The sequence below is a fragment of the Microtus pennsylvanicus genome, chromosome 22 (assembly GCF_037038515.1).
Source record: "Microtus pennsylvanicus isolate mMicPen1 chromosome 22, mMicPen1.hap1, whole genome shotgun sequence".
Classification (NCBI taxonomy): domain Eukaryota; kingdom Metazoa; phylum Chordata; class Mammalia; order Rodentia; family Cricetidae; genus Microtus; species Microtus pennsylvanicus.
This window is the reverse complement of record NC_134600.1, coordinates 12,317,001-12,542,111: the sequence shown is the minus strand read 5'-3', so window position 1 is coordinate 12,542,111 and position 225,111 is coordinate 12,317,001. Positions and strand designations below refer to the sequence as shown.

The following is a 225,111-nucleotide window of genomic DNA, read 5'->3' as shown; positions in this document are numbered from 1 at the left end:
ATCCTCTAGGAGTACTATCAGACCTTTGTACTATTGCTCTTACCTTAGCCAAATTAGCAAATTAGTGGGGTGCTTTGCAACCCCCCCTTTCTTTAGACCTGCCAATTGGACTCTGGCAATAAAGACGGAGCTGCTCCCTACCAGCTGGAGTATTGAAGTCCCATCCTCTATCTTGTCCGGTGATTGGCTTGGCCTGCTGTCAGCTCCTGGGATATTGTTTTTCCTCTGTGGTTAGGAGCACCTGTAAGAGCTGTTGGCAATCATCCCAAGTGGGGTTATGAATAACCAGAAGAGATTCTATAAGCCTGGTCACAGCCTGAGAGTTTCAAGAAAAGGAAGGGTTATAAGTAAAGATTAGAGGCAGAAAAGGGCAGTATTGTAATTGGCCTGTGTAACACCCAATTTGGTATTACACCCTTGGTACAGTTCCCTCGCCACTGTACCAAATGCTAGTTGGGCAAGGCCTGGAGGTTGAAAAGAAGACACAGAAAGACCAGGGTCATTCAAAAGGAGATTAGCTGAATGCCACTTTATTCAGCCTTTGGGAAGTCCTTATCTACCTAATTGCAGCACAAGGATTTCCCCCCAGGCAGGTGGGAAATTACCATATTAACAATGGAGTGAATGCCCTACAGCTAACCACCAGATGGGGCAGGGTTAGCACAGAAACACACAGGAAGCTTAGTAAGTTGATCATTAACTATCCCCGCGAATGCACCACAGGAATAAGGGAGACCAGGGCATTACAGGTCCCCCTTTTGTATAAATTATGGCTAGGCCTGTCTTGGGTGGCATTGGACGTCAGGCAATACCCCTTACCAGTCATGGGAAAGCATCCAGGTCAAAACACATTTCCTGTCTTAGGTTGAGGCAGCCCCCCAAAAGCCTTTCCGGTCTGTGGCTCACTAGTCATCCATCACCGAGTTCAGCCAGATTTGTGTTGAAAGATTGTCTGGGGCAATAGCTAAGAGGACTTGCCACGTGGCAACATTGACCTGAGCTTGCCTTTGGCTCTGGCATCACAACCATGAAGATGATGCTCCAGCACATGTAAGCATTGTTATTCCTTTGCCGAACTACAGTTCCCAGCATTCTCCTGGATACGGACATTTCCCAGAAGCCTTTGCATTCCCCGTTAAAAGCGAAGGTCTTTACGAGTTCCCTCTCTTCTCCCTCTTCCCCTCTTCTCTTTTCCCTTCCCCCCTTGTTCTCCTAGTGTTTTGCACACCTGTACCTGCCTGTTGCCCCTCCCCCATTAAAGTGCACCCACGTGGGACCGCCGCGTGTCTGTGTCTTTTCCTCGCGTAACCGCCTCCGCTTTTACATTACAGCCAACCCAAAATTTTATTTATTTAACATTTGGTGCCGTTTGACTCATCTCGACCGATTACCTGCGGCCAACTTCACCTGTTTGCCACGGCTTCATCCTCAACCGTGAGTCAACCTTAATTGGCTTCCCTTCCCCCGGGGCGCTCAGAGACTGTCCGGCTGGCTTTCTCTGCTGTGTCCCGGACTGGGTCGCCAACCTCCTTTCCCCCCCCCCTTGCTTCTTGCCCTTGGCCTAGGCCTGCGTCACCCACAACCGGGAGTTCGGTGCTTCCGGCTTTTTTCTCCTTTTTTTCTAAACTTTTCTGTCTCCGGCCCCGCTACGTTGCGGTGCTTCTCGGGCAACACGCCCCAAACAGCTTAATTGTCTCCTCCCAACCGGGGCTTTTCTACCCCGTACGGTTGTTGGGTTCGGGCCAATTAAGCCTTAGCACGCCCCAAGAACACTCGGACGCCTGTGTTTTTGGCCTGCCGTGTTCGCGGTACTTTTCGGGTACCTTTTCGTGGATGACCTTCGCTTTAGCCATGGGCTCGAGCACTCAAAGCCAATCCCTCCATCCTCCCCACTCGGGCAGCTTCTAAAACCTCAAGCTCCCCCCCCACCGCTCCTGGAGGGGCCACTCGCTCTCGCTCCGCCCAGTCGAGCGATAGCGATTGGCTCACACATTCCTCCTCCTCCCAAGGTTTGCTCGCCTGCACCTTTTCTGCTCCCGGAGAAGCCTGGTCTCGCTCGGCTGCGGCTCGCAAGCCGCCGGCCGCGCCCCCCCCACCCCTGCTCCAGCAGTGGACCCTGCTCGCCTTTCCCTGTTGGGTTGCACCATCGCGAGCAGGGGGGACAGGGGCGGAGCGTCTGGGTACGCGTGTTCCCGGGATCGCAGGTGCAACGCGATCCTCTCCGCAGGCCGCTCTCCGCTCCCCAGCTCTGCTCTTTTGCGCCTTTTCAGAGTAATTCTTTTAACTCCTACAGCCGCCAAGCTTGAAGGAATTCCTCATTGGATTCACCTGTCACATCTTAAACCGTTTATCTCCACAGCTCAAGATAATCCTTCATATACGGTAACTCAAACTGGAGCCTGTTCTCTTAAGTTCCAGAGAACACCTGATCCAGTCCCCCTACCACAGGCTGAAGAGAACACTGGTCCCCATCCGTCGCTGTGTTAAATCCATAAATAATCTAGCTGTCGTTTGCAGGTACCCTCACTAAACACGGAGTCAAGTGGTAAGCAGATTCTCCTCTACAAATTCTTTAACATAACAGGCCAGCCACTGACTGCAGCAGTGGCCCCTGAAATGTTAAGAAATGTATGGTTAGAATCTATTTCTTTTAAGACAGTTCCTTTAAGCTCCAGGATGCCAGCCCAACCTATCCAAACAAATCAAGCACAAGCAGACCACTAAGGATAAGTATCTCCCCCAATGCAGCAGTGGCCCCTGAAATGTTAAGAAATGTATGGTTAGAATCTATTTCTTTTAAGACAGTTCCTTTAAGCTCCAGGATGCCAGCCCAACCTATCCAAACAAATCAAGCACAAGCGGACCACTAAGGATAAGTATCTCCCCCAAATTTTTTAACCTCCTTTTTACCTTTTTAATCTTTTTCCTTTACTAATGAAATTTTGCCTTCCAGCGTCTTAATGATGACCCAGCTACTCAGGAGAGCCAGACAGAAGCTACCTCAGATGACAGCGATTTCTTCAGCGATTCAAACAACCAGCAGCTACACCAGCGATCAAAGGCCAATGGAACATTCCCTGGACCCCTCGACGCCCAAAGCCAGCAGGAAGCAGTTAGAGATCGGACTACGCCCCTACTCCCTACCCTTCAAGGTCCCCCAATTTTTTTTTTCTTTTTTAATCAAACCAAAAGGGTGTAATGTTATTCCTTTGCCGAACTACAGTTCCCAGCATTCTCCTGGATACGGACATTTCCCAGAAGCCTTTGCATTCCCCGTTAAAAGCGAAGGTCTTTACGAATTCCCTCTCTTCTCCCTCTTCCCCTCTTCTCTTTTCCCTTCCCCCCTTGTTCTCCTAGTGTTTTGCACACCTGTACCTGCCTGTTGCCCCTCCCCCATTAAAGTGCACCCACGTGGGACCGCCGCGTGTCTGTGTCTTTTCCTCGCGTAACTGCCTCCGCTTTTACATTACAGCCAACCCAGGATTTTATTTATTTAACAAGCATCCCTTAAGGAGACTGTGCCTGCTCAATTCTTAATAATTTTGCCCAAATTGGAGCCCTGTAAGTAAGGTCTCAGCGCTGGTGAAAATAACCCTGGTATAGCTAACTAGAATAATTTTAAGAGCCAATTTGTAAATTGTACACCTCAGGGTCCGTGAATAACATCAATAAGCTTATTACTGTAACAACTAGCAGTGGTCTTTAACCACAACCAAGAGCAAAATTAACTGCAATATTCATTTGTAAATTTAGCTCAATTTGAATGGCTATGGCCTTTGCAACCTGCCCTGAGAAGGTATCCTTTGTGCTAGCAGGAAGCAACTGACTGACTAAAAAATCCAGCAGCTTTAGCTGCTGTGGCAGCAACAGCTGTGGCTGCCGATATCATGGGATGGGTAGATGGGTAGACGAGTAGAGGAACAATCCTTGGCACTCAGACCACCGCAGCCAGCTCCTCAGGAAACCAGAAACTCTTCAGTTGACAAGCCAGAATCTCTTTGATCTCTCGGCTCCGTCCTGTCTTCAGGCTTCTGGACAGGAAAATCCACAGCACGCACTAGCCGCTCAGGTACCCATATTGGATTGTCAGCATCCTGCGGGAAAACACAAACAGCCCCTCTTCCCCACACCAGTACAGGATCTGGACCATGCCAGGTGGCATCTGATAGATTCTTCCATTTGACATGAGGCATCCCGGAAGAATCTTGCCGCCAATGCCTGTCAGCGGCGGTATGAGATTGAGCATCAACAGTCAAAAAATTTAAAATGTATAAAATAAAAGATAAATGATCTCTGGGGGTGGAACCATATACCCCCTTTTTTGTTTTATGAAAATAGGCTTTGAGCGTATGATGCACTCGCTCCACCACAGCTTGTCCTTGAGGATTATCAGGTATTCCCGTTTTGTGCGAAATAGAAAACTCAGAGCAAAATTTAGCAAAGCTAGTATAGGCTGGTCCATTATCAGTCTTAACAGTTTTAGGAACTCCCATGTAGGCAAATGCCTGGAGACAATGACTTTTAACATCCCGTAATCTTTCTCCTGTGTGAGCTGAGGCAAAAATGAGATGAGAATATGTATCCATGGTTACATGAACATATTGCATGCACCCAAAAGAAGGAACATGGGTGACATTCATTTGCCATAAATGATTAGGGGCAAGCCCACAAGGATTAACTCCCAAATGGGGAACAGTTAAAAGTTCTGTACACAGAGAGCACTTTTTAACAATATTAGTTACTTGCTCTCGAGATATCTTAAAATGAAATCTTAAAGATCCAGCATTGAGATGAAAATGATTATGAGCTTTTTCTGCAGCTTCATAAGATTCCTGACTCACTACATAAATTTGACGAGTAAGCTGATCAGCCAAAGCGTTTCCCTCACTCAAAGGACCAGGGAGGTCAGTATGAGCCCGCAAATGCCCTACGTAAATGGGTACAGATCGTGCCCAAAGCAAAGTTTGAATAGCCAATAACTGCATCTGGACTCGAGATACAGAGGCAACATAAGCTGCAGTTTCCAGTGGTGCAAGAATTTTGCTTATATACTGACTGTCAGTAAAAAGGTTAAATGGAATATCAGCATATTTCTCTAGGGCCATCTGGACAGCAACCAATTCAGCCACCTGAGAAGAGTTAGTATTAACAGACTGAATGTCAAAATCAGGAGGGGAGGCTACCACAGCTCTCCCGGTGGAAGATCCATCAGTAAACACATTTCGTGCCCCTGCCAGAGGCTGCAAAGAAATAATTTTAGGGAAACATACCGGATAATTTTTAAAGAAGGTGACTAACTCATCAAAAGGATAATGACTGTCTAACATGCAGGGATTAGTGCATAAAAGTAAAGTCCAATCTTCAGCAAAATTTTGCAACCAAATGCTGCCTGGGCATATGGTGTAATAACCTCATCAGGTAACATTCCAAAAGTTTGCAAACTAAGCTTATATCCTTTCTGAATAACACGTAGCACAGCTGATGGATATGAGATAACAATTTTTACAGGTGACACATGTTCATGCACCCACAGGATGTGTCCTTGCTGCCAAAAAAACTCCAGTAGGACTATGCTTGGAGGGGGAAATTATCAACAGCAGTGGCTGACTATAGTCAATATAATTAATATGAGCAGAGGCAAGCTTTTCTTCAATTAAAGTAATACATTGCCTTGCTTGAGGTGTTAACTCACTAAAGGAGGTTGGGTCTGGATTCCCCTACAGAATGTCAAAAAAGTGGTTTTAAGTCTCCAGTAGGAATTCCCAGACTGGGCCGGACCCAAGTCAGGTCCCCAAGCAACTTTTAAAAATAATTCAAAGTTTGTAGTTTATCTAGGCGAAGAGTAACTTTCTGTGGTTTTACTCCTGTCTGCAACAGCTGATGCCCCAAGTATTGATATGGAAACTGTTGTTGTACTTTTTCAGAAGCAATAACTAACCCAGCATGTGCTAGGCATTCTTGCAAGTCAGCAAAAGTCTCAAGGACTATTTCTGGGTCCTGTCCAGCTAATAGGATGTCATCCAAATAATGACTTATATACAGTTGAGAATATACCTTATAGGGGCAATAACCTGTACCACAAACATTTGGCAAATTACAGAACTATTGGCCATACCCTGGGGCAATGTTACCCATTGGTAGCGCTTGTATGGTTCTTTGAAATTTATAGACGGTACACTGAAAGCAAATTTATCAGAGTCTTTTGGATGCAAGGGAATGGTGAAAAAACAATCCTTCAGGTCAATAACTAAAAGATGATATCCTGCAGGAATACCTACAGGCTGAGGCAACCCAGGTTGAGTTGCCCCCATAATTTCCATGCAATCATTTACTGCTCTAAGATCTTGCAATAACCTCCATTTACCAGACTTTTTCTTAATACTAAAGATAGGGGTATTCCAGGGAGAAGTGGATGGCACTATGTGTCCTGCCTCTAGCTGTTCCTGGACTAGAGTACAAGCAGCCTGTAATTTCTCCTTACTCAGGGGCCATTGTTCTATCCAAACAGGCTTTTCAGTTTTCCATTTTATAGGAATGCTTTCTGGCTGCTCTGCAATGGCCCCTAGGAAAAGTTTCCTAACCCTGCACTCTGTTCAGGTGACTGTTGTATTATTTTCTTGTCTGCTAAAATCTTCACATCCCCCTGCAGATTTTTGCCCAAACCCTGACCAGGGACAAAGCCCTGCTTCAATAGCATACGCTGCACAGGTTCTGTGGTCAGAACTGCTCCCATAGCTTGCAAAACATCTCTTCCCCACATATTAAGAGGAAGGTGTTCCGGGACAAATGGTTTAAAAATGCCCTTATGGCCTTCTTTGTCCTCCCAATCTAAATATTGAGTACTGCACTCTGGAGAACTAGCCGTTCCTACTCCCTTCAAGGTCGTTGAGGCTGGCTGTAGAGGCCAGGCTGCAGGCCAGTGCTTTTTAGCAATCACTGAAGAATCAGCCTCTGTATCAGGAAGGCCTTGGAACCTTTTCCCATTTACTGTTAAAGTGAGGGTGGGGCGGTTCTCTAAACTAGAAACCCAAAAAGCTCCAGGGGATCCTGTGGAGCCAAATCCCTTGTCCCCTCGTTCTTGTTTAAAGAAAGGATTAGTAGAGAGAAACATGGGCAAACACACTAATTGAGCTATTCTCGCTCCTTGAGGGATGACAAGGACTCCCATACCAGCTTCAATCATAATTTTAATTTCTCCAGTATAATCACAGTCTATAATTTCTGGTAAAATTTTGATTCCTTTGAGCGCAGAACTACTTCTACCCAAAATTATACCTACTGAACACTCTGGGATAGGTCCAAATACTCCAGTGCCCAAGGCCTGCACACCCATTTGTGGGGTCAATAGTGCTCAGGCGGAGGTACAGAGATCTAGTCCAGCACTTCCTCAGGTGCCTCGTACAAGGTTATTCTGGGGGAAACCTGCTTCAGCATTTTTGCCTGCCGTCTTTTTTGCAATTTTCCTATATTTTACCTCTCCATAACAAGTAATCTCCCCCTGAAAGACAAGCCCTGCAAAGCTGCATCCAGTCACTGGGTATAAGGTTGAGTTCTGCAAAGGATTCCAATAAAGCTACAGTGAAAGGAGCATGAGCTCCATAGTCCACAACTGTTTCTTTTAACTGCTTAATATCCTTAAAGGCCAGAGGGTTATGCTGCCTGGCCCTCCGTCCCTGCTGATCAATGTTTTCCACAACAGGATAAATCTGCTTCTCTCCACTTAGATTATTTAACCTGTCCCGGATCTCTCGGGTTTCTGCCTCTAAGTCCATAGGGGCAGAAGCAGTAGTGCAAGGATTTTGCGGAGGAGGTCTCATGGAGACATCTCCGTTTGCTTCCTTCCTTTCCTCTTTTTCTAACTTCCTTTTTATCAGTGCGATCTCCTTTTCTAAAATTTCTTCTTCTTCTTCTTCTTCTTCTTCTTCTTCTTCTTCTTCTTCTTCTTCTTCTTCTTCTTCTTCTTCTTCTTCTATATCCTTTCTATTACTTCCTGTTCCTATAACTTCCTGTTCCTCAAAACTCTTAATAGAACTCACAGATTCTACTCCCCGAATCTCCTCAAGGGTTTTGTTTACACTCTCTAATTGCTCTTTCACTTTAACATCATCACTGAGAAGAGCATCTCTGACCAAGAGCCATAGTGAAAATATCGCCATGGGGAATTCTTGTGGCCCTCGCTCTTTCAGTGCATTTTGAAGATCAGCCTTTACCTGCTCCCAATCAGTAATATTAAAACCCCCTGATGTAGGAACCAGGGACTAAACTCTGTCTTAATAATCTCTTGTGCTTTCTCAACTTTAATACCGGTGCCTTTATTTTCCAAAAGACCTAACAACTGGCCTGTTAACCGGCCCTTTAACAATGGAACAGAATAACTTGCACCCATAACCAATTCACCCTCGCGGCACAATTTCTAAGCTGCTGGCCAGCCTTCCCGAGGGCGACCTCTCAGGGATCTCTACTTCTCGATCTCGCAGATGGGTCTAGTTGCCGATGATCATCCCAGCGGGGCCTCCAATTGTAACATCCGATTTGGTGTTACACCCTCGGTACAGTTCGCGCGCCACTGTACCGAATGTGAGTCGGGCAAGGGCCGGGAGGTTGAAAAGAAGACACGTAGAGACCAGGGTCATTCGAAAGGTGAGCAGCTGAGTACCACTTTATTCAGCCTTTGGGAAGTCCTTATCTACCTAACTGCAGCACAAGGATCTCCCCCCAGGCAGGTGGGAAATTACCATATTAACAATGGAGTGAATGCCCTGCAGCTAACCACCAGATGGGGCAGGCATAGCACAGAAACACACAGGAAGCTTAGTTAGTTGATCATAAACTGTCCCCGCGAATGCAGCACAGAAATAAGGGAGACCAGGGCACTACAGGCCTGCAACTGAGCGAAGGGGAAATGCTTGGGAAGTCATTTTCATCTTTCCCCTGTCCCAGCATAGATGCTGAGTACTGAAGTTTTCAGGGCTAGGGCCCGACCAGCTGGGCTCCTCAGGAACAAAGTGCTTCCTCTGGGGGAGGAGGAGGAAGAAGTCTGTCCTGTTCTGCTGGATATCAGGAAGAACCAGAGGTGCCTGGATTCTGGGTTTCTTTTGCTCCAGTACAGGAAAGAGAGAAGACAAAGGGCTTGGGGAGGGGCAGCCATCACCTCTTCCAGTGGTGAGGCTGCTTTCGGAATCAGGGAAACTGATGATGGCTAGGGGGCCCGGTGCCAGGTTCTGAATTCCTGCAGGTGGATTTTAACAAAGACAAACTGACATACAAAAACACAAAATACAATGAGACAGACATAAACTCAAAACCAGAAGTTGGTGCTCTCACCACCACTCTGGTGGAGAACTGAAAAAACACAAGAACAAAAAGACAGACATAGACTCAAAATCAGAAGCAGCGCGGCAACAAACTGATATTAACCTGGAAGGGAGTGGGCGATAAGGGCCACACTCCCTAGAAACTAAGATGACCTGGTCGCTCCTAGTTTCACAAATTGCCAGTGAAGCGTCCTCCACGGCTGGGCCAGGGAATGTTCCCGGACACGTCTGTCCCAAAGCCTGGTCCCCTTCAAATACTAGCCCTGCGCAGGTACAATGCTCAAGGTACTAATTCACAATTACACAGAAACAGAAACACAATACACAAACAGACAGACATAAAAATGAGCTCATTGCTTTATACCTCCAACTGGGTTTAGAGTGTGTCTGGCAGCGACTCGATTCCCGGTCAGGGAACCAAACGTTGGACTCTAGCATCCAAACACTGAGAAGGAGTCGCCCCCAGAGACCATCTCACATACCACAGCCAATGCAAAAGCATGAGGATTTTATTAATTCTGTCATGACAGGGTCCCCCAGCATTCGGGAAGCCGAGGGACCGAACCAAAACTTACATATATGGGTAATTGTTCAGGAACTGAGTACGTGCGAGTGTAGCTGTTACGTCCTTGGTTCTCAGGGGAGGAGGGGAAGCACTATGGCACAGAGGCTGAGAGGATTCAGAATTGTCAAAAATGGCTTCAGGATTGTCTTAAAGTCTTACATTATAAATTACATTATTTGTTTTATTTATTCTTTTTTGAGACAAGGTCTTATGCTTTGCCTGGTCTGGAACTCACTAGGTCAGTGTGCCTCTTTGGTATGGGAAGTCCCTTTGTATATGTGTTGCTTATGATGGTTAATGAATAAAGAAGCTGCTTTCAGCCAATGACTTAACAGAATGTAGCCAGACTGGAAAAGCTATATAGAGAAAGTAGGCATAATCAGAAGAGAAGCCTTGTAGCCACCACAGGAGAAAGACACCACCAAGCGGTGGTATTAAAGGCTTATGCCACTATACTCAGCTATGAATTACATCCTTTAAGATATGTGGCAAATATTTCTGTATCTTTTGTAAAGACACCTAAGCACAGTGTCTCTCTCTATTTAGTACCTAATCTTCTGTGTACACACTTCCCCCTCAATGTCTCTTTGGCTTTTGCTGAAATATTTTCCTGTAGTGTAACCAAGGATTCAATATTACCCAAGTGGTGGTTCCTAAATAGGGCTCTTCCCAAGGCATTTGTAGCAATTCTGGACTGGATCTGCCACTGAAGTTGATACAGAGGTGAAAGGGAAGTTACCAGGGCTCAGAGACATCTTCTGAGCATGCATGAGTCAGGGCTGGCATCAGTCTGGCTATGCTACTTTTAATTCAATCTCTGACAGGATATTATCTTCCCTTAAACACTTAGTGTATCAGCTTTTCTTGATCTTGTGCATATTGTTAAATAAAGAGTTGGAGGGGTAATAAATCAATATGAACCTCTTACACAGTAATTGGAAAACAGGGTCCTTAAACATCAGATCGGTTAATCCTTCACTGGCAGCACTAGGAATCTAGTTTAAGAAAAATTGAAGGGCACAGCTATATCATGGTGGTGCCTACCTATAAGCCTAGCACTTAGGAGACAGAAACAGGGAGATCAGAAGTTAAAGGCACTCCTCAAAAACAAAGCAAGCTTAAGATCAGCCAGGGAAACATGAGACACATTCACACGCACATACACGCGCAGGTGCACATTCACACACACAAGAATAAAAGAAAAATATGCAGCACTCGAGAGGCAGAGGCAGGCAGATGTCTGTGAGTTCGAGAACAGCCTGGGCTACAAGAGCTAGTCCCAGGACAGACTCCAAAGCTACAGAGAAACCCTGTCCTGAAAAACCAAAAAAAAAAGAAAAATCTGGTACAGTTATGATTAATATGTACAAATTCTACTTATAGGACAAAATACATTAATCCAAGTTAGAAAAAAATTGCAAACTTGATGCTCAAGTAGAACAGAAATGTTTAAATAAATTTCTGTGGAGTAAAATGGTGAAATGCAAAAGATAGAAAACATTTTTAAAGAAATATTGGATTATAGGAAATTATCATGATGTAATCAATGGGAGGGGAAATATGCAGAGCATAAAATATTGCATTAACTTCTGACGAATCTTATTTTTTTTTAATTATTGTCCTATGGATATATGTTTAGGTCTAGAAAATTCTGGAAAATTGTGGTGAGATACTAATACTTGCTTCCTTTCAGGGCAATGTGGTTACAGATAACTACTCTTCTTTTCACCTTTTTAGTAACGTTAGATATTTCTAAATAAATATGACCTTGAACCAAAAAAATGATGGTATTCTTCTTAAGAAGGCAGGGGACACCATGCTCCAGACAGATGGGCTCTGTAGGGTGTAAGTGATGGAGATGGTGATGCAAGCTCAGCCATGTGGGAAGATAGACAGAGAGGGTCAAAAATAAAAGTATGAAATATTGACAGGGATGAATAAAATAGTTGGGAGAAGGACATATGTGGGATAGAATATGGGATTTACCTATACTATTTGCCATCCTAGAAAAGGGTGAGGAAGAGGGAAGACTGTGGGCTTCAGGAGATTTCTTGGATGGATAGAGATGCTACCGCCGTCTACTGTACTGCAAAAAAATATGTGCAACACAGATAGCCTGTGCTGGGGAACTCCTGCAGTGAATAGCCTTTAAGATACCTGCCCACCTTGGGCATCATCTCATGTACGATAAATACAGACAAAGCCTCTTGGCTGTTGGATTTGGTTCCCATTCCCATTGCTCACAGAAGGCTCTGGACTAGTATTCTTTCTGTTAGTTTATTTCCAGATGAGTAAACCTTTGTTATCTCTATTCTGGACTATTTAGGAACTCTTTGTACAACAACAAATTGGTGACCATATGGCCGGAATCCTCATTATTGCTGGGTCTCTCCTGCAGCCTTCCCCCACCACACACAGCTGAACTACTTCTCTGCAACTTAACCACCTCCCCTCTGGCACACAGCTGCACACCATTGTGTTGGCCTCCTAGAAGACAACTTCACAATTTCCTTCCTCCTATTCCCAAGTGGCTTAGTCCTTCCTACTAAGTGGCTGACTTACTGCTGCTTGTGGCTTTTGGCTGAAATTCCTCTGCAGCTTCCAGCTTCTCTGGCTTCTGCCAACCCTACTCTGATTAGGCTGAGCTCTGACTCTGGGAGGAGGGGCTTCTCCAGCTTGCATTTTAGATCAGCAAATGCCAGACACAAGCTTTGTTCTGTAATCTCATGGCTCACTGCTGTCTGCAAGCTCTATGTTCCTTGATGGTCTGCCCAAAACAAACCTGTATGGGGATGTGCTGTTCTTAAGTAATTAACTAAATTTTGTTGTGTTTTGTTTTTTTTAAAGATTGATAGAGCATTGTATTTTTTATTTTTTTATATTTATTGATTGATTGATTTAAATTTTCTTTTTTTTTTTGTTTGTTTGTTTGTTTTTCGAGACAGGGTTTCTCTGTGGCTTTGGAGCCTGTCCTGGAACTAGCTCTGTAGACCAGGCTGGTCTCGAACTCACAGAGATCCGCCTACCTCTGCCTCCCGAGTGCTGGGATTAAAGGCGTGCGCCACCATTGCCCGGCTTGATTTAAATTTTCTACTGCCTCCCATCCTCCCATTTCCCTCCCACTCCCTCTCCCCCTCTCTCTCCAGTCCTAAGAGAAGTCAGGATGCCCTTTCTTGTGGGAAGACCAAGGCCCCCCTCTACATTCTAGGAAGGTGTGCATCCAAATAGACTAGGCTCACAAAAAGCCAGTACATGCAGTAGAATCAAAATCCAGTGTCATCATTGGCTTCTCAATCCACCATCATTGTCAGCCACATCCAGAGAGTCTGGTTTGATAACATGCTTGTCCAGACCCAGTCCAGCTGGCCTTGGTGAGCTCCCACTTTATCGGTTCCAGAGTCTCCGTGGGTGGACGCACCCCTCATGGTCCTGCCTTCCTTTCTTATATTCTCCCTCCTTCTGCTCTTCATCTGTGCTTTGGCGGCTCAGTCCAGTGCTCCAATGTGGGTCTCTGTCTCTATCTCCATCCATCACCCGATGAAGGTTCTATGATGATATTCAAGATATTCATCAGTGTGGCTATAGGACAAGGCCAGTTCAGGCACCCTTTCCTCTACTAATCAAGGACGTAGCTACGGACATTCCCTTGGACACCTGGGAAGCCCTCTAGAGCCAAGTCTCTTGCCAACCCTAAAATGGCTCCCTTAATTAAGATATCTTCTTCCCTGATCCAATATCCACCCTTCCTCCATCTAAACCCTCCCAGTCCCCCAAAATCTCTCCATACTCCCCTTTTCCCTTCATTCTTCCCCTCTCCCCATCCATCAACTCCAACCCCTTCCCCATGCTCCCAACTTTTGCCTCGGGATCTTGTCTGCTTCCAATTATTAGGAAAATCTATATGTTTTTCTTTGGGTTCACCGTGTTATTTAGCTTCTCTAGGATCATGAACTATAGGCTCAATGACCTTTGTTCATGACTATGATCCACTAATGAGGTAGTACATACCATATTCATCTTTTTGGGTCCTCTCACCACATAATAATCAAAACACTAAACATACAGAGTAAAGAAAGAATATTAAGAGCTGTAAAGGAGGGGGGTGGAGAGATGGCTCAGTGGTTAAGAGCATGGCCTGCTCTTCCAAAGGTCCTGAGTTCAATTCCCAGCAAATACATGGTGGCTCACAACCATCTGTAAAGAGGTCTGGCACCCTCTTCTGGCCTTCAGGCATACAGGCAGAATATTGTATACATAATAAATAAATAGTTTTTTTTTAAAAAAAAAGAGCTGTAAAGGAAAAAGGCCATGTACCACTTAAGGCAGACCTATCAGAATTACACCTTACTTCTCATTGAAAACAATAAAAGCCAGAAGGTCATTGTCAAGATTTATGCAGACATTAAGAGACCACAGATGCCAGCCCAGACTACTATACCCAGTAAAACTTTCAATAACCATAGAAGGACAAAACAAGATATTCCAGGACAAAACTAGATTTAACCAGTATCTAGCCACAAACTCAGCCATACACAAAATACTAAAAGGAAAACTGAAGAAAGTTAGGTTAACCAACAAAAGCACAGAAAATTGATGGTCTCATAGCAGTAAATCCAAAAGAAGGGAAAAAGGCACGAATTAACATCACCAACAATGAATACTAAATTAATAGGAGATAGCAATCACTGGTCATTAATAACTCTTAATATAAATGGAATCAACACACCTATATAAAGACACAGGCAAACACAATGGATACAAATTCAGAATCCATTCTCCTCCTGCATAAAAGAAACACATCTCAACCTCAAAGACAGACATTGTCTCAGAGTAAAGGGTTGGAAAAAGTATTCAATCAAATTGACCTAAGAAACAAGTGGCTGTAGATATCCTAATATCTAACAAGATAGACTTCAAGCTAAAATTGATCAGAAGAGACAAGAAGGTCATTTCATATTAGTCATAAGAAAAATCTATCAAGAGAAATCTCATTACTGAACATCAATGTCCCAAATATAAGGCCACGCTCATATGTAAAAGAAACACTTCTAAAGCTTAAAACATACATAAAACCCCACATACTAATAGTGGAAACTTCAATGTTCCCCTCTCACCACTGGACAGGTCATTCAGACAAAAAAGTAACAGAGAAATAAGGTATCTAACAGATGTTATAACTCAAATGTACTTAACAGACTTTTATAGAATATTCTTTTTAAACAGAAAAGAATATATTTTCTTCTCCATACCTGCTGGAACTTACTCAAAAATCAACCACATACTCAGTAACAAAACAAACCTCAACAAATACAAAAAAAAATCAGAATACCCCTATGTACTTTAGATCATCATGGTAAAAACTAGAAGTCAACAGAAATACTAATTTCATCAAATCCACAAACATGGAAATTAAACAATGCTAACCAGAATCATCAATGGGTCAAGGAAGAAAAAAAAGAAGAAATTAAAGAATTTCTAAAATTCAATGAAAATGACCACACAACATATCCAAATTTATGGGACACAATGAAAGTAGTGTTAAGAGAAAAGTTCATAGCACTAAATGCCTACATATAGAGGACAGAAAAATCCCACATTAGTGAATTAACAAAACCTTTGAAAACTTTTGAACAAAAAGTAGTAAACTCACCTGAGAAATTAAGACAGCAGGAAAAATCAAATTAAGAGCTGAAATCAACAAAATAGAAACAGAAAAAACAATACAAAGAATCACTGAAACAAAGAGTAGGTTCTTATAGAAAATCAGCAAAATAGACAAAACTTTATCCAAATTAACCAAAAGGCAGAGAGAAAATATGCAAATGAACAAAATCAGAAATGAAAAGGGGGGCAGAACAACAGACATGGAGGAAATACAGAGAATCATCAGGTCATATTTTGAAAACTCCACAAAATTGGAAAACTTAAAGGAATGGACAACTTTCTGGATAAATATCACTTACCAAAATTAAATCAAGACCAGATAAACAAATTTAACACACCTATAACTGCTGAATAAATAGAAACAGCCATCAAAAGACTCCCAACCAAAAAAAGCCCAGGACCAGATGGTTTCAGCTCAGAATTCTACAAGACTTTCACAGAAGAACTAATACCAATACTCCTTGAGTTATTTCACATAATAGAAACAGAAGGAACAATGCCAAACCCCTTTTTTGAGGCTACAATTACCCTGACACTCAAACCACAGAAAGACATTATAAAGAAAATTACAGACCAATCTCACTCGTGAACATTGATCCAAAAATACAAATAAAAAAAAACAAAAAAACTGGCAAATCAAGTCCTAGAACACATCAGATCATTCATCCACTGTGATCAAGTTGGCTACATCCAAGAGATGCAAGAATGGTTCAACATACAAAAATCTGTCAGCATAATCCACCATATAAACTAACTGAAAAATAAAAACCACATGATCATCTCATTAGATAACGAAAAAGCATTAGATAAAATACAACATCCCTTCATGATATAAGGAATATACCTAAACATAATAAATGCAATACTCAGCAAGCCAACAGCCAACATCAAACTAAATGTAGAGAAACACCCAGCAATTCCATTGAAATCAAGAACAAGACAAGATTGTCCACTCTCTTCATATCTATTCAATATAGTTCTTGAGGTTTTAGGTAGGGCAATAAGACACCATAAGGAGATCAAGGGACTACAAATCAGAAAAGAAAAAGCCAAATGCTCACTGTTTGTTGATGGCATGATAGTTTACATAAGCGATCCCAAAATTCTACCAAGGAACTTCTACAACTCATAAACATTTTCAGCAATGTAGCATGATCCCGGATCAGAAAAAAAAAAACAATATCCCTCCTATACAAAGATAATAAAAGGGCTGGAAAAGAAATCAGAGAAACAACACCCTTCACAATAACCAAGAGTAGAATAAAATATTTCGAAGTAACTCTAACCAAACAAGTGGAAGACTTGTATAACAAGAACTTTGAATCTTTGAAGAAAGAAATTAAGAAGAAAACAGAAAGTGGAAAGATCTCCCATACTTTATGCTAGGCAAAATAAACATAGTAAAAATGGCAATCTTACTACAAAAGCACTCTACAGATTCAATGCACTGCTCATCAAAATCCCAGAAAAATTCTTCACAGACCTCGAAAGAACGGTACTCTATTTCACATGGAAAAGAAAATATCACAGGATAGCCAAAACAATCCTGTGCAATAAAAGAACTTGGGGAGGCATCACAATTCCTGACTTCAAACTTTACTACAGAGCTACAATACTGAAAACAGCCTGATATTGGCAAAAGAACAGACAGAAGATGAATGAACCAAATCAAAGAACCAGATATTAATCCATACACCTTTGAACACCTGATTTCTGACAAAGCAAAAAATATCAAATGGAAAAAAGAAAGCATATTTAACAAATGATTCTGGAATGACTAGATATCAACATGTAGAAGAATAAAAATAGACCCATACCTATCACCATGCACAAAACTCAACTCCAAATGGGTCAAAGACCTCAACATGGAGCCAGCCTCATTGAAATTTATAGAAGAGAAAGTGGGAAGTACACATGAACACAAGGGCACAGGAGACCACTTCCTAAATATAACACCAGCATCACAGACACTGAAAGAAACAATTAATAAATTAGACCTCCTGAAACTGAAAATCTTCTGTAAAGCAAAGGAGATGGTCAAAAGGACAAAACAACAGCCTACAGAATGGGAAAAGATCGTCACTAACCCCACATCAGAGGTCTGATCTCCAAAGTAGACAAAGAACTCAAGAAATGGGTCGTCAAAAGAACAAATAATCTAATTTTAAAAAATGGAGCACATACCTAAACAGAAAACTCGCAACAGAGGAATCTAAAAGGGCTGAAAGACACTTAAGGAAATGTTCAACATCTTTAGTCATCAGAGAGTTACAAAACAACTCTGAGATTCTGTCTTATACCAGTAAGAATGGCCAAGATCAGAAACACTGATCACAACTTATGCTGGAGAGATTTTGGGGAAAAGGGAACACTTCTGCATTGCTGGTGGGAATTCAAGGGGTACAACCTCTTTGGATATCAGTGTTGCGATTTCACAGAAAAGTAGGAAACAACTTTCCTCAAGACCCAATAATACCACTTTTGGGTATATAACCAAAGGATGCTCGAAAATGCACAAGGACATGTGCCCAACTATGTTCATAGCAGCTTTGTTTGTCATAGCCAGAACCTGGAAACAACCTAAATGTTCTTTGACCGAAGAATTGATAAGGAAAATGTGGTACATTTACACAATGGAGTACTACACAGCAAAAAAAATGACAGCTTGAATATTGCAGGAAAATGGATATAGCTAGAAAATATTATTTTGAGTGAGGTAACCAAGACACAGAAAGAAAACTGACACATATACTCACTTATAGCTGGTTTTTAAAAATAAAGCAAAGAAAACTAGCCTACACACCACAATCCCAGAGAACTTAGACAACAATGAGGACATTAGGAGGGACTTACATAGATATAATGTACATGGGAAATAGAGAAAGACAGGATCTCCTGACTAAATTGGCAGCATAGGGACAATGGGGGAGTGTTAAAGGTGGTACGGAAAAGACAGAAAGGAGAGTAATGAGCAATGTAGAACTCAAAAAATTCAATAAAAAAATACATTCCTAAAAATGTCATTTGGTCATAAAAATATTAGAAAACCCATTAGCACAGACAATGAGAGCAACAATGAATAAATGGCACCGCCAGAAACTGAGAAGCTTCTGTAAAGCAAATGATACTCTCATTAAGACAAAAAGGCATCCTACTGAATGGGAGAAGATTTCACCAACCCCATATTAGACAAAGGACTGATCTCCAAAATATATAATGAACGCAAAAAAACTAGACACTAGCCGGGCGATGGTGGCGCATGCCTTTAATCCCAGCACTCGGGAGGCAGAGGCAGCCGGATCTCTGTGAGTTCAAGACTAGCCTGGTCTACAGAGCTAGTTCCAGGACAGGCTCCAAATCCACAGAGAAATCCTGTCTCGAAAAACCAAAAAACAAAAAAAAAAAACCTAGACACTAAAATTCTAATTAACCCAATTTAAAAATGGGGAGCTGAATTGAACAGAGAATTCTCAACAGAAGAAGTTCAAATGGCCAAAAGACACTTAAGGTCATGTTCAACTTCCTTAGTGATCATGGAAATGCAAATCAAAAAACTTTGAGATACTATCTTACACCTGTCAGAATGGCTAAAATCAAAAACATCAATGATAGCCTTTGCTTGAAAGGATGTGGAGTAAGGGGAATGCTCACTCATCCACTGCTGGTGGGAATGCAAACGTGTGACACCATTTTGGAAATCAGTGTGGTGGTTTCTCAGGAAATTCAGAATCAACCTACCTCAGGATCAGGCAATACCACTCTTGGGAATATATCCAAGAGATGCCCAATCATGCTACAAAAGCATTTGTTCGACTATGTTTATAGCAGCACTGGTTGTAATAACTAGAACCTGGAAATAACCTTGATGCCCCTCAATGGAAGAATGGATAAAATGTGAAATATATATATATATGAGTACTACTTAGTGGGAAAAAAAATGACATCTTGAATTTTGCATGCAAATGGATGGAAATAGAAAACACTATCCTGAGTGAGATAACCCAGACCCAAAAACATGAATTTGGTAAGTACTCACTCATTTGTGGACTCTAGCCATAAACAAAGGATACTAAGCCTATAGTTCACAAGCCTAGAGAAGCCAAATAACAAGGTGAACCCAAAGAAAAACACATATAAGTCATCCTGGAAATTGGAAGCAAAAAAGATTTCCAGGCAACAGTTGTGAGCATGGGGCTGGGGGTAGGGGTGGGGGTGAAGTTGGCAGAAGGGGAAAGGGGAAGAGAGAAGGGAGAAGGGAAGGACTGGCAAGAGCTTGGGGGAGGGGGAGGATGGAGATGGAGGAAGGGCCCATATAGCAGCAGGGAAGAGGATAACTACATTAAGGAATGCATTTTAGGGTTGGCAAGAGACTTGCCTCTAGAGGAGATCCCAGGTGTTCATGGGGATGTCCCCAGCTAGGTCCTTGGACAGCAGAGGCAAAGGTGCCTGAACTGTCCTTGCCCCACTATCACACTGATGTGAGATCAGACTATCACACTGATCTCGAATATCACCATAGAATCTTCCTTCGGCCACGATGGATGGAGATAGAGACAGAGACCCTCATCAGAACAACGGACTGAGCTCCCAAGGTCCAGTTGAAGGGCAGAAGGAGGGAGAACATGAGCAAAGAAGTCAGGACCGTGAGGGTTTGGTCCACCCACTGAACCTGTTCTAATGAGAGCTCACCAAATCCATGTGGACCGGGTATGAATGAGCACGTGATCAAACCGGACCTCTCTGAATGTGGCTGACAATGGGGGCTGACTGAGAAGCCATTGTTAAAGGCACTGGGACTTGTTTTATGGCATGTTCTGGCTTTTTGGGACCCTAGTCTATTTGGATGCACAGCTCCCTAGGCCTGGATGTCGGGGGGGGGGGGGGGGAGAGGGCCTTGGACTTCCCACACGACGGGGTTCCCTGCCCTCTCTCAAGCAGGGAGAGGGAGGGAGGAGGTAGATTGGGGAGTAGGAAGGGATTTGCTGCAGCCTCTAAGCCATGGCTTGCACTGTTCTCACTATCTGGAATATTTTCATTTTTCCTACACTTGTAGTTGATCTGTCTCTTCTGGTTCTGTTTGCACACACCACATGATTTCTGTCTCAGGAAGGGGGCAGCTACTGACCTATAAGCCTGTGAATGAGCCCACCCCCAGAGAGATAATCTGTTAGGTGCTTTGTATGGGCTACAGCTTCAGATGTCTCCTTTGTATTTACATCTCTACTTCAGAATCAGAAATGGTTTTAGAATTAGACAGTGTCAATCCTTCTCTAAATCCAAGCAGAACGTTAAAAGAATAACTCTAAACTTCTGTCTCATATCAACATCCTTCTGCTATGGGACAGAAAGAAGATAGATTTTAAAGGAACATTTTACTTTCCTTCATGCCCATTTTGTCTATATCTTATATTTCACTAAAAATATGTCTACATGAATAATATTTACATTTTCAACAATGAACAGCTTCCAAGAAGAAGACATTGGCGCTCCACAATGTCTCTACCTGATTGATATGAAAGCATGATGCTAATAGCACCATGAGACCGACTTATGGGTACAAGCTACAGATATGGTGCACCTTCTTACAATGTTCTGGCCACAATTCCAAATAAGAACTTCAGAACAACCCTATCAAATACTTAGAAACCATTTTACTTTTATAATATCACATAGAAAGAACATCTGGAAGCAATTCTAGAAGATGCCATCCCCTCTCCCAACAAAGGTTGTTTTCATTGTCAGGGACAACATTTAAGAGTTGATTATTACTCATATAGGGTTGGGTGAAATTATGTATACCCAGAGATCTCAAAAAAAGATGGAAAATTGAATGGGATAATAGGTAGATTACTTACTCACACTACTAATAATAGTTTGTAATAGAAGGAATACTTGTGAACTATTATTTTTGGATAATTTACATTGGTATAGACTTTTCTTTGATACAAATTCAAATTATACTTATCATATAGAATATTTCTATTTTTGTTTAGAATGTTTGTAACACCTATGCAAAGTTATTTTGTCAGATTGTATCTATGCATGATTCTAACTGTTTAAAACATTTTGTTTATTGACACAATTTTATGAGATATTTATCATATTGCATTATATAATTCTACCTCTGATCAAGATACTTATACATGGTTTATATTTTGATATCATTTTCCTGCTTTACTGCATAGCTGGTTAAAGATTTTTTATATTCTGATAGGAAGTCTTAATCTTCAACATTGTAATGAGACTTTAGTTGATTGCTCAGGCAGTCAGTCGTCTCTGTCATCTACTACACTTTTTGCGGGCTGCTGGACTTCACTACCTGCCTACTCAAGTAATATTAATGCTCTTCTCAGGCCTTTGATGGGGCTGAAGATAAGATAATCATACTTACTAATCATCCTCTTGTGATCTAGCCCAGCCATTCCTACAAGACATGAATTCCTTAGGATAGAATGCTTATCAAAACATTAGTATATATTCCTTCCTTACTATTGATTATGCTTATAACTCTAACTTTATATTTGACATCTGTTTCTTGTATACATAGTTTTTTTTTTTTTTTGGTTTTTTCGAGAGTTGGTTTCTCTGTGGCTTTGGAGCCTGTCCTGGAACTAGCTCTGTAGACCAGGCTGGTCTCGAACTCACTTAGATCCGACTGCCTCTGCCTCCTGAGTGCTGGGATTAAAGGCGTGGGCAAACACCGCCCTGCCAAGTTTGGAATTTCTTATTTAAGCAAAAGGGTTAGGTGCTGGGAGAGCTTCTTCAGTCAATAGCCTGTAAGATACCACTCCACTTGGGCATGGTCTCGTACATTATAAATCAATCTGTAACCTGTGTGGTCACTTTCTTCAATTCAGCTCTTGATTCTGGCTGCTAGATTCATTGGATACAACATCCGTTGCCCTGGGGCTGGAGATATGGCTCAGTGGTTAAGAGCACTGACTGCTCTTCCAGAGGACCTGGGTTCAATTCCCAGCACCCACATGGTAGCTCACAACTGTCTGAAGATCCAGTTGCAGGGGATCTGACACCTTCACACATAAAAATAAAGTTAAATATACCATAAAAATATTTTTTTTAAAAAAAATCCATTGCCCTGTAGGTGCTCATCTGACCTATAAAAGCCCAAGATATTCTTATACTCTAACTTGGTATTTTCAAAAGTTAACGATTCAATTAGTACTCACATAGTTCAGTGTCTGTCACTCTGACTTGTACAACCTTCAAAATTCATAATAAAAACATGAACTCAGTGTTTAATGGTGAATTTAGAATGAATGCAGCTATATTAAGTAAAAACAAACACTTCTCTCTCTCATGTGTGTGTGATCATAGGTTTGGAAACATGGGGAGATATGGTATACACCTTCAATTTTCTTTTGGAAAATATGTGTGGATTGCTTTTACTTAAATGTCACAAATCAGTTAGCCTTGGAAAGAGGAATTATTTTATTCAGCTACAAAATTAAGCATATTTCAGCTATTCATTTTGTACTTTGTATAATTCACCCATGAACTGCTGTTTACCAAGGATTTTTTAACTATCTTTTATTCAACTACTCTCCCTTCCAGTCCCCTTTCCCTTTCCCATGATCCACACGCTCCCAATTTACTAAGATCTTGTCTTTGTCTAAGTCTATATAGAATAGATTTATGTATATCTCTTTGTTTCCATTTTGTTGTCTATGTCCTTTGAGAATTGTAGACTGGTTGTCCTCTGTTTTATATTTAAATGCCACTTAGGAGTGAGTACATTTATATTTTTCTTTTTGGGTCTGGGTTAACTCACTCTTATCTTTTCTAGATCCAAAAATTTGCCCATAAATTTGAAGATGTAATTGTCTTTATCCATGTTAATTTCTTTGTCCATTCTTCAGTGGAAGGGATGTTTTTAGGTTCTGGCTGTGAACAAATAATATTGCTGTGAACATAGTTGACCACTAGTCCTTGTAGTATGCCTGAGTATCCACTAGGTACCTATCAAAAATGGTATTGCTGGGTTTTAAGATAGGTTGTTTCCTAATTTTCTTACTTTATAATTTTTGGTTTTCCAAGACACGGTTTCTCTGTAGATTTGGAGCCTGTCCTGGAACTAGCTCTTGTAGACCAGGCTGGCCTTGAAGTCAGAGGGGCCTGTCTCTGCCTCCCAAGTGCAGGGATTAAAGGCATGCCTCACAACCAGGCAGTTGGCTTTCTAATTTTCTGAGAAAACACCATATCAAAGTGGCTGACTCAGTTTGCACCCCCATCAGCAATGGAGGAGTGTTCCCTTAACCCCACATCCTCTCCAAATTAAGTTGTCACCAATGTTTTTTATTTTGCCTATTATTACAGATATGAGGGAATTTTAGAGTTGTTCTGATTTTCATTTCTCTAATCGCTAAGGAGTTTGGAAATATCACTAACCTCTCAGTAATTTTAGATTTATAAGTTGAAAGTTGTTTATGTCTGTACTCCATTTAATATTGGATTATTTATTCTTTTGATGACTATTTGTTTTATTTCTTTATATGTTTTAAAGATCAGTCCTCTGTCCAATGTGGGGTAGGTGAAGATCTTTTCCCATACTATAGGCTGCCTTTTTTGTATTTCTGATCATGTCTTTGGTTCACAGAAACTTTTGTTTCAAAAGGTCTCATTTATTAATTATTTCTCTCAGTGTCTGTGCTGCTGGGGTTATAATTTGAAAGTGGTCTCTTTTGCCAGTGTGTTCAAGTATACTTCCTATGTCTTTTATGTGGCTTAGTGTGTTTGGCTTTCTGCTATGGTCTTTGATCCATTTGGACTTGAGTTTTATTCATGATGATAGATGTGGATCTACTTTCATTCTTCCCCACATTGATATTCAGTTATGCCAGCATCATGTTGAATATGCTTTCTTTTTCCATCATATATTTTTTTGTTCTTTGACAAAATTCAGGTGTAGTAGGTGAGTGGATTGATATCCGATTCTTACAATCAGTTCCATTGGTCCTCCTGTCTGTTTTTGTGCCAATACCAGGCTCTTTTCAGTACTGTAGCTCTGTAGTAGATTTAAGTCAGGGAATGTGATGACTCCAGAAATTATTTTTTGCATACAGTTGTTTTGCATATCCTGCATTTTTTTGCTTTACTATATGAAGTTGAGTATTTTTATTTTGAGGTCTGTGAAGAATTTTTCTGATGTTTACATGGGAATGGCATTGAACCTGTAGATTGTTTTTGGAAAGGTTTTCATTTTTACTATCTTGATTTCTACCTAACAGGGGCAAGGGACATCTTCCCATTCTCCGGTGTCTTCTTCAGTTGTTTTCTTCAAAGTTTTAATGTTCATTTCCTACAGTACTTTCACTTTTTTAGTAAGTGATTCCATAATATTTTATATTATTTCTGGCTATGGTTAACGGTGATAATTCCATAATATATTAATTCTAGCCAACTTTTTCAAAAAATATTCCTTGTAACCACCTTCTATCTACCTTCCTGATGACCATTCCCAATCTTCTGATAAACATAATTATACCCCAATTTCTAATGTAACTTTTAAACAAAACATACAAGTAAACGTATGAGAGATTTGACTCTTCAAGCCTCTCGTATTTCAGTTAATGGTATCCTTTGGGCTTAAAAACATCATTGAATTTTATGATTTTATGGTTCTGGTTTGAGAGCCAAATTGGGTTTCTTTCACAGGCCGTTTTTTAATGTTTTGGCTGTCTTCAGGGACATTTTTTTTTTACCTAGTTCTAGATTCAGAGATAAAGTGCTTTTCTTTGGCTCTGGTTTCAGGCCCAATGTTAGAATACCCTTGCTGTAACCCATAATACTTCATAAAAGGTTTTATGAAATACAATCCTGGTTTAAAATAGAATAAATAGAGGTATCATGATGCTTAAACAGATTGTGGACAGTATCAAATTTTTCTCTACACAATAGCTGCTTTTGGTTAACTGACTGTAAGTGGCTTAAGATCTTAAAGAATAATTTAAAATGAGCCCCTAGCTTTTTCCTCAGGTCCAAAAGATTATGATAATATGCACAAGCTTTATCAGATTGATTACACACAAAGTCTTACCCTCATATGAAGCACAAAACAATATGACACTGAATTAGTTTATAGAGTTTCACTACAGTATGATGTTTTCTCATGTTTTTGAAGAATAAAGACATTAACTTCAGACTTTCTCCACAGGTAGGCTCATATTATGTATTTGGAGATGATTCAAGGAGCTGCCGGCCACAGCTGGCCTCAAATGGGGCCAAGGAAGATCCTCTATTAATCAATGACCTTCCTCCATCATTTCCCCTTTACCTGTTTAAACAAGTAGGAAAAGCTTTCACTTTAACATGGTAAAATTACATATAACAAAACAGTTACAATTTAGAATTACAATATTTACATCTATTTTATCTTTATCATAACTAAGGAATACTAAAACTATTCTTCAATTCCATCAAAGACTCCAGAAAGATACAATATTAGCTGGACGGTGAGAAATAAGCAACTTAGAAAACTCTAGAAATCACAGAGACATCTCACTTCCTGGACAGTCACCCAAAGTTTCTCTGTACAGTTGGGGCATCCATCTTCGGCCTACAGTGCCATAGTTTCCAGCAGACATTTCAATGAAGCAGGAAATTTCAAAGGCAGTTCAGTCACTATCTGCTGTGTCCTGCAGAATGTCTCACAGACTCTTTCATGAATCAGGAACTCCGAATGATCATCTCACCTTTAGGCAAGTTCAGCAGTCCTCTCTCTGAGGATTTTCTGTGTCCAGTTTATGCAGTAGTCCAGGCAAGAGCAGTTTCTTGCCCAAATGGCTATCAAACTCCATAAGGAACCTCTTCGATGCCCATCTTCCTCTTGAAGCAGCTGATGTTGCCAGGAGCAGATGTGTCTCGTTGCCATGCAAAACCCTAAGTTATTAAAATATTTTAAATGCCATATGCTGCAGTCTTTGAAAGATATGAAGAATGCCTATCTAAAATATATCTATGCACATCTAAAAAATCTAACATGACTACAAACTTGACTATTATAGATGAATATCTATTAATAACCTATATACATTACATTTTTAAATAAACTACACAATCACAATACCTTAATCAATATCAGAAATATATACACACATAACAAAATTGACCTTAAATTAGTATCAGTAAAGCAAGATTCATTTCAATCCAAATTATTTATATCTATATTATATCACCCTTTATATGTAAAAGAATATTTATAAACAATATTTGGGAATATGGACGTAGTTATTTCTCTCCAAACTGCTTCCTGCTGTAAAGGGGTGCTGTTAGTCAGGTCTTTGGGGGTATAACCTGTGTGCTAGATTTGTCTCATTTTGCAGATAAGTAATTTTCTGAAGGTGTTCACAGCAACCTTTCAGAAGGGCGCAGTCTATTATACCATATTAGAATAGAAGCAATCCATATGGTCTAATCCTGTGAAAACAAAAGAAGAATCTCTTTTCCAAAGTATCATATCCTTAGATCCAAATTCTGAAGTCAAGGTATTTTCAAAATATCTATCTTGGATGAGTTCAGCAGCATTTATAAACAAATACCTTTTAGCAGATGTTGGTCTTTCCTCACCATTAAAACAATTCAAAGAGCACAATAGCATAGAGTATCAAGATTCTCTGTGAATTTTCCATCTTTGAGCGGTTTTACTTTAACCTCTATTTCATTTATTTTTACTTTTATTTTATATTCTCTGTATATCTTTGTCCTGGAATAACTCTGTAGAGAAGGCTGTCCTTGAACTCTCAGAGATCTGCCTGTCTCTGCCTCCCAGGCATTGGGATTAAAGGTGTGTGCTACCACACCTTGAAGTCACAGAAGTCAATCTCCCTCGGCCTCCCAAGTGTTGGGATTAAAGGTGTATACTACCACAACCAAACACTCTCTTTCCTTTTTGTTTTTTACTTTAAGAACTTTAACTTTTAGCCTGCATATATTCTTAACACACTGTAAATCATTTAAAGGTTTTCTTTGTTTTTGAATCTCTCTTTACTATATATCTGCCTCTTTTTTTCTGACCACACAAGCTTATAAACTACTGAGCAATATGGGCAGGATTAAAGCCGCGGCATTGGCGGCTAGATCCAGCCTTAGCTTTCAGCTTCACGGTGAAGGTACCAGCTTTAGCCATGTTTATTGCCACAAGTCTAAGGCGTTTCAAGGTCCCTGCCAGCAAGCAAGCTGGACCATTCTGCTCCCAGACCACACTCAGTCAACTGCCTGCTTTAAGAGTCAGAGTCTGCCCTGGCAGGACAGCTCAGAACAGGGCATTTTAAAATGGCACTTTATTCCTGCTACTGCTGAAAACAAACAAGCATTCAGTTGGCTTTTATCAACACCATTTAAGTGTTTCTTGGCAGGATCTCTTAAGAGATGCAGGGTTTTGCAGCTAAAGCTCAGTCAGGAAGCCTCTCTTAGATGAGAGTGCTTGCTTGCCTCTAGCAAGCAGAGCAGAATGAGAAATTGCTGCTACCAAGAAAACATGCTTTACTCTATTCTTTCCCACGCTTTTTGTGGAAGCAGTTGTCCACATCGGCACCATTCTGTTGAAGGACCTTCGGGCCGCTTCCTGAAACCCAGCTCCCGGGTGCCTAGCTAGCTTATGCCCAAAAATAACAACACACAAATTGTATAAATGAAAACACTGCGTTTCCCATTATATCTAGCCTCTTCTAGGCTAATTCTCACGTATTAATTTAGCCCATTTCTAATCTGTGTAGCAGCAAGAGGTGCGCTTACCGGGAAAGAGTCAGCATGTCTGCCCTGGTGGCAGGCTGCATCGCATTTTCCCCGGACAGGAGAGGAAATGACGTCGGCTTCACTTCCCTCTCCCTCCCGGCATTCTGTTCTGTCTACTTCAGCCACCTAAGGGCTGGCCTATCAACTGGGCAAGCCAATGACCTTCATCTACCTACCACAAATTCAATTCATTAATATCTTTACAGTAGGTGCTATATTATGCCGTTCAAGAGTACGGGAGTTCTGTTCTGTAAAGGCCTTACCACACTGATTTCCCTCCTAAGGTTTCTTTCTAGCATGCATTCTTTTATGAATGTAAACACTGTTTTCATATTCAAAGGTCTTAACACACTGATTGGATTCATAGGGTTTCTATCCAGTATGTGATCTTTTATGCCTTTGAAGTTGACTATGATGTGCAAAGGCCTTGCCACACTGACTGCATTCATAGGGTTTCTCTTCAGTGTGTATTGTTTTATGTATTTGAAGACCACGAAGTTAGGTAAATGCCTTACCAGACTGATTACATTCATAGGGTTTCTCTCCAGTATGTGTTCTTTTATGCAATGTAAGAGAACTATGACGTGCAAAGGCCTTACCACACTGATTACATTCATAGGGTTTCTCTCCAGTATGTGTTCTCTTATGCAATTGAAGATGACTATGCTGTGCAAAGGCCTTAGCACACTGATTACATTCATAGGGTTTCTCTCCAGTATGTGTTCTTTTATGCAATTGAAGGGAACTATGACGTGTAAATGCCTTACCACACTGATTACATTCATGGGGTTTCTCTCCAGTATGTGTTCTTTTATGCAATTTAAGGGAACTATGATGTGCAAAGGCCTTACCACACTGATTACATTCATAGGGTTTCTCTCCAGTATGTGTTCTTTTATGTTTTTGAAAAGCACTGTTGTCAGCAAAGGCTTTAGCACAGTGATTACATTCATAGGGTCTCTCTCCAGCATGTGTTCTTTTATGTCTTTGAAAAGCACTGTTGACAGCAAAGGCCTTAGAACACTGATTACATTCATAGGGTTTCTCTCCAGTATGTGTTCTTTTATGCACTTGAAGATGACTACGTTGTGCAAAGGCCTTACCACACTGATTACATTCATGGGGTTTCTCTCCAGTATGTATTCTCTTATGCAATTGAAGATGACTATGATGTGCAAAGGCCTTACCACACTGATTACATTCATAGGGTTTCTCTCCAGTATGTGTTCTTTTATGCACTTGAAGATAACTATGACTTGCAAAGGCCTTACCACACTGATTACATTCATAGGGTTTCTCTCCAGTATGTGTTCTCTTATGCAATTGAAGATGACTATGCTGTGCAAAGGCCTTGCCACACTGATTACATTCATAGGGTTTCTCTCCAGTATGTGTTCTTTTATGCAATTGAAGGGAACTATGACGTGTAAATGCCTTACCGCACTGATTACATTCATGGGGTTTCTCTCCAGTATGTGTTCTTTTATGCAATTGAAGGGAACTATGACGTGTAAATGCCTTACCGCACTGATTACATTCATGGGGTTTCTCTCCAGTATGTGTTCTTTTATGTTTTTGAAAAGCACTGTTGTCAGCAAAGAACTTAGCACACTGATTACATTCATAGGGTTTCTCTCCAGTATGTGTTCTTTTATGCACTTGAAGATGACTACGCTGTGCAAAGGCCTTACCACACTGATTACATTCATGGGGTTTCTCTCCAGTATGTTTTCTCTTATGCAATTGCAGATGACTATGATGTGCAAAGGCCTTACCGCACTGATTACATTCATAGGGTTTCTCTCCAGTATGTGTTCCTTTATGTTTTTGAAGAGCACTATTCTCAGCAAAGGCCTTAGCACACTGATTATATTCATAGGGTTTCTCTCCAGTATGTGTTCCTTTATGAGTTTGAAGAACACTGTATTGAGTATAGTCTTTACCACACTGATTATATTCATAGGGTTTCTCTCCAGTATGTGTTCTTTTATGCCTTTGAAGATGATTGTGATGAAGAAAGGTTTTATCACATTGCTTAATTTTCGAGCATTTTTCTCCGGTACGTGTTTTTTCATTCCTTAGAAGATGAGTGTTATAACACAAGGCTTTAGCACAGTGAGAATATACGGAAAACGCCGCTCCAGTTTGATTTCTTTCAATCCTGCAAGGATAATTTACGCATGTAAAAGTTTCACCACATTCAATGCACTGTGAAACCTCATATCTATAGGAATTAACTTCATATTTTTCCCAATTGTAAAAAGGAATCAAACATTATGGTTCTATATCTTTGTCTTAAATCATGTTTTGTTCACCCACTAGGGGTCATTTTGCATCTCAAAAAATATTTGTGATAATTTCCTTTGTGCCATGGTTTACCTTTTCGTCTATACCTATATTTTTCTATTAAATTTTTTACATTTTTGAAGACAACTGCATACACTGAGTGCTTTACCAACTTTACTACATTTATAAATTTTACTATATCGTGAATCATTATACATTTGCTAAGTGAACTAAGACACCTAAAAGTATTTGCACAGACCTAGAACTCATCATGGTTTTTTCATAATGTATGTTTAAGTATTAACAATGATGGTAGAAAATGAATTAACTTTGTATTCTTGTATCAAATTCAACAAGTATACTCTACATAGGAACTACATTTTATCTTCTTAATTGTTCTTAAGGAGAGGAATGCTAAATCTTTGCATATCCCTATGCTCATACTCTTGTGTCAAAAGTAACATATGATATATATAGGAAAGGAAGAATAGTCAATAAAAGATTTCCACATTGAATCCTCACGGTTTGACTTTCTGTTCCTCAGAGACTTGTGGTATAGGTATTAAGGTTTCTCCACAACACCTGCCCCTTGATCCTTGACTCCAACAGCTGCTTTCATTAAACTTACCACGGTCACAAAAACTATATGAGTAATACAAGACTTACTTACCATGGGCTATTGATTTAGTAGAAAGGTTTGCAGCTATATTCATCATCACTGAAATGTGTATACATTTTCTGTCATGAGTAACAAGAAACAAATGGACTGGCAGATGTATAATCTAGCTCTCATGATTAATGCTAAAATCTGTTTAGTCATTGCTTCCCAGAATTTTTCTTAAATGAATGCCTTGCAAATGCAATTCACATACAGGAAATTGCGCTATATGGATTTGTGAGAATTTATTAACCATCAATTCATTTAAAGCTGTGCTTATTTACACTGTTGTTTTGTTTTAAAGTGTCATAACACATTACAAACTCATCAGAGGCACATTGTTATAAACTTGCATAAGAAAATTACCTTACATGCCTTCTACACCATTGACGATGTTTTTCAGTCTTATGGTCTTCCCAAATGTATCCTAAAATATAGTACCAGAATATGTATGTTATATTATTTAACATTGTGAAATAATTAGCTTATTATCCTAAGAACTATGACTGTGTTGTTCACCTCATTCTCCTTCTTTCTAAATCAAATTACAGAACAACAACATAAACCAAGGAAGAGTTGTCTCCATATTTTGAAACATGAAAGAAATTTGTTTTTACCAATAGTGGTGAGGTTCCTGTAGGTCTCGAGCATCACATCTTTGTAGAGATTCTTCTGGGAAGCATCCAGCAAATCCCACTCTTCCTTACTGAAGTTGATATGCACATCATCATAGGTCACTGCCTTCAAAAATATACCACACGTGTGTACAATGTAAGCATGACAGTGACATCATTGGAATGCATACTTCTTTGAAAGTACAGTTGTATGATGCTGGTGTTATCCACTCTTACTCCATGACATAGAAAGTCACTTTAGAATGAAATTTAAAAGGAGAGTCAATTCTTTTATTTCTGTACCCTTTGTACCACCTTATAAGAGAAATATCTATTCATAGGGAGAGAAAAACAGAAAAGATCAACAGTACATTGTATGCATGAGAATATTGTACAAAAAAACTACTGACTACAGAAAGGAAGAAAAGATGGACAAACTGGGTGTATTGAAGTATTGTGCCTTTAACCACAACACTCAGAAAACAGAGGTGGGAATATTTGTCTCTGAGTTGAATGCCAGTCAAGTCTAAGAAATCAGGTCCAGGAGAGGTAGAAATACACATTGAGACCCTGTTTCCATTGCAAACCGGAATGAAACAAACAATGGGATACAAAGAACTGAAAGACTTTTATTGAACTTTCCACAAAGAATTGTTTTCACTCCAGTTAATGACTCAGAACACTCACGCAGTATTAATGTTATGAATACATGGCATCTTGGCAATCAGAGTGATGCCCTCTGTCAATTTTTAAAATTCAAGAAATTATGAAGCTAAGCACAGCAGTATATACTTGACATAAAAAATACCTACATTCTAGTACCATCATCCAATAACATAAAAACAAATAGAGCCAGGAATGATGCCTCCCTTTAGTTACAGGAATTGAGAGCCACACAGTTACTCAGATAAGCAAACGAAACAATTAAAACAGGAGGTTACCTGAGGACTGAATAACAACTGTTTCTGCTATATTTTATGTGATTTAGAGATCGAGCCTATAATGATGTTAAAAGCATTTCAGTATAAGTAGGAAGCTGGCTGATTAATGTCAAGCACAACACAGTAGATTTATTTAATTTTATTTATTTTTTGGTTTTTCCAGACAGGGTTTCTCTGTGGCTTTGGAGCCTGTCCTGGAGCTAGCTAGGTAGACCAGGCTGGTCTCGAACTCACAGAGATCTGCCTGCCTCTGCCTCCCGAGTCCTGGGATTAAAGGTGTGCGCCACCATCGCCCAGTTAACACAATAGATTTAAATGTCAGGAAATTACTTGAGGGTATTGAGATTCATTGGATACAATGAGAAATTTCATATAGAAGGGCTTCTTCTCCTACTAAGGATCCACAGAAAATTGAAAGAAAACCACTATGGAGAGAAACTTGTTCAAATACATGATCTTTTCTGGGAGGTTGTTCATTCAGTCAGGTACATTGTGAACCCGGTTACTATTAGTTCATGGTCAACAATGGAAAAAAATGCATTTAGTCATTTCAATGATTCCCATTTAATGTTGCTTGAAGAAGGATGCTTTAAAGAAATACAACACCAGCTCAGAATTGAGAAATAAATGTATACTTATTTAGGGACGCCACCACCGTCCGCCTAGATGACTATTGTTCTACTATTTTTAATACCTATAATTAAAGACTAAGGCCGGGCGGTGGTGGCGCACGCCTTTAATCCCAGCACTCGGGAGGCAGAGGCAGGTGGATCTCTGTGAGTTTGAGACCAGCCTGGTCTACAAGAGCTAGTTCCAGGACAGGCTCCAAAGCCACAGAGAAACCCTGTCTCGAAAAACCAAAAAAAAAAAAAAAATTAAAGACTAAGATTTCATAGGAGAATATTATACAATATTGCAACAAATGAGGACAATGACCTCAAAATGTAAACAATGTATAGTTATCTGGATCAGTGGTAGAAGTGTGCATTGCAATATGATAAATATGTATCAATGTATAAAATATTTTAAGGAGAGGTAGAAGCATGAATGCATATAATATTCAATATGACTTAACATTATATCAATATAAGGATCTATACAAATGGCTGGTGGGTGGTGGTGCACTCCTTTAATCCCAGCACTCAGGAGGCACAGTCAGGATGATCTCTGTGAGTTCGAGGCCAGCCTGGTCTACAAGAGCTAGTTCCAGGACAGGAACGAAAAGCCACGGGAAAACCCTGTCTCGAAAAGTCAATAAAAAATCTATACAAATGCAATTGCCTATAAATTATACCTCACAAGCATTCACTCTATTACTCCCTATTATTAGTGTGTGTAAGCTCAGAATAATCTATTATTTCATCCAATTTTCCCATTTTTTTTGAAAGAGATCCCCGAGCCTTTAAAATTTCCCTTCTAGCCAGGCGGTGGTGGTGCATGCCTTTATTCCCAGCACTTGGGAGGCAGAGGCAGGTGGATCTCTGTGAGTTTGAGACCAGCCTGTTCTACAAGAGCTAGTTCCAGGACAGGCTCCAAAATCACAGAGAAACCCTGTCTTGAAAAACCAAAAAAATAAAATTTCCCCTCCAACCCAAAATCCTATACCAATTATAACCAACCCCTAAATGATGTCCCTAACCCTGAGGACAAACTTTGTTGGGAGAGGAGAGGAAGTCTTTTAGAATTACTTCTAGCTGTCATGGGGGCGATGTTCTTTCTTTAGGATCCTGTGAAAGTAAAATGATGGTTAAGTTCCAAGATTACTGTCTGGTATAATTGCAAATAGTCTGACTATTTGGTAAGGTTTTTCTGAGCTTCCTATAAGAAGGTCAATCCAGAACATTGTAAAAAGGGTACCATTTCAGCTAACTAAGATGGAACCATCTTGAGCATCTGGTACTCAAAACAGATCTTATAGTAGTGCTATTATCATCCTGATGTAATGATAACAAGCAATTTGACTTGTTGTGGGGCCCCATCTTCTTCCTGGAAATTTAAAAATTACTGCAGGAAAATACATTGTTCATCGTGGAAGACTTACACATTATTTATATAGACATATACAGACATACATATTCAATGCCATGTACAATAGAGACAAAAATAGATATTAAGAGCAGTGAAAATTTTTCCTAATTTTAAAAGTAACTACTTATTTATACATTTTACATTGATATAGATATGGATGCTTCCTTTTGATACAAACTTGACATTATTTTTGTTACAACATACTGTCTATGATGTTATATTCTTACTCAAAATATTTTACCTAATACCATTCACTTAAACATGCAATGAAAATTTCTAGTCCTCAAAAGTTTTATCATAAACAAATTAGGATATAAAGTACTGCAGGTTAGTAGTTTGTTACTTAATATAATTGAAATTATACTCAAGTTAGCTTTGTTTTCAACATTATACAGAATTTTATTAGATTATTCAACTGAACATACTTTAGAGAAAATGTTTGCTGAAGTAACGCAAACTTTGTCTCCATGGGGATTAAAAATTTACAAAATATTCTGAAAATATACAAAAAGGAGATTCTATTAATTACTTAGCATGTAAAATGCTTTTACAAAAATTTGAGCCCTAAATTTAAAAATTAGGAGAGATTATTTGTGGAATCTTAATAATTTTCTGAAATTGCTGCAAGGCATTTACCATCTATAGTCCACTATTTGGGTAAAAATTTCAAAACAGTAATTAGAACCAAACTATAAAGGGTGACAAAGATTTAAATAGTCAAAGAGAATTATCATCTAAAGCAGAGAAAAAAATTGGATTAGTGGAAATAAAATTATAGGACGCACATATGGATGGTTTGGATCTGAAGTTTGGTTACATTCAAGATATTTTTCTTGATACAGGGTTTCTCTGTAGCCTTGGAACATGTACTGGAAGTAGCTCTTGTAGACCAGGCTGGCCTCAAACTCCACCTGCCTCTGCCATCCAAGTGCTTGGATTAAAGGCATGAGCCACCACCTCATGGTCTTCATTTTAGGCATTTTAACCTCTACGCATTCCCCTATAGGAATTTTACTGCAGAGGAAAAATATTATTTTATTTTATTTTTTCTTTATATTTATTTATTTATGTGCATTGGTGATTTGCCATGGGTGTTGGGTCCCCTGGAACTAGAATTATAGACAGTTGTGAGCTACCATATGGGTGCTGGGAATCGAACTCGGGACCTCTGGAAGAGCAGTCGGTGCTCTTAACCGCTGAGCCATCTCTCCAGCCCCCGAAAGATATTATTTTAAAATCAATATTTTTCGCACATAAACAGACAAAAGACTATAAATTTATGTGGAAAAAATCTGAGTTGATATTAAAAAGAAAATTTAAAATTCATCTATTAGCAAGAATTGACCAAAGTTAAATCATAGACTGTTTTACTAATGTTAAAATTGAATCATAATGGACAGCAAGTAAACACTGGCAAAGTGCTTGCAGTAATTTCTTGGGAGAGATTAACAACAAATATCTCTTTTGCCATAATATTAATAATCATAATGATCATCCTGAGTCATTTCAGACTTAAGGAAGCCTTTTGAGTTCAAGCATGCCTGCTGTACTTCTTCCAGTAAACTTGAGGGCTGTGAATAACATCTGCGTTAGCCAAGAGAAAAAGCATTTTGCACAGCTGAAAGAGTGCATTTTTTCTATTAAGATTTGGGCTCGTGCAGGCCAGCCAAGGGTACTCCTTCTTAGTGATTAGAAGCTGCTTAGCTGAATCAGATAATGCACAGGTTTGAGCTGCCTCCAAGCACAGTGCAGGGAGGTGGGGAGCTGACTGTACTGCTTTTTGATCTGCCATTTGGCTATATTTAGTATATATGCTGGCTGAGAAATAAACTCAGGCTGTTTTCTATTGACCTTTCTCCTCTAGGTCTAACCTATGATCCTGTCTTCATTTCTCTTAATCTAACTTTTCCTAAGCCTCGGCATCCCCTCCAAGGGAACCCCTAGGTGAATTTTGCTAGACTGATTAAATGGGGTATCCTGTCTCTGTAAGTCCTCAGACTGAATGCTGTTTCTACAAAGACTCAACCCTCAGCTCCTCTCTCGTACCACCTTATATTCCTCTCTCTGTCCAGACATGTCACTTCCTATCTGCAACTCCTTAGTGATGGGATTAAAGATATGAGACACCAGCATTTGACTCTACAACAAACTAGTGTGACTACTGGGATTAAAGGGGTGTGTCAGCCTTGCCTGTGGTGTAAGGCTGGCCATGGCATCTGTTTTACATTATGATCATCAGGCAAGCTTTATTATTAAAATATAAATGAAAAAATAAAATTAAATAATTAGAAGCAAGCATATGAGATCAAGAAGAGAAATGTAGAACTGTTTATCACCAAAGAGTATAAGAAATATTCTGTGTACAAAATGTTGAAGGTCCATCATTTTCAAAGACAATGAATGATACGATGAAATTATAGTTCACAAAATCAGCAATATAGATGACACTATTGACAAAACAAATGACAAAGACAAATATATATACATATACACATATATGTTTCTTTTTTGTGGTTTTTCGAGCCAGCGTTTCTCTGGGGTTTGGAGCCTGTCCTGGAACTAGCTCTTGTAGACCAGGCTGGTCTTGAACTAGCAGAGATCCACCTGCCTCTGCTCCCCGAGTGCTGGGATTAAAGGTGTGTGCCACCACTGCCCAGCTCCTGTTCTCTCCTTTACCAATAATAGAAAATGGGTTGACTGTTTCACCAAAATTTACAATATTCTCTTGATGTCTTCTGATGTTTTTACTTTACAGAAAATAGTTTTGATTACTGAAAGCATCTCATTCTCTTATGATAATAAAATGATGTATGTTAGGATCACTACCATGTTGTTTCTTACAATTGGTGATTGAATCCAAGTCTGCACCACAGTGAGGAAATGAAATTTTTTTTAATGGAATTTCAAGAGAACAACTTTTTAAAGAATCAGTGTACATGTAAAGCAACTTGCTTTACTCCATCTGCTCTATAAGTTCCAAGCACTTTTGAAAATAAGGTTACTGATATTTTTGTGTGTTTGTGCATGACAGAGAATATCATACACACACACAGACACATACATACATACACACACAAACAGGTGACATACAGAAAGGAAGGTTGCTGAATTGGAAATATTAGAGATTTGTTAACTGTAGGCCCATATTTCTGTATGGTGTAGCAGCCAAGCATAAAAGCCATAGGCCTGGTATGAGCTGATCACGTAGCTCAGCAGACAAGTTGTCTCTGCATAACAATAGCAAGAATGTATAGTTCCTCTCTTCTTTTGTTACAAATGTAGATTTCCTGAGGAGAGGTATTGGCTGAAACTGGTCATAATGTTTGGTGCCTATTTCTTGGTAATTTGGAGGAAGTCTTATAGAGATGCTAATTCATGGCCTGCTAGACACCTAGCATACACTTAGGTGAGGATCTGACTAAAAGCCCATTCACCTGGTTGCCTAGGAGATAGCCTAATGTTGTTTTCCCACTCAATAATAAACAAAAAGAGATCTTCGAGAGATCTTGCCCTACAAGCATGACCCTGTAAATTGCGTCTGATCTTTCCTCGTGACTCCATTCCAGTCCAGTTAGGGAACATAATTATCTGTGTTGGACCCACATGGGCTTCAACAAGTAACTTATCAACTAGTATGTAGGTATTTGAATTCAGGTCATCCACATAAAGAATATGTGCGGATCCACCTGCCCAGACACATAAAAGCTTTTATCCAGTAAGTCAAGTCTTTCTCAGATTAATAAAAACAAGAAAAACAAAACATAAAAAAGAAAAAGATGACTCTTATGAAGACGATCTATAAAAATTATGATTTTGTGTACGATAAGTCTTTACTATTAAATGAATACAAATAGCTTTGCCCAACAATTTATAACTGGACAACTAATAATAAACCAATATTCACAGTGGAAACACTCAGAAAGCTCAAGGGATTATGTATTGATTATACCAACACTTAAGTAGCAAAGATTCAAACATGAAGATAGCAACAACTGGAAAACATAGAAATGCCAGGAAATGGAAAGAAGCAGGCATCAAAGATGAATAAAAGCAGTCTTTTAACATAAACTTTCCAAAAAACAATAATGACCTGATAAAATTAGAAATTTTCTGAATAAAATTGATGAAGGTCCATTATTTTAAAGATAACTAATAATATATTTAGATTATAGTCAGATTACAGAAAAAGTAGTGTAAAAAATCATGTATGACTTCTATACTTTCCACAATTAAACATAAATAAAAAATGTGCACAATTTTTGTGAAAGCATTAAGGGGAAGGATATAAAAAGGCAAAAGCAGATGCAGAAATCTATAGTCAACTTTTAATCAAAAGACCAAAGAAAACTTAGGCAAGGAAAAGTGTGATCTTGAACAATGTTACCCAGGTACGTTTGATTGTATGTGTACAGAAATTAAATAAACACTGGGCTGGAGAGATGGCTCAGAGGTTAAGAGCACTGACTGGTCTTCCAGAGGTCATGAGTTCAATTCCCAGCAACGACTTGGTGGCTCACAAATATCCATAATGAGATCTGGTGCCCTCCTCTGGCATGTGGGCATACATGGAGGCAGAATGTTGTATGCATAATAAATAAATAAATCTTAAAAAAAAAGAAATTAAATAAATACAAACTGCACAACTTTCAAAAAGTTATATCAAAGTAACACTTAAACTGTTGTTTCTGGCTGGGCGGTGGTGGCACATGCCTTTAATCCCAGCAATCTAGAGGCAGAGACAGGCGGATCTCTATGAGTTTGAGGCCAGCATGGTCTAAAGAGCTTGTTCCAGAACAGGCTCCAAAGCCACAGAGAAACCCTGTCTCGAAAAACCAACAAAAAAAAAAAGAAAACAAAAAAACTGTTGTTTCTGACCTCCAATTAGTGATACGTCTTCCAAAGACAGAAACCTCATGATATAGTTGCTCTCTTTGCAAACAGAGGAGATCTATTGTAATGGCTCTCCAGCCCCTTGTGTTTTCTTCTGGTTTCAGATAAATGCTGCTCCACTGATGTCCAACCCCAAACCACCTAGAAAAATGATTTAAGGAGCAGTGGGGGAAGCAGGTGGTTGGAGATTCGTGCCTGAGCAGTGGGCCCGGGGACTTTGGGGAGCCTGAGAGGGAGAGAGCCAGGGGTGCAGGGGACCATGGGAACAACCTTCCCAAAGAGCACTGATCCTGTGCCCGCTCTCCAGGTTATGGGCACACCTGGGGACTCCCTGGCAGCCAGAAGCAGGAAGAAGAGCCAGTACTACTTAAGGTGAACCCCAGGGATAGCATAATTGAGGGTCCAGACGTAGATGTGATCTAAGGTTCCGGGAGTCAGGGAGATAGAGGAAGAGGATGAGAAGTTAAACAAGCTACAAAATGAGGCAGAGAAGAAGATGAATAAGAATACAACCCCAAAATAAGAGTACAACCCCAGGCAATGCTGGCTCAGTGATCTCATCTCTTGAGGAAAAGATGGAGGCTGATGCCAGTTCCATCTATGTTGGCAATGTGGACCATGGTGCAACAGCAGAAGAGCTGGAAGCTCACTTTCATGGATGTGGTTCAGCCAAACATGTTACTACAGTCTGTGCCAAATTCAGTGGTCTTGCCAAAGGGTTTGCCTATGTAGAATTCTTAGACAAAGAGTCAGCGAGGAATTCCCTAGCTTTAGATGATTCCCCATTTAGAGGGAGACAGATTAAGGTGATTCCCATCAGCACAACAGATGGGTTTCCAATATGCCCAATACCGTGCATGAACTGCCAATTACAGCAGCTCCCAGTCTTGATTCTGGGATAAAAAAAAGTTAAAAGAAAAGAAAGACAGAAGATGGAAAAATATTTTTTAAAAAAGATATACTGTGGAAGGGGGAGAATCCCATAACTAACTGAGGAGGGACCTACTCTGTGTAGTAGGCCAGGCCCAGGGACTGGGGCAGTGGTGACAAGTTCCCTCTGGAGATTCAATATAGACACTTCTCAAATGTGCAACCTGCTCCCTGTTTGCCTGATCCACCTCATTCTCTTTGGGCCTGCTCAAGGGTAGGTGGGCATGGGTGGTTGGAGGGCATTTTTTCAACCAGAGCTCTGGAAGGGCACCAATCTGTTCAGCTTGTTTCCTTCCCTCATTTTCTCCCTGTCTTTCGCAGACCCTGCCTGCCTTCTCCTGTCCTTTCAGGTCTAGTCAAAGTCTGCCTTTCTTTCCTAGGGGCTCCTGCTACTCAAGATTTTCTGGTGAACTATTGTTTGCTTTTTTTGTTTCGTTTTTTGTCTTGAGTGTCTTTCTTTGCAGGTTTTTGTAGCAGAAAGAACTCACTCCAGGGGATTCAGTGTGAATTACACTTTCCCTTGGAGAAATACACTACTTTGTTTTGGGAAGTTTTGCAGTGTATTTTTGTTGTTGTTGTTGTTGTTCAAGGAGGAGGAAGCTGAATTTTGTTATTTTTTTAAACTCATTAAAAAGGAATGGGGTTTAGGCTGGGTCGTGTTGGCACACGCCTTTAATCCCAGCACTTGGGAGGCAGAGTCTGGTGGATCTCTGTGAGTTTAGACCAGCCTGGTGTACAAGAGCTAGTTCCGGTACAGGCTCCAAAACCAGAGAAACCCTGTCTCGAAAAACCAAAAAAAAAAAGGGGGGGGGATAGGGTTTTTTAAAAAACTGTGTCATGAATAAACTTGTTTATGAAAAGAAAGAAATATGATTTAAAATTTATTTTCTCCTACATGGATTATGGTCCAAGATGTGAATTATGCTCTATCTACCTGACCAACACAATGCAATCCTGAGAAATGTCTGCAGATCAGAAACTCCTTTGTCTCCTTGACCTAAGCTTCACTGGATCACATGTTTGCAGCTAACGGCAGGATTACATTAAAAGCATTCTAATCATGCATCGCTAAAAGATCAATATCATCATTTCTTACCAGTTCCTAAACTATTTGTAATCTTTATAACACAAATCTGAAATTGGAATGCAATACTGACAACTTCTGGAATCTAGATCTTCAGTTTTCTAATCTCTCTTCCCACTGCACACCAAGAGCAGTGTCCATGTGTGTACTCTAAACAATCAGCATCATATCCTGAATTTCCAGAGTCTCCCCTGCCCCAACAAATTCATATACAGGGAGGCTCAGAGGATAAGGGCCACTGCCAACATGAACCACATGGACCAACATAACTACAGTCTTGTCATGATCAGTCCAAGTCATAGCAGAAATGACAGTTCAACAGATCTGAACACCCAACACTCACCACGGTATAGCTTGTGATCTTCCTTACTACTCCTTACAGCAGAGGCAGAAGAGAATCATGGAAAGAACCCACAAACTGTCTGCCACTAGTACTCCTGATTTCTAACCCTTACCAGAATTCCTCACAGGCTAGGGCCACCCAGCTGGGCCTCATAATATGAGCAGCTCCTCTATCAGAGATCAAATGACTCAGACAGAAGAGTCCTTCCAGTTCTGCCCTCCCAGCCCAGCAGACAGGGACCTAGTTTAGAAAGACTGTATTTAGTACACCTTATTCTACTCTCCTACACCACATCCTGTTTCTCATCCAAAGCACAGGGTCCTTTCTGTGCACATTCCATTGTACACTCACTTTCCAGTGCAGCCATCCCACTGCCTCAGAGATGGCAAATCCTGCAGACAAACACAGGTCACATTCATAAAGTAATCACTGTTCCTGTGTAACTGTGTTTATTTTATAACTGTTGTTAGACAAAAGCAGACCATGAATTAGCAAACAATCAGGATCATGTTATGGCTTGGAGGGAGCAAAGACAATGTGAATATGTTGTGCTTTTAATTTCAAAAATTATTTTGAAAAGTTGAAACAGGCTTTATGACCCTGTGTTCCAGAGACTAGGGATTTGTATTAGAGCACAATATATATTTCTCATGTATTTTCCCTAAAGATGAAGATCTTATTCCAGAAAAGTAATGGTCCTGTTAAGCAGGGACACAACATTTTACCCAGATCATCTATTTTGGAGAAACTACTGAAATATCACACATTAGGTTTCAAGATAAGGTCAGTCCATACCCAGATTGCCATTGTCTGTGGACTGCAAACAATGGTCAATCAGGATAATAATACAGCATCACAACTGACTAACTGATTCCACATAAGTAATCTCCGTTGAAGGAGGAAAGCTCTTACCCTCAGGGGAACCTCTCAGTTCCTGTACTGTATCTCCAACAGCTTCAAAGTTGGTCAATGATTTCAATTATTATACCAATCCCTCTTCATTTCTAAGTACACAGTAAAAGTCAGAAAGTTCAACAGACACTCATTAACTGCTCTATTTTTCTTTCTAACTGGCTAGTGAAGGACAAACCTGGAAGGAGTTGCAGGACTGTCATCCCAGAACTGGGCAGCAGAGGCAGAATTAGGTGTTCAAAATAATTCTCAATTTTTTTTCGAGACAGGGTTTTTCTGTAGATTTGGTGACTGTCCTGGAACTAGCTCTTGTAGACCAGGCTGGCCTTGAAGTACCAGAGATCCACCTGCCTCTGCCTCCCGAGTCCTGGGATTAAAGGTTTGCGCCACCACAGCCCGGCAAAATAATTCTCAATTACACAGCATGAGGCAGGCCTAAAGTATAGGAGACATTGATCTACATAGAAATCAACTTAACTTGAAAGGAATGAAATGAAACTATTAATTACTTAGAAACATTGCATAGGTGTTGGAGAGATGGCTCAGTGGTTAAGAGCATTGCCTTCTCTTCCAAAGGTCCTGAGTTCAATTCCCAGCAACCACATGGTGTCTCACAACCATCTGTAATAAGGCCTGCAGACATACACACAGACAGAATATTGTATACATAATAAATAAATATTTAAAAAAGAAAGAAAGAAACATTGGATAACAGAAAACAATAGAGATAAGAGCAGCAATACACTTAAAGAAAGTATTTGAACCAGCGGTGGTGGCCTTTAATCCCAGCATTCAGGAGGCAGAGGCAGGCGGATGTCTGTGAGTCTAAGGCTGGCCTGGTCTACAAGAGCTAGTACCAGGACAGGAACTAAAAGTTACGGAGATCCCGAATTTCCTGAGAAACCGAAACACTGACTGATGAAGAAAGTATGGAATATATCACACTAGAGTACTACGCTGCAGTAAAAAACAATGACTTCTCGAATTTTGCATGCAAATGGATGGAAATAGAAAACACTATCCTGAGTGAGGTATCCCAGACCCAAAAAGATGAACATGGGATGTACTCACTCATAAATGGTTTCTAGCCATAAATAGGGGTCACGAGTCTACAATAGGTGAACCAAATGAAGCTAAGTAAGAAGAACCTTCATCTGGTGATGGATGGAGATAGAGACAAGGACCCAAACTGGAGCACTGGACTGAGCTCCCAAGGTCCCAATGAGGAGCAGAAGGAGGGAGAACATGAGCAAAGAAGTCGGGACCATGAGGGGTGCACCCACCGACTGAGACAGTGGAGCTGATCTACTGGGAGCTCACCAAGGCCAGCTGGACTGTGACCGAAAAAGCATGGGATAAAACTGGACTCTCTGAACATGGCGAACAATGAGGGCTGATGAGACGCCAAGGACAATGGCACACGGTTTTGAACCTATGCAATGTGCTGGCTTGGTGGGAGCCTAGCCAGTTTGGATGTTCACCTTCCTAGATATGGACGGAGGGGGGAGGACCTAGGACTTACCACAGGGCAGGGAACCCTGACTGTTCTTTGGACTGGAGAGGGAGGGGGAGAGGAGTGGGGGGAAGGGGAGAGGGGTGGGAGGAGGGGGAGAAGAGTGGGAGGAGGGGGAGGGAAATGGGAGGCTGTGGAAATTTGTTTTTTTTTATTCTCCTTTTACCAATAAAAAAAAAAGTTACGGAGAAACCCTGTCTCGAAAATCCAAAAAAAAAAAAAAAAAGAAAAGAAAAAGAAATAAAAAAGAAAGTATTTGAAACTGATACAAAAAGGTGATTTTTAAAGTGATGATAATAGTGCACTTTTAAATGGGCAGTGTGAGCCCGGCGGTGGTGGCGCACGCCTTTAATCCCAGCACTCGGGAGGCAGAGGCAGGCGGATCTCTGTGAGTTCAAGACCAGCCTGGTCTACAAGAGCTAGTTCCAGGACAGGCTCCAAAACCATAGAGAAACCCTGTCTCGAAAAAAAAAAAAAAAAAAAAAAAAACAAATAAATGGGCAGTGTGACTCAGGCCTCTAATCCCAGCACTCAGGAGGCAGAAGCAGGCAGATCATTGTTAGTTTGAGGCCAACCTGGTCTACAAGAGCTAGAGCTAGGACAGGCTCCAAAACTACAAGGAAAACCTTTCTCAAAAGACCAAAAAAAGGTGCACTTTTAAGATTAAATAAAATTTTCTATATTGACTTTAAAAAAGAGTACGCCCTTCCCACGGAGAAGGGATGTCATTAACAAGAGATAGGTTGATGGTGCCAATATACATATGTTGACTTCTGAGATCTGTAACCTGACACATAGAGTTAGGAAACGGCCTGTTTCTCAAATCTCCAAGTCAACATAACTCTGTCAAGCAAGATTGATCATATTTCTAACCAAATTGAATTTCTTACCAAATTACATTTGAATACAATGCTCATCAAAATCCCAGAAAAATTCTTCAAAGACTTCAAAAGAATGGTATTCAAATTCATACGAAAAAAAAAAACAAAAAAAACAGGAAAGCCAAAACAATCCTATACAATAAAAGAAGTTCTGGAAGCATCACAATCCCTGACTTCAATCATTACTATAGAGCTACAATACTGAAAACAGCCTGGTATTGGCGTAAGAACAAACAGGAGGAACAATGGAATTGAATAGAAGACACGGATATCAATCCACACATCTTCGAACACCTGATTTTTGACAGGGAACCAAAAAAATATCAAATGAAAAAAAAGAAAGCATATTTAACAAGTGGTGCTGGCATAACTCGATATCAACATGTAGAAAAATGAAAATAGACCCATATCTATTACCATGCACAAAACTCAAGTCCAAATGGATCAAAGAACTCAACATGAAGCCAGCCATACTGAAACTTATAGAAGAGAAAGTGGGAAGTACACTTGAAGGCATTGGCACAGGCAACCACTTCCTAAATATAACCCCAGCAGCACAGACACTGAGAGAAACAATTAAATGGGACCTCTTGAAACTGAAAAGCTTCTGTAAAGCAAAGGACATGGTCAACAAGACAAAATGACAGCCTACAGAATAGGAAAAGATCATCACTAACCCCACATCAGACAGAGGTCTATTCTTTAAAATATACAAGGAACTCAAGAAATTGGACATCAAAAGAACACATCATTCAATAAAAATGGAGTAAAGACCTAAACAGAGAACTCAACAGAGGAATCTAAAATGGCTGAAAGATACTTAAGGAAATATTCAATATCCTTAGTCATCAGATAAATGCAAATCAAAACAACTCTGAGATTATAACTGACACCTGAATATATGGCCAAGATCAAAAATACTGATGACAACTTATGCTGGAGAGGTTGTGGGGAAAAGGGAACATATCTGCATTGCTGGTATGAATGCAAGCTGATACAGCCCCTTTACATGTCAGTGTGGCAATTTCTCAGAAAATTAGGAAACTACCTTTCTCAAGACCCAGTAATACCATTTTGGGGTATATATCCAAAGGATGCTCAATCGTGCCACAAGACATGTGCTCAACTATGTTCATAGCAGCTTTGTTTGTCCTAGCCAGAACCTGGAAACAACCTAAATGCTGCTCAACTGAAGAATGGATAAGAAAAATGTGGTACATTTACACCATGGAGTGCTACACAGCAGAAAAAATGATGACATCTTGAATTTTGCAGGGAAATTGATAGAACTTGCAAACATTATTTTGCATGAGGTAACCCAAACCCAAAAAGACAATTATCTCATGTACTCACTCATAAGTGGTTTTAAAGCACAAAGCAAAGAAAGCCAGCCTACAGACCACAAATCCCAGATCTTAGACAAAAATGAGGATGCTAAGAGAGACTTACAGAGCTCTAATCTACATGGGAAGTATAAAGTATAAAAAGACAAGATATCCTGAGTAATCTGGGTGCATGCAGACCATGGGAGAGGGTTGAATAGGGGAGTGGAAGGCAGGGAGTGAAGAAAAGAAAATTGTAGAGCTCAATAAATACCAATAAAAAAATCGATCATATCTGCAGAGGATAGTTGTCTAATTGCAAATTCAATGTTCCTTCAGTCAAGATAACCTTCCTAATCTGGACACCCACACAATCTGCTCTGTGTTCATTCACATGACATTAATTTACACATGCTGGGCAATTACAAACCACTCCTGCTACCACAGTCAGGCACTTTTTCATAGTGGTGGCTGCAACAGCTGATTGCCTATGCTGTGCCCCCTGCAGTGCACACAATAATCTATTCTTCCTATTGTGGTCTGAGGACAGAAGAAATGCTCCATATGCAAATCCTTTTCCTGGGACTGCATTGGGCAGTCAACTACATGGCTCAAATGTATTATTGTATTTTATTTTATTGGTTTTTTTTGAGACAAGGTATCTCTGTAGCTTTGGTGACTGTCCTGGAACTGGCTCTTGTAGACCAGCCTGGCTTCAAACTCACAGAGATCTGCATGCATCTGCCTCCTGAGTGCTTGGATTAAAGTCATGCATCATCACTGCCCAGCAAATACATAATTTTAATACTGTGAAATGATACAGTCACTTAAGAACTTTGAGGGTGTAATATAGAGGACACTCAGGGATGCCTAGGAAAGCAACAAACAGGGACCAAGGCCACCTGAGTCAACATAACAGAAGTTGTATCAGAAGCAATATTTCTATCAGGACAGAAATGCAGCTCTTCTAGAATTAATATGCCTTCCCTCTGAGAAATCACATCACACACTTAGGAGATTAATAAAGAAAAGTATGTTTAATGATGTTATGCATTGATCTCTATCCAATGCTCAAGGGACCGAGGTTAGATAGATTTTTGCATTCATTATATGCTGTTAGTCATAAGTATCCCTTAGGATAATGGTACAGGCAACTTGCCAGTCTAAATATATAGGCAAAAATATTCTCAGGATATTTTCTTAAGTATGCCCGTGACCTTTTACAGCAGGTCATTCTTCACTGACAAGGTTCTAAGGTGAAGATCAAAAGGGAAGAGAAAGACTGGACTGGACAAGTCAAAGATAAAAAAGATAGGGTGGAGAGGTGTTGCGGAAGATATGTCCAGCCTAGTAAGCTTCCTAAGAAAAATAGCCTCTTAGCTGAGCAATGGTGGGACGTGCCTTTAATCCCCGCCAGCAGATCTCTGTGAGTTCAAGGCCAGCCTAGTCTATAAAAGCTTGTTCCAGGACTGGCTTTAAAGCTACAGGGAAATTTGAAAAACCAAAAAAAAAAAGAGAAAAGAAAAATAGCATCTTGCCAGGTGGTGGTGGTTTATACCTTTAAACCCAAGACACAGGGAGAAGAACCCTGTGCCTCTCTGTGAGTTCAAAGCCAGCCTGGTCTGTTACTTCCTAGGGGGAAATGAAATAATTACATGATGTCAGCAGAAACTATGATGCAATGAGACAAATTTAGGGAGAGGCTAGTCCAACAATTCTACACAAAGGGTATACAGGGTATTTTGAAATCTTTGCTAAGTCCAGAATGGCCTTGGTACTGAGAACCATAGCTCCATAGGGTGGGAAAGGTTGAGTTGTCAAGATCTGAAGCAACCCCTCCACAAAGGCCTGGGCACCAGACCATTATGGGCTCTCCAATGCACAGTGCTGGTTTTAGAAAAAGCTCTCTTTTAGCATCAATACTTCAGGTCCTTAGGGAAACTTACAGGCTTATGTCCCAGGCTGTTACTAGGTCAGGAAGAATGTCCCTCCTCCCTGCCTGAGGTCCTAAAGGAAAGCCTTGATTGATCAAGTGAGTCCTTCACACAACAGTGTTTTACATTTCAAATATGTGTCACCGGTGTAATATTGCTCTTCTGACAGAACTATGCCTCTCTCAAAAAGAAAACTGGAACTTTATGGCATGCCAGGTCTTAAGGTTGGTTGTGACCTGTAATGTCTCCTTAAGCAGCTTGTTAACAGGTCTATTTCTTGATATTGGGAAGTGTCTAGTGATTTTTTTTATTTTTCAAGACAGGGTTTCTCTGTAGTTTTGGAGCCTGTCCTGGAACTCACTCTTGTAGATCAGACTGGCATTGAAGTCACAGAATCCACCGTCCTCTGCCTCAAGGGTGTTGGAATTAAAGGTGTGCACCACCACCACCCAGCAGTGACCTTTTATTTTTAACTCAGTGATCGCTTCTTTGAAATGGTTTGGAGTCAAATATCTGGACAATCCTGATAAACAATGTGTACCTGGGCATTCTAATCTCTACCAGCCCTCATTAGCATAACTCACAGTTTGGGTGTCTTAGACGCATTTCTCCCTCTGATAAATTCTACTTTGTGAGACTTAATTATTTTTTAAGCATTGGTCAATCACCAATTGTATCACCAATTCTACTCTTCTACATTATGACACAGTAGTGGAGAGCTACACAACATGTGAGATGCCTTTGATAACGTCCACAAATTAAAATATAAATTCAGATTATATTTAAAGCTTAAATGCAAAGTGCTCGATATTGAGAAGATACTGGAGAAACGAGGCTTCTCTGAGTTTGGCAACTTGTTTCCATGAATGCAGGAACCCTGTTGAAGTTGACTAGGAAGGTGTTTGTACACGCAGCTTCCTGCTCCCAATACTCTAAGCAGATGAAGCCATGGAGCAAAGTTATTCAGAGGCCTGCCCCTAGGTCCAGGAGTTACCAGGGACCATGAGGGACTTCACAATACACGCAATATGGCGGCGGGTTCCCACCCAGACCCATGGAGGTAACAACATAGTGTTTTCAGCACCTCGCCCTCTGCTCCTCCCCATCAGGAGACAGCGTTCCCTCACTCACCATGTTGTGCTTCTCCATTTTGCCAAAGTTCTCAGCTCATCATCTCCCTGCAACAGCAACTGCACCCGAGAACAGGAATCCACTGGTGCCAGCTCCTCTTCAAAGCCAAGACTGAAGGCGGCTGGCCGGAAGAGACCTGCACTGCTTCTGACTGGCAGGTCGTCTGGAGTGCTGATTGGCTACTGAGTCCTGAGTGGCTAGAGCACCGCCCAATGGGGTACAGTGTGCTTAAAGAGACAGAATACTGGCTCCTGTCCAGTCCATTCACCCCAACAGTGAACTTCTCCAGATCTGAGAATACATGCATTTTAATAGCACTGGCCCCTGGCTACCAAAGCAATCAATGTTACCTTCTTGCACACCTAGGAACTTCCCTTTTTTTCCCCAGCACTCTCTGTGACTTGTACAGTGTACTGTGCTATGCCCGTGGAGCAATTTCCTGTCTCACAGATGTAAGGATGCCTAGAACACTAACTACTACAGAGAGTTTTAAAGTTACAAAATGAAATATTTGTTCTGTGGCTTCATTCTCAGGTCAGATGAACTGAATGTACTTTTACATGGTTTTCATGGGGATTTTACACAACAGGAAAGAGAAAAGCAGGAATGAGATCTCAATCAAGATGATTGGTGTAGCTGGGCGATGGTGGCCCACGCTTTTAATCCCAGCACTCGAGAGCTGAGGCAGGTGGATCTCTGTGAGTTCGAGACCAGCCTGGTCTACAGAGCTAGTTCCAGGACAGGCTCCAAAGCCATAGAGAAACCCTGTCTCGAAAAACCAAAAAAAAAAAAAAAGATGATTGGTGTTTCCCCCATCGGAAAGCTGGATGATGACTCCATTGTTTATGGGTTTTATTCCTGAAATTTGAAGTAAACTCCAGGGAAATGAATAATAATAAAAATGGTAGTGTTCATGGAAATTCGAATATGTAGAGAATAATGGAGCTAGAAAGAATGTTTTCATGAGCACTATTGTTAGCCAACACTTCTTCCTCTATAGTCAGGTGAATAAAATATACAGCTGCAGTATTTAAGATTCTCTACATGACCAGGACAGATAGAATGATTTTCACTGCAGATGTAAAAAGTAGGCTTAGTGCTGGGCGGTGGTGGCGCACGCCTTTAATCCCAGCACTCGGGAGGCAGAGGCAGGCAGATCTCTGTGAGTTCGAGACCAGCCTGGTCTACAAGAGTTAGTTCCAGGACAGGCTCCAAAACCACAGAGAAACCCTGTCTCGAAAAAAACCAAAAAAAAAAAAGTAGGCTTATTAGAATGTCTCACAAGCTGTGGTCCACGTAACTTAAGAACAGCTACCTACGGGGGCGGGGGGGGGGGGGGAGGAGTGGGAGGCTGGGAGGAGGCGGGAATTGTTTTTTTCTCAATGAAAAAAAAAGAAAGTTAAAAAAATAAGAACAGCTACCTACCAATGGCAATTGAAGAATCCAATAGGTTGCTTCTCAGCCTTTTGTCTAAGATCAAGAGAAGAATTCAGTAGTTGTTCTGTCCACAAGGCTCTGTGACTCAGCTGGTTTTAAGTTGGGTCATAGTCTTTGTTTGATTCAGTTTTTGTGGGGGGTTTTTGTTTGTTTGTTTTGTTTTTTTTTTTTTGTGACTTCAAGATAGGATTTTTCTGTGTATTTGTAGAACTCATTCTGTAGTCCAAACTGGTCTCAAATGTAGAAAATCCCACTACCTCTGCTCATGAGTAATGGTGTTAAGACTGTTCACAGACATAGGTGGGAGAGATGGCTCACTGGTTAAGTGCGCACAAACACCAAGAAGCTTAAGGTGGGTCCTATCATCTCAAATTATACAGATTAATGGAAGATTTTCTCATTTCAAAAACCTTTAAGTAAAATCTCTCTCAGATATAATCAATTCTTTGTGTATCAGATGATCCTAGAGGTAGTCAGTTTTGACAACCAAAAACAGCCATTTCAACCGTCAAGACAGAAGAAATGATAAAAAAAAATCTAGCCTGCAGGAGGCACAAAGAGCTTGGGAATTGTTTTCATAACAGTGTTTTTCCTCAACAAATAAAACATGGAGATTTTACATAGGGAGTCTGAACATGAACAAGCAATGTTGTCCTTTTCCTTAAGCATGCTCAGTTAACAAATCCACTTCTAACCACAATCACAATGTAAAAGCAGAGATATTTAGGGACATTCTTACCTCAAAATCATGTAGGAACAAATGTAAATTAGACAAATGATGGAAAGAAATGCCTCTGGCATGTTCATATGGTACCATAAGGTCTTAGTTGATATTCAGGTGGAAATTGAATTTCCACACTGTGGAAAGTCGACTATCAATCTTTTTTTTTTTTTTTTGGTTTTTCGAGACAGGGTTTCTCTGTGGCTTTGGAGCCTGTCCTGGAACTAGCTCTGTAGACCAGGCTGGTCTCGAACTCACAGAGATCCGCCTGCCTCTGCCTCCCGAGTGCTGGGATTAAAGGCGTGAGCCACCATTGCCCGGCTCTCGACTATCAATCTTGATGCTTATTCAAAAAGATAACTTTACCAACACCATAATTTTCACAAACACAAAAGACAGAGACACAAAACCAGAAAATGTCAAGGAAAAGTCACATAAGAGCCCTCTATACAGTGCTTCCGGAGGAGCAGTTATGATAGTCTCTATTAATCTCAGTGAAAGCTGCTTTTGCTCTGTACAGACTAGGCAGAAGGCCACAGCTGCTACATAGTCTACAAACAAAAAAATTCACACAACCCAGGAAAACAAGAAACCTGAATAACATCCTAAAAAGGAGCTGTGGAGAATTGGAACAATATTACCTCTTAAACTCATTCCAAATATCTGCCACTGCTGCCCATAAAAGCATTTGCAAAAATAAATATACTCAAATATGCAAGCACATACTATTAATGCAATTCACTGGGAAAAACTGAACATTTGACAGTGGGTCAATGAAATTACTTGGCACAAGTGAGAAGTGTTAAGTCTGGAGTTTAGCCTCCAGCCCCTGGCATTCATCCCAGTACCCCCTGGCCTGGGAGTTGCATTATCCTGGACTCCAAATCCCAGCATGCCAGGTCCTGACCCCCCAGGGAGGAGTCAGGAACTCTCCCACAGCATATTTAGGTGGGATCCTAGAGGAGAAACACTTGGTTCCCAGTTTGCATGTGCTCCCCCCTGTCCTGATTCCCAACATGGCATCAGCCACTACAGGGCACTGTACTTAATAAAATGATGGCTATTTTGATTTGGTTTCATTTCACCTAATTGGACTTCTTTGTGCTAGCAGAGCTGCGCAATCTTAGGATTTTTTCTTACCAAGAAGGAAGCACAGAACACACAACAAACACTCTTAGGAGTTTATTAGAGGGGGCATGCAGAGGCCTGGTAAGTCAGTGTTCAGAGACAGGGAGGAGGATGGCTCATCAAGCTGCCTGGTGCATGCACACAGGGGTTGACATGGCTCCATCATATGCAGATGATGGGGCTAATGGAAGCGGGCAAGGGCTTAGCTGAGTCATACGTGGATCATGCAGGAGAGCGCCTTTAACATCCCCAGGTGACTGACGGCTTGTCTGCCCCTGCATGACCCCTAGAACCTAGAAGTACCAACCATATGTGGCTTAAATCATTACAGTCACCACCTTACCAGGTGATGTGAAATGCCCATCATGAGCTGGGTATTACTGGATCTATCAAGTTATAAAGTAGGACATGTACAGCTGCAACCTGTTATCAAATGGAAGTGGTATATTAGAGATCAGGACCACGTAGGTCCTGAAGACACAAGGAAGATACATGAAGAAATGGCCAACTTCCAAAGGTTTCTACTCCTGTTACTATGCCTTCTGCTGTCAAGCATACACTTATAGTCTATTCCCTATGATTGGTTGAATGAGGAAGAGATGACTAGGCCCTGGCTGATGGTTCAATACATCATGCAAAACCACATGCTGCAGGATTACAATCCCTGGCTGGGACAACCCTGAAAGATGCTTGTGAAAGGAAATGTTCAGAGTGGCAGAAAATCAAACAATACACATTTGAGTGTGGTTTATTTGGAAGGAGTGATGGTCTAATCTACAACTAACAATGCACTGATTGACAAACTTTATCCAGCGGTTTGACTGGATGCTGAGGGATTAGTAAAGAGCATGATTAGAAAATTGGTGAGGGAAGACATCTGAGGAAGAAGGATGTGAATAATCTCAGTAAATGGGAAAGGAGTACAAAGATCCTTGTATTCCATGTAAATGATGATCAAAAGGTGAATGCAGCTGAGGAGGAGTTCCATACTCAAGTAGACAGGATGACTCTTCCGTGTACAGTCAGCCAGGTTGACTACACTGAGAAACTTCCTCTGTGAAAAGGACATTTGGGGTTCAAATGCTCTTAAACCAACAGAATAAAGAAAGAATAACAACTTTAGGCAGGGTGATATATTCAGATTATCATGGGGAAATTGGATTGTCTCTTCACAGTAGAGATAAGAAGGATAATATGTCCAGAATGCAGGAGATCTTGTAGGGCATCTCCTTGTGATACCAGGACTTGTCATTAAGATAAATCAGAAACAAAAACAGTGTGATCTAATAAGTATGACAAGTGTCACATATTCATCAGGAATGAACGCTTGGGTCACTTCTCTCGGAAAATACCCAAGACCTCGTGAAGTGCTTGCAGAGGTTGGGAGAAATACAGAATGGGCAGCAGAGTGTGGAAGTTCTAAATACATCTAAAGTCACGTGACTATTGCAGCAACGAGAACTTTAACTGATATGAGTGTTTCTGTTGTATTTTGTTGATAATGCATTTGTAAAGTTATATCTGTCCTTTAAATTTCCTTATCATATGTTGCAACATCAATTAAGAGAATATTTGTGGTTATCAGAAGTTTAAGATACTAGAAAGATATTCTCCAAGAGACCTTGCCACTATTCTAAATATATAATCATTTGTATTTGACATAATTATGTTATGTTTAGTCATAATTACAACCCGGTTATTGATTTTCATTTGGAAATTAATAATGTGATATGATTGTTTTCCAAGTTGACAATGGATTGATTATGATAGTTGTTCTTGGTTTTAAACTTTATTATATCAGGAATAAACTACAATTCAAAAAGGGAGGGCATACTTATGACCTGGACCTTAAGGGAAGAGGACAACATGCCAATGATCCAAATAGTAAGGATGAATGACACTCAACTTTGATCTAGATCTTGAAGCTAGAAGGCACAACTTCAATTTGTGTCACACCTTCTGCTGGAAGGACAGTGGAAGAAGAAACATGGGGTATTATTTCTCTCTACCAGGGGGCCTTGAGTGCCAGCCTCAGTAACCCCAGAGTGCTTAGAATTGGATGTGTACAACAGGCAAGGATCTGAGTGTAAAAGTTAAACTGAAGTACATTACCTCTGCATCTTCTTTAGTTTTCATGCAGGGGAAAGAAATAAAGTGAAGAATAAGGGGAAAGAAAAGAAAAGAAGGAGAAGAGGAAGGGACTGAGAGGAAGGAAAAGAAGAAGAAAGGAGAGTAAGGGGAAGAAGTAGAAGTAGTGAAGAGAAGAAGTAAAGGTTGATCTCCACAAGGTTTCTAGTCTTTACAGACATAGTTGGAATGTTTCCCAAGCAAGAACAATGACAATGGGCATGTCAGAATGACAAAAACAGGCAGGTAGAACCTGACACAGCAGTACTCCTGAACAGGTGACCTGACCCAGGAAAGAGCCAGCATTCAAGGGGAAGTGCGTGACATTCCAAACCATTAGATAAGGTTCATAAACAAGCCTGATTCCCGGATCCACCCATTCTCCTTATCTAATCTCTTTGTGATAACCAGTTTTGGGAACGCCCAGATTTGTTTTTTAGCAAAGGTGGGGCATGCTGTCTTACTGCTCAGTGCCTGCCTTCTATAGAAATTTCTATGTGGTCTGTGAGAGGGTAAATTTGTGGGACTGACAGTGTCAATTTGACTGTTAGAAAAAGGAATGAATGTTATCACTCTAAATCCCACTGTTGTGGGGAGGCAAGTTCACACCATTGCACACAGAAGTCACACTGCTGAGGTATTTTGGGAACAAATCCCATTTCAAAGGGAAGAATCATGGCTCCACAAATTAACACAGGTACGACAGTGACTTTTCCAAAAGAGAAGTATTCCCACAGCTCAGAAAAATGGGTTGCTCCATGTTTGGGTGGATGTATACACTTCCTGTGGATCTGCCTAGTGCTCTGTCACATGTGCATGCCCTGTACAGTCCTGTGGATTCTGACATCGCTGCATTTCCTCACCTTGTCAGCACATGTATTCCTTCACTGTCAGTGAAGTCTACTTTGGGATTCCAGCATATACACAAAACAGCTGAGACACCCAGTCTGGTGGGTCTGAGCTAGATTCTCAGAGGCAGATCTCTGTGAGTTGGAGACCAGCCTGGTCTAGAAGAGCTAGTTCCAGGACAGGCTCCAAAATCACAGAGAAACCCTGTCTCAAAAAAAAGTACAAACATATCCATTTTATGATGTTACAGTTACCCTGATACTAATCCCAAACAAAGTATCAAAAAGTAGAATTCCATATCAGTCTCCATCATGATCATTAATGCAAAAATATCCAGTGAAATACTGAAAAACTGAATCTAGGAAAACACGAAAAATTTAGTCACCATGATGAAATTGGCTTCGTCCTAGAGATGCAGAATGCTTTAATATATGAAAGTCTGGCAATGTAACCACCACATAAATAAATTGAAAGAAAAAAATATAATCATCTCAGTAGATGCTGAGAAGCATTTGACAAAATCAACGCCCCTTCATGATAAAGGTCTTGGAGAGATCAGGAATACGAGGAACGTATCTTTTTTTTTTTTTTGAATTTTCAAGACAGGGTTTCTCCGTAGCTTTTTGGTTCCTGAACTGGAACTAGCTCTTGTAGATCAGGATGGCCTCAAACTCACAGAGATCCACCTGCCTCTGCCTCCCGAGTGCTGGGATTAAAGGCGTGCACCACCACCACCCGGCCAAGGAAGGTATCTTAACATAATGAAAGGAATGGACAGAAAGCCTACAGCAAACATCAAAAAAATGGGGAGAAACTCAAAATGATCCCACTAAGCTCAGGAACAATACAAGACTGTCCTCTCTCACCATACCTAGTAAACTTAGTACTTGAAGCTCTAGCTAGAGCAAAGAGAAAACAGAAGATCATGGAAATCCAAACTGGAAAGGAAGAAATCAAGCTTTTGCTATTCAGAGATGATATGACAGTATAAATAAGTGACCCCAAGAACTCTATCAGGAAACTCCTACAACCCATAAACACCTTCGGTAAGGTATCAGGATACAAGATCAGCTCAAAAAAATCAGTGGCCCTCCTATATACAAATAATAATAAAGCTGAGAAAGAAATCAGAGGAGCATCGCCATTTACAATAGCCACAAATAATTTAAAACATCCCAACATGATTCTTCACAGGCCTTGAAAGCACACTACTCAAATTAATATAAGAAAAAAAAAAACAGTAGAGGGGCTGGAGAGATGATGGCTCAGCGGTTAAGAGCATTGCCTGCTCTTCCAAAGGTCCTGAGTTCAATTCCCAGCAACCACATGGTGGCTCACAACCATCTGTAATGAGGTCCAGTGTCCTCTTCTGGCCTGCAAGCATACACACAGAAAGAATATTGTCTACATAATAAATAATAAATAAATATTTTAAAAAAGAAAAAAAAAAACAGTGGAAAACAAAACACCCAGGATAGCCAAAGTATCCTGTACAGTAATGGAACTTCTGGAGGTATCCCCATGCCTAACATAAACCTGGATTATAGAGCTACATTAATGAAAACAGATTGGTATTGGCATAAATGTAGACAGGTTGACCAAGGAATCAAAACAAAAACTCAGATATGAACCCATAGACCTATCAACACCTAATTTTTGACAAAGAAGCTAAAATTATACAATGGAAAAATGAAAGCATCTTGAGCAAATGGTGCTGGCATAACTGGAAATCAAAATGAAGAGAAATGCAAGTAGATCCATATCTATCACCATGCACAAACTCAAGTCCAAATGGATTAAATACCTCAATACAAATCTGGCCATATTGAACATAGTAGAGGCAAAGTGGAAAGTAGCCTTCAGTGCATGGGCATAGGAAACTACTCCCTAAATATAACTTCAGTAGCACAGGTACTGAGAGCACTGATAAATAAATGAGACCTTCTGAAACTGAGAAGATTCTGTAAAGCAAAGGACTCAGTCAATGAGATAAAAGGCATCCCACTGAATGGGTAAAGATCTTCATAACCCCAGATCAGACAAAGGACTGATCTCCAAAATACATAATCTATTCAAGATAATAGACATCAAATTCCAAATATTCCAAATAAAAGTGGGATACAGATCTCGATAGAGAAATTTGAACAGAATCTCAAATGTCTAAAGGTCACTTAAGGAAATGTTCAACATTCTTAGTAATCATGAAAATGTAAATCAAAGTGACTCTGAGATAGCATCTTACAATAGTCAGAATGGCTAAGATTAAAACCACCAATGATAACTTATGTTCCTACATGACTTTGAGGTAAGAATGCCCCTAAATATCTCTGTTTTTACCTTGTGATATTGTTTCAGAAGTGGATTTGTTAACTGAGCATGCTTTAAAAAGTAGAAGATACATGAGCATGTTCAGACTCCCTAATAAAATCCCCATGCTTCCTTTGTTGAGGAGAAACACTGTTTTGAAAATAACTCCCATGCACTTTGTGCCTCCTGCAGGCAAGTATTTCTTATTTCTTCTCTCTTGACTGTTGAGATGTTGATTTTGGGTAGTCATACTACCTCTGGGATTACCTAAAATTGATTATGCCTGAGAGAGATTTTACTTAAAGGGTTTTAAATGGGAAAAAACCTCCATTAATCTATAATTTGAGATGATAGGACCACCTTTAACTGCTTGGTGGCAGTGCACACTTTTAACACCATGACAATCATCTTTTTTTGTTACCTTAATATTCTCTTTAGCTGTTAATATTCTGGACATCTTTTCCCCTCTGGGACAGGAAATCACTGCACCCACCTAGATAAGCACAGTGCACAGTACAAGCCAGCTAGCCACATTGTGTCCTGGAAGAAAAAGCGGAAGTTCCTGTGGAGAACGAGATCTTGATGGCGTCTGCTTTTGTTGCCAAGGGCAAGTGCTATTGAAATGCTCACCTTGGCCTATCTAGAAAAGATCTTTGAATGGGGTGGGAGAAATGGTCGGGAACGACTCTGCTGAGTATTTAAGCACATTACAGCCCTGTGGACAGTGTGCTTGTCACTCAGACTGCACGAGCCAATCAGGCCCTCCAGGTGACCTGCCAGTCATAAGGAGTGCAGGGCTCTTCCGGGCAGCCTCCTTCAGATTTGGCTTTGCCGAGGCGCTGTTTTCAGTTGTTTCCTCTGCCGTGGTGAAGTTGACGCTGCAGGAAGTTGATGAACTTAAAGCTTTGGCGACCTGAGGAACCACAACATGGTGAGCGGGGCAATGCTGTCTCCAGATGGGGAGGAGCCGAGGGTGAAGTGCGGGAGACAGCATGGTGCGTCCTCCCGGGATCCGTGTGGGAACCTGCCGCCAGATTCCCTGTGCTGTGAAGTCCCACGTGGTCCTGTTAATTCCTAGACCTAGGGACAGACCTCTGAATAAATTTGTGCAGTGGCCTTAATCTGCTTAGAGGATTGGGAGCAGGGTGCTGTGTGTACAAACATTTTTCTTGTCAACTTTAATATGCCATACTCAGAGAGGCCTAGATTCTCCAGTATCTTCTTGAAATTGAGCACTTTGCATGTAAGCTTTGCACACAGTCTCCATTTGTGTTTAACTATGTGGACGGTATCAAGGCATCTCGCCTGTTGGGTAGCACTGCACTTCCAAGCCGCAATGTAGAAGAGGAGAATTGCTGATATAAATGATTTTCCAATGCCTTGGAAATAGTTCAGTCAAACAAAGTAGAATTAGCTGAGGGAGGGCTGCCTCTAAATCACCCAAAAGATAAATGTGTTTTAATCAGGGCTATTTGAATTTAGGATGCTAGGGCACACTTGTTCAACTGCATTGTCCAGATATTTAGTTCCAAACTACTACAGAGAAGCCACCACTGATTTAAAACCAGACACCAGGCACATCCCCATACCAAAAACACAATCTCTAACAAGCTTTTAAATGAGGCTTTCCTGGTTTCTAACCTACTTTAAGGCCTGATGTGGTTTAAAGTTCCAGTTTTCTTTTTGAGAAAATCACAGTTCTTCCAGATGGACAATAGGACACCAGGTGATATTTAATTGAAATGCAAAACAGTGTTGTGTGGAGGAGTTACCCGATCAATCAATGCTTTTCTTTTTTTATTAAAATTTATTTATTATGTATACATATTCTGTATGCCTGCAGGCCAGAAGAGGGCACCAGACCTCATTACAGATGGTTGTGAGCCACCACGTGGTTGCTGGGAATTGAACTCAGGACCTTTGGAAGAGCAGGCAATGCTCTCATCCACTGAGCCATCTCTCCAGCCCAATCAGTGCTTTCCTTTTATGCCCTCTTCAGGAAGAAGGAACAATCATGGGAGATCTAGTAACTGCCTAGGGCCTAAGCCTTGTGAGTTTCTCTAAGGACCTGATGTATTGATAATAAAACAGAGCTCCTTCTCTAAAACCAGGATTATGCTTTGGGGAGCTGCTAATGGTCTGGTGCCAAGGGCTTTCTGGAGGGGTTGCTTCATCTTCAAAGAATCCAATTCTTCCCAAAATATGGGGCTATAGTTATCAGTCCCATGGCCACTCTGCTCTTAGTAAAGTTCTTGAGATACCCTGTGTTCCCCTTGTATAGAATTGTTTGAGTAGCCTCCTCCTAAATTCATGTGATAGTTTGTACTGACTTCTTATAATTCTCCAATTTCTCTCCATTTCTCCCCTGGAAGTATACAAGATGTTATTCTCCTTTTTTTGGTTTTTTGAGACAGGGTTTCTCTGTAGCTTTGGTGCCTGTCCTGGAACTAGCTCTTGTAGACCAGGCTGGCCACGAACTCACAGAGATACGCCTGCCTCTGCCTCCCGAGTGCTGGGATTAAAGGCGTGCACCACCACTGCCCGGCCTAAACTGTACTCTTTTTTTAAAATATTTATTTATTTATTTATTATGCCCGCGTGTATGCCTAGAGACCAGAAGAGGGCACGAGACCTCATTACAGATGGTGTGAGCCATTATGTGGTTGCTGGGAATTGAACTCAGGACGTTTGGAAGATGAGACAATGTTCTTAACCACTGAGTCATCTCTCTAGCTCCTCTTCTCCTTTTTTAAAAATTTTTTTGAGAAAAAGTTTCTCTGTAGGAGCGTCCTGACGATTCTGGAACAGCTGGATAGATCAGGCTGTCCTTGACCTCACAGAGATCACTTGGCTCAGCAAGGGTGTGTGCCACCAATGCCCAGCAAGATGCTTACTAGGAATCTGTAAGACCTTCTCACCCTAGCTTTTTTTGTTTGTTTGTTTGTTTTTCGAGACAGGGTTTCTCTGTGGCTTTGGAGCCTGTCCTGGAACTAGCTCTGTAGACCAGGCTGGTCTCAAACTCACAGAGATCCGCCTGCCTCTGCCTCCCAAGTGTCACCCTAGCTTTTTATCTTTTTTGTTTGTTTGTTTGTTTGTTTTTCGAGACAGCGTTTCTCCGTGGTTTTGGAACCTGTCCAGGAACTAGCTCTTGTAGTCCAAGCTGTTCTCGAACTCAGAGTTCGAGAACTCTGCCTCCCAAGTGCTGGGATTAAAGGTGTGCGCTGCCAGCGCCTGGCTTTTTTTTTTTTTTTTTTTTTTTTTTGATTTTCAAGGCAGGGTTTCTCCACAGCTTTTGGTTCCTGTTCTGGAACTAGCTCTGGATACCAGGCTGGCCTCAAACTCGCAGAGATCCGCCTGCCTCTGCCTCCGGAGTGCTGGGATTAAAGGCGTGAGTCACCACTGCCCGGCGCCATTTTCCTTTTTTTTCCAGTAAAACAAATGATATGGTTTTGGTAATAAAATAATTTTGAATATAGCCCAACTATATTTACCTATTATCCAGTCAGAAAGTTTTTTAAGTGATTTTTTTAATATTTATTTATTTATTATGCATACAATATTCTGTCTGTGTGTATGTCTGCAGGCCAGAAGAGGGCATCAGACCTCATTACAGATGGTTGTGAGCCACCATGTGGTTGCTGGGAATTGAACTCAGGACTTTTGGAAGAGCAGGCAATGCTCTTATCCACTGAGCCATCTCTCCAGCCCAAGTCAGAAAGTTTTATCATTATTTAGTGTATTGGTTGTATCTCCACTAACAAAATATTTAACCCCTAAAGCAGCAGTCATTTATAGCAACTCTGGTACCAACATCAAAGTGGAAAACTGGTTTAAAAAATGGTGCAAAAACCATTCTGGACTATAGAACAACATATCACAGAAAGAGAATGAATACAAGTTTTGTGATTTTATATATACATACTTCAATAAGTTTGTCAGTACTCAAATTATTTTTAGTATTGTATTAGCAGTGAATTTTTTGGGATATATTCTCAAGGGCCACATAAAAATAGATTCAAGGAGCAGATTAAATTGATGTCCTAGATTAAATGTTTCATTTAAAGAATTTTCTACAGCAAATTTCCTGTTTATGTATGAAAAGTTATCTAACCTTATATGAAAATGTCATGAAGTATTTTTCTACACTATACTAAATGTATTTCCCAAGAGGGAAAAAGTAAAATATCTAAAATATACTAGATTAAGATTACAAAACCATAATAGATATTATGAACGTGCATCTGTTTACAGATTTTTTTATTTTGTAATTAGTATTTCTTCATACAATTTTCTCAGTTTACTATGTCCCATTGATCTGTTTCCTTGGCTGTCTCTATTAATAGACAGTTCGGCTGTAAGGTGATATCCCATTCAAAAGGTACAGAAATGACAGGGGTGACTCTCATATTCAGTTTCCTTCATGACTGACTGTGTCATGAAATGTTAGTGTTGAACACCAGAATTTTATGACTATACTGTTAAAGAAGTATACATTTACAATATTGTCACCATCATGCTTCTATTATACACATGAATGAAATATTTTAGACGGCAGTGACCTATGATGATGTGCATATCAGCTTCACTCGGGAAGAGTGGGATTTGCTGGATCTGTCCCAGAAGAATCTCTACAAAGATGTGATGCTGGAAACCTACAGGAACCTCGTTACTATAGGTAAAAGTAAATTTCCTTCATGATTCAAAATAAGGGGGGCAGCCGGGAGGTGGTGGCGCACGCCTTTAATCCCAGCACTTGGGAGGCAGAGGCAGATGGTTCTCTGTGAGTTCAAGGCCAGCCTGGTCTACAAGAGCTAGTTCCAGGACAGGAACCAAAGCCACAGAGAAACCCTGTCTCGAAAATCCAATTGCTGGGCGATGGTGGCACACGCCTTTAATCCCAGCACTCGGAAAGCAGAGGCAGGATCTTTGTGAGTTTGAGACCAGCCTGGTCTACAGAGCTAGTTCCAGGACAGGCTCCAAAGCCACAGAGAAACCCTCTCTCGAAAACAAAACAAAACAAAAAAACAAAACAAAAAAAATCAACAAAATAAAGGGGACAACTTTTTCTTGGTTAATGATGGTCTTCTGTAATTTCATTTAAAAATAATAAGAATAAGTTGAATAAAGCAGTCATAGTTCTAAGGGTCCCTTAAGATAACACCTTAACTACTGCACAATTTTCAATAATATAACATACATTTTCTCGTGTTATATTTTAGGATTCATTTGGGAAGATCATAATACTAAAGAACACTGTCCATTTTCTAGAAGAAATGAAAGGTAATTTTCATGTGCAAGCTGATAAATATGTGCCTCTGATGAAACTTTTGTGTCCTGAAAGTTTTGGTCTAATGCAAAATAGATGAGCACAGTTTTAAGGGCACTAATGGTTATCAAATTTTTACAAATCCATATTTCATATATGTGAGTTGCATTTGAATGACATTCTTTTAAGAAAAAGTCAAGAAAGCAATGGCTAGAAAGATATCACCTTGTGAGGCATAGTACCATGAGAGCTTTGTTGTAGATCTGCAAATAAATTTCTTTCTTGCTACTCATAATACAAAAGGTATATGAAGAGATGATAAGTATATCTGCAAAACTTTGTACTAAACCAATAACTCATAGTAAATCTTGTATTCCTCATACACTTCTTGTGACTGTGATAAGTTTAGTGAGAGAAGCAGTTAGAGTTGAGTCAAGTGGCAGTTGTTCTGCAGAAACCTTGACATCTATACCACAAGTCTGTGAGGAACAGCAAGAAAATGCTGAGAATTCAATGTGGAAATCTTTTATTTGTTATTCTTCTTTACTATGTATACCATAAGTTATTCTTGATATAAGTGTATTAGCATACGGATATAGACAGATATAGCATACCACTCTCTAAGAACAATTAGATAACCAGTAGTCCCCAAGTTGAGTAAATTTGTAGAATTTGGTTCAAGTATCCAAATACTTGGTTTTCCACCATCATTGTTAGTACATGAACTAACTCAGACTAAGCTCTATGAGTTCTAGAATTGTGCAAATAATTCTGGGTGTCCTAGTTCACATAGCATATGCAATATGATTCACAGTAAAGGAGAATTCATGTATGTTAAAGCTCTGAGTTTATCCAGTTCTCTTCACACATGTATCAAATATCATATAGAAAAAAGTTTCTGTGAAGGTAAAATGGTAAGCCATAAAAGAAAGGAATTGACCATTGGAGGTATCTTCTAAGTGGCAAAACAGTGCCTAATTAAAGAGCAAACATGAGTTTAGTTAGACACAGCTTTAAAAACTTAATATCTGATTCCTCTTTATAATTGGAACATATTATAAAATTAATTCATACAAATGTATAGGCACAACAGTGTATTAAATGTGGGAAAGCTTTTAAATGTGCCAATTATTCTTGCAGGATTGAAAACATTCAAACTGGAGAGAAACTTTCAATATATATTCAAGGTGGTAAACTCTTGACATATGACTGTCACCTAAAAGGGAATGAAAGAACACATACTGGAGAGAAGCCCTATAAATGTAATCAGTGTGGTAAGGCCTTTGCAGCTCAGAGTTATGTTCAAAAACATAAAAGAACACATACTGGAGAGAAACCCTATGGATGTAATCAGTGTGGTAAGGCCTTTTCACAGTATTGTTCTCTTCAATACCATAAAAGAACACACACTGGAGAAAAACCATATGAGTGTAATCAGTGTGGTAAGGCCTTTGCATCTTATAGTAATCTTCAAAAGCATAAAAGAACACATAGTGGAGAGAAACCATATGATTGTGATCAGTGTGGTAAGGCCTTTACAACTCATAGTAATCTTCAAAAGCATAAAAGAGTACATACTGGAGAGAAACCCTATAAATGTAATCACTGTGGTAAGGCCTTTTCAGTTCATAGTATTCTTCAAACCCATAAAAGAATACATACTGGAGAGAAACCCTACGGATGTAACCAGTGTGGTAAGGCCTTTTCACAGTATTGTGCTCTTCAATGCCATAAAAGAACACATACTGGAGAAAAGCCATATGAGTGTAATCAGTGTGGTAAGGCCTTTGCAATGCACAATAATCTTCAAGATCATAAAAAAACACATACTGGAGAGAAACACTATGAATGTAATCAGTGTGGGAAGGCCTTTGCACAGTACAGTGGTCTTCAACACCATAAAAGAACACATACCGGAGAGAAGCCCTATGAATGTAATCAGTGTGGTAAGGCCTTTGCAGTGAACAGTTCTCTTCAAGTGCATAAAAGAACACACACTGGAGAGAAACCCTATGAATGTAATGAGTGTGGCAAGGCATTTGCAACTTCTGGTAATCTTAAAGTGCATAAAAGATCTCACCATAGATAGAACTTCTTTGAATATAATCAGTGTGGTATGAGGTTTGCACAGCACAGTGATCTTCAAATGCATAAAAGAAACAGAGAGCCGGGCGGTGGTGGCACACGCCTTTAATCTCAGCACTTGGGAGGCAGAGGCAGGCAGATCTCTGTGAGTTCAAGACCAGCCTGGTCTACAAGAGCTAGTGCCAGGACAGGCTCCAAAGCCACAGAGAAACCCTGTCTCGAAAAACCAAAAAAAAAAAAAAAAAAAAAGAAAAAAAGAAACAGAGAAACCCCATGGATGTATTCAGTGTGGTAAAGACTTTGAAGATCACAGTAATCTTCAAAGGCTTAAAAACAGTATGAATGAAGTCAGTGTGATAAAACCTTTCATGTCTTATTCATCTTCAAGTGCATAAATGTACACATATAAGAGAAAAACATGGATAGAATCTATGTGGTAAATCCTTTGTCACAATAATTTACAAATACATTAAATAAACCATCGACGAAGGAAACTATAAATTTAATAAATGTAGTCTTCAAAAGCATGACAAAAATTATACTGCAGTGAAAGTCTATTTATGAAGACCTATGGGCAGGAGAAAGAGCCAGTCAAAGAATCACACCCTATTACTGAAATGAGATCCAAAGGAAAACGCTTTGTCCCTGAATCTAGAGCTAGTTATAGAGACAACCTCACCCTGAAGACAGAGCTAAAAGCCAGTGAAGGAAACACACTTTGGCTCTCAAACTAGAGCCAAAGAAACACACTCTACCCTTGTTCAACTGAGCACAAAACCAACCAATATCTGAATACCAAATCCAGCCCATGTCTCAGCTTGTTCAACTCAGGGATTGAGATCTGACCAGTTTCCACCTTCAAAATCTTCTTGGAAGAAATCTGGATTTAAGAAGCCCTGTATGTGCCATATGCTCATTCAATTGGCAGCTGCCCCTTTCCACCATGGCAGAGGCAGTCACTCTCTTCCCTCCCAAATAAATCTCTTGACTAAGATTTCTGTGAAGATCCTCTTTCACTGAAATGGATCAGAAACTCCCTAGTGGAGTTGAATTGAGACATAATTGATACTTCTACGTGGAAAGTCATTTAACCCAAAGGTTCACAGCAGCAATGGACACCTCTTATGGGACACTCTATTAAGGGAGTAGAGCAGATCAGTAACAGACGTTTCTGCTGGGAAACTCTCTTAGAAGAATGGAGCAGATCCCAGCTGTGATGGCTCTCTCTCAGAGAGGAACATTATTGCCTCATCTAGTGTGGTGCCCTTCTCTTCACAACTGTAGGTGTTTCCTGACTTCAGACAGTAAGGGTACCATTCCCTCTTGTACTATGAATTTGAATGATAATGAAACCCTATTAGATTTTATACTTCTCTTCAATTGCAAGGCATAAGTAATTCAGGTATAAAAATTTAAGGATGTATACTCACTCCTTTTGTTGTAATATCTTTATTTCAAATTATAAATGCATTTTATTTGGCCCTTGGTCCTAGAAGATAAGAGAATCACCATGAAAGTTCCATGACAAAAATTGTCAGACCTGGCACCTGAAGCAGGAGCTTAAGAACTCATGTCCTTAATCTCCCACATGAAGCAGAGAATGGAATTGGAGCTGGTGTGTGGATGTAAATTCTCATAACCTACACTTAGTGACATATTTCCTTCAGCAGGACAGCATGTCCTAAATCTTCCCAAATGATACCACCATTTAGAAGGACTAGTTTTTCTTGCTTCAAGCTTAAACTTGCTTTCTCTTTCATGAACCAATTCATGATGAAAAACTCTGTAAGTGAGCTGTAAAATGCCCCAACTCCTCATTTAGTGTAATGAATACTTACAGGAGAAATATGTTCATGAGTGAAAAACTGATTAAAAAGTTGTTTTAATTGTAATTATGTGGTGTTGTGTGTGTGTATATTTGAATGTGCAATCAGTATCTTGAGAAAATTAATACTTCTTGTAGTAGGACTTACAGGAAGCTGTTAAAAATTTGATTTTAGTCATGGGAATGAGCATTCCTTAGTCACCTCGCCATGACTCTAGTGCTATAAATGTTTTAAATTCTACTTGGATCACTTTTCAGTCTGCAATAGGAACACACTCATAAAGAAGACATGAAAAAATTTTGTTAATAACATTAAACATTACAGATTTCTTTAGCTTCAAGAATAATTATTTTTCAGTAGGATCAGAAACCCATTGCCATTGTTCTTGAGTTCTCAGTAGTCCTCATTGTCCGCTATGTTCAGAGAGTCTGGTTTTATCCCAGGCTTTTCCAGACCCAGGCCAGCTGGCCTTGGTGAGTTCCCAGTAGAACATCCCCATTGTCTCAGTGTGTGGGTGCACCCCTTGCGGTCCTGAGTTCCTTGCTCATGCTCTCTCTCCTTCTGCTCCTGATTTGGACCTTGAGATTTCAGTCCGGTGCTCCAATGTGGGTCTCTGTCTCTGTCTCCTTTCATCACCTGCTGAAGGTTAATATTCAGGAGGATGCCTATATGTTTTTCTTTGGGTTCTCCTTATTTAGCTTCTCTAGGATCACTAATTATAGGCTCAACGTCCTTGGTTTATGGCTAGAAACCAAATATGAGTGAGTACATCCCATGTTCCTCTTTTTGGGTCTGGCTTACCTCACTCAGGATAGTGTTTTCTATTTCCATCCATTTGCATGCAAAATTCAAGAAGTCCTTGTTTTTTACTGCTGAGTAGTACTCTAATATGTATATATTCCATGCACTGGCTTTGTGGGAGCCTAGGCAGTTTGGATGCTCAACTTACTAGACCTGGATGGAGGTGGGGGTTCCTTGGACTTCCCACAGGACAGGGAACCCTGATTGCTTTTCGGACTGGGGGGGGCCTTAATTGGGGGAGGGGGAGGGAAATGGGAGGCGGTGGCAGGGCAGAGACAGAAATCTTTAATAAATAAATAAATTTAAAAAAAATAAAAAAAGCAAAAAAACAGGTGTTTGATCCCATATATGTGTGTATGTGTGTGCATATATGAACATATATATTATTCATGCATAACAATTTAGATAACAAAAATGAAAGCTAGAAAGGAAAAAAATTGAAACTCATTAACTTTCCAAAATTTGGTGATTATTACAGGTAGCTCAAATTTTGGTTTTTGATTTTCATTGTCTTTTATGATTTGTTCGGACATATAACAGACACTGTAGTTTAAATCCCTGGTGAATGACACCAAATGATTGTGTGCCTATAAAATTATCTAATATCACTGGGAGAACATGGACTGAATGTGTATTTTAATGTGTTTGAGATACTCCCTGGTGTTGGCTCCCAAAATAATCATGCTGGGAACATCAAGGATCTTTTAATATTGTTAGCTGTGGTAAATTTCCAAGTGTTCTTTAAAAACATTAAAGAGAAATATTTAATTATAGAAATAAATGGAGAGAAAAATCAGAAAAAAAAAGAATAATTATTTTTCATCATAGCATTTAAGGAAGTAAATTACATACCATATTCAGTCAAGTCTGATGGATATTATTGTATTGTGGTTTCTATTTTAAAATATTTGAGGGAGTCACTAAAGTGTGCTGTATACAAATCCATTTAGTGAAGTTTATTTTGTAGATCTTGTATTTCTTCGATGACTTTTGTTTATCTTCTGTCTGTACCTAGTGATAGGTATTTTTCTACTGTAATGTATATAATGGAACCTCCATCATGTAATTTTCCCACTGGTTATTGAAATATCAGGCCATGTTTGATGATGCTTTACACATAGGGTGGTGGTTTGTGTTCCTGGTTTTGATTTTCATCTTTTCACAAATTCCCTTGAGATTTTGTTATTTGTTATTCGTCTTACCTTGGATGTCAGTAGTGATTCAGGGATACATTTGAACTCATGATGCTCGTTTGTCTTACTCTTGAGTACAAGTCCAAGGGTAGATGATGAACTTCCAATGTGCTGGGTTTTCAAGAGAATTTAACAATGTAAACGTTAAAATGACTAATAAAAGAGATTATAAGAAACATTAAATAATTCATGTGTGTATTCAAAGATTTTCATTTATCTGATATGGATGTAATAATGTATGAGAATCAGCAAACATCCGTGTATCTAATACCACAGCTTGATGTTCTGTAGAAATTGAGGATAAGTTTCTAGTCTTACACACAACAGTCCTTTCCCCCTGAGCCAATACATTGGTGCTCAAACTCAGTTTGAAGAAATATTACAACAGGAAAATTTGTTCACTTTGAGGACTATGCCTTTATAATACTTTCTTAGAACCAAAATTATACACCAGAAAATTGCCTCATTTAGTAGAGTTCATTGCTGCTAAGTCGGACCTGGGTTTTATCTCTGGGTTATGCACCATACTTCTACAAATTTTCTCATATTTTCTCACTTCACAAGAAGTGCCATTGAGGTCATTTGCAGTCAAATAACTCCAAAGGTTTAATCACTAGAACTCACAAAGCAGAAGTAGATCATAGACCCCTGTTAGTTTTCCTGTCAGTGCTACATACACATCATGGCACAGGTGTATTCACACAGTCACACTTCAATATTTTTAAACAGATGGAATTAACAATGCAAAGCGAATAACCCATTCTTGAGAACATATGAAATGTTTTGGCCATTTAAAGTATAGAATTTCAAGAACCATTACTCTTCATAAAAACAGTAATGCTCCATTTTAAATTTTATTTTGTTATTATTTTTTCTCTGATTCAATGATAAGTCCTTTTAAAACACATATTTCAACTGGACTTGCAGGTGTATCGCTATAAATACAGCACATGAGAGTGGGTGGTCCTGATCTTCGTGAGGCCAGCTTTCCCATAATAAATTCATGGCATCCATGGCTATGAGAAAGTATCCTGTCTCAGAAATTCTAAACGAATCTATGTAAAATTATGTAACTTTTTGCGAATAAAATCTGGCTGGACTCAGATTTCAACCAACTTTTTGTTATCTTTACTCACACAAGAAAAACTGTGATAACAATAACATAAACATTATAGATATTCCATTCACATTCAATCCGTTGAATCATTTGACAACCATCTAGAGGGCATTTATGTGCTAAGAGACAGAAGGAACAGTGAGACACCTTCACCTTCCACATTATAATGACATATGTGGGAACTGGAGAGTTGTCTTAAAGTACTGCTCCTCTTGGGTACCCGAGTTTGGTTTATAGCCCCACAACCCAGGTACCAGTGGTGATAAAAAGATGGTGTCTAATGCTCTTTGTCTGGAGTTACAGACTGCTGTGGGTACGTAGTATCAATGTTAGGCCCTGTGGATGAGTATCCAGTGTTCTAAGTGCTGAGTCCTCAGCCTCATGAGCATGTCATTAATAATAGTGAGGTGGGAAAGGCTGATATAATAAGTTTATCTTTTCCTCACCCTTCATGACCCAGAAGAACCAAAGATTGACAGCACCAGAATCTAACTTAGACTTGGTTCTTTTAGAATTTCTGATCATTATGCATGATCAAAAAGATAGTTTTGCTCTGTAAATCTCCATCTGCCTAAATGGTTAGATGTGCCTTTTTCTTTGTTGTTAGTTTTTTGTTTTGTTTTGTTTTGTTATTCAAGATGGGATTTCTCTGTAGCTTTAAATCCTCTCCTGAAACTAGCTCTTATAGACCAGGCTGGCCTTGAAGTCACAGAGATCCACCTGCCTCTGCTTCCAAAGTGCTGGGAGTAAAGGCATATGCAACCACTGCCTAAGTTCTCATGTTCCTTTTTAAATTGTTCACAGTATAACCTTGGGCCTGAACACAAAAGAGACTTTAAAATGACATTTTATATGGTATGCAAAATTTTTTTCCAGGCTGGCTCCTCTTTTAAAAATTAACCAGTTTTTAGAGAGATTTTTTTTATTAAACTTAATTTTGTGGAATAATTCATCCAGAGGAAGGCATATTAATTCTAGAACATCAGTATCTCCAATTTATAAAAAAATGTTTCTGAATCAAAAGTTCTCATTTTGGATCAAGTACCCTTGATCTCACTCCATTGTTCCCCAGGGAAATGACCTTGCTCTCATGATTAAACCAACTAAATTTCAGATTAACTCAATCACCACTCAGTCGTAAAATGACCTTTTGTATTGCAATACGTTAAAGAATACAGGAAACCATGAAGCATAGCGTGAGTGTTATTTCTGATGAAAAATTTATTAAACAGTAAGAACCATTAGATCCTTAACAAGATTTGGTTAATTGTATTGATCAAGGTATTTGGTACTTGTTGGTGGAAAGCTATTTACCTATTAATTTAATCTTGCAGCCATTTGTTCAAGTCTATTAAAATTTAAAATTAAGCAAATCGATGCTTAAAAGGGAAATACCACCATTAAAGCTCCAACCACCTAGGAATGAGAAAGTAACTTCTGTCCCCATTTCTAAAGCCACATTTAGAATTGTAGTTGATTGATGGGGCTGGAGAGATGACGCTGTGGGTAAGAATACTGACTGTTCTTCTAGAGGACCCAAGTTCAATTGTCAGCACCTACATGTGATGTGGGAGTGTCATATCAATCTGTTGATTTCATTGGCTAAGCAATAAAGAAACTGCTAGGCCCATTGGATAGGCCCACCCTTAGGTGGGTGGAGTAAACAGAACAGAATGCCGGGAGGAAGAGGAAGTGAGCTCAGACTCGACAGCTCTCCTCTCCGGAGCAGACGCAAGAGAGACACCATGCTACCTGCTCCAGGGAAGACGCACGCTATGAAGCTCCGACCCAGGATGGAATTAGGCTAGAATCTTCCCGGTAAGCGCACCTAGGGGCGCTACACAGATGATTAGAAACGGGCCAGAGCAGTGTTTAAAAGAATACAATGTCCGTGTAATTATTTGGGGCATAAGCTAGCCGAGCCAGGCGGCTGGGGATTTGGGGACGCAGCCCCGCCGCCTCCCTATTACTACAAATGACGCCCAGACATGTGGCTAACTGAGTCCACAGAAAGCCTGAGAAAGCTTGGAAAAGAATAGAGTAAAGCGTGTTTCTTGTGGCAATTTCTCGGGTCTACTCTGCTTGCTTGAGGCAAGCAAGCGCCTCATCTAAGAGAGGCTTCCTGACTCAGCTTTAGCTGCAAAAGCCTGCAGCTCATTAAGAGGTCCTGCCACGAAACACTTAAACGGTGTTGATGAAAAGCTGAACGCATGCTTTTTGGTTTTCAGCCGTAGCAGGAAAAAAGCTGTGCCATTTAAAAATGCCGGCTTTCTGGGCCATCCTGCCAGGGCAAACTCTGACTGTTTGAGGCAGGAGGGCCGGCTACCGAGAGAGGACTTGAGTGTTGACTGTTGTAGCTGGCTGGCTGGCAGGGACCTTGAAATGCCAGTTGTGGCTATAAACATGGCTACAGCCAGTACCTCAGCCATGAGGCTGGAAAGCTAAGGATCCAGCCGTCAAAGCCACGCCTTTAGTCCTACTGATATTGCTTGGTAAATTAAAGGCTCTTGTGGTCAGAAAAAGAGATATACAGTAAAGAGAGATTCAAAGACAGAGAAAATTTCTGAATGGTTTAAAGTGTGTTAAAAATATATGCAAGCTGAAAGTTGAAGTTCTTAAAGCAAAAAACAAAAAGGAAGAGAGTTGTTGTGTGTACACACCTTTAATCCCAACACTTGGGAGGCAGAGGGAGATAGACCTCTGTGACTTCAAGGTGTGGTAGCACACGCCTTTAATCCCAGTGCCTAGAAGGCAGAGACGAACAGATCTCTGCGAGTTCAAGGTGTAGTAGCAAACACCTTTAATCCCAATGCCTGGGAGGCAGAGACAGGCGGATCTCTGAGAGTTCAAAGACAGCCTGGTCTACAGGGTTATTCCAGGTCAAAGATATACGCTCAAAAAGCAAAAAGTTAACCTAGGAATGTCACAGCTTAGATTCTTAAGCGTCTAGTGATTTAAAGGCGTAAATCAAAAGTGCTCCTGGATAGTAAAAAATTGCAGATTCACAATAGGACAGATTCAGACCACTAAATGAATCACACTGTTGGATGAATGTACGTTGGCTTGGGAGAGAGAAGAAAAAGAATATAGAGAATAAAGTTAATGGTTTAAAAAGAAAAAAGTAAAAGTAAAGTCTTTAAAGAGACAGAGTACAGATAGTTATAGATATAAATAAAAATAAGCCGCGTAAAGATGGAAAATTCACAGAGAGTCTGGATTATGTACATTGTGTTTTCTTTAAAATTTTTGACTGTGAAGGAGCTAAGTACAGAGAGACATTTCATTACATGGGCTGCCAAGATAAACCAGAATGGATATAAGGGTATTACGATTTCAGAATTTGGGTCTAAGGATATGATGCTTTGGAGAGAGTCTTCTTTTGTTTTCACAGAGGATGAGACTCTATGGATTTCTTCTATTCCGATTTGGTATGATGGACCACGTCCTCCAGAAGGGTTGCTGTGAACATCTTCAGAAAATTGCTTTGCTCAACTGCCAACTGAGATGAAACTAGCACACAGGTTATACCATGAAAGACCTAATTAACGACACCCCCATTCAGCAGGAAGCAGTTTGGAGAGAAAAAACTGCGCCCATGTTCCCAAATATAGTTTATAAATGTTCTTTTACATTTAAAGGGGGATATGATATAGACATGAATAATTTGCATTAGTATAGATTTTGCTTTATTGATAGAGATTTATGGTCAATTTTGTTATATGTATAAATGTTTCTGATGTAACTTTTACTTGATAACTGTTTTGTTATATGTAATTTTGCTATGTTAAAGTTAAAGCCTTTTTTTTTTTTGTTTAAACAGAAAAAGGGGAAGTGATGTGGGAGTGTCATATCAATCTGTTGATTTCATTGGCTAAGCAATAAAGAAACTGCTAGGCCCATTGGATAGGCCCACCCTTAGGTGGGTGGAGTAAACAGAACAGAATGCCGGGAGGAAGAGGAAGTGAGCTCAGACTCGACAGCTCTCCTCTCCGGAGCAGACGCAAGAGAGACGCCATGCTACCTGCTCCAGGGAAGACGCACGCTATGAAGCTCCGACCCAGGATGGACTTAGGCTAGAATCTTCCCGGTAAGCGCACCTAGGGGCGCTACACAGATGATTAGAAACGGGCCAGAGCAGTGTTTAAAAGAATACAATGTCCGTGTAATTATTTGGGGAATAAGCTAGCCGAGCCAGGCGGCTGGGGATTTGGGGACGCAGCCCCTCCGCCGCCTCCCTATTACTACATACATGGAACCTCACAACTGTGTTTAGCTCCAGGTCTAGGGGACATGACACCATCACACAGACATACATGCACATGTAACACGAATGCACATAAAATAAAAATAAATCAACTGGCCGGGCGGTGGTGGTGCACACCTTTAATCCCAGCACTCGGGAGGCAGAGGCAGGCGGATCTCTGTGTGTTCGAGACCAGCCTGGTCTACAAGAGCTAGTTCCAGGACAGGCTCCAAAACCACAGAGAAACCCTGTCTCAAAAAACCAAAATCAATCAATCAATCAATCAACTGAATAAACATACTGAATGGAAATCAACATCACTTGCTAAATGCAAGTATCTTATTCAGGTATCATCTCAACTAAAGTGATTTTTAGAGATATGTGTGTATGCTTTAGTTGCTAAAGCTGAAGATAAAATTAGAACCAGAGTTGACCATAGGAGGTACCAAAGATCTTCCAATCAGATTTTAGGGCGTGTTTCTATCAGATATCCAAATAATTCAGCAATAACAGTTGTCTCAATTTCCCCTTTAATAAAGAAAGCTGTCTTGGTAGATTAAAAAAAAGCTTTTGCCGGCCGATGGTGGCACACACCTTTAATCCCAGCACTCGGGAGGCAGAGGCAGGCGGATCTCTGTGAGTTTGAGACCAGCCTGGTCTACAGAGCTAGTTCCAGGATAGGCTCCAAAGCCACAGAGAAACCCTGTCTCGAAAAACCAAAGAAAAAAAAAGCTTTTAAAGGATGGGTTAATAATGATGTTAGACTCTAAAAATCAACAAGAACAAGAGAGTTTTGTTGGCTTTTTGGAAGTTAATGGATTGATAACATTTTAATTAAAATTTAATAAATTTAATAAAAGTTATTTTACATATCACTGTAGCACAAATTCCAATTGTTCCCAAAAATAAAAAGCCATAGTCAGATATTGAGAAAGATGAGAGAAATAAAGGAGCCAATCACTATAAAGCTCTTTTACCTTCATAGAAACCTTAGATTCAAATGGGAAAGACCTGTCTTCATGAATCCTCAGACTGAATGCTGTGGGTTCCATTTCCCTCCAACTTTAATAATATATAATCCATTGGATACCAAAAACCACCTGCCCCACTATAAACAGCACTGCACTTTCAATTTCAGGACACCTATGACTGAATAATCATAGTGACTATATTAATTTCAACACAGTTTGGTCAAGAACTCAGGCATATTTCTGTTAACTCTCACATCTTAAATTAGCCCATTTCTATTAGTCTATGTATAGTCATATAGCCATCGCAATACCTCATTTTCTTTTTTTTAAGATTTATTTATTATGTGTACAGCATTCCTTCCATGTGTCCACAGGTCAGAAGAGGGCGCCAGGTCTCATTATAGATGGCTGTGAGCCACCATGTGGTTGCTTGGAATTGAACTCAGAACCTCTGGAAGAGCAGTTAGTGCTCTTAACCACTGAGCCATTTCTCCAGTCTCAATACCTCATTTTCTACATGTATTCTTTCCTTGGCACCTGACTGGTGTCCGCTTGACCCGACCTACTGTCTCTCTATATTTCTGTTCAGATTTCCTGCCTGGTTTTACTCTGCTCGACCATTGGCTAAAAGAGCATTATTCATCAACTAATTAAAGCAACACATATACAAAAGGACATTCCACATCACTCATCTACTTGGGAATGTGACTGTTTTGTTCTTAAATTTATTTCCTGCTGCCTGGGGGTGATGGCATTTTCATGGGATCCTTAAAAATGTGGGTTAATCATCACATTTTAAGAGTGGTAGCTACATCACTGTATGTCCAGTCTCTGTGTAAGGGGACAGTGTAGGAATTGTCTCAAGCCCTAGCTAAAGTAGCCTGAGAGTCTGGGTCATCTCAGCTAGGTACCTCAAAATCTTCCTGAGCAGTTTATATTCCAAATAGGATCTTTAGGTGGTGTTTTTCAGCTTTGTGCTGTTATCATAGTCCTGGTGGAATCTTCCTTATGGGGAGTCATCATTCTTTTGAAGACTTCAAAGGCTGCTCTTAGGCATAGACATGGTTCACTAGAGAAAAGAGATAGAGACTCAAACTCCAGGAAGGTGTGCCTCCAAACAGACTAGGCTCCCACAAAGCCCATCCATGTAGTAGAATCAAAACCCAGTGCCATTGTCCTTGGCTTCTCAGTCATCCTCCACCATTAGCCACATTCAGAGAGTCCAGTTTGATCACATGCTCCATCAGTCCCAGTCCAACTGGCCTTGGTGATCTCCCATTAGATCAGTCCCACCGTCTCAGTGGGTGGGTGCACCCCTCACAGCCCTGACTTCTTTGCTCATGTTTTCCCTCCTTCTGCTCCTCATTTGGACCTTGGGAGCTCAGTCCAGTGCTCCAATGTGGGTCTCTGTCTCTATGTCCATCCATTGCCAGATGAAGGTTCTATGATAATATGCAAGATATTCATTAGTGTGGCTATAAGACAAGGCCAATTCAGGCACCCTCTCCTCTGCTGTCCCAGGAACAAGTTGGGGACATCTCCTTGGATACATGGGAACCCCTCTAGAGTCAAGTCCCTTGCCAACCCTAAAATTGCTTCCTTTATTAAAATATCTACTTCCCTGCTCCCACACCCGCCCCTCCTCCATCCCAACCATCCCATTCCCTCAAGCTCTTCCCATCCTCCCCTTCTCCCTTCTTTCTCCCCATCTCCCCTTATCCCCACCCCACCCCCACCCCCGTGCCTCCAACCCCTGCCCAGAAATCTTGTCCACTTCCAATATCCAGGAGGATAACTATATGTTTTTCTTTGGGTTCACCTTCTTATTTAACTTCTCTAGGATCACGAATTATAGGCTCAATGTCCTTTATTTATGGCTAGAATCCACTTATGAGTGAGTACATAACATTTTCCTCCTTTTGGGTCTGGGTTACCTCACTCAGTAAAGTGTTTTCTTTTTTTTTTTTTTTTTTTTTTTTTTTTTTTGGTTTTTCGAGACAGGGTTTCTCTGTGGTTTTGGAGCCTGTCCTGGAACTAGCTCTGTAGACCAGGCTGGTCTCGAACTCACAGAGATCCGCCTGCCTCTGCCTCCCGAGTGCTGGGATTAAAGGCGTGCGCCACCATCGCCCGGCCAGTAAAGTGTTTTCTATTTCCATCCGTTTGCATGCAAAATTCAAGATGCACTGACAGGGTTTTAATGTGAAAATCACAATGGATGAGAAAGACAGGACAAGTAAAAAGTAAAAAGATAGGGTGGGGAGGTATTGCAGAAGATACATCACACACCTATTAACTTCCTTAAGAAAAATAGCATCTTGCTTGGCATTGGTGGCACACACATTTAATCTCAAGACTCAGGGTGAAGAACCATGTGGTTGTCAGTGAGTTCAAGGCCAGGCTGGTATACAGAGTGAGTTACAGGATAGTCAGGACTGTCCCAGAGAAAAGTTATCTTGAAAAAACAAAAACGAAAAAGAAGAAGAAGAAGAAGAAGAAGAAGAAGAAGAAGAAGAAGAAGAAGAAGGAAATAAAGAAAATATTATCATATTTGCATACTACTTCCAAGAAGGAAATGGAAGAATTAATTATATGAATTATATGAAGTCAATAGAAACTATCACACAATGAGACAAGTTTAGGAGGAGGCTAGTTCAACAACTCTACACAAGAGGTACACAGGGTATTTTGAAATATTTACTAAGTGCATAGTTGCTCTGATCTGATAACCATGGCTCCATATAGGGGGAAGAACTGTTTTCTCAAGATCTGAAGCAACTCCTCCACAAAGGACTTGACACCAGAACATTACCAGCTCTCCAAAGTATATTCCTAGTTTTACTGAAGGAGCTCTGTTTTATTATCAATACATCAGGTCCTTAGTGAAACGCACAAGGCTTAGGTCCCAAATTATACTAGGTCTCCCAAGATTATACCTCTTCCCTGCCTGAGGTCCAAAATAAAATTTTTGATTGATCAGGCCAGTCCTTCACACAAGAGTGTTTTACATTTCAAACACATGTCACCTGCTGTCATATTGTCCATCTGGCAGAACTATGTTTTTCTCAAAAAGAAAACTGGAACTTTACAGCTAATCGGCCTTAAGATTGGTTGTGACCCTGTAATGCCTCATTGAGCAGCTTGTTAGAGGTCTGTTCTTTGATGTGGGTATGGGCAAGGTGACTAGTTTTAAATCAGTGAGGGCTTCTTTTTTTTTCTTTTTTTCTTTTTTAACCACACAGCAACAACAAACACCAGTATTTATTCTGAAAGGTGTGGATTCCAAGAAGCGGACATCAGCAACTTCCAACTCGGTCTCTAGGAATGATCCGCAGCTCTGAGCCATGTTTCAGAAAAACATTTCCAGCAGTCTGTGCAGGATTTATTCCTATTCCATCATTAGTAATAATTGCACTTGTTGCTGCAGGAACTTTAAATTCTTCCGCGGCAAACTTCAACACGGCCGTGAACGGTGTACTTTCCGGAACACTGAGAACTTTGTAAGGTAGCCACCGAACCGACGTCAGTGTAGTCGCTCGCCGCGCTTCCTCGCTTCCTCTATAGTGAGGGCTTCTTTATAATGGTTTGGAACCACTGGACAATCCTGGTAAACAATGTGTACCCAAGCATTCTTATCTCTAACAGCCCTGATTAACATATTCTTATCTTTTGAGTGTTCAGATGCAGTCGATTCTGAGCTCCATTCTACTTTATGAGATTTAACTATTTCCTAAGCATTGGTAAATCCTTTATATCACTAATCCTACAGTTCTACATTATTGTTAAGTTGGGAGTGTCGTCCTAGCCCTTGACATCCATCCCAGACCCATGGCCTGGGAGTTGCATTGGTCTGGACCCCAAACCCAGCATGCCAGGTCCTGACCCCTCCCACGGGATATTTAAGTGGGTTTCCAGGGAGGAACAAGTGATCCTGGCTTTCCATGTGCTCCCCCCATTTTCTGTCTCCTCTGCCATGCCCTCAGCCACCCAAGAGCATTGCACTTAATAAACCATGGACATTTTCATTTGATGTCATCTGTTTTAAGTGGACTTTGTGTGCCAGCAAAGTGGCTTGTCTTAGAATTTTTCCTAACATGGAGGTACCACCAAGGAGGTTCAGTTTTTCCTGTGGACTCAGGTCCCAGGACAATGCTGGAAAATGCCCTTCCTGTGCACGTACTCCACCAAGCACGTTGCCTTTACTTGGTGAGTTCCCCTTTTGAAACTGCATGCAGGTAGGGATTTGGGATGACTCATTTACTTTTCAGGCTTTTTCTGAAGACTCAGACATGCCAAAAGCCTGGCACACACATGCGGCAGAGGCAGGCCTCTTGCTGAGATGCGATTTGGGAAGGAAATGTCCCTGGCCATTTTCTCATGTACCCCTGTTTCCTGACTCAACTCCAGTCCAGTGGATGCACTGCAATGGCTTGAGTCACAGGCCTGCATTTAAAGTAGGTTTCTTGTGATCCCTAGCCAATTTCAAAAATGCCGTTAAGCAGGCATTTGCAGATTTTTTTTGAGACTATCCAACTTAAAGGAATTTTGCCCAAAATGCAAGTTTTTCTAAGTGCACCCTCATTCTTACCCCCCTTCTGCTTTTCTTTCTCTGTTTATTTGCAACCATGCAACCAAGCAGTTGGCCCCACCCCCATTTCCGCCTTTCTTTGTCTGCTCATTCCCAGAAGACTCTCTTGTCCTATGTTCGGATGCTCAGGCTCTGTGTTTGGCCTTGTCTGTAAACAGTTTTCTCATCCTGCCTCCACTTCCATCTCTCTCCGTGTGCTTAGTCAAGGTCAGATCTCTTGTTGTGCCCTAACTTCCATTTAGCACCCTCCCACTTGGCTGCCTCCTCGCAGTTGGGACCTGGTTCTCCAGTGCCTTTCTGTCCTGCCCCAACTTCTGTTTCCCCTCCTGCTTGTTCACAGACAGCACTCTCATGCCACCCCATAAGCCCAGCAGAGGGGCTCTGACATGACTCTGATGATGCGCCCTGTCCCTAAGCCACAGCATAGCCAGACACTCAGCCTTGTCAGCCACAGCTGTGGCATGAATAACAAGGACTCAAAACATAAGTTTTATGTACATGTGCGCTTCCAAATTATAACAGCTCTAAACATTTAGCTTATATGCCCAGTTTAAAATACCTGGCTCTCAAGTGTCTATAGAGATCTGAGATTATGGCATTTGAACAACAAGAGCTTCTCACACACAGACATGCCAGATTTTGTAGCACCCTATGGCTTCTTCAAGAAGACAGAAGACCTGCTGTCTCCAGACTTGCTCAGGGTGTGGCAAAATCACGCACACAGAAGCAAAAAGAGACATTTTACCACTCCAGCCTCCTGGATGCTTCACCCAGGGAATCAATCCCCTCATCTTAGCAAGACAGTTAGATTAAATCTTCTCCCTCAGAGAAAAATCTTTGGGCCTCTCACAGCAGCTAATAGCAAGCACTGCTTCTAAGACTAATGTTCTCCAAGGACAAGGAGCAGATTTGGGATTGCCTGCTAGCAAAAAGCTGTCTCATTTTAGCTCATTAATTCCTCCCAGATCTGTCGAAAGGCATTTGACAACTCAAGGTACTCTTCTTTAACAGGCTTCAGAGTCCAGATTTAACAGGTTTCAATCTTCAGAGGTTCATAGTTCCCAATTTCCTTTAATTGCCTTCTAACCGGAAGCACTAGCCTGTTGCTATTACACCAAGACATAAAAATCTGTTCCTGTTCTCTTACAGGTTCCTGGAAAGATTCTATTGCTACATCAGAATAATGTCTGGTAAAATCCAGGGTTTTTAATTTTTAATTGTTTTACTGTTACGCTAACCCCAGCCAGTTTTTTTGGGTTTTTTTTGTTGTTTTGTTTGTTTGTTTGTTTTTTGTTTTTTTGAGACAGGGTTTCTCTGTGGTTTTGGAGCCTGTCCTGGAACTAGCTCTTGTAGAACAGGCTGGTCTCGAACTCACAGAGATCCGCCTGCCTCTGCCTCCCGAGTGCTGGGATTAAAGGTTTGCACCACCACCGTCCGGCACCCCAGCCAGTTTTAAGCATATTTTGTAGGTAATTCCTGCTGCCTAACCAGAGACCAACCTACAGGGCATTCTGAGGGCAATGCCAAAAGCAACTATACCAGATCCTAGGACTTTACCATTGGTACCAGCTTTCTTAGATCAAGGACACCTACAATTCCTCTGGATTAAGAACACCTGCCAACTAAAATCTGGTTTCACCTGCTATTGTGTCAAATCCCATGGATAGCTCCATTTTATAGGGCCAGGAATAACAATATTTTTTTCTCCTAGACACTTGCCTCCTTACCTCCCTCAAGAAGCTGGTGCCTGTCATTTCCGGGATGATCGTGTACAGAATGCCTTTCTATACCCACCAGCTTTCAACTCTGCCCCGCCCATGCCATCCCATGCCCACAGGAATTAGCCAGACTTGAGTTCATACCCTTTTTTCCAAAGAGATCCTAAATTATCATCTCAACTTTCTGTCACCCCTATATCCAAAGAGTCTGGAATGTTAAGTTGGGAGCATCACCCTAGCCCCTGGCATCCAACACAGACAACAGCTTGGGAGTTTCATTGGTTTGGACTCCAAATCCCAGCATGCCAGGTCCTGAACTCTCCTAAAGGGAGGGTCAAAACCACTCCAACAGGGTATTTAAGTGAGCTTCTGGAGGAAGCACCCATAGTCCTAGGTTTGCATGTGTACCCAGGTTTTCTGTCTCAGCCACTCAAGAGTGCTGTGCTTAATAAAACATAGGCATTTTAATTGGTTTAATTATAGTTACAATATTTAGTCAATTTACATTTGGAAAATTAATGTATATCATCTATCCATCATCTATCCTACCTTTGTGAGTCTCAACTTTTATATCTAATTTACACACACCATAACTAAAGAAAACTATAACTATATATATACTTTTGAAGTCAATCAAAGAACCCAGAAGGACATAATATTAACCTGGAAAGTCTGTGGCAACAAAAGCAGAATCTTCAATTTTCTTTTTTTTTTAAATATTTTTTTGCCTTTCTTTTTTTCTTTCTTTCTTTCTTTCTTTCTTTCTTTCTTTCTTTCTTTCTTTCTTTCTTTATTATGTATACAATATTCTGTCTGCGTGTATGTCTGCAGGCCAGAAGAGGGCAGCAGACATACACTCAGACAGAACTCAGAGCCTTTGGAAGAGCAGGCAATGCTCTTAACCACTGAGCCATCTCTCCAGCCCAGAATCTTCAATTTTCTGTTGCAAAATATGTGTGGATTATTTTTAATCAGATGTCATAAATCAGTTTGCCTTAACATGAGGAGTTATTTTATTCAGCTACATAATTAAGCAAAGTTCCATATTTCTGATATTCACTTATGACTATCACTTTGGATAATTCACCCATGATTTTCTGTGTAGCAAGGATTTTTTAACTGTTTTTTGCAACTATATATTTTTCCACTACTCTCCTTTCCTCTCCACTCCCCTTCTCCCATGATCCACATTCTCCATCTTTACTCAGATATTGTTTTTCTCTATGTCCTATGTAGAATAGATCTATGTATGTATTTCTTATTTTCCTTTTTGTTGTCTATGTTCTCTGGCATTGTGAATTGTAAGATGTTTGTCCTTTGCTTTATATTTAAAAGCCACTTAGGAGTGAGAACATATTTTGTCTTTCTGGGTCTGGGTTAACTCACTCTCATATGATTTCTGATCCAGTAATTTGCCCATAAATTTCAAGATTCATTATTCTTACCCACTGTGTAGTACTCCATTTTGTAAATGTACCATAATTTCTTTATCAACTCTTCAGTGGAGGGGTTGTTTTCAGGTTCTGGCTGTGACAAATAATGATGCTGTGAACATAGTTGAGCACCTGTCCTTGTAGTATGGTTGAGCATCTGAGCATCCATTGGGTCCATACCCAAAACGGGTACTGCCGTGTTTTGAGATAGGTTGGTACCTTATTTTCTGTCTTTTTTTGTTCTTGTTGTTGTTTTAGGACACGATTTCTCTGTAGCTTTGGAGCTTGTCCTGGAACTAAGTCTTGTAAACCAGGCTGGCTTCAAAATCACAGAGATCTGCCTGTCTCTGCCTCCCAAGTGCAGGGATTAAAGGCATGCCCCATCACCAGGTGGTTTGCTTCCAAATCACCATACTGATATCCAAAGTGGCTGTACAAGTTTGCACTCCCATAAGCAATGCAGGAGTGTTCCCTTAACCCCTACATCCTCTCTAGCTTAAGTTGTCATCAGTGTTTTTGATCTTGGCTATTGTTAACAGATGTAAGATGGAATCTCAGAGTTGTTTCAATGTTCATTTCTCTAATGGCTAGGGATGTTGGAAATTTCCCTATGTGTCTCTCAGGCAGTTTAGATTCATGCATTGAGAGTTCTCTGTTTAGGTCTGTACCCCATTTTTTATTGCATTATTTTTTCTTTTGGTGACCTTTTTTTTTTTTAGTTCTTTGTATGTTTTGAAGATCATTCCTCTGTCCAGTGGGGGGTAGGTGAAGATCTTTTCCCATTCTATAGGCTGCCTTTTTTGTATTATTGATCATGTCCTTTGGTTCACAGAAATTTCTCAGTATCAGGAGGGCCCATTTATTAATTATTACTCTCTTTGTCTGTGCTACTGGGGTTATATTGAGAAAATAGTCTCCTGTGCGAATGAACTCAAAATACTTCCCACATTCTCTTATTTTATGATTCACTGTGGCTGGATTTATGCTGTGGGTTTTTTGCTTTTCTATATGAAGGTGAGTATTTTTTTTTAAGGTCTGTGAAAAATTTTGCTGAGATTTACATGGGAATGGTCTTGAACCAGTTGAATTGCTTTTGGAAAGATTTTCATTTTTACTACATTAATTTCAACCTACCAAAGGGCATGGGAGATATTCCCATTCTCTGGTCTCTCCATCCAATTTCTTTCTTCCAAAGCTTAAAGTTCTTATCATACACGCCTCCCATTTTTAGAGTTATTCCACAATATTTTATATTATTTGTGGCTATTGTTAAGTGTGTTGTTTCCATGATATATTAATTGTAACCATCTTTCTATTTCAAAAAAATATTCCTTGTAACCACCTTCTATCTACCTTCCTGATGACCACTCACGATCTTTTGCTAGCCATAATTATACCACCAACTTCTAAAGGAAATTTTAAGCAAAACATACAAGTGAACACATGAGAGATTTGACTCTTTATGCCTGTCATATTTCACTTCATGTTAAAAACATTGTTAACACTTTTAGGTTTTCATCTTTTACAACATGTTTCAGTATTACTTTATGATTGTTATTCTGCAAATTTGGAGTATTTTCTCCCATTCCTTTTCTGATTCTAAGAACATGACTCTTATTTTCTCAAAGTTTAGGATTTGATTACCATTTTCTAAAGAATCATATTATGACTTTATTGCATTTCTCATTCATTTTCTGTATTATATCATTAGTTTCTGTGCCAATCTTTTTCCTTCCTGTTGTAGAACCATCCATGGCAGGTCCAGCCAGAAGCAGAGGTGTTATACTTGCTTCCTCCATACTTTTCCACATTAAGAAATTCAAACTACCTCATGACTTCCATGTCACTAGATTTATTTTTTTTAAAGGTGTGTCACTAAGCTCAACTCCAGACTTTGTATTTTTTTTTATTATGTATACATTGTTCTGCCTGCATACAAGAAAAGGGCACCAGATCCCATTACAGATGGTTCTGAGACGCTATGTGGTTGCTGGGGATTGAACTCAGGACCTCTGGAAGAGCAGTCAGTGCTCTTAACCTCTGAGCCAACTCTCCAGCCCTGTCACTAGATTTATAAATCACCCCTGCATCCAATCCAATTCTCTTTCCTGTCATTGCCATAAAATGTGTGCCTAGGTCCATCTTCATGTCTTTTTTTTTTTTTGAGACAGGGATTCTCTGGTCTTGAAATCACAGAGATCTGCCTGCCTCTGCCTCCTGAGTGCTGAGATTAAAGGCGTGCACCACCACCGCCCGGCCAGTTGATTTATTTTTATTTTATGTGCATTCGTGTTACATGTGCATGTATGTCTGTGTGATGGTATCATGTCCCCTAGAACTGGAGCTAAACACAGTTGTGAGGTTCCATGTGGGTGCTGACAATTGAACTTGGGTTCTCTAGAAGAACAGTCAGTATTCTTACCCACAGCGTCATCTCTCCAGCCCCATCAATCAACCACAATTCTAAATGTGGCTTTAGAAATGGGGACACAGGACAGGCTCCAAGGCCACAGAGAAACCCTGTCTCGAAAAACCAAAAAAAAAAAAATGGGGACAGAAGTTACTTTCTCATTCCTAGGTGGTTGGAGCTTTAATGGTGGTATTTCCCTTTTAAGCATCGATTTGCTTAATTTTAAATTTTAATAGACTTGAACAAATGGCTGCAAGATTAAATTAATAGGTAAATAGCTTTCCACCAACAAGTACCAAATACCTTGATCAAAACAATTAACCAAATCTTGTCAAGGATCTAATGGTTCTTACTGTTTAATAAATTTTTCATCAGAAATAACACTCACGCTATGCTTCATGGTTTCCTGTATTCTTTAACGTATGGCAATACAAAAGGTCAGTTTACGACTGAGTGGTGAATGAGTTAATCTAAAATTTAGTTGGTTTAATCATGAGAGCAAGGTCATTTCCCTGGGGAACAATGGAGTGGGATCAAGGGTACTTGATCCAAAATGAGAACTTTTGATTCAGAAACATTTTTTTTATAAATTGGAGATACTGATGTTCTAGAATTAATATGCCTTCCTCTGGATAAATTATTCCACAAAATTAAGTTTAATAAAAAAAATCTCTTTAAAAACTGCATGCATCTGGGGTGGTTAATTTTTAAAAGAGGAGCCAGCCTGGAAAAAATTTTTGCATAACATATAAAATGTCATTTTTAAGTCTCTTTTGTGTTCAGGCCCAAGGTTATACTGTGAACAATTTAAAAAGAAACAAGAGAACTTAGGCAGTGGTTGCACATGCCTTTACTCCCAGCACTTTGGATGCAGAGGCAGGTGGATCTCTGTGACTTCAAGGCCAGCCTGGTCTACAAGAGCTAGTTTCAGGACAGGATCTAAAGCTACAGAGAAATCCTGTCTTGAAAAACAAAACAAAAAACTAACAACAACAACAAAGAAAAAGGCACATCTAATCACTTAGGCAGATGGAGATTTACAGAGCAAAACTATCTTTTTGATCATGCATAATGATCAGAAATTCTAAAAGAACCAAGTCTAAGTTAGATTCTGGTGCTGTCAATCTTTGGTTCTTCTGGGTCATGAAGGGTGAGGAAAAGGTAAACTTATTATATCAGCCTTTCCCACCTCACTATTATTAATGACATCCTCATGAGGCTGAAGACTCAGCACATAGAACACTGGATACTCATCCACAGGGCCTAACATTGATACTAGGTACCCACAGCGGTCTGTAACTCCAGACAAAGAGCATTAGACACCATTTTTTATCACCACTGGTACCTGGGTTGTGGGGCTATAAACCAAACTCGGGTACCCAAGAGAAGCAGTACTTTGAGACAACTCTCCAGTTCCCACACATGTCATTATAATGTGGAAGGTGAAGGTGTCCCACTGTTCCTTCTGTCTCTTAGCACATAAATGCCCTCTAGATGGTTGTCAAAAGATTCAACGGATTGAATGTGAATGGAATATCTATAATGCTTATGTTATTGTTATCATTTTTTTATGTGAGTAAAGATACTAAAAAGTTGGTTGAAATCAATCTAAGTCCAGCCAGAATTTATTAGCAAAAGGTTACATTATTTGAGATAGGCTCTTTCTTTTAGAATTTTTTAGACAGGATACTTCCTCATAGCCATGTATGCCATGAATTTATTATGGGGAAGAAGCTGGCCTCACTATGATCAGGCCCACCCACACTCTGGTGTGCTATAATTATAGCCATACACCTGTAAGTCCAGTTGAAATATGTGTTTCTAAAGGACTTATCATTTCGTCAGAGAAAAAAAATAATAAAATAAGATTTAAAAAGGAGCATCATTGTTTTGATGGATAGTAACTTTTCACAAAACTCCATAATTTAAAAACTGGATCATTTTATATGTTCTCAGTAATCGGTTATTTTCTTTGCATTGTTAATTCCACCCATTTATAAATGTTTGGAGTGTGACTGTGTGAATACACCTGTGCCATGATGTGTATGTAGCACTGACAGGAAAACCAACAGGGGTCTATGATCTACTTCTGCTTTGTGAGTTCTAGTGATTAAACCTTTGGAGTTATTTGACTGCAAATGACCTCAATGGCACTTCTTGTGAAGTGAAGAAATATGAGAAAATATGTAGAAGTATGGTGTATAACCCAGAGATAGAACCCAGGTCAGACATAGCAGCAAAGAACTTTACTAAATGTGGCAATTTTCTGGTGCATAATTTTGGTTCTAAGAAAGTGTTATATATAAATGTGTAGTCCTCAAAATGAACAAATTTTCCTATTGTAATGTTTCTTCAAATTGAAATTGAGCACCACTGAAATGGCTCAGGGGGAAAGGGCTGTTGTTTGTAAGACTAGAAACCTATCCTCAATTTTCTATAAAATGTCAACCTGTGGTTGATTACATACACAGTTGTTTGCTGGTTCTCATACATTATTACATCCATATCAGATAAAAGAAAATCTTTGAATACACACATGAATTATTTAATGTTTCTTGTAATCTCTTTTATTAGTCATTTTAACGTTTACATTGTTAAATTCTCTTGAAAACCCAGCACACTGGAAGTTCATTATCTACCCTTGGACTTGTACTCAAGAGTAAGACAAACGAGCATCATGAGTTCAAATGTATCCCTGAATCACTACTGACATCCAAGGTAAGACGAATAACAAATAACAAAATCTCAAGGGAATTTGTGAAAAGATGAAAATCAAAACCAGAAGCACAAACCACCACCCTATGTGTAAAGCATCATCAAACATGGCCTGATATTTCAATAACCAATGGGAAAATTATATGATGGAGGTTCCATTATATACATTACAGTAGAATAATACCTATCGCTAGGTACAGACAGAATAGAAGATAAACTAAAGTCATAGAAGTAATATAAGGTCTACAAAATAAACTTCACTAAATGGATTTGCCACTTATACAGCACACTTTAGTGACTCCCTCAAATACTTTAAAATAGAAACCACAATACAATGATCTCCTCCATCAGTATGATTTTTGTAATGTTTTTGAAGTCTACATTCATCAAATTCACAGTTTCTATCCTGGATGGTTTAATGTATTTGGAGATTATTGTGACAAACGATTTACCACACAGATTCAATCATAGTTATTCTTCTGTATGTGTACATTCCTGCATTTGAAGATGAATAAAGTTCACACTTATTTCATTATTACTATTTCTGATACTTTTAAGCATTTGAAGATTACTGCAAAGGCTTTACTACACTGAATACATCCATGGAGTTTCTCTCTTTTGTATATTTGTTTATGTTTTTGAAGATCACTGTGCTGTGCAAAGCTCTTACCCCACTGATTACATTCAAAGAGTTCCTACCTAGGGTGAGATCTTTTATGCCTTTTAAGATTACTTAAAGCTGAAAATGACTTACCACACTGATTACATTCATATGGTTTCTCTCCAGAATGTGTTCTTTTATGTTTTTGAAGACTACTGTGTTGGGCAAAGGCCTTACCACACTGACTACATTTACAGGGTTTCTCTCCAGTATGTGTTCTTCCATGGGATTTAAGAGTATTGTACCGAGCAAAGGTCTTACCACACTGATTACATTCATAAGGTTTCTCTCCACTATGTGTTCTTTTATGGTTTTGAAGATTACTCTGATCTACAAATGTCTTACCACATTGATTACATTCATATGGTTTCTCTCCAGTATGTGATCTTTTATGTGTTTGAAGATTACTGTGTTGAGCAAAGGCCTTACCACACTGATTACATTGATAGGGTTTCTCTCCAGTATGTGTTCTTTCATGGTATTGAAGAGCAGTGTGCCATGCAAAGGCTTTACCACACTGATTACATTCATAGGGTTTCTCTCCAGTGTGTGTTCTTCCATGGTATTGAAGACCAGTGTACCATGCAAAGGCCTTACCACACTGATTACATTGATAGGGTTTCTCTCCAGTATGTGTTCTTTTATGGATTTCAACATAACTCTGAACTGCAAAGGCCTTACCACACTGATTACATTCATAGGGTTTCTCTCCAGTGTGTGTTCTTTTATGGTTTTGAAGATGACTCTGAGCTGCAAAGGCCTTCCCACACTGAATACATTCATAGGATTTCTCTCCAGTATGTGTTCTTTCATTCCATTTAAGGTGACTGGCATGTGTGAAGGCTTCAGAACATTGAATATCTACTGAAAGTTTTTCTCCAGCTTCAATTCTTTCAATCCTGCAAGGATAATTGGCACATATAAAAACTTCACCATATTCAATACACTGTTGTGGCTACACATTTGTATGAATTAATTTTATAATATGTTCCAATTATAAAGAGGAATCAGATACTAAGTTTTTATAACTGTGTCTAAACTCATGTTTTGCTCTTTAATTAGGCACTGTTTTGCCACGTGGAAGGTACCTCCAATGGTCAATTCCTTTCTTTCATGGCTTACCTTTTTACCTTCACAGAATCTTTTATCTATATTATATATATATATATATATATATATATATATATATGAATAGAACTGGATAAACCCAGAGCTTTTATATTCATAACTTCTCCTATACTGTGAATCATATTGCATATGCTATGTAAACTAGAACACTCAGAATTATTTGCACATTTCTAGAACTTATAGGGCTTTTTTGCAGTGTGAGATTGTTCATGTATTAACAATGAGGGTGGAAAACCAGTTACTTGTATACTTGAATCAAATTCAACAAGTATACTCCACATGGGGTCTACTGGTTATCTAATTGTTCTTAGAGAGTGGTATGCTACATCTCTCCATATCCCTATGCTCATACACTTGTGTCAAGAGCAATGTATGGTATACATAGTAAAGAAGAATAACAAATAAGAGATTTCCACATTGAATTCTCACGGTTTGACTTGCTCTTCCTCACAGTCTTGTGGTATAGATATCAAGGTTTCTCGAAAACAACTGCCACTTGATTCAACTCTAACTGCTTCTCTCACTAAACATAGCACAGTCACAAGAAGTGTACGAGGAATACAAGATTTACTATGGGCTATTGGTTTAGTACAAAGTTTTGCAGATATACTTATAATCTCTTCAATGTGTATTCTTTTGTATTATCAGTAGCAAGAAAGAAATTTATTTGCAAATCTACAACAAAGCTCTCATGGTGCTATGCCTCAAAAGATGATATCTTTTTAGCCATTGTTTTCTTGACTTCTTTCTTAAAAGAATGTCATTCAAATGCACTTCACATATATAAAATAGGGATTTGTGAGAATTGGATAAAACTGTACATATTATCAGTATTGCTTTAAACTAAAACTTTTAAGACACATAAAAATTTCATGAGAGGCACATTGTTATCAGCCTGTATATGAAAATTACCTTTCAGGTCTTCTAGAAAATTGACAATGCTCTTCACTATTATGGTCTTCCCAAATGCATCCTAAAATATAATGCCAGTAAATGTATGTTATATTATTGAAAATTGTGCAGTATTTAAGCTGTTATATGAAGGGACCCTTAGAATTATGTCTGCTCTATTCAACTAATTCTTATTCTTTCTAAATAAAATTACAGAACATCATTAACCAAGAAAAAGTTGTCCCCTTATTTTGAATCATGAAGGAAATTCAATTTCACCTATAGTAGCGAGGTTCCTGTAGGTCTCCACCATCACATCTTTGTAGAGATTCTTCTGGGAAGGATCCAGCAAATTCCACTCTTCCTGACTGAAGCTGATATGCACATCATCATAGGTCATGGCCCTCTAAAATATTTCATTCACGTGTATAAGAGAAGCATGATGGTGACAGCATTGTAAATGCATAGTTTTTAACAGTACAGTCATCAAATTCTGGTGTTCCCCACTATTATTCCATGACAGAGACAGACACTTTTTTTAAAAAAAAATATTTATTTATTTATTTATTTATTATGTATACAACATTCTGTCTATCTGTATGCCTGCAGGCCAGAAGAGGGCACCAGACCTCATTACAGATGGTTGTGATCCACCATGTTGTTGCTGGGAATTGAACTCAGTACCTTTTGGAAGAACAGGCAATGCTCTTAACCTCTGAGCCATCTCTCCAGCTCTGAGACAGACACTTTAGAAGAAAATTGAATAGAAGAGTCACGTCTGTTATTTTTGTACCCTTTGAATGGGATATCACCAACAAAAGAACTGTCTATTAATAAAGAAAGCCAAGGAAACAGATCAACAGGACATAGTACACTCAGAAAATTGTATGAAGAAACACTAATTACAAAATAGAAAAAAATATGGTGGACAAACTGGGTATGTTGACTCATGCCTTTAAGCAAAACAATCATAAAGCAGAGGTGTGTAGATTTGTCTCTGAGATGAGTGCCAGCCAAGTCTATGGAATCATGTCCAGGATAGGTGAAAGTACACATTAAGACCCTGTCTCCATTGCAAAAATCAGTAAAACAGGGCTGTAAAGATGGCTTGGCAGTTTGGAGCACTGATCCTTCTTGCAGATGTCCTGGGTTCAGTTCCCAGCAACCATATGGTGGCTCACAACCATCTGCAATCAGATCTGGTGCCCTCTTCTGGCCTGCAGGCAGACATATAGGCAGACCATTGTATATATAATAATTAAATAAACCTTAAAAATCAGTGAAATAAACAAATCACACAGAAAGAATTCAGAGCTGTGTACTGAAGTTCCTACAAAGAATTATGCATTCACTCCAGTTCTGTGTTCATCTTCCAGACAGCTGAAGTGTCCTATTTTAAACTGCAATACCACAAACGTTTTATTAAAAGGTACTTCATGTTTAAAATAATTACAAATGGACAGATCAAAAACATTAGCAATATAAATGTTGGTCATAACAAATTAACACAGGTCTGGAAATGTGGCTGAGTACTACTGAGCTCTTCCTGGTCTTGAAAGAGGTGGGCACAATTGTCAGTACTTACATGAAGATCACAATTATTTATTATTCTAAGTTCAGGATTTCTGAGAAGCTTTGATCACTCTGATGACCAAGTATCCATATGGTACATATCCATGCAGACCCATAAAATAGTCAAATTGAGTGAAAAATTAAAAGCAAGCTAATCAAGCAGGAAGAAGTTCATGCACTGGCAATTCAATGACTCAGGATGCTCAGGCAGTATTAATGTCATGAATACATGGCATCCTGGGAATCAGAATGAAACCCTCTGTCAAATTTAAAATTCAAGATATGTGTGAAGCTGAGCACAGCAGCATATGCTTGACAGGTAAAAAGCCTACATTCCAGGGTCATCATCCAACAACATAAAAACAAAGCCATGAATGAAGCCCCCCTCACTTTACTTTGAGGAATTTGGAGCCACACATCAAAGGTTACTCAGACAAGCAAACAAAACAATTAAAACTACAGGCTACAAAACTCCTTAGCCTGAACAGCAACTGTTTCTTCTATATTTTCTGTGGTTTACAGATCAAGCCTATAACGATGATAAAAGCATTTCAGTGTAAGTGGGAAGTTGGCTGATTAATTCCAACCACAACACAGTAGACATAAAAGTCAGAAAATTAGTTAAGGATATTGAGACTCATCACATACAATGAGAAATTTCATCTTGAAAGCCTTTTTTACTGAAGGTTCATAGGAAATTGAAAGGCCAGCAAGGAGAGAAACATGATCTTTTATAGGAAATTGTTCATTAAATTAAATGCCCAGACTGGACCAAGAAAGTGACCCAGGAGAGCAGACCAATAGAGCAGGCTAAGACAGAGGGCAAAGACACACCTCAGAGGTGTGGCTTTCTGAAACCCAGAGTAGGCCAAGAACAGGTCACAAAAATGAGCCGGGTGGTGGTGGAACACGCCTTTAATCCCAGGCAGAAGCAGGCGGACCTCTGTGAGTTCAAGGCCAGCCTGATCTACAAGAGCTAGTTCCAGGACAGGCTCCAAAACCACAGAGAAACCCTGTCTTGAAAAACCAAAAAAAGAAAAGAAAAGAAAAAAAGAAAATGATTTCCAATGTAACTTTGTGAGGATGATGAGGAAATGAAAATTCCCTTAAAGAAATTGAGGAAAACATAAGCAAAAGAATGGAAGACATCAATAAATTTCTCAAAAAAAACCCAAGAAACCAAGAAGAAAAAAAACAATATTTGATTGAAACAAGCAAATCTAGACTTGAAGACTGAAATAGAAGCAATAAAGAAACCACAGACAAAGGGAATGCTGTATATGGAAAATCTGGGTAAACAAATGGGATCCACAGCGGGAAGTGTAACCAACAGAATACAAGAGATAGAAGAGAGAATCTCAAGTGCTGAAGATTCTATAGAAGAAATTGAATCATTGGTCAAAGAAAACAATAAATCCAAAAATTCCTTACACAAAACATTATTTCTGGTACACCATGAAAAATCCAAACCTAAGAATAATAGGAATAGAAGAAAGAGAAGAACACTAACTCCAAAGCACAGAAAATACATTTAACAACAACAAAAAAATCATAGAAGGAAAAAGGATATACCTATGATGGTATAAGAAGCTTAGGGAATACCAGATAGACTGGACAAAAAAGTACCCCTAAGATATAATGATCAAAATGCAAAACAGAAAATGAAGAAAGACTATTAAGAGCTGCAAAGGATTATGGTCAAGTACAATATAAAGCAGACATATCCGAATAACACCCAAATTCTTCATGGAAACTTTGAAAGCATGAAGGCCCTGGACAGATGTGCTGAAGACACTAAGAGACCATGAACACTACTCTACCCACCAAAGCTTCCAACCAGACTACTATACCCAGCAAAGCTTTCAACCACCATCAATGGAGAAAACAAGGTATTCCATGACAAACCCAGATTTAAACAATACTTATTCCCACAAGTCCAGTCATACAGAAAGTACTAGAGGGAGAACGCCAACCCAAGGAAGCTAACTGTAAACACAGGCAACAGATAACCTGACTTCTGCAAACACCAAAGAAGGCAAACATACAAACACTACTACTGAAACATAGCAGGAACTAGCAAGCACTGGTTATTTACATCTCTTACTATCAATAGACCCAATTTGGCTATAAAATGGCACAAGCTGGGCTGGAGAGTTGGCTCAGAGGGTAAGAGCATTGCCTGCTCTTCCAAAGGTCCTGAGTTCAATTCCCAGCAACCACAGGGTGGCTCACAACCATCTACAATGAGGTCTGGTGCCCTTTTCTAGCCTGCAGGCAAACACACAGACAGATTATTGTATACATAATAAATAAATAAATATTTTTTTTAAAAAGGCACAAGCTTAGAGAATGGATCCAAAAGCAGGATCCATCCCTTTGCTTTATAAAGAAAACAAACCTAACCCTCAAGGACAAACATTGCCTAAGAGTAAAGTGTTGAAAAAGTTTTTCAAATCATATGGACATAAGCAACACACAAGTATAGGTATCATAATAGTGAACAAAACAGACTGCAAAGTAAAGTCAATCAGAAAGATGAACACTTCATATTCATAACAGGAACCATCCATTAAGATGAAGTCTCAATCCTGAACATCGATGCCCCAAATATAAGAACACCCACACATGTAAAAGAAACATTCCTAAAGCTTAAAATCACATCAAATGCCACATATTACTAGTAGGAGACTTCAACACCCCACTCTCCCCAATGAACAGGTCAATTAGACAGAAACATAACAGAAAAATGAGACAACTAACAGATTTCTTGTCTTAAATGGACCCAACAGACATCTACAGAATATTCCACCCATGTGCAAAATATAACTTCTTCTTAGCACCTTGTAGTATCTTCTTTAAAATGGACCACAAACATGGTAACAAGGCAACCCTTGACACACACACACAAAATTGGAATAACCCCCTGTGTTTTATCAGATCACTATGTTTTAATGTTACAGTTTAACAACAACACCAATCACAAAATTGAATAGTGGAAATTGAACAGTACTCTATTAAACTACCCATGGGTCAAGGAAGAAATAAAGACATTCTACAAAAAAAGAGCTGTTCTCCACAAAATTGAAAAGGTTAAACACATTTGGACAGGGTTAGTCAGCAAAATAAAAATCAACCTAATGACAGCAGACAACTTATCCATCTGCTTTTGGCCAACTTTGATGAGACCTGATTTTGAAAATCGGGAGTTTCTGTCTACCACTATAATCCATCATTCTGTCCTTGAAACATTCATTCAACAGTGTCAGTTTTTCTTTTACAATGGAGAAGTTGTAGAAACCATGAACACTGCGGCTCCTCCCCGACTCACAAATCCAGGACAATTGGTGGAGTCAATGGTACCACTTCAGTTGCCACCACCATTGCAACCGCAGCTCATTCAACCACAACTGTGACAGATCCTCTTGCTATTATATAAACAGAATGTGATTGCAAACGGCCTGAAATTGGACAAAAGCAAATCTAGACATGCATGTTTCAGGGTTTAGTGGTATATTTCATTTTTCATAGAGATAATTCACATTCAAAATTATGAGACATTTTCTCTTTGAACTATGTGGTATTTCCTGTTAACTTACACTGCAAACCTAAACATGTGGGAAGCATGACTGGAGAGGCTAAATTATTATAAACAAAAAATGTTATAAAAATGCAAAGCTGCTGCTGCATGCAATACTATTGCAATCAGTATATCATTCCTGTGGTGATTTCTGTCATATTATATTGTGAATAAAATTGTTCTATAGAAATTAAATGATTTAAAACTCATATATAAAATGTTTAATGCTTTCAGCCTGTTTTATGGCTGTTTTGTTATTTGATGTGCTAATTTGGGAACTTAATTCACATTCATGCAGTCTGTATAGATAACTAAAGCCCAGTTAAGTATTTTGTAATTTCAGGCCCCTATGCCATGCTTGGGATGTGGTTTGAAAGAAAGAAAAAAAATACATGTAACATATTTCACATTTCTGCACTTTCACCTTCTACGTAAATCTGTGGAAGATTTGATGAGGAGGGAATGAACCTGTTTCTTTTACTCACATGCCAAGACACACTTGTGGTTGAAGTGAGTTGATAATGTGGTGTACAGGATGGTTGTCACCAACCCATTTCTTTATGATCTCTAATGAAAAATACATTTTGTATACGGTTAACTCTGTAAACAGATGCATGTTTATAAGATCTATAATGGTCTTGTAATCTTAATCTAGTATATTTTATTTATTTTTTAAAAATATTTATTTATTTATTTGTTATGTATACAATAGTCTATCTGTGTGTATGCCTGCAGGCCAGACGGACGACTACACCAGACCTTAGTACAGATGGTTGTGAGCCACCATGTGGTTGCTGGGAATTGAACTCAGGACCTTTGGAAGAGCAGGAAATGCTCTTAACCACTGAGCCATCTCTCCAGCCCAATCTAGTATATTTTAGATATTTTAATTTTTCTCTCTTGGGAAATACATTTAGTATAGTGTAGAAAAATACTTCATGATATTTTCATATAAGGTCAGATAACTTTTCATACATAAACATGAAATTTGAAAAAAAAATAAACGTGAAATTTGTTGTAGATAATTCTTTAAATGAAACATTTAATCTAGAAATCCAATTTAATATATTCCCCGAATCTATTTTTATATGGCCATTGAGAATATATCCCCAAAAATTCATTGCTAATCCAGCAATAAAAATAATTTGAGTACTGATAAACTTCTTGGAGTACGTATATATAAAATCACGAAACTTGTATTCATTCTCTTCTGTGATATGTTGTTCTATAATCCAGAATGGCTTTTGCACCATTTTTTTAAACCAGTTTTCCCCTTTGACGTTGGTACCACAGTTGCTATAAATGACTGCTGCTTTAGGGGTTAAATATTTTGTTAGTGGAGATACAACCAATACACTAAATTATGAAAAAACTTTCTGACTGGATAATAGGTATATGTCACCTGGTGGCATATTGCAAATATGGAAAAACTGAGTTTTCCTCAAATAGAAAACTGGAATGATAAGCGACATCAGGCCTTAAAGTAGGTTAGGAACCTGAAAGCCTCCTTGAAAAGCTTGTTAGAGGTTTTTTTTTTTTTTTCCATATGGGGATGTGCCTGGTGTCTGGTTTTAGATCAGTGGTGGCTTCTCTGTAGTAGTTTGGAGCTAAATGTCTGGACAATCCAGTTGAACAAAGTGTGCCCTAGCATCCTAATCTCTAACAGCCCTGATTAAAACACATTTATCTTCTGGGTGATTTAGAAGCAGTCCTCCCTCAGGTAATTCTACTTTGTGAGACTGAACTATTTCCAAGGCATTGGAAACTCATTTACATCACCAATTCAACTCTTCTACGGTGCGGCTTAGAAGTGCAGCGCTACCCAACAGGCGAGATGCCTTGATACCGTCCACAAGTTAAACACAAATGGAGACTGTGTGCAAAGGTTAAAGGCAAAGTGCTCAATTTCGAGAAGATACTGGAGAAACTAGGCTTCTCTAAGTATGACATATTGAAGTTGACAAGAAAAACGTTTGTACACACATTGCCCTGCTTCCAATTCTCTAAACAAATTAAGCCCAAGGAGCAAAGTTATTCAGAGTTCTGTCCCTAGGTCTAAGAATTAACAAAGACCGCATGGGACTTCACGAGGCGGGGAATCTGGCGGCAGGTTCCCACACGGATCCCGGGAGGATGCACCATGCTGTCTCCTGCACCTCACCCTCTGCTCCTCCCCATCTGGAGACAGCATTGCCCCGCTCACCATGTTGTGGTTCCTCAGGTCGCCAAAGCTCTCAGCTCATCAATTTCCAGCACACGAAACCACTGAAAACAGCGCCTCTGCGAAGCCGAGTCGGAACTTGGCTTCCAGGAAGAGCCCTGCACTGTTGCTGACTGGCAGGTCACCTGGAGGGCCTGATTGGCTGGTGCGGTCTGAGTGACAAGAACACTGTCCACAGGGCTATAGTGTGCTTAAAGACACAGCACAGTGGTTCCTGACCATTCCTCTCACCCCATTCAAAGATCTTTTCTAGATAGGCCAAGGTAAGCATTTCAATAGCACTAGCCCTTCGCTACAAAAGCAGACAATGTCACAATCTTATTTTTTTTTCTAGACAGGGTTTCTCTGTGGCTTTGGAGCCTGTCCTGGAACTAGCTGTTGTAGACCAGGCTGGTCTCGAACTCTCGGAGATCCACCTGCCTCTGCTGGGATTAAAAGCATGCGCCACCATCGCCTGGCTGACAATGTCACAATCGTGCACTCCATAGGAACTTTCCCTTTTTCCTCCAGGACTCAATGTGGCTAGCTGGCTTGTACTGTGCACTGTGCTTATCTAGGTGGGTGCAGTGATTTCCTGTCCCAGAGGGAAAAATATTAACAGCTGAAGAGTATTTTAAGGTCACAAAAGAAGATGATTGTCAGCGTGTTAAAAGTGAGCACTGCCAACAAGCAAGTTGATAGGTGGTCCTATCATCTCAAATTATACAGATTAATGGAGGTTTTTCCCATTTAAAACCCTTTAAGTAAAATCTCTCTCAGGCATAATCAATTTTTAGGTAATCCCAGAGGTAGTCAGTTTTACTACCCAAAATCACGATCTCAACAGCCAAGAGAGAAGAAATGAGAAAAAATACTTGCCTGCAGGAGGCACAAAGTGCATGGGAGTTATTTTCAAAACAGTGGTTCTCCTCAACAAAGGAAGCATGGGGATTTTATTAGGGAGTCTGAACATGCTCATGTAATGTTCTCTCTTTCTTTAAGCATGCTCAGTTAACAAATCCACTTCTGAACATGATCACATTGTAAAAACAGAGATATTTTGGGGGCATTCTTACCTCAAAGTCATGTATGAACACAAGTTATCACTAGTGCTTTAAATCTTAGCCATTCTGACTATTGTAAGATGCTATCTCAGAGTCATTTTGATTTACATTTTCATGATTACTAAGGATGTGGAACATTTCCTTAAGTGTCTCTTAGACTCTTGAGATTCTGCTGTTGAAATTTCTCTATTTAGATTTGTATCCTACTTTTATTTGGAATATTTGGAATTTGATGTCTAATATCTTGAGTAGTTTATATATTTTGGAGATCAGTCTTTTGTCTGCTCTGGGGTTGGGAAGATCTTTACCCATTCATTGTGATGCCTTTTTATCTTATTGATTGTGTCCTTTGCATTACAGAATTTTCTCAGTTTCAGAAGGTCCCATTTATTTATTGGTACTCTCAGTGTCTGTGCAATTGATGCTATATTTAGGTAGTAGTTTCCTATGCCCATGCTCTGAAGGCTACTTCTTGCCAGAAGCAAAGGCCTGTATTTTGAGATCTGTGTTTTTGTTACAGCCATCTTAAGCTCACAAATTAAGAAAAATATCTACCTCTATCCCCTCTGCAGGGTCCAGCAAATCAACCTGGTATCTTATCTCCTAGCAGAGACCCAAAGGCACCAGGCTCTGGAACCTATTAGCATTTCCTTGGTTAGTCAACAATCACAGACCCTCAGTATATACTTATCAGCTAGGGATGTCTCCAGACTTGAATTCCAGTAGACCTGAATTTCCTGACACCCTTCCCTTCCCCCTCTGCCTGTTTGCTATATAATTGCTTCTGAGAAAGAATAAACGGACAGCTTGATCAAAAATCCTGACTTGATGTCATTTCTCTCTCTCTCTTTTTGTTTTTTTGAGACAGGGTTTCTCTGCGGTTTTGGAGCCTGTCCTGGAACTAGCTCCTGTAGACCAGGCTGGTCTCGAACTCACAGAGATCCGCCTGCCTCTGCCTCCCGAGTGCTGGGATTAAAGGCATGCGCCACCACCGCCCGGCTTGGTGTCATTTCTCATGTCTCTTGTCTCCTTTCATTCCTCTCCACTAGGTTTATCAGGGACCCCCGTTCGTATCCCGCAGGCCGGGATAGCTTCCCACATTCTCCCCTACTGTGTTCACTGTGGCCAGATCCATATTGAGTTATTTAATCCATTTGGACTTGAGTTTGTGCGTGGGGATAGATATGGATCTACTTGCATTCTTTTTCATTTTGATATCCACTTATTCCAGCACCATTTGTTGAAGATGCTTTGATTTTTCCATTGTATAGTTTTAGCTTCTTTGTCAAAAATCAAGTGTTCATAGGTCTGTGGATTCATATCTGAATCTTTGTTTTGATTCCATTGGTCAACCTGTCTACTTCTATGCCAATACAATCTGTTTTCATTACTGTAGCTCTATAATCCAGGTTTATGTTAGGAATGGTGATACTTCCAGAAGTTCCATTACTGTACAGGATATTTTAGTTATCTTGGGTGTTTTATTTTACACTGTTTTGTTTTCTGATTTGAATTTGAGTAGTGTGCTTTGAAGGTCTGTGAAGAATCATGTTGGGATGTTTTAAATTATTTGTGACTATTGTAAATGCTGATGTTCCTCTGATTTCTTTCTCGGCTTCTTTAATATTTGGTTTTTATTTTGTTGTTGTTGTTTTGTTTTGGTTTTTTGGGTTTTTTTTTTGGAGACAGGGTTTCTCTGTGGCTTTGGAGCCTGTCCTGGAACTAGCTCTTGTAGACCAGGCTGGTCTCGAACTCACAGAGATCCAGCTGCCTCTGCCTCCTGAGTGCTGGGATTAAAGGTGTGTGCCACCATCGCCCTGCTCTTCTATATTATTTGTACATAGGAGGGCTACTCATTTTTTGAGCTGATCTTGTATCCTGTCACCTTACTTAAGTTATTTATGGGTTGTAGGAATTCCCTGATAGAGTTTGTGGCATCAATTATGTATACTATCATATCATCTGTGAATAGCAAAAGCTCAACGTCTTTCTTTCCAGTTTGGATTCCCATGATCATCTTTTGTTTTCTTCTGCATATGTAGTAGCACATGCACCCCTGTGTGCATACACTAAGCAGCTTTTTTTTTTTTAATTTTTTGAGACAGGGTTTCACCGTAGCTTTTTGGTTGCTGTCCTGGAATTAGCTCTTTAGACCAGGTTGGCCTCGAACTCTCAGAGATACGCCTGTCTCTGCCTCCCGAGTGCTGGGATTAAAGGCGTCCGCCACCACTGCCCGGCTCTAGGCAGCTTTTAAAAGCTGGATGAGCCATCTTCCTCCCTCTCTCTACACACTGACTTCCGAGGCCTGTGCACACCCCCTCTAATAAACTCCTAAGAGTGTTTGCTGTGTGCTCCGTGTTTCTTTTTTGTTAAGAAAAAACCCAAGAAGGCGCAGCTCTGCCAGCACAAAGAAGTCCAATTAGGTGAAATGAAACCAAATCAAAATGCTCATTATTTTATTAAATACAGTGCTCTCCGGGGGCTGAGCACATGTGGGGGAGACAGGACAATGGGGAGCCCATGCAAACCCAGAAACATGTGTTTCTCCACTAGGAACCCATCTAAAGGCACTGTGGGAGTGGTCCTGATCCCTCCCCAGGGACAGGTCAGGACCTGGAATGCTGGGATTTGGAGTCCAGGATAATGCAATTCCCAGACTAGAGGGTCTGGGATGGATGCCAGGGGCTGGAAGCTAAGGTCCAGACTTAACACTTCTCACTTGTACCAAGTAATTTCTGTGACCCACTGTCAAATGTTCGGTTTTTCTCAGTGAACTGAATTAATGGCACGTGCTTGCATATTTTTTATTGATATTTATTGAACTCTACATTTTTCTCTGCTCCTCTTCCTGTCTCTCCCCTTCCCCCTTTAGTTGTCCTCTAAGGTCCCCATGCTCCTAATTTACTCAGGAGATCTTGTCTTTTTCTACTTTCTAATTTCCATGTATATTAGATCTATGTAAGGCACTCTTAGCATCCATATTGTTGTCTAAGTTCTCTGGGTTTCTAGTTTGTAGGCTGGCTTTCTTTGCTTTATGTTTGAAAACCACCTATGAGTGAGTACCTGTGATAATTGTCTTCCTGTATCTGGGTATGTTATTCAGGTTTCTTCTTTTCCTGGGTTGTGTAATTTTTTTGTTTGTAAACTATGTAGTAGCTCTGGTCTTCTCCTAGTCAGACTGCTCAGAGCAAAAGCAGCTTTCTCTGAGATTAATAGAGATCATCATAACTGTTCCTCCAGAAGCATTGTATATAGGGCTGTTAGGTAACTTTTCCTTGAAGTTTTCTGGTTTTGTGTCCCCTTCTTTTAGGTTTGTGAAAATTATGGTGTTGGTAAAGTTATCTTTTAGAATAAGCATCAAGACTGATAGTCGACTTTTCACAGTGTCATCCTCTTGATTTTCAAGCAAGACCTTAATGGCACAATATGAACATGCCAGAGACATTTCTTTCCATCATTTGTCTAATACACATTTGTTCCTACATAATTTTGAGGTAAGAATATCCCTAAATGTCTCTGCTATTACACTGTGACTATACTTATAAGTGGATTTGTTAACTGAGCATGCTTAAGGAAAGGGAGAACATTGCATGAGCATATTCAGACTCCCTAAGTAAAATCTCCATGCTTTCTTTGTTGAGGAAAAACACTGTTTTGAAAACAACTCTCATGCTCTTTGTGCCTTCTGTGGGCAAAGAATTTTTTTCTCATTCTTCTGTCTTGGCTGTTGAAATGGCTGGCTATTTTTGATAGTAAAACTGACTACCTCTGGAATCATCCAATCCACAAAGAATTGATTATACCTGGGACATTTTACTTAAAGGTTTTTAAATGGGAAAATCCTCCATTAATCTGTATAATTTGAGATAATAGGACCCATCTTATGCTGCTTGGTGTCTGTGCACACTTTTAACACCAACACGCATGAGCAGAGGTAGTGGGATTTTCTGAGTTTGAGACCAGTCTGGCATACAGAATCAGTTCCACAATTACGCAGAAAAATCCAGTCATGAAATCACCAAAAAAACAAAAAAAAATCTGAATCAAACAAAGACTATGACCCAACTTCAATCAGCATCTTACATTCTAGCAGCAGCAGTCACATATAAAGTATTTTGAAGAAGAAAAGTCTCGTTTTGCCTCTGTGCTCTGGCTCTGGCTACCAAGCTCATTCCTGTACTAGCATTGGCGCCTACGTCATTGTAATTTTGGTGAATGCTTAAAATGAGCTGAGAAGTCAAGCTTTGTGGGCTGAACAACTACTGGATTGTTCACTTGATCTTAGAGAAAAGGCTGAGAAGCAATCTATTGGATTCTTCAATTGCCATGGGTAAGCAGCTGTTCTTAAGTTACCTGGACCACAGCTTGTAAGACATTCTAATAAGTAATAAGCTCACTTTTTACATCAATGGTGAGAATCATTCTACCTGTCCTGTTCATGTAGAGAATCTTGAATACTGCAGCTGTATATTTTATTCACCTGACTATGGAGGAAGATGTGCTGGCTGACAATAGTGCTCATGAAGTCATTCTTTCTAGCTCCATTATTCTCTACATATTCAAATTTCCACGAACACTACCCTTTTTATAATTATTCATTCGCCTGGAGTTTGCTTCGAATTTAAGGAATAAAACCGATAAACAATGGAGTCATCATCCAGCTTTCCGATGGGGGAAAGACCAATCATCTTGAGACCTGGTTCCTGCTTTTCTCCTTCCTGTTGTGTAAAATCTTTGTGAAAACCATGTAAAAAGTACCTTCCGTTCATCTGACCTCAGAGTGAAGGCATAGAACAAATATTTCATTTTGTAACTTTATTTTTTTATTTATTTATTTTTTGTTTTTTCGAGACAGGGTTTCTCTGTGGTTTTGGAGCCTGTCCTGGAACTGGCTCTTTTAGACCAGGCTGGTCTCAAACTCCCAGAGATCCCCCTGTTGAGTGCTTGGATTAAAGGCGTGCACCACCACTGCCCAGCTCATTTTGTAACTTTAAAATTCTCTTCTTGAGGGGCGGGGTGGAGCCGCGGGAGGAAGGCGAGGGGCGGGACCTGCTGGGAGCGAGGCAGATGCAGCGTGAGCGGGCGCGAGCGAAGGGCCTGCTTTGTGCTCAGGCGAGGCGGGAGCGCGCTGCTCGGGTGTGCGGGACGCGGGCTGTTGTGCTCCCGATTCTGCTCGGTCCCACCTCTGCGGCTGGCTGAGGCCCCAAGCGCTGAGCTGTGGGGCGCGTCCCTTCCTTCCCCGCTTGTCCTGCCCGGCTCCTCTGGCGCTGAGCTGTCTCTGAGACGCCAGACAGGCCCGCCCCGGATATGGCTCGTGGACAGCAGAAGATTCAGTCTCAGCAGAAAAATGCCAAACAGCAGACTGGACAAAAGAAGAAACAAGGACACGACCAAAAGGCTGCTGCCAAAGCTGCCTTAATATACACCTGCACAGTCTGTAGGACACAAATTCCAGACCTGAGTCTTCTACTGTCTCAGACCTAGGTAACAATCCTGCAGCTGCTTTTTTTTTCTTTTCTTTTTCTCTTTTTTATTTTTTATTTTTCGAGACAGGGTTTCTCTGTAACTTTTTTGTTGGGGGGGGGGGTGTTCCTGTCCTGGAACTAGCTTTTGTAGACCAGGCTGGCCTCGAACTCACAGAGATCTGCCCGCCTCTGCCTCCTGAGTGCAGGGATTAAAGACGTGCTCCACCACTGCCCCGCGGCAGCTGCTTTTTTAAACAAACTGTTGATCAGCAAAAATAAAGGGGCTACAGAAACATTCATTTTTATGCTGTTCCCTTTGGGCTTCATGCAAAGACAATTCTGTGTAAGTGTGCAGTCAACTTTGATTTGGAAATCTGAAAAATCACTCCATTCTTGTTATAAAATTTTTTTACAATTGTAATTATATTGATATTCATATTGTGTAAAATAACTCATTTAATAAAGTAGTGCTTTGATTTTACAACATCACAAGAAATAAAAACTCTTTATAGTTGTTAGTGTTCTAGGCATCCTTACCCCTGCTGGACAGGAAATTGCTCGATCCACCTAGTACAGTGCACTGTACAAGCTAGCTAGTCACCATTGCATCCAATAGGAAAAAAGGAAAGTTCCTGTGGAGAACAAGAAGATGACATTGATTGCTTTAGTAGCCAGGGGCAAGTGCTATTGAAATGCATACATTCTAAGATCTGGAGAAGTTCTCTGTTGGGGTGAATGGAATGGACAGGAACCAGTATTCTGTCTCTTTAAGCACACTACAGCCCTATGGGCGGTGCTTTCGCCACTCAGGACTCATTAGCCAATCAGCACTCCAGATGACCTGTCAGTCAGAAGCAGTGCAGGTCTCTTCCGGGCAGCCGCCTTCAGTCTTGGCTTTGAAGAGGAGCTGGCACCAGTGGATTCCTGTTCTCTGGTGCAGTTGCTGTTGCAGAGAGACGATGAGCTGAGAACTTTGACAAAATGAAGAAGCACAACATGGTGAGTGAGGGAATGCCGTCTCCTGATGGGGAGGAGCAGAGGGCGAGGTGCGGGAAACACTATGGTGTGTCCTTCCGTCATCTGCATGGAAACCTGCCGCCATAGTCCCTGTACTGTAAGTCCCTCATGGTCCCTGCTAAACTCATGGGTCTAGGGGCAGGCCTGTGTATAATTTTGCTCTACTCAATCAGAGCTAAGAATATGCTAAGCAGGGCTGGTAGAGATTAGAATGCCCAGGTATACATTGTTTACCAGGATTGTCCAGATATTTGACTCCAAACCATTTCAAAGAATCCATCACTGATTTTTTTTTAAAAAAATTGCCGGTGGGCAACCGTGGTGCACACCTTTAATCCCTGTAATCCTGAGGCAGAGGCAGGTGGATCTCTGTGAGTTCAAGGCCAGCCTTGTCTACAAGAGCAAGTTCTAGGACTGGCTTCAAAGCTACAGAGAAACACTGTCTCGGAAAATCAAAAGTAAATAAATAAAAATCACTAGGCTCATCCAAATATCAAAAAACAGACCTCTTATGAAGCTGCTCAAAGAGGCATTACAGAGTCACAGCCAACCATAAGGCCTGCTCTGATTTAAAGTTCCTGTTTTCCTTTTGAGAAAAGCATAGTTCTACGAGATGGTAGAAATATATGATGCCAGGTGACACATATTTGAAATGTAAAACACTGTTGTGTGAAGGACTGGCCTGAACAATCAAGGCTTTCATTTAGGACCTCAGGCAGGGAGGAGGGACATTCTTGGGAGATCTAGAAAAAGCCTGGGACATAAGTCTTGTGAGTTTCCCTAAGAACCTGATGTATTGATAATAAAACAGAGCTCCTTCTCTAAAACCAGGAATATGCATTGGAGCTGGTAATGGTCTGGTGCCATTTGTGGAGGGCTTGCTTCAGATCTTGACAACCCAACCCTTTCCACTAGATGGAGCTCTGCGCTTAGCCAAGATTTCAAAATACCCTGTATACGCTTTGTGTAGAATTGTTGGACTAGCTTCTTCCTAAATTTGTCTCATTGCATGATAGTTTCTGCTGACTTCATATAATTCTTTCATTTCTCCTCAGGAATTAGGATACAAAATGCTAGACATCATCTTCTCTCTCCCTCTATTCTTTTTCTTGATACAGTGTTTCTCTGGCCTTGAACTCACAGAGAAGCACAGGGCTCTTCTCCTTGTGTCTTGGGATTAAAGGCATATGCTACCACCACCTGGCTGTTTTTCATAAGAAGCTTAGTAGCATGGGATGTATCTTCTGCAACACCTCCCCCCCTGTCTTTTTTTATTTTTTACTTGTCCAGTATTTCTCATCCCTTGTGACCTTTACCTTAGAACCCTGTCAGTGAAGAATGACCTGCTGTAACAGGTCACTGGCATACTTAAGAAAATATTCTGGGAATATTTCTTGTCTAAATATCTAGACGGGCATGTTGCGTGTTGCTATCTCAATTGTTCAAAGTATAATCTGGACACGGTGGTGGCGCATGCCTTTAATCCCAGCACTCAGGAGGCAGAGGCAGGCGGATCTCTGTGAGTTCAAAACCAGCCTGGTCTACAACAGCTGGTTCCAGGACAGGTTCCAAAAACCATGGAGATACCCTGTGTCAAAAAACCAAAAAAAAGGGGGCTGGAGAGATGGCTCAGTGGTTGAGAGCACCTGCTGCTCTTCCAGAGGTTCTGAGTTCAATTCCCAGCACCCACATGGTGGCTCACAACCATCTGTAATGAGATCTGGCACCCTCTGGTGTTTGGACATACATGGAGGTAGAATGTTGTATACATAATAAATAAATGAATCTTTAAAAAAAAGTATAATCTGGACCAAGTGCCTAAGAGATACTTAAAAGATAACAGCATATGTTGAATGCAAAATCTGTCTAACCTGGTTCCACTTGAGTATTGGACAGAGATTGATGCATACTCTCATTATAGAGATGTTTTTTCATTAATCTCCTAAGTGTGTGATGTGATTTCTCAGTGAAAAGGCATATTAATTCTAGAAGAGTTTCATTTCCATCCTGATAGAAATATTGTTTCTGAGACAGGTGACCTTGAGTGTTCTCTTTTTACACCTTCAAAATTCTTAAATGACTACACCAACTCACAATTTTAAAATTAAGTATTTGCTGGGCAGTGGTGGTGCATGCCTTTAATCCCAGCACTCAGGAGGCAGAGGCAGGCAGGTCTCTGTAAATTCAAGGATAGCCTGGTCTACAAGAACTAGTTCCAGGACAGACACCAAGGCTACAGAAAAACCCTGTCTCAAAAAACAAAACAAAATAAATAAAATAATGCATTTGAGGCATGTAGTTGACTGCCCAATGCAGTCTCAGGAAAAGGATTTGCATATGGAGCATTTCTTTTGTCCTCAGACAACAATAGGAAGAATAGATTATTGTGTGCACTGCAGGGGGCACAGCATAGGCAATCAGCTGTTGCAGCCACCACTATGAAAAAGGGCCTGACTGTGATAGCAGGAGTGGTTTGTAATTTGCTAGCATATTTAAATTAATGTCATGTGAATGAACACAGACTAGATTGTGTGCTATACATATTGGGAAGGTTGTCTTGAGTCAAGAAATATTGAATTAGCAAATAGGCAACTATCCTCTGCAGATATGATTGATCTTGCTTGACACAGTTATTTCGGCTCAGTGATTTGAAAAACAGGCCATTAACTAACTCTATGTGTCAGGTTACAGATCTCAGCAGCCAACATATGTATATGGGCACCATCAATCTACCTCTTATTAATGACATCCCCTCCCCTAGGGAAGGGCCTTCTCTTTTTTCAAAGTTATTATAGAAAATTTTATTTAATCTTAAAAGTACATTATTATCAGCACTTCAAAAATCACTTTTTGGTATCAGTTTCAGATACTTTCTTTAAGTGTATTGTTGCTCTTATCTCTATTTGTTTCTTTTTTATTTACTAGCATGAGTTCTCAACTTTTAATTTTTAATAACCATTGACAAATATGAATAAATATTGGTACAGACAAGGACAAAAATACTGAAGTGTTTGTATATCTTATAGAAATTTTCTCATTTAGTATAATTTTCACAAAAAGAAATCTAATTTTTTAATTTACAAAATTATTTCAAATCTCCCCAAAGAAACTACATTCAGGCCTACTTCTTTGTTTCTCTATTTGTTTCTGTTCTCGAATGTTTCTAAGTCATTAGTAATTTTATTTCATTTCTTTCAAGTTATGTTCATTTCTTTGTAGAGCAATGTCTCCTGTAGCTTAGGCTTGCTTCATGTTGTGTAATTGAGAATTATTTTCAACAACTAATCCTGCGTCTGCAGCCCAATGCTGGGAAGACAGTCCTGCAACTCCTCCCAGTTTTGGCCTTGACTAGTCAATGAGAAAGAAAAATAGAGCAGTTAATGAGTGTCTGCTAATCTTTCTGGCTTTTATTTGGGGACTTAGAAATGAAGAGGGATTGCTATAGGCTTGCAGTCTTCTGTTCCTATTTAAAGTGTTCAGAGTGTGGAGCCTGAACCTAAAAAATGCAAAGATGGTAACATGTGGAATGCAGAATCTCTTCTAGCCTGGCTTCTCTTTGAGCTGCATCTAGAGATGGGTGTACCATATAATCAAAGAGACTTTTTTTATTGATCTCTCAAATGTGTAGAGTGAATTCTCTCTGGGGAAGTCCTATCAGTTCTAGACAGCCGTAGTTTCAGGCTTTCAGAAATTCCTTTCTGAGACTAGCTATCTTACGCTGACCTAAGTGGCTTTGGTCCCAGACTTTTCCTCTCCAGGGCAATGACCTTGTTGTCCTGTATGACACCTTCAAAATGTTAAATTAAATGATTGTAGCACCTCAGTTTCAAAGTTACACATTTGAGTCAGGAAACTGAATATCCATTGCAGGAAAAATATTTGCATGTGGTCTCTCTCTTCAGACCAGAATAGAAACAACTATCTCTATTTTTTCTCTTCTCCAATGTTTCTAGGTCATTAATAGTTTCATTCCATTTTTCAAGTGGTGTTGATTGTTGATTTCTTTGTAGAGTAATGTCTTCTGTGGCTTAAGCTTGCCTCATGCTAAGTAATTGAGAATTGCTTGAACACCTAATCCCACCTCTGTTGTCTACCACAAGTTAGAAGCCAAATTTGGGCGATACCGCATGTTATACTTGTACTGGAAACAAGAAAGATGCACAATCGATAAGTGATAGAATCTTCTTCTCAAGTTCACTTCAGCACTGTTGCACCAATCTGTTTTGCAGAGTTGGAAACTCAGTTAAGATGCTGTGAGAGTTTACTGAATGAATTTGTAAAAATGAAGCCACAGTTGTATGATGCGATGATAGGATGTTGAGATACCAAGCTGTGAGACATATGCCATAAAGAGCTTCATACGGGGAGTGGAAGCAGCAAAAGAGAGACATATACAGGAATAGAACTATGTAAGCCCTTTGAGAATGAAGTCCTAACAGCCTGAGACAGACCTACATGATTCATTGTTTGCCCTGATAAGTTTTAGTCTTACCTTGGTCAAATACCCTAACTGTACTCATATTCCTTTTTTTTAAAAAAATTATTCTTCTCTCATACCATACAATGAGTCAATACACCCAATTTTTTCATCTTATTTTTCCTTTTAGTAGTTAGTAATTCTTCATTCAACTTCAGTTTTCTTATGTGTACTGTGTACATTGATCTGCTTCCTTGCCTCTCTCTGTTAATAGACATTTCTCTTGTAAGGTGATATCTTATTCAAAGGTTACAGAAGTATAGAATCCTGAACATAATTAGCTGTTAGTCTAGGACCAGGAAAATGGAAATAAATGTTAGGAATAATGGCAGAAATTGGGTATTGTGGTCATAGGATTTCAGTTGGAAATAAACTCCAAAAAATAATTAATCCTTAGGTCGTTTGTGTGATATTTTGGCTAAAATCTTTCTTCCTCTGCCTATGCTCTATAAATTGAGTAAGACAGAATTAAGCAATAATGAGCTAATATCTTAAATGGAACATTGAATGTGTTCAAAGGTTATCACTTATGACTCATTCAGGTGCACAGTGGAAAAAAACAAGTGGAACAAAATTAATAAAAATGAGAAGGTAGTTTCAGACAGCAGTCATGTGTTGAGATAGGCAGGAATTTTCAGGGTGTTTATCACCATTATAGAGAAGGCCCATGCTACGTAATGGAAGCTTATCAAGGTGCCCCAAGCGTAAGACTCTGGCCACAGAAAACTTCAATTTAGGGAAGCTGTGAGCAAAGTGATTCATAGTCTCAGGAAGCTACTTCTTTTTTTGTTTGTTTGTTTCTGTTTTTCCAGACAGGGTTTCTCTGTGGTTATGGAGCCTGTCCTGGACCTAGCTCTTGTAGACCAGGCTGGTCTCGAACTCACAGAGATCTGCCTGCCTCTGCATCCCAAGTGCTGGGATTAAAGGCGTGCGCCACTACCGCCCGGCATGAAGCTACTTCTTTCAAAACCTTCTGCACCTGTGGTCCAAGCTTGTTAGTGTCCTTGACAAATAAGAAATCACAAATTTCAGCATCACCCCAATGTGTTGCTGTTGGAAACAAGAAAGAATCAAAATTTAACATCACAAATTTTTAGTTTATGGTTACAGTTTATCATTGTTGCAGGCATCTATGTTATGCAGAAGCCCAGTGAGGAGACTGTGAGAGTTCATTGCATGGAGCTCTGAGGATTGAAGCCTGGCGTTGTTAGTTGTTTTCTTTTACTTCTTTCTCTATTGAGAACCTGCTACCCATTTATCAAATAAATCTCACACATGGAGCCTTATGGTTTCTTTTTGTTTGTTTTTTATTTTTGGTTTTTCGAGACAAGGTTTCTCTGTGGTTTTGGAGCCTGTCCTGGAACTAGCTTTTGTAGACCAGGCTGGTCTTGAACTCACAGAGATTCGCCTGCCTCTGCCTCCTGAGTGCTGGGATTAAAGGCATGCGCCACCACCTCCCGGCTGGCTTATGTTTTCTTATAAATGTCTGACCTTGCTTTGCTTTGGCTTCTTTCAAGGATGGTTATTTTTAACTTAATTTTTTCTTTCTATTTTTTCACTCGGGCCTTCATCTTTCTCTATTCTATATTCCCTTCTTTATTTCTGACTTCATGGTTTGCTCTGTAGGTAGGTGAATGTCTCCTGTTGTTCTCTCTTTTTCTTGCCTTGTCTTCCTTTTTTCCTTCCAGAGTTCTCCTTTCTTTTATTCTCTTTGGCTGCCAGCCCTTTCTATGCTTTCCTGTCATTCTCTTGGTCATTCTGTTCTTTTCCATATAAACCAGGTATTTTAGATAGGCAAAGTATCACAACTTCACAGAGCGAAACCTAATGCAGCATAAAAATGGCAGCACTTCTTTGCATCATTAAATCAAAAGTTCTACAGCATAAACAAGTACAACACAATTAGAAATGTTATTTCACAACACACTGGGTTGCATTTTGAGCCCAAAGACGTTAAGATACGTAAGTTATGACACAACTTCCATGGAGACCTAGCTGATCATAGTGAGCAGAAGTTACCAACGAGAGAAATGCATGAGAAGTCACAAGGATAGGGCCATTTAAGTCATTTGAAACTGAAGCCATACATCTGACAAGAGAGCTACAGGATTTGATGTTTATCTTGCTCTGCTTCAGTCTTGCCATGGACCAATTGTCCCTCACTGTGTCTCCATTTTTCTCTTTTGGAATGTTAATGGTATTTTGTGCCATTCTATATTGGTAATATGTAACTAGTTTTCATATTTTACAAGATGTTACTGTCAAGAGACAGAAGCTTCTCAGCTTCAGGATGTGCCATTTATTATCTGTGCTACTGTGGTTTTACTTAGGAAGTGGTCTACTGTGCCCATGTATTACAGGCTACTTCCCACTTTCTCTTCTATCAGGTTCAGTGTGTTCAGATTGATATTGAGATCTTTAATCCATTGGGACTTGAGTTTTGTTAATGGTGACAAACATGGATCTCTTTTTATTCTTCTACAGGTTGTCATCCAGTTATGCCAACACCAATTGTTAAAGATGCTTTCTTTCTTCCATTGTATAATTTTAGCTTCTTTGTCAAAAATCAGGTGTTCATAGGTTTGTGGGTTAATATCTGTGTCTTCAATTCAATTCCATTGGTCAACGTCTCTGTTTTTATGCCAATGCCAAGCTTATTTTGTTTTTGTTTTGTTTTTTCAAAACAGGGTTTCTCTGTAGCTTTGGGGCCTGTCCTGGAACTAACTCTTGTAGACTAGACTCATCTTGAACTCACAGAGATCCCCCTGCCCTGCCTCCCAAGTGCTGGGATTAAAGGCATATGCTACCAGCACTCAGCCAATACCAAGCTTTTTTCATTGCTGTAGAGTTTGATGTTAGGAGGGTCGTGCCTCTGGAAGTTCCTTTATTGTATAGGATTGTATTGGCTATCCTGGGTTTTTTGATTTTCCATATAATGTTGATTATTGTTCTATCAAGATCTGTGAAGAATTTTGTTGGGATTTTGATAGAGATTGCACTGAATCTATAGATTGCCTTTGGTAGAAATGCCATTTTACTATGTTCATCCTACCAATCCAAGAGCATGGGAGATCCTTCCATTTTCTGGTCTCCTCTTCAATTTCTTTTTTGGAAGACTTAAAGTTTTTGTCAAATAGATCTTTCACTTCCTTGGTTAGAGTTACCCCAAGATATTTTATGCTATTTGTGGCTATCGTTAAAGGTGATATTTCTCTGATTTCCCTCTCCACTTCTTTATCTTTGTGTATAGGAGGGCTACTGATTTTTTTAAGTTGATCTTGTATCCTGCCACATAACTTAACGTATTTATTAGCTGTAGACATTCTCTGTTAGAGTTTTGGGGGGCACTAATGTACACTATTATATCATCTGCAAATAACAAAACTTTAACTTCTTCCTTTCCAATTTGAATCCCCTTGATCTCCTCATGTTGTCTTATTGTTATTGCTAGAACTTCAAGCACCACATTGAAGAGATATGGTGAGCGTGGACAGCCTTGTCTTGATCCTGATTTTAGTGGAATGGCTTTGATTTTCTCTCCATTTAATTTGATGTTAGCTGTCAGCTTGCTGTATATTGCTTTTATTATATTCAGATATGATCCTTGTATCCCTCTTCTCTCCAAGACCTTTATCCTCAGTATGGGAGCAGGGCCTCTTGCCGGGCTCCAAGGCCCTCACAGAGAAAAAGGCCATGCATCATTCTTTGTAGGAACTTCAGTAAACATCTCTGAATTCTTTGATTTGTTCTTTCATTGATTTTATTCAATGGATACAGTGTTTTAATGTATACTTCCACCTGTCCTGGATATGATTCCATAGACTTGGCTGACATTCAAATCAGAGGAAAATATACCCACCTCTGCTTCTGAAATTCTGAGTTTAAAGGCCTGAGTCAATACACTCAGTTTGTCTACTGTATTTTTTTTTGTGATTAGTATTTCTTCATACAATTTTCTCATGAGCACTATGTCCTATTGATCTATTTCCTTTGTCACTCTATTAATAGTTCTTTTGTGAGGTGGTATCCCATTCAAAGGGTACGGAAATGACAGAGGTGACTCTCCTATTCAATTTCCTTCTAAAGTGATTGTCTGTGTCTTGGAATATTATCAGAATTTTATGACTATACAGTCAAAGAAGTATACAATGTTGTCACCATCATGCTTTCTATTATACATGTGACTGAAATATTTTAGACGGCAGTGACCTATGATGATGTGCATATCAACTTCACTCGGGAAGAGTGGAATTTGCTGGATCCTTCCCAGAAGAATCTCTACAAAGATGTGATGCTGGAGACCTACAGGAACTTCACTACTATAGGTAAAAATGAATTTTCTTCATGTTTCAAAATAAGGGGATAATTTTTTCTTGTTTAATGTTGTTTTTCTGTAATTTGATTTAGAAAGAATGAGTTGAATAAAGCAGTCATAAGTTCTAAGGGTCCCTTGAGATAACAGCTTAAATATTGCATAATTTTCAATAACTTAACATATATTTTCTGGTATTATATTTTAGAATGCATTTGGGAAGACCATAATAGTGAAGAACATTGTCAATTTTCTAGAAGACATAAAAGGTAATTTTCATGTGCAAGCTGATAACAGATATTACTTTTTAAGGCATAGCACCATGAGAGCTTTGTTGTAGATCTGCAAATAAATTTCTTTTTGCTACTCATAATACAAAAGTATACACATTGAAGTGATGATAAGTATATCTGCAAAATTTTGTACTAAAACAATAGCCCATAGTAAATCTTGTATTCCTTGTACACTTCTTGTGACTGTGCTAAGTTTAGTGAGAGAAGCAGTTAGAGTTGAATCATTGGCAGTTGTTCCGCAGAAACCTTGATATCTATACCATAAGTCTGTGAGGAACAGCAAGTTCCCTTAGAACTCCACGTGAAAATAATTTATTTGAAATTCTTCTTTACTATGTATACCATAGGTTCCTCTTGATACAAGAATATGAGCATAGGGATAGAGAGAGATGTAGCATCACACACTCTAAGAATAATTAGATAACTGATAGTCCCCAGATGGAGTATACTTGTTGAATTGGATTAAATTATACAATTAATTGCTTTTCCACCATCACTGTTAATATATGAACAAACTCTCACTGCAAGAAGCCCTATGAGTTCTAGAACTGTGCAAATACTGTTGGGTGTCCTAGTTCACATAGCATATGTAATATGATTCACAGTATAGGAGAATTCATGAATGTTAAAGCTCTGAGTTTATCCAGTTCTCTTCACCTTTGTGTAAAATATCATAGAGAAAAACGTTTCTGTGACTATAAAAAGGTAAGCCATAAAAGAAAGGCATTTGCCATTGGAGGTATCTTTCAAGTTGCAAAGCAGTGCCTAATCAAAGAGCAAAGCATGAGTTTAGACAGACTTACGAAAACATAGTATCTGATTCCTCCTTATAATTGGAACATATTATAAAATTCATAGAAATGTGTAGGCACAACAGTGTATTGAATGTGGTAAAGCTTTTACATGTGCCAATTATTCTTACAGAAGTGAGAGAATTCAAACTGGAGAGAAAACTTCAGTAAATTTTCAACGTGGTAAATTCTTGACATATGACAAGCAACTTAAATGGAATGAAAGAACACACACTGGAGAGAAACCCTATGAATGTAATCAGTGTAGGAAGGCCTTTGCACAGCATAATGCTCTTCAATACCATGGAAGAACACATACTGGAGAAAAACCCTATGAATATAATGAGTGTGGTAAAGCCTTTGCAGCTCAAAGTACTCTTCAAAACCATAAAAGAACACATACTGGAGAGAAATCCTCTGAATGTAATGAGTGTGGTAAGGCCTTTGCAGCTCACGGCACTCTTCAAAACCATAAAACAACACATACAGGAGAGAAACTGTATGAATGTAATCAGTGTGGCAATGCCTTTGCAGTTCACAGTAATCTTCAAAGCCATAAAAGAACACATACTGGAGAGAAACCCTATGAATGTAATGAGTGTGGGAAGGCCTTTGCATCCCACAATAATCTTCAGAACCATAAAAGAACACATACTGGAGAGAAACCCTATGAATGTAATGAGTGTGGGAAGGCCTTTGCAGCTCATCGTACTCTTCAAGTACATAAAAGAATACATACTGGAGAGAAACCCTATGAATGTAATGAATGTGGTAAGGCTTTTTCACAGTACATTATTCTTCAATGCCATAAAAGAACACACACTGGAGAAAAATCATATGTATGTAATCAGTGTGGCAAGGCCTTTGCATCTCACGGTAATCTTCAAAACCATAAAAGAACACATACTGGAGAGAAACCCTATGAATGTAATCAGTGTGGAAAGGCATTTGCAGCTCGCAGTACTCTTAAAAGGCATAAAATATCTCACTCTAGATAGAAACTCTTTGAACTTAATCAGTGTGGTAAGAGCATAGCACAGCACAGTCATTTTCAAAGGCTTAAAAGAACAGACAAAAAAGAGAAACCCGATGGATGTATTTCATGTGGTAAAGCACAGTACTCTTCAAAGGCTTAAAAGAACAAGAAACAGGATGAAATCAGCATGATAAAGCCTTTTCATGTCTTATTCATCTTCAAATGCATATATGTACAACTTCAGGATAGAAACCGTAAATGGAATCTATGTGGTTAATCCTTTGTCACAATAATTTCCCAATACATTAAGCAATCCATCCTGGAAAGAAACTATGAATTTAATGAGTACACTCTTCAAAAAGATTTTTTAAAAATCATACTGCAGTGAAATTCTCTGAATATGTCCATTATGGCAATGTTTTGTACTTTATACAGGAGAAAACCTTTTTGTGTATACATCTGATAAAGCTTGTGCAAATTACAATATCCTTTGATTACCTAAAGAAGAACCTAAGGGCTTATTCTAAATTATGTTTTAAGATTCTTACAGTCAGCTAACTAACAACATTCATTCTGGAAAAAAAAATAGTGTCAATGATCTGTTCAATATGATAGCTCTTTATTTTGTTTGCAACAGCAAACTAATGAACAAAAGCTAATTCTTGAATTTATGAAATCCTATGGGTAGGAGAAAAGGCTAGTCAAACACATCCTGATCCAGAAATGAGATCTAAAGTAAAACACTTTATCTCTGAATCTAGAACTGGTTATCAAAACAATATCACCCTGAAAACAGAACCAAAAAGATAAAAAGGGCCAGTGAAGAAAACACACTTTTGCTCTCAATCCAGAGCCAAAGAAACACACTCTTCCCTTGTTCAACTGAGCACCAAAGCAACCAATCTCTGAGCACAGAATTCTGCCCATGTCTCAGCTTGTTCAAACTCAGGGACTGAAATCTGACAAATTTCCACCTTCAAAATCTCCTTAGATCTGGTTTTAAGAAGCCCTGTATGATTCATATTGCTCATTCAGTTAGCAGCTGTTTCTTTCCACCCTGGCAGAGGCAGTCACTCTCTTCCCTCCCAAATAAATCTCCTGACTGAGGTTTCTGTGAAGAACTTCTTTCACTGAAATGGATCAGAAACTCCCTAGTAGAGTTGAATTGAGACATAATTGATACTTCTACTTGAAAGTCATTTAGCCCAGAGGAGCACAGCAGCAATGGACACCTCTTTTGAGGCACTACGTTAGGGGAGTGGAGCAGATCAGTAACAGGCATTTCTGCTGGGAAACTCTCTTAGAAGAATGGAGCAGATCCCAGCTTTGATGGCTCTCTCTCAGAGAGGAACATCATTGCTTCATCTAGTGTGGTGCCCTTCTCTTCACAACTGTAGGTGTTTCCTGACTTCAGGGAGTAAGGGTACCTTTCCCTTCAGAACTGTAACTCTTGAGTTGTGAATTTGAATGATAATGTAAATTTTTAGATTTTATACTTCTTCAATTGCAAGACCTAAGTAATTAAGGTATAAGGATTTATGGATGGGTACTTGGGTCTTTTGTTTTGTTTTTCAAGACAAAGTTTCTTTGTAGCTTTGAGCCTGTCCTGGAACTAACTAGAGTGGTAAATGTTTTAAATTCTATTTAGCTCACTTTTTTTTTTTTTTTGGTTTTTCGAGACAGGGTTTCTCTGTGGTTTTGGAGCCAGTCCTGGAACTAGCTCTTGTAGACCAGGCTGGTCTCGAACTCACAGAGATCCGCCTGCCTCTGCCTCCCAGGTGCTGGGATTAAAGGCGTGCGCCACCACCGCCCGGCCTATTTAGCTCACTTTTAAGTCTGAGGTAGGAACAAACTCATAATGAAGAAGTTCATATTCATGAAAAAAATGTTAATGGCTTTAAACAGATTTCTTTAGCTTCAAGAAAAATAATTTTTCATCATAGCCTTGCAAGAAGTAAATTACATACCATGTTCTTTCAAAACTGATAGAGGAGATAATTGCATTGTGGTTTCTATTTTTAAGCATTTGAGGTAGTCACTAGAGTGTGCTGTACGTGTGGCAAATCCATTTAGTAAAGTTTAATTTGTAGACTTTATATTCCTTCTATGACTTTTTTCATCTTCTGTTGTGCCTGTACCTTGTGATAGGTATTTCTGCTGTAATGTATGTAATGGAGCCCTTATCATATAATTTTTCTCAATGGTTATTGAAATATCAGGCCACATTAAGCATACTTTCACAAAACAGTGGTGACTTATCCTTCTGGTTTGATTTTTTTCTTTTCACAAGTATTTCATTGAAATTTTGTTGTTTGATATCCATCTCATCTTGGATATCAGTAATGATTCAGGGATACATTTGAACTCATGAGTACAAGTCCAAGGGTAGATGATGAACTACCAATGTGCTGTTTTTTCAAGAGAATTTAACAATGTTAATTTTAAAATGACTGATAAAAATTATAAGAAACATTAAATACCCAATGTGTGTATTCAAAGACCTATTTTCATTTATCTGATATGGATGTAATAATTTATAAGAATCAGCAAACATCTGTGTATGTAATTCCATAGCTTGAGGTTCTATAGGAATTGAGGTAAGATTTCTAGTCTTGCTCCCAACAGTGCTTTCCCACTGAACCATTTCAGTGGTGCTCAAATCCCATTTGAATAAATATTACACTAGTAAAATATGTTCATTTTGAGGAGTAGACATTTATTTATAAAACTTTTTCAGAACCAAAATTATACACCAGGAAATTGCCTCATTTAGTAAAGATCATTGCTGCTAAGTCTGATGACCTGGGATCTATCTCTGGGTTATGCACAATACCTTTACAAGTTTTCTCATATTTCTTTACTTTAGCAGTTACCCATAGACACTCCTCCAACAGCTCATTCATTCATGAATAATTTTTAAACCCAAAGAAGTGCCATTGAGGTCATTTGTAGGCAAATATCTCCATAGGTTTAATCACTAGAATTCACAAAGTGGAAGTAGATGATAGACCCCTGTTAGCTTTCCTGTCAGTGCTACATACACATCATGGCACAGGTGTATTCACACAAACACACTCCAAACAATTTTATTTTATTTATTTTTTTATTTTATTTTATGTTTTTTTTTTTTTTCGTTTTTTGAGACAGGGGTTCTCAGTGGTTTGGAGCCTGTCCTGAAACTAGCTCTTATAGACCAGGCTGGTCTCGAACTCACAGAGATCTGCCTGCCTCTACCTCCTGAGTGCTGGGATTAAAGGCCTGCGCCACCACCGTCTGGCTCCAAACAATTTTAAACAGATGGAATTAACAATGCAAAGAAAGTAACAAATTACTGAGACCATATGAAATAATTTGGCCATTTAAATTATAGAACTGCAAGAAACATTGCTATTCATCAAAACAAAGATGCTCCATTTTATATCTTATTATTTCTTTCTCTGATTCAATTCAATTAAAATTTAAATTCAGTGCATTTAAAAAAATTTCAACTGGATATAGAATTGTATGGCTATAATTACAACATACAGGCATGTGGGCTGGGCTGATCTCAGTGAGGCCAGCATATTCCCCAAAATAAATTCCTGGCATCCATGGCTATGTGGAGGTAACCTGTCTTAGAAATAAAAAAAAAAACTTAAATTATGGATCTTATGTTCATAAAATATGAGTGGTTCTTGGTTGGCCAGGAAGTACAACCACCTTGTTTTCATTTATTGGTGGCACCAACTATTGGTGACAGTAAAAATAAAATCACTTGTATGCTTGCACATAACAAATTTCTCTTATCCCGACTTTTGTTTATAGACCACAATTAACCATCATGCATTTAACTAATGCATCATTCTGAACTATCAATAAATCAGATACAATTAAAAACAGGAGATAGAGCATTCCACAGTAGAAGTCAGCAAACATATGTTTGGCTCCAGAACTTTGTGGTAAATTTTTATAGGGTCTAGTGTGTGGTAATCAAGTAGATCAGTGGTACTGACTAAGAAAGGACATTTCTGGGAAGGAGTTGGAGGTAATTCCCAGTAATGCTGCCCAGAAATTATTCAAGATGCCGTCATGTTGAATAACAGACCAGACATGGGCTGGAGCCACAAACAAATGCATGACCTTGATACCTGTGGGTGTCTGTCCTAGAGAATTAAATCAGGGCTCCACACATTTTTTTGATTTACAGAAATACAGGGAAAGTGGCCAGCAGGTGTATGACCTGAGCCCTCAGGTCAGATAGAAAAAGAAGACACACAAATAGTAAACTTAGGGTCTCTTAAGAGAGCTGCTTGATTTGTTGCTAATGCTGAGTCATGAAGCCCTTGGTTGAAGGAGGCAAGCTTCTGGTCACTGCTAACAAGCATAGCCCACCAAAGAAAAGGCAGTTACAAAGACGTTGCATTTGACTATGTTTTTGGGTGTTCAGAATTTTTTCCATATTATTTCAGATTTTTTGTGAAAGTTTTGGCTACACATTGGAATGCCATTTGTGAACAGACTTTTTTTCCTAACTAGCAGCTCAAGATTACCAAACAGAGGCTTTTAAGATTTTAAGAATTGAAAATGTTTACCCAAAGATCATAGTTATTACTAGCCTGCTCTTACATTTTAAGTTAACCCATATTCCCCATTTAGTGTCTTCCACTGGTAGAACATTTATCAGCATGGCACATTCATGTCTTCCTCCCTCTGCCTCATGCCCAGCTTCTGGCCAGTCAGTGTTTTATTAAACCCATTTGAGTGACAAATCATTGGAGTATACAAGAGAATTATTCCAACATAGATGTTACTTAGAAATGGGATTTAGTTTACCAAAAACCTTGGTACTCATGGAACTGTGACTTCATTTTTATGTAAAACCTACTCAATGGCTGGGAAAGTTCATGTTACAAATATAAATAAGCATACACAAACATTTAGAAAGCTACACAAAGTTAGTATTGATTTGTATGTATATTTGTAGGTGCAAGTGTATATCTGTGTGGAGATGTATGTATGTGTATGATTCTGTATGTGTGTATGATGAGGAAGCTCTATTATACAATCATGCCTAGTTAAGACATGGCTACCTGGAATCCAGGGACTTACCAGGTGCTCACTCTCTGCATAATTCTCACCGACACAGAGGATGTTGGACTCCCCATTCTTGTGGTGTGAGTTTCCCATTGTAACCATTAAAAATATAATTGTTATCCTTAAGCTGGCCTGGTTATTTCTCATATCGAGCTAATTCACAACATGCATGTTTATATGTGTGGAATACAAGAGAAAATCTGGTGTTATTCCTCTGATTTTCCCAAACTTATTTGTTATTTCTTTTGAGATAGAGTCTCTGATTACTCTGTGACTTTCCAAGTAGACTAGGCTAGCTGGCCAACAAGCCCTATGTAGCCAATATTCTCTGTGTCCCAGTACAGTATTAAAAGTCCTTGTGACCATACTTTTTTTTCTTTTTCTCTTCAGCATGGATTATGGGCCTCAAATTGATTTCCTTAAGCTTACAAGGCAGGCTCACCTGTCTTCTCATCCCCACACAACTTCAGGTTTTTTGTCCTCTCTCTTTGGTTTTGGTTTAGTTTTTTGAAACATTTTCATGTAGCCATGGCTAGGTGAATTCAAACACACCTATGATACCAGTGTTTATGAGGCTGAGGCAAGATGTTGATAAACTTGATGTCAGCCTGTGCTACACTGTATGACCCAGTACCAAGTAAATAAATAGATACTACTCGTTAGTATTGCCCTCTTCAGTGTCTCCTCAGTCCAGCATCAGGAGTGCCATTTTAGTTACCAATTAAGATTGCATCAATCTGCTGCCTGACATCCATAAATGGCTCCGCATTCCTCTCGAGATGATGAAGATGCTCATCAGCAGGGCCTCACTGCTGTCTGCCTGACTCCCTAGCTCCCAGTTTCCCCCACTCTTTCATAGTCAATGCAATAAATAACCAAATGTGTCTTTCAATCTTACCGATACTCAGGATGTGACATATCAAACCATGAGCTTCATGGTAAAATATAAAATAATGGAAATGGGTTCATTTAAGATGCAAGTACTAGGTTGGAATAAACCTGAGCTGTTGGCAAAATAGTGTTGTAATTAACAATGTTTTGTGTGATTATTCAGGTTTGGGTGGTCAGGAAACACAAGTGCACTCTCCGTTTACACATCATCCACACCATAGTGAGCTAGGCCTGAGCTCTAACAGTGGTCTGCTGTTGTGGAATATTATTTTCACTGTGTAAAGGTGTGCTACAATTTTCTACTACTTTGTAAAATGATGCAAACATGATACAGTTTTTGATTAAAAAGGATTAACCTGGGGTCAAGGGGCTTTACAGCAATCAATGGACAAGACGTTGTAGGGAGAAGCTAAGAGTAGTAAGTGTTCTTAAGCGGGCTGAGTAGAAGGACAGCACATTTTGGAAGGAGCACACAATGAGAACATATTAGGTTGCTATTCAATGTCTTTGAATACTTCACCTCAACTTTTAAGACCTGTGTTCTATAGAAGGATAGAGACTTAGATATGTAGTTCCTTACTCGCTTTCATAGCATCCCCTATCTCATGTCTCTATGAGTGTGAGGCTGGAGACCAAGGGCCAAACTGCTGCTGGTAAATGTGGAGTTGCAATCATGGGTTGAGACAGCAGTTGCTTGAGGTACAGTCACTGGATTAAATGCAAAACATCAGTCTAGGGAACTGGAGAGATGGTTCAGAGGTTAAGAGCACTGACTGTTCTTCCGGAGGTCCTGAGTTCAATTCCCAGCGGAGACATGGTGGCTCACAACTATCTGTAATAAGACTGGTGCCCTCATATGGCTAGCAAGGAGACAGACAGAACACTGCATACACAATAAATAAATAAATAAATCTTTAAAACAGAAAACAAAAATCAATTAAAAATTGCAAACTTGATGCTCAAGTAGAACAGAAATTTTTAAATAAATTTCTGTGGAGTACAATGTTGAAATGCAACAGATAGAAAACATTTTTAAAGAAATATTGGATTCTTGGAAATTATCATGATGTAATCAATGGGAGGGGAAATATGCAGACCATAAAACATTGTATTAACTTCGGTCCTAATCTTATTTTTTTAATTATTATCCTATGGATATATGTTAAGTCTAGAAAATTCTGGAAAATTGTGCTGAGATACTAATAGTTGCTTCCTTTCTGGGCAATGTGGTTACAGATAACTACTCTTCTTTTCACCCTTTTAGTAATGTTACATATTTCTAAATAAATATGACCTTGGACCAGAGAAATGATGGTATTCTTTTTAAGAAGGCAGGGGACACCTTGTTCCAAACAGATGGGCTCCATGAGGGTGTAAGTGATGAAGATGGTGATTCAAGCTCAGCCATGTGGGAAGACAGAGAGGGTCAAAAATAAAAGTATGAAATATTGACAGGGATGAATAAAATAGTTGGGAGAAGGACATATGTGGGATAGAATATGGGATTTACCTATACTATTCGCCATCCTAGAAAAGGGTGAGGAAGAGGGAAGACTGTGGGCTTCAGGAGATTTCTTGGATGGGTAGAGATGCTACTGCCATCTACTGTGGTGCAAAAAATATGTGCAACACAGGTAGCCTGTGCTGGGGAACTCCTGCAGTCAATAGCCTTTAAGATACCTGCCCACCTTGGGCATCATCTCATGTACGATAAATACAGACAAAGCCTCTTGGCTGTTGGATTTGGTTCCCATTCCCATTGCTCACAGAAGGCTCTGGACTAGTATTCTTTCTGTTAGTTTATTTCCAGATGAGTAAACCTTTGTTATCTCTGTTCTGGACTATTTAGGAACTCTTTGTACAACAACAAATTGGTGACCATATGGCCAGAATCCTCACTATTGCTGGGTGTCTCCTGCAGCCTTCCCCCACCACACACAGCTGAACTACCTCTCTGCAACTTAACCACCTCCCCTCTGGCACACAGCTGCACACCATTGTGTTGGCCTCCTGGAAGACAGTTTTACAATTTCCTTCCTCCTATGCCCAAGTGGCTTAGTCCTTCCTACTAAGTGGCTGACTTACTGCTGCTTGTGGCTTTTGGCTGAAACTCCTCTGCAGCTTCCAGCTTCTCTGGCTTCTGCCAACCCTACTCTGATTAGGCTGAGCTCTGACTCTGGGAGGAGGGGCTTCTCCAGCTTGCATTTTAGATCAGCAAATGCCTGACACAAGCTTTGTTCTGTAACCTCATGGCTCACTGCTGTCTGCAAGCTCTATGTTCCTTGATAGTCTGCCCAAAACAAACCTGTATGGGGATGTGCTGTTCTTAAGTAACTAACTAAATTTTGTTGTGTTTTGTTTTTTTAAAGATTGATAGAGCATTGTATTTTTTATTTTTTTTAAATTTATTGATTGATTGATTTAAATTTTCTACCTCCTCCCATCCTCCCATTTCCCTCCCACTCCCTCTCCCCCTCTCTCTCCAGTCCTAAGAGAAGTCAGGAAGCCCTTTCTTGTGGGAAGACCAAGGCCCCCCTCTCCATTCTAGGAAGGTGTGCATCCAAACAGACTAGGCTCCCAAAAAGCCAGTACATGCAGTAGAATCAAAATCCAGTGTCATCATTGGCTTCTCAGTCCACCCTCATTGTCAGCCACATCCAGAGAGTCTGGTTTGATAACATGCTTGTCCAGACGCAGTCCAGCTGGCCTTGATGAGCTCCCACTCGATTGGTTCCAGAGTCTCCGTGGGTGGACGCACCCCTCGTGGTCCTGCCTTCCTTTCTTATATTCTCCCTCCTTCTGCTCTTCATCTGTGCTTTGGCGACTCAGTCCAGTGCTCCAATGGAGGTCTCTGTCTCTATCTCCATCCATCACCCGATGAAGGTTCTATGATGATATTCAAGATATTCATCAGTGTGGCTTAGGACAAGGCCAGTTCAGGCACCCTTTCCTCTACTGATCAAGGATGTAGCTACGGACATTCCCTTGGACACCTGGGAAGCCCTCTAGAGCCAAGTCTCTTGCCAACCCTAAAATGGCTCCCTTAATTAAGATATCTTCTTCCCTGCTCCCATATCCACCCTTCCTCCATCTAAACCCTCCCAGTCCTCCAAAATCTCTCCATACTCCCCTTCTCCCTTCTTTCTTCCCCTCTCCCCTTCCCTCAACTCCAACCCCTTCCCCATGCTCCCAACTTTTGCCTCGTGATCTTGTCTGCTTCCAATTATTAGGAAAATCTATATGTTTTTCTTTGGGTTCACCGTGTTATTTAGCTTCTCTAGGATCATGAACTATAGGCTCAATGACTTTTGTTCATGACTAGAATCCACTAATGAGGTAGTACATACCATATTCATCTTTTTGGGTCCTCTCACCACATAATAATCAAAACACTAAACATACAGAGTAAAGAAAGAATATTTAGAGCTGTAAAGGAGGGGGTGGAGAGATGGCTCAGTGGTTAAGAGCATTGCCTGCTCTTCCAAAGGTCCTGAGTTCAATTCCTAGCAAATACATGGTGGTTCACAACCATCTGTAAAAAGGTCTGGCACCCTCTTCTGGCCTTCAGGCATACAGGCAGAATATTGTATACATAATAAATAAATAAATAAATAGTTTTTTAAAAAAAAAAGAGCTGTAAAGGAAAAAGGCCAAGTACCACTTAAGGCAGACCTATCAGAATTACACCTGACTTCTCATTGAAAACAATAAAAGCCAGAAGGTCATTGTCAAGATTTATGCAGACATTAAGAGACCACAGATGCCAGCCCAGACTACTATACCCAGTAAAACTTTCAATCACCATAGAAGGACAAAACAAGATATTCCAGGACAAAACTAGATTTAACCAGTACCTAGCCACAAACTCAGCCATACACAAAATACTAAAAGGAAAACTGAAGAAAGTTAGGTTAACCAACAAAAGCACAGAAAATTGATGGTCTCATAGCAGTAAATCCAAAAGAAGGGAAAAAGGCACGAATTAACATCACCAACAATGAATACTAAATTAATAGGAGATAGCAATCACTGGTCATTAATAACTCTTAATATAAATGGAATCAACACACCTATATAAAGACACAGGCAAACACATTGGATACAAATTCAGAATCCATTCTCCTCCTACATAAAAGAAACACATCTCAACCTCAAAGACAGACATTGTCTCAGAGTAAAGGATTGGAAAAAGTATTCAATCAAATTGACCTAAGAAACAAGTGGCTGTAGATATCCTAATATCTAACAAGATAAACTTCAAGCTAAAATTGATCAGAAGAGACAAGAAGGTCATTTCATATTAGTCATAAGAAAAATCTATCAAGAGAAATCTCATTACTGAACATCAATGTCCCAAATATAAGGCCACGCTCATATGTAAAAGAAACACTTCTAAAGCTTAAAACATACATAAAACCCCACATACTAATAGTGGAAACTTCAATGTTCCCCTCTCACCACTGGATAGGTCATTCAGACAAAAACTTAACAGAGAAATAAGGTATCTAACATATGTTATGACTCAAATGTACTTAACAGACTTTTATAGAATATTCCTTTTGAACAGAAAAGAATATATTTTCTTCTCCATACCTGCTGGAACTTACTCAAAAATCAACCACATACTCATTAACAAAACAAACCTCAACAAATACAAAAAAAAATCAGAATACCCCTATGTACTTTATCAGATCATCATGGTTAAAAACTAGAAGTCAACAGCAATACTAATTTCATCAAATTCACAAACATGGAAATTAAACAATGCTAACCAGAATCATCAATGGGTCAAGGAAGAAAAAAAAGAAGAAATAAAAGAATTTCTAAAATTCAATGAAAATGACCACACAACATATCCAAATTTATGGGACACAATGAAAGTAGTGTTAAGAGAAAAGTTCATAGCACTAAATGCCTACATATAGAGGACAGCAAAATCCCAGATTAGTGAATTAACAAAACCTTTGAAAACTTTTGAACAAAAAGTAGTAAACTCACCTAATAAATTAAGACAGCAGGAAAAATCAAATTAAGAGCCGAAATAAACAAAATAGAAACAGAAAAAACAATACAAAGAATCACTGAAACAAAGAGTAGGTTCTTATAGAAAATCAGCAAAATAGACAAAACTTTATCCAAATTAACCAAAAGGCAGAGAGAAAATATGCAAATGAACAAAATCAGAAATGAAAAGGGGATCATAACAATAGATATGGAGGAAATACAGAGAATCATCAGGTCATATTTTGAAAACTCCACAAAATTGGAAAACTTAAATGAATGGACAATTTTCTGGATAAATATCACTTACCAAAATTAAATCAAGACCAGATAAACAAATTAAACACTCCTATAACTGCTGAATAATTAGAAACAGCCATCAAAAGACTCCCAACCAAAAAAAGCCCAGGACCAGATGGTTTCAGCTCAGAATTCTACAAGACTTTCACAGAAGAACTAATACCAATACTCCTTGAGTTATTTCACATAATAGAAACAGAAGGAACAATGCCAAACCCCTTTTTTGAGGCTACAATTACCCTGACACTCAAACCACAGAAAGACATTATAAAAAAAATTACAGACCAATCTCACTCGTGAACATTGGTCCAAAAATACAAATAAAAAAAAAAACAAAAAACTGGCAAATCAAGTCCAAGAACACATCAGATCATTCATCCACCGTGATCAAGTTGGCTACATGCAAGAGATGCAAGAATGGTTCAACATACAAAAATCTGTCAGCATAATCCACCATATAAACTAACTGAAAAATAAAAACCACATGATCATCTCATTAGATAACGAAAAAGCATTAGATAAAATACAACACCCCTTCATGATAAAAGGAATATACCTAAACATAATAAATGCAATACTCAGCAAGCCAACAGCCAACATCAAACTAAATGTAGAGAAACACCCAGCAATTCCACTGAAATCAAGAACAAGACAAGATTGTCCACTCTCTTCATATCTATTCAATATAGTTCTTGAGGTTTTAGGTAGGGCAATAAGACACCATAAGGAGATCAAGGGACTACAAATCAGAAAAGAAAAAGCCAAGTGCTCACTGTTTGTTGATGGCATGATAGTTTACAAAAGCGATCGCAAAATTCTACCAAGGAACTTCTACAACTCATAAACATTTTCAGTAATGTAGCATGATCCCGGATCAGAAAAAAAAAAAAACAATATCCCTCCTATACAAAGATGATAAAAGGGCTGGAAAAGAAATCAGAGAAACAACACCCTTCACAATAACCAAGAGTAGAATAAAATATTTCGAAGTAACTCTAACCAAACAAGTGGAAGACTTGTATAACAAGAACTTTGAATCTTTGAAGAAAGAAATTAAGAAGAAAACAGAAAGTGGAAAGATCTCCCATACTTTTTGCTAGGCAAAATAAACATAGTAAAAATGGCAATCTTACTACAAAAGCACTCTACAGATTCAATGCACAGCCCATCAAAATCCCAGAAAAATTCTTCACAGACCTCGAAAGAACGGTACTCAACTTCACATGGAAAAGAAAATATCCCAGGATAGCCAAAACAATCCTGTACAATAAAAGAACATCTGGAGGCATGACAATTCCTGACTTCAAACTTTACTACAGAGCTACAATACTGAAAACAGCCTGATATTGGCAAAAGAACAGACAGAAGATGAATGAACCAAATCAAAGAACCAGATATTAATCCATACACCTTTGAACACCTGATTTCTGACAAAGCAAAACATATCAAATGAAAAAAAACATATTTAACAAATGATGCTGGAATGACTGGATATCAACATGTAGAAGAATAAAAATAGACCCATATCTATCACCATGCACAAAACTCAACTCCAAATGGATCAAAGACCTCAACATGGAGCCAGCCTCATTGAAATTTATAGAAGAGAAAGTGGGAAGTACACATGAACACAAGGGCACAGGAGACCACTTCCTAAATATAACACCAGCATCACAGACACTGAAAGAAACAATTAATAAATTAGACCTCCTGAAACTGAAAATCTTCTGTAAAGCAAAGGAGATGGTCAACAGGACAAAACAACAGCCTACAGAATGGGAAAAGATCATCACTAACCCCACATCAGAGGTCTGATCTCCAAAGTAGACAAAGAATTCAAGAAATTGGTCATCAAAAGAACAAATAATCTAATTTTAAAAAATGGAGCACAGACCTAAACAGAGAACTCGCAATAGAGGAATCTAAAAGGGCTGAAAGACACTTAAGGAAATGTTCAACATCTTTAGTCATCAGAGAATTGCAAAACAACTCTGAGATTCTGTCTTACACCTGTAAGAATGGCCAAGATCAGAAACACTGATCACAACTTATGCTGGAGAGATTGTGGGGAAAAGGAACACTTCTGCATTGCTGGTGCAAATTCAAGGGGTACAACCTCTTTGGATATCAGTGTTGCGATTTCACAGAAAAGTAGGAAACAACTTTCCTCAAGACCCAATAATACCACTTTTGGGTATATAACCAAAGGATGCTCAAAAATGCACAAGGACATGTGCTCAAATATGTTCATAGCAGCTTTGTTTGTCATAGCCAGAACCTGGAAACAACCTAAATGTTCTTTGACCAAAGAATGGATAAGGAAAATGTGGTACATTTACACAATGGAGTATTACACAGCAAAAAAAAATAATGACAGCTTGAATATTGCAGGAAAATGGATATAGCTAGAAAACATTATTTTGAGTGAGGTAATCAAGACACAGAAAGAAAACTGACACATATACTCACTTATAGGTGGTTTTTAAAAATAAAGCAAAGAAAACTAGCCTACAAACCACAATCCCAGAGAACTTAGACAACAATGAGGACATTAGGAGGGACTTACATAGATATAATGTACATGGGAAATAGAGAAAGACAGGTTCTCCTAATTAAATTGGCAGCATCGGGACAATGGGGGAGTGTTAAAGGGGGTAGGGAAAAGACAGAAAGGAGAGTAAAGAGCAATGTAGAACTCAAAAAATTCAATAAAAAAATACATTCCTAAAAATGTCATTTGGTCATAAAAATATTAGAAAACCCATTAGCACAGACAATGAGAGCAACAATGAATAATTGGCACCTCCAGAAACTGAGAAGCTTCTGTAAAGCAGATGATACTATCATTAAGACAAAAAGGCATCCTACTGAATGGGAGAAGATTTCACCAACCCCATATTACACAAAGGACTGATCTCCAAAATATATAATGAACGCAAGAAACTAGACACTAGCCGGGCGATGGTGGCCTATGCCTTTAATCCCAGCACATGGGAGGCAGAGGCAGCCGGATCTCTGTGAGTTCAAGACCAGCCTGGTCTACAGAGCTAGTTCCAGGACAGGCTCCAAAGCCACAGAGAAATCCTGTCTCGAAAAACAAAAAAAAAAAAAAGTAGACACTAAAATTCTAATTAACCCAATTTAAAAATGGGGAGCTGAATTGAACAGAGAATTCTCAACAGAAGAAGTTCAAATGGCCAAAAGACACTTAAGGTCATGTTCAACTTCCTTAGTGATCACGGAAATGCAAATCAAAAAACTTTGAGATACTATCTTACACCTGTCAGAATGGCTAAAATGAAAAACACCAATGATAGCCTTTGCTTGAAAGGATGTGGAGTAAGGGGAACGCTCACTCATCCACTGCTGGTGGGAATGCAAACTTGTGCAACCATTTTGGAAATCAGTGTGGTGGTTTCTCAGGAAATTCAGAATCAACCTACCTCAGGATCCAGCAATACCACTCTTGGGAATATATCCAAGAGATGCCCAATCATGCTACAAAAGCATTTGTTCGACTATGTTTATAGCAGCACTGTTTGTAATAACTAGGACCTGGAAATAACCTAGATGCCCCTCAATGGTAGAATGGATAAAATGTGATACATATATATATGTATATATGTATATATATATATATATATGAGTACTACTTAGTCATAAAAAAAATGACATCTTGAATTTTGCATGCAAATGGATGGAAATAGAAAACACTATCCTGGGTGAGATAACCCAGACCCAAAAAAATGAATTTGGTACGTACTCACTCATTTGTGGACTCTAGCCATAAACAAAGGATATTAAGCCTATAGTTCACAAGCCTAGAGAAGCCAAATAACAAGGTGAACCCAAAGAAAACCATATATAAGTCCTCCTGGAAATTGGAAGCAAAAAAGATTTCCAGGCAATAGTTGTGAGCATGTGGCTGGGGGTAGGGGTGAGGGTGAAGTTGGGGGAAGGGGAAAGGGGAAGAGAGAAGAGAGAAGGGAATGACTGGCAAGAGCTTGGGGGAGGGGGAGGGTGGAGATGGAGGAAGGGCTGATATAGGAGCAGGGAAGAAGATAACTACATTAAGGAATGCATTTTAGGGTTGGCAAGAGACTTGCCTCTAGAGGAGATCCCAGGTGTTCATGGGGATATCCCCAGCTAGGTCCTTGGACAGCAGAGGCAAAGGTGCCTGAACTGTCCTTGCCCCACTATCACACTGATGTGAGATCAGACTATCACACTGATCTCAAATATCACCATAGAATCTTTCTTCGGCTGCGATGGATGGAGATAGAGACAGAGACCCTCATCAGAACAACAGACTGAGCTCCCAAGGTCCAGTTGAAGGGCAGAAGGAGGGAGAACATGAGCAAAGAAGTCAGGACCTCGAGGGTTTGGTCCACCCACTGAGACAGTGTGCCTGTTCTAATGGGAGCTCACCAAATCCAGGTGGACCGGGTATGAATGAGCACGTGATCAAACCGGACTCTCTGAATGTGGCTGACAATGGGGGCTGACTGAGAAGCCATTGTTAAAGGCACTGGGACTTGTTTTAAGGCATGTTCTGGCTTTTTGGGACCCTAGTCTATTTGGATGCACAGCTCCCTAGGCCTGGATGTCCGGGGGGGAGGGGGAGAGAGGGCCTTGGACTTCCAACATGACAGGGTTCCCTGCCCTGTCTCAAGCAGGGAGAGGGAGGGAGGAGGTAGATTGGGGGGTGGGAATGGATTGGGAGAAGGGAGGATGTGTAAATATTTGAATGGAAAAATAAAAAAAGAAGGAAATAAAGAAGGAATGAGCAAAACAAAATATTAGAAACCAAGGACACAGGAGGGAGATAATGAGAGGAGAAAATGGCTTTGAGCCTAAAGGAAAAGAGGGTTCAACTGCTCTTGAATGAGTGCTGAAAATAACTGCCTCACAAGAAGAACACAAGTGTTTGTGAGGTAGAGAGTTTAAGGAAGATCGAAACACACATTTGTCAATTGTGTGTGACTGTGAAAGTGTAGGAGAAATCTGGGATCTAGGCAGGCAGGCAGGCAGCTGTGATGTCCTGCTGATGAGCATCTTTTTCATCTTGAAAGCAGTGAGGAGCCATTTGTGACTGTCAGCCAGGAAATGATGCACTCTTAAATAGTACTTAAAATGGTACTCCCAGCTCCCCACTGAGGACACATTAAGAAGGGCAATACTAAAGTCTAGTATCTATTTATTTTCTTGGTACTGGTCATACTATGTAGCCCAAGATGACATTAATTTAACCATCAATCTGCCTTAACTTCACAAATGCTGGTATTATAGCTGTGAATGAATGAACCTAACCAAGACTGAAGTCTTTTTCTTTTCTTCGAGACAGGGTTTCTCTGTAGCTTTGGTGCCTGTCCCGGAACTAGCTCAGTTACTGGGTGCACGGCAATTAGAGGTATTCTACTGAGAATTCATCAATTGGAGGTCCTAGCCGAGATATCGGGAACTAGGGAACGCTGAGAGGTCACCCTCAGAAGGTGAGGGTGGATTGGGGTATATGTGTTAATCTTGACATCCTTCACTCAGTTTGGCAGCAAGTGGAACCAACCAAGAAAGAGAGGTAAGCAAACAGGGTTTTCCCCAGGCAGATGGTATGTATGTATTGGGAATAGATAATGTTTATAGCTTAAAAAGATAAATGTGTACAGATGTATGATATGTTGATTGTGTTGTCTTTTGTGTTCTGGACTGGAGAAAGACATTTGATTCTAGGAACTGCTAAGAAAAGTATCTTGACTTTAAAATATGGGCTTAAGAATTTGATGTTTGGAAAAGAGGTTCTGTTTTTGTCTCCACAGACAAAAAGGGCCTAAGGATTTATTCGATATTCACATGGTTTGAATCCCTGACACCTTCTGAAATGTTGCAGTGGACTGTGAGCTGCGGCATCTCCAAGCAGCGGCCACTGAGGGGCTGCGACACATGCAAACCCCGGGACCAGCCTCGAGGACCGATGAGGCAAGAACACTAGGCCCACTTCCAGCGCGGGCCTCAGGGCACAGAAGCTCAGCACAAATGCCACAAGGCCTGTTGGCCTGGACCTCTGTCCCAGCCCGGGGCAACCGGCCTGGATGGAATCTACCCCATCCCGATGGGGTCGGAGCCAACTGCTCCGCCCCACCGTGCCTCCACCTTCCAGCTTGGTGAGACCCCAGATCCTGAATTTCTTGTAATCCCCTGATCTGAGTGCCTACAGCTGCTCTGAGCATGAGACCTTCAGGAGTTCCTGATGGCAGGAGGATGGTTTTTGGTGGGTTTGGCTGGGGCGTGGCTCTCTCCATATAATCTGCCCCTGAACACAATAAAGGGGGCTTTCTTGGAGAATTCAAGAATGACCTGTGTCACTGTCTCTCTGTCTGGTGTGTCTGTGTATTTTAACCTCCAGTCCCCTTGCCCAAAGCTAGTGAACTGCATGGCAGCGCACAGAGCGCAGACACAGCGGCACAGGGCGCAGCATTTGGAGGTCTCCACCGAGATATCGGCACTACATAACACAGAGTTATGCATGGATACACAGTAGAGTGGAAAGGACAGAGGATGCAGGGTATTGAGAACAGAAAATGTGTTAAGGTCTTTTCCAACATGGATACAGGTTCTGTGACTTTGGGACAGTCTTCTAATTTTCTGTAGGTTACATCGCATCCATGTGAATAGTGAGGATAATATCCCTAAGAGGGTATTTATGGAAGTATGAATAGGCAGAATCACAGAGATCCAAAGGTGAATGAGAAATAAAGGTCTTTACTGTAGGACTTCTTGAAACCTCTAAATGGCTAATGTTTATTGGTGACTCTCCAAAAGCAATGTAGATTATGCACTTACAAACTTATCAGAACATATATCCACTTCACCTCTGGTCCTATGCCCAAGAAGAGCCCTGCAAATAGCATTTGAGAGCTGGTAGCCTGGATCAGAGGTCCTAAAACTTACTCACATACTGGAATTATTTGGAAGACTCTCAAAACACAGTGTGTTTTCCTTCCAGAGTTTCTGGCTTAGGGCAGATGTGTGCTGTTGCTGCTCTGATGGCACAGGGATGAATCTCTAAAGGTCCTGCTGACTTTGCTGCAGCCTCTAAGCCATGGCTTGCACTGTTCTCACTATCTGGAATATTTTCATTTTTCCTACACTTGTAGCTGATCTGTCTCTTCTGGTTCTGTTTGCCACACACCGCATGCTTTCTGTCTCAGGAAGGGGGCAGCTACTGACCTATAAGCCTGTGAGTGAGCCCACCCCCAGAGAGATAATCTGTTAGGTTCTTTGTATGGGCTACAGCTTTAGATGTCTCCTTTGTATTTACATCTCCACTTCAGAATCAGAAATGGTTTTAGAATTAGACAGTGTCTATCCTTCTCTAAATCCAAGCAGAACGTTAAAAGAATAACTCTAAACTTCTGTCTCATATCAACAGCCTTCTCGTATGGGACAGAAAGAAGATAGATTTTAAAGCAACATTTTACTTTCCTTCATGCCCATTTTGTCTATATCTTATATTTCACTAAAAATATGTCTACATGAATAATGTTTACATTTTCAACAATGAACAGCTTCCAAGAAGAAGACATTGGGGCCCCACAATGTCTCTACCTGATTGATATGAAAGCATGATGCTAATAGCACCATGAGACCGACTTACGGGTAAAAGCTGCAGATATGGTGCACCTTCTTACAACGTTCTGGCCACAATTCCAAATTAGAACTTCAGAACAACCCTATCAAATACTTAGAAATCATTTTACTTTTATAATATCCCATAGAAAGAACATCGCCCCCATGACATCTGGAAGCAATTCTAGAAGATGCCATCCCCTCTCCCAAAAAAGTTTGTCTTCATGGTCAGGGACAACATTTAAGAGTTGATTATTACTCATATAGGCTTGGGTGAAATTATGTATACCCAGAGATCCCAAAAAAAAGATGGAAAATTGAATGGGATAATAGGTAGATTACTTACTCACACTACTAATAATAGTTTTTAATAGAAGAAATACTTGTGAACTATTATTTATGGATAATTTACATTGGTATAGACTTTTCTTTGATACAAATTCAAATTATACTTATCATATAGAATATTTCTATTTTTGTTTAGAATGTTTGTAACACCTATGCAAAGTTATTTTGTCAGATTGTATCTATGCATGATTGTACCTGTTTAAAACATTTTGTTTATTGACACAATTTTATGAGATATTTATCATATTGCATTATATAATTCTACCTCTGATCAAGATACTTATACATGGTTTATATTTTGATATCATTTTCCTGCTTTACTGCATAGCTGATTAAAGATTTTTTATATTCTGATAGGAAGTCTTAATCTTCAACATTGTAATGAGACTTTAGTTGATTTCTCAGGCAGTCAGTTATCTCTGTCATCTACTACACTTTTTGCGGGCTGCTGGACTTCACTACCTGCCTACTCAAGTAATAATAATGCTCTTCTCAGGCCTTTGATGGGGCTGAAGATAAGATAAACATACTTACTAATCATCCTCTTGTGATCTAGCCAAGCCATTTCTACAAGACATGAATTCCTTAGGATAGAATGCTTATCAAAACATTAGTAGATATTCCTTCCTTAATATTGATTATGCTTATAACTCTAACTTTATATTTGACATCTGTTTCTTGTATACATAGTTTTTTTTTTTTTTTGGTTTTTTCGAGACAGGGTTTCTCTGTGGCTTTGGAGCCTGTCCTGGAACTAGCTCTGTAGACCAGGCTGGTCTCGAACTCACTTAGATCCGACTGCCTCTGCCTCCCGAGTGCTGGGATTAAAGGCGTGCGCCAACACCGCCCGGCTTGTATACATAGTTTTGTCTTGAGTTTGGAATTTCTTTTTTTTTCTTTATTTTTTTTTTTGGTTTTTCGAGACAGGGTTTCTCTGTAGCTTTGGAGCCTGTCCTGGAAATAGCTCTTGTAGACCAGGCTGACCTCGAACTCACAGAGATCCCCCTGCCTCTGCCTCCCAAGTGCTGGGATTAAAGGCGTGCGCCACCACCACCCTGCCAAGTTTGGAATTTCTTATTTAAGCAAAAGGGTTAGGTGCTGGGAGAGCTTCTTCAGTCAATAGCCTGTAAGATACCACTCCACTTGGGCATGGTCTCGTACATTATAAATCAATCTGTAAACTGTGTGGTCACTTTCTTCAATTCAGCTCTTGATTCTGGCTGCTAGATTCATTGGATACAACATCCGTTGCCCTGGGGCTGGAGATATGGCTCAGTGGTTAAGAGCACTGACTGCTCTTCCAGAGGACCTGGGTTCAATTCCCAGCACCCACATGGTAGCTCACAACTGTCTGAAGATCCAGTTGCAGGGGATCTGACACCTTCACACATAAAAATAAACTTAAATATACCATAAAAATATTTTTAAAAAAAAAAGATCCATTGCCCAGTAGGTGCTCAACTGACCTATAAAAGCCCAAGATATTCTTACACTCTAACTTGGTATTTTCAAAAGTTAAAGATTCAATTAGTACTCACATAGTTCAGGGTCTGTCACTGTGACTTGTACAACCTTCAAAATTCATAATTAAAACATGAACTCAGTGTTTAATGGTGAATTTAGAATGAATGCAGCTATATTAAGTAAAATCAAACACTTCTCTCTCTCATGTGTGTGTGATCATAGGTTTGAAAACACGGGGAGATATGGTATACACCTTCAATTTTCTTTTGGAAAATATGTGTGGATTGCTTTTACTTAAATGTCACAAATCAGTTTGCCTTGGAAAGAGGAATTATTTTATTCAGCTACAAAATTAAGCATATTTCAGCTATTCATTTTGTACTTTGTATAATTCACCCATGAACTGCTGTTTACCAAGGATTTTTTAACTATCTTTTATTCAACTACTCTCCCTTCCAGTCCCCTTTCCCTTTCCCATGATCCACACGTTCCCAATTTACTAAGATCTTGTCTTTGTCTAAGTCTATATAGAATAGATTTATGTATATCTCTTTGTTTCCATTTTGTTGTCTATGTTCTTTGAGAATTGTAGACTGGTTGTCCTCTGCTTTATATTTAAACGCCACTTAGGAGTGAGTACATTTATATTTTTCTTTTTGGGTCTGGGTTAACTCACTCTTATCTTTTCTAGATCCAAAAATTTGCCCATAAAATTGAAGATGTAATTGTCTTTATCCATGTTAATTTCTTTGTCCATTCTTCAGTGGAAGGGATGTTTTTAGGTTCTGGCTGTGAACAAATAATATTGCTGTGAACATAGTTGACCACTAGTCCTTGTAGTATGCCTGAGTATCCATTAGGTACATATCAAAAGTGGTATTGCTGGGTTTTTAGATAGGTTGTTTCCTAATTTTCTTACTTTATAATTTTTGGTTTTCCAAGACACAGTTTCTCTGTAAATTTGGAGCCTGTCCTGGAACTAGCTCTTGTAGACCAGGCTGGCCTTGAAGTCAGAGGGGCCTGTCTCTGCCTCCCAAGTGCAGGGATTAAAGGCATGCCTCACAACCAGGCAGTTGGCTTTCTAATTTTCTGAGAAAACACCATATCAAAGTGACTGACTCAGTTTGCACCCCCATCAACAATGGAGGAGTGTTCCCTTAACCCCACATCCTCTCCACATTAAGTTGTCACCAATGTTTTTGATTTTGGCTATTATTACAGATATGAGGGAATGTCAGAGTTGTTCTGATTTTCATTTCTCTAATCGCTAAGGAGTTTGGAAATATCACTAAGTGTCTCTCAGTAATTTTAGATTTATAAGTTGAAAGTTGTTTATGTCTGTACTCCATTTAATATTGGATAATTTATTCTTTTGATGACTATTTCTTTTATTTCTTTATGTTTTAAAGATCAGTCCTCTGTCCAATGTGGGGTAGGTGAAGATCTTTTCCCATACTATAGGCTGCCTTTTTTGTATTTCTGATCATGTCTTTGGTTCACAGAAACTTTTGTTTCAAAAGGTCTCATTTATTAATTATTTCTCTCAGTGTCTGTGCTGCTGGGGTTATAATTTGAAAGTGGTCTCTTTTGCCAGTGTGTTCAAGTATACTTCCTATGTCTTTTATGTGGCTTAGTGTGTTTGGCTTTCTGCTATGGTCTTTGATCCATTTGGACTTGAGTTTTATTCATGATGATAGATGTGGATCTACTTTCATTCTTCCCCACATTGATATTCAGTTATGCCAGCATCATGTTGAATATGCTTTCTTTTTCCATCATCTATTTTTTTGGTTCTTTGACAAAATTCAGGTGTAGTAGGTGAGTGTATTGATATCCTATTCTTTTTTTTTTTTTATTTATTAAAGATTTCTGTCTCTTCCCCGCCGCCGCCTCCCATTTCCCTCCCCCAATTAAGTCTCCCCCCAGCCCGAAAAGCAATCAGGGTTCCCTGTCCTGTGGGAAGTCCAAGGAACCCCCACCTCCATCCAGGTCTAGTAAGTTGAGCATCCAACCTGCCTAGGCTCCCTTGGACCCAGCAATACCACTCTTGGGAATATACCCAAGAGAGGCCTTATCATACAACAAAAGTATATGCTCTACAATGTTCATAGCAGCATTGTTTGTGATAGCCAGAACCTGGAAACAACCTAGATGCCCTTCAATGGAAGAATGGATGAAGAAAGTATGGAATTTATACATATTAGAGTACTACTCAGCAATAAAAAACAAGGACTTCATGATATCCGATTCTTAGAATCAGTTCCATTGGTCCTCCTGTCTGTTTTTGTGCCAATACCAGGCTCTTTTCAGTACTGTAGCTCTGTAGTAGATTTAAGTCAGGGAATGTGATGACTCCAGAAATTATTTTTTGCATACAGTTGTTTTGCATATCCTGCATTTTTTTTGCCTTACTATATGAAGTTGAGTATTTTTATTTTGAGGTCTGTGAAGAATTTTTCTGATGTTTACATGGGAATGGCATTGAACCTGTAGATTGTTTTTGGAAAGGTTTTCATTTATACTATCTTGATTTCTACCTAACAGGGCAAGGGACATCTACCCATTCTCCGGTGTCTTCTTCAGTTGTTTTCTTCAAAGTTTTAATGTTCATTTCCTACAGTACTTTCACTTCTTTAGTAAGTTATTTCATAATATTTTATATTATTTCTGGCTATGGTTAATGGTGATATTTCCATAATATATTAATTCTAGCCAACTTTTTTTTTTTTTTTGGTTTTTCGTGACAGGGTTTCTCTGTGGCTTTGGAGCCTGTCCTGGAACTAGCTCTTGTAGACCAGGCTGGTCTCGAACTCACAGAGATCCGCCTGCCTCTGCCTCCCGAGTGCTGGTATTAAAGGCGTGCGCCACCATCCCCCGGCTCTAGCCAACTTTTTCAAAAAATATTCCTCGTAACCACCTTCTACCTTCCTGATGACCATTCCCAATCTTCTGATAACCATAATTATACCCCAACTACTTTTTTTTTTTGGTTTTTCAAGACAGGGTTTCTCTGTAGCTTTGGAGCCTGTCCTGGACTCGCTCTGTAGACCAGGCTGGTATCAAACTCAGAGATCCACCTGCCTCTGCCTCCTATACCCCAACTTCTAAGGGAACTTTTAAACAAAACATACAAGTAAACGTATGAGAGATTTGACTCTTCAAGCCTCTCGTATTTCAGTTAATGGTATCCTTTGGGCTTAAAAACATCATTGAATTTTATGATTTTATGGTTCTGGTTTGAGAGCCAAATTGGGTTTCTTTCACAGGCCGTTTTTTAATGTTTTGGCTGTCTTCAGGGACATTTTTTTTTTACCTAGTTCTAGATTCAGAGATAAGGTGCTTTTCTTTGGCTCTGGTTTCAGGCCCAATGTTAGAATACCCTTGCTGTAACCCATAATACTTCATAAAAGGTTTTATGAAATACAATCCTGGTTTAAAATAGAATAAATAGAGGTATCATGATGCTTAAACAGATTGTGGACAGTATCAAATTTTTCTCTACACAATAGCTGCTTTTGGTTAACTGACTGTAAGTGGCTTAAGATCTTAAAGAATAATTTAAAATGAGCCCCTAGCTTTTTCCTCAGGTCCAAAAGATTATGATAATATGCACAAGCTTTATCAGATTGATTACACACAATATGAAGCACAAAACAATATGACACTGAATTAGTTTATAGAGTTTCACTACAGTATGATGTTTTCTCATGTTTTTGAAGAATGAAGACATTAACTTCAGAGTTGCTCCACAGATAGGCTCATATTATGTATTTGGAGATGATTCAAGGAACTGCCGGCCACAGCTGGCCTCAAATGGGGCCAAGGAAGATCCTCTATTAATCAATGACCTTCCTCCATCATTTCCCCTTTATCTGTTTAAACAAGTAAGAAAGTCTTTCACTTTAACATGGTAAAATTACATATAACAAAACAGTTACAATTAAGAATTACAATATTTACATCTATTTTATCTTTATCATAACTAAGGAAAACTATAACTATTCTTCAACTCCATCAAAGACACCAGAAAGATACAATATTAGCTGGACGGTGAGAAATAAGCAACTTAGAAAACTCTAGAAATCACAGAGACATCTCACTTCCTGGACAGTCACCCAAAGTTTCTCTGTACAGTTGGGGCATCCATCTTCGGCCTACAGTGCCATAGTTTCCAGCAGACATTTCAATGAAGCAGGAAATTTCAAAGGCAGTTCAGTCACTATCTGCTGTGTCCTGCAGAATGTCTCACAGACTCTTTCATGAAACAGGAACTCCGAATGATCATCTCACCTTTAGGCAAGTTCAGCAGTCCTCTCTCTGAGGATTTTCTGTGTCCAGTTTATGCAGTAGTCCAGGCAAGAGCAGTTTCTTGCCCAAATGGCTATCAAACTCCATAAGGAACCTCTTCGATGCCCATCTTCCTCTTGAAGCAGCTGATGTTGCCAGGAGCAGATGTGTCTCATTGCCATGCAAAACCCTAAGTTATTAAAATATTTTAAATGCCATATGCTGCAGTCTTTGAAAGATATGAAGAATGCCTATCTAAAATATATCTATGCACATCTAAAAAATCTAACATGACTACAAACTTGACTATTATAGATGAATATCTATTAATAACCTATATACATTACATTTTTAAATAAACTACACAATCACAATACCTTAATCAATATCAGAAATATATACACACATAACAAAATTGACCTTAAATTAGTATCAGTAAAGCAAGATTCATTTCAATCCAAATTATTTATATCTATATTATATCACCCTTTATATGTAAAAGAATATTTATAAACAATATTTGGGAATATGGACGTAGTTATTTCTCTCCAAACTGCTTCCTGCTGTAAAGGGGTGCTGTTAGTCAGGTCTTTGAGGGGATAACCTGTGTGCTAGATTTGTCTCAGTTTGCAGATAAGTAATTTTCTGAAGGTGTTCACAGCAACCTTTCAGAAGGGCGTGGTCTATTGTACCATATTAGAATAGAAGCAATCCATAGGGTCTTATCCTGTGAAAACAAAAGAAGAATCTCTTTTCCAAAGTATCATATCCTTAGATCCAAATTCTGAAGTCAAGGTATTTTCAAAATATCTATCTTGGATGAGTTCAGCAGCATTTATAAACAAATACCTTTTAGCAGATGTTGGTCTTTCCTCACCATTAAAACAATTCAAAGAGCACAATAGCATAGAGTATCAAGATTCTCTGTGTATTTTCCATCTTTGAGCGGTTTTACTTTAACCTCTATTTCATTTATTTTTACTTTTATTTTATATTCTCTGTATATCTTTGTCCTGGAATAACTCTGTAGAGAAGGCTGTCCTTGAACTCTCAGAGATCTGCCTGTCTCTGCCTCCCAGGCATTGGGATTAAAGGTGTGTGCTACCACACCTTGAAGTCACAAAAGTCAATCTCCCTAGGCCTCCCAAGTGTAGGGATTAAAGGTGTGTACTACCACAACCAAACACTCTCTTTCCTTTTTGCTTTTTACTTTAAGAACTTTAACTTTTAGCCTGCATATATTCTTAACACACTGTAAATCATTTAAAGGTTTTCTTTGTTTTTGAATCTCTCTTTACTATATATCTCCCTCTTTTTTTCTGACCACACAAGCTTTTAAACTACTGAGCGATATGGGCAGGATTAAAGCCGCGGCATTGGCGGCTAGATCCAGCCTTAGCTTTCAGCTTCACGGTGAAGGTACCAGCTTTAGCCATGTTTATTGCCACAAGTCTAAGGCGTTTCAAGGTCCCTGCCAGCAAGCAAGCTGGACCATTCTGCTCCCAGACCACACTCAGTCAACTGCCTGCTTTAAGAGTCAGAGTCTGCCCTGGCAGGACAGCTCAGAACAGGGCATTTTAAAATGGCACTTTATTCCTGCTACTGCTGAAAACAAACAAGCATTCAGTTGGCTTTTATCAACACCATTTAAGTGTTTCTTGGCAGGATCTCTTAAGAGATGCAGGGTTTTGCAGCTAAAGCTCAGTCAGGAAGCCTCTCTTAGATGAGAGTGCTTGCTTGCCTCTAGCAAGCAGAGCAGAATGAGAAATTGCTGCTACCAAGAAAACATGCTTTACTCTATTCTTTCCCACGCTTTTTGTGGAAGCAGTTGTCCACATCGGCACCATTCTGTTGAAGGACCTTCGGGCCGCTTCCTGAAACCCAGCTCCCGGGTGCCTAGCTAGCTTATGCCCAAAAATAACAACACACAAATTGTATAAATGAAAACACTGCGTGACCCATTATATCTAGCCTCTTCTAGGCTAATTCTCACGTATTAATTTAGCCCATTTCTAATCTGTGTAGCAGCAAGAGGTGCGCTTACCGGGAAAGATTCAGCATGTCTGCCCTGGTGGCAGGCTGCATCGCATTTTCTCCGGACAGGAGAGGAAATGACGTCTGCTTCACTTCCCTCTCCCTCCCGGCATTCTGTTCTGTCTACTTCAGCCACCTAAGGGCTAGCCTATCAACTGGGCAAGCCAATGACCTTCATCCACCTACCACAAATTCAATTCATTAATATCTTTACAGTAGGTGCTATATTATGCCATTCAAGAGTACAGGAGTTCTGTTCTGTAAAGGCCTTACCACACTGATTTCACTCCTAAGGTTTCTTTCTAGCATGCATTCTTTTATGAATGTGAACACTGTTTTCATATTCAAAGGTCTTAACACACTGATTGGATTCATAGGGTTTCTATCCAGTATGTGACCTTTTATGCCTTTGAAGTTGACTATGATGTGCAAAGGCCTTGCCACACTGACTGCATTCATAGGGTTTCTCTTCAGTGTGTATTGTTTTATGTATTTGAAGACCACGAAGTTGGGTAAATGCCTTACCACACTGATTACATTCATAGGGTTTCTCTCCAGTATGTGTTCTCTTATGCAATTGAAGATGACTATGCTGTGCAAAGGCCTTGCCACACTGATTACATTCATAGGGTTTCTCTCCAGTATGTGTTCTTTTATGCAATTGAAGGGAACTATAACGTGTAAATGCCTTACCACACTGATTACATTCATGGGGTTTCTCGCCAGTATGTGTTCTTTTATGTTTTTGAAAAGCACTGTTGTCAGCAAAGGCCTTAGCACACTGATTACATTCATAGGGTTTCTCTCCAGCATGTGTTCTTTTATGTCTTTGAAAAGCACTTTTGACAGCAAAGGCCTTAGAACACTGATTACATTCATAGGGTTTCTCTCCAGTATGTGTTCTTTTATGCACTTGAAGATGACTACGTTGTGCAAAGGCCTTACCACACTGATTACATTCATAGGGTTTCTCTCCAGTATTTTTCTTTTATGCACTTGAAGATGACTATGACTTGCAAAGGCCTTACCACACTGATTACATTCATAGGGTTTCTCTCCAGTATGTGTTCTTTTATGCAATTGAAGGGAACTATGACATGTAAATGCCTTACCGCACTGATTACATTCATGGGGTTTCTCTCCAGTATGTGTTCTTTTATGCAATTGAAGGGAACTATGACGTGCAAAGGCCTTACCACACTGATTACATTCATAGGGTTTCTCTCCAGTATGTGTTCTCTTATGCAATTGAAGATGACTATGCTGTGCAAAGGCCTTGCCACACTGATTACATTCATAGGGTTTCTCTCCAGTATGTGTTCTTTTATGCAATTGAAGGGAACTATGACGTGTAAATGCCTTACCGCACTGATTACATTCATGGGGTTTATCTCCAGTATGTGTTCTTTTATGCAAATGAAGGGAACTATGATGTGCAAAGGCCTTACCACACTGATTACATTCATAGGGTTTCTCTCCAGTATGTTTTCTCTTATGCAATTGCAGATGACTATGATGTGCAAAGGCCTTACCACACTGATTACATTCATAGGGTTTCTCTCCAGTATGTGTTCCTTTATGTTTTTGAAAAGCACTGTTGTCAGCAAAGGCCTTAGAACACTGATTACATTCATAGGGTTTCTCTCCAGTATGTGTTCTTTTATGCACTTGAAGATGACTACGCTGTGCAAAGGCCTTACCACACTGATTACATTCATGGGGTTTCTCTCCAGTATGTTTTCTCTTATGCAATTGCAGATGACTATGATGTGCAAAGGCATTACCACACTGATTACATTCATAGGGTTTCTCTCCAGTATGTGTTCCTTTATGTTTTTGAAGAGCACTATTCTCAGCAAAGGCCTTAGCACACTGATTACATTCATAGGGTTTCTCTCCAGTATGTGTTCCTTTATGAGTTTGAAGAACACTGTATTGAGTAAAGTCTTTACCACACTGATTATATTCATAGGGTTTCTCTCCAGTATGTGTTCTTTTATGCCTTTGAAGATGATTGTGATGAAGAAAGGTTTTATCACATTGCTTAATTTTCGAGCATTTTTCTCCGGTACGTGTTTTTTCATTCCTTAGAAGATGAGTGTTATAACACAAGGCTTTAGCACAGTGAGAATATACGGAAAACGCCGCTCCAGTTTGATTTCTTTCTATCCTGCAAGGATAATTTACGCATGTAAAAGTTTCACCACATTCAATGGACTGTGAAACCTCATATCTATAGGAATTAATTTCATATTTTTTCCAATTGTAAAAAGGAATCAAACATTATGGTTCTATATCTTTGTTTTAAATCATGTTTTGTTCACCCATTAGGGCTCATTTTGCATCTCAAAAAATATTTGTGATAATTTCCTTTGTGCCATGGTTTACCTTTTCATCTATACCTATATTTTTCTATTAAATTTTTTACATTTTTGAAGAGAACTGCATACACTGAGTGCTTTACCAACTTTACTACATTTATAAATTTTACTATATCGTGAATCATTATACATTTGCTAAGTGAACTAAGAAACCTAAAAGTATTTGCACAGACCTAGAACTCATCGTGGTTTTTTTCATAATGTATGTTTAAGTATTAACAATGATGGTAGAAAATGAATTAACTTTGTATTCTTGTATCAAATTCAACAAGTATACTCTACATAGGAACTACATTTTATCTTCTTAATTGTTCTTAAGGACAGGAATGCTAAATTTTTGCATATCCCTATGCTCATACTCTTGTGTCAAAAGTAACATATGATATATATAGGAAAGGAAGAATAGTCAATAAAAGATTTCCACATTGAATCCTCACGGTTTGACTTTCTGTTCCTCAGAGGCTTGTGGTATAGGTATTAAGGTTTCTCCACAACACCTGCCCCTTGATCCTTGACTCCAACAGCTGCTTTCATTAAACTTAACATGGTCACAAAAACTATATGAGTAATACAAGACTTACTTACCATGGGCTATTGATTTAGTAGAAAGGTTTGCAGCTATATTCATCATCACTGAAATGTGTATACATTTTCTGTCATGAGTAACAAGAAACAAATGGACTGGCAGATGTATAATCTAGCTCTCATGATTAATGCTAAAATCTGTTTAGTCATTGCTTCCCAGAATTTTTCTTAAATGAATGCCTTGCAAATGCAATTCATATACAGGAAATTGAGTTATATGGATTTGTGAGAATTTATTAACCATCAATTCATTTGAAAAGTGCTTATTTACACTGTTGTTTTGTTTAAAAGTGTCATAACACATTACAAACTCATCAGAGGCACATTGTTATAAACTTGCATAAGAAAATTACCTTATCGGGAGGCAGCGGCAGGCGGATCTCTGTGAGTTCGAGGCCAGCCTGGTCTACTAGTGCCAGGACAGGCTCCAAAACTACAGAGAAACCCTGTCTCGAAAAACTAAAAAAAAAAAAAAAAAAAAAAAAAAAAAAAAAAAAAAAAAAAAAAAAAAAATTACCTTACATGCCTTCTACACCATTGACGATGTTCCTCAGTGTTATGGTCTTCCCAAATGTATCCTAAAATATAGTACCAGAATATGTATGTTATATTATTTAACATTGTGAAATAATTAGCTTATTATCCTAAGAACTATGACTGTGTTGTTCACCTCATTCTCCTTCTTTCTAAATCAAATTACAGAACAACAACATAAACCAAGGAAGAGTTGTCTCCATATTTTGAAACATGAAAGAAATTTATTTTTACCGATAGTAGTGAGGTTCCTGTAGGTCTCGAGCATCACATCTTTGTAGAGATTCTTCTGGGAAGCATCCAGCAAATCCCACTCTTCCTTACTGAAGTTGATATGCACATCATCATAGGTCACTGCCTTCAAAAATATACCACACGTGTGTACAATGTAAGCATGACAGTGGCAACATTGGAATGCATACTTCTTTGAAAGTATAGTTGTATGATTCTGGTGTTATCTACTCTTATTCCATGATAAGGACACTCACTTTACAATGAAATTTAAAAGGAGAGTCAATTCTTTTATTTCTGTACCCTTTGTACCACCTTATAAGAGAAATATCTATTCATAGGGAGAGAAAAACAGAAAAGATCAACAGTACATTGTGTGCATGAGAATATTGTACAAAAAAACTACTGACTACAGAAAGGAAGAATAGATGGAGAAACTGGGTGTATTGAAGTATTGTGCCTTTAACCACAACACTCAGAAAACAGAGGTGGGAATATTTGTCTCTGAGTTGAATGCCAGTCAAGTCTAAGCAATCAGGTCCAGGAGAGGTGGAAATACACATTGAGACCCTGTTTCCATTGAAAACCGGAATGAAACAAACAATGGGATACAAAGAACTGAAAGACTTTTATTGAACTTTCCACAAAGAATTGTTTTCACTCCAGTTAATGACTCAGAACACTCAGGCAGTATTAATGTTATGAATACATGGCATCTTGGCAATCAGAGTGATGCCCTCTGTCAATTTTTAAAATTCAAGAAATTATGAAGCTAAGCACAGCAGCATATACTTGACATAAAAAATACCTACATTCTAGCACCATCATCCAATAACATAAAAACAAATAGAGCCAGGAATGATGCCTCCCTTTAGTTACAGGAATTGAGAGCCACACAGTTACTCAGATAAGCAAACGAAACAATTAAAACAGCAGGTTACCTGAGGACTGAATAACAACTGTTTCTGCTATATTTTATGTGATTTAGAGATCGAGCCTATAATGATGTTAAAAGCATTTCAGTATAAGTAGGAAGCTGGCTGATTAATGTCAAGCACAACACAGTAGATTTATTTTATTTTATTTATTTTTTGGTTTTTCCAGACAGGGTTTCTCTGTGGCTTTGGAGCCTGTCCTAGAGCTAGCTCGGTAGACCAGGCTGGTCTCGAACTCACAGAGATCTGCCTGCCTCTGCCTCCCGAGTCCTGGGATTAAAGGTGTGCGCCACCATCGCCCAGTTAACACAATAGATTTAAATGTTAGGAAATTACTTGAGGGTATTGAGATTCATTGGATACAATGAGAAATTTCATATAGAAGGGCTTCTTCTCCTACTAAGGATCCACAGATAATTGAAAGAAAACCACTATGGAGAGAAACTTGTTCAAATACATGATCTTTTCTGGGAGGTTGTTCATTCAGTCAGGTACATTGTGAACCCGGTTACTATTAGTTCATGGTCAACAATGGAAAAAAATGCATTTAGTCATTTCAATGATTCCCATTTAATGTTGCTTGAAGAAGGATGCTTTAAAGAAATACAACACCAGCTCAGAATTGAGAAATAAATGTATACTTATTTAGGGATGGACTCAAATCAGAAAGTTATGCTTCAACAGAGATCAGAATCTGAATCACACAGCCAGAAAAGAGGCCAAACTCATGCTCTACATTTGCATGTACAGTATAAGATGCCATGCCCCAATGGGCGGGAAACCACTGCCTGTAATTCTTTCTACAGCATCTCCCCCTTTTGTATAAATAAGAGAGTTCTAAACCCAATACAAAATTATATACAATAAGAACAATATATTCAACAATTTTCCCATCCTAACTAGTTTAATTCTTGTTTAATAAATAATTTGAACAAGTCATGAGAGGAAAGTAACTACAACTATCTAGTTTTCAACCCCATTGAATCTGAGAAGGGAAATATTACTTGAGTAAGCAGGAAGTGCAATCAAGCAACTTTTCAAAATGTGCAACAGGGCTGGAGAGATGGCTCAGAGGTTAACAGCACTGACAGCTCTTCCAGAGGTCCTGAGTTCAATTCCCAGTAACCACATGGTGGCTCAGAGTCATCTATGGTGAGATCTGATTCCCTCTTCTGGCAAGCATACATGGAAGGAATGTTGTATACATAATAAATAAATAAATCTTTAAAAAAAGACAAAATGTGCAACAAATTACAGAGATAACTGGCTACCTGGGCAATCATGCAAAGTCTCATTTGCAAAGTTGAAGGGACCAACTTTTGCAAAGACCTAGAATAACTGACAGATCATTTTCAGAGGGAGGAAATTTTTCAAAACCATCTTACCCTGTCTTGTCAAGATTTAACAGACCTGTTTATCCATATTCAGACATCATCTATCCTTTCAGTAGTTGAGGCATGAGCATGTTTTTGCCCAAAGACAGTTTTTCCAAGAAAAAAACAAGCTCCAAGTGGAGTGCTTTCGGTGCTCAAATTTCTCTGGGGGAATAGATCCATGCTACCAGGAGCAATAGTGCCTCACTTCAAAAGAACTCTAAGTTAGTTAAATGCCATATTCTACAGTTCTTTGAAGTGGTTGAAGATTGCCTATCTATGCAGAATATAATCTCTACTTATCTAAAGAACCTGATTATTCTAACTATAAGTATGACAAACATAGATGACTATTTTTTTTTTGGTTTTTCGAGACAGGGTTTCTCTGTGGTTTTGGAGCCTGTCCTGGAACTAGCTCTGTAGACAAGGCTGGTCTAGAACTCACAGAGATCCGCCTGCCTCTGCCTCCCGAGTGCTGGGATTAAAGGCATGCGCTACCACCACCCGCCTAGATGACTATTGTTCTACTATTTTTAATACCTATAATTAAAGACTAAGATTTCATAGGAGAATATTATACAATATTGCAACAAATGAGGACAATGACCTCAAAATGTAAACAATGTATAGTTATCTGGATCAGTGGTAGAAGTGTGCATTGCAATATGATAAATATGTATCAATGTATAAAATATTTTAAGGAGAGGTAGAAGCATGAATGCATATAATATTCAATATGACTTAACATTATATCAATATAAGGATCTATACAAATGGCTGGTGGGTGGTTGTGCACTCCTTTAATCCCAGCACTCAGGAGGCACAGTCAGGATGATCTCTGTGAGTTCGAGGCCAGCCTGGTCTACAAGAGCTAGTTCCAGGACAGGAATCAAAAGCCACGGGAAAACCCTGTCTTGAAAAGTCAAAAAAAAAATCAATACAAATGCAATTGCCTATAAATTATACCTCACAAGCATTTACTCTATTACTCCCTATTATTACTGTGTGTAAGCTCAGAATAATCTATTATTTCATCCAATTTTCCCATTTTTTTTGAAAGAGATCCCCGAGCCTTTAAAATTTCCCTTCTAGCTGGGCGGTGGGGGTGCATGCCTTTATTCCCAGCACTTGGGAGGCAGAGGCAGGTGGATCTCTGTGAGTTTGAGACCAGCCTGTTCTACAAGAGCTAGTTCCAGGACAGGCTCCAAAATCACAGAGAAACCCTGTCTTGAAAAACCAAAAAAAATAAAATTTCCCCTCCAACCCAAAATCCTATACCAATTATAACCAACCCCTAAATGATGTCCCTAACCCTGAGGACAAACTTTGTTGGGAGAGGAGAGGAAGTCTTTTAGAATTACTTCTAGCTGTCATGGGGGCGATGTTCTTTCTTTAGGATCCTGTGAAAGTAAAATGATGGTTAAGTTCCAAGATTACTGTCTGGTATAATTGCAAATAGTCTGACTATTTGGTAAGGTTTTTCTGAGCTTCCTATAAGAAGGTCAATCCAGAACATTGTAAAAAGGGTACCATTTCAGCTAACTAAGATGGAACCATCTTGAGCATCTGGTACTCAAAACAGATCTTATAGTAGTGCTATTATCATCCTGATGTAATGATAACAAGCAATTTGACTTGTTGTGGGGCCCCATCTTCTTCCTGGAAATTTAAAAATTACTGCAGGAAAATACATTGTTCATCGTGGAAAACTTAAACATTATTTATATAGACATATACAGACATACATATTCAATGCCATGTACAATAGAGACAAAAATAGATATTAAGAGCAGTGAAAATTTTTCCTAATTTTAAAAGTAACTACTTATTTATACATTTTACATTGATATAGATATGGATGCTTCCTTTTGATACAAACTTGACATTATTTTTGTTACAACATACTGTCTATGATGTTATATTCTTACTCAAGATATTTTACCTAATACCATTCACTTAAACATGCAATGAAAATTTCTAGTCCTCAAAAGTTTTATCATAAACGAATTAGGATATAAAGTACTGCAGGTTAGTAGTTTGTTACTTAATATAATTGAAATTATACTCAAGTAAGCTTTGTTTTCAACATTATACAGAATTTTATTAGATGATTCAACTGAACATACTTTAGAGAAAATGTTTGCTGAAGTAAAGCAAACTTTGTCTCCTTGGGGATTAAAAATTTACAAAATATTCTGAAAATATACAAAAAGGAGAATCTATTAATTATTCAGCATGTAAAATGCTTTTACAAAAATTTGAGCCCTAAATTTAAAAATTAGGAGAGATTATTTGTGGAATCTTAATAATTTTCTGAAATTGCTGCAGGGCATTTACCATCTATAGTCCACTCTTTGGGTAAAAATTTCAAAACAGTAATTAGAACCAAACTATAAAGGGTGACAAAGATTTAAATAGTCAAAGAGAATTATCATCTAAAGCAGAGAAAAAAATTGGATTAGTGGAAATAAAATTATAGGACGCACATATGGATGGTTTGGATCTGAAGTTTGGTTACATTCAAGACATTTTTCTTGATACAGGGTTTCTCTGTAGCCTTGGAACATGTACTGGAAGTAGCTCTTGTAGACCAGGCTGGCCTCAAACTCCACCTGCCTCTGCCATCCAAGTGCTGGGATTAAAGGCATGAGCCACCACCTCATGGTCTTCATTTTAGGCATTTTAACCTCTACGCATTCCCCTATAGGAATTTTACAGCAGAGGAAAAATATTATTTTATTTTATTTTTTCTTTATATTTATTTATTTATGTGCATTGGTGATTTGCCATGGGTGTTGGGTCCCCTGGAACTAGAATTATAGACAGTTGTGAGCTACCATATGGGTGCTGGGAATCGAACTCGGGACCTCTGGAAGAGCAGTCGGTGCTCTTAACCGCTGAGCCATCTCTCCAGCCCCCGAAAGATATTATTTTAAAATCAATATTTTTCGCACATAAACAGACAAAAAGCTATAAATTTATGTGGAAAAAATCTGAGTTGATATTAAAAAGAAAATTGAAACATCATCTATTAGCAAGAATTGACCAAGGTTAAATTATAGACTGTTTTACTAATGTTAAAATTGAATCATAATGGACAGCAAGTAAACACTGGCAAAGTGCTGCAGTAATTTCTTGGGGGAGATTAACAACAAATATCTCTTTTGCCATAATATTAATAATCATAATGATCATCCTGAGTCATTTCAGACTTAAGGAAGCCTTTTGAGTTCAAGCATGCCTGCTGTACTTCTTCCAGTAAACTTGAGGGCTGTGAATAACATCTGCGTTAGCCAAGAGAAAAAGCATTTTGCACAACTGAAAGAGTGCATTTTTTCTATTAAGATTTGGGCTTATGCAGGCCAGCCAAGGGTACTCTTTGTTAGTGATTAGAAGCTGCTTAGCTGAATCAGATAATGCACAGGTTTGAGCTGCCTCCAAGCACAGTGCAGGGAGGTGGGGAGCTGGCTGTACTGCTTTTTGATCTGCCATTTGGCTATATTTAGTATATATGCTGGCTGAGAAATAAACTCAGGCTGTTTTCTATTGACCTTTCTCCTCTAGGTCTAACCTATGATCCTGTCTTCATTTCTCTTAATCTAACTTTTCCTAAGCCTCGGCATCCCCTCCAAGGGAACCCCTAGGTGAATTTTGCTAGACTGATTAAATGGGGTATCCTGTCTCTGTAAGTCCTCAGACTGAATGCTGTTTCTACAAAGACTCAACCCTCAGCTCCTCTCTCGTACCACCTTATATTCCTCTCTCTGTCCAGACATGTCACTTCCTATCTGCAACTCCTTAGTGATGGGATTAAAGATATGAGACACCAGCATTTGACTCTACAACAAACTAGTGTGACTACTGGGATTAAAGGTGTGTGTCAGACTTGCCTGTAGTGTAAGGCTGGCCATGGCATCTGTTTTACATTATGATCATCAGGCAAGCTTTATTATTAAAATATAAATGAAAAAATAAAATTAAATAATTAGAAGCAAGCATATGAGATCAAGAAGAGAAATGTACAACTGTTTATCACCAAAGAGTATAAGAAATATTCTGAGTACAAAATGGTGAAGGTCCATCATTTTCAAAGACAATGACTGATACGATGAAATTATAGTTCACAAAATCAGCAATATAGATGACACTATTGACAAAACAAATGACAAAGACAAATATATATACATATACATATATATGTTTCTTTTTTTTGTGGTTTTTCGAGCCAGCGTTTCTCTGGGGTTTGGAGCCTGTCCTGGAACTAGCTCTTGTAGACCAGGCTGGTCTCGAACTAGCAGAGATCCGCCTGCCTCTGCTCCCCGAGTGCTGGGATTAAAGGTGTGTGCCACCACTGCCCAGCTCCTGTTCTCTCCTTTACCAATAATAGAAAATGGGTTGACTGTTTCACCAAATTTACAATATTCTCTTGATGTCTTCTGATGTTTTTACTTTACAGAAAATAGTTTTGATTACTGAAAGCATCTCATTCTCTTATGATAATAAAATGATGTATGTTAGGATCACTACCATGTTGTTTCTTACAATTGGTGATTGAATCCAAGTCTGCACCACAGTGAGGAAATGAAATTTTTTTAAATGGAATTTCAAGAGAACAACTTTTTAAAGAATCAGTGTACATGTAAAGCAACTTGCTTTACTCCATCTGCTCTATAAGTTCCAAGCACTTTTGAAAATAAGGTTACTGATATTTTTGTGTGTTTGTGCATGACAGAGAATATCATACACACACACAGACACATACATACATACACACACAAACAGGTGACATACAGAAAGGAAGGTTGCTGAATTGGAAATATTAGAGATTTGTTAACTGTAGGCCCATATTTCTGTATGGTGTAGCAGCCAAGCATAAAAGCCATAGGCCTGGTATGAGCTGATCACGTAGCTCAGCAGACAAGTTGTCTCTGCATAACAATAGCAAGAATGTATAGTTCCTCTCTTCTTTTGTTACAAATGTAGATTTCCTGAGGAGAGGTATTGGCTGAAACTGGTCATAATGTTTGGTGCCTATTTCTTGGTAACTTGGAGGAAGTCTTATAGAGATGCTAATTCATGGCCTGCTAGACAGCTAGCATACACTTAGGTGAGGACCTGACTAAAAGCCCATTCACCTGGTTGCCTAGGAGATAGCCTAATGTTGTTTTCCCACTCAATAATAAACAAAAAGAGATCTTCCAGAGATCTTGCCCTACAAGGATGACCCTGTAAATTGCGTCTGATCTTTCCTCGTGACTCCATTCCAGTCCAGTTAGGGAAAATAATTATCTGTGTTGGACCCACATGGGCTTCAACAATTAACCTATCAACTAGCATGTAGGTATCTGAATTCAGGTCATCCACATAAAGAATATGTGCAGATCCACCTGCCCAGACACATAAAAGCTTTTATCCAGTAAGTCAAGTCTTTCTCAGATTAATAAAAACAAGAAAAACAAAACATAAAAAAGAAAAAGATGACTCTTATGAAGATGATCTATAAAAATTATGATTTTGTGTATGATAAGTTTTTACCATTAAATGAATACAAATAGCTTTGCCCAACAATTTATAACTGGACAACTTATAATAAACCAATATTCACAGTGGAAACACTCAGAAAGCTCAAGGGATTATGTATTGATTATACCAACACTTAAGTAGCAAAGATTCAAACATGAAGATATCAACAACTGGAAAACATAGAAATGCAAGGAAATGGAAAGAACCAGGCATCAAAGATGAATAAAAGCAGTCTTTTAACATAAACTTTCCAAAAAACAATAATGACCTGATAAAATTAGAAATTTTCTGAATAAAATTGATGAAGGTCCATTATTTTAAAGATAACTAATAATATATTTAGATTACAGTCAGATTACAGAAAAAGTAGTGTAAAAAATCATGTATGACTTCTATACTTTCCACAATTAAACATAAATAAAAAATGTGCACAATTTTTGTGAAAGCATTAAGGGGAAGGATATAAAAAGGCAAAAGCAGATGCAGAAATCTATAGTCAACTTTTAATCAAAAGACCAAAGAAAACTTAGGCAAGGAAAAGTGTGATCTTGACCAATGTTACCCAGCTACCTTTGATTATATGTGTACAGAAATTAAATAAACACAAACTGCACAACTTTCACAGAGTTATCTCAAAGTAACACTTAAACTGTTGTTTCTGGCTGGGCGATGAGGGCACATGCCTTTAATCCCAGCAATCTAGAGGCAGAGACAGGCGTATCTCTGTGAGTTTGAGGCCAGCATGGTCTAAAGAGCTTGTTCCAGAACAGGCTCCAAAGCCACAGAGAAACCCTGTCTCGAAAAACCAACAAAAAAAAAAAAAAAAAAGAAAACAAAAAAACAAAAAAAATGTTGTTTCTGACCTCCAATTATTGATACGTCTTCCAAAGACAGAAACCTCATGATATAGTTGCTCTCTTTGCAAACAGAGGAGATCTATTGTGATGGCTCTCCAGCCCCTTGTGTTTTCTTCTGGTTTCAGATAAATGCTGCTCCACTGATGCCCAATCCCAAACAACCTAGAAAAATGATTTAAGGAGCAGTGGGGGAAGCAGGTGGTTGGAGATTCGTGCCTGAGCAGTGGGCCCGGGGACTTTGGGGAGCCTGAGAGGGAGAGAGCCAGGGGTGCAGAGGACCATGGGAACAACCTTCCCAAAGAGCACTGATCCTGTGCCCCCTCTCCAGGTTCTGGGCACACCTGGGGACTCCCTGGCAGCCAGAAGCAGGAAGAAGAGCCAGTGCTACTTAAGGTGAACCCCAGGGATAGCATAATTGAGGGCCCAGACGTAGATGTGATCAAAGCTTCCGGGAGTCAGGGAGATAGAGGAAGAGGATGAGAAGTTAAACAAGCTACAAAATGAGGTAGAGAAGAAGATGAAGAAGAATACAACCCCAAAATAAAAGTACAACCCCAGGCAATGCTGGCTCAGTGATCTCATCTCTTGAGGAAAAGATGGAGGCTGATGCCAGTTCCATCTATGTTGGCAATGCGGACCATGGTGCAACAGCAGAAGAGCTGGAAGCTCACTTTCATGGATGTGGTTCAGCCAACCATGTTACTACAGTCTGTGCCAAATTCAGTGGTCTTGCCAAAGGGTTTGCCTATATATAATTCTTAGACAAAGAGTCAGCGAGGAATTCCCTGGCTTTAGATGATTTCCCATTTAGAGGGAGACAGATTAAGGTGATTCCCATCAGCACAACAGATGGGTTTCCAATATGCCCAATACCGTGCATGAACTGCCAATTACAGCAGCTCCCAGTCTTGATTCTGGGATAAAAAAAAGTTAAAAGAAAAGAAAGAAAAACAGAAGATGGAAAAATATTTTTTAAAAAAGATATACTGTGGAAGGGGGAGAATCCCATAACTGACTGAGGAGGGACCTACTCTGTGTAGTAGGCCAGGCCCAGGGACTGGGGCAGTGGTGACATGTTCCCTCTGGAGATTCAATATAGACACTTCTTAAATGTGCAACGTGCTCCCTGTTTGCCTGATCCACCTCATTCTCTTTGGGCCTGCTCAAGGGAAGGTGGGCATGGGTGGTTGGAGGGCATTTTTTCAACCAGAGCTCTGGAGGGCACCAATCTGTTCAGCTTGTTTCCTTCCCTCATTTTCTCCCTGCCTTTCGCAGACCCTGCCTGCCTTCTCCTGTCCTTTCAGGTCTAGGCAAAGTCTGCCTTTCTTTCCTAGGGGCTCCTGCTCCTCAAGATTTTCTGGTGAACTATTGTTTGCTTTTTTGTTTCTTTTTCTGTCTTGAGTGTCTTTCTTTGCAGGTTTTTGTAGCAGAAAGAACTCACTCCAGGGGATTCAGTGTGAATTACACTTTCCCTTGGAGAAATACACTACTTTGTTTTGGGAAGTTTTGCAGTGTATTTTTGTTGTTGTTGTTGTTGTTCAAGGAGGAGGAAGCTGAATTTTGTTTATTTTTTTAAACTCATTAAAAAGGAATGGGGTTTAGGCTGGGTGGTGGTGGCACACGCCTTTAATCCCAGCACTTGGGAGGCAGAGGCAGGTGGATCTCTGTGAGTTTAGACCAGCCTGGTGTACAAGAGCTAGTTCCAGTACAGGCTCCAAAACCAGAGAAACCCTGTCTCGAAAAACCAAAAAAAAAAATGGGGGGTGGGGTTTTTTAAAAAACTGTGTTATGAATAAACTTGTTTATGAAAAGAAAGAAATATGATTTAAAATTTATTTTCTCCTACATAGATTATGGTCCAAGATGTGAATTATGCTCTATCTACCTGACCAACACAATGCACTCCTGAGAAATGTCTGCAGATCAGAAATTCCTTTGTCCCCTGGAACAAGCTTCACTGGATCACATGTATGCAGCTAACGGCAGAATTACATTAAAAGCATTCTAATCATGCATCGCTAAAAGATCAATATCATCATTTCCTACCAGTTCCTAAACTATTTGTAATCTTTATAACACAAATCTGAAATTGGAATGCAACACTGACAACTTCTGGAATCTAGATCTTCAGTTTTCTAATCTCTCTTCCCACTGCACACCAAGAGCAGTGTCCATGTGTGTACTCTGGACAATCAGCATCATATCCTGAATTTCCACAGTCTCCCCTGCCCCAACAAATTCATATACAGGGAGGCTCAGAGGATAAGGGCCACTGCCAACATGAACCAAATGGACCAACATAACTACAGTCTTGTCATGATCAGTCCAAGTCATAGCAGAAATGACAGTTCAACAGATCTGAACACCCAACACTCACCACGGTATAGCTTGTGATCTTCCTTACTACTCCTTGCAGCAGAGGCAGAAGAGAATCATGGAAAGAACCCACAAACTGTCTGACACTAGTACTCCTGATTTCTAACCCTTCCCAGAATTCCTCACAGGCTAGGGCCACCCAGCTGGGCCTCACAATATGAGCAGCTCCTCTATCAGAGATCAAATGACTCAGACAGAACAGTCCTTCCAGTTCTGCCCTCCCAGCCCAGCAGACAGGGACCTAGTTTAGAAAGACTGTATTTAGTACACCTTATTCTACTCTCCTACACCACATCCTGTTTCTCATCCAAAGCACAGGGTCCTTTGTGTGCACATTCCATTGTACACTCACTTTCCAGTGCAGCCATCCCACTGCCTCAGAGATGGCAAATCCTGCAGACAAACACAGGTCACATTCATAAAGTAATCACTGTTCTTGTGTAACTGTGTTTATTTTATAACTGTTGTTAGACAAAAACAGACCATGAATTAGAAAACAATCAGGATCATGTTATGGCTTGGAGGGAGCAAAGACAATGTGAATATGTTGTGCTTTTAATTTCAAAAATTATTTTGAAAAGTTGAAACAGGCTTTATGACTCTGTGCTCCAGAGACTAGGGATTTGTATTAGAGCACAATATATATTTCTCATGTATTTTCCCTAAAGATGAAGATCTTATTCCAGAAAAGTAATGGTCCTGTTAAGCAGGGACACAACATTTTACCCAGATCATCTATTTTGGAGAAACTACTGAAATATCACACATTAGGTTTCAAGATAAGGTCAGTCCATACCCAGATTGCCATTGTCTGTGGACTGCAAACAATGGTCAATCAGGATAATAATACAGCATCACAACTGACTAACTGATTCCACATAAGTAATCTCCATTGAAGGAGGAAAGCTCTTACCCTCAGGGGAACCTCTCAGTTCCTGTACTGTGTCTCCAACAGCTTCAAAGTTGGTCAATGAGTTCAATTATTATACCAATCCCTCTTCATTTCTAAGTACACAGTAAAAGTCAGAAATTTCAACAGACACTCATTAACTGCTCTATTTTTCTTTCTAACTGACTAGTTAAGGACAAACCTGGAAGGAGTTACAGGACTCTCGTCCCAGAACTGGGCAGCAGAGGCAGAATTAGGTGTTCAAACTAATTCTCAATTTTTTTTTTCGAGACAAGGTTTTTCTGTAGATTTGGTGACTGTCCTGGAACTAGCTCTTGTAGACCAGGCTGGCCTTGAAGTACCAGAGATCCACCTGCCTCTGCCTCCCGAGGGCTGGGATTAAAGGTTTGTGCCACCACAGCCTGGCAAAATAATTCTCAATTACACAGCATGAGGCAGGCCTAAAATATAGGAGACATTGATCTACATAGAAATCAACTTAACTTGAAAGAATGAAATGAAACTATTAATTACTTAGAAACATTGCATAGGGGTTGGAAGATGGCTCAGTAGTTAAGAGCATTGCCTTCTCTTCCAAAGTTCCTGAGTTCAATTCCCAGCAACCACATGGTGTCTCACAACCATCTGTAATAAGGCCTGCAGACATACACAGACAGAATATTGTATACATAATAAATAAATATTTAAAAAAGAAAGAAAGAAACATTGGATAACAGAAAACAATAGAGATAAGAGCAGCAATACACTTAAAGAAAGTATTTGATCCAGCGGTGGTGGCCTTTAATCCCAGCATTCAGGAGGCAGAGGCAGGTGGATGTCTGTGAGTCTAAGGCTAGCTTGGTCTACAAGAGCTAGTACCAGGAGAGGAACCAAAAGTTACGGAGATCCCGAATTTCCTGAGAAACCGAAACACTGACTGATGAAGAAAGTATGGAATATATACACACTAGAGTACTACGCTGCGGTAAAAAACAATGACTTCTCAAATTTTGCATGCAAATGGATGGAAATAGAAAACACTATCCTGAGTGAGGTATCCCAGACCCAAAAAGATGAACATGGGATGTACTCACTCATAAATGGTTTCTAGCCATAAATAGGGGTCACGGAGTCTACAATAGGTGAACCTAATGAAGCTAAGTAAGAAGAACCTTCATCTGGTGATGGATGGAGATAGAGACAAGGACCCAAACTGGAGCACTGGACTGAGCTCCCAAGGTCCCAATCAGGAGCATAAGGAGGGAGAACATGAGCAAAGAAGTCGGGACCACGAGGGGTGCACCCACCCACTGAGACAGTGGAGCTGATCTACTGGGAGCTCACCAAGGCCAGCTGGACTGTGACCGAAAAAGCATGGGATAAAACTGGACTCTCTGAACATGGCAAACAATGAGGGCTGATGAGACACCAAGGACAATGGCACACGGTTTTGAACCTATGCAATGTGCTGGCTTGGTGGGAGCCTAGCCAGTTTTGATGTTCACCTTCCTAGATATGGACGGAGGGGGGGGAGGACCTAGGACTTCCCACAGGGCAGGAACCCTGACTGCTCTTTGGACTGGAGAGGGAGGGGGAGAGGAGTGGGGGGAAGGGGAGAGGGGTGGGAGGAGGGGGAGAAGAGTGGGAGGAGGGGGAGGGAAATGGGAGGCTGGGAGGAGGTGGAAATTTGTTTTTTTTTATTCTCCTTTTACCAATAAAAAAAAAGTAATGGAGAAACCCTGTCTCGAAAATCCAAAAAAAAAAAAAAAAAAAAGAAAAAGAAAAAGAAAAAAAGAAAAAAGAAAGTATTTGAAACTGATACAAAAAAGTGATTTTTAAAGTGATGATAATAATGCACTTTTAAATGGGCAGTGTGACTCAGGCCTCTAATCCCAGCACTCAGGAGGCAGAAGCAGGCAGATCATTGTTAGTTTGAGGCCAACCTGGTCTACAAGAGCTAGATCTAGGACAGGCTTCAAAACTACAAGGAAAACCTTTCTCAAAAGACCAAAAAAAGGTGCACTTTTAAGATTAAATAAAATTTTCTATATTGACTTTAAAAAAGAGTACGCCCTTCCCGCGGAGAGGGGATGTCATTAACAAGAGATAGGTTGATGGTGCCAATATACATATGTTGACTCCTGAGATCTGTAACCTGACACATAGAGTTAGGAAATGGCCTGTTTCTCAAATCTCCAAGTCGACATAACTCTGTCAAGCAAGATTGATCATATTTCTAACCAAATTGAATTTCTTACCAAATTACAGATTGAATACAATGCTCATCAAAATCCCAGAAAAATTCTTCAAAGACTTCAAAAGAATGGTATTCAAATTCATATGAAAAAAAAAACAAAAAAAACAGGAAATCCAAAACAATCCTATACAATAAAAGAACTTCTGGAAGCATCACAATCCCTGACTTCAATCATTACTATAGAGCTACAATACTGAAAACAGCCTGGTATTGGCGTAAGAACAAACAGGAGGAACAATGGAATTGAACAGAAGACACGGATATCAATCCACACATCTTCGAACACCTGATTTTTGACAGGGAACCAAAAAAATATCAAATGGAAAAAAAAAGAAAGCATATTTAACAAGTGGTGCTGGCATAACTCGATATCAACATGTAGAAAAATGAAAATAGACCCATATCTATCACCATGCACAAAACTCAAGTCCAAATGGATCAAAGAACTCAACATGAAGCCAGCCATACTGAAACTTATAGAAGAGAAAGTGGGAAGTACACTTGAAGGCATTGGCACAGGCAACCACTTACTAAATATAACCCCAGCAGCACAGACAATGAGAGAAACAATTAAATGGGACCTCTTGAAACTGAAAAGCTTCTGTAAAGCAAAGGACATGGTCAACAAGACAAAAGGACAGCCTACAGAATAGGAAAAGATCATCACTAACCCCACATCAGACAGAGGTCTAATCTTTTTTTTTTTTTTTTTTTTTTTTTTAATATATTTATTTATCATGTATACAACATTCTGTCTGTGTGTGTGTCCGCAGGCCAGAAGAGGGCACCAGACCTCATCACAGATGGTTGTGAGCCACCACGTGGCTGCCGGGAACCGAACCCAGGACCCCTGGAAGAGCAGGCAACGCTCCCAACCACTGAGCCATCTCTCCAGCCCCCAGAGGTCTAATCTTTAAAATATACAAGGAACTCAAGAAATTGGACATCAAAGGAACACATCATTCAATAAAAATGGAGTAAAGACCTAAACAGAGAACTCAACAGAGGAATCTAAAATGGCTGAAAGACACTTAAGGAAATATTCAATATCCTTAGTCATCAGATAAATGCAAATCAAAACAACTCTGAGATTATAACTGACACCTGAATATATGGCCAAGATCAAAAATACTGATCACAACTTATGCTGGAGAGGTTGTGGGGAAAAGGGAACATTTCTGCATTGCTGGTATGAATGCAAGCTGGTACAGCCCCTTTACATGTCAGTGTGGCAATTTCTCAGAAAATTAGGAAACTACCTTTCTCAAGACCAAGTAATACCATTTTGGGGTATATATCCAAAGGATGCTCAATCGTGCCACAAGGACATGTGCTCAACTATGTTCATAGCAGCTTTGTTTGTCCTAGCCAGAACCTGGAAACAACCTAAATGCTGCTCAACTGAAGAATGGATAAGAAAAATGTGGTACATTTACACCATGGAGTGCTACACAGCAGAAAAAATGATGACATCTTGAATTTTGCAGGGAAATTGATAGAACTTGCAAACATTATTTTGCATGAGGTAACCCAAACCCCAAAAGACAATTATCTCATGTACTCACTCATAAGTGGTTTTAAAGCACAAAGCAAAGAAAGCCAGCCTACAGACCACAAATCTCAGATCTTAGACAAAAATGAGGATGCTAAGAGAGACTTACAGAGCTCTATCTACATGGGAAGTATAAAGTATAAAAAGACAAGATATCCTGAGTAAACTGGGTGCATGCAGACCACGGGAGAGGGTTGAATAGGGGAGTGGAGAGGCAGGGAGTGAAGAAAAGAAAATTGTAGATCTCAATAAATACCAATAAAAAAATCGATCATATCTGCAGAGGATAGTTGTCTAATTGCAAATTCAATGTTCCTTCAGTCAAGATGACCTTCCTAATCTGGACACCCACACAATCTGCTCTGTGTTCATTCACATGACATTAATTTACCCATGCTGGGCAATTACAAACCACTCCTGCTACCACAGTCAGGCCCTTTTTCATAGTGGTGGCTGCAACAGCTGATTGCCTATGCTGTGCCCCCTGCAGTGCACACAATAATCTATTCTTCCTATTGTGGTCTGAGGACAGAAGAAATGCTCCATATGCAAATCCTTTTCCTGGGACTGCATTGGGCAGTCAACTACATGCCTCAAATGTATTATTGTATTTTATTTTATTGGTTTTTTTTTTTGAGACAAGGTATCTCTGTAGCTTTGGTGACTGTCCTGGAACTGGCTCTTGTAGACCAGCCTGGCTTCAAACTCACAGAGATCTGCATGCATCTGCCTCCTGAGTGATTGGATTAAAGTCATGCATCTTCACTGCCCAGCAAATACATAATTTTAATACTGTGAAATGATTCCGTCACTTAAGAACTTTGAGGGTGTAATATAGAGGACACTCAGGGATGCCTAGGAAAGCAACAAACAGGGACCAAGGCCACCTGAGTCAACATAACAGAAGTTGTATCAGAAGCAATATTTCTATCAGGACAGAAATGCAGCTCTTCTAGAATTAATATGCCTTCCCTCTGAGAAATCACATCACACACTTAGGAGATTAATAAAGAAAAGTATGTTTAATGATGTTATGCATTGATCTCTATCCAATGCTCAAGGGACCGAGGTTAAATAGATTTTTGCATTCATTATATGCTGTTAGTCATAAGTATCCCTTAGGATAATGGTCCGGATTATACTCTGAACAATTGAAATAGAAACAGGCAACTTGCCAGTCTAAATATATAGGCAAAAATATTCTCAAGATATTTTCTTAAGTATGCCCGTGACCTTTTACAGCAGGTCATTCTTCACTGACAGGGTTCTAAGGTGAAGATCAGAAGGGAAGAGAAAGACTGGACTGGACAAGTCAAAGATAAAAAAGATAGGGTGGAGAGGTGTTGCGGAAGATATGTGCAGCCTAGTAAGCTTCTTAAGAAAACTAGCATCTTAGCTGAGCAATGGTGGGACGTGCCTTTAATCCCCGCCAGCAGATCTCTGTGAGTTCAAGGCCAGCCTAGTCTATAAAAGCTTGTTCCAGGACTGGCTTAAAAGCTACAGGGAAATTTGAAAAACCAAAAAAAAAAAAAAAAAAGAAAAAAAGAAAAAAGAAAAATAGCATCTTGCCAGGTGGTGGTGGTTTATACCTTTAAACCCAAGACACAGGGAGAAGAACCCTGTGCCTCTCTGTGAGTTCAAAGCCAGCCTGGTCTGTTACTTCCTAGGGGGAAATGAAATAATTACATGAAGTCAGCAGAAAAATGATGCAATGAGACAAATTTAGGGAGAGGCTAGTCCAACAATTCTACACAAAGGGTATACAGGGTATTTTGAAATCTTTGCTACGTCCAGAATGGCCTTGGTACTGAGAACCATAGCTCCATATGGTGGGAAATGTTGAGTTGTCAAGAACTGAATCAACCCCTCCACAAAGGCCTGGGCACCAGACCATTATGGGCTCTCCAATGCACAGTGCTGGTTTTAGAAAAAGCTCTCTTTTAGCATCAATACTTCAGGTCCTTAGGGAAACTCAAAGGCTTATGTCCCACACTGTTACTAGGTCAGCAAGAATGTCCCTCCTCCCTGCCTGAGGTCCTAAAGGAAAGCCTTGATTGATCAGGCGAATCATTCACACAACAGTGTTTTACATTTCAAATATACGTAACCGGTAATATTGCTCTTCTAACAGAACTATGCCTCTCTCAAAAAGAAAACTGGAACTTTATGGCATGCCAGGTCTTAAGGTTGGTTGTGACCTGTAATGTCTCCTTGAGCAGCTTGTTAACAGGTCTATTCTTTGATATTTGGGTGGGTCTAGTGATATTTTTTTATTTATTTATTTTTTTGGTTTTTCAAGACAGGGTTAATCTGTGGCTTTGGAGCCTGTTCTGGAACTAGCTCTTATAGATCAGGCTGGCCTTGAACTCAGAGAAATCGCTGGCCTCTGCCTCAAGAGTATTGGAATTAAAGGTGTGCACCACAACCACCCAGCAGTGACTTTTTATTTTTAACTCAGTGGTGGCTTCTTTGAAATGGTTTGGAATCAAATATCTGGACAATCCTGATAAACAATGTATACCTGGGCATTCTAATCTCTACCAGCCCTCATTAGCATAGACTCACAGTTTGGCTGTTTAGACGCATTTCTCCCTCTGACAAATTCTACTTTGTGAGACTTAATAATTTTTTAAGCATTGGTCAATCTATTGTATCACCAATTCTACTCTTCTACATTATGACACAGTAGTGGAGAGCTACACGACATGTGAGATGCCTTTGATAACGTCCACAAATTTAAATATAAATTCAGATTATATTTAAAGCTTAAATGCAAAGTGCTCGATATCGAGAAGATACTGGAGAAACTATTCTTCTCTGAGTTTGGCAACTTGTTTCCATGAATGCAGGAACCCTGTTGAAGTTGACTAGGAAGGTGTTGTACACGCACCTTCCTGCTCCCAATACTCTAAGGAGGTGAAACCACAGAACAAAGTTATTCAGAGGCCTGCCCCTAGGTCCAGGAGTTAGCAGGGACCATGAGGGACTTCACAATACACGCAATATGGCGGCGGGTTCCCACCCAGACCCATGGCGATAACACCATAGTGTTTTCCGCACCTCGCCCTCTGCTCCTCCCCATCAGGAGACAGCGTTCCCTCACTCACCATGTTGTGCTTCTCCATTTTGCCAAAGTTCTCAGCTCATCATCTCCTTGCAACAGCAACTGCACCTGAGAACAGGAATCCACTGGTGCCAGCTCCTCTTCAAGCCAAGACTGAAGGCGGCTGCCTGGAAGAGACCTGCACTGCTTCTGACTGGCAGGTCATCTGGAGTGCTGATTGGATAGTGAGTCCTGAGTCACTAGAGCACCACCCATAGGGGTACAGTGTGCTTAAAGAGACAGAATACTGGCTCCTGTCCATTCCACTCACCCCAACAGAGAACTTCTCCAGATCTGAGAATATATGCATTTTAATAGCACTGGCCCCTGGCTACTAAAGCAATCAATGTCATCTTCTTGCACTCCTAGGAACTTCCCTTTTTTTTCCAGCACACTGCGTGACTTGTAGGGTGCACTGTGCTAGGCGGGTGGAGGAATTTCCTGTCCCACAGATATAAGGATGCCTAGAATACTAACAACTAAACAGTGTTTTAAAGTTACAAAATGAAATATTTGTTCTGTGGCTTCATGCTGAGGTCAGATGAACTGAATGTACTTTTTCCATGGCTTTCACGGGGATTTTACACAACAGGAAAGAGAAAAGCAGGAACCAGATCTAAATCAAGATGATTGGTCTTTCCCCCATCAGAAAGCTGGATGATGACTCCATTGTTTATGGGCTTTATTCCTGAAATTCGAAGCAAACTCCAGGCAAATGAATAATAATAAAAAGGGTAATGTTCATGGAAATTTGAATATGTAGAGAATAATGGAGCTAGAAAGAATGTCTTCATGAGCACTATTGTTAGCCAGCACTTCTTCCTCTATAGTCACGTGAATAAAATATACAGCTGCAGTATTTAAGATTCTCTACATGACCAGGACAGGTAGAATGATTCTCACCATGGATGTAAAAAGTAGGCTTATTAGAATGTCTCACAAGCTGTGGTCCACGTAATTTATGAACAGCTGCATACCAATGGCAATTGAAGAATCCAATAGCTTGCTTCTCAGCCTTTTGTCTAAGATAAAGAGAAGAATCCAGTAGTTGTTCTACCCACAAGGATCTGTGACTCAGCTGGTTTTAAGTATTCACCAAAATTACAATGACTAATGCTAGTAAAAGGATGAGTTTGGTAGCCAGTGCCAGAGCACAGAAGCAAAAAAAAAAAAAGATATTTCTTCTTCAAAATACTTTATACATGACTGTTGCTGCCAGAATGTAAGATGCTGATTAAAGTTGGGTCATTGGGCTGGAGAGATGGCTCAGTGGTTAAGAGCATTGCCTGCTCTTCCAATTGAGTTCAATTCCTAGCAACCACATGGTGGCTCACAACCATCTGTAATGAGGTCTGGTGCCCTCTTCTGGCCTGCAGATACATGCAGACAGAATACTGTGTATATAACAAAAATAAATAAATAAATAAATAAATAAATAAATAAATAAATGAAGTTGGGTCATAGTCTTTGTTTGATTCAGTTTTTTGGTTTTTTGTTTGTTGTTTTTTTTTGTGACTTCAAGACAGGATTTTTCTGTGTATTTGTAGAACTCATTCTATAGTGTAGACTGGTTTCAAATGTAGAAAATCCCACTACCTCTGCTCAGGAGTGATGGTGTTAAAACTGTTCACAGACATGGGTGGGAGAGATGGCTCACTGGTTAAGTGTGCACAAACACCAATCAGCTTAAGGTGGGTCCTATCATCTCAAATTATACAGATTAATTGAGGATTTTCTCATTTCAAAAACCTTAAAGTAAAATCTCTCTCAGAGATAATCAATTCTTTGTGTATCAGATGATCCTAGAGGTAGTCAGTTTTGACAACCCAAAACAGCTATTTAGACAGCCAAGACAGAAGAAATGATAAAAAAAAAATCTTGCCTGCAGGAGCCACATAGATCATGAGAATTGTTTACCTAACAGTGTTTTTCTTCAACAAATAAAACATGGAGATTTTATGTAGGGAGTCTGAACATGCTCATGCAATGTTCTCCCTTTGTTAAGCATGCTCAGTTAGCAAATCCACATCTAACCACAATCACAATGTAAACGCAGAGATATTTAGGCACATTCTTACCTCAAAATCATGTAGGAACAAAAGTAAATTAGACAAATGATGGAAAGAAATGCCTCTGGCATGTTCATACTGTACCATAAGGTTTTAGTTGAAATTCAAGTAGATAACACTGTGGAAAGTCGACTATCAATCCTGATGCTAATTCTAAAAGTTAACTTTACCAACACCATAATTTTCACAAACACAAAAGATAGAGAACACAAAACCAGAAAATGCCAAGGAAAAGTAATCTAACAGCCCTCTATAAAGTGCTTCTGGAGAAACAGTTATGATGATCTCTATTAATCTCAGTGAAAGCTGCTTTTGCTCTGTACAAACAGACTACGCAGAAGGCCACAGCTGCTACATAGTCTACAAACAAACAAAAAAAATCCCACAACCCAGGAAAACAAGAAACCTGAATATCATCCAAAAAAGGACCTGTGGAGAATTGGAAAAATATTACCTCTTTTTTTTTTTCGCGATGGGGTTTCTCTGTGGTTTTGGAGCCTGTCCTGGAACTAGCTCTTGTTAACCAGGCTGGTCTCGAACTCACAGAGGTCCGCCTGCCTCTGCCTCCCAAGTGCTGGGATTAAAGGCGTGTGCCACCACCGCCCGGCAAAATATTACCTCTTAAACTCATTCCAAATATGTGCCACTGCTGCCCATAAAAGCATTTGAAAAATAAATATACTCAAATGTGCAAGCACATACTATTAATTCAATTCACTGGGAAAAACCAAACATTTGACAGTGGGTCAATGAAATTACTTGGCACAAGTGAGAAGTGTTAAGTCTGGAGGTTAGCCTCCAGCCCCTGGCATTCATCCCAGTACCCCCTGGACTGGGAGTTGCATTATCCTGGACTCCAAATCCCAGCATACCAGGTACTGATCCCCCATGGAGGAGTCAGGAACTCTCCCACAGCATATTTAGGTGGGATCCTAGAGGAGAAACACTTGGTTCCCAGTTTGAATGGGCTCCCCCCCTGTTCTGATTCCCAACATGAGATCATCCACTAGAGGGAGCTGTACTTAATAAAATGATGGATATTTTGATTTGGTTTTATTTCACCTAATTGGACTTTGTGCTAGTAGAGCTGCGCAATCTTAGGATTTTTTCTTACCAAGAAGGAAGCACAGAACACACAACAAACACTCTTAGGAGATTATTAGAGGGGTCATGCAAAGGCCTGGGAAGTCAGCGTGAAGAGACAGGAAGGAGAATGGTTCATCCAGCTTTTAAAAGCTTCCTGGTGCATGCACACAGGGGTTGACATGGCTCCATCATATGCAGATGATGGGGCTCATGGAAGCGGGCAAGGGCTTAGCTGAGTCATACGTGGATCATGCAGGAGGGGGCCTTTAACATCCCCAGGTGACTGAGGGCTTGTCTGCCCCTGCATGACCGTTAGAACCTAGAAGTACCAACCATATGTGGCTTAATCCATTGCACTAACCACCTTACCAAGTGATGTGAAATGCCCATCATGAGCTGAATATTACTGATCTATCAAGTTATAAAGTAGGACATGTACACCTGCAACCTGTTATCAAATGGATGTGGTATATTAGAGATCAAGACCATGTAGGTCTTGAAGACACACGGAAGATACATGAAGAAATACCCAACTTCCAATGGTTTCTACTCCTGTTACTATGCCTTCTGCTGTCAAGCATACACCTATAGTCTATTCCCTATGATTGGTTGAATGAGGAAGAGATGACTAGGCCCTGGCTGATGGTTCAATACATCATGCACAAACCACCCAGAATTAGGCAGCTGCAGGATTACAATCCCTGGCTGGGACAACCCTGAAAGATGCTTGTGAAAGGCAATGTTCACAGTGGGCAGAAAATTAAACAAAACACATTTCAATGTGGTTTATTTGGAAGGAGAGATGGTCTAATCGACAACTAGCAATGCACTGATTGATAAACTTTATCCAGCGGTTTGATTGGATGCTGAGGGATTAGTAAAGAGCATGATTAGAAAATTGGTGAGAGAAGACATCTGAAAAAGGAGGTGTGAATAATCTCTGTAAATGGGAGAGGGGGATAAAGATCCTTGTATTCCATGTAAATGCTGATCAAAAGGTGAATGCAGCTGAGGAGGAGTTCCATACTCAAGTAGACATGATGACTCTTCCGTGTACAGTCAGCCTCTTTTTCCAGTTAGTCATGTCAGTGTCCAAAGGGCCCATGACCAAAGTGGCCATATTGACAAAATGGGAGATAGGCATGGGCTCAACAACATGGACTTGCACTCATCATGGCTGACTTGGCTACAGCTTTTGCTGAGTTGCCATATCACACATCAGCAGACACCAAAACTTAGCCCCATATATGACACCATTACTAGAGTGACCAGTCACCAACCTACTGGCAGGTTGACTACACTGAGAAACTTCCTCTGTGAAGAGGACATTTGGGGTTCAAATGCTCTTAAACCAACAGAATAAAGAAAGAATAACAACTTTAGGCAGGGTGATATATCCAGATTATCATGGGGAAATTGGATTGTCTCTTCACAATAGAGATAAGAAGGATAATATGTCCAGAATGCAGGAGATCTTTTAAGGCATCTCCTTGTGATACCAGGACTTGTCATTAAGATAAATGAGAAACAAAAACAGTGTAATCTAAAAAGTATGACAAAGGTCACACATTCATCAGGAATGAAGGCATGTGTCACTTTTCTAGGAAAAGACCCAAGACCTTGTGAAGTGCTTGCAGAGGTTGGGAGAAATACAGAATTGGCAGCAGAGTGTGGCAGTTCTAAATACATCTAAAGTCATGTGACTATTCCAGCAACGAGAACTTTAACTGATCTGAGTGTTTCTGTTGTATTTTGTTGATAATGCATTTGTAAAGTTATTTCTGTCTTTTAAATTTCCTTATCATATGTTTCAACATCAATTAAGAGAATATTTGTGGTTATCAGAAGTTTGAGATACTAGAAAGATATTCTCCAAGAGACATTGCCACTATTCTAAATATATAACCATTTTTATTTGACATAATTATGTTATGTTTAGTCATAATTACAACCCGGTTATTGATTTTCATTTGAAAATTAATAAGGTAATATGATTGTATGTCATGTTGACAATGGATTGATTATGAAAATTGTTCTTGGTTTTCAACTTTATTATATCAGGAATGAACTACAATTCAAAACTGGAGGGCACAGTTTTGATCTGTACCTTAAGGGAAGAGGACAACAGGCCAATGATCCAAATAGTAAGGAGGGATGACACTCAACTTTGATCTAGAACTTGAAGCTAGAAGGCACACCTTCAATTTGTGTCCCACCTTCTGCTGGAAGGACAGTGGAAGAAGAAAGATGGGGTATTATTTCTCTCTACCAGGGAGCCTTGAGTGCCAGACTCAGTAACCCCAGAGTGCTTAGAATTGGATGTGTACAACAGGCAAGGATCTGAGTATAAAAGTTAAACTGAAGTACATTACCACTGCATCTTCTTTAGTTTTCATGCAAGGGTAAAGAAATGAACTGAAGAATGGTAAAGAAAAGAAAAGAAGGAGAAGGGGAAGGGACTGAGAGGAAGGAAAAGGATAAGAAAGGAGAGTAAGGGGAAGAAGTAGAAGTAGTGAAGAGAAGAACTATAAGAGTAAAGGTTGATCTCCACAAGGTTTCTAGTCTTTACAGACATAGTTGGAATATTCCCCAAGCAAGAACAATGATAATAGGCATATCAGAATGACAAAAACAGGCAGGTAGAACCTGACACAGCAGTACTCCTTAACACGTGACCTGACCCAGGAAAGATCCAGCATTCAAGGGGAAGTGCCAATATTCCAAATCGTTAGATAAGGTTAATAAACAAGCCTGAATCCTGAATCCACCCATTCTCCTTATCTAATCTCTTTGTGATAACCAGTTTTGGGAATGCCCAGATTTGTTTTTTAGCAAAGGTGGGCCATGCTGTCTTATTGCTCAAGGCCTACCTTCTATAGAAATTTCTATGTGGTCTGTTAGAGGGTAAATTTGTGGGACTGACAAATGTCAATTTGACTGTTGGAAAAAGGAATGAATGTTATCACTCTAAATCCCACTGCAGTGGGGAGGCAAGTTCACACCATTGCCCACAGAAGTCACACTGCTGAGGTGTTTTGGGAACAAATCCCATTTCAAAGGGAAGAATCATGGCTCCACAAATTAACACAGGTACGACAGTAACTTTTCCAAAAGAGAAGTATTCCCAGACCTCAGAAAAATGGGTTGCTCCATGTTTGGGTGGATGTATACACTTCCTGTGGATCTGCCTAGTGCTCTGTCACATGTGCATTCCCTGTACAGTCCTGTGGATTCTGACATCGCTGCATTTCCTCACCTTGTCAGCACATGTATTCCTTCATTGTCAGTGAAGTCTACTTTGGGATTCCAGCATATACACAAAACAGCTGAGACACCCAGTCTGGTGGGTCTGAGCTAGATTCTTGAACCTTCCATTCACTGACAGCCATTTTTGGACTGCACTCTGAAAGTTATTCCAAAAAAAATCCCCATATGAACACAGATAGATAGATAGATAGATAGATAGATAGATAGATAGATAGATAGATAGATAGATGATGGATGGATGGGTGGGTGGGTTGGTGGGTGAATGGGTGGGTGGGTGGGTGGATGGATGGATGGATGGATGGATGGGTGGGTGGGTGGATGGATGGATTGATGGACAGACAGATAGATATGATAGATGAATGGAGAGAGATTTAGTCCATAAGTTCCATGACTCGAGAGAACCCTGACTAATATACTGTGAGTTCCAGTCAATTAAATTTTTAAACTTTTAGTTTCTAATTTTTCTATTTATACTCTAACTACACATCAGAAACATTTTAGCAAAAAGTTTAGTATCACATTATAAACATTTTAAGACAATAACCCTTTATACTGTAATTGTAGATGTTTAAGACAATTCTGAAGCCATTTCTGACAACTCTCAGTACTTCCCCACCTCCCCTGGGAACCAACATAACAGCTAAGCATTATGAGATGTTACAAGCATGTACTGAGAGGTGTTGGGAACTTTCCATCTCCCTGAATAGGGAGGGGCAAGATAACCCTTAGGTGTTGACTCAGTTACTGATGTTTTGACTTAGTCCCTGGGAAGGGGCAAAGTGACCCTCAGAAGTTTCTCTTTACCTCACCTCATCTGGCAACCACTCTCCAGCCAATTATTGGTATTTGCCCTTTTGAATAAGCCAATCATAATAGTTAAAGAACACCCCCCAGACACCCCTTCCTTCTATGGTTTTCCCCTTTAAAAATAGCCTGTTCCATACATTCAGGGTCTTCTGGCCTCCTGACTGCTGGAAGACCTTGTCATGATGGAATTAATAAAATTTTCATGCTTTTACATCAGCTGTCATGAGAGATGGTCTCTTGGGGTAACTCCTCGTCCTCCTCCTCCTCCTCCTCCTTCTCAGTGATTGGACACTAGGGCCCAATATAATAAGGTAAAAAAAAAGTCAAACAGTGAAGCAAAGGACTGAGTGCTATTTCTGACAAAAGAAAACTATAAAACAGTATGAGGCATTAGATCTACGCAAGATTTGGTTATTTGTTTTAATCAAGTTGAGAGGTATTTGTTAGTGGAAAGTGATTTACCTATTAGTTTATTTTTACATTCATGTGTCTATTAAAATAGAAAAGTCAAGGAAATTGACACTTACAAGGAAAATCAAAGCTTGTACGACCAAAGCATGGGAAAGTAAACTCTGTCTCCTGTTCTAAAGCCACATTTAGAATTGTACTTGAATGATGGCAATGGAGAGATGGTACTGTGGTTAAGAGCACTCACTGCCTGCTCTACTAGAGGAACTTGGCTCAGTTCTCAGCAACCACATGGAAGCTCACAACTGTCTATAGTTCCAGTTCTAGAGGACATGACACTATCGCACAGACATCCATGAATGCAAAGCATGATGCACATAACATAAAATAAATACATTTAACATACAGAATGAAATTCACCATTACTTTCTAAATGGAGGTCTCATCTAGTGTCATCTATACTTAATGGATTTTCAGAGGTATGTGTGCATGCTTCAGTAGCTAAACCTGAAGGGATAAAATTGGAATAAAACACTCTAAAACTAAGTGTTAATAATGATGTCGACTCTAAAAATCAATATACCTAAGAAACTTTTGTGGGATTTTTGAAAGTAAATGGTTTGATGAAATTTATTTTACATATCACTCTAGTACAACATCTAATTGTTCTTTATTATAAAAAGACAGAGTCAGATATTGGAATAAATTCTGAAAGATCAGAGAAGTAAATGAGTCAAAGATCTTTTATGTCTACTGAATCCTCAGACCAAAGTGGGCAATATTGTGTCTCCATTAAGACTCAGATTGAATGCTGTGGGCTCCTGTCCCCTCCCACAATATATTCCTCACTCTACCAAGTCAATTTGAGCAGTATAGGTGTTAACTCTTCTTTGAAGTTCTGGTAGAATTCCTCTCTGAACTCATCCAGCCCTAGGGTTTCTTTTGGGGTGGCTGGGAAAGAGACTCTGATTTTCTTTTTTCCTTTTCCTTTTTCAAGACATAGTTTCTCTGTATTGCTTTGCTGCCTGTCCTGGAACTAGATTTTGTAGACCAGGCTGGCCTTGAACTCACAGAGATCTGCCTGCCTCTGCCCCCAAGTGTTGGAATTAAAAAACGTGCCACTACTGCCCAGCTGGAGAATCTGATTTTCTTTCTTTCTTTTTTTTTTCTTTTTTTTTTTCCGGTGTTTCGAGACAGGGTTTCTCTGTAGCTTTGGAGCCTGTCCTAGAACTACCTCTGTATAACAGGGTGGTCTCGAACTGACAGAGATCCACCTGCCTCTGCCTCCCGAGTGCTGGGATTAAATGCGTGCACCACCATCGCCTGGCGAGAATCTGATTTTCAAGTCACAATAAGACATATGTATCTTTAGTAGGTAGAGCCCAGTTACTATAAATTTTACATAAATCACAGATCTTGCTTAGAGTATGTGATGAATTAATTCATGTAATGGAATATGATTTTAAGATGTGTCAAATGCATTTATGCTGTGGAATATTTGTTTAATGATGCAAAGATGTATTGCATTCATTTTTTTTCATTTGTTTAACTCTATAAAGCTGTGTTAATGTGCCTGTCTAAAACACCTGATTAATCAAATATAGACCTTAATAGCCAATGGCTAGACAAGAGAAAGAAATATGTAGGGCTTGTGGGCAGAGACAATAAAGAGGAAGAGATATCTAAAATTGCAAAAATATGAGAAATGAAGAAGAGTAAGAGTCCATGAGCAAGCTACCCAGCCACCTGGTCAGCTACAGAGTCAGAAGGAAAGAGATATATAAAAAGCAAAAGAAAAAATCTCAGAGGTAAAATGTAGTTAAGCAGAAATGGGATAATTTCTTGGTGGTAGCACATTGTATCACGTGGGCTCTGTTTGCTAGAGGCAGAGGAAGGTTTCCTTTAAGAGAGGGTTCCTGACTCAGCATTAAAGGCAGAAACCTTATAGTTCTTTAAGGAAGATCTACCATGAAATATTTAAACTGTATTCATAAGCAGTCAGCTGCAGGCTTCTTGGTGTCTTCATGGACCTAGAAACTCCAGAGTTGTGATAATAAACGTGTCTCTCTTCAGTACCTCCTCAGTGAAGCTAGACTCTCAGCAATCTATGGAATGCAGTGCAGCCAGCCAAAAAAGATGCAGCTTTAATCCTAGCCACGCTGCTAAACAGATTAAAAACTCATTTGCAGACCTCAGAAGAACTCTAAAGCACAGACTGAGAGGACACACAGTGGAAGAGTGGAACAAGAGGTGTGTGAGCACACACCCCACTAGGCACCCACTCTCCAGGCCCTTGGCTCCACGCAAAACCTTGGGCCCTTCCCCACCTGCATCAGCTTCTCTAGTCAGCCAGCTGGTAAGATTCCTACAGGTAGTGTGCTCCAAATCCACCACCCTCTCTATTGCACCCTGTAAGCTACAAGTCCCACTCCACCCCCAAACCTTCAAATCTCCTGTGACCTAAGAGGAACTTGCAAGCACAGGCTGCTACTGTTAGACTCTAGCGTCCAAACACCGAGAAGGAGTCGCCCCCAGAGACCATCTCACACACCACAGCCGATGCAAATGCATGAGGATTTTATTAATTCTGTCATGACAGGGTCCCCCAGCATTCGGGAAGCCAAGGGACCCCGAATAGCTGGTACAGTCAACTTTTAAAGGGGCCACAGAAGCAAGGGGGGTTGTTCTTTGACTATTCTGATTGGCTGATTTGAAAGGGCTATTACCAATAATTGACTGGGGAGCTGTTGCCAGATCAGATGAGGTAACAGGTCATTTTGACCCCGTTTCCCAGGGGACCGAATCAAAACATACGTATATGGGTAATTGTTCAGGAACTGAGTACGTGCGTGTGAGCTGTTAGGTCCTTGGTTCCCAGGGGAGGAGGGGAAGCACTATGGCACAGCGGCTGAGAGGATTCAGAATTGTCAAAAATGGCTTCAGGATTGTCTTAAAGTCTTACATTCCCTCCTCTTATTTGGTCAAATATCTTAATCTTGAGATATTAGTAAATTTGGAGGACCAATTGGATCTATACACAGAGATTAACAAACCAGTGTTGTAGGCCCATCATAGATCAATAGAAGGCACCAGGTCTGTTGTCCTGGGACTTGGGAGAGTTAGGTTTCTTCCCAATTATAGGACGTATGAGAGGTGATATTGTTGAAACTGCCAGATGAGGCTATTCCCTCATAATAGGGAGGTCCTGCTTATAAGCATAGCCAGCAAGATTGTGTCAAGCTGGGGTCAGTACTATTTAGCAAGGAAAAGGCTCTCACTATCAGATTATACAGTCTCTGGCCTGTATTAGAGCTTGCCAGCAGTGGAGCAAGGGTTGCAGAAGGGTTCTTAGCATTAGGAGTGGGGCCTAAGGCCCTGGCAAGGGGGGCTACTTCGGCAGGGGCTAGCTGGCCCTGGTCAGGCAATACCAGGTTGGGCCATAGTACTATGGTCATTGGAGGTGTTACAACAACTCATAGGGTAAACAGAATCTCTATGTCTTTTTTTTCTGGATCATACAACTATAAACCCCAATTTAACCAGACTATTAACTGGTTAGCTCTTTTTTTTTTTCTCAGTGAAAGTGATTGTTTTTTCTGGTGTGGTATGGGTAAAAGAGAGTAAGTCCTTTTTGTTAACCCTCAACCAGGAGACATTGACATTGGTTTTACATCCCCAGGCAGCATAATAAAGTATTTTAGCCCCCCTCCCACATACTGCAGAGTTTGCTTTTTCCCCCCAGACAAATATATCATTCAGAATATTTGTATACAGGATAAAAGTTTCTGGGGTTTGCTCAGTATCCTCCCAAGAGTAATTTGCTAAAACTCACAGGTCAAAAGTTAGCTGGGGGAACCAGGCATCCAGGGGATGAACTGCAGTGGCTAGCCTTAAGGGTGGCCCAGTCTCAAAGTTAATCAGGGTCCAGGTTAAGTAGTCCTGGGTCGTTCTGTGGAGGTGCAGGCTTGATGTGAGAGGCAGGCAGGCTGTAATACCGTCCACTTTGAGGGCAGTAGGTGTAGGGTCCCTTCCAGCGAAGTCCAAGATTCTGAGACTAGTGTCTTCGAACATACATAGAATCGCCAACCTGGAACGGGTGTGAGATTTCCGGGTGCCCGGGCTGGTGGTGGGAGGTGCCAGCAAAGAAGCAGGGAGAATAGCTTAGTCCAGCGGACAGCAGCAGGAATAGCTAGGGCCCCTTTAGGGAGGGTCTAGTCTGGCCGGCAGCAGCAGGCTCTGGTCAGATAGTACTTGGTTTTAAATACTATCTCATGCCCCAAGTCCTTCCCGACACCAATGGAGACAGTCCCGCTGCTCGCCCCTGGGAGACAAGTGGGGGAGATGTCACAGGTCCCTGTGCTCCACATGGAGCATTGTTTTCAGGAAGTATCTATGTTCTGGACACCTGTGCCCAAATATTTTCTCCAGGGGTAAGTCTGCCAGCCTCCAGGGGCAGCTGTGGGGGATATGAATCTCAGATATCCCAGGAGGCTAGCTCTGCCACTAGTTGACAGAAATTAGGGGTAAGGGCAGGGGTATCAAAGCAAGGGATTGAGGAGGCATAGATTGTAGGTATGAGCGGGCAGCTGCTGTTCTGGCTGTGGGGTGCTGTAGCTTTCCTCATGTCCCTCCGGATATACCTCAGGTGTCAATTCTGGAATGAATGCGAGATTTCCAGGTGTCAGGGTGGCCAGGGGTCTCTATGCCTGGGCTCAGAGATCTGGAGAGCCTTCAACCGCGCCTGCAGCTGGGGTTTGTGAGCATATAGGTCATGAGGGGCCTTAGGAAACTAAGAGGGGAGTCCCTGATATTGGATGTCATAGGGGGTTAGTCCAAGCTGAGACGGTGTGTTTCGTACACAGAACAGGGCTAGGGGAAGGAGCTGTACCCAGTCTCTAGTGCCAGATTCCAAAGGCTAATTTGGTAAGGGTCTTTACTTATCCTTTTTACCTGTCCTGAACTCTGGGGTCTGTATGCACAGTGTAATTTTCCCCAGTCTTACCTATGCCCTGACTTTTCTGAGCAACAAGGCAGCTTTACCATCAACCTCGATTACCTTGAGCAGGCCAAACCTCGAGAAGATTACCTCTTTGATCTTCTTAGTCCTGGTAAGAAAAAGCTTCTCTGCCTTCCGGCCTATGTCCCTTTAAGTAGGCTGCTCAGCTCATTCACCATTGCTGCCCTGTCTTCTTCAGCAAATCCTACCAGCATAGGTCACCAAAACCGGCTCTGCTTGGGCATTGCAGTACCCCAAGCTTCCCACAGCTGAGGTCTGGGAGCTGGGAGCAGTTGTTCTCTGTGAAACTTGCAAGCAGCTTGGGAAGGCCATTTGGAATTGGGCTCCAGCATCTCCCAGCCCCTCCTCATTTCAGTCAGTTGCTACCTGCCGGGCCAGTGGCTGTAAGCAGAGTTCCCAGGCTTGGGATGTGACCAAGGCAGCTGGGAGGAGGATTCAGCCTGCAGTGGCTGCAAAGCCTTCCTCAGCGAGGTGGGCATGGCAAAGGCAGAGAGCAGCCTGCTATTCTTTATAGCCCTGGAGAACAGTAGGGGAAGTCAAAGTCTCCAACAGGTCTTTTTGTAATAATAGTGTGGGACACTCAGGAATAATCAGCCATCCTTTTGTCCATAGTCAAATGCTTTAGACATAGCGAGGGGGAACTCCTCCCCCTTTTTCCCCCATACACCCCAGAACTGGACACCAGGGTGTACAGTGTAAACAAGGGGGGGGGATTTCAGTACTGTCACTGTGGATACTGCGTAGGCCTCTCAGGTGGGCAGAGCATCGCTTCAGTAGCCGGCTGTACTCGGTGCCGTTCTCCGACCCGCTTCTGCTCAGCAGCTGCTTTGGGAAGTGTCTCGAGCCCAAAGTCCTGTAGTCCATTTTTCCTCACTGAAGTCCACATTCGACCACTCAGGGGCTGCTCTGTCTGAGGTGTGCAGTCTCTGCAGGTGTCATCTTCTGTTGCCTCCTTATCTGTCTAATTTTTTTCTTTACTAAGTCCTGGAGGGAGCATCTCTGCAGTCCCTCCATTCTCTGCAACTTGCTACGAATATCTGATGCTGACTGGCCTATAAAAGACATCACTGCATTGGCTTGGCAATCTGCTGCCATGGGATCAAAAGGGGTTTACACCCTGTACCCCTCCAATAGTCTTTCTAAAAATCCTCTAGGAGTACTATCAGACCTTTGTACTATTGCTCTTACCTTAGCCAAATTAGCAAATTAGTGGGGTGCTTTGCAACTCCCCCCCCTTTCTTTAGACCTGCCAATTGGACTCTGGCAATAAAGACGGAGCTGCTCCCTACCAGCTGGAGTATTGAAGTCCCATCCTCTATCTTGTCCGGTGATTGGGTTGGCCTGCTGTCAGCTCCTGGGATATTTTTTTTCCTCTGTGGTTAGGAGCACCTGTAAGAGCTGTTGGCAATCATCCCAAGTGGGGTTATGAATAACCAGAAGAGATTCTATAAGCCTGGTCACAGCCTGAGAGTTTCAAGAAAAGGAAGGGTTATAAGTAAAGATTAGAGGCAGAAAAGGGCAGTATTGTAATTGGCCTGTGTAACACCTGATTTGGTGTCACACCCTCAGTACAGTTCCCTCGCCACTGTACCAAAGGCGAGTTGGGCAAAGGCCTGGAGGTTGAAAAGAAGACACAGAGAGACCAGTGTCATTCAAAAGGAGATTAGCTGAATGCCACTTTATTCAGCCTTTGGGAAGTCCTTATCTACCTAATTGCAGCACAAGGATTTCCCCCCAGGCAGGTGGGAAATTACCATATTAACAATGGAGTGAATGCCCTACAGCTAACCACCAGATGGGGCAGGGTTAGCACAGAAACACGCAGGAAGCTTAGTAGTTGATCATTAACTGTCCCCGCGAATGCACCACAGGAATAAGGGAGACCAGGGCATTACAGGTCCCCCTTTTGTATAAATTATGGCTAGGCCTGTCTTGGGTGGCATTGGACGTCAGGCAATACCCCTTACCAGTCATGGGAAAGCATCCAGGTCAAAACACATTTCCTGTCTTAGGTTGAGGCAGCCCCCCAAAAGCCTTTCCGGTCTGTGGCTCACTAGTCATCCATCACCGAGTTCAGCCAGATTTGTGTTGAAAGATTCTCTGGGGCAATAGCTAAGAGGACTTGCCACGTGGCAACATTGACCTGAGCTTGCCTTTGGCTCTGGCATCACAACCATGAAGATGATGCTCCAGCACATGTAAGCATCCCTTAAGGAGACTGTGCCTGCTCAATTCTTAATAATTTTGCCCAAATTGGAGCCCTGTAAGTAAGGTCTCAGCGCTGGTGAAAATAACCCTGGTATAGCTAACTAGAATAATTTTAAGAGCCAATTTGTAAATTGTACACCTCAGGGTCCGTGAATAACATCAATAAGCTTATTACTGTAACAACTAGCAGTGGTCTTTAACCACAACCAAGAGCAAAATTAACTGCAATATTCATTTGTAAATTTAGCTCAATTTGAATGGCTACGGCCTTTGCAACCTGCCCTGAGAAGGTATCCTTTGTGCTAGCAGGAAGCAACTGACTGACTAATGAAAAATCCAGCAGCTTTAGCTGCTGTGGCAGCTGAAAGACCCCTACCTAGCAGCATTAAGTTAGCAGCAGCAATAACGCTATTTTACAAGGCTTAAAGTTTGAGTAGTATAACTAAAAGCTAAGACAGGGGAGTTTAACTTAGAGATAAGGGCTGTGGTCAGCTTAGGGGCAGGGGCGCTGAGCAAGGCAAGATATCTCTGGTCAACCATCCGGACTGTCAGCAGGGGACTCGGGGTCCAAAGGAAGAATGGCACCCTAGATAGGCCAGAATAGCATGTATATCTGATTTCTTGGAAACCACAAAATTGTACTCAGTTTGAACCCGAGCCTTGTTTGAATTGCCCAATCAGAACCCTGTAACTATGCATCTCGCTTCTGTTCCCACGCTTCTGCTTCCCTACCCTATAAAAAACCCACTGTTCCAACCTGAAGGTGCGCAAGTCCTCCGAAAGACTTGTTGCCCGCAGGTACCTGTGTTAACTCAATAAACCTCTTGCTGTTGCAGCCGTATGAGTGGCCTCGCTGTTCCTTGGGAGGGTCTCCCCAGACTGAAAGGCAGCCCACCTTGGGGGTCTTTCATTTTGGTGCATGGGCCGGGAAGTGGAGACCCCTGCCCAGGGATCATCGACCCACCACATCGGGAGGTAAGCTGGCCAGCGATCGTTCTCTGTGAATATCTGTGCTTCTGTGTTTCTGTGTATGCGCATGCGACCGTATCTGTATCTGTATCTGTACTAGTTAGCTAGCTAGAATCAGTATCTGGCAGATTCGCGGAGAAGCTGACGAGCTTGTACTCCCGGCTGCAACTCTGGGAGACGTCCCAGAGTGTCTGGGGCCAAATTTGTGGCCCGTCCGTATTCTGTGAATCCTACCAAAATAGGACGGTTCGGGGCACCCCCACTGTCTGAAGGGTATGTGATTCTTCTGGGAGACGAGAGATCCGGACTCTCGCTGTCTCCATCTGAAATTTTGCTTTCGGCATCATGCCGAAACCGCGCCAGCGCATCTGTATTGTCTGTGTATTTTTGTGCTTAATATGTTCTTTGTTTTGTATATCTGTTTGTACTCGAGTCTAAATCTGGTACCATGGGGCAGTAAGTAACCATCTCTATGAAAATCCAAAAGGAACGCTGACAGCCTGCCCCTCCTTCACTTCCCTAGGCTGTGCTGCTGAACTGCCCTGCTTGCTGTTGCGAGGGGGGAGGGAGCAGGTCTGTTATCTCCTGCAGCACAGCCTGGAGCCAGGCCTAGGAGGGGCAACCAGCTCCAGCTCTGAGCAAACTTCTCAGCAGGATGCAGGGCGGGGCATGGCAGCAACCCTGGCCCGAGTCAGGGAAGGGGGCAGCTGTGGCCCCCACATCTGCAGGTGAGTCCCCTCCCCGGCCCAGCAGCAGCCGCCTTAGCTGTTACCAAGGGCGCCAATGCAGAGACGCTTGAACTGAGTTGAGGCTTCCAGGTGGCCCACCAAACCTGACCTGATGAGTTCCCTGGAGGGAATGCCTCCTGGGGCCTCTGGAATCCCATTCAGAGAAAAGCTGTTAGATTGCTGTGAGTACTGAGGTGGGGTATGGGAAGCTTGTGCTATACAACTAGGAGCTCACTGTGGACGGAGCTGAGGCTGAAGCCAGGTCCTGGGAGGATCCCCAGTGGGGTTCCCTGTGGAGAAGGCTTGTTTTCCTTGGAAAATAAGGTGCTAGAGACTGAATGGCAGCCCCCATCTGCAAATGCCATGTAAAACCTTGTGCCAAAGATCTATGGCCCTTGCCCAGGGGAAATAGCTGGTGCTAACGCCAGGGTCACGGAACTAAGGCCTCCTGTGGAGACACATGCCAGCCAGTTAGGTCCAAGCTGGTGCTAATTCCTCCCCACAGGACCCAGTAAGCCTGGGAACCTGCAGTAGGCTATTTCTCTGGGATTGGATACCCTATTAAAAAGCAAAAGGTCCCCTAAAGAACCTGGACCTTTCCGTTTTGGCAGTGGGGCAAGAGATTGCAAGTAAATATCCCTGTGGCTGTTGATAAATGATGAATGTGGATTCAGGAGTGGCAGGTAATGGAGTAAGCTGACATTAAAAGGGCCTACCAGCCCTGATAACATCTGTCTTCTGGGGATACTCTATACCAGTCATCATGTGCTGCATCCAGGTAAAAGCCTCTGGTTTAAAAATTGGGAAAATTAAATTAAGTCACTTTAAAATAATATGCTTATAAAAAACTACAGATTGTTGGTTTTTATATTTCTTACTATGCAGTGTGTCCAGAGAAAAGTGAATTCCCAGCTCTGTTTAGATGGGTGCAGGACTACACTGTCTTCAAGAACTATTGCTGTAAAAGCCCTGGCACAGGGCCGGGGCCATATGAACAGCCCAGCTGAGCTTCTAAGCCAGCCCATGTTTAGATCTAAATTTAACACTTGTCTGCTCACAATGCTTGTGATAAGGAGGGGACCCCGCCCACATGGCCACATGGCAAAGATCTGCTAAAGCCTCTCACCCCACCACAATTGCAAGGGGGTGTTACTAAATGATGAGGTAGAGATAAAATGGCCCTTTTGACTCTTTATAATGTTTATGGATATTTAAAAAAAACATGGCAAAGATTCTCATTCATTATTAATATAAAAAGGTACATTTTAGGTTGTTTTCAGATTCTGTCTATGATAATATAAAGGATGTCGCTAAGTTTTTAAGGTAATATGTTATCTAATTCTGAAAATCCACCATGCTAATGTTCAAAGTAGCTGTAAGCATAAATTGTCAAATGATATTTTTAATCCTGGTCAGTTTTACAGGAATAAGATAAAATCTCAGAATTGTTTAATTTGCATTTCCCTGATGATTAAGGATGTTATATTTAAGCAAATTTTAAATATCTTTCAGTCATTTCAAGTTCATTTTTTGAGAATTTACAGTTTTGGTCTGTGACGTAATTGTACTGAAATATTTATTTTTATGAGGATTAAGCTTCTAAATTCCTTATATGGTTTTAACATAATTGATAAAGACACCTTTCCTATTCTACAGGCTGATATTATGTTCTGTTAATTATATCCTTTGTTATACAAAAAGCTTCTCAGTTCTGGAGATTTCAATTACTGATTGTTTCCTTTAATGTCTACGCTACTGAGGCTATGTTCAAAATTCTATTTATATTGTTGCCCTTATGTTAAGGCCTTTAATTTGTTTGGATTTCAGTTTTGTGCATAGAGATAAATATGGATCTATTTTCATTCTTCTACATGATAATGTCTAATTAATTCTTAAAGGGAGAAACTGACAGTCAAAATGTAGGGCTCATGGCAAATCTCAGGGGGGGGCTGCAAGGCACCCCACTAATTCGGCCAAGATAAGAGAGGTTCTCCAGGGGCCAGTTAAAATCTGTGTTCCTTAAATGATTAATAGAAGTTTACAAGCATTTTTACCCAACCTCTGAAGGTCAGCAGACAGCAGTAGTCATGGCCTACATAGGACAGGCAACATCAGATATAAAAAAAGATACAGCAAATAGATGGGTTAAAAGATTATACTTAGTAAAGATTTGGAAAAAAAAATGTTAAACAAGGGACAGAGAAAAAAAGCGAGAGAGAGAAAGAGGCGAAAAAAAAAAAAGAGAGACAGGACTCAGACAGATAAGGAGCGAGCCTGGGCAACAGAAGATCAAAGAAAAATGAAGAGGGACACTGGAACTGAGTAAAGAATACGAACTGGACACCTTACGAACTATAAATTTGGGAAAAAGACAAATAAATGACTCGTTCCTCCCTGGTCACTTCTGAATGTATGACCAACGCCTTTTGTTGACCAAACGAGGGACTTTTGCTTTCGCTGCTGTTTTCAGTTCTGCAGGAGATACAGGCTGCTTGTCTACCTCTGCCTCTACCACGCCCTCCTCACCGGGATGACCACCTCTCCCTGCCGTCACCGCTGAAGAAATCCTCACCTCCTAGCAACTGCCTTGATGCTGTGCTTGCTCTAAAGCCTACATGAGCCCTAACTGCTCATTTTACAGTCTTGCTCCCCTCACCCATGTCAGACCGCGATACAGCAGTCACAATGCTACCACAGATGCCCTCCTGTGCCAGACTACTGCTCCTGTGCTGGGCTGACGTTGATGGACTATGGATCCTGCCAACATCTGCATAAAGGACAGGTGAATGGCAAAATGGCAGACTAAGCTGTGCCAGGCAGAGCTGAAAATGAGGGCAAAGCTTGCCTGGGGCACAAGGCTGGCGGTCCAAGCTGAGCAGGCACACAAGACTGAAGGTAAGCGGAAGGCGGGGGCAGCATTGGTGGACAGGAAGCAAATGATCTAGGCCAGTAGCCTCCCTTCAGAGATGGCGGCCCGACCAGAAAGCTGAACTTATGGCTTTGATACAAGCTCTACAGATGGCAGAGAAAACGTCTATACTAACAGCAGGTATGCTTTTACCCTCACCTGTATACACAAAGCAATATATATTTGCAGAAATTTTGAGCCTCCAGGAGGCCACACATTTGCCAAAGAAGATAGCCATCATACATTGACCAAGATTGAGACACCCAATATGATGGCTAAAAAGATCATAAAAAAAAAAAAAAGATCATCCTAAGGTTGGGGATGCCCAAGATAATCATGTCCCATAATAGACCTGCCTTTGTTGCCCAGGTAAGTTAGGGTGTGGCCAAGATATTGGGGATCAATTGGAAATTAAGCTTACCAACCCCAAAGCTCAGGTCAGATAGATAAGATAAATAAAATTCTAAAAAAACAAATTGACATAATTGGCCCTGGAGACCAACAAAAATGACTGGACAGACCTCCCTCCCTCCTGTCCTGTTCTGGGTTCAAAACACCCCGGCATCGTTGCCACTAGTTCTGCTGCCTGGCTAGTTAGCTGCCGCTCATGTATTTGCTGAGAATGGCTGACCTTGATGATGGAATCCTGAGCTCAAGGCTTACACAGGGCAGGCACATCTGCTATAAGATGGGCTTACATCACCTTTAAGGCTCTTCTTTCCTAAAGTCAGAAACCCACAGGGCTCTGCTCATTTTTTAATGTCTTTTAAAGCACAATATCACACAACAGAAGCAAAAGGCAATTCTGTTCTCTTCCTCCTCTGCGTGTCTGGGACAGATTGACAGGAATTATTTTGTACTGTTTAAGACTTTTCCAGATCAGACCGTTTTGTGCAGATAACTGCAGAGATAAGCAAACACACCTAAAGCCTCCTTACCTCTTGACAGGTTTTGTTCTTCTAAAGCCTGGGTATTTATGTCCTCATTGGCTGTCCTCTGGCTTTAGGGCTTTTTGTTTTGTTTTAAACATTTGTCATCCTGTATTGCATTTTCTCTCATTGTTTGTTAAAGTTCTCACAATGGACACAACCCTGTACATTTGGATAAAGCTGATGCTACAGGATGCAATGGAAACCCGTAAATGCCATGTGGTGCCAGCTGGACCAAAACTGACCTCTCCGGCACATTCTCTGGAGTTGAGGATCAACACTCCCGGTGTCTACAGTAAAAGAGATTTGTCTTCATAATATTAAACTTGTCTCTTATGAGAAGGCATGTGTTTCTTAGGGCTGAGTTAAGCTCTTTGTAGTCAATAGACTATTATTGCCACAGTGTTGGGTGCTATTCTCGGGTCTACAGTGGTTCACAATGTCTACCATATAGTTACTTTCAAGCTCATTCAGACAATTTTGCCAAGAGCTATTCTGCACACCCTAGAGGTGTTCTACTATCTTCTCAACAAGGATAGTTTAAAGGATGGTTTATAAACCGCCTGGTACAATTTATAAAAGACAGACTTTCAGCTATCCAAACCTTGGTCCTCACTCAGCAATATCATCAGCTTAAACAATATGATCCAGAACATGTTAAAAATGCCCGCTAGTTGAATAAATGATTTTATTCAAATTCACAAAAAGAAATGGGGGGATGAAAGACCCCTACCTAGCAGCATTAAGTTAGCAGCAGCAATAACACTATTTTACAAGGCTTAAAGTTTGAGTAGTATAACTAAAAGCTAAGACAGGGGAGTTTAACTTAGAGATAAGGGCTGTGGTCAGCTTAGGGGCAGGGGCGCTGAGCAAGGCAAGATATCTCTGGTCAACCATCCGGACTGTCAGCAGGGGACTCGGGGTCCAAAGGAAGAATGGCACCCTAGATAGGCCAGAATAGCATGTATATCTGATTTCTTGGAAACCACAAAATTGTACTCAGTTTGAACCCGAGCCTTGTTTGAATTGCCCAATCAGAACCCTGTAACTATGCATCTCGCTTCTGTTCCCACGCTTCTGCTTCCCTACCCTATAAAAAACCCACTGTTCCAACCTGAAGGTGCGCAAGTCCTCCGAAAGACTTGTTGCCCGCAGGTACCTGTGTTAACTCAATAAACCTCTTGCTGTTGCAGCCGTATGAGTGGCCTCGCTGTTCCTTGGGAGGGTCTCCCCAGACTGAAAGGCAGCCCACCTTGGGGGTCTTTCAGCAGCAACAGCTGTGGCTGCCGATATCATGGGATGGGTAGATGGGTAGACGAGTAGAGGAACAATCCTTGGCACTCAGACCACCGCAGCCAGCTCCTCAGGAAACCAGAAACTCTTCAGTTGACAAGCCAAAATCTCTTTGATCTCTCGGCTCCGTCCTGTCTTCAGGCTTCTGGACAGGAAAATCCACAGCACACACTAGCCGCTCAGGTACCCATATTGGATTGTCAGCATCCTGCGGGAAAACACAAACAGCCCCTCTTCCCCACACCAGTACAGGATCTGGACCATGCCAGGTGCCATCTGATAGATTCTTCCATTTGACATGAGGCATCCCGGCAGAATCTTGCCGCCAATGCCTGTCAGCGGCGGTATGAGATTGAGCATCAACAGTCAAAAAATTTAAAATGTATAAAATAAAAGATAAATGATCTCTGGGGGTGGAACCATATACCCCCTTTTTTGTTTTATGAAAATAGGCTTTGAGCATATGATGCGCTCGCTCCACTACAGCTTGTCCTTGAGGATTATAAGGTATTCCCGTTTTGTGCGAAATAGAAAACTCAGAGCAAAATTTAGCAAAGCTAGTATAGGCTGGTCCATTATCAGTCTTAACAGTTTTAGGAACTCCCATGTAGGCAAATGCCTGGAGACAATGACTTTTAACATCCCGTAATCTTTCTCCTGTGTGAGCTGAGGCAAAAATGAGATGAGAATATGTATCCACGGTTACATGAACATATTGCATGCGCCCAAAAGAAGGAACATGGATGACATTCATTTGCCATAAATGATTAGGGGCAAGGCCACAAGGATTAACTCCCAAATGGGGAACAGTTAAAAGTTCTGTACACAGAGAGCACTTTTTAACAATATTAGTTACTTGCTCTCGAGATATCTTAAAATGAAATCTTAAAGATCCAGCATTGAGATGAAAATGATTATGAGCTTTTTCTGCAGCTTCATAAGATTCCTGACTCACTACATAAATTTGACGAGTAAGCTGATCAGCCAAAGCGTTTCCCTCACTCAAAGGACCAGGGAGGTCAGTATGAGCCCGCAAATGCCCTACGTAAATGGGTACAGATCGTGCCCAAAGCAAAGTTTGAATAGCCAATAACTGCATCTGGACTCGAGATACAGAGGCAACATAAGCTGCAGTTTCCAGTGGTGCAAGAATTTTGCTTATATACTGACTGTCAGTAAAAAGGTTAAATGGAATATCAGCATATTTCTCTAGGGCCATCTGGACAGCAACCAATTCAGCCACCTGAGAAGAGTTAGTATTAACAGACTGAATGTCAAAATCAGGAGGGGAGGCTACCACAGCCGTCCCGGTGGAAGATCCATCAGTAAACACATTTCGTGCCCCTGCCAGAGGCTGCAAAGAAATAATTTTAGGGAAACATAATTTTTAAAGAAGGTGACTAACTCATCAGAAGGATAATGACTGTCTAACATGCAGGGATTAGTGCATAAAAGTAAAGTCCAATCTTCAGCAAAATTTTGCAACCAAATGCTGCCTGGGCATATGGTGTAATAACCTCATCAGGTAAAATTCCAAAAGTTTGCAAACTAAGCTTATATCCTTTCTGAATAACACGTAGCACAGCTGATGGATATGAGATAACAATTTTTACAGGTGACACATGTTCATGCACCCACAGGATGTGTCCTTGCTGCCAAAAAAACTCCAGTAGGACTATGCTTGGAGGGTGAAATTATCAACAGCAGTGGCTGACTATAGTCAATATAATTAATATTAGCAGAGGCAAGATTTTCTTCAATTAAAGTAATACATTGCCTTGCTTGAGGTGTTAACTCACTAAAGGAGGTTGGGTCTGGATTCCCCTACAGAATATCAAAAAAGTGGTTTTAAGTCTCCAGTAGGAATTCCCAGACTGGGCCGGACCCAAGTCAGGTCCCCAAGCAACTTTTAAAAATAATTCAAAGTTTGTAGTTTATCTAGGCGAAGAGTAACTTTCTGTGGTTTTACTCCTGTCTGCAACAGCTGATGCCCCAAGTATTGATATGGAAACTGTTGTTGTACTTTTTCAGAAGCAATAACTAACCCAGCATGTGCTAGGCATTCTTGCAAGTCAGCAAAAGTCTCAAGGACTATTTCTGGGTCCTGTCCAGCTAATAGGATGTCATCCAAATAATGACTTATATACAGTTGAGAATATACCTTATAGGGGCAATAACCTGTACCACAAACATTTGGCAAATTACAGAACTATTGGCCATACCCTGGGGCAATGTTACCCATTGGTAGCGCTTGTATGGTTCTTTGAAATTTATAGATGGTACACTGAAAGCAAATTTATCAGAGTCTTTTGGATGCAAGGGAATGGTGAAAAAACAATCCTTCAGGTCAATAACTAAAAGATGATATCCTGCAGGAATACCTACAGGCTGAGGCAACCCAGGTTGAGTTGCCCCCATAATTTCCATGCAATCATTTACTGCTCTAAGATCTTGCAATAACCTCCATTTACCAGACTTTTTCTTAATACTAAAGATAGGGGTATTCCTGGGAGAAGTGGATGGCACTATGTGTCCTGCCTCTAGCTGTTCCTGGACTAGAGTACAAGCAGCCTGTAATTTCTCCTTACTCAGGGGCCATTGTTCTATCCAAACAGGCTTTTCAGTTTTCCATTTTATAGGAATGCTTTCTGGCTGCTCTGCAATGGCCCCTAGGAAAAGTTTCCTAACCCTGCACTCTGTTCAGGTGACTGTTGTATTATTTTCTTGTCTGCTAAAGTCTGCACATCCCCCTGCAGATTTTGGCCCAAACCCTGACCAGGGACAAAGCCCTGCTTCGATAGCATACGCTGCACAGGTTCAGTGGTCAGAACTGCTCCCATAGCTTGCAAAACATCTCTTCCCCACAAATTAAGAGGAAGGTGTTCTGGGACAAATGGTTTTAAAATGCCCTTATGGCCTTCTTCGTCCTCCCAATCTAAATATTGAGTACTGCACTCTGGAGAACTGGCCGTTCCTACTCCCTGCAAGGTCGTTGAGGCTGGCTGTAGAGGCCAGGCTGCAGGCCAGTGCTTTTTAGCAATCACTGAAGAATCAGCCCCTGTATCAGGAAGGCCTTGGAACCTTTTCCCATTTACTGTTAAAGTGAGGGTGGGGCGGTTCTCTAAACTAGAAACCCAAAAAGCTCCAGGGGATCCAGTGAAGCCAAATCCCTTGTCTCCTCGTTCTTGTTTAAAGAAAGGATTAGTAGAGCGAAACATGGGCAAACGCACTAATTGAGCTATTCTCGCTCCTTGAGGGATGACAAGGACTCCCATACCAGCTTCAATCATACTTTTAATTTCTCCAGTATAATCACAGTCTCTAATTCCTGGTAAAATTTTGATTCCTTTGAGCGCAGAACTACTTCTACCCAAAACTATACCTACTGAACACTCTGGGATAGGTCCAATGATGGGGGAGTGTCATATATCAATCTGTTGATTTCCTTGGTTAAGCAATAAAGAAACTGCTAGGCCCATTGGATAGGCCCACCCTTAGGTGGGTGGAGTAAACAGAACAGAATGCCGGGAGGAAGAGGAAGTGAGGTCAGACTCCACAGCTCTGCTCTCCGGAGCAGACGCAGGAGAGACGCCATGCTGCCTGCTCCAGGGAAGACGCACACCATGCCCCAGCTCCAACCCAGGATGGACTTAGGCTAGAATCTTCCCGGTAAGCGCACCTAGGGGCGCTACATAGATTATTAGAAATGGGCCAGAGCAGTGTTTAAAAGAATACAGTGTCCGTGTAATTATTTGGGGCATAAGCTAGCCGAGCCGGGCAAGCGGCTGGGGTTTTGGGGACACAGCCCCGCCGCCGCCCTTATTACAACAAATGGCGCCCACGTGATGGACTAAACCCACTTAAAAAAACCTGAGAAGGCTTAAAAATAAGGGAGAGAGAGTTTAACACAGATTTTTGCTGTTTGTTGGTGGCGTGCTGTAGAGAGATTTCCTGATTCGGCAACAGCAGCAGAAAAAACGCTGTGTCATTTCAAAGAGTGGCTTCCTGGGGCTGTGCCGCCAGTGCAAACTCTGGCTTTATGTTTGTGTTCCCGCTTGGGATCTGAAGGAGAGTGCTCTGAGACCTTGACGATGACTCAGAGCTCCGCGCCTGCTCCTGGGCAGAAGGCAGAATCAGGCTTAGGCAGGCGGAAGAGCATGGCGGATTTCTGCTGCCATACAGAGATGTGTTTTCAGACTGCGTAGTGCTCTGCGTGTCAGATCTGGATGTAACTTGGATGAAAAGAATTTCTGTGCTGCATGCTCAGTCTCAGAATTAAAGTGCTGAGTGCCGCTCCTACCTGGTAGCCTCAAGAGGCTTCCTGACTCAGCTTTAGCTGCAAAACTCTGCGGCTCATTAAGAGGTCCTGCCACAAAACACTTAAACAGTGTTGATGAAAAGCTGAACACATGCTTTTCGGTTTTCAGCCGTAGCAGGAAAAAAGCTGTGCCGTTTAAAAATGCCGGCTTTCTGGGCTGTCCTGCCAGGGCAAACTCTGACTGTTTGAGGCAGGAGGGCTGGCTACCGAGAGAGGATTTGAGTGTTGTCTGTTGTAGCTCGCTGGCTGGCAGGGACCTTGCAGCCTGTACCTCAGCCATGAGGCTGGAAAGCTAAGGAATGGACTGGATCTAGCTGGCAAAGCCACGCCTTTAGTCCTACTGATATTGCTTGGCAAATTAAAGGCTCTTGTCGTCAGAAAAAGAGAGATATACAGTAAAGAGAGATTCAAAGACAGAAAATTTCTGAATGGTTTAAAGTGTGTTAAAAATATATGCAGACTAAAAGTTAAAATTCTTAAAGCAAACTTCTGTGACTTCAAGGTGTGGTAGCACATGCCTTTAATCCCAGTGCTTAGAAGGCAGAGATAAACAGATCTCTGTGAGTTCAAGGTGTAGTAGCACACGCCTTTAATCCCAATGCCTGGGAGGCAGAGACAGGCGAATCTCTGAGAGTTCAAAGACAGCCTGGTCTACAGGGTTATTCCAGGTCAAAGATATATGCTCAAAAAGCAAAAAGTTAACCTAGGAATGTCACAGCTTAGATTCTTAAGCGCCTAGTGATTTAAAGGCGCAAATCAAAAGTGCTCCTGGATGGTAAAAAATTGCAGATTCACAATAGGACAGATTCAGACCAATAAATGAGTCACACTGTTGGATGAATGTACGTTGGCTTGGGAGAGAGAAGAAAAAGAATATAGAGAATAAAGTTAATGGTTTAAAAAGAAAAAAGTAAAAGTAAAGTCTTTAAAGAGACAGAGTACAGATAGTTATAGATATAAATAAAAATAAGCCGCGTAAAAATGAAAAATTCACAGGGAGTCTGGATTATGTACATTGTGTTTTCTTTAAAATTTTTGACTGTGAAGGAGCTAAGTACAGAGAGACATTTCATTATAAGGGCTGCCAAGTGGAACCAGAACGGATATCATGAGGGTATGATTTCAAAATTTGGATCTAAGGATATGATACTTTGGAAAAGAGATTCTGCTTTTGTTTTCACAGAGGATCAGACCTTGTGGATTGCATTTATCCCGATTTGGTATGATGGACCACGTCCTCCTGAAGGGTTGCTGTGAACATCTTCAGAAAATTGCTTTGCTCAACTGCCAACTGAGATGAAACTAGCACACAAGTTATACCAAGAAAGACCTAATTAACGACGCCCCCATTCAGCAGGAAGCAGTTTGGAGAGAAAAACTGCACCCATGTTCCCAAATACGGTTTATAAACGTTCTTTTACATTTAAAGGGGGATATGATATAGATATGAATAATTTGCATTAATATAGATTTTGCTTTATTTATAGAGATTTAAGGTCAATTTTGTTATATGTATAAATGTTTCTGATGTAACTTTTACTTGATAACTGTTTTGTTATATGTAATTTTACTATGTTAAAGTTAAAGGCTTTCTTTTTTGTTTAAACAGAAAAAGGGGAAGTGATGGGGGAGTGTCATATATCAATCTGTTGATTTCCTTGGTTAAGCAATAAAGAAACTGCTAGGCCCATTGGATAGGCCCACCCTTAGGTGGGTGGAGTAAACAGAACAGAATGCCGGGAGGAAGAGGAAGTGAGGTCAGACTCCACAGCTCTGCTCTCCGGAGCAGACGCAGGAGAGACGCCATGCTGCCTGCTCCAGGGAAGACGCACACCATGCCCCAGCTCCGACCCAGGATGGACTTAGGCTAGAATCTTCCCGGTAAGCGCACCTAGGGGCGCTACATAGATTATTAGAAATGGGCCAGAGCAGTGTTTAAAAGAATACAGTGTCCGTGTAATTATTTGGGGCATAAGCTAGCCGAGCCGGGCAAGCGGCTGGGGTTTTGGGGACACAGCCCCGCCGCCGCCCTTATTACAACAGTCCAAATACTCCAGTGCCCAAGGCCTGCACACCCATTTGTGGGGTCAATACTGCTCAGGCGGAGGTACAGAGATCTAGTCCTGCACTTCCTGAGGTGCCTCGTACGAGGTCATTCTGGGGGAAACCTGCTTCAGCATTTTTGCCTGCCGTCTTTTTTGCAATTTTCCTATATTTTACCTCTCCATAACAAGTAATCTCCCCCTGAAAGACAAGCCCTGCAAAGCTGCATCCAGTCACTGGGTATAAGGTTGAGCTCTGCAAAGGATTCCAATAAAGCTACAGTGAAAGGAGCATGAGCTTCATAGTGCACAACTGTTTCTTTTAACTGCTTAATATCCTTAAAGGCCAGAGGGTTATGCTGCCTGGCCCTCCGTCCCTGCTGATCAAAGTTTTCCACAACAGGATAAATCTTCTTCTCTCCACTTAGATTATTTAACCTGTCCCGGATCTCTCGGGTTTCTGCCTCTAAGTCCATAGGGGCAGAAGCAGTAGTGCAAGGATTTTGCGGAGGAGGTCTCATGGAGACATCTCCGTTTGCTTCCTTCCTTTCCTCTTTTTCTAACTTCTTTATTATCAGTGCGATCTCCTTTTCTAAAATTTCTTCTTCTTCTTCTTCTATATCCTTTCTATTACTTCCTGTTCCTATAACTTCCTGTTCCTCAAAACTCTTAATAGAACTCACAGATTCTACTCCTCGAATCTCCTCAAGGGTTTTGTTTAAACTCTTTAATTGCTCTTTCACTTTAACATCATCACTGAGAAGAGCATCTCTGACCAAGAGCCATAGTGAAAATATCGCCATGGGGAATTCTTGTGGCCCTCTCTCTTTCAGTGCATTTTGAAGATCGGCCTTTACCTGCTCCCAATCAGTAATATTAAAACCCCCTGATGTAGGAACCAGGGACTAAACTCTAAAACTGTCTTAATAATCTCTTGTGCTTTCTCAACTTTAATACCGGTGCCTTTATTTTCCAAAAGACCTAACAACTGGCCTGTTAACCGGCCCTTTAACAATGGAACAGAATAACTTGCACCCATAACCAAATCACCCTCGCGGCACAATTTCTTACCTGCTGGCCAGCCTTCCCGAGGGCGACCTCTCAGGGATCTCTACTTCTCGATCTCGCAGATGGGTCTAGTTGCCGATGATCATCCCAGCGGGGCCTCCAATTGTAACACCCGATTTGGTGTTACACCCTCGGTACAGTTTGCGCACCACTGTACCGAACGCGAGTCGGGCAAGGGCCTGGAGATTGAAAAGAAGACACAGAGAGACCAGGGTCATTGGAAAGGAGATCTGATGTGGGAGTGTCATATATCAATCTGTTGATTTCACTGGCTAAGAATAAAGAAACTGCTAGGCCCATTGGATAGGCCACCCTTAGGTGGGTGGAGTAAACAGAACAGAATGCCGGGAGGAAGAGGAAGTGAGCTCAGACTCCACAGCTCCGCTCTCCGGAGCAGACGCAGGGGAGACGCCATGCTACCTGCTCCAGGGAAGACGCACACCATGCCCCAGCTCCGACCCAGGATGGACTTAGGCTAGAATCTTCCCGGTAAGCGCACCTAGGGGCGCTACATAGATTATTAGAAATGGGCCAGAGCAGTGTTTAAAAGAATACAGTGTCCGTGTAATTATTTGGGGCATAAGCTAGCCGAGCCGGGCAGAGCCGGCGGCTGGGGTTTTGGGGACGTAGCCCCGCCGCCGCTCCTATTACTACAAATGACGCCCAGACGTGTGGCTAACTGAGTCCACAGAAAGCCTGAGAAAGCTTGGGAAAGAGTAAAGCATGTTTTCTTAATTGTGACAATTTCTCTGGTCTACTCTGCTTGCTAGAGGCAAGCAAGCGCCTCATCTAAGAGAGGCTTCCTGACTCAGCTTTAGCTGCAAAGCCTGCAGCTCATTAAGAGGTCCTGCCACGAAACACTTAAACGGTGTTGGCGAAAAGCTGAACGCATGCTTTTCGGTTTTCAGCCGTAGCAGGAAAAAAGCTGCGCGTTTAAAAATGCCGGCTTTCTGGGCCATCCTGCCAGGGCAAACTCTGACTGTTTGAGGCAGGAGGGCCAGCTACCGAGAGAGGACTTGAGTGTTGTCTGTTGTAGCTCTCTGGCTGGCAAGGACCTTGAAATGCCAGTTGTGGCTATAAACATGGCTACAGCCAGTACCTCAGCCATGAGGCTGGAAAGCTAAGGATCCAGCCGTCAAAGCCACGCCTTTAGTCCTACTGAGATTGCTTGGTAAATTAAAGACTCATGTGGTCAGAAAAAGAGAGATATACAGTAAAGAGAGATTCAAAGATAAAGAAAATTTTTAAATGATTTAAAGTGTGTTAAAAATATATGCAGCTGGAAGTTGAAGTTCTTAAAGCAAAAAACAAAAAAAGGAAGAGAGTTGTTGTGTGTACACACCTTTAATCCCAACACTTGGGAGGCAGAGGGAGATAGACCTCTGTGACTTCAAGGTGTGGTAGCACACGCCTTTAATCCCAGTGCTTAGAAGGCAGAGACAAACAGATCTCTGTGAGTTCAAGGTGTAGTAGTGTATGCCTTTAATCCCAATGCCTGGGAGGCAGAGACAGGCGAATCTCTGAGAGTTCAAAGACAGCCTGGTCTACAGGGTTATTCCAGGTCAAAGATATATGCTCAAAAAGCAAAAAGTTAACCTAGGAATGTCACAGCTTAGATTTTTAAGCGCCTAGTGATTTAAAGGCGTAAATCAAAAGTGCTCCTGGATAGTAAAAAATTGCAGATTCACAATAGGACAGATTCAGACCACTAAATGAGTCTCACTGTTGGATGAATGTACGTAGGCTTGGGAGAGAGAAGAAAAAGAATATAGAGAATAAAGTTAATGGTTTAAAAAGAAAAAAGTAAAAGTAAAGTCTTTAAAGAGACAGAGTACAGATAGTTATAGATATAAATAAAAATAAGCCGCGTAAAGATGGAAAATTCACAGAGAGTCTGGATTATGTACATTGTGTTTTCTTTAAAATTTTTGACTGTGAAGGAGCTAAGTACAGAGAGACATTTCATTATATGGGCTGCCAAGTGGAACCAGAACGGATATCATGAGGGTATGACTTCAGAATTTGGGTCTAAGGATATGATGCTTTGGAGAGAGTCTTCTTTTGTTTTCACAGAGGATGAGACCCTGTTCATTTCTTCTATTCCGATTTGGTATGATGGACCACGTCCTCCTGAAGGGTTGCTGTGAACATCTTCAGAAAATTGCTTTGCTCAACTGCCAACTGAGATGACCCTGGCACACAGGTTATACCATGAAAGGCCTAATTAACGACGCCCCCATTCAGCAGGAAGCAGTTTGGAGAGAAAAAACTGCGCCCATGTTCCCAAATATAGTTTATAAATGTTCTTTTACATTTAAAGGGGGAAATGATATAGGTATGAATAATTTGCATTGATAGAGATTTACGGTCAATTTTGTTATATGTATAAATGTTTCTGATGTAACTTTTACTTGATAACTTTTGTTATATGTAATTTTGCTATGTTAAGGTTAAAGCCTTCCTTTTTTTGTTTAAACAGAAAAAGGGGAAGTGATGTGGGAGTGTCATATATCAATCTGTTGATTTCACTGGCTAAGAATAAAGAAACTGCTAGGCCCATTGGATAGGCCACCCTTAGGTGGGTGGAGTAAACAGAACAGAATGCCGGGAGGAAGAGGAAGTGAGCTCAGACTCCACAGCTCCGCTCTCCGGAGCAGACGCAGGGGAGACGCCATGCTACCTGCTCCAGGGAAGACGCACACCATGCCCCAGCTCCAACCCAGGATGGACTTAGGCTAGAATCTTCCCGGTAAGCGCACCTAGGGGCGCTACATAGATTATTAGAAATGGGCCAGAGCAGTGTTTAAAAGAATACAGTGTCCGTGTAATTATTTGGGGCATAAGCTAGCCGAGCCGGGCAGGCGGCTGGGGTGTTTGGGGACGCAACCCTGCCGCCACCCCATATTACTACAGAGATCAGCTGAATGCCAATTTATTCTGCCTTTGGGAAGTCCTTGTCAACCTAACTGCAGCACAAGGATTTCCGCCCAGGCAGGTGGGAAATTACCATATTAACAAAGGAGTGAATGCCCTACAGCTAACCACCAGATGTGGCAGGGTTAGCACAGAAACACACAGGAAGCTTAGTTAGTTGATCATAAACTGTCCCCGCGAATGCAGCACAGAAATAAGGGAGACCAGGGCACTACAGGCCTGCAACTGAGCGAAGGGGAAATGCTTGGGAAGTCATTTTCATCTTTCCCCTGTCCCAGCATAGATGCTGAGTACTGAAGTTTTCAGGGCTAGGGCCCGACCAGCTGGGCTCCTCAGGAACGAAGTGCTTCCTCTGGGGGAGGAGGAGGAAGAAGTCTGTCCTGTTCTGCTGGATATCAGGAAGAACCAGAGGTGCCTGGATTCTGGGTTTCTTTTGCTCCTGTATGGGAAAGAGAGAAGACAAAGGGCTTGGGGAGGGGCAGCCATCACCTCTTCCAGTGGTGCGGCTGCTTTCAGAATCATGGAAACTGATGATGGCTAGGGGGCCCGGTGCCAGGTTCTGAATTCCTGCAGGTGGATTTTAACAAAGACAAACTGACATACAAAAACACAAAATACAATGAGACAGACATAAACTCAAAACCAGAAGTTGGTGCTCTCACCACCACTCTGGTGGAGAACTGAAAAAACACAAGAACAAAAAGACAGACATAGACTCAAAATCAGAAGCAGCACGGCAACAAACTGATATTAACCTGGAAGGGAGTGGGCGATAAGGGCCACACTCCCTAGAAACTAAGATGACCTGGTCGCTCCTAGTTTCACAAATTGCCAGTGAAGCGTCCTCCACAGCTGGGCCAGGGAATGTTCCCGGACACGTCTGTCCCAAAGCCTGGTCCCCTTCAAATACTAGCCCTGCGCAGGTACAATGCTCAAGGTACTAATTCACAATTACACAGAAACAGAAACACAATACACAAACAGACAGACATAAAAATGAGCTCGTTGCTTTATACCTCCAACTGGGTTTAGAGTGTGTCTGGCAGCGACTTGATTCCCAGTCAGGGAACCAAACGTTGGACTCTAGCATCCAAACACCGAGAAGGAGTCGCCCCCAGAGACCATCTCACATACCACAGCCAATGCAAAAGCATGAGGATTTTATTAATTCTGTCATGACAGAGTCCCCCAGCATTCGGGAAGCTGAGGGACCGAACCAAAACTTACATATATGGGTAATTGTTCAGGAACTGATTACGTGCGAGTGTAGCTGTTAGGTCCTTGGTTCTCAGGGGAGGAGGGGAAGCACTATGGCACAGAGGCTGAGAGGATTCAGAATTGTCAAAAATGGCTTCAGGATTGTCTTAAAGTCTTACATTATAAATTACATTATTTGTTTTATTTATTCTTTTTTGAGACAAGGTCTTATGCTTTGCCTGGTCTGGAACTCACTAGGTCAGTGTGCCTCTTTGGTATGGGAAGTCCCTTTGTATATGTGTTGCTTATGATGGTTAATGAATAAAGAAGCTGCTTTCAGCCAATGACTTAACAGAATGTAGCCAGACTGGAAAAGCTATATAGAGAAAGTAGGCATAATCAGAAGAGAAGCCTTGTAGCCACCACAGGAGAAAGACACCACCAAGCGGTGGTATTAAAGGCTTATGCCACTATGCTCAACTATGAATTACATCCTTTAAGATATGTGGCAAATATTTCTGTATCTTTTGTAAAGACACCTAAGCACAGTGTCTCTCTCTATTTAGTACCTAATCTTCTGTGTACACACTTCCCCCTCAATGTCTCTTTGGCTTTTGCTGAAATATTTTTCTGTAGTGTAACCAAGGATTCAATATTACCCAAGTGGTGGTTCCTAAATAGGGCTCTTCCCAAGGCATTTGTAGCAATTCTGGACTGGATCTGCCACTGAAGTTGATACAGAGGTGTAAGGGAAGTTACCAGGGCTCAGAGACATCTTCTGAGCATGCATGAGTCAGGGCTGGCATCAGTCTGGCTAGGCTAGTTTTAATTCAATCTCTGACAGGATATTATCTTCCCTTAAACACTTAGTGTATCAGCTTTTCTTGATCTTGTGCATATTGTTAAATAAAGAGTTGGAGGGGTAATAAATCAATATGAACCTCTTACACAGTAATTGGAAAACAGGGTTCTTAAACATCAGATCGGTTAATCCTTCACTGGCAGCACTAGGAATCTAGTTTAAGAAAAATTGAAGGGCACAGCTATATCATGGTGGTGCCTACCTATAATCCTAGCACTTAGGAGACAGAAACAGGGAGATCAGAAGTTAAAGGCACTCCTCAAACACAAAGCAAGCTTAAGATCAGCCAGGGAAACATGAGACACATTCACACGCACATACACGCGCAGGTGCACATTCACACACACAAGAATAAAAGAAAAATATGCAGCACTCGAGAGGCAGAGGCAGGCAGATGTCTGTGAGTTCGAGAACAGCCTGGGCTACAAGAGCTAGTTCCAGGACAGACTCCAAAGCTACAGAGAAACCCTGTCCTGAAAAACCAAAAAAAAAAAGAAAAATCTGGTACAGTTATGATTAATATGTACAAATTCTACTTACAGGACAAAATACATTAATCCAAGTTAGAAAAAAATTGCAAACTTGATGCTCAAGTAGAACAGAAATGTTTAAATAAATTTCTGTGGAGTAAAATGGTGAAATGCAAAAGATAGAAAACATTTTTAAAGAAATATTGGATTATAGGAAATTATCATGATGTAATCAATGGGAGGGGAAATATGCAGAGCATAAAATATTGCATTAACTTCTGACGAATCTTATTTTTTTTTAATTATTGTCCTATGGATATATGTTTAGGTCTAGAAAATTCTGGAAAATTGTGGTGAGATACTAATACTTGCTTCCTTTCAGGGCAATGTGGTTACAGATAACTACTCTTCTTTTCACCTTTTTAGTAACGTTAGATATTTCTAAATAAATATGACCTTGGACCAAAAAAATGATGGTATTCTTCTTAAGAAGGCAGGGGACACCTTGTTCCAAACAGATGGGCTCCATGAGGGTGTAAGTGATGGAGATGGTGATGCAAGCTCAGCCATGTGGGAAGATAGACAGAGAGGGTCAAAAATAAAAGTATGAAATATTGACAGGGATGAATAAAATAGTTGGGAGAAGGACATATGTGGGATAGAATATGGGATTTACCTATACTATTTGCCATCCTAGAAAAGGGTGAGGAAGAGGGAAGACTGTGGGCTTCAGGAGATTTCTTGGATGGGTAGAGATGCTACTGCCGTCTACTGTGGTGCAAAAAATATGTGCAACACAGGTAGCCTGTGCTGGGGAACTCCTGCACTCAATAGCCTTTAAGATACCTGCCCACCTTGGGCATCATCTCATGTACGATAAATACAGACAAAGCCTCTTGGCTGTTGGATTTGGTTCCCATTCCCATTGCTCACAGAAGACTCTGGACTAGTATTCTTTCTGTTAGTTTATTTCCAGATGAATAAACCTTTGTTATCTCTATTCTGGACTATTTAGGAACTCTTTGTACAACAACAAATTGGTGACCATATCGCCGGAATCCTCACTATTGCTGGGTATCTCCTGCAGCCTTCCCCCACCACACACAGCTGAACTACCTCTCTGCAACTTAACCACCTCCCCTCTGGCACACAGCTGCACACCATTGTGTTGGCCTCCTAGAAGACAACTTCACAATTTCCTTCCTCCTATTCCCAAGTGGCTTAGTCCTTCCTACTAAGTGGCTGACTTACTGCTGCTTGTGGCTTTTGGCTGAAACTCCTCTGCAGCTTCCAGCTTCTCTGGCTTCTGCCAACCCTACTCTGATTAGGCTGAGCTCTGACTCTGGGAGGAGGGGCTTCTCCAGCTTGCATTTTAGATCAGCAAATGCCTGACACAAGCTTTGTTCTGTAATCTCATGGCTCACTGCTGTCTGCAAGCTCTATGTTCCTTGATGGTCTGCCCAAAACAAACCTGTATGGGGATGTGCTGTTCTTAAGTAATTAACTAAATTTTGTTGTGTTTTGTTTTTTGTAAAGATTGATAGAGCATTGTATTTTTTATTTTTTTAAATTTATTGATTGATTGATTTAAATTTTCTACCTCCTCCCATCCTTCCATTTCCCACCCACTCCCTCTCCCCCTCTCTCTCCAGTCCTAAGAGAAGTCAGGATGCCCTTTCTTGTGGGAAGACCAAGGCCCCCCTCTCCATTCTAGGAAGGTGTGCATCCAAATAGACTAGGCTCCCAAAAAGCCAGTACATGCAGTAGAATCAAAATCCAGTGTCATCATTGGCTTCTCAATCCACCCTCATTGTCAGCCACATCCAGAGAGTCTGGTTTGATAACATGCTTGTCCAGACCCAGTCCAGCTGGCCTTGGTGAGCTCCCACTTGATTGGTTCCAGAGTCTCCGTGGGTGGACGCACCCCTCATGGTCCTGCCTTCCTTTCTTATATTCTCCCTCCTTCTGCTCTTCATCTGTGCTTTGACGGCTCTGTCCAGTGCTCCAATGTGGGTCTCTGTCTCTATCTCCATCCATCACCCGATGAAGGTTCTATGATGATATTCAAGGTATTCATCAGTGTGGCTATAGGACAAGGCCAGTTCAGGCACCCTTTCCTCTACTGATCAAGGACGTAGCTACGGACATTCCCTTGGACACCTGGGAAGCCCTCTAGAGCCAAGTCTCTTGCCAACCCTAAAATGGCTCCCTTAATTAAGATATCTTCTTCCCTGATCCCATATCCACCCTTCCTCCATCTAAAGCCTCCCAGTCCCCCAAAATCTCTCCATACTCCCCTTTTCCCTTCTTTCTTCCCCTCTCCCCTTCCCTCAACTCCAACCCCTTCCCCATGCTCCCAACTTTTGCCTCATGATCTTGTCTGCTTCCAATTATTAGGAAAATCTATATGTTTTTCTTTGGGTTCACCGTGTTATTTAGCTTCTCTAGGATCATGAACTATAGGCTCAATGACCTTTGTTCATGACTAGAATCCACTAATGAGGTAGTACATACCATATTCATCTTTTTGGGTCCTCTCACCACATAATAATCAAAACACTAAACATACAGAGTAAAGAAAGAATATTAAGAGCTGTAAAGGAGAGGGGTGGAGAGATGGCTCAGTGGTTAAGAGCATGGCCTGCTCTTCCAAAGGTCCTGAGTTCAATTCCCAGCAAATACATGGTGGCTCACAACCATCTGTAAAGAGGTCTGGCACCCTCTTCTGGCCTTCAGGCATACAGGCAGAATATTGTATACATAATAAATAAATAGTTTTTTTTTTAAAAAAAAAAAAGAGCTGTAAAGGAAAAAGGCCAAGTACCACTTAAGGCAGACCTATCAGAATTACACCTGACTTCTCATTGAAAACAATAAAAGTCAGAAGGTCACTGTCAAGATTTATGCAGACATTAAGAGACCACAGATGCCAGCCCAGACTACTATACCCAGTAAAACTTTCAATAACCATAGAAGGACAAAACAAGATATTCCAGGACAAAACTAGATTTAGCCAGTACCTAGCCACAAACTCAGCCATACACAAAATACTAAAAGGAAAACTGAAGAAAGTTAGGTTAACCAACAAAAGCACAGAAAATTGATGGTCTCATAGCAGTAAATCCAAAAGAAGGGAAAAAGGCACGAATTAACATCACCAACAATGAATACTAAATTAATAGGAGATAGCAATCACTGGTCATTAATAACTCTTAATATAAATGGAATCAACACACCTATATAAAGGCACAGGCAAACACAATGGATACAAATTCAGAATCCATTCTCCTCCTGCATAAAAGAAACACATCTCAACCTCAAAGACAGACATTGTCTCAGAGTAAAGGGTTGGAAAAAGTATTCAATCAAATTGACCTAAGAAACAAGTGGCTGTAGATATCCTAATATCTAACAAGATAGACTTCAAGCTAAAATTGATCAGAAGAGACAAGAAGGTCATTTCATATTAGTCATAAGAAAAATCTATCAAGAGAAATCTCATTACTGAACATCAATGTCCCAAATATAAGGCCACGCTCATATGTAAAAGAAACACTTCTAAAGCTTAAAACATACATAAAACCCCACATACTAATAGTGGAAACTTCAAAGTTCCCCTCTCACCACTGGACAGGTCATTCAGACAAAAAAGTAACAGAGAAATAAGGTATCTAACAGATGTTATGACTCAAATGTACTTAACAGACTTTTATAGAATACTCCTTTTAAACAGAAAAGAATATATTTTCTTCTCCATACCTGCTGGAACTTACTCAAAAATCAACCACATACTCAGTAACAAAACAAACCTCAACAAATACAAAAAAAAAATCAGAATACACATATGTACTTTATCAGATCATCATGGTTAAAAACTAGAAGTCAACAGCAATACTAATTTCATCAAATCCACAAACATGGAAATTAAACAATGCTAACCAGAATCATCAATGGGTCAAGGAAGAAAAAAAAGAAATTAAAGAATTTCTAAAATTCAATGAAAATGACCACACAACATATCCAAATTTATGGGACACAATGAACGTAGTGTTAAGAGAAAAGTTCATAGCACTAAATGCCTACATATAGAGGACAGAAAAATCCCACATTAGTGAATTAACAAAACCTTTGAAAACTTTTGAACAAAAAGTAGTAAACTCACCTAAGAAATTAAGACAGCAGGAAAAATCAAATTAAGAGCTGAAATCAACAAAATAGAAACAGAAAAAAACAATACAAAGAATCACTGAAACAAAGAGTAGGTTCTTATAGAAAATCAGCAAAATAGACAAAACTTTATCCAAATTAACCAAAAGGCAGAGAGAAAATATGCAAATGAACAAAATCAGAAATGAAAAGGGGGGCAGAACAACAGACATGGAGGAAATACAGAGAATCATCAGGTCATATTTTGAAAACTCCACAAAATTGGAAAACTTAAATGAATGGACAACTTTCTGGATAAATATCACTTACCAAAATTAAATCAAGACCAGATAAACAAATTTAACACACCTATAACTGCTGAATAAATAGAAACAGCCATCAAAAGACTCCCAACCAAAAAAAGCCCAGGACCAGATGGTTTCAGCTCAGAATTCTACAAGACTTTCACAGAAGAACTAATACCAATACTCCTTGAGTTATTTCACATAATAGAAACAGAAGGAACAATGCCAAACCCCTTTTTTGAGGCTACAATTACCCTGACACTCAAACCACAGAAAGACATTATAAAGAAAATTACAGACCAATCTCACTCGTGAACATTGATCCAAAAATACAAATAAAAAAAAAACAAAAAAACTGGCAAATCAAGTCCAAGAACACATCAGATCATTCATCCACCATGATCAAGTTGGCTACATCCAAGAGATGCAAGAATGGTTCAACATACAAAAATCTCTCAGCATAATCCACCATATAAACTAACTGAAAAATAAAAACCACATGATCATCTCATTAGATAATGAAAAAGCATTAGAAAAAATACAACATCCCTTCATGATATAAGGAATATACCTAAACATAATAAATGCAATACTCAGCAAGCCAACAGCCAACATCAAACTAAATGTAGAGAAACACCCAGCAATACCATTGAAATCAAGAACAAGACAAGATTGTCCACTCTCTTCATATCTATTCAATATAGTTCTTGAGGTTTTAGGTAGGGCAATAAGACACCATAAGGAGATCAAGGGACTACAAATCAGAAAAGAAAAAGCCAAATGCTCACTGTTTGTTGATGGCATGATAGTTTACATAAGCGATCCCAAAATTCTACCAAGGAACTTTTACAACTCATAAACATTTTCAGCAATGTAGCATGATCACGGATCAGAAAAAAAAAACAATATCCCTCCTATACAAAGATAATAAAAGGGCTGGAAAAGAAATCAGAGAAACAACACCCTTCACAATAACCAAGAGTAGAATAAAATGTTTCGAAGTAACTCTAACCAAACAAGTGGAAGACTTGTATAACAAGAACTTTGAATCTTTGAAGAAAGAAATTAAGAAGAAAACAGAAAGTGGAAAGATCTCCCATACTTTATGCTAGGCAAAATAAACATAGTAAAAATGGCAATCTTACTACAAAAGCACTCTACAGATTCAATGCAATGCCCATCAAAATCCCAGAAAAATTCTTCACAGACCTCGAAAGAACGGTACTCAATTTCACATGGAAAAGAAAATATCCCAGGATAGCCAAAACAATCCTGTGCAATAAAAGAACTTGGGGAGGCATCACAATTCCTGACTTCAAACTTTACTACAGAGCTACAATACTGAAAACAGCCTGATATTGGCAAAAGAACAGACAGAAGATGAATGAACCAAATAAAAGAACCAGATATTAATCCATACACCTTTGAACACCTGATTTCTGACAAAGCAAAAAATATCAAATGGAAAAAAGAAAGCATATTTAACAAATGATGCTGGAATGACTGGATATCAACATGTAGAAGAATAAAAATAGACCCATACCTATCACCATGCACAAAACTCAACTCCAAATGGATCAAAGACCTCAACATGGAGCCAGCCTCATTGAAATTTATAGAAGAGAAAGTGGGAAGTACACATGAACACAAGGGCACAGGAGACCACTTCCTAAATATAACACCAGCATCACAGACACTGAAAGAAACAATTAATAAATTAGACCTCCTGAAACTGAAAATCTTCTGTAAAGCAAAGGAGATGGTCAACAGGACAAAACAACAGCCTACAGAATGGGAAAAGATCATCACTAACCCCACATCAGAGGTCTGATCTCCAAAGTAGACAAAGAACTCAAGAAATGGGTCGTCAAAAGAACAAATAATCTAATTTTAAAAAATGGAGCACAGACCTAAACAGAGAACTCGCAACAGAGGAATCTAAAAGGGCTGAAAGACACTTAAGGAAATGTTCAACATCTTTAGTCATCAGAGAATTGCAAAACAACTCTGAGATTCTGTCTTATACCAGTAAGAATGGCCAAGATCAGAAACACTGATCACAACTTATGCTGGAGAGATTGTGGGGAAAAGGGAACACTTCTGCATTGCTGGTGGGAATTCAAGGGGTACAACCTCTTTGGATATCAGTGTTGCGATTTCACAGAAAAGTAGGAAACAACTTTCCTCAAGACCCAATAATACCACTTTTGGGTATATAACCAAAGGATGCTCAAAAATGCACAAGGACATGTGCTCAACTATGTTCATAGCAGCTTTGTTTGTCATAGCCAGAGCCTGGAAACAACCTAAATGTTCTTTGACCAAAGAATGGATAAGGAAAATGTGGTACATTTACACAATGGAGTACTACACAGCAAAAAAAATGACAGCTTGAATATTGCAGGAAAATGGATATAGCTAGAAAATATTATTTTGAGTGAGGTAACCAAGACACAGAAAGAAAACTGACACATATACTCACTTATAGGTGGATTTTAAAAATAAAGCAAAGAAAACTAGCCTACAAACCACAATCCCAGAGAACTTAGACAACAATGAGGACATTAGGAGGGACTTACATAGATATAATGTACATGGGAAATAGAGAAAGACAGGATCTCCTGACTAAATTGGCAGCATAGGGACAATGGGGGAGTGTTAAAGGGGGTACTGAAAAGACAGAAAGGGGAGTAAAGAGCAATGTAGAACTCAAAAAATTCAATAAAAAAATACATTCCTAAAAATGTCATTTGGTCATAAAAATATTAGAAAACCCATTAGCACAGACAATGAGAGCAACAATGAATAAATGGCACCAACAGAAACTGAGAAGCTTCTGTAAAGCAAATGATACTCTCATTAAGACAAAAAGGCATCCTACTGAATGGGAGAAGATTTCACCAACCCCATATTAGACAAAGGACTGATCTCCAAAATATATAATGAACGGAAAAAACTAGACACTAGCCGGGCGATGGTGGCGCATGCCTTTAATCCCAGCACTCGGGAGGCAGAGGCAGCCGGATCTCTGTGAGTTCAAGACCAGCCTGGTCTACAGAGCTAGTTCCAGGACAGGCTCCAAATCCACAGAGAAATCCTGTCTCGAAAAACCAAAAAACAAACAAACAAAAAAACCTAGACACTAAAATTCTAATTAACCCAATTTAAAAATGGGGAGCTGAATTGAACAGAGAATTCTCAACAGAAGAAGTTCAAATGGCCAAAAGACACTTAAGGTCATGTTCAACTTCCTTAGTGATCATGGAAATGCAAATCAAAAAACTTTGAGATACTATCTTACACCTGTCAGAATGGCTAAAATGAAAAACATCAATGATAGCCTTTGCTTGAAAGCATGTGGAGTAAGGGGAATGCTCGCTCATCCACTGCTGGTGGGAATGCAAACGTGTGACACCATTTTGGAAATCAGTGTGGTGGTTTCTCAGGAAATTCAGAATCAACCTACCTCAGGATCCAGCAATACCACTCTTGGGAATATATCCAAGAGATGCCCAATCATGCTACAAAAGGATTTGTTCGACTATGTTTATAGCAGCACTGTTTGTAATAACTAGAACCTGGAAATAACCTTGATGCCCCTCAATGGAAGAATGGATAAAATGTGAAATATATATATATATATATATATATATATATATATATATATGAGTACTACTTAGTGGGAAAAAAAATGACATCTTGAATTTTGCATGCAAATGGATGGAAATAGAAAACACTATCCTGAGTGAGATAACCCAGACCCAAAAACATGAATTTGGTACGTACTCACTCATTTGTGGACTCTAGCCATAAACAAAGGATACTAAGCCTATAGTTCACAAGCCTAGAGAAGCCAAATAACAAGGTGAACCCAAAGAAAAACACATATAAGTCATCCTGGAAATTGGAAGCAAAAAAGATTTCCAGGCAACAGTTGTGAGCATGGGGCTGGGGGTAGGGGTGGGGGTGAAGTTGGCAGAAGGGGAAAGGGGAAGAGAGAAGGGAGAAGGGAAGGACTGGCAAGAGCTTGGGGGAGGGGGAGGATGGAGATGGAGTAAGGGCCCATATAGGAGCAGGGAAGAAGATAACTACATTAAGGAATGCATTTTAGGGTTGGCAAGAGACTTGCCTCTAGAGGAGATCCCAGGTGTTCATGGGGATGTCCCCAGCTAGGTCCTTGGACAGCAGAGGCAAAGGTGCCTGAACTGTCCTTGCCCCACTATCACACTGATGTGAGATCAGACTATCACACTGATCTCGAATATCACCATAGAATCTTCCTTCGGCCACGATGGATGGAGATAGAGACAGAGACCCTCATCAGAACAACGGACTGAGCTCCCAAGGTCCAGTTGAAGGGCAGAAGGAGGGAGAACAGGAGCAAAGAAGTCAGGACCGCGAGGGTTTGGTCCACCCACTGAACCCGTTCTAATGGGAGCTCACCAAATCCATGTGGACCGGGTATGAATGAGCACGTGATCAAACCGGACTCTCTGAATGTGGCTGACAATGGGGGCTGACTGAGAAGCCATTGTTAAAGGCACTGGGACTTGTTTTATGGCATGTTCTGGCTTTTTGGGACCCTAGTCTATTTGGATGCACAGCTCCCTAGGCCTGGATGTCGGGGGGGGGGGGGGGGGGCTTGGACTTCCCACACGACGGGGTTCCCTGCCCTCTCTCAAGCAGGGAGAGGGAGGGAGGAGGTAGATTGGGGAGTGGGAAGGGATTTGCTGCAGCCTCTAAGCCATGGCTTGCACTGTTCTCACTATCTGGAATATTTTCATTTTTCCTACACTTGTAGTTGATATGTCTCTTCTGGTTCTGTTTGCACACACCACATGATTTCTGTCTCAGGAAGGGGGCAGCTACTGACCTATAAGCCTGTGAGTGAGCCCAACCCCAGAGAGATAATCTGTTAGGTGCTTTGTATGGGCTACAGCTTTAGATATCTCCTTTGTATTTACATCTCTACTTCAGAATCAGGAATGGTTTTAGAATTAGACAGTGTCAATCCTTCTCTAAATCCAAGCAGAACGTTAAAAGAATAACTCTAAACTTCTGTCTCATATCAACAGCCTTCTGCTATGGGACAGAAAGAAGATAGATTTTAAAGGAACATTTTACTTTCCTTTATGCCCATTTTGTCTATATCTTATATTTCACTAAAAATATGTCTACATGAATAATATTTACATTTTCAACAATGAACAGCTTCCAAGAAGAAGACATTGGAGCTTCACAATGTCTCTACCTGATTGATATGAAAGCATGATGCTAATAGCACTATGAGACCGACTTATGGGTACAAGCTGCAGATATGGTGCACCTTCTTACAATGTTCTGGCCACAATTCCAAATTAGAACTTCAGAACAACCCTATCAAATACTTAGAAATCATTTTACTTTTATAATATCCCATAGAAAGAACATCTGGAAGCAATTCCAGAAGATGCCATCCCCTCTCCCAACAAAGGTTGTTTTCATGGTCAGGGACAACATTTAAGAGTTGATTATTACTCATATAGGGTTGGGTGAAATTATGTATACCCAGAGATCTCAAAAAAAGATGGAAAATTGAATGGGATAATAGGAAGATTACTTACTCACACTACTAATAATAGTTTGTAATAGAAGGAATACTTGTGAACTATTATTTTTGGATAATTTACATTGGTATAGACTTTTCTTTGATACAAATTCAAATTATACTTATCAGATAGAATATTTCTATTTTTGTTTAGAGTGTTTGTAACACCTATGCAAAGTTATTTTGTCAGATTGTATCTATGCATGATTCTACCTGTTTAAAACATTTTGTTTATTGACACAATTTTATGAGATATTTATCATATTGCATTATATAATTCTACCTCTGATCAAGATACTTATACATGGTTTATATTTTGATATCATTTTCCTGCTTTACTGCATAGCTGATTAAAGATTTTTTATATTCTGATAAGAAGTCTTAATCTTCAACATTGTAATGAGACTTTAGTTGATTGCTCAGGCAGTCAGTTGTCTCTGTCATCTACTACACTTTTTGCGGGCTGCTGGACTTCACTACCTGCCTACTCAAGTAATAATAATGCTCTTCTCAGGCCTTTGATGGGGCTGAAGATAAGATAAACATACTTACTAATCATCCTCTTGTGATATAGCCAAGCCATTTCTACAAGACATGAATTCCTTAGGATAGAATGCTTATCAAAACATTAGTAGATATTCCTTCCTTAATATTGATTATGCTTATAACTCTAACTTTATATTTGACATCTGTTTCTTGTATACATAGTTTTGTATTGAGTTGGGAATTTCTTTTTTTCTTTTTTTGGTTTTTTGAGACAGGGTTTCTCTGTGGTTTTGGAGCCTGTCCTGGAACTAGCTCTTGTAGACCAGGCTGACCTTGAACTCACAGAGGTCCGCCTGCCTCTGCCTCCCAAGTTCTGGGATTAAAGGCGTGCGGCACCACCACCCTGCCAAGTTTGGAATTTCTTATTTAAGCAAAAGGGTTAGGTGCTGGGAGAGCTTCTTCAGTCAATAGCCTGTAAGATACCACTCCACTTGGGCATGGTCTCGTACATTATAAATCAATCTGTAAACTGTGTGGTCACTTTCTTCAATTCAGCTCTTGATTCTGGCTGCTAGATTCATTGGATACAACATCCCTTGCCCTGGGGCTGGAGATATGGCTCAGTGGTTAAGAGCACTGACTGCTCTTCCAGAGGACCTGGTTTCAATTCCCAGCACCCACATGATAGCTCACAACTGTCTGAAGATCCAGTTGCAGGGGATCTGACACCTTCACACATAAAAATAAACTTAAATATACCATAAAAATATTTTTTTTTTAAAAAAAAGATCCATTGCCCAGTAGGTGCTCAACTGACCTATAAAAGCCCAAGATATTCTTACACTCTAACTTGGTATTTTCAAAAGTTAAAGATTCAATTAGTACTCACATAGTTCAGTGTCTGTAACTCTGACTTGTACAACCATCAAAATTCATAATTAAAACATGAACTCAGTGTTTAATGGTGAATTTAGAATGAATGCAGCTATATTAAGTAAAATCAAACACTTCTCTCTCTCATGTGTGTGTGATCATAGGTTTGGAAACATGGGGAGATATGGTATACACCTTCAATTTTCTTTTGGAAAATATGTGTGGATTGCTTTTACTTATATGTCACAAATCAGTTTGCCTTGGAAAGAGGAATTATTTTATTCAGCTACAAAATTAAGCATATTTCAGCTATTCATTTTGTAATTTGTATAATTCACCCATGAACTGCTGTTTGCCAAGGATTTTTTAACTATCTTTTATTCAACTACTCTCCCTTCCAGTCCCCTTTCCCTTTCCCATGATCCACACGTTCCCAATTTACTAAGATCTTGTCTTTGTCTAGGTCTATATAGAATAGATTTATGTATATCTCTTTGTTTCCATTTTGTTGTATATGTTCTTTGAGAATTGTAGACTGGTTGTCCTCTGTTTTATATTTATTTATTTATTTTTTAAAAAATATTTATTTATTATGTATACAATATTCTGTCTGTATGTCTGCAGGCGAGAAGAGGGCATCAGACCTCATTACAGATGGTTGTGAGCCACCATGTGGTTGCCGGGAATTGAACTCAGGACCTTTGGAAGAGCAGGCAATGCTCTTAACCACTGAGCCATCCCTCCAGCCCTCTGTTTTATATTTAAACGCCACTTAGGAGTGAGTACATTTATATTTTTCTCTCTGGGTCTGGGTTAACTCACTCTTATCTTTTCTATATCCAAAAATTTGCCCATAAATTTGAAGATGTAATTGTCTTTATCCATGTTAATTTCTTTGTCCATTCTTCAGTGGAAGGGATGTTTTTAGGTTCTGGCTGTGAACAAATAACATTGCTGTGAACATAGTTGACCACTAGTCCTTGTAGTATGCCTGAGTATCCATTAGGTACATATCAAAAGTGGTATTGCTGGGTTTTAAGATAAGTTGTTTCCTAATTTTCTTACTTTATAATTTTTGGTTTTCCAAGACACAGTTTCTCTGTAGATTTGGAGCCTGTCCTGGAACTAGCTCTTGTAGACCGGGCTGGCCTTGAAGTCAGAGGGGTCTGTCTCTGCCTCCCAAGTGCAGGGATTAAAGGCATGCCTCACAACCAGGCAGTTGGCTTTTGAATTTTCTGAGAAAACACCGTATCAAAGTGGCTGACTCAGTTTGCACCCCCATCAGCAATGGAGGAGTGTTCCCTTAACCCCACATCCTCTCCACATTAAGTTGTCACCAATGTTTTTGATTTTGCCTATTATTACAGATATGAGGGAATTTTAGAGTTGTTCTGATTTTCATTTCTCTAATCGCTAAGGAGTTTGGAAATATCACTAAGTGTCTCTCAGTAATTTTAGATTTATAAGTTGAAAGTTGTTTATGTCTGTACTCCATTTAATATTGGATAATTTATTCTTTTGATGACGATTTCTTTTATTTCTTTATATGTTTTAAAGATCAGTCCTCTGTCCAATGTGGGGTAGGTGAAGATCTTTTCCCATACTATAGGCTGCCTTTTTTGTATTTCTGATCATGTCTTTGGTTCACAGAAACTTTTGTTTCAAAAGGTCTCATTTATTAATTATTTCTCTCAGTGTCTGTGCTGCTGGGGTTATAATTTGAAAGTGGTCTCTTTTGCCAGTGTGTTCAAGTATACTTCCTATGTCTTTTATGTGGCTTAGTGTGTTTGGCTTTCTGCTATGGTCTTTGATCCATTTGGACTTGAGTTTTATTCATGATGATAGATGTGGATCTACTTTCATTCTTCCCCACATTGATATTCAGTTATGCCAGCATCATGTTGAATATGCTTTCTTTTTCCATCATATATTGTTTTGGTTCTTTGACAAAATTCAGGTGTAGTAGGTGAGTGGATTGATATACGATTCTTAGAATCAGTTCCAGTGGTCCTCCTGTCTGTTTTTGTGCCAATACCAGGCTCTTTTCAGTACTGTAGCTCTGTAGTAGATTTAAGTCAGGGAATGTGATGACTCCAGAAATTATTTTTTGCATACAGTTGTTTTGCATATCCTGCATTTCTTTTGCTTTACTATATGAAGTTGAGTATTTTTATTTTGAGGTCTGTGAAGAATTTTTCTGATGTTTACATGGGAATGGCATTGAACCTGTAGATTGTTTTTGGAAAGGTTTTCATTTATACTATCTTGATTTCTACCTAACCGGGGCAAGGGACATCTACCCATTCTCCGGTGTCTTCTTCAGTTGTTTTCTTCAAAGTTTTAATGTTCATTTCCTACAGTACTTTCACTTCTTTAGTAAGTTATTTCATAATATTTTATATTATTTCTGGCTATGGTTAATGGTGATATTTCCATAATATATTAATTCTAGCCAACTTTTTCAAAAAATATTCCTTGTAACCACCTTCTATCTACCTTCCTGATGACCATTCCCAATCTTCTGATAACCATAATTATACCCCAACTTCTAAGGGAACTTTTAAACAAAACATACAAGTAAACGTATGAGAGATTTGACTCTTCAAGCCTCTCGTATTTCAGTTAATGGTATCCTTTGGGCTTAAAAACATCATTGAATTTTATGATTTTATGGTTCTGGTTTGAGAGCCAAATTGGGTTTCTTTCACAGGCCGTTTTTTAATGTTTTGGCTGTCTTCAGGGACATTTTTTTTACCGAGTTCTAGATTCAGTGATAAGGTGCTTTTCTTTGGCTCTGGTTTCAGGCCCAATGTTAGAATACCCTTGCTGTAACCCATAATACTTCATAAAAGGTTTTATGAAATACAATCCTGGTTTAAAATAGAATAAATAGAGGTATCATGATGCTTAAACAGATTGTGGACAGTATCAAATTTTTCTCTACACAATAGCTGCTTTTGGTTAACTGACTGTAAGTGGCTTAAGATCTTAAAGAATAATTTAAAATGAGCCCCTAGCTTTTTCCTCAGGTCCAAAACATTATGATAATATGCACAAGCTTTATCAGATTGATTACACACAAAGTCTTACCCTCATATGAAGCAAAAACAATATGACACTGAATTAGTTTATAGAGTTTCACTACAGTATGATGTTTTCTCATGTTTTTGAAGAATAAAGACATTAACTTCAGAGTTTCTCCACAGGTAGGCTCATATTATGTATTTGGAGATGATTCAAGGAGCTGCCGGCCACAGCTGGCCTCAAATGGGGCCAAGGAAGATCCTCTATTAATCAATGACCTTCCTCCATCATTTCCCCTTTATCTGTTTAAACAAGTAGGAAAGGCTTTCACTTTAACATGGTAAAATTACATATAACAAAACAGTTACAATTAAGAATTACAATATTTACATCTATTTTATCTTTATCATAACTAAGGAAAACTATAACTATTCTTCAACTCCATGAAAGACTCCAGAAAGATACAATATTAGCTGGACGGTGAGAAATAAGCAACTTAGAAAACTCTAGAAATCACAGAGACATCTCACTTCCTGGACAGTCACCCAAAGTTTCTCTGTACAGTTGGGGCATCCATCTTCGGCCTACAGTGCCATAGTTTCCAGCAGACATTTCAATGAAGCAGGAAATTTCAAAGGCACTTCAGTCACTATCTGCTGTGTCCTGCAGAATGTCTCACAGACTCTTTCATGAATCAGGAACTCCGAATGATCATCTCACCTTTAGGCAAGTTCAGCAGTCCTCTCTCTGAGGATTTTCTGTGTCCAGTTTATGCAGTAGTCCAGGCAAGAGCAGTTTCTTGCCCAAATGGCTATCAAACTCCATAAGGAGCCTCTTCGATGCCCACTTTCCTCTTGAAGCAGCTGATGTTGCCAGGAGCAGATGTGTCTCATTGCCATGCAAAACCCTAAGTTATTAAAATATTTTAAATGCCATATGCTGCAGTCTTTGAAAGATATGAAGAATGCCTATCTAAAATATATCTATGCACATCTAAAAAATCTAACATGACTACAAATTGACTATTATAGATGAATATCTATTAACAACCTATATACATTACATTTTTAAATAAACTACACAATCACAATACCTTAATCAATATCAGAAATATATACACAAATAACAAAATTGACCTTAAATTAGTATCAGTAAAGCAAGATTCATTTCAATCCAAATTATTTATATCTATATTATATCACCCTTTATATGTAAAAAAACATTTATAAACAATATTTGGGAATATGGGCGTAGTTATTTCTCTCCAAACTGATTCCTGCTGTATAGGGGCGCTGTTAATCAGGTCTTTGAGGGTATAACCTGTGTGCTAGATTTGTCTCAGTTTGCAGATAATTAATTTTCTGAAGGTGTTCACAGCAACCTTTCAGAAGGGCGCGGTCTATTATACCATATTAGAATAGAAGCAATCCATATGGTCTAATCCTGTGAAAACAAAAGAAGAATCTCTTTTCCAAAGTATCATATCCTTAGATCCAAATTCTGAAGTCAAGGTATTTTCAAAATATCTATCTTGGATTAGTTCACCAGCATTTATAAACAATTATCTTTTAGCAGATGTTGCTCTTTCCTCACCATTAAAACAATTCAAAGAGCACAATAGCGTAGAGTATCAAGATTCTCTGTGTATTTTCCATCTTTGTGCGGTTTTACTTTAACCTCTATTTCATTTATTTTTACTTTTATTTTATATTCTCTGTATATCTTTGTCCTGGAATAACTCTGTAGAGAAGGCTGTCCTTGAACTCTCAGAGATCTGCCTGTCTCTGCCTCCCAGGCATTGGGATTAAAGGTGTGTGCTACCACACCTTGAAGTCACAGAAGTCAATCTCCCTAGGCCTCCCAAGTGTTGGGATTAAAGGTGTGTACTACCACAACCAAACACTCTCTTTCCTTTTTGTTTTTTACTTTAAGAACTTTAACTTTTAGCCTGCATATATTCTTAACACACTGTAAATCATTTAAAGGTTTTCTTTGTTTTTGAATCTCTCTTTACTATATATCTCCCTCTTTTTTTCTGACCACACGAGCTTTTAAACTACTGAGCAATATGGGCAGGATTAAAGCCATGGCATTGGCGGCTAGATCCAGCCTTAGCTTTCAGCTTCATGGTGGAGGTACCAGCTGTAGCCATGTTTGTTGCCACAAGTCTATGGCATTTCAAGGTCCCTTCCAGCAAGCAAGCTGAAGCATTCTGCTCCCAGACCACACTCAGTCAACTGCCTGCCTGAAAGAGTCAGAGTCTGCCCTGGCAGGACAGCCCAGAAGGGGGCATTTTAAAATGGCACTTTTTAGCCGGGCGGTGGTGGCGCACGCCTTTAATCCCAGCACTCGGGAGGCAGAGGCAGGTGGATCTCTGTGAGTTCGAGGCCAGCCTGGTCTACAAGAGTTAGTTCCAGGAGAGGCTCCAAAACCACAGAGAAACCCTGTCTCGAAAAACCAAAAAAAAAAAAAAATGGCCCTTTTTTTCCTGCTACTGCTGAAAACAAACATGCATTCAGTTGGCTTTCATCAACACCATTTAAGTGTTTCTTGGCAGGACCTCTTAAGAGCTGCAGGGTTTTGCAGCTAAAGCTCAGTCAGGAAGCCTCTCTTAGATGAGAGTGCTTGCTTGCCTCTAGCAAGCAAAGCAGAAGGAGAAATTGCTGCTACCAAGAAAACATGCTTTACTCTATTCTTTCCCAAGCTTTCCCAGGCTTTATGTGGAAGCAGTTGTCCACATGGGCACCATTCTGTTGAAGGAGCTGTGGGCCGCTTTCTGCCACCTAGGTCCCAGCTGCCTGGCTAGCTTATGCCCCAAAATAACATCACACAAATTGTATAAAATAAACACTGCTTGGCCCATATTATATCTAGCCTCTTCTAGGCTAATTGTCACGTATTAATTTAGCCCATTTCTAATCTGTGTAGCACCAAGAGGTGCGCTTACCGGGAAAGATTCTGCATGTCTGCCCTGGTGGCAGGCTGCATCACATCTTCCCCAGACAGAAGAGGAAATGACGTCTGCTTCACTTCCCTCTTCCTCCCGGCATTCTGTCTACTTCACCCACCTAAGGGCTGGCCTATCAAATGGGCCAAGGAAGTTTCTTGATTAACCAATGACCTTCCTCCTCCTACCACAAATTCCATTCATCAATATCTCAACAGTAGGTGTGATTTTATACCTTCCAAGAGTACATGGGTTCTGTAAAGGCCTTACCACACTGATTACACTCATAAGGTTTCTTTCTAGTGTGCATTCTTTTATGAATGTGAAGACTAGTTTCATATTCAAATGTCTTAACACACTGATTGGATTCATAGGGTTTCTATCCAGTATGTGATCTTTTATGCCTTTGAAGTAGACTATGATGTGCAAAGGCCTTGCCACACTGATTGCATTCATAGGGTTTCTCTCCAGTGTGTATTGCTTTATGTATTTGAAGACCACCAAGTTTGGCAAATGCCTTACCACACTGACTGCATTCATAGGGTTTCTCTCCAGTATGTGTTCTTTTATGCAACTTAAGATAATAATGACGTGCAAAGGCCGTAGCACACTGATTACATTCATAGGGTTTCTCTCCAGTATGTGTTCTTATATGCAATTTAAGATGATCATGACGTGCAAAGGCCTTAGTACAGTGATTACATTCATAGGGTTTCTCTCCAGTATGTGTTCTTTTATGCTTTTGAAGAGCACTGTTGTCAGCAAAGGCCTTAGCACAGTGATTACATTCATAGGGTTTCTCTCCAGTATGTGTTCTTTTATGTTTTTGAAGAGCACTGTTTTCAGCAAAGGCCTTAGCACACTGATTACATTCATAAGGTTTCTCTCCAGTATGTGTTCTTTTATGCAATTGAAGTTGATAATGACGTGCAAAGGGCTTACCACACTGATTACATTCATAAGGTTTCTCTCCAGTATGTGTTCTTTCATGCAATTGAAGATGACTGTTACGTGCAAAGGCCTTACCACACTGATTACATTCATAGGGTTTCTCTCCAGTATGTGCTCTTTTATGCAATTGAAGGTAACTATGATGTTCAAAGTTTTTAGCACACTGATTACATTCATAGGGTTCCTCTCCAGAATGTGTTCTTTTATGTTTTTGAAGAGTACTGTTGTCAGGAAAGGCCTTAGCACACTGATTACATTCATGGAGTTTCACTCCAGTATGTGTTCCTTTATGAGTTTGAAGAACACTGTATTGAGTAAAGTCTTTACCACACTGATTATATTCATAGGGTTTCTCTCCAGTATGTGTTCTTTTATGCACTTGAAGATGAATAGGACGTGCAAAGGCCTTACCACACTGATTGCATTCATAGGGTTTCTCTCCAGTATGTGTTCTTTTATGTTTCTGAAGAACACTGTTGTCAGCAAAGGCCTTAGAACACTTATTATTTTCATAGGGTTTCTCTCCAGTATGTGTTCTTTTATGCCTTTGAAGATGATTGGGATGAACAAAAGTTTTATCACATTGCTTAATTTTAGAGCATTTTTCTCCGATATGTGTTTTTTCATTCCTTAGAAGATGAGTGTTATAAGACAAGGCTTTAGCACAGTGAGAATATACGGAAAATGTCGCTCCAGTTTGATTTCTTTCAATCCTGCAAGGATAATTTACACATGTAAAAGTTTCACCCCATTCAATGCACTGTTAAGCCTCATATCTATATGAATTAACTTCATATTTTTTCCAATTGTAAAAAGGAATCAAACATTATGGTTTTATAACTATGTTTTAAATCATGTTTTGTTCACCCAGTAGGGGTAATTTTGCATCTCAAAAAATATTTGTGATGGTAATTTCCTTTGTGCCACGGTTTACCTTTTCATCTATACCTATATTTTTCTATTATATTTTTTTACATTTTTGAAGAGAACTGCATACACTGAGTGCTTTACCAACTTTACTACATTTATAAATTTTACTATATTGTGAATCATTATACATTTGCTAAGTGAACTAAGACACCTAAAAATATTTGCACAGACCTAGAACTCATCGTGGTTTTTTTATAATGTGAGGTTATGTATTCACAATGATGGTAGAAAATGAATTAACGTTGTATTCTTGGATCAAATTCAACAAGTATACTCTACATAGGAACTACATTTTATCTTCTTAATTGTTCTTAAGGAGAGCTATGCTAAATATTTCCATATCCCTATGCCCATACTCTTGTGTCAAGAGTAACATATGATATATATAGGAAAGGAAGAATAGTCAATAAATGATTTCCACATTGAATCCTCATGGTTTGACTTTCTGTTCCTCACAGACTTGTGGTATAGATATTAATGTTTCTCCACAACATCCTTGATTCCAATAGCTGCTTTCATTAAACTTAACACAGCCACAAAAACTATATGAGAAATACAAGTCTTACCATGGGCTATTGATTTAGCAGAATGTTTTGCAGCTATATTCATCATCACTGAAATGTGTGTACATTTTCTGTCATGAGTAGCAAGAAACAAATGGAGAGGTAGATGTATAATATAGCGCTCATGGTTAATGGTAAAATCTGTTTAGTCATTGCTTCCTTGACTTTTTCTTAAATGAATGCCTTGCAAACGGAATTCACATACAGGAAATTGAACTATATGGATTTGTGAGAATTTAATAACCATCAATGCATTTAAAGCTGTGCTTATTTACAATGTTGTTTTGTTTAAAAGTGTCATAACACATTACAAACTCATCAGAGGCACATTGTTATAAACTTGCATAAGAAAATTACCTTGCATGCCTTCTACACCATTGACGATGTTCTTCAGTGTTATGGTCTTCCCTAATGTATCCTAAAATACAGTAACAGAATATGTATGTTATATTATTTAAAATTGTGCAATAATTAGCTTACTATCCTAAGAACTATGACTGTGTTATTCACCTCATTCTCCTTTCTAAATCAAATCACAAAACAACAACATAAACCAAAGAAAAGTTGTCATCATATTTTGAAACATGAAAGAAATTTATTTTTACCAATAGTTGTGAGGTTCCTGTAGGTCTCCAGCATCACATCTTTGTAGAGATTCTTCTGGGAAGCATCCAGCAAATCCCACTCTTCCTTACTGAAGTTGATATGCACATCATCATAGGTCACTGCCTTCAAAAATATACCACACATGTGTACAATGTAAGCATGACAGTAGCAACATTGGAATGCATACTTCTTTGAAAGTATAGTTGTATGATTCTGGTGTTATCCACTCTTGTTCCATGACATAGACAGTCACTTTAGAATGAAATTTAAAAGGAGATAAAATTTTATTTCTGTACCCTTTGTACCACCTTATAAGAGAAATATCTATTCATAGGGAGAGAAAAACAGAAAAGACCATAAGTACATTGTGTGCATGAGAATATTGTATGAAAAATTACCGAATATAGAAAGGAAAAAAAGATGGACAAACTGGGTGTATTGAAGTATTGTGCCTTTAAGCACAACACTCAGAAAACAGAGGCGGGAATGTTTGACTCTGAGTAGAATGTCAGTCAAGTCTAAGCAATCAGGTCCAGGAGAGGTGGAAATACACATTGAGACACTGTTTCCATTGCAAACCGGAATGAAACAAACAATGGGATAGAAAGAACTGAAAGACTTTTATTCAACTTCCCACAAAGAATTGTTTTCACTCCAGTTAATGACTCAGAATACTCAGGCAGTATTAATGTTATGAATACATGGCATCTTGGCAATCAGAGTGATGCCCTCTGCCAATTTTTAAAATTCAAGAAATTATGAAGCTAAGCACAGCAGCATATACTTGACATAAAAAATACCTGCATTCTAGCACTATCATCTAATAACATAAAAACAAATAGAGCCAGGAATGATGCCTCCCATTAGTTACAGGAATTGAGAGCCACACAGTTACTAAGATACTCAAACGAAACAATTAAAACAGCACTTTACCAAACTCCTGAGGACTGAATAACAACTGTTTCTGCTATATTTTATGTGATTTAGAGATCGAGCCTATAAGGATGTTAATAGCATTTCAGTATAAGTAGGATTAATGTCAAGCACAACACAGTAGATTTATTTTTCTTTTTATTTTTTGGTTTTTCCAGACAGGGTTCCTCTGTGGCTTTGGAGCCTGTCCTGGAGCTAGCTCGGTAGACCAGGCTGGTCTCGAACTCACAGAGATCTGCCTGCCTCTGCCTCCCGAGTGCTGGGATTAAAGGCGTGCGACATCATCGACCAGCTAACACAGTAGATTTAAATGTCAGGAAATTACTTGAGGGTATTGAGATTCATTGGATACAATGAGGACTTTTATACAGAAGGGCTTCTTCTCCTACTAAGGATCCACAGAAAATTGAAAGAAAACCACTATGGAGAGAAACTTGTTCAAATACATGATCTTTTCTGGGAGGTTGTTCATTCAGCCAAGTACATTGTGAACCCGGTTACTATTAGTTCATGGTCAACAATGGAAAAAATGCATTTAGTCATTTCAATGATTCCCATTTAATGTTGCTTGAAGAAGGATGCTTTAAAGAAATACAACACCAGCTCAGAATTGAGAAATAAATGTATACTTATTTAGGGATGGACTCAAATCAGAATCTTTTTTTTTTTTTTTTTTTTTGGTTTTTCGAGACAGGGTTTCTCTGTGGCTTTGGAGCCTGTCCTGGAACTAGCTTTGTAGACCAGGCTGGTCTCGAACTCACAGAGATCCGCCTGCCTCTGCCTCCCGAGTGCTGGGATTAAAGGCGTGCGCCACCATCGCCCGGCTCAAATCAGAATCTTATGCTTGAACAGAGATCAGAATCTGAATTACACAGCCAGAAAAGAGGCCAAACTCATGCTCTACATTGGCAAGTATAGTATAAGATGCCACGCCACAATGGGCAGGAAATCACTGGCTGTAATTCTTTCTACAGCATCTCCCCCTTTTGTATAAATAAGAGAGTTTTTAAGCACAATACAAAATTATATACAATAAGAACAATATATTCAACAATTTTCCCATCCTAACTAGTTTAATTCTTGTTTAATAAATAATTTGGACAAGTCACGAGAGAAAAGTAACTACAACTACCTAGTTTTCAACCCCATTGAATCTGAGAAGGGAAATATTACTTGAGTAAGCAGGAAGTGCAATCAAGCAACTTTTCAAAATGTGCAACAGGGCAGGAGAGAAGGCTCAGAGGTTAAGAGCACTGACAGCTCTTCCAGAGGTCCTAAGTTCAATTGCCAGCAACCACATGGTGGCTCAGAGTCATCTATGGTGAGATCTGGTGCCCTCTTCTGGCAAGCATACATGGAAGGAATGTTGTATACATAATAAATAAATAAATCTTTTTAAAAAACAAAATGCAACAAATTACAGAGATAACTGGCTACCTGGGCAATTATGCAAAGTCTCATTTGCAACATTGAAGGGACCAACTTTTGCTATGACCTGGATTAACTGACAGATCATTTTCAGAGGTAGGAAAATTTTCAAAACCATCTTACCCTGTCTTGTCAAGATTTAACAGACTTGTTTATCCATATTCAGACACCATCTATCTTTTCAGTAGTTGAGGCATGAGCAGGTTTTTGCCCAAAAGACAGTTTTGCCAAGAAAAAAACAAGCTCCACGTGGAGTGCTTTTGGTGTTCAACATTCTCTGGGGGAATAGATCAATGCTACCAGGAGCAATAGTGCCTCACTTCAAGAGAACTCTAAGTTAGTTAAATGCCATATTCTACAGTTCTTTGAAGTGGTTGAAGATTACCTATATATGCAGAATATAATCTCTACTTATCTAAAGAACCTGATTATTCTAACTATAAGTATGACAAACATAGATGACTATTGATCTATAATTTTAATACCTATAACTTAAAGACTAAGATTTCATATGAGAACATTATATAATATTGCAAGAAATGAGGATAATGACCTCAAAATGTAAATAATGTATAGGTATCTTGATCAGTGGTAGAAATGTGCTTTGCAATATGAAAAATATATATCAATATATAAAATATTTTAAGGAGAGGTAGAAGCATGAATGCATATAATATTCAATATGACTTAACATTATATCAATATAAGAATCTATACAAATGGCCGGGCGGTGGTAGCGTATGCCTTTAATCCCAGCACTCGCGAGGCAGAGTCAGGAGGATCTCTGTGAGTTTGAGGACAGCCTGGTCTACAAGTGCTAGTTCCAGGATAGGAACCAAAAGCCACGGAGAAACCCTGTCTCGAAAAGTCAAAAAAATAAAAATAAAATAAAAAAAAAGAATCTATACAAATGCAATTGCATATAAATTATAACTCACAAGCATTCACTCTATTACTCACTATTATTAGTGTGTGTAAGCTCACACTAATCTATTATTTCATCCAATTTTTGCACTTTT

The 225,111-nt window shown here is 40.0% G+C and overlaps 3 protein-coding genes across 3 annotated transcripts; 1 reads left to right on the top strand and 2 right to left on the bottom strand.

Annotated features, from left to right (window-relative positions):
- Positions 1–28,791: 28,791 nt before the first annotated feature.
- Positions 28,792–31,888, bottom strand: LOC142839965 (uncharacterized). Its single transcript, XM_075956411.1, has 3 exons — positions 31,855–31,888; positions 31,604–31,664; positions 28,792–30,370 (listed from the first exon to the last, which is right to left on the bottom strand). The coding sequence occupies exons 1-3, from the start codon at positions 31,886–31,888 to the stop codon at positions 28,792–28,794; spliced, it is 1,674 nt and encodes a 557-aa protein (XP_075812526.1).
- A 31,082-nt stretch (positions 31,889–62,970) lies between these two features.
- On the top strand, positions 62,971–65,684 carry LOC142840057 (uncharacterized). The gene is made up of 4 exons (XM_075956539.1): positions 62,971–63,004; positions 63,549–63,584; positions 64,023–64,037; positions 64,819–65,684. Exons 1-4 carry the CDS (start codon positions 62,971–62,973, stop codon positions 65,682–65,684), a joined length of 951 nt encoding a protein of 316 aa, XP_075812654.1.
- Positions 65,685–79,124: 13,440 nt separating this feature from the next.
- Positions 79,125–222,537, bottom strand: LOC142840055 (uncharacterized). The gene is made up of 9 exons (XM_075956535.1): positions 222,532–222,537; positions 221,483–221,543; positions 220,312–220,345; positions 219,086–219,664; positions 145,171–146,139; positions 144,536–144,976; positions 89,447–90,159; positions 80,729–80,870; positions 79,125–79,401 (listed from the first exon to the last, which is right to left on the bottom strand). Exons 1-9 carry the CDS (start codon positions 222,535–222,537, stop codon positions 79,125–79,127), a joined length of 3,222 nt encoding a protein of 1,073 aa, XP_075812650.1.
- Positions 222,538–225,111: the final 2,574 nt, after the last annotated feature.

Excerpts from the sequence above, each read along its gene's own strand:
- LOC142840055 (XM_075956535.1), bottom strand. Across the intron at positions 220,346-221,482 it reads TGGTGTAGAAGGCATGCAAG|GATTGAAAGAAATCAAACTG; the intron begins GTAATTTTCTTA and ends TTATCCTTGCAG. Across the intron at positions 79,402-80,728 it reads AAGCAGGAGGGGAAACAGAA|AAGCCCTCACTATAGAGGAA; the intron begins GTTGGGGCAGGA and ends ACCATTATAAAG.
- LOC142840057 (XM_075956539.1), top strand. The coding sequence starts at position 62,971 with ATGCTGGAAACCTACAGGAACCTCGTTACTATAG. Across the intron at positions 63,005-63,548 it reads CAGGAACCTCGTTACTATAG|GATTCATTTGGGAAGATCAT; the intron begins GTAAAAGTAAAT and ends GTTATATTTTAG.
- LOC142839965 (XM_075956411.1), bottom strand. The coding sequence starts at position 31,888 with ATGCTCGAGACCTACAGGAACCTCACCACTATTG. Across the intron at positions 31,665-31,854 it reads CAGGAACCTCACCACTATTG|GATACATTTGGGAAGACCAT; the intron begins GTAAAAACAAAT and ends ACTATATTTTAG. Across the intron at positions 30,371-31,603 it reads TGGTGTAGAAGGCATGTAAG|GAATGAAAAAACACGTACCG; the intron begins GTAATTTTCTTA and ends TCATCTTCTAAG.